Below are 212957 nucleotides of genomic sequence, written 5' to 3'. Positions count from 1 at the left end.
TTATAAAATTAAATTTTACAAATATATAATTTATGGTTTTAAAGTTTAGGGTATTACTTTTAACGACGGTGATTGAGTCGTGGAATATTGAGTTTACGTCGTATGGTGAAAAATCGACGTGGTTTCTTTTTTAAACGACGTTTTGTTTACCTGTTAGTCGTTTATTATTGTTTACAACGTCGTTAGTTACTTAACCCCGCCGTGGTTTTTCATAGTTTTAACGCCTTTTTTGATTTTGCGTGGTACATAGTTTTACCACGACGTCCTTAATGTAATAAGCGTCATCTTTAATGTTCAATTTTAACGACGCTTGTATTTTCGGTCGATGTTTTAAAAAGCGCGCTTTCTTAAAATATTCGCGGGACCTAAAATTTTCAGATTTGGCTCTTATTTTTATACTTCTAACCCTGAACCCTAAAATTTTCTGATTTCGCGCAACATAACATTTCGCTCTCTCACTTCATCTCTAATTCAAAGTTGGGCCAGGCTGTGTCAAATCCAATTTGGTCATAATCTGTGAGCTCTGCCAACTGTAAGTACAAACCCTCTCTTCCCCTTGTAAATTCATTGAATGATATATTACGGTGTTTTGTTAAAGGGTTTTAGGTATATGTTTTGCGATCTGTTAATAATGTTGTTGGAGGTATGGGTTCATGGATTTTCTGTTTAATGTTTTCTTGATCACTCTCTGTTATGTTGAATATGGAATGGATTTCATTTTGTCGGATCTTTTAATCACTCTCATGTTGAATTGGGAATGGATTTATTGTTTTCATGCTTAGTATATGTTGGTTTCATGTATATGTTGGTTTCTTGCTTGGTTTCATGTCTATGTTGTGTTCTTAATAGGGTTTTGGGATCTTGAAAATAAACTGGATATCGACGCGTTTTCAGGCATACGACGACGGTTTTTACTTTAAACCGTCGTTTTTTTACTTATACACGACGGTGTTATTTAACTACCGTCGTGGTTATAATTAGACGACGTAAAATCCGCTCGTCTATATATGTCAAATCGCCTGCTTTTGTTTAAAACCGCCGCTCGTTGTATATTACTTGCTATTAGACTTTATGTAATCTGCTATAGTGATGGTCATTGCTTGTCTTTTCACTTTATTATATATAATAGGGTATAGTGTCGGAGATGGATAAGTCATGGATGCACTCGGATAGAAGATCAAGGCATATGAGTTAGGGGTGGAAGCATTTTTGAACTTTTCTGAGAAAATCTTCTAACTACCACACATATCCGCTTGTCCATGTGTTAAATGTGTTAATTTGAAATTGTTTGGGGTTGGAATTATAAGGGATCACTTATACTTTAATTGAGTTGACCAAAGCTATAAGAATTGGACATTTCACTGAGAACCTTGGGAAGCAGCTACTAATGCTAGTAGAAATGTTGAAGAAGATGATGACCATAGTAGGTACAGTTTTGTGTCCGAAGAAATAGAGATGGATGATAATGATTTTGGTGATTTTGGATCGATCCTTATGAGTTTGCCAATGTGATTGGGGATGGAGATCAACCATTGTACCTGGTTGTAGAAAGTACACGGGTTATCGGCATTAGTGAAGTTGTATAATTTGAAGGCAAAATATGGGATGAGTGATGTACTTTTGAATTATTGATACTTTAAGGCGATTTGCTTCCAGACGGAAATACAATACCGCCTCTATGTATGAGGCAAAAAGACTTTGTGTGCATTGGGGCTGAGTTATGAGAAAATGCACGCATGCCCCAATGATTGCATCTTGTATAGGAAGGAGTATGAGGATTTAACTCATTGTCCTAATTGTGGTATCTCAAGGTGGAAGGAAGGCAAAGATTCAATCTTGAAAGAGGGTGTGCCAGTGAAGGTGGTGTGGTATTTTCCTCCAATTCCAAGGTTTAAAAGGATGTTTCGATCACATGAGACCGCTAAGAGTTTGACTTGGCATGCTGCTAGAAAATCAATTGACGGTTATATGTCTCATCCAGCGGATTCCCCGTCTTGGAAACTTCTTGATGATAAATGGCCCGAGTTTGGTAATGAGCCGAGAAACTTGAGATTGGCTCTTTCATCTGATGGATTCAATCCCCACAGTTCTCTAAGTAGCAGATATAGTTGCTGGCCGTTATCTTAGTTACATATAATCTCCCTCCATGGTCTGTGCATGAAACGAAAGTTCATGATGTTGACCTTATTGATTTCCGGTCCTAAACAGCCCGGAAATGATATAGACGTCTACTTGGAGCCTTTGATTGATGATTTAAAATCTTTGTGGGATGGGATTGGAGGAGTGTATGATGCACATAATGGAGAATACTTTACACTCAGAGCTGCATTAATGTGGACAATTAATGATTTCCCCGCCTATGGAAACTTATCTGGTTGTGTTGTTAAAGGATATAAAGCTTGTCCAATATGCGCGATGATACACCTAGTCACGAGTTGAAAAATGGCCACAAAATTTGTTACATTGGGCATAGAAAATGGTTACCGATCAATCATCCATATAGGAGGCAACGTGCAGCTTTTAATGGAAACTGAATATGGCACGCCCCGAGCTATTAACCGGAGAAGAAGTGCTGCATATGGTTGAAGATGGTGACAGAGTTTGTTGGAAGAAGAAATCAATATTCTTTGATCTCGAGTATTGGAAATACCTTCTGTGAGGCATGTCCTAGATGTTATGCACATTGAGAAGAACGTTTGCGATAGTATCATTGGTACATTGCTTTGGAGATCCTGGAAAAAATAAAGATGGGATTGCTTTGCTCGATTAGATTTATTGAACATGGGGTCAAAACGATTTGCAACCCGAGTATGGAGAAAGACGTACTCGTTTGCCTCCGGGCCTTGGAATTTGTCAAGAGCAGAGAAGAGAGAGGTTTGCAATTCTTTCTATGGTATGAAGGTCCCTGAAGGTTATTCTTCAAATATAAAAATCTTGTATCTTTACAAGATTCAAGACTTCTTGGCCTTAAATCACATGATTGTCATACCTTAATGCAACAATTGCTCCCTGTGGCAATTGCCTGCTTTGGAGAAGCCCGCAAGGTATGCAATAACTCGCTTGTGCTTCTTCTTCAATGCTATATGTGCAAAGACTGTTGATGTTTCCAAGCTAGATAAGTTGGAAGAAGATGTAGTAGTTACTTTGTGTTTGCTTGAGAAGTACTTTCCCCTTCATTCTTTGATATCATGGTTCATCTAGTAGTACATCTTGTCGAGAAGTTCGTCTGTGTGGGCAAAGATATTTTAGATGGATGTATCCGCTTGAAAGATATATGAAAGTGCTAAAGGGTATGTTCAGAATCGTATCGTCCGAAGGTTGCATTGCCTTGAGCGGTATATAGTCAAGAAGTCAGTAGAGTTTGTATCTGAGCATTTATCCGATGTTAGTACAGTTGGAGTGCCTTCAAGCCAAAAGATGGGAGTTTCAAAGCCATTATCAGGTTGCACAGTGAGCGTAGTTGATCGGGACTGTTGAACCAAGCACATCTATATGTCTTGGAGAATACGGAGGAAGTCCTACCTTATATCGAGTACGTATGAGTTTTATTCTTTAAGTTTCCATTTTAAATTATTTCTTATGTTTATCTTATATGTTTGGGATCGTAATACTTGAATTTTGTGTGTCATGTAGGCAACATATGATCCACATCCGGACCGCTTATCCAAAATTTAGAAAGAGAACAAAGTGGCTGCAGGATAAGCACAACAAAGACTTTCATTCAATGGCTACGCTTCAAGGTATATGTTATTGAATAACATATTGGACTTTTAATTTTCTTCTTCCTGTGTGAGATTGAATTAAGTTATGATTAATTTGCAGGTTCAAAGTGAACTTAATGAGGAAGACAATCATGGCGTATCAGAAAATTTAAGGTGGCTAGCAGTAATGGTCCAAACATGGCGAAGCCATTATATAGAGCTATCTCATTAAAGGTATTAAATTCAACATCAAGGCACAAGATGATGTGCGGACAACTCAAAATAGTGGAGTTTATTTACTTGCACATACTATGCAAGTTGCTAGTGCCAAGGATAAAAACCCAATTATCTCAAATATGGGTTTCTATGGTGTCATTCAAGAAATTTGGGACCTTGACTACCAAAAGTTTACAATCCCAGTCTTTAGGTGTGATTGGATTGAAAATACTTGGTCTTGTAGTGGACGAACTTGGATTTACCCTTGTAGATTTGAGTAAAATTGGACATAGGAATGACCAATTTGTTTTGGCTTCTCAAGTCAAACAAGTATTTTTTTGTTGACGACCCGATGCATCGTGGTTGGTCGGTAGTGTTATCAATGCCTAATAGAGAATATAATGATGTTATTGGTGATGATGTCTTAGGTGATGTGAGAATTGAGTGTGAGCCATTTACTAGGGGGATGCCAAATGTTGACACATTTGATGAAGTGGTGGTTGAGTTAGGGAGTCAAAATATTCGAGATGGGTGTGAAGATATATGGGTTGAATGATGCTTTATGTAATTGGCAGTGTATGACATTAATTTTGTAATATATTGTAATGTGATTTCTTCACTTTCATTATACAGGTTTTGGCCACAAAACAATCAGTACAAAAATTACTGGTTCCAGATTACAAACACGACGGTTTTGATAAAGAACCGCCATGTAATTCAACATAACACGTCTCCAATCCCATAACACCGACGTCTAAAAGACGAGAACTTTAACCTGAACGTTACAAAAGACGACGTCGTCATGAATTTACCACGTCGCATGTTCTTTCATAAACGAAGTGGAAAAGGATGAATTCACGACGGTATTTGAAATCCATTAAATTTGTCGACGTTAAGATTTATGAATTAGACGACGTTAATTTTTTAATAAAGACGTATAAATTATTAACCACGACGGTCTTTTTCATGGTACCGACGTTGTATATAAACGACAACGTCGTCCTCATAAATTACTGTGTCGTAATTAATGACCCCATCATTTTTTCCACGTCGTTTATTTTCAAAATATGACGCATAAATTCTGTAATACGGCTCTCATTTATTTGGAACCGACGTTGTTTATTCATTTCAACGTCGTCTCAGTAAATACATACGTCGTAATTAATGAACCTGACATCTATTTCCACGTCATAATTCGTAGAAAAATCGAAGTGGAAAATTTATTTTACGACGGTATTTGAAGTCCATTAAACTTGTCGACGTTAAGATATATGCATTAGACGACGTCAATTTTTTAAATGAAGACGTATAAATTATTAAACACGACGGTCTTTTTCATGGTACCGACGTTGTATATAGACGACAACGTCGTCCTTATAAATTACTGTGTCGTAATTAATGACCCCATCATTTTTTCCACGTCGTTTATTTTCAAAATATGACGTATAAATTCTGTAATACGGCTCTCATTTATTTGAAACCGACGTTATTTATCAATTCAACGTCGTCTCTGTAAATACATGCGTCGTAAGTAATGACCCTGAGATCTATTTCCACGTCATAATTCATAGAAAAATCGAAGTGGAAAATTTATTTTACGACGGTTGTGGGAAATGTTGTGACGTAGTAGGTGTCAATAACGTCGTCTATTATTATTGTAAAGACGTCGTATTTATATTTGTCGTTAAATATTTGTTTAACGGCGTCAAGTTTAAGTTCTCGTCGTTGTATGTTTATCTTGCGGCCATGTTCTGTTAATATATGTCATCTGCTTCCTTTTTAACGACGTTTTTTTGTTGGAGTTGGTCGTCTATTCTCATCCTCGACCCTTTTATTATGTCTTTTTGCAGCACAAAGACGTCGGTTTTTATTTTTTGATGACGTTTTTTGTTTTAACAACGACGGTTATTCACCGTCGTGGTTTGGTTATGGAAAAGATGTCGGTGGATTCCACGACCATTTGAAAACATAATACACGACGGTGATTTACCGTCGTGTTTTTCCTTTTTTGTAGTAGTGTCTGCTTTCACTTATAAAAATGATATTCTGCTTTCACTTTTATATTATATTTTCATATTTGTTTATCAAGTTATGTTCACCTAATCAGGACGGACTTAGGATTTTAAATTAGGGTGGGTTAAAAACTCGACACTATGAGTGAATTTAATTTATAAAAAAACACATAATCAGGATGACTTAATGAGTTTTACCCCTCAAAACACATCTAGTACACATCTCTTTTCTATTTTATTTGGATGTGTAAATTGAAAGGGGGTTATTTTCTATATATAAAAAAATAAGAGGAGTTGTTTTCGACTTCGACCAAAAAATAAGAGGCAGGAGTTTGTGTTTTGCCTTTGGCCCCCTTCCTTTTTGTACCAAAAAAAGAAAACAGGGTGAAGGGGGGATTATGAGAATGCAGTGCATGGCTGTCCATTGGGTGGGTTGGGTATGTTAGTTTAGGCTTAAAAAGACAAAATCACCTGGACTATAGTCCAGGTTAGTCGAAGAGTAGGTCCGTCCTAATTAGTATTGTTTCGTGAAATGTTTACTAAATCAATTATGTTAAACCGTACTTAACTGATAAGTATAGCATTATTAGAAACAATTAAATAAATTACATTACTAACACAAATTCACAGCTCAGTCTTAGAGCATTTCCAGTGCAAGGATTTGGCTCAGGAGGGGCTGAGGCCCCGCGCTTCTAGCGAGCCAAAGTAGCTCTAGCAAGAGGTGGGTCCTAGCAAACCGAGCAAGTCCAAAGGCAAAACGAGCTTGAACTCGTGCCCGAGTGGCGTCAGACGAGATTCAAATTTTTACCATTGCCACATGGCGTGCATGCGCCAATGGTAAAAATTTGAAACTTTCGCGCTTAGAGGTGTCAAACGAGACAGCCGCCGCGACCGACACGAGCCCAGCCCATTTAAATGAGGCACGACGCGGCACGAGCACGAATATTAATGAGCCGTGCTCGGCACGGCATGAAAACTTGGGCCGAGTCAAGATCAAAAATGAGGTCCAATGGACCGGCCCGACCCATGGCCCAACATGGGCGGGCTTGGTCCGGCACGCTTCAAGCACGGCACGAGCCCAAGCACGCCCACTTAACATTTTTTTCTTTCTCAAAAGTCAAAATGCAATAATTTGACATCTAATGTCATTATTTATATGTTTTTTAATCATAAATATATATTTGATGTCTTTCATTTTAGGGAAATTACTTGGGTCCTTAATTAATTAAACATATCAACTACAAATTAATTAAACAATATTGGACTTGATATCTAATCAGTACTTATGACATATATGCTTCTCTTATAATCAAAGTAAGACATTATTTCACATATAAAATAATAAGTTGTTTAAAGATGAAAAGTTGAAGTGGACTTTGTAGAGTTTGACACTTTTTGCCCTCCGTCATTTGTTTGAATGTTCGATTGATTAATGTTTTCAAATAGTTCATCATTTCTTGCCTCTAATTATATTTTTAATGTTTATAATTTGAATTATCTAGTGGAAAAAAAATGAAGTGAAAAAAATTCAAATTAAATGGATTGGTTCTTGGGCCCGAGTATGGCACGAGCACGGGCACGGCACGAGCCCAGCCCGGCCCTTTTCAATATGGACATGGTCTTTGGGCCGGATCGGGATCAATGATTTTACTAAATAGGCCGGCACGGCACGGCCCGATAAATTAAATGGGTCGACCCGCCCGACAAAAACGTTAAAAGCACGAGTTTAATGGGATGGGCCGCCCAAGACGCCCGCTTGACACCTCTAGCATCAACCCTGCTTTCGCCAAAGGCTACAAAGCCACATGTCGCATCCTGGTGTCTCCAATCAAAATTTTTCCTCCAATCCAACGATTGCCAATTTTATAAAATTTAAATTAAAAAAAAAAACTGAAAAATTTCTGAATTCTTTTTCTATAAATACCTAGTAAAATTTTAAAACTTTAATTTTTTATATAAATAAAAAATAAAAAATAAAATGAATAGTATTTGCCATTTGCCATGGCATTGGGTGAAACACAAGTCTTTTGCAAGGACTGCTAGTATTCATGTGAATAATAACAGCCCTTACCTTTACCTTTTGCCATAACAAATGAGTGAAAATGCTCTTATAAGCCACACAAAGATAAAATCCTTGATGTTTTAAATGTGAATGTAAGAGGAACCCCACCACCACCAGTCACACATTAATTAGTTATCAAACATGCCCTACATTATTTTAATTTAGGTGCGTAGTTTCTGGACAATGGTCCCATGCATGCATGGATGGGAGCCATTAATGTTGAAGAATCTTCAAAGGTGCGTGCTTCTGTGCCTGCCTGTTGCCTCTTATAATTGGGTCAAATAATTGATGCCATTTCTCTCAACAACAACAACAACAAAAACTGATGCCACAAGCGTTTGTTTGATTGCTTCTTCTTTTTTGGTTGAAAAGTACAATTCCATTAAGACGAGATAATCACTTTTGGAAGAAAATAGCTGTCGATGAGTGTGATTTTGGAAAGCAGCTCAATTGCTGATTTTATTTCAGCTTGACTTTGATATTGTAGACTGTGTGGGAGCTTTTCAGGGTGTTGATTCTTAAGATCTCAAGGTGGATCTGCCTCTGGGAGGGTGGGTCGGGGTGAGGCTGGGAGGGAGAGGGGTGCAGAGAGGGTTCTATTTTACGTTTTTAAAAATGTTATTGTTTTAGGGTATCTCTCAACAAAAATATTTAATAAAAGATTTGTAAAATTGAAAGTGAGAATGTTTTAGCAAAAATACAAGTGAGTTTGGGTTTTTTTTTTGTTTTTTTTTTTTTAATATCATCAAACACTTAGATAACAAAAATAATTTTAACTTCATACCCTTTTTAGTCATTATACAAAGCTCACAACACTTTCACACACAAAATTATCAATCACTTAGAAACTGATTATTGTACTAATATCACTTTTGACAAAAAATTTACCAAACGCCAAACTGCTTTCTTTCACAACTAATTTATCTCACAACAAATCTATAGTGATTATTTTCTCAAAGAAGCAATGACAAATTGGCCCTTAGGATTTATTATGTATTAATTTCCAACTAGAATAGGAAGTTAGGAAGTGTATAAATAGGAGGTTTCAATTTGAGTTTTGGGGGGAGAGAAGTCAGAGACCACAAAGCATGGGAGAGAGTTTTTAGAGAGACGGAGACGGTAACCTGGAGCAATGAATACTGATATATTGATATTGTGCTTATTTATTATATCTCTTTTATTTGTCATATTGCAATGATTTTGAGTTAAACGGTTGGTTTGAACTATTTTTGTGAGTATTTTGAAGGAATTAAACCTAGGGGCAATTTGGAGCTTAAATGGAGAATAATCGAATTATAGAGGTTGTTTGTCAATTATTAGTTAGGCAGTCGGTTTTCACAACTTGGAATGGCAATTACCAGTGCCTGTTTGTCGATTGCTGCTGGACGTGGCTGAGCAAAATCAAATACGGAATTTCATTATTTGGGCTGATTTTGAGGTGCAAATGACGTAGAGGAGCTTTCCAAGTGGCTTTGGGAGACTTAATTAGTTTAATTGGTTTTCATTTCTTTATCTCCCTTGTTGAATAAGGAAGTTAGGAAACCAATTAAAATAGGTGAAAGATCTGAATAAGGAGCTTTCCAACTTCTCTGATTTTGTCTTTGTTTTGCCACTAATTGATCTGAGAAACAAAATATGTGAGGGATGAGCAAACCATCACTCAGTGAGTATATTATGTAATATGTCAGTCAAGCAATGTCATTTTAAACACTCTAGAAAATATAATAAAAAGATACACAATCCAAATCATATCACAACATTACTTCATATCTTGGTTATCCTTCACAAATTGTACCCAACATGTGTCCCCTATCGGCCTCACTGCCCTATGTCCCCGTCTAGTACATTTATCTTTTGGATACCTCGTCACTGAAGTTTTCATGTTCCATGAATAGTATATACTTCACAAAAACTCTAAATAATATATATTGTGTGAAATATTTCACAAATTAGACATGCTTGACTTGAAAATAGAGAGAAATTTATAAATAGAATAAATCCATGATAATCTATGATTTTCACATTTATCACAAAATAAGAACTTTTAGAACACATTAAATAACTCACTCACCATGATAAGTATGAAATATTACAAGACAAATACACACGTTCTTCATCTTCTCTCTCTCTCTCTCTCTCTCTCTCTCTCTCTTAAGAGAGGCTACGGATGCAACCAAATAATATATATATATATAATATTTTAAACCACCAAAAAGATAAGATAGAAAAGTAATGGAATAATGTGACTCATCCCCCTTTGGCCAATGATATCACAACATTACTTGTTACCAGCATGCAAGGTGACATGGCAATGATGATTTGATTAAAACCAATTCAAAGTCTGTGCACATGGAAAACAAGAATGGTGTCATCTTTCACCTAAAGAAATAATCTCATACTAGGCTTAAGATTTTATAACATTTAAATCTTCATAATAAATATTAAATAAGGAATAGCTATATTAATTAATAATTAATATGTAGTATGAATATTTTTTAAATAATATATATAATAATTAAAAAAATAAAAAAGGGGTTCTCACATGCTACATGTAGCCTAGCCATGAATACTCAATTTCTTTAGTCAATGTTAATTCCATAGTATTTTCTCATGTTAAATGTCTATTACTATGTTTAATGCTTTAAATGTTTGGCCAACATTTAATTATTTTGATGCTAAATTGATGATAGAGATATCCAATTTAGAGTTTGCTTCTTGTAATAGATGTCATGGGTTACATGATTAGACATGGATGTTTGTCATGACTTATGTGGTTGTTTTGCAAGTTTTCCAATGAAACTTAATGGGTTCTTATTATCTTCATTCCATTACTAGGGATAGAGTGGGTAGGTTAATGAAGACAAGCAGTAATGGTTTGTTGTCCGAGCGGAGCGAGCTCCTTTATAGAATATATATTATCTAGATAGGGTACTGGAAAAGCATCCTAATATGAATAAGATCCTCCGTAAGAGAGTGAGGCTCTCCTATAGGAGCTGAACGTTCCTTCAAGAATAGATGGGGATTAGTATCAATTCTAAATCCTTGACAGACAAATGTAAGCATTGTCTTAGGGTTTAGGGTTTACAAACAAATGTAAGATATCTAATAAAACCGTCGCTAAAATTGAGATCTCATTCAAAGAGCAAGATATAAAATTTACAAGGTTCAACAAGCAATCAATATTTCACGATCAAGGGTGTAGTACTATTTGTAGTAGTAGTCCTTATATATCGTATTAACAATCGAAAGATGGTTGAAAGAAAAAATCACACTATACCGAAGCTACGATGGCTCCATACCCTGAAAAGCGGATAGGCGGACTCTATAGTATTTTGTAGTCTCCCTTATCCCTCAGGGGAGGTGAATCAGAGCTAAGGGCAGCCATCGTTAACGAAACAAGGATACTTTTGGTATAACCAGGGATGAAGTATAGAATAAAGTAGGGAAAATTGAATGTCAACAAGGAGATTAATTAGGATTAACGTGCTAAGGGAATTGTGTGGAATTGTCTATGGTGAAATTGGAAGCTCTAGTGCTCTCATAACTTAAATCTCATCACCTTATTTTAATATGTTTGCTTTTATTTATCGTTTTTAGTTAATTAATCAATCAAATCCCATCATCTATTCGTTCAAATAAAGTCTGAGGTTAATCACAATAGATACTTAATAAATTTAATCACTCTTCGTGGGAACGATACTTTACTTAACTCTAAACTACTTGTGTGATCCTTACGGTTGCGAAATTGCTCAACAAATACTCAATTACTTTAGTCAATGTTAATTCCAAGTTTTTTTTTTTTTTCCATGTTGAGTATCTATTACCATGTTTAATGCTTTGAATGTTTGGCCAACATTTAATTGTTTTGACGCTAAATTGACGATAGGGATATCCAATTTAGAATTTGTCATGACTTATATGGTTGTTTTGTAAGTTTTCCAAGGAACTTAATGGGTTCTTATTATCTTTATTTCATTACTAGGTATAAAGTGGGCTGGTAATATGGATACTTTTGGTATAACCAGGGATGGAGTATCGAATAAAGTAGGAAAAATTGACTGTCAACATGAAGATTTATTAGGATTAACATGCTAAGGAAATTGGGTAGAATTGCCTATGGTGAAATCGAAAGCTCTAGTGCTCTCATAATTTGAAACTCACCACCTTATTTTTATATGCTTGCTTTTATTTATTATTTTTAGTTAATTAATCAATTAAATCTCATCATTCAATCGTTCAAATAAGATATGGGGTTAATCACAACCGATACTTAATAATTTAATCACTCTTTGTAGGAATGATACTTTACTTAACTATAAACTACTTGTGTGATTCGTACACTTAGCAAAATTGCTCAACACTCACCCAGAGTTGAAAATGAGGAGGATCCATAAGACTCAAATCAAACCAGTAACCATGGTGGAGAAACAGACTCCAAGAGCTAGGGGCAAGAAGCACCAATAAATGAAAGGGCATTAACGTTCATCATCCACCCTACCATGAGAGGTTTCAGTATGCTTACAGCAACCCACATGATCCACAGCACCAGGGAATGACATATCCGCCCAAAGCAGTCAACTCCACCTCCGCCAAATAGAGATCGACAGTAGATCAAAACCAGTGTTAAATATGCAAATCAACCACCCCAAGGACCAAAGGCCACCGATTTAAGAGATCTATATACAAGAACGAGCGTTTGTTGGTGGCTCTCTTTCAAATTTTTTTACTTGCATTTTACAAATCAATGTGCTTTATAACAGTCCTAGTGTGAATATTTTACTCTGATTATGCTGCATCTAACAAATCTTCCTACCACTTGACATCACCGAATATATTATTTATCACAGTGTTCCAAATTTCATAAATAAGAAAAAGTAATTGGCTTCATTCTCTTTGTTTAAGGCATGCAATGACTCTGAGCACATCATATTAATATAGAAATTTATTTTTGAATAATTTTTATTTTATTTCAATCTCTAATAGGTGCTTATCTGGTCTCTACAATATCATCTCATAATCTGGCAACCGAAATGGGTGTGCATTGATTGACCCTTGCCTCTTTTTGTTTTCTTTATCTTTTTTTAAAGTTTTAGAGAATAAAAGTCAATGAGAGTGTAATTGAATGACTAGGAATTTTTTGTTGTTGTGAGATTTGGAAATTCTTTAGTTGTGTGCATTGACCAAAATCTACTAGAAGCAAAGCATTAGGAAGCTATGGGAGAAGGGGTGCCCCCTCACAAAGAGGGTCACAACGACTAGTTCTAGGGTACTATCTTATCAAAAACACGAGTCTCTGCAAAGTCACGAGACCATGTATTAGTCTTCAAGCAAAGCATTTGTGGCCAAAGAGATCTGGCCCAATGAAAAATGGACGTTGGCTTCAAATTAGTATCATGTTGAATCATAACACCTTAAATGGGTATGTGAAACTACTCCTCTTGTAGTTTTAACTAGTGTTTGTATTTAACCAAAAAAACAAACAGTAAGCATATGTGAAATAGGCCTCATCATTTGGCCCAAGGGCTCATGGGCGATGGGGGCCCGGCCCATTGGAAAAAGCCCTACCCGTTATGGGCTTTGAGATGGGCCCAAGGCTTGGGTGTCTGAAGCCCGGCCCCATAGGCCCGGCCGATTAAGCCCAAGAAAGCCGGCCCGGCCCACCCACAAAAGCCCGGCCCGTTAGGCCCGCATAGATATATAATTATGTATAAATAAGAGTTTAGGATTAGGATTATATCACTTAAATCACATATATAATTTGTTTCATTTCATTTACTTTTCTTTACTCATTCCTAGTTTATAATTGGATGATTAGCACATTAATTTGTGTCAATTATTAATACAACAATTATATATATATATATATATAAATAAGATGAACAATATATCATATCACTAAACATAATCATACTACTACCACCAAATATAATCATGTTTTTCTTGAACACATCACCAAACATTTACATATTTATTTATACCATCCTTTAAAAAAAATATCTTTTTGATACTTATTATTTTTTTAAATTATTTCTTAAAACGTATTATGGTCTAATTATGTAATAACCTCAAAAATAATACTTTGTTTTATTATTTTTGTGGAAAATCTTATTAAGTTGTGTGACTTTATAGAGTATTTTATAAATTTGGTTTGATGTGAAAATATTGGAATTAAGTGAGTGTAATCTCAAATTTAGACTAAAATGCCTTATGATTAAGTTTATGATTTTTCGAATGAAGTAGGCCCGTTTGCCCGGCCCGTTGGGCTTAGCCCGGCCCAATGGGCTTTCTCAAGCCCGACTATGGGTTGGGCTTGGGCTTTAATTTTCTAAAAAACGGCCCGGCCCGATATTTTCTCTCTCTTTAAAGCCCGCCTGCCCCTTAGAATTTGGGCGGCTAGCCCATGTGAGACCCATGTGAAAGCACGTATGAGGAAAGGTGAAAGGCATTTGTTTTTGTTTTTGTCTTTGTTGGTGAAATGTGAAAGGCTATAAAGCCCATAGTGAGCAACAACATATGATTTGATTTCTAAGAGCCTAATAAAGTCTGCAATCATACAAAGGCCTGCTAACCCAACACCAAAACCCATATCCCAAAATGTTTTCTTTCCTTTTGGTAAATTTGGGGCCTGTGGTTTTTGTTTTTGGTCAAATGTTTTTTATGTTTTTGGAGCTCAATTTGGGGCCATTTCAGACAAAAAGCCGTTAGCATTGATTAACAGTTGATAAGGCATCAAGAGAGCCTATCCACAAGCAGAAGCTATAAATCAATCAAACCCCAGACAGATATCTGAAACACAAAGTTTGAAAATTAAGAGAGAGATAAATCAAACAATGGTCACTCTCTTCACTTTATCTTCTTCATCCTCCACTTTCCTCTTCCCTACTCCAAGAACAAAGCTTTCTACAACACTCACACACTTCTCGTTACCGAAGACACCAACCCATCTCAAGAAACCTGTCCTTGCTGTGACCTCTCTTTCTTCCCCATTGCAATGCGACCCATCACTCCCTCCAGCTGTTCAAACCTTCTGGCAATGGCTCCGAGACGAAGGCGTGGTCTCTGCCAAGTCCCCTGCAGCAAAGCCTGCTCTGGTCCCTGAAGGCATGGGGCTCGTTGCCCACAGAAACATTGGTAAAAACGAGGTCGTTTTGGAGGTTCCCAAGAGGCTCTGGATAAACCCAGATGCCGTTTCAGCCTCCGAGATTGGAAATGTTTGTAGTGGGTTGAAGCCTTGGGTGTCCGTTGCTCTGTTTTTGCTCAGAGAGAAGTACAGAGACGACTCCAAGTGGAGGCCTTACCTTGATATTCTTCCTGAATCCACCAATTCAACTGTGTTCTGGTGGGTTTAGCTGATTAATTGCTTAATTTCTACCATTGGGAATTTTGTATTTTCCTTTTTATGGTTTGAGATTTTGGGGGTTGATAAAGAGTTTGTGTTGATGGTTTCAGTGCAGGTCAGAAGAGGAGCTTGATGAGCTTCAAGGTTAGCCAGTTACTTAGATTGCATTTTTTTTAGTAGTATTTACAACTCTGTTTAGCTTCATTGTACTACAAACCTATCTATACTTGCAAGGACATATATTGTACATGATTTAGAAAATCGAAGTTTAAGCTTTAATCAAACATGCCATGATGGTTTTTAACTTGTTACAATATAATCTTTATGCCTGGGATTTGGGTTCTGTGTGTAATCTGGAAGCTAATAAAATGAATGTACATCTTATATAAAAAATGTACTTGATTGTTGCAATCTTTGGCTGGAGTATGATTGAATTGGGGTTGGCAGGAACCCAACTTTTGAGCACAACAATGGGTGTAAAAGAGTATGTGCAGAGTGAGTTTCTAAAAGTGGAAGAAGAAATCATCCTCCCTAACAAGCAGCTTTTCCCATCTCCTATCACACTGGATGACTTCTTTTGGGCATTCGGTATACTCAGATCCAGGGCATTCTCGCGCCTCCGCGGTCAAAACCTTGTTTTGATCCCACTTGCAGACTTGGTAAGGCTTGAGACTTCCCAATACAATCAATTTGTGAGCTAGCTCCAGTTAATAAGCAAGCAGCTTGTTTCCATTGATATTGAGTAAAAGATATCTTTTATCAGATCAACCATAGTTCCAGCATAACCACAGAAGAGCATGCATGGGAGATCAAAGGAGCAGCAGGTCTTTTCTCTTGGGATTATCTGTTTTCTATACGGAGCCCAGTTGCTCTCAAGGCTGGTGAGCAGGTGAAGTTTTTCAGCTGCTGTTTTTTTTCCTTATTGTAGTCCAGTGATAGTCTGTACTCTGTAGGCCTCTCATGCTTCTGAAATTGCGGTCTTTTTTTCTTCCCTATATGGCATGGACGCTAACCATTTCTGAATGATCCTTGAATTAGATTAAATACTATGGTTTGTAATGAGACTTCTCAACAGGTTTTCATCCAATATGATATAAACAAGAGCAATGCTGAGTTTGCTTTGGATTACGGATTTATAGATTCTTCCAATGCAAATCGCGATGCATTTACCTTAACACTGGAAATATCCGAGTCAGACCCATTTTATGGTGACAAGCTGGACATTGCTGAGTCTAATGGTTTGGGAGCAACTGCATACTTCGACATATTTTTGGACCGTTCACTCCCACCTGCATTGATTCCATATCTGCGGCTGGTAGCTCTTGGAGGTACCGATGCTTTCCTCTTGGAATCTATATTCAGGAACACTATCTGGGGACACCTTGAGCTGCCTGTGAGCCCTGCCAATGAAGAGCTCATATGTCGAGTGGTACGAGAAGCCTGCAAATCTGCTCTTTCTGCCTATCCCACCACCATTGAAGAGGTATGCTTTTATTTGTGCCCATTCTCCTTGTGGCACCGGAACTTTTCTCTAAGGCTTCAAGCCAGTGGTGTAGGCTTGTAACAACTGAATGCACATTGTTTCATTGCAGGATGAGAAGTTAAAAGAATCAAAACTGGATCCAAGGCTTGAGATTGCAGTAGGAATAAGACATGGAGAGAAGAAGGTGCTTCAGCATATTGATGGGATTTTCAAGGATAGGGAGTCAGAACTACGTCAATTGGAATACTACCAGGAAAGGAGGCTCAAGGATCTTGGCCTCTGCGGGGAGCTAGAAGACATCATCTTCTGGGAGCCCAAGTAGGGCAAATTCATGTCACTGAGAAGTCATAAGTAGTTCTAGTTTACAGTTTACCTTGCTAAAAATGCCAGAATTCTGTGAAGGTTGGAATGAGAAAATGACGGATCCCAGAAGCATATCCCAGAGATTTTATTTTTTTTCCAGCTTCTTGGAGCTACTCCTTGGGTACTCATTCTATTTTTTGTTCTTGGTTTTTAATTATACCTTAACTGATCAAACTAGATGAATCCGTGCAGAAGCGTCAAATTCATGTGGTAATTAATTGCATCACTCATTTTTGTTTCTCATGAACGGGACAAACTTTTTCGACTGTACTCGTGTTAATTATAATTTATAGAACTGAACAGCAGTGAATTCATGTCAAGTTGTCAAATACATGAAGAAAACAAACAAATTTATGGACAAATTTAAAGATTGAAAACGAATGAATACATCTTTAGAAGCCCAAATCGGGAACTCAAGTCTTTTTATGCCGTTTCCTACAAAACTCTCATGTGTGTGTACATGCTTACTAATATGAAAGCCACTGCCACATGGATTTGTTGACCACTCTCTTAAAACAATTGTGTTGAAGGAGGTTCCAGATTTGATCGCTTGCAGTCACCCAACTTCACTTGAGTTGCTAGGGCTAAGCAAGTTGTCACAATTTGTTCCCTCGCAGAGGCACTCTTGAGGATTTGCATAAAAATAATCTTCCTCCTTCGGCTTGTCTGCAATAACTCGACGTCGAGTTGGCTGTCCCATTCTCTTCTCATGAGTGGATCGTACAGCAACTGAAAACTCATTCCATGAAAGTGTCCCATTCAGATGCATGTCCAACAACTCCACAAGTCTTTTCCTATCTAGCAAGATGCTTTTCTTAAACCCAAGGTACCTGCACGAAATATAATTAGAGGTGTGTATTTCTTTGGTATTTTATAAAACAAAAACCCATCCCACCTTGTGAGAGTGTGTTCACATACCTTCGGTGACCTTCAACAAGTTTTGCCATGTTCCCATCATATGTAGGAACGAAAGTATTACTAGCTACTGAAACTATAAAATCCAAAGCAGCCATTTGAGATGAATGATTCTGAAATTGTTGCAACTCCTCCGGGGAGAGAAGACTTTCTTTTTTAACCTGAAGTAAACAAGTAAGAAAACATTATTTTACGAAGACCACAACAAGTACATAGCCAGTATGGACATAAATATTTTAGGGTCAAGTTGGACCCTTCAATGGGACCTCTCAGATCCTCTGCTTTTATCAAATAAACAGGTAAATGACAATGGATTCCCCACTGGTTAGAACTAGAGTTTGAACAACAATTAGCTTTTCATGAATTCAGGTAAACCCATCAAAGGGCACCCTCAACTCCAGTGATGGACCTTGACCACCAAACGAGTAGGAAAGGTGTCTATATGACCTAGTCTTGACAAGGTATTACTTATGATACAAGGATAACCAGAATTGTGGCAAAGCACACGTGTTAACAGTCAGCAAAGTTACTAATATCAGAAGTCCCGAATCCGCAAAAGTAAAAAGGCTACAGAATAAAGCAAACGAACTCACAATTCGTGGAAATGCAGATCTTAACGGGGCAAGTCTCCTTTCACTACCATAAATCTCACCAGCTGCTATATAGATCTGTGTGTCCTTATGAAAATCCAATGCTTGCAAAAGTAATGCACTCTCCTCAGGTGTCAGAGGACACAAACCGTGTGATCTCTTCTCTTCAGACACTATCTCTTTCTCTCTCCACCAAGGATATGCATATCTGAATGAAAGGTATGCCAACAGACATTGCAAGTGAGTACAACTCAATATAACCAACCTCGGTCATAAGAAACTCGTGTAAAGTAGACAAAAGAAAACTTTAGCCAGGATGATTAAAGGTAATAATCCTGCTCCACCAAGAGCCTAAGGCACAAGAAACACAAGGTGGGAAAGAACAGAAATCTATGAGTCATGCATTTTCTTTGTCAACTGTTATATCATCTATTAGCAACAGTAATATTTTCTTCATATGAACAGTATTGTTTGAAGCATATGCCTGTTTAAAAATCAAGCAAGCCAAATAAAAATTTTACTCATGATAAGCGTTCATCAGATTTTCAAGTAAGCATTCAAAAAACTATTGTCAAATTTTAAACATGACAAACCTCAATCGTTTGAGCTCCGCAGCTTCTTCCTCAGTGCATCCATGAGTGCAACCTGAGAAAGCCAACATGTCCATCTCATACCTTAGATGCAAAGCCACAAAAGGTCCCTTCTCCTGGAGTATACGAACCAATTTGTACCCCAAAGTCTCAATCTGAGGAGTGAACTTCAGCGCCTGGAAATTAACACGACACCTGAGTTTCTGAAGATCAAGAGGTATCCAATTGTTTGCCACACGTGCATCCGTTCTATTAAAGTGCAACACCTTGTGCTTGCTAATAAGTGGCAAAATCTGCATACAATGGAATCAAGGCACTGAATCAGGACGCATCACTTAAAAGTTAAAACTTCTACATAATGGAATCAAATGCATTCAATCAGGAAGTAGAAAGAAAGATAAACTCACTTAGGCCCAAAAAACAAAAATATAAATTTGATCACACTACAATTTGGAATATGTTCTAATTACATATCTAAATTAGGCACAAGTGAATGCATGCAATGCATAGGATGATGAGGAGCTAACATAATTTAAAGAAAGTTGTTAACTTCATAAGCAATATATTCTTCCCCAAAATAAACTGGCAAACAAGTATACAAACCTGTTCCAGATAATATTTTTCGTTTGACCAACTAACAGGAGGCATCTCGAATGGTTTATGTCCATATTTCCTACTAAACATTTTCGGCAGTCTTCTGACAATTCGGACTTCATCTCTCAGCGAATCAATGAAATGTCTTACATCAAAGATATCCTCAAAATTACTGCAAAAAGAATACTAACAGTTGAAATCCTAAAGCAGCAATTAAAGGAGTTCGTTAAATCACAGTTCCATTTAGATCAATGATTATACCTAGGATCAGCCCAGAAAGATGTCTTATCAAGCTCTGGAACAACCAATGTGAGATTTAAAAGCCGAGCAACAGTCACCATGTCGCAGATCTGAAATGCAAAAGTTAGCTATCAATAGCTAGATATGGGATAAAGGAAGAAGGAAAAGAAAAGAAAAACACAGCACAAACCGCAGCACGCATTTGATTCAAGCCCCCATTGCAGGAAACTCTAAGAAACCCATTACTTGTATAATTTCCTGCAAAAAATCAGGTCATTAGGCCTATTTTTCAACTTCATATTGCACATATTAGCCTTACCACACACAGAGCATGCATGAGATTGCTTCTCTCACATATGTGGGAATGTAAAAAAGCAACAAACAAAAGATGAACCATTGTTGGTCGAAGAAAATAATTTTTCCATAACTTAGGGTAATTTGTGGGCAACTTCAACATAGTACAGTACATTTACCACACAACCTATTTCATAATTACTTTGAAAGAATGAGCTTCTCATGAAAGCCAACTGTAACTTTCAACAGTAAACGGAGTTCCAAAACTATTGTTTTTGTAAGCATTCATTTCATACGTCACTGATACCACCACACACACCTCTTAAAGACTGCAGGCCTGGTGCCAACAAATATTAGACATCAATCTATATAAACACACCTTACCCTAAAAATAAGATTTCTCCATTCCATAACTAAAAATAATCCTATCCACTTATCCTTGACCTCAAATTCTCCAAATTTATACACAGCGATCCTGCATTGTCAAATGGGATAGCAAGCGCAAATTTCATGTGCCAGAACTCTCAATTCACGAACTAAAACATTCAAATTCATGCGTACATAAAAACACTAGAATGTGCAGCCCTCAACTGAGGGAGCCATATCCATGTGCACTACTCTCTAATTATGAACTAGAACAATCGCATTCAAGCTCAATGCTAGTAACAGTAACAAAGATACTCTGCACTATTTGAACAATTTTCAGTATTTTTAAAAAAATCTTTTTTAATCTAAAAACTCACTTGCAGGGAGAAGAGGCGGCGGCGACGGAACCGCCGGAAGTGGATCCTGCGTAATTGCCGAAATACGATTGGTTATATTGGAGAGCAAATGTGGATGCCATAGCTCACCAACCGCCACTAACTGAACCAAACACGTCCAAAGAAACAAGCTTGAACACACCCGGATGAACCACACCTGTAGACGCGTTCTCGCAATCACCGGCGCCGGAAGCTTATCGCAACGCACCTGTATGCCACCCTCAGATCTAACCTCCATTCCTCTTTCACACACCACATCGCCGTTTCATCGATCAATCCCAAAATTCCCAAATGCCCGATGAAGTTCAGCTCATGAAATCCCCAATCTCAAGCACACATTGTCAAATCAACACACTTGGGAACCTTAGCCCTAGCTCGGCCGAAGCCTAGATTTTGAAACAGAACAAAGAACAGAACTTTTGCCAAGGATCGGTGGAGAGAGAGTTAGGAGGTTGAAAATCACGAGTAAAATGGATAACCCAATTAAAAATCTCAACAACCCAATGCAACCGCCAGACACTTTCTGATTTCCTTTCCTTTTTCCGGGAAAATCTTCTTTTTCTCGGCCACTTGCTGTATGAACTTTTTTTTATAAAATAAAAAAATAAATCAATACGAGAGGAAAATAATAAAAAGAATATTTGTTGGTTGGATTCAGGTCTTTTTGTAGCGAAAGCGTTCGAGAGAAAGATCCCACCTCCGGTTCTCACGAGTCCGAATTGTTCCTATCACAATACATACACTGCAAATTACACAGTTTTACTGGAATTTAGTTGTGCCTTCTGATAAGCGCTGTCATTTTTTTTTTTGGGCAGTAAGTGCTGTCAAATTTGTTTTTTTACCTGTAAGGTTGGATCGCTTATTAAAGTATACAGTGCAAAGAGGAAAGCCTTGATCTGCTTTTTTATTCTCAGATTCTCCTCCTCCTAATTAAGGAATAAATTATAATTTTTCTATGTGACATAATAAAACAATAGGATAAAATTCAAACCACCAACCTGCCCGTATATTTATTTTTGTATGATGCAGTTTGATAAGGCATGCATGTCTTTTGCGATACATAAAGTCTCCTATCAGCCTTCATTTTAATGATAAGATATGCAAATTGATTGATGAATTCAAGGTATTTTAATAATTAAGCCAAATTAAAATACGAGGGTTAGGCTTAGGAGTCCTGGAAATCAAGATGATTAGAAAACTAGTGATCCCTTTTTGTTGATTGGTTATAACTTATATTATATATAGCATGCGCCAATCCCTTTGCCGACTAACGAAGCATCCGATGATTTTGTGGAGTTTTATGTGCAATTCTGGTTTTGGTTTTCAGTTTTTTATTTATTGTTGTAGCTTTGTAATCAGTCCATCTTTTACTTTGTTAGTTAAATAAACAAGTTTAAGTTCTAAAACGGAGAACATTTTACCGTCATACGTATCGAATTAATGTTTGACTCTCATTCTCTCATTCTACGAGTGTTATGAAAAAGAACATTACTTTACACACGCTTTGTTTCAAGCATAGCATAGACTAAAGTAACGCAGCGCATGCATTGCGTATCTGAGATAAATTTGTATTTTAACAAGGTTGGTAAATTTTGGCAAAACCAATAACGTAAGAGAAAACGAACTGAAGCTGTCAATAGACAGTTGACATACAGCCATAAAGCTGTCAACAGACAGCTGAGAATAAACACGGTTGATAACTTTAAGGAAACGCTGGCTGGTCTTATAATAGTGTATGCGCATGAAAAACATGAAACCTTGTTGTGTCAATTCTGTTTTTGGGATTTAGGAGGAAGCCCCTTTTGGATTTTTCAGATAGTTCATCAATTCCCTTTTTCTCAATGCAAAGCTTTCCTTTCACGAGAGGTTTTGACTCTCAGTTTTTGAAAACGTGAGGCAAGAGGGCAAAAAAAGCAGTGGCTGGTGAGTCTGTGAAGTAATTATAATTTGTATTGTGTACTTTGTGTGCGTGGAACGTAGGTGAAGTGCAGAAATGCCATGAATCATGATGCTTGTATAATTTAGGGAGACACTGACAAAGTAACAAGGACAATGCATCATCATATATTTTCCCAATTCAAAGTAACCATGATCGGAATGTTCAATTTTGAGGTTCTCTTTCAAGAATCATTTATGCAAGAAATCGGTTAAATTAAAAAGTGTTTATCATTTGATTATCCACATCTTCGTTTCCGTTTTATCTAATACGAATCTAGATGATTTTTTATTTTACGGATGGCCTATGAGTTTGTTATGACAATGACAGTGAAAAGCACCAAAGCTTATTCAGTTTAAGAAAGGTACAGACCACTACATTGTCAATCCAGATTCCAGAATTGAAAGCTTGACAGCAAATTCCAAATTAATGTAAGGATGATGAAAAATAATAGTCACGGCCAAAGCTTTAATTTTTTTTTAATATGCTGTATTAAATATGCAGTAAATGCTGATAATGATCTTACACTTACATATGAAGACAAAGCACATCTGACCTTGCATGCATTAACACTGTCATAGGAGGCAAGCTGGATGGCAATTTTTGGGAACCCTTGGTTGAATTATCTAATGGATTTTGCAGGCAGCATTCGTATTGTAAATTGCATCTCAACATGAAGTCCATGTTTCTTTTTTTTCTTTTTCTTTTTGTGGAAATCCATGTTTCTTTCTTAAATATATTTTGAAATTCTTTTATTACAAAAATATGTTTTCAACTTTCTCTTTGCTGAAATTTATTGTCTTAGATCAGACGTGAGTTAAGCCTGATCAAACCCCCTTGCATACGTTTAACACATTAAAATAGTAAGGATATAACTTTGCAAAAACAAAACAAAAACCCTATAGTCCTATCGAAAAGGCTATAATGAGGCTTAAAGTGAGGAGGTTATTTGAGGAGGTCAAATCTCACCATCAACAAATGTAAAGAAATTATGGGACTTAAATATTTTAAACGGTGATCTGGTCTCCTCAAATAACCTCCTTACTCTAACTCCTTATATCACATTGTAGGCTGGCCCTTACATTGAAAAGGGCTGCTATTGGCAAAGTTAATTCTATCTCGAAATTTGATTCTGTCAAACTCCCACATTGGCCCAAAATATTTATTACCCCCAAAAAAAAAAAAAAAAAAAGGCCGAAAAGAGACCAACACTCCAACCTTTTGAATTACGTGTCCCAGCGAATCAGAGAGAAACACGTGTCGAGTCTGACCTAAAAGCCTCACAGGCCCAACGGCCCAAAGCGTGAAATCTACACTTGGATTCCAGATTCCGACTCTTCTCCGAAGAGAACGAAGATCGAAAACCCCCCTTTCTCCCAAATTTCTCTCCGAGTCGGAGTCCGAGTCCACTCTGAGTCACTCACAACATGGCTAGGTTGCGTCTGCTTGTTGCTGCTGTAATCCTAGGGTTTCTGTCGTCTACATCGGAATCTCTGCGGTTCGAGCTGCAATCGGGCCATACCAAATGCATCGTGGAAGACATAAAAGCCAATGCCATGACGGTCGGCAAGTACAGCGTCGTCAACCCTAACGAAGGCCACCCCATTCCCGATTCTCACAAGCTCACCGTCAGGGTACGCTTCAATTAATTTCTTCAAATTTGGCTACTTATTTATTTATTAAGAAAACAAACAAAGATTGAATTTTCGATGTGAAGGTGACGTCGCACTATGGGAATAACTATCATTACTCGGAGCTGGTGGAATCGGGGCAGTTCGCATTTGTGGCGGCGGAGGCGGGAGATTACATGGCCTGCTTCTGGGCGCCTGATCACAAGCCCCAAATTACGTTGACCATTGAATTCGATTGGAAGACCGGCGTCGCCGCTAAAGACTGGTCCAATGTCGCCAAGAAAGGCTCTGTCGATGTAAGCCTTTTCCTTTTCTTCACATTTACTTGCTTATTCATATACGTTTTTTTTTAACATAATCCGCGATTGAGTCATATTGTTTTTACAACGATTGAATTTAGTTTATGATCATAATGAAGTTGGTTTCCTTGGATGTTTGGTAACATGGGAATTGTGAATCAACTCTGATTGATCTATGTATTATTGTCTGATTGCTTTTCTTAGTTTCTGTATGTGTTGCTTGAGCAATATATGTTTTATTGTGAATCAATCTAAACCATTGTTAAGATGGATTTTGTTTGAAATTTGTGGTTTCACACAAGGAAGAAAGCATGTATTTTTGTAATAATGTAGTAAATTTTCTTCCCCAAATGATTTTGTTTGCAATTGTGAGAGTTGAGATGTAGAGACCATCTTATGCCTTTTTTTTCTTCTTAAAATGCCAGGTTATGGAATTAGAGCTTAAAAAGTTGTTTGATACTGTTACTTCCATTCATGAGGAAATGTTCTATCTCCGTCAAAGGTAAGCAATCGTTCTCTTTCCTCTGAACATTTCGTGGAACACAGATATTCGTCAGTTTGTCATTTTTTTGGGGCTTAATGTTTGTTTCAGGGAAGAAGAAATGCAGGAGCTTAACAGAACAACGAACTCCAGAATGGCCTGGTTTAGTTTGCTCTCGCTTCTCGTTTGCTCATCGGTTGCAGCTTTGCAATGGTGGCACTTGAAGACCTTTTTTGAGAAAAAGAAGCTCATCTAATTTTATTCCAGAGAGGGGCATTGCCAGAAAAGAAAAGAAAAAGAGTATTCCAGTTCCAGAGAGGAGTTTCATAATTCCATCTTTTAATGCTTTTTGTAAAATATTTTACAGAACATTGTACGTTGGAATATAATAATTATCAGATCAGATTGTTAGATGAAGTAGGACAACCAAATCTTGACTACAGCACGAGTTGTTTTGAAGTTGATAATAGCCATCTTGTATTCCAGTAACATGCAATGACTGATTACAAGTTTTAAGTTAATTCTCGTATCATTTTCACTCACAGAAGGTTTCTGTTTTTGTATCAGCTCTGCCACGCTTGAAAATTATCTTCGTGTTACGGAATACATACCAATTTCTCTTCTTCTCTTATCTTCAAAGTATCCAAACTTATAACATGGGCAACCTTTAGGTTTCAGTCTAAGGGATCTGGATTACAGTTTGCTAGTTTTGTTACTCATTATTTGTTTATCTTGCTCTAGCTTTGGGCATGTATTTTGTGTTACCTTGGGCTTTCTACCCATAATAATTTCGTAATTGATTTGTTTTGGTGAGATCACTGGATAATGACTCTGAAAACCACCAAAATAAGTGACGAGCTTCTCGTCTATTAGTTGGAAAAACTGATATCGTATCATTCCAAAGCGGAGAACTTTTATTCAATTATTAAAGCAAGACAAGACAAGAGAAGATTAGATATAATCTTGTCTAACATTATATCTGTTCTCAACATCACTTAAAATGGCTACAACAAATTACAATTGAAAGATACGAAAAGGAGATTATCCAGTCAAAACATGAAAATCTCTATATATATGTTAATCCGACGAGATTTTCTGGATAAGTTTGTTCAGACAAAGGCACACTGTTATGCAGAAACAGAGGAAAATACCTCCTCCGTTCACAATAAGAATCTGAAGCAGAATACTGTAGAACAATAGTCACAATCGCACGCTTTCTCACTTTAGGCCTATTCACAATCCCATCTGCACATTTTGGGACTACAAGTGACTGGCAGAGGATCCCTTATGTACCTGACAGCGCCATCACTTTCAAGTTTACGTATTAAATATGTTCCAGTGATGATCTGCCTGTAAAGTTTTTTCCTTTATCTTCTCAAGCCTTTTGAGAATTTCCAAGAAAGATGGTCTTTGGTTCATGTCAGCAGCCCAACACTGCTCTATTAACCTGTAAAACATTCAATGGAAAGAAATAAACGACTCACAATTCAAGTTTCAGTACTTGTATTAAAGCATGAAGGGTAATCAATTTAAATTAGCAACGCAAATGCCACTCTTTCTCAATGATGAAAGGTAATTGTATGTGGAATAGCACGAAAGAAGGGAACATTTTGGTTGATTTGAAATTACAGTATTAACTTACTCTTTCAGTTCAGGGGTGTGCCCTTTTCCGTGAAACAATGGCCTGTGTCCTTCCGCCACATATTTGGCTGCTTCATAAGGCTCGTAGTTTGATAGCGGTGGGTCCCCTTCAAGCATCTGCACCAGTTGAGAGTGTCATAGATCAGGACTGGAATAAATCATTTTACATCTTACTGTTTTAAGGGTGAATCTGAATTTCATATCTTGCACAAAGCAACATTACCTCATATAATATCATTGCAAAAGAGAACACATCAACCTTCTTATCATATCTCCGGTGCTTAAAAACTTCAGGAGCCATATAGCGGTCTTTCATTGGTTCCAATGCAAAACACACAAATATTTTTTACTTTCATGATTTATTTTACTCAACAGCAACTTTAATTCAATCGTAAATTTCCAAAGACACTCACAACTTCCAGTTTCGCCAGTCATCTTGTACACATCATGAGAATTCTGAACCTTGATGAGCTTGCTTAGTCCAAAATCTCCAACTTTTAAATGGTCTGCACTGGAATTGACTAAGAGAACATTCCTGCGATAAAGAAACAAAATTTAGAAGTAACAATATGAAATACTGCAAGCAAGCCACGTGTTTACAGGGATGGAAACAAGACTGGAGAAATAGAAAAGGAAATCGTTAATTTGCACAAATCCAGAATTTCTTTCATCCTATGAAGATAATTCCTCTAGGCCATTCTGTTTGAACAGTTATTAATTAAAAACAACATATGCATTCCAAATTCTACACATATGAACTCACCTTGGTTTCAGGTCTCGGTGAATTATGACATTTGGCTCGTTGTGAAGATAAGCCATGCCTCTGGCCACATTGAGATTTAGGAACTCAGATTAGCAAAATTATCAAAAGTACTAAATTTCATATTAGTTAAAAGTTTTGGCCAATCATAAATTAAAAACACATTTTCACTTCTCTCATTCTTGTTTTTCCCATATTAACAAAAAGAGCATATTATGAGAAAACTAGAGGCAAAAACCAGCCCATACTTCTAACAAGAACTTCCTGCAAAAATTAAGATAATTACCTTAACTAGGAATGGTTGTTATTTATTTATTCTGAAGCAAGCTATAAGAGCTCTCTGTTTTAGAATGAAACATGAAGACTTATGCAAGTGTGTTCTTGATTTAATTATCTCATGAAGACACAATTTTCCACCAAAAGATCGCATATTCAGTCTTTATGGTCACAACCAACAATTATGAACAGTGTATTTAAAATATTTGAAATCTCCCAAAGTCCATAACTACAACATTTTTCATTTCCAAGAAGCACAGACATGTTAGAGGGAAAAATTGGGAGAAGCAAGTAAGTTTGATGCATGTGCTAGTATGACTCCATCTCTGCACTTTCCAAACAGCAAAAGATGTAATGATTACTATACTGAAGAACTAAATTTCCCGTGCAACTAGAACTCCAACCGGATGACAATATCAGCCATCTATCTCTCATGAAAAAAATTATTTCATAGTATCTGCAAAAGTTTTCTTTAAACTAAGGCAATAAGTTGATTGAAGTTCCATTGAAGTACCGGGCAATGTCTAAGGCAAAGTTGATAGCTGTTGAAGGACTAAGTGCACCCTTTTCCTTGAGGTATTGATGAAGATCACCCTACAACAGCAGACAATACATTATTTAAGAAGCAGTTTCTTAGCAAGACAGATTAAAGACCACCACAAAGAACTTTGACAGAGAGAATAAAAAACTCGGAACACAAATTGAAGATGCACAAGTATACCCCTCTTAAATATTCCGTTATTAGCATAAGGGGCTTCTTCTCAGTAACAGCTCCAAGAAATTGGACTATATTAGGGTGACGAAGCTTCACTAGCAAATTAACTTCATGACGGAAGTCCTGACTGTATCAGGAAAGCAAAGAACAAGTCAGAAATTCACAACTTTTTAATATGATGGAAAAGTGGAGGTAAAGAAAGATATGCTGATTGTAATTTCAACATTACATGTTTCATGGAGGAGGTCACCTCCCAAAAAATTTGATATACGAAAAGTATCTTTTGATTGATAAAATTGTCATTTCTATGAAAGAATGATGCATAAATTGTTTAAAGAGCCTTAAAAAATTAAATTATGAGTTTGATTGTTCATTTGTCAATCCAACACAGTTCATAAAATAAATTGAAAGTAACATAACGAAGGAGTATTAACTCAAAAGAAAACTTCCACAGCAACTAAGTGGTAACTACTTTTTTTACATAAAAATGAAGTTGAACTTACATCACCAATCTATCACCCGAAAGGGATGGAAGAATGCGTTTGACAGCTACTGGTGTTCCACGCCAATGTGCTTTTAAAATCTCACCAAAAGAACCCTACAAGCACCACTGATCAAGTTGAGGTTGTATCTTGGCATATGGCAGAATGCAGATAGATTATGGAAACACAGGAGCTAGTACGGTAATAAAACTATGAGCTGACCGCAACAACTTCAACTTGGAAAAGAAAGGAAAAATCCAAGAAATCATTGGCACAAAAGAGCAAGAAACTACATCGGAGGAAATGGGGTCTGACTTTTAGGGAGCTCAAAGGAACCTACTATATTTAGCATGTGAAACAGAGAATAACAAAAGATATAGTGAATTTATCATAACAACAGAACATTTTAAAATAAAACCACACATGTGAGAAACCAAGTATGAAGATTTATATAGCACTGCGTTACAAAACGAATCAAATATTTAAACCGTACGATATCTTTGAATAACGTATACAACTCGTCAATTGAAAAGAAATTCAGACCTTTCCGATGGTAACTGAGCTGGAGAAGTCGAGCTCAGACGGTTCAATTTCCCAATCACACTTGTTGGGCAGAGGGGGTGGTACCGGTTTCGGTTCGAAATGGCTTCCATTTTGGCCCTGCACACTCAAACAGAGAATTAGAGCACACAAAACCAAATAAAACCGAAAAACTCCACTCTATGAACAACAGACTTACATAAGACAAGCCACCATACGATTTTAGAAGCTCAATCATTGTATGCTTCTTAGCTCCTTCTGCATCAGCTAGAGGCTGCCATCAACATTAACAAAATTAAAACCTGATAATACTTAAAAAATTACAATTACACATAATTAAGCATTGCAATTAATTAATTAATTAATTAAGAATAATAGAAGGTTGAAGATCAATACGGTGTTTTTCCAGCGATCTTGGGCGTTGACATCGGCGCCATACTCAATAAGGCATTTGGCGACGTCGATCCAGCCGTGGAGGGAAGCCACGTGGAGCGGAGTGCGGTTGTCGTAGTCGCGGGCGTGGACGAGAGAGCGATCCTCCTCGAGGAGCTTGCGGACGGCGGCGACGTCGTTGTGGTGGGCGTGCCAGAGTATGAGAGAGGTACGGCTGACGCGGGCCTTCTCCTTCTGCTTGTCCTTGTCGGCGGGCGGCGTCGAAGCGCAGGGGCCTCCAGAGGAATCGGACGCGCTGGAGCTCATGAGTGAAGTCGGGGTGGATCGGAAATCGGAATGTGAATGGATTCAAGTGAAGTGTGCCCAGCCAAATGCTCTTATTTTATTTTATTTTTAACTATTTGTTTTTTGGCTTCTTGTCTTCTTGTTTTGGTGCTGAAGAGAAGGTGGGACGACTTTCGCAGTCGGTTGGTTTCGTTGGTTATGTTTACCTACCGATAACGCAAGGCTTATCACATTTATATATCGCGCGCGTTGTGTTGTGTGTAACTTGCTTTTAATATAGACAGGGCCTAACAATACAATAAGATCTACCTTTAATAGAGAAGTAGTGGATAAATGTGACCTAGCAGTTTCTTTACTTATTTGATAACAAAGGGACAAGTTTGTGGGAAAATATTAAAACTGGCTGCTCTTACTTTTTCAACGGAATCTCATTCTTTTCTCACTTGTTTTATCTTTTGGCTTTTTGTTAGTGTGGCCCATGAGAATCATGTGTTATTGCCATTTTCCTATTTGGACCTTTTTTTCCTTTCCTTTTATAATTTTTTCATGTAAGAGAAGTAGTCTACTGTCTCAACCAACTAGCCTAGACGTGGCGCGAACTAACTGAGGCCAGAATCAGGGAATTACACAAAGATGGTGATTAATTCAGGAAAGGGCTAAGTCTTTCTCAACAGGCGCTGGGATATGGGAAACTATGTGCTACAGTCGCAGCATAGCGCGTTTGAGATGCCCTGGAAGCTTTCCAAGTTAAGCCAGGGTAGTTTAACAAAGGAGGCTACCATCTAACACACGTCTGCTTCTCTTTTAAATTTTTGTTTCATGTTCATTGATTGTGTTTGGGTCGGTGAATTAATACGGCCGCCAAATATGAAATATGGGTGGGAGCTGGGGAGACTGTTTGGATCTGGAAATTTCTTATACAAATCCACCTCGGCACGGTACTTTGCTCAATTGAGTTGAAAAGATGAAAACTGAAGAACCCCAGAAATTAGAATCAATATAAAAATTACAGTTTACAGAGCCGGGGCATGTATTAGAGTTGTATAGGAGAGTGGTTTGTTATAAATATACAATTCCAAGCAGGAACTTTCATATCAAGTAATCTTTATGGGTCTTGTTGGTCTTCAAGGGAGCGCTTCCGAGCCCTGAGGTTGAGCTCCAGGCTTTGAGGCAGAGGTGGGCTTCTCCCGCGACGGAAAAGAACTGCAAGAGCTCTCATTTTCTGGCACAGATCGAATACCTACATTTTAAAGACAACCAAACCCATTGTTACACTTTTGCAAAGCAAAACCATCATCCACTGCCAAATTTAAAGATGGCTCTCTGTTTCTTACTGATGAGGCCTCTATTTCTGCAACACCTTCACAACCTTGGCCGCCTCCTTGCAACAAGTCACAATACCTTACAGCTTCATTCTCATCCTCAAAAACCTGCAAATGCCATTGGAATGTGTGAATCATATGCAACCTTAGGTGAAGCCCGAGCTCAGAAGTCCTAGGAAATGAAACTTTCTATGCAATCAACAATTCATGGATTGAAGTCAATAGAAAAAGAAACAAAAATGCTTACAAGCACTCCATCCCTAATATCCTCCACAAGCATCTGGAACTTTGTACCGTTTCTTGGCTGTTTCGTTTGGTTCCACTTTGATCCTTTGGAAAACAATTTCCCAAGCTCCGTTTCAACTTCACTGTCACATATAACCCACCAATATGTCACCAAACCTAGGGACTAATTCAGTCCACAAATAACAACAATTATGACCAATGAAGAGAAAAGAAGCACACACAGAGAAGAGCAGAGGAGGGAGACCTGCGATTTCTTCGGGTTTTCATGGTGCACAACAGGTTTTCCCTTTGCGTTAGTACATACACAGGCTTGGAAGTTTCTCTCCAAGGGTTGGCCTCCAGCACTGAACAAGAATAGAGAAAGGGCAAAGCAATGATCAAATAGATCAGAGAGTCCAACACTCAACTCAACTCTTCACTGGAAATGATAACCACAAGTCTCAAACTCGATCAAAACCTGTACCCATAACTCTGTTTTTGCAACTCTTCATTTGCATATATATAATTTTGGAAATGATAATTGGGAACACAAACAAACAGAGCATAGGTCATGTTTGAATCCAGTTAAGTTTCTATAACACTTTTATATCATATAACATTCATCCAACAAAATTGAATCATGAATTTCAGAGGACATGAATAAGGGCAAAAACCAGGAACAAACAAATAAATAAAAATAACTATGTCAATTAATTTATTGATCACTCGTCAAAAACAGAGAGCAGGGAGAGTGCATCTGTGCAAGGAGGATAGCTCAAAATCTCAAACTCAACCAAAGCTCTCAAAGGAAATTGAAAATTCCGTACCATCGTAGCTGCTGGAATCGAAGGTCTGCTGGAGGTGGCGCCGCATGTCGTAAGCACGAGAAGACACGCGTTTCACGAACTCATCGGAAGTGGAGGGAATATTACCATCCAGATGAAGCGCTCTCTCCACCTGCTCACTTCCGTCGTCATCGGCGTCGGCGTCATCGTCCTCTGGGGCAGCCCCACCGCCACCGCTCGACCGGCAAGAAACTCTCTCACGAGCCTCCTTCTAGAATAAGACGAAGTCTCGGGAGAGCACGGCACTCCAAAGACGGAGGAGGAGATGTGGAGATTCCGATTGTGTAAGCTGCCGAGTGAACAAGAAGAGAGAGGGAGCCGGCGGCGCCGTGGACGGAGAGGGTTGGTGACTGCGGAGGGCGAGACTTTTACCGATGAGAGAGAATCCATGGCGGGCTTGACCTTGGGGGTAAAATTAATAAAATTTGAAAATAAATAGGGTGCAAATTGCAATTACGTTTGGGTCTCTCCAATCTGTGTGTTGCTTGGGTGGGTGGGTGGTGGTTGGAATCGCTGAATGAGTTTGCGGATATTTCTTTTCCCCAGTCATGGAGCTCTGTCTGTGGTGGTGGGGCCGGGAGAATTGGGCCTGTGAAACGGACGGGTCTTTTAACTCCGACCCATCATTTTTTATGCCTTTCTATTATTATTTTTAAGGGAATTATTTTTATTACTAATTTTTTTAAATATAAATGATAGTCTAAATTACAAGAGGATGAGTTTCTATTCATTTAAAATTTAATCTCAATTGACACTCCAAAAAATGCATGTTGCATTCAAGTGCAATTTACATGTTTCATGAAGAATCACTCTCAAACATTTTAAATGCACTTAAATTTTTAATACAAATTTCAACGTATTTATAATAAATACGATTTTAACATAATCGAGTATAATATGATGAGTAAAAATGCATGTTTAACTTAGCTATGCTTGTGGATTGGCTAGGGCTACAAGTGTTTTTAGATAATAAAAAACAACTCTAGCAACATTTGGGAGAAAACCTAAAACTCTTTGAGTTATGAAAGAATTTGTTTAGATTTAGTACTCTTCAATGAACATTTTCAAGTACTTTTCATAAATCATTTGGATCTTTGGTAAAGGTACCAATATACTTATAACAAAAATGCATGAAATGTTTGTTTTAAAGTGCTTTGAATTCCTCCACATAACAATTGTTTATGCATTGGGTAAAATGACAATCAACCATAAATCTAGTATATAATTTATAATTTGAATCAACTCGTAGCACTATGCTTGCTATCATAGCGTGTCTATTCTCTAAATTCACATTTATTTTTAGTCCATCATGCACACACGTAAATCGCAATTATTTATTTAAGAATCTGACTAAATCTGAGATTAATCGCTAAATAAACATGAATTCTAAATCGATCTCATAAACTAAATGTAATTGAAACGAGACCAGGAGTTTTGGGTGCGTGAGTAGAGAAGTGCATGATCGTCATGCAAGTGCCACTCACAAAACTGCTTGGTCTTGACACAATCATACTCTGGACGAAGCACTGGGAAGTCAATAGTACTCCACCTGCCGTCTTGGGTGGATGCAGAACAATTGTACGATGGAGCATCTTCCAACCACCCCCCGCAGATACCAAACTCAACCAATTTGAAAAGCGTCATGCGTTTTCTTCTGAAGTCCTTGGACGGGTGGCTAAGTGTCCAAGGGTTCGATGACGCTGAATGACAATAAAACTCTATATCATCCAGTGAGTGCTGCTGCATAAAGGCTTCCCCGAAGTGGTTTTCTATGACGAATTTGTATTCAGTGGCTCCAAGGCATCTCCATGAGGCTCCTACAGAGACTGGGAATATCAAGACTACCATTGCCGATGAGAAAATCATCAAACATACCAAACCCTTAATATTATTACTATTCTCCATCTTTCTCATCGTCCGGATATTCTTGGAATATTACGAAAATTATGGTACGGGAATCGAGTCACGATGGATCGGTCGATCTTGAGGATGGATGGATGGATGGATGCATTGCGGTTGGTGATGCATGCTTCGTTTATTAATATGCAAGTCATGCACGCTATGCTCATTAACTAATTTGCTTAGTGTAACATATTAATTAAAACATTCACTAGTTACTAATCCATTGTTACGAACAACTTTGATTTAAACAGTCATTCAATACTGCCGTTTATTTCATAAACTATACGGTTTTTAAAATAAAGTAGCCGTTATTGACACCCCAAAAAAGTCATTTTGTTTTGAAAATTGAATGAATTAGCAAGTTAGCAGGATAATGATTTTTCTTCAAATTGTTAAAAGATATCTGCCGCACAAGATTAGTTGAGTTGAGGCCTCCCTCCCGCTGCCATTGAGTGTTTAAGACTTGAACATTCCACTAAAAATTTACAAAACGAGGACAAGCATAGATAAAATAGGGGAAATATGATTCATGACTCTCTGGACAATAGAGCATATGTATAGATACAACAATCACTAGAGAGAATCTCTTATACCATAGATGGTATTCGTATCAGATATCCATTAATGATGAGAAAACTTAAAATATAGAATAAACAGGATTGCAACGATAAGAGCTCCAATGACTGAGCCGATGATCCATTTATGCTTGGTCATCCTCCGTGACATGGCAGTTAAAACTCTTTTACTCTTGTCAATGGCGTCATCTACCCCATGAAGCTGCAAATGACAAAAGGAAAAACACAAAACCCTTAGATTAACAAATTCACTAATGCTGATGCCTTGTTCAGATCATATGTCAGAACTTCTTTCTTTTTCTTTCAAAGGAGGCCTACGGCCTGGCAGGATATTAGGTCGAGACCCCAACTTTATATCTTGGGTTTTTGGTGCACTGCCACTGGAGTTATGAGCCCCACTTTATTTGTAAGGTTTTTGGTTCCTCAACAAGAAAGTGTAGGAATGACTCCAGCATTGGAATATGTGAATGGCATGTAAGGGAAACTCACTGAATTCAACTTCAGGGAAGCGAAAAGAAGTCTATGCGACCATGGATCTTTTTTTCTTTCTTTTTTTAAACGAAGAAAAGTTTAGGGGGAGGGCAAGCTACCCCATGAACCTTAAGTTAAGTAGAGACATGATTAAAAAGTTAAACTTACTTTTTGATGGGAATGCAGGAGAGTTTCCCGTTGTTGATGCAAATCTTGGAGAATGGAGACACCAAGCTCTTCAGTCTCCAGTATGGTTCTCCTACTCTCCGTGATTCTATCACTTGATTGATTTAATCTCTCAACAGACATTGTCATTCTCTCTCTTTGATCAGAAGAAACCTGTTTTGTTGTCCACATAAATCACCAAGAAAAGTTATTCTATTCTCCCGAAGGAAAAGAAAACTAAAGACAAACATTACATCTAACTTGTAAATAGTCCATTGAGGACAAATGACAATGGCCTTGTGGTTGCCTTTGTCATAAATCAAGAGGAAAATTACGGGGGAAATAAAAAGGGCACCCCGGATAGTTGGGAATTCAGATATTTGCATTACAGCACGTCATAAATGCATACAATTCCTCAAATCAAATTTCATACTTCGGCACAAATGTTAAGTTAAGCTAGAATTGAAGTTTAATGATCCATACAGAGTCCACACTTACCGCATGGACATCAGCCATTCCGGACTCCAACAGCTCTTCGCGAGCAGCCTGATTAGCATCAGGTGATGTAATTCTTTTGATTTCCCTTTTCAAGTTATTGAGATCGGATTTATATTCCCTTAGCTTAGCAAGAAGCACGGCCTTTACACTCGGCTGCAAGCTTCTGGCTTCAAGGTCCATTTTCCGAATCTGAAAAAACAAATCACACCACTCATTCGTATAAACAAGGAAAGTACAAGAGACCAGAAGCTCTCCAGCAAAGGAAAACGAAGTGAAAACTTTTGTTCTGCATATTACCAAAGCATCAGCATCGTCCAAGCCAACTTTAATCTCAGAAAACCTCTGCTTCTTCTGCTCTGCAAGTCACATTGACCCACAACAACAACAACCCATTTCATAAAAAAATCACAACCAAACCAAATCGTACAAATACATGGATGCATTAAAGATCCTGACTTTCTAACAACCACTTGAACAACAAACAAAAAAAGAAAACCCATAAAGCCCCCCAAAAGAATTCCCTATCAGCCATAATCTTCCAAGTCGATCACTGTTACTAATTGATGAAATCTCATAAATTAAGAACATTGGGGCATAATATCGCAAAAAACCCACAATCGGAGAGTTGGCAGTACGGATAGTTATTAAATTAGCAGAAAATGAAACAATAGAATAATACCATGGTCAGGAAGAAGGGCGGCGGAGTTAGATTTTCGTGAGAGATTTGCGGAGAGCTCGCAGTACTGACGCTCGTAGCCTTCGAACACCTCACTCATCTCGATTGATACGTGGCACACTATCCCCACTGGTTCAATTGAGAATTTTCGAATCGAGAAGACAACGATCAGAAGAGTCTGAGAGGGGATTTTGGGTTGTTTTGTTGGTTCTCCAACCTCAAATTTTCAGATTTTGTTGGTCTTCTTGTAGCTCACAGTTGACGGAAATCGAGATTCGACTTCGAGAGCTCGTCCGTAATTTCGGTACTTCGGAGGCTCAATTAAAAAAAGGAAAATGAACAGTCGTCGAAAAAACGTCCCGATAGATTTTATAGTTACCATGTCATATATTTTTGTATTTTCCTTGTACGACACTGCGTTTCGATCATCTTGTTTCTTTTCCCCTTCTCATAGAACTGAACTGACCCTCAATAAATTGTAATTTTGTATGATTATTATCATAGAGATTTTCTATTTAAATTCCACATTTTTCTTAGTTCACCATAATACTTAAATCATTAAGTTATAAGTCATCCAACTTAATACTTAATCCTAATACATCTATACACACACACACACACACTCCATCACTTTTCATATTAAGTTTTAGAAAAATACAAATTCATCTACATCGTATTGCCAGAGACGTAGAATATTGACGAGCATGCCTCTTTAAAATCTGGGTGAGAGTTAATGAAAAGACTTGTTGATTGTTTGACTGTAATGATCTTATTCTCTTCCCTTTGTTAATTGATTGGTTGTTGATTGCTTTTATTTTTATTTTTTATACCTGATGTTTTGGTAAAGCTGTTCTCTTTATTTGGAAAGTATTAAAGTTCAGATTTGGGATTCCATTTGTTTGTGTTTTATTTCTGCTGGGAAGAGTAATATTATTGTCACTTCTGGAATTCCAGTATGCATCTAAAATCATAATCCTGCTGTTGCTGCTTCAATAGTTGGGTTATTTTTCTTGTTGTTTTTCCACTCTGATAAAAGCTTCAATGTATTCTTCATTGATGGCCAATCAGATGGCCTACTCCTAGTGCAAAGTGTAGCAACCTCAAGTATCAGTTTTATCTCCTCTCGCACGAAACGTTCTTACCAACTTCATTATCATTCTCATTGTAAATACCTCATTGTCATTATTAAATACTCAAGAGAGAAAATGATAAAATGTCTAGCAATTAGCATTAGATCTTGCAGAACGCACTTCCCCCTCTAAGGGAAAAATTTCTCTTATTTTTTATTTTTTCAATTTGGGATGTATTTAAGGATAGTTTGGAAAGATAGCAAGGTTTTTTAAGAAATTGTAAAATTTAAATTAAAAGTTGAGGTGAACTTAGAACATAGGGTGAACTAAGAAAAATGTGAGGTTTAAATAGAAAATCTCATTCCTTTTATAAATAAAGAAATTTTCACTTTCCTTTTATTTTTCTGATAAAACAATACCATCTAGGCTCCAAGGTCAGTACCCTGTAAATTAAATTTGTGACAAAATCAAAGATTACTGTGCACAACGAAAACAGCTGAAGAATTCAAACTCTGGAAAAGTTGCTGAAAGGGGGAGAAGAGGGGGAGGGATTACGGGGATTAATCAACAAACCGCAGTAAAAGGGCACATTTCCTAAACAAAGTTAACCTCTAACGTAAAATCCAAGCAACCTGAGTAGGCTCAATACAAGTTCCTTTGTGTAAAATGAAAATTCTCCAAATGGTAGAACCTACCAAACTCACAGTACAATTTAGTCTAAAACCATAAAATGAAAGGATTACTGCTGGCATCACAGTGTCGACTCAGAATAGAACCAAAAGAAATGAAGCGAAGGCAGGAAACTGCCTCCTTGAACCTACAACCTCATGCCATTATCTTCGCAGACCTCACGTAGAGGCTGTCCACAACCTTGCCGATGTTAGATATGGTTTCCAATGTTGCAGGGTAGATTGCATCCGTCTTGGGATCGTCAAAAATGATGAGGCATCCAGCACCCTGATCTAAAGTCCCTGCAAACTTCTTGTCCAGAATCATCTGAGACAGTTTCTTTTCCACATGATCGATTGGCAGTTCAATGAGTTCTGCGATATGAGCAATCTCCACCCTTGAGAAAGGCTCAATCAACCTGCAGAGATTCTGTTCCAACAGAGTGTCATACAGGGATGAAAGGTGCCTGTGGACAATGGGATCTTCCTCCAGCTGGGCCTTAAAATCCCGAAGAGCAGTTTCAAAGAGCTTTAAAGAGCGCTTCGAGTGAGCATCAGCAACTGCTTTCATAGCATCCAGCTCGGGCCCCACATACTGTAGTCCTGCTTTTGATGAAATTATACCTGCCACGTCATCAGCCTGGCTCACCATGATTTTGCACAGCAACATATACTTGAGGCTAAATACAGCCCGAGGATCTTCAAGAGCATTGAAGGCTTCAAATGCTTCAAAGAAATAACTATAAGCAGTCTTGTAGTCCTTTTCTTCAGCATGAAGAATCCCACTCTGCAAATCGATAGTTCCCTGCTGAGCTGGAGGCACATATATGGAATTGGCTGCTGTTCTTGCAGCTGTGAGTGAAGCCTTGGCTTTAGGGAGATTTCTCAAAGAGAAATGGAGCTTGCTCTCCAACAAATCTATGTCCACAAGGAGAAGCTTGTCATCTAGCCTTCTCACTTCCTTGATCAAGCCTGATAGGAGACTTAGTGCTTCTGAATACTCCTTGCTTTCCATCAAAAGAGATGCAAGCCTGGCCTCCACTCGCTGTCGAAGGAAAGTTCGCTTCTCAGCACGGGTCCACTGCACCATTTCTTTGCAAAGGGAAATCTGAAGATCAGATGTGCCTGGTACTTTAGCTACTGCATCAATAATACTACGAACAATTTTTGCAGTTTTCGCCTTGGGAATCAAGTTAAAGAAAGGCCTCAACTGGGTGAGAAGGTTACGAAGATCCTCTGCTCGATTTTCTTGTCTAAGAAGATCCGTCAGATTTGTGATAGCCTGTTCCTTTATCCGTAGAGCTTCAGAAGAAGAAGATGGGTTTTCAAGAATGCGATAAAGGATAGAAATAGCTTCAGATGGGGCTTTGGCCTCTAAAGCCTGAGCAATCGAATCAGTAGTTGCTGGGAGATATGATGAAGACATTGTCAATGCTTTGAACTATCCAAGTCCTGCAGAAAAAGAACAGACCAAAAGATTAAAATCAAATAATAAAATTGCCTCAGCATCTAAATACAAAGATAAAAAGAGGCATCACTTTGGATCCCAAGCAGTTGCAAGCCTCCTAAAAACTGAGATTTGACCTGCGAATATTCTTATAATATAAAACTGCAAAGGAAGATGTTACTTAAACCTTCTACTGCACTAACTTCTAAAATGATTCCCAAGTCTCTAATATAGACAAAAATGGACAAATAACAAATTTTACTCCCTCCCAAAAGCATTTACCAACATTATGAGCGATCTCCAACGAAGTAACTGATTTGGTACTTTCAGAGAACATTTAATCAGCTTCACCCCAAAATTCATCTAGCTGACCCCAGTTAGGAGAACCCATGAAATTCTGTTCATGCAAGTGAGATCTACATAGCTAGTCTATAACTAAATTCTTCTTCACCTGTTCATTTTTCTCTGTCACTATTTCACATCAAAACTAATGAAAATACAGAGTTAACAGTACAAATATAAATGAGAAAGCATATTTAAACCATGTATGTATGTATGATATATCTTTATCAGCATCAAAAACTGAATTTTGCTTACCATTTTATACTCTACAATATAATTTAATTGGCTAACCAGAAATGGCAATCTGATTTTAAGGTTCAACTTTGTTTAAAGTACCTCATATAATAAAAACAAAATTCAAACCAATAAAAGAAACTTAGACTCGAACACCCATGAATAAACAGCAACAAGAAATTCAAACAAAACCAAGGAGATGAATGTTTGAAAATACTAAAAATCCAGCAATACATCAACATTTGAGCAAAATCGTATGAAAATACAGTAAACACATACTACCCACAGATATAGATGTACAATATAGAAAGTCAAAGGCAAGAAAGCCCTGAAATTCAAGCAGAAAGCAACACATAAACTGAAATAATTTCAAATTGAGAAAAGAAAAAAAAAACCCTAAACTGAAGCATATCCCTAGTTTGAAAAAAGAAAAAATTAAACCTAAATTTAAAGAATTGAAGTAAATGAGATCGCAGGAAGGAGAGGGATGGATAGATACCCGGTTGACCTAGGGAATTGGACGCGCTTGAAGAAAGAGTGAAGAAGATTCACAGAGGACGAGAGGAGGAGGGTCGGTGGTGATGCACAGCGAGAGGCCGATTTGTGAAGTCCCAAGTCTTAAGTAAAGGCTCAGTTTAGCCGTGACGGTCCCTTTATTTTCTCTCCTTTTTTTTTTTTTTTCTTTTTCTGCGGTGTTCCGATTCGCGGTGTAAATTCCTTGATGGACTATCGCTGCACGGGAACAAAACCCCCTCTCCACCAAAATTAATTGCTCTCTTTTAAAAATATCAACAGTTTTTCTTCTTTTCTTGTTTCTAAAGAAAAGCCAGTCCTTGGGCTGGGCTTGCGAATATGAGATTTGATCTTGGGCTGGGCTGGGCTTCGTTTTCTTCTCTTTAGAAGACTCTGTGTGCTTTATTTATTATTTTTTAGAAGATTTTTTTAATTTTAAAAATAAATATTATTATTATGCCAATAATGTAGTAAGAAAGTTTTATTAGGCGTGCTTTATTTAATAGATGGGCTTTAATTTATCTTCTACTCATAAACAATGAAAAGATACATGCCCACAATAAGATATTTTTTTTTAACTTTGAAACATCATCGAATAAACTAAACAAGCAAAATCCAAAGCATAAGAGGGTCTGTAATTACTAATAAGCAGAAGAAAATTTTACCGTTGTAGAAGCTAAACTGAAAAACTCATTAACTTTTCTTCTTAATACAAGTGATAATCTACTTTAAATTAATCTATATTTAATAAAATCATGAGTCGACACAACATGGTAATTAAGATCATGTTCTTGCATTCCTTGATCCCACACGAGCCAGAAAACCAGCTTTAATTTGAGCAACTGATCGCTCAGAACCACACTTCTCGCATTTAAGAGGGAGGAAGACGATTCTTTTTTGAAAGCGTAGTGTCCGGACTTTTACACCCATTGCAATTGACATATTCCTTCGAAATTATTGGGTGCAAATCTTCCCTTGATTGACAACCAACCTTTGTTGCCCGTCAAGTGATCCACTTGTCCCCAGTTCAGTCAGCAAGAAAGTCATGACATGATTCGGCTGCCTATGCATCATCTCGCACTCATCTAAGAAATTCACAAAAACAGTTTTGTTTGTGCCCTCACCAAGTACTTGTGGAGGCCTCAAAACTATCCTACGCCTGTCTCCAGCCAGCTCCAAGTTATTCTCGCGATCACGAAGAATGTTAAACATCCCATCAAGAAGCTCCTCATATGTGTTCCCCTCCCAAGGATGGGATGGAGCCCCAGAATCATCGACGGTATCTTGTATTACAACCTTATTCTTTTTCCTTCTTTTTAGTAGGATCAAAGGGAGCAATATTTGATACCGCCTCGTCCTTCACCTCATTCTGATTGTCATATGCCATGGTGTATGATATTAAAGAAAGTACTCCCTCTTCGGAAGTCTCGAAAAATAAACTTTACCCAATAACTCTACTTTCTTTAATGAATTACATAAAAAGTATTTATAATATTCTAACTCTAAAGTGAAAAGGAATTTAAACTTATTCTAAGAAAGAATTCCGAATCCAAATAAATTAGGAAACATAAATCAAATCTTACTCAAGTCTGAAAAAATAAAAATCCTACTTAAATATAGGAAACTAAAAAATCCTGCTACTCCAAAACTTAAAAAACATGAAATTAGAAAATTGATCACGTGCTATATATACTGACCGTGGAGCCGAAGTCTCAGAAGTTCGGACGTTGGCGGGAATTTTGACTGGTAGTTGGCCCGTTTATGGCTACCGGTCACCGAAATCCCCAAAATCACCCCCGGATTCAAAAATACAAAACACCCTTGTTTTTACCACTATCATGAAAAAAAAATCCCCCAATCCACCCAAACATCGCGAAACGGAAGCTTCCTTTCTTCCGTGAGAAATAAGGAAGAAACACGCAGGGCCATTTCCGGCATTAAAAAAATTCAGAAGCAGCGGACAGGTAGTCCAGTCCTGTCGGTTTAAGCTGCTAAACAGAGCAAAGTCCCCCTCCCCAAAGTACAAAGCTAAATCATTTGAATGCCAGCGGTAGGATCCGAACAGTGATCCAAAGCTCAGAACTTTCTGGGGTTTACTGAAACCGATCAGCAGCTCAAGAAATGCTCGTTTCGGCTCTGTTGACGTCGCTCGGAATAAACTCCGGCCTCTGTGTCCTATTCTTCACGCTCTACTCTATCCTGCGAAAACAGCCCAGCAACTATGAGGTTTACATGCCGAGATTGCTCGCCGAAGGAGAATCCAACACGTCAAGTCTTTTCAACCTCGAACGGCTGATTCCGTCACCCGATTGGGTCAAGACGGCCTGGCAGCTCACCGAGGACGATTTGTTGTCGTCCTCAGGATTGGACGCCGTCGTTTTTATGCGGCTTATCAATTTCAGCCTGAGAGTGTTTTTGTTTGCTGGAGTGATTGGGGTCTTCGTTCTGCTTCCGATCAACTGCTCCGGAAATCAGCTTGAGTACGTTGACTTTACCGATCTGTCGAACAACTCTCTGGACGTGTTTACCATTTCAAATGTGAACAATGGCTCAAGCAAGTGAGTTTTTGCTCCAATTACTGTGAGGTTATTTCAAGCTGTTGATAGAGTTAGCAATTTGGAGCTCATGTTGTTAATTTAATTTCTAATTATAATATCCCTAGATTCTAATAATTCAATAATTAAGTTCCTAAAGTCTGAATTTTAATAAGAAAGATTTACCTAACCTTTGACTTGTGCTAATAAAGACAGGTTTTTCTTTCTTGCATCCCTCATCAGTTAGTTTTCCTTCAATATTATAGCCATGTTAGGTGCAAAAGTTAACTTATTTATGCTGACCTGTTTTACAGGTTATGGATTCACTTTGTTGCTGTGTACCTTGTCACCATCTTTGTCTGCTGTCTACTTTATTATGTAAGTAAAAGCTTGGTGTGTTAAAAACTTTGCTACCTATGCTTGGGAGATTCTGATGACGATGTCACAATTACCAGTTTATGGTGATCTTTGGATACTGAATAATACTGAATAATACTTCATTCTGCAGGAGTATAAATATATTTCTCAGAGAAGGATCGACTATTTTCTTTCATCCAAACCTCAGCCACATCAGTTCACCATCTTAGTTCGTAGCATTCCTGTTTCTGCTGGGAGTGGTGTCAGTGAAAAAGTTGACAGCTTCTTTAGGGAGTATCACCCTTCAACATATCTGTCGCATATTGTTGTTCGTCGAACAAACAAGCTTCAAAGTCTCATTGTAAGCATTTTGTATGATTTCTATCTTCTGCTTTGATGTTTCTAAGTTTTCTGTTTCTCTCAAGGATCCATAGAGTTAAGATACTGAGAAAGATCATGGTTGGATCTTATATTAAATTGCAGTTCATGCTTCAACATGTTTTTCTATGCTATACTTACATTTCTAACAGTAATATGTTTTCCTTATTCTTTAGAATGATGCGAAAAAACTGTATACCAGGCTCATTCACTTGCAATCAGATCCCAACCAGCAAAAGTATAAACATTCCAGTTGTTTTGGGTTGTTTGGACGCAAGGTTAATCTTGTGGATCATTATGAAAAGAAGCTTGAAGACATAGAGGAGAATGTGAGATTGGAGCAATCAGAGGTTTCATTAGCAGGAGAAGTATGTCGTGAACTCAATCTTTCTCTCTCTCCCTCCCACCCCATCTCCCCTCTCTTCCTCATTCCAGAAAAATTGTTATTTTTATCCATTATAGTTTTAATTTTATGGTGTGATTCTTAAATTTCAAGTCAAGTGTTACGTGCAGGTCTTGGTTTATGTATGTATTGTGTTTTTGTCAAATGTATCTAATACAGTAGATTCATCAGTGGTCAAACAAAAAAGTCATTTGGATATGCCTAGGTGAAGCATATCATTAAAGCATATTTAGGCATACAACTATGATAAATTGGGCGACAGGATTTAGAAATCTAAATTCTGTTTCTGTGATTGACCTACTCCTAATCCACCCTTGACTCGGGGACTGCAGGTAGGGGGTAAGAAATTCTTGTGAAATTGTGATAAGTTCTGGCTCCAGGCTCCATGCTCCATGCGGTTACAATCCGTTACCTGCTTGTATTGTTCTGTCATGCTCTTACTGTACAACTTAGGATAATAAGACTCCCTTGTTTACCTGTCATAAAATGTCAAAAAATAAAAGCATTCCACTATCTTTTCCAAATCATCCTCCCATCTAGTAAGTCTTTCATCACTGTCACATTTTAAATGTGAATAAGTGGCAATAGGGGTGAACTCCATGTAAATTGGTCAGTAATGATGGTTCTGAGGGCATGTTATTAATTTGCATTCATTTTTCTAATGTTTAAGGAAGTCCGATCTGCTTTTGTATTCTTCAAGTCTCGATATGGTGCCGCAGTTGCTCTCCACTTGCAACAATCAACCAATCCTACACACTGGGTCACAGAGCAAGCTCCAGAACCTCATGATGTTTACTGGCCCTTCTTTTCGTCATCATTCCTCCGAAGATGGATATCTAAGCTGGTGGTTATACTTGCATGCATTCTCCTAACAGTCTTATTCCTCATTCCAGTTGTAGTTGTCCAAGGTCTTACTAACCTGAACCAATTGGAAGTTTGGTTTCCCTTTCTCACTAGCATTCTAACCATGTGAGTAAATATCATAAACCCCTCTCTCTCTCTCTCTCTCTCTCTCTCTCTCTCTCTCTCAACACACATTATGAATTTAAGCAGCCACTTGCTAGTGACTGCACTTTCATTTTGCACTTCAATCGTTCTGGTTAAGTAAAGTGTCCTTGGTTTTCTCTTTTTCCTGATGAATGTCCAGATGTAAATGCACCAAATTTCAATCCATTAAATGAATACTTCTGCAACATTTGTGGAATACTTGATCTTAGACAAAATGATGAGAAAGCTATATCTACCATAAATATTGTAGAAACTCTGAGGACACTTATCTTTAGCGATCTTTTTAAATGACCTTGTGGTTTTATGCAGTTCAAAAAGTAAATCGTGGTAACTTTTTTACAGTTTTTATCTTTTGGATTGGTTGATGATGTAAGTTCTAACTTTGTTTGTCTTCCTGCAGCACATTTGTTAGTCAAGTCATTACAGGCTACCTCCCCAGTCTTATCCTTCTGTTGTTTCTGAAAATTGTGCCCCCTGTCATGGAGTTCCTTTCATCCATTCAAGGATATATTTCTAACAGTGATATACAAAAGAGTGCGTGTTCAAAAGTACTATGGTTCACAATATGGAACATTTTTTTTGCTACTGTATTTTCTGGCACAGTTTTGTATAAGGTTTCTCTCTTTCTTGACCCCAAGAACATCCCTTCAAGGCTAGGTGTTGCTGTTCCAGCACAGGTGAGAAAATATGTCCTCCATGATATGATTGCACAAAAGTCTTGTCCAATGAATTAATAAACTTTGGAGAATCGGAAACTACATACATGTCATTGTTATGCGTTCTCAACTTATCTAACCTGTAGGCTTTTGTCAATGCATTGTTGAGTGCCAAAATGGTAATATAACTTCCTGCTACTCTGATTGATTTCATAGGGTAATTTGGTACCTTTTTTTATATTACCCATCCATATCTGCAAGTAAAAATATTTTTCCCAGAAATTGTAATTGAATCCTTCTGAGAAGTGATGAGCTAAAATCTTCGACATTTGGTGCTTTTGTTTGGGGCTTGAATATGGGGTATCATGATAAGCTCCAAATGATGTTTGGTATTCAAGTTTTAAGTTCTTTCAGTATGTCTGAGCCTTTGGATCATATTAGAATTTTATCCATCCATCTGGCACACTGTTGCATGTAATAGATCACAGCTGCACATTTCAGGCACACGGCTACAATCAATATTCTCAGACATATTTAGTGTCAGGCACATCTCAGACTGGAAATGTGTTTTAGCAAGATAAATTTGAAACTGAATTAAGTTTCCCTTCAGTTTAGGCATGCAATAAAAATGATGAGTGTACACTTTTACTACCTTATCATTATCATCAGGTTCACTATTTTCATGTTAATAACATCATTTACTATGGGTGTGATGCAGGCTTCTTTTTTCATTGCTTATGTAGTCACATCAGGATGGACGAGTACTTCATCAGAGCTCTTTCGCATATTTCCTTTACTCTGGAGTCTAATAAAAAGACCTTTTACTGACAGTAGAGATACTGAACTTGAAGTTCCAGGAATTCCTTATCATAGTCACACCCCAAGAATTCTTTTCTTTGTACTTCTCGGGATCGCATACTTCTTCCTAGCTCCACTAATTCTGCCTTTCCTCTTGGTGTACCTCTGTCTTGGATACATCATCTATCGCAATCAGGTCAGCAGACTTAACATGTTGATAATTTTTAATTTAAAAATTATCATATGGAAGTATCATTTGTTGAGTGAGATCAGAATTTGTTGGAAGAATTATTAAAGATTGCATTTAGAAGTTATTGTTTGTGATTTCTTGTAACTAGTTAGAGGATTTGATTTGAATGTAGTGTATTGATACTCAGCAAAATTCACTGTGCAGTTCATAAATGTATATGCGCCTCAGTATGAAACTGCAGGGAAGTTTTGGCCGATCGTGCACAATTCGATGATATTTTCTCTGGTACTTATGCATGCTATTGCAGTTGGAATATTTACATTGAAGAAGCTCCCTCTAGCATCAACCTTAGTTTTTCCTCTTCCAGTATTAACACTTCTGTTTAATGAGTACTGCCGGAAACGCTTCCTGCCCAATTTCGTTGCTTACCCTGCTGAGGTATGTTTAAAATCCACATCATTGTTACTCTTTGACACTAAGACTCCCACCTATAAATCTTTTGCCCTGGTGTTCACCTGGTTTATTTTTTGTTTCAGATTTTGATAAGAAAGGACAGGCAAGATGAGAACGATCCTACAATGCCTGAATTTTTGGATGAATTGATCAGCTTCTATCAGGACCCAGCCTTGATGCCTATCCACTATTCTGGGAACAGTGACAGACTTAACAGGCCTCTTTTATCTTCTGTTCATCAAGCAGAGGTTTGAGGTACATTTTTATGTGATATCTTATTCTTTTCCCTGTACAATAGAAGTGTCCTCAAAAGATCACTCTTCCATCCCGATTGATGTGCTTATTCTCCTTGTGTATGCATGCATATCCATCTGTTAATGGGCCTGTACAACCAACCATATGAGCTATTTATAGTTGTGTTCTTGAGATCAATTTTCATAAACTTGTCCCAACTGATTTTCCTTCAATCTGGAACTATCAGCATGCCATGTGGTCTACTAAAGAACGAGCAAAGTAATTAACTAAATGATTGTCAACTTCTTAAGGGTATTTTCTAAGATTTGAAGTGCTGCAATATCCAATGTATGTTCCTTGTGTTTAAAGAATTCACTTGGTAAATCATCATTAGTTACTGTCTTTCTTTGGTCTAAGTCATCATCAGTGTCTGCCTCTTTAGTTTCGAAGATAGTCAAGGGAAGAAGGTCAATGGTCTAGATTTTCATGTCAAGGATCTTCTCAGTCTTCTTCTCATGAGTAGTATGAGCTAAAATTTAGGAAAAAAGAAAATTTTCTCTATCAACTTTAAGATAGATAAATATATCTGATTCTTCCCCTTTATATAGCAGATTGTCAAAAGCTTCTCCTTTTCATTTGCCACATTGCATGAGAGAGAGAGAGAGAGAGAGAGAGAGAGAGAGAGAGAGAGAGAGATGTTTCAGAATGATTCTAATTTGAGTTTTACTATTGTACAGTGATGGATTGGATTCTTTTCAAATTGATTTGAAAAATATGCATATGAATTTCATTGTTCCAAGTTATATTTGAATGAAGCTGGTTCTGTAACCTGTTTCTGCAAATACAGATCAGCTGTGGCCCAAATCTGTCCTTATGACTTCAGCCATCTTTGTAAACATCATATACAACATTAAACATTAAACATTTAATTAAAGAATATAATTAGTTTTCTAATTTGGTCTTAATTTTACTGGTGACTTGTGATTCCAATAACATATTCATTTCTTCTCACATGCATATATATACTACTAAACTCCATAATTGACACCACTGAATTGGTCTTCATGCCGCCCACTGATTGGTGTTTCATGATTATCTTTGACTGCAATATGTTCGTTAATCATTGTTTAATTAATTTGTTTTTGAATGGAATGCTCACTTTAACAAATTCGAACTCTTATTAGTCAAAAGTAATAACTTTATCATTCCCGATGATTTCTTTATTTATCAAAATAATTTTTTATGATGTCAAAGGCAGACATCAAAGCAAAACAATGGATGGAGATGAAAGTGAGTCTTGAGATCCTATTTCATCTCGAGAACTTATAATATTCATCTGTATTGGAGTGCTGGTAAAAACATGAAAACTAGTATTATATTTCTAAGTTTAATAAGAATCCAAATTTTTAACCACTAGCTAAGAGAATCTTGTGTGACTCTAGGATTTCGCAATAATGAGGGCATAAATTATAAATATAGCAGGCACGAAAACAATGGATGAGTTGGACCCTTAGCATAGCGGCGCGTGATGCTAGCACAATATATATATATATATAAAATTTTAAATCAATGCTAGCACAATTGTAAACTCCACAGTAAATTAAACACATATCAACGTCGATGGACAAGTTCCTGTGCCCGCATGTTTCTTCTTTAGTTTTGTGACATGTGGCATACAACTCAACAGGAGTTTAACTATGCTAACTCTCTTTTAGTATTTTTTTTTCTTTAATTAAAACAATTAAAACAATTAAAATATATTATGTTTGAATACACGTTTGATAAAAACACTGTAGGCAGTTTCATCTTCCAACCCCTACATCTTCTCTGCACTGCAAAATTCAGCCACTTCATCTTCTCTGCTCCACGAAACTCAACCCTGCATATGGTTTGTTTTTCAGCCATATGCTGGAGGTACGCTTCAACCAAAATGAAGGAAAATAGGATCAAATTAAAAGGCAGGATGGGAATTAACTTCTGATGAACCAAAATGTTGGAGGTATGCTTCATCCAAATCAACCTTCTTCCTTCTCTTTTTCTGGAAAAAAAAGTATTGAAACCAAATGAATTGCATAATGGGTATATAATTATCGCAAATTAATCGTTTAAAAGCTTCTTGTGCAATGGCTCCAACACCAGCAACCAAAAAAGGGGAAAAATTATGAAGTAGAGCCTGACTTCTCTCACGAACCAGTGGTCAACGAGTGAAATATATGCAGGGGCTGAGTTTTGGTAATTATATACCCATTACACCATTCATTTGAAAATTATATACACAAGATGAAGCGGCTGAGTTTTGCTTACGATGCTAAAAAACCAGAAGAAAAAAAAACGTGAAGAGCAGAGCGTGCTTACCTGATGAACTATCAGCCGACAGGCAAACTAGAAAAACAAACAATATGCAGGGGTTGAGTTTTGTAGAGCGTAGAAGATGAAGTGGTTAAGTTTTGTAGTGCAGAGAAGATGTAGGGGTTGAAGTGTAGCATAGAAGATGAAGCAGCTTGCAAAATGTTTTTGTCAAACGTGTTTTCTAATATAATATGTTTTAATTGTTTTAATTAAAGAAAAAAAAAATGCTAAAAGAGAGAGAGTTAATAGAGTTAAACTTCTGTTAAGTTGTGTACCACATGTCACAAAATTAAAGAGGAAACATGGGGGCACAGGAACTTTGATAACAGGAAAACTGGACTCGTTCTACCTTACCACGTCAGGTAAATTCACTCCCCCTCTCCCCTCCTCCCGAACAAAGTAATGTTGCATCTTATATCTCTCATCTACTTTTTATGAAATACAAAAATTAATATAAAAGATAAAAATTAATCATATGATAGTAGTTTGTGTACAATTGCATTGCTTAATCCCTTGGAGGGACTAACTTTTTCCATGAGACAAATAAAATGGATAGGCAACATGCCACCTAGGTTGTTATAGTACAATTTTGCTTACTTCCTTTGCATGTTCCCTTAGAGATGCAAATTATAAATATAACAAGCACGAAAACAATGGATGAGAGGGGACCCTTAGCATAGCGGCGGCACGATGCTAGCACAATTGTTGATGATTGTAAACTCCGCGATAAATTAAACACATATCAATGTCTATGATAGCGGCGGCATGATGCTAGCATAATTGTTGATGATTGTAAATTCCAAGATAAATTAAACACATATCAACATCTATGATAGCGTCGCGACAAGTCCTACCAAGTAACCAATGGAAATTCAAACTTCAAAGGCATTAGTAGTTTCAGTTAATCATGTTTTTCTCTGGGTATAAGAGCCATATTCAACAGTAAAAAAGCACAAACGACAGGTTCGATCAGATTGATTCAACCGTATATTCTTGTTGCTTTAATTGCCTTCCATTGTTGCAGTGGGAGGATTTGATCTTTTGTCACCATTCTGTTTTACCCTGTTTCTTGGTTGTATCCAATTTGGATTTGCATTTTCCTCTTCTTGGTTTCGTTTTCTTCCTTTTGTTTTCCATTTTATCATCATGCACATCCAGAATATGCCCCGGCCACAGGGACACCCTCGAGACATGGACAGCTTATGAGGGAATTTGTAGAAATGTGCACATGTTTCCAAAACCAGTTTTGTTTTGGGTTAATCCATTCTCTGTTAAAAACATAACTTTCAAGGATATGATAGTTGGAATTCCAGCCCAAAATAAAAAGGAAATGAATTGGAAAAGATGGGGTCTTTTCACTTGGCAATAATGAAGAAAGTAAAGGATGGAAAAAAGAAATAAAAGAAGCTAAAGATGAGAGAAAGCCACAACGGCTTTTTCCAGGGTTTGCTGGTGACTGAAAGTCTTGGGATTTTGCCAATGGGTTCCCACCACACCGGTGGTGGCTTCCCCTTCTTCCATGGCACCCCAGTTCGAACCCGTTGGACTTCAATGTAACCAAAAAAAGAGTCTTGAGATTTTGCACCAAATTATCATGAACTGCCCAGTTTTAAAATGTTGGGCTCAACTTTCTTTTTTCGTCTAGGTAAGGTAGGTAATTGTACACAGTACACTCAAAAGATTAATTGTCAATATCCATATTGAGCAAACTAAAGCAATGGACATTATATGTTCCGAAAAATAAAGAATAAAAGAAAGGAAAGAGAAACAGTGGACACAATGGATGGAAATGATATGGTCCAAATATTGAAAACAAGTTAAATATGTAGAGGCTCCACACTAATCATATTGTCCCATCACCACATTCCAACAATGTTTATCCTTAAAATTCAAAGAACCCCACCTTCCCAAGTGCATGAATGGCCCCTTTCTCATCAATTTGCCACTAATCATGTTCACAAAAGATGGGGCAAAAGGAGGGCCGGAAGTAGTAACAAAAGTGAAATACAAAAGGAAAAATATCAAAAGGCTGAATATTTTTCTATATATATATATAATATTGGAAAGGATTCTCTAAATTTGAATTTTTATTGTGTCAATAAAAAAACAAATTTAATATAGAAATTAAACCCTATGTGATGAACAACCTTCACGAAGGGGTGCTGCCGGTTTCAAATGCTGACTTATCCCACCAAAATTATGTATTTTGGTCTCCATTACTTTTTCAACCTTAATTAATATTTTCAGGTCCCATAAAATGGTTCCAAAAGATCCAAAATGTCCGTATTCAAAGACAATGATGCATTAAAATAAAGGTGGGGAGGATAAAAAGGCAGTCAAATATTATGAATTGTAAATTTGTAGTGTGGAATGAACAAGTACAAGATATGAATTAATAAAAGTCTAAAAGATGAGAGTACCTAATCACTATCAGAAGCAATTAAATTTTATTTAAAAGACCAAGCCTTTCCCTCCTCATTTTGACCCGCAAGCATTTTCAAGGAACAAGTCCAAGAAAGAACCTACTTGTTTTTGACAGATGGTCAATGGACCAGAAAGGGTGTTTTGTTTTGAATAAGTTGGTTTCTCTAGTTTTACTCTTACCCAAATACATTGATTAGGCGTTTTACCTTTCTTTAAGGCATCAGTCCACTTTTCCCTTCAAACTATACTCACCAGAATCCAACCTTCTTCAGAGCTCGACATAAAGAACCTTGGGATTTTGGAACTAAAACCCAACTCTCTCTCTCTCTCTCTCTCTCTCTCTCTCTCTCTCTCTGTGCAATAACTACAGCTTCTGCTGAGGCATCTTCCCACTGATATCACAAACAGAACCCATCTCTCTCTCTGTCTCGCTCTGTCTCTCTCTCACATGCTCAAAACCTCTCTTGTTTTCTCATTCTTGTTTTTTCACTCAATCAAGTTATGGAAGGGACCGAAGAATCCAATGGTAACAAGAAATGCCACACCAAAACCAGAAGCCTAAGGGGCGGAGCCAACCCTCAGAAGCATCACCATCAGCATCAACTAATACAGTACTCAAACCAGTTTGGTTTCTGCACCCAGAATCAGTACCAGAGATATTACTACCCAGCCCTTCTTCCACTCCCTCCTCCAATACCTCTGCAACTAGCTTTAACTCCACCTCTGCCGCAAAACTACAACTTCAGATCAAAAACCCATTTGCAGAAACCTTCATGCAGGCTCAATAATGCTCCTTTTGCCGCCTCTTCAGAAACCCAAGTGTCCACCGCCACAATTTCACCATGTAAGTATCAAAGCCCTCTGCTTTTTGCTATTTCCCCTTTCTTTGCATGTTTGTTCTTTGGAAGTGCAACTGTGTATGCAATGATTTCTATTTTGTTTTCTGTTTTTGTGAGGATATGTTTCTTTATTCATTGAGGTTATCAGGAGGACACACTCACCAAAAGCGTAGGCTGAAAAATGGATATGATTTTTCTTTTTCTTTTTCCAAGTTTTGCTTTTGCTTTCAGTTTTACACATTTGGTTCTTGTCCATTCAATGGCGACTTTCTGATATAGAACTGGATAGATATAGTTATCTGCAATGAGAAGAAAATTGCTAAAATTGATGTTTGTTGCCAGTTCTACCATCTACTGTTGATTTAGGCTTAAAATTCCTCAATTTCTGACAATCTTATGATTAACCTTGTTCTCTGTTAAAAATCAGCAGCTTCAGAGGGGTTCCAAGAGCAAACCAGTTCACCTTTCAAGGGAGAAGATGTAAGGAAGTTGACTTGTGCAAGAACAGGAAAAGCAATAGTGACTGCAAGGAGACCAGACTCTGGTGGTGTAGAAGGAACTGTTATCTCTCTCTTAGCTAACCATTTTCTTGTCCAATTTGATTCATCAGAACGAATTTTCCATTATAATGTTGACATCTCGCCTAATTCCTCCAAGGAAGTTGCTCGAATGATCAAACAAAAACTGGTAGAGGATAACTCAGCTTTGCTCTCTGGTGCTATTCCAGCTTATGATGGCCGCAAGAATCTTTACAGCCCGGTTGAATTCAAAAGTGATAGACTTGAATTCTATATAAGCCTCCCCATCCCCACAAGCAAGCCAAGCTTGCCATTTGGAGTATTCAGTGGTTTTCAGGAGAAGCATCAACAACTTAAACTATTTCGTATAAATATTAAACTGGTGTCAAAGATTGATGGGAGGGAATTGAGTAGTTACCTGAGCAAGGAAGGGGATGACTGGAAGCCTCTTCCTCAGGATTATCTCCATGCCTTGGATGTCGTTTTGAGGGAGGCCCCATTGGAGAAGTGTATACCTGTGGGAAGATCACTTTATTCAAGTTCAATGGGAGGAACTAAAGATATTGGAGGAGGAGCTGTGGGATTGAGAGGGTTCTTTCAAAGCCTTCGACCAACCCAACAAGGACTAGCTCTCAATGTAGATTTCTCTGTGACTGCTTTCCATGAAAGCGTTGGAGTGATCTCATACTTGCAGAAGCGTCTTGAGTTTCTTCGAGACCTTTCTCAAAGGAAGACAAGGGGTTTAACTGAAAAAGAAAGGAAAGAAGTGGAGAGGGCTTTAAAGAACATCAGGGTCTTTGTTTGCCACAGAGAAACTGTTCAGAGATACCGGGTTTTTGGCTTAACCGAGGAAGCCACTGAAAATCTTTGGTTTGCAGATAGGGATGGGAAGAATTTGAGGCTGGTGACTTACTTCAAGGATCACTATAACTATGATATACAATTCAGGAATTTGCCATGTTTGCAGATTAGTAGGAGTAAACCATGTTATCTTCCAATGGAGCTATGTATGATCTGTGAAGGCCAGAAGTTTCTTGGGAAGCTGTCAGATGATCAGACTGCAAGGATACTTAAAATGGGCTGCCAACGACCAAAAGAACGAAAAGCCATTATAGATGCAGTCATGAGAGGTCCTGTTGGACCAACAAGGTAATTTTCCAACTTCTAAAAAAGTTCTGATGGAAATTTGTTGTGAATTGCCTTGAAGGTTGAGTAATACTATCGTAGTTTCTGTTCTTGAAAGTGTCCCAATTTGCTCTGTAATTAACTTTAGATGTTCATTTGTTTCTGTTTCTGTACAGTGGCATTCAGGAAAGAGAATTCAAACTCCATGTTTCAAGAGAAATGACGCGATTGAAAGGAAGAGTTCTTCAACCTCCAAAGCTAAAGCTTGGAGATGGTGGACATGTAAGAGACCTAATTCCCTCTCGTCATGATCGCCAGTGGAATCTTCTGGGCAGCCATGTGTTTGAAGGTACTCGAATCGAGAGGTGGGCATTGATTAGTTTTGGTGGAACCCCTGATCAGAAGAACAGCATTCCAAAATTCGTACACCAGCTATCTCAAAGATGTGAACAGTTGGGCATCTTTCTCAATAAAAACACAATTATTAGTCCCCAATTTGAACCATCCCAAGTCCTTAACAATGTGTCTCTTTTAGAATCTAAGCTTAAACGAATCCAAAGAGCTGCATCAAACAATCTCCAGCTGCTTATATGTGTAATGGAAAGAAAGCACAAAGGCTATGCAGACCTCAAGCGAATTGCGGATACAAGTGTTGGGGTTTTAAGCCAATGCTGCTTGTACTCAAACCTTGACAAGTTGGGTTCACAGTTTTTGGCAAATCTGGCTCTCAAGATCAATGCAAAAGTTGGGGGATGCACAGTTTCTTTGTACAATTCCTTGCCATCTCAAATCCCTCGGCTACTTCAAACTGATGAGCCAGTGATCTTTATGGGTGCAGATGTGACTCATCCGCACCCACTCGATGATTTTAGTCCTTCTGTTGCTGCTGTGGTTGGTAGCATGAATTGGCCAGCAGCAAACAAGTACGTTTCAAGAATGAGGTCTCAGACACATAGACAAGAAATCATCCAGGATCTTGGTACAATGACAGAAGAATTGTTGGATGAGTTTTACCAGGAAGTCGGCAAGCTCCCGAAGAGAATAGTTTTCTTCAGAGACGGGGTAAGTGAAACGCAATTTTATAAAGTGCTTCAAGAGGAGTTGCAAGCCATTAAAGGTGCATGCTCAAAATTTCCTGGTTATGCACCTCCTATAACATTTGCGGTGGTTCAGAAGAGGCATCACACAAGGTTGTTTCCTTTCAAAATTGATCCATCTTCCAGGCAGAACCAGTTACTGGACGAAAACATTCCCCCGGGAACTGTTGTGGATACTGTGATCACTCATCCAAAAGAGTTTGACTTCTATCTTTGTAGCCATTGGGGTGTTAAGGGAACAAGCAGGCCAACCCATTACCACATATTGTGGGATGAAAACCAGTTCACTTCAGATGAACTACAGAAACTGGTTAACATTCTGTGCTACACATATGTAAGGTGCACCAAGCCAGTTTCTCTGGTGCCTCCGGCTTACTATGCTCACTTGGCTGCATATAGAGGTAGGCTTTACCTTGAGAGATCAGAGTCCACAGCTTACACCAGAAGCGGTTGCACACTCTCCCGAGCTGGCCCTCCAAAGGAAATGGAACTACCAAAACTTAGTGAGAATGTAAGGAAACTCATGTTTTACTGCTAAATTTTAATTCCTTTAACCTCCTTGCATGGCAGTTAATTCATTGGTTTATATAGGAAGGCCACATAGATTATGTTAGTCCTATGTAACAGAACACAAGCTGATCAATTGCCTATGCTACTTCCCAATTATGATTAATTTGCAGGCCCTCATTTGACACTGTCAAAGTTTGATGAAACATAACTCATGCACCCAACAAACACATTATATTTAAACAATATAACTTAACTACAACAATTATTACATTTTGTATCATTAATTAGTTTATTGCTGGGAAGACAGAAAAGATGAAAGGTAGGATCCACTGGCACTCTTCACCTGTGACATTGACTTTTTCAGTGTAATTATATGTAGACATAGCTATTTACCATGCATGCAAGTATGCAAGGGCAAGAAGAATAGAAGGGGAAAAGCAAAATACTTGAACAAAAGAAAAGATGCATTTTTTATGTGGCCCCCAATAGATGGTACACACTCACCTCACGTCACCACTCACTGAAAATCTGAAACGATGCCAGCCCAATTGAGCGAAGAATACAGAGACAGACAGAGCCTAGCTCAGACAGAGAGAGAGAGAGAGAGAGAGATGTAGAGGAGGGAGAGAGAAAACAAAAGCCTAGAAAGGATGGGATTTGAAGTAAAGGCAGTCCAAGTCTGACTTTGGACTTCCCCTTTTGTCTCTTCAGCTTTGCAAGGCCTTTTTCCCACCATTAATTTCTCCATTGCTTTTTTCCCCTCCCTTTGTGTCTCTCTCTTGCATCAGTCCTTCTTCAGAGACAAATACTTTAAAGTACTGCACGGCCACGAGAAGATACAGAAAGACTGAGACACAACGTGGGTTTTGGCAGGGTGTGGCAGGGGCCAATGTACCTCTACTCTCTCTACCTCTCTAGTGTCCATAGATAGATGGAAGATGTCATATGTATCACTTGTCCCCACTTTTCAACTTAACCAAGTTCTCTGTTGGCATGCACAAAATGAGCATCTTTGAGTCATTGTAGTGAAGTGCTGTAGAAAATCCATACTTTTCTTAGCCAAAAATACTTTTTTTAAGTGTCTAGAGAAAATATGTGAGATTAAATCCTGGAAAATAAATCACAAACAAATACGAAAAACAGATGAAAGATGTTGCTTAAAGTTGTTATCTTCGTGATGGGATATGTCTACAGGCGAAAAAGATGTAGCCTTTGGGTAATAGAGTGTAGGATTACTGATGTCGGTGATGCAACCTTTTTTATTTTGATTCTTTCCTTTTACCCAAAGTTGCAGGCTATTGACTAGTGAGGTGACAAGAAAAGGCATCTCCATTTATTTTTTTGGGCACAACCAGACTAATTTTTTCAGGCGGCATCCAGAGCCAGCTCAAGTCTCTGACCGTTTTAAATGGAACGAATACTTTTTTCACCCTTGATGTGATTGCTTAAAGATTGTGAAAACTGTAACCCAAAAAACCAAAAACTTCTGAATGTGATACTGGTTTTGTGTGTTTCTAATTTTCTATTCATTACGGCAATAATCTTGAACTCAAGTGCGGCCCACTGTAGATATCCACATGCAAAAATTCTCTATATTAATATATGACTAACGGTTAAAAAATAAAACCTCACTGAAGACCCTCACTGCAGAATCACACTATCCATAGATCATTTGAAGGTACATAAACCCTTTGGATTGCAAAGTTGGGGTGTTTGTGCTGTTGACATGGGTTGGGCCAACTTTGAAAATTGCTGGATACCGTGTGTAATGTAATGGAGTAAAAAATGACGTGAATTGAAGCCCAAGGAAAATTCTCTCCTCATTGAAACATGCTATGGTTTGATAAGGTAGCATAAGCATCATCTTTTTTACATTAGTTGATGGTCAAGCATTTCTAACAGTCTTTGATTTACTTGCAAGTCATAAGACAGAGAAGTATAAGTTGTTGATGTCAAAAAATTCGCTCTGGGGCATGTTTCTCTGCTGGAAGTTGGAGTAATTCTCGGATCCCTTCGCATACCTGAAAGCAACGTGTAAGATTGTTGTTTTCATAACCCAGAAACCTAAAAGAGTAATACACTTGTTCAACTACATCAAGATACAGCACTTTCTGTAGCATAGTTGCGTAATCTACAAAGAATTTGTATACTCAAAAGCTCAGAAAGAGGGAGAAAAAAAAAGGCAAAAGTTATCTAATGTCTGCGCCTTCTAGTTTCTATCTTGGAGGCAAATAATATTTGAGTTATTAGGAACACCTATAGTTATTAAGATTTTATCCAGTTACGGTAGTTGTTTTAATTAAATAAACTGATTATCCTATTCTATAAAAAGTTATGTTGCACGTTGTTATGTTCTACCAAGTCTTTAGGAGAAGCAGTTTGTTAGTAGTGTCAGTAATGGATTAAGTTAGTGGAGTCATGTCCTTGAATTTAGCATAGTCTAGAGATGTAATGTTCTATTTAAGTTCAACATTATCAATATACAACTAAGCTTTCCAGCACCTCTCCTCACCGGTGTTTGAATTAGAGTTAAAATCTACAACAGCAGTATGAAGGCAGAGAAAATATCCTTCCAAAATAAGATAATTTGATGAGTGTTAAACAATTTCCACTTCTGCAACCCTTGTCAACATTTAAAAAAATGCAATAATCAAATAGAAAGCATCAATGGAAGTGAACATACCAGCTTTATCTGGGCTTTGATTGATGCGATAAGGTTAGTATACTCTTCAATTTGCCTACAGAGAGGAATTTGATACATTAAGTTTGAGCAATACTTGAAAATAGAAGATTGAAGGTACCAAAACAGGGCAGAGGGAGAATTTGAACAAATCTTGTAGGATAACTCCCAAAAATCTAGTAGATTTCAACGAGTTCGATTATGTTTCTATCCTCTATAAGACATCCTACTATAATAAAATCTTCCAAGAAAACCGACTTCGAAAAATTATAAACAAAAGCTTGTACCTGGCTATCTTTTCTTCTCTTTGAGATATGTAATTTAAAGCTTCAGACCAGGTGAACTCCACATGAAATCCTAGTCCAATGTCTACAAAAATGCGTCGTGTATCCGGCCTGCAGATATGCAGAAGAAAGAACAGGTAAGACACCATTGATATCAAAGATGAAACAAAACCAGGATTAATAGCAATTCCAACACAACTGTAAACAGAAAATTGTAACATGTAACAACTCTAATACAAAAGTCCATTGCATGATTCTGTAATTAGCCCCATGCACCAGTGACTAAGAGCAACAAAGTGAACAATACATAGAGTACCATAAAAGAAGTTCAATGAAGAGTGAGTGCACACCAAAGGGAAAAAAATCTGAAGACTTACACATCAGCGTGCATATAGACTTCAGAGCCAAGGTTAACCAAAGTCCTAAGACTGGTTACACTGTTTTTCTCCAAATTCTCAATGTTGTTCCGCAAATCCGAGCTAACAAAAGTCAAGTAAACACCTTTAACAAGCAAAGATCATCAAACGGGGTTGCAAAATCCACCGCATTCGATATTCCAATTGATCCATTAGGTCAAATTAATCAAAATTAAAAAGGGGAATATAAGGAAAAGCGAAAAGGATACAAAACTTTTTGTTGCTCAAACACCTTGTCCCTGCAAAACAAGAAACAGAAAAAAGCTATCAAAATAAGCTACAACTTCAAGGTACCAGTTCTTCAAGAAATTTGAAAAGCAACTAAGAAACCCTAACGGAGCATGAGAGCAAACTCAAGCTTATGCATTTACTGCTCTGCTCGAGCTGGGTAATGCTCACAAAACAAAACCCTAGGAAAACGGCTTTCAGGAAAGCAGAGGTCGGAGGTGTATTAAAACGGTACCGTTGAGCAATGGCGCGAACAAGGTCTGGTTTGAGGCGTCCATCCACGAATTCCTCGTATTTCTGTATTTTGTGTTGAAGGTGACTCTCCATGAGTCCCAAGTCAAAATTCACGAATATTTCCGCGATTGTGTTTTTCTTTTTCTTCTTATTTATTTTATATTTCCGTTTTTGTCTTAATCTCAGCCGTCGGTGTTACTGCCTTTTTCCAACGACGTCGTATTACATCTTAAAAAACGCTAGGAGCGAGTAGCAATTCTCGTGGACCCAATTTTCAAATTTATTTTTTTTTCGTTCGGCCCAATTTGAATGGGCTTACTGGCTTACCGGGGCAATGGCCCAATTATGTCTTCTGGGCTCAAATCACAGAGAGAGAGAGAGAGAGAGAGAGAGAGGGGGTGGAATTTAAAGGAAATAAAAAAGTCAATAAATAAATTTTGATAAGTGGCGTGACTACACGTATTAATGACACTAGTTGAATTGAACTATGGATTTGTAAATTCATTTTTGAAGCAAATTGACACCTTCACATCAGTTCTTTGCAATTACCAGACCTTCAGATACCCTCTCATTCTTCATCCTCCCTTCTATCTCCCTCAAGAAGTCAAAGTTTGCACTCATATGAAGCATATGTCAACTAGCTGAAATGCACTTAGAGGTTACCGCCTGCCATGAACCCTTGTCTTGAAAGTTCTACCAAGGCACAAGTTTGCACTGTTTGATCAGGTGGTACCACGAACCGGCAATGAAATCCTAATTTTTCATATAGCAGCTCCCATCTTCAAAATTATTGAATAAAAAAGGTTGTGCTGGTGGTACATATGGTGTCATTGAATACCAACTGATTCAGAAGAAAAGTTTATGGTTTCCAAAATTGAATGAGACTCGCTGTCTAAAGATGTTTCCATCTTAAAAGATCTGCAGCTGAAGTAGAAAACAGCACTCATCATGGAGTCGATGAGCACCACGAACGAATACATGATCACCAAAAGAGGCCCTTCCCATATGCGAGAAGACCCATCTCCGTAGCTCAACGTCTTCACTCTGTGCTCAAACAGCCCCTCAACAAATGCCATTCCGATTGTTGATCCAAGAAATATCAAAAGACCCACCTGAGTCTGGCCCTTGATTAAAACCCCAGACTGAACCAATGCCTCTGGTCCTGAGACATCCTCCAACACAGAGATCACAATAGCAATGTTGCAAATAATAATAGCATTGGCAAAAATAACCGAGAAGATGAGGCCAACCACCATTGCAGCATATACAATATGAGGAGGTGACAACCCAAATATGGAACATGTATTGCACACAGCAAGAAGAAGAATCAAAAACAAGATGAGGCAACCCACAACCACCATACACATCCACACATACGTCGAAAGAAGCCGTCTCCATATTTTGCACATAATTAAGTAAAACTGGGATACATCAAACTTCTTCAGGGAGTAACTACAATACACAGAGTAAACCACGGCGGCTTTCGACAACAAAGACAATGTGATGTACAGAGGAAAGCACATAGTGGATGAGATAGCCATCTCAGCAAACCTCTGGCAAGAATGACTGATAAAATCCCTCAAAGGGAGGCCACTGGACTTGGCAATTAACAACATCCTAATGGTTAGTCTCTTTACAAGTGACTGATCAACTAGCAAATTCGACAAAAGCAAGGCAGACAAAGGGCAAATTAGCAAGGCGGCAATGGCCAAAAAGCCCCACGAATTGTACCGGAGAATTCTCACAGTTTCCCTCAAAATCTCCAGAGCATTCATTGAATGGAACCTATGATCGTTACCAGGAGGTTCTAACTCAAATCTCAACAAATGGGTTTCTTCGGATCCCTCTTTCTTTGAATGATCCAATCTCATTCTTGGGGAATTGTCAGTATAAGCTTCCATTTCTCTTTGTTTCTTGAATCAATCTCTCATACCAATTCAACAAATTATGACACCTACATATTATATGTATATATATGTGATGAGAATGAAAGATCTAACAGAGCTAGATTTAACTCTAGAGTGATAGCTGAGAAGGCAGATTTACATGGAAAAGCTTTAACAGCAGTATAGGTGATGTACAAAAGCGAGAATCAGATCTGGGCAGTAACGAAATTGAGACGGTGCAGTACCTTCAAAGCTGGAACCCACATTAGGGACGATGATCCAGAGGCGTTTCGCGAAGCTTCTGCGTGGGATTGGAGGAAGAAGAAGAAGGCGTTGAGAGAAGCTCTGACTCTCATGGAGATATGGAAGGTCTCTTTCTTTGTGTCTGTTTGTGAAATGTGCGAGGCGTGTGGCTTTTGGGCTTCTTCTGCGCGTCGGTGTGTTTAACTTGGTCGGGCTTTTATATCGGACGGTGTGGAGCTGCCAGCTCAATACCCGACGTCTCTAAAACGGTGACTTGTCCATTAATTTAGTTTAATTTTTTTACACAAAAGTAGTTTATTTATTAAGTAATATCTTATTTAATTATTTTAATTAGCAATTATGTTTTACTTATTATATATTTTAATTAATTTCTTAAATTACTTAATAAATCGTAATTAATTATATTTAATTCTTGTAAATTATTTTGTGGACTTTAAAATTAGTTTTATTTTTTGAAATCATTTTAAAAATAGTTTAGGGCATGTTTGATAACAATTTCAATTTTTGTTTTTTGTTTTAATTTTTTATGCTAGAGTAAGAAAAAGAGGAAGTGATAATAAGAGTGGATATGAGATTGAGAGGGAATGTGAGATGGGAAGATCCGGAGATGGGGGGAGGAATAACAAAAGTGAAAATAAAAATTAAAAATTGAAATATATTTGAAATTCTTTTCACTTTCAAGTTTTTGTTTTCACTTTTATTACTCCTCCCTTCCATCCTCCCTTCTCATCCTTTCTCTCCATCTCACTTTCATTTTCCTTTATACTCTAGCACAAAAAATGAAAACTAAAAACTAAAATTAAAATGGTTATCAAATGAGTCCTTAAATTATTTAAAATCCTAGAAAATTATTTTAGTATTCCAAAAATGGATTACAAACCCTAAATCTAAGTCTCGAACCAAAAAAACCAGCTTCCGAATTTATCTGAACTTGTTCCGAAACCGTTAGCAAGCCTCAAACTCGTTTCACTCAATAATACGAGCTTGTTAACAAATGCAGCCTATAGCTGAACTGATACCATTTGTAGTTGCACTCGCATATATATAGTTTAAGTAGGTATTACAACCCTAATCAAGTGAGCACAGTAACTTAAAATTTCTGGGATTAAATTTTCAGAGAGCTCAAAGAGACAGTCTAACACTTCGTGTTAGAAAGATGAAGAGTAAATGTTTGGAGACCCTATGCCTGTTTTCAAACACCAAGGAAGACACATGCGTTTTGTGTTCAAAGTTCATGTATCACCTTCACCAGTTACCGTTGGAGTAGGAAGGAACTGATTCTACTATCTTTGATCAGGCTCCATGGCTTTCAACGTTTCTGAGGTGTAGCAAAGTTTGCAACAAACGTAAAAAGGCCAACACTAGTTTGCGTAATTTCCTCAGGCAACGTACGTTTCATTCACATGTATACTGAGATTGGAACAAATTCTAATACGACCATGCCTTGTTCCTTGACTCAACTAAGATACAAACAAATACAGAAAGAACCACTAACAATTGTGTTACCAAACATTAACAAATAAAACAAAACTTCTTCTGATATGCATATGTGTGTAGGACAAGATCAACTGATATTAGTGAAAACATCTGATCATGAACATAATAATAACCAAATTTAAGCTAAATCCAATACAGGCAACTATCCAATCAAGAAGGTTCAACCATGATCACTTGAAGAGACTCAGGCAAGAGCAAGTAATGTAAGTAGCTCGTGATGAGATTCCTTAGCTCATACTGTTGATGTATGTTACTGAAAATAGAATGTTAACATGCAAAGTATAAACATTCAGATGCTTGTCATGTAGAATCTGTAAATGGGATGCAAGACGTCAATGTACCAATCTTGAAACTCTAGCTTAAGCTAAGAAGGAACTTACTTCTTGTAAATATAAATAATTATTTAAATTTAAATTATTCTTTATTTTATGAATAATTAGTATTTAAGTATTTTCATAATTTCATAATTTCTTATTCTTAATAAATACTAATTAATTATATTTACTTATCTTAAATATTTTTTCGGACTTTAAAATTATTTTCAATTTCATAAATTACTTAATAAATACTAATTATTTATATTTACTTATCTCAAATTTAACAACCAACCAATGTTTCTTCAAATTGGAAAACATGTTCAATAATAGAATCTTGGAGCCTATTACTTTCAGTTTGGTTTAAGACTTTCTGCACAGAGTTCAGTTTCTTCTAACTTCTCAGTTTTATCAAGCTAATACAGAAACAGGAAATTACTAGCATCATATCATGCTTTTTGTCAACCTTCACATCCACGAAGATCTAAAAGCCTTCAATGATAATGTGTACTTTATATATATTAATTTGCTAGTGTCAACATATCTAAAGTATATATTAATCGGTCATTGTATAATATTTTAATGTATTTTATAAAATATATATTATTTTTATTTAATAATATGTGAGAATTATTTGTATAATACATGAATTTTGTTGTGTTTTATTGAAAATTTTGTAAAAAAATACGTGTATTAAATATGAGAAATGCGTACGTACATGTACAATACGAGTATTTGACCTTTTTTTTTTAAACGTGCATTTTACCGAGCCTTTAACACATGTATAGAACACGGATATATTTTTGAAAAATACATATGTACGTGTATAATAGAGTATTAAACGTGAAAGTGCAAAAAAATTTATACGGGTAATAACTCTAGAAAGGTAAAAAATTAAAATGGAACAATAGAGACTCGGGTAATGGCCTAATAGTAATAAATAATGCTATAAACTACTCTCTTTATTCCCAAACAAACCAAAAAAAACAGAGTAGCCGCATGTTGAAAGGGTATAGCCGCGCGGCTATACTATTTATTGTATTTAAAAAAATATCCAACATCATTATAGCCGCTCTGCTATACTATTTTTAAAAAAAAACATTGAGTATAGCTGCCAAGGTACTATGTTTTTATTTTTTTTAAAAGGACACCCCAGCGTTTAGGTGCCACGTGTCAAAATAGGTATAGTCGGGCAGCTATACTATTTAACAAATAAAAAATTAAGAGAAAAGCACCCTCATAGTTGCATTAGTTTATATTTTATAGATATTAATTTGCTAGTTTCAACATATCCAAAACATATATTAATCGGCCACTATATAATATTTTAATATATTTTAAAAATATATAATCTTTTAATATATTTTTTAACTATATATTATTTTTATTCAATAATATGTGAGAATTATTTGTGTAATACGTAAATTTTGTTGTGTTTTATTGAAAATTTTGTAAAAAATACGTGTATTAAACATGAGAAATACATGAGATATATAATACGAGTATTTGACGTTTGCTTTTTTTTTTTTAAATGTGAATTTTACCGAGCCTTTAACAAGTGTATAGAACACAGATGTATTTTTGAAAAATACATACGTACGTGTATAATAGAGTATTAAAAGTGAAAGTGCAAAATTCTTTATACATGTAATAACTCTGGAAAGGTGAAAAAAATAAAATTGAACAATAGAGACTCGGGTAATGACCTAATAGTAATGGATAATGCTATAAACTACTCTAATCAAAAATAAAAAATCGGAGAAAAAATTTAAAAGAAAAAAAGGATCCCAATATATATATGTATAGCCGCCTGGCTATACTATTTATTAAAGGCCATTAAAACCAAAAAACAGTACAGCCGCACGGCTATACTATTATTTCAAAAAAGGGAATCCGTCTAGCGAGTAAGTGTCACGTGTCAAACAAGTACAACAGTCCAGCCATACTACTTTTTTTAATTAAAAAAAAAACTTTTAAAACATCGAGTATAGCCGGTCGATTGTACTATGTTTTTTATTTATAATAAATAAATAAATAAAAAGGACCCCTAGCGTTTAGGTGCCACAGGTCAAGATACGTATAGCCCTATGGCTATACTACTTAATAAATAAAAAATTAAGAAAAAAATACCCTCTTAGTTGCATTAGTTTATGCTTTATAGATATTAATTTGCTAGTTTCAACATATCCAAAATGTATATTATTCGGCTACTATATAATATTTTAATGTATTTATATATTTTTTTTATTCAATAATATGTGAATTTTATTGTATATTGAACATGAGAAATACATACGTACATATACAATTAGTATTTGACATTTGCTTTTTTTTTTTAAACATGAATTTTACCGAGCCTTTAACAAGTGTATAGAATACGGATGTATTATTGAAAAATACATACGTACGTGTATAATAAAGTATTAAAAAGTATAAAATTATTCATACGAGTAATAACTCTGAAAAGGTACAAAATTAAAATTGAACAATAAAGACTCGAATAATGGTTTAATAGTAATAGATAATGTCATAAACTACTCTTATTGATGAACGAAAATTGGAGATAAAATTTAATTAAAAAAAAGGATCTCAGTATTTTAAATATATATATATGTGTATATATATATATATATAAAAAAAGGATTTACGTGAATTTTAAGCCTGCCATGGCAATTACTATTCATTTTTTGTTTTTTTCACAACTTTGTTTATTTAAACAATTAATTTGGATAATATTTTTGGATAATGGTAGAATGAGAAGAAAATGTATGAAGAGGTGGTGTTAAAAGTGAAGAGTATTTGTTGGTATTTATAGGAAAAACATATATATTTTTTCATTTTTCACACGAGTATGGACGAGTTTAGTTGCAAGGGCTAGAAACCCCATCCCCAGCCCCAGCCTATTTATGCTCTAAAGGCAATTAAAACCAGCAAGAAAAACCCAGTACAGCCGCTCGGCTAGACTATGTTTAAAAAAAATTAAAATCATGGACGCTAGCCGCACGGCTATACTATTTAATAATAATTTAAAAAAAAGAACAGAGTAGCGCACAGCGCCTAGGTTTCAAAAATGTATAGCCGCCCGGCTATACTGCACATAATGATTTCTTTTTTTTTAATAATTAAGTAATATGTTAGCCTTTTTTAATTATTTTTATAGTGAATTATTGGTATTTAAATATTTTACTAACTTCAAAAATTAATTAATTAATTAATTTGTGGATTTTTAAAAAATACCAAATTAGTTTTTTTATTTTAATATTTACAATTAAGTAATATCTTAGCCTTATTTAATTATATTAATTATTATTATTCTTTTTTTATGAATAATTAGTATTTAAATATTTTAATTAATTTCATAAATTACTTAATAAATACTAAATAATTATATTTACTTATCCTAAATAATTTTTTGGACTTTAAAATTATTTTTAATTTCATAAATTACTTAATAAATAACTAATTATTTAATACTTATCTCAAATTTAACAACCAACCAATGTTACTTCAAATTGGAAAACGTGCTCAATAACAAAATCTTGGACCCTTTAACTTTGATCTTGGTTTAAGACTTTGTACATAAATTTCAGTTTCTTCCAACTTCTCAGTTTTATCAAGCTCATCCAGAAACAGAAAATTACTAGCATCATATCATGTTTATTGTCAACCTTCACATCCACGAAGATCGGATTCTAAAACCTTCAATGATACTGCCATTAGGAAATACAAGGAGCTATCAAACTCCTATAGAAACCTTCTAAAACCTAGCCTAGCTTGAAAAAAACTGTCTCAACCTCCGGCTCACACAAGTTAAACATTTAATTTATGATTTCTAAGTAGTATGACATCTTACATGGAACGAATAGCTGAAACATAACTCGGTGGACCTCCCTTGATTGTACTGATGATCTCAAGAATGACAGGAGCAGAAGCACACTTGCATAGCTGAATAGCTTGCTTAAAAATCAAAAGAGGGAAAAATGACATTAATAAGCAACTATACCATAGAGAGAGACCAATGCCAACAAAATTTCGTCGGTAGAGACCTATGCCGGCAGACATTTGCCGGATATTGGACCATAGAGAGAGAGAGAGAGAGAGAGAGAAGGGGAAACGTAGTTCATTTTTGTCGATCAATAAAGCCATAGCCTTACTTTAACTTCACTCGAGCTTGTGCATAGTGCTCCATCCGAATCAAAGCTTGTCCCCATGCATTCCAAACAGGGACAGCGTCAATATGACAGAAGCCCCACATATTCATAAGCTCAATATGCCTTAGATAATCATGCCAAAGGGATAACATACTCTGAACAAAACAGACGATTAACTGCAATCCACCGTCCAAGGACCTCGATATAGACGAATCACTGCCATTGTACAAACAAAATGTCATCAACATCTAACTGTAAAGTAAAGGGTATAGAGGGATTCCAGCCAATGATGAGGAACCAAAGTAACTGTTAGGCTTCGATTCTTCCAAAGTAATTAAGAAGCAAGGACCTTCAACAATCAGATTTCATTGCTATCAAATTAAACAACAAAAACAGACTGATAAATAGTAATTAAGTAATATCTTAGTCTTATTTAATCACTTTAAATATAAGTCATATTTTAATTATTATTTCTTTAGTGAATACTTAGTATTTAAATATTTTTAATTAATCTCATAAATTAGTTGATAAATAGTAAATAATTATTTTAAAATTATTTTGTGGATTTTTTTAAAAAATTAATACAAAATTAGTTTTTTTTAAGATTTTTAATTAAATAATATCTTAGCATTATTTATTTACATTAATTAGTGATTATGTTTTAATTATTGAATAATTAGTATTTAAATATTTTATTTTATTTCATAAATTACTTAATAAATAGCATTTAATTATATTTAATTATCTTAAATGATTTTGTGGACTTTAAAATTATTTTTAATTTATGAAATCATTTTTTAAATAGTTTCAATATCTAAAAATCCTAGAAATTTATTTTAGCATCCAAAAAATGAATTTTAGCCTCTAAACCCTAAATCCAAGTCTCAAACCAAAAACCCTAACTTCCAAACTCGTTTCAAAACCATTCTCAAGCCTCAAACCCCAACCATAAGTCCTACTCTAGGACACTTATGACTCGATTAGGCTTGGATACTCATGTAACTCACCTAGGGTTAGTACGACATAACCGTACCTAACTCTAGTTAGTTGAGTATGACGTGAGAAAGATTGAACAAGTAGTTGTTCTTGACGTGAGGAAGATTTAACAAGTAGTTTGTTGTCAGAATCCCCAAAAAATTCACCAGAAGACCTCTATTAACAAAAAATTATCAGCATAGACCAATCCCAGCAAAAAATTGTCATGAGTTTTTTTTTATTGTAAATTAAAAATTAGTCTCTTTAGTTTAATATTTATAATTAGCCTTATTTAATCACTTTAATTAGTAGTTATATTTTAATTATTATTTCTTTAGTGAATAATTAGTATTTAAATACATTTAAGCCAAATTAAAATAACAAAAACCAAACCAAGAATGCCGCTTAGTTTGACTTGGGGGATAGCATTTCCATTGACGTGGTAGTCATAGTCATGGCGGCCCGACTATGACTAACCCAAGGAAATAGGGCCACCAAGTTTCCAGGCCCGTCTGGTATCTGCAATCCCATACCACACCAGCCTGAAACCAATTCATTCAAGTTATCCAATCCGTCGACCTCCATACTTCACAGAAAAGCCGAGGAAACGGCAAAGACAGCATTGCCCGACATCATCTTCTTCATCCTTTGCTTCCTTCTTCCACCCACAATTTACATAACCTTCACATTTCTTCAGTCCCAATCGCTATGGCAGCTCCATCGGCACCTCTAAACCTGTGCACAGTGCTCAACGAATCGAAGCGCATAGTCAACGCCCACTCCCGCCACTTCTTAGCCCTCTCAGTCCTCTTCCTTCTCCCTCTCTGTTTCTCCTCCATCGTCTACCCAACAGTCCAAAACCTCCTCACCGATCCATCCCCAAACAACTCCAAGATATTCCTCCAAATTTCTACTTTCAATCCTCATCAACACCAACCCATCATCGCCACCAAACCCCTTTGTATCGCTCTATCTTTCTTCCTCTTCATCTTCGTCTTCTCTCTGTGTGCCGTGGGTTCGATCACCTACAGCGTATTTCACGGATTCTATGGCCGACCCGTCAAACTCATCTCCGCAATCAAATCCGTTTTATTCTCCTTCTTCCCCTTATTGGGTACTGTTCTTGTTTCCCAGATCCTTGTCTTATTGGTTTTCACTGTTTTTGGGCTAGTGTTGTTTTTGGTGGTTCGAGGGGCTGAGCTGATGGGTTTTCAGATGGAGTACAATTCCCCTTATTTTATTGGGTTTTTAGCTGTTCTTGCTATGGCTCTGTTTCTCGTTTTGCTCTATCTTCAAGTGAATTGGACCCTAGCTTCTGTGGTGGTTGTGGTGGAATCAAATTGGGGGTTCGGATCCTTAACTCGAAGCACGAATCTGATCAAGGGAATGAGAGGGGTAGCCTTGTCTTTGATGCTGTTTTTCGGGTTTTTCTTGTCGATTTTGGGGTTCTGTAGTTGGGCTTCGGCATTGGATTTGGATGGAGATACTGATGGTTGGAAGAGTTGGGCATTTGTAGTGCAAATTGTGGTGACTTCCACTTCTCTTATGCTGCTAATGCTTTACAACACGGCAGCGAACACGGTGTTGTATATGTATTGCAGGGCTCTTAACGGCGAGCTCGCCATGGAAATTGCAGAGGAGTTTGCGACGGCGTATGTGAGCTTGCCCTTCGACGATGGAAAGGTCCCTCATCTTGTTTCTGTTGCCTATACTTGATGATGAGTCTCAGGTGAGTCAGCTCTGTGATGGCTCATCAAACTGAGAATGCTTGCACTCCTTTGTTAGTGTAGAGTTTTAGTTCATCAGACTTTTGTGTAAAGAAAAAAGGAATAAAAATCAAAGATATGTTAAAGATGCAAATTGGGATGTGAAAAATGTTAGTGAGTTTAGGTCATCGAACTTGTATGAAATCATGTTAATTATTTGAGTATCTTATTATTTCAACGTTTTTACATTGATTTAAAAAACCATTTGCTTTGTTTGACGTTTTGGATTGGCCTCACTCTTGTTAGGGGACACAAAAGTTAAACAACCATTCTGGTTAACATCGAACACAAGAACAAGGGAGGGATTTTGAGAAGGACTGGTTTTAACTTTTAATGAAACATTATGAAATGAATGAATGATTTGATATTAAGCATAAGCGCCATGGCAAGCCATTGACCCAAAAAAGCCATGGCTTGCAATTCGTTGTTGACAGTGCTGAGCAGAGCTCAGAGCCTAATGAACGGCCCCAACGGCAACTTCTTAGACCTCTCAGTCATGTTCCTTCTCCCCCTCGCTTTCTTCTTGTCCACCGTCATCTACCCAGCGCTCCTTGATTTCTACAACAACCCATTTCTCACAACTCCTGTTTCTTCTTCTGAGCTTCCTCAAAGCCAACCTGCCGTCCCCGACATGACCCTTTTTACTTTCATCGCCTTCCTACTTTATGTCTTTGTCTCTTCTCTGTTGGCCGTCGGGTCCATTACTCACAGCGCCTCCCACGGGTTCCATGACCGACCAGTGAGGCTGACCTCGGCCATTAAATCAGGACTGGCTTCCTTCTTTCCTCTGCTGGGTACTTGTGGTCTCCCAGGTGGTGGGTTTGTTGATTTTGAAGGCGTTTGGGCAGTTTGTGTCTATGATTGGGCCATTTCATTTCATTTTCATGGCGTTCTCTGTGGTGAGTATGATTGCTCTGTTGCTATACCTCCAAGTGATGTGGAGCCTTGCCTTTGCGGTGGTTGTGGTGGAACGCAGTTGGGGTTTCGGTGCCCTGCTGCAAAGCTGGCGTTTGGTGAAGGGGATGAGAGTGAGAGGGGTTGTCTTCTCTATGATGTTGCTGCATGGGGTTTTCAGTGCAATGTTAGGTTTTTTTAGCTGGGTTTTGGAAATGGGGTCGGAGGCAGCTGGTAGTGGATGGAAGAGTTGGGCAGTTGCTGTGCTTCTTGGCCTGACCACAATTTTGCAGATGATGGTGCTGCTCTGCTATGGAGTGGCAATCACCATCTTGTATTGCAAGGCAGCTAATGGTGAGGAGGACGTGGTGGTGGTTTCTGATCCAATGGAGTATGTAATATTGGCTGGGGAGGATGATGAGAAAGGTTCTGCTTCTGCTGGTGTTGTATCTGTTTAGGCTTTGAACAATCAATCGCTACATGAATTCAGTGATGTAATATCTCAACAAAAAACAGTAATCTAAATTTTAAGATAGACCACGCAAGCAAAAACAGCCGATCGAGTATTGTGGCAGCAAACTTGCCATTCAGATAGTCCCTAAAATTCAACAGAGGTGAACCTGCAATTAAGCTGAGACAAAATACAAAAGTATGTGCATCTCAGTTAAACCCAAATTTTCAAATTTCTATACAGCGCATGTCATGACTTACCCATGAAGCCCTGAAATGAAACTAAGATCTCAAGGCCAATTACGGCCCCCCACAAATGAAAGAATATTGAAATGTACCCCTAGTAAATCAAAATGACCTAAGTCCCATTAAATCACACTTGATCACAGCATTCTAGTGTTAGCCAGGCTAGAGGATGATGCTTTCAGTTTGCCAACCCGTTCATCTTGATCAGAGCCAAAGAGAAGGTTACTCCAGTTTGTTGACCTTTGGACGATTCTAGAAGGAACTCTATCACTATCTTCTCCACCAGATGCGTCATACCCATCACTGGTTGACCTTGATAGTGGCATTCCCTTCTGACCAGCTGCAACAGTGGCAGGCAGACCCGTGAGCCGCCTTGCCTCTTCAGCTCCTGATGAGGACACCCGGAAGGGATGGATGTCAGGTGAGTCTAAACTGCTATCAGGAGAAGAAGCAACAATCCCCGTGGAGCTTGACATTGCTCGGCTTGTTTGGAAAGCACTCCGAGCTTCAAGCTGAAGAGGGGCCAAACTAGTTGATGTCTCAGTAAAGCCTTTGTCAACAGCTTTAGCTGAACCCTTTGTCAAAGCATCCATGGGAAGGTCGGCCGGGAGGCGCACCCGCTTCGTAGTTCGCCTTCGATTATTGTCCGGCCTTGGAACCATTCGGCGGCCACTGCTGCCAAAGCTGCTGTCTCTGTCTAGCCCAAAAGGAGCATCACGTCTCACAGGCTGCAGGATCTTCGACTTCTTTCTTGCCTCTGCCGCAGCTTTTGATACCTCTTCAGCATTTAATCTTGCCAGAGTCCACGGACTGATCTTTACTGCTGTATTCTTCTTCTTAACTGGTTCCTCTCCCACCATCTTTCTTCCATACGAACTGACAGATCCAGTCTCTGGGGGCACAACATCAAACTGGAAAAAGAAAACAAGAAAGCAAACAAATCAGCCCATTTTCATTATTCTAATATCTAGATTGTCACTGGAAATACCAGCTCCAGGCAATACAAATGATAGGACATGGGGGAGAATTCCTCTAGAAACACATCAATTGGGAAAGAACTACCCATTGGAAGGCCAATGGATTTTGAAACTGTGAACAAGTGTAAACAGATCGGGGTGCATTATCTTAGATCCACCGTAGCAAAATGGTTTCCAGTCAAATTACCTGATCTTCAAGAAACAGACGTGGAGGTGTACACCATGCACCTCGGTGGAAAGTAGTAAAGGAGCTTGCACTGCTTAATCCGGTAAGTGAGCTAGCAGGAGACATTTGGGGACTATGCTGACCTCCAACTCCTTGTTGCTCTTGCTCCTGCTCCCTCAAAGCAATGATGTAATCATACGTGCTGATTCCCTACACAAATTCAGATTAACATTATTAGCTTCTAAAAATATATGCTGCATGAAAAAGGATAAAGATAGGCAGATAACTTTTGGGGAAGAAATTAAGGATGTGAAAATGGGAAAAATATTGAATTAACAAGCATTTCATTGTCAAGCAATTATTACTTTTTATTCACTATTAGAGGGATGACTAACGACTAGAGATAAATACACATTGGAGGCATGAAAAATGGATCCCCAAACTGCAATGATAAAAATGATCCAGACAATTATAACAAGGATTTGATATTCTACAGTAATATAAATGGAAAATTCAACATGATCGTGTAGGAAGCAATTGCAACACTAACCTTCTTTATAAGGAGGATGTGAAAAAAGAAAAGTTGTGCAAGTGGCAAGGTTGCAATCATAGCCAAAAGGGTACACACCGCCTGCAAAGTTGAAGATTAGATTTCATTAGTTCTAGAATAGAAGCACAAATCAGATAAATAGATTCTCTAAACTAGCAAAAGCCAATTACAGAAGGCTGATTAGGACTTGGGCTCACTTGAACAGAGACAATAGCAGAACACTCACCACCACAATAATGAAAGGTGCCAAAGAGAAACTGCTCCCCAACTTGGAAGAAATATCCACAGAGAACTGCCTCCTCTCAACAATACAGCAGATAAGCACGAAGATTCCAGTTGACCATTGTAAAATAAGCTGCAATCTCAACCCCAAGGTGTACAAACCATGTACATACCTGTCAATAATTAGTCAAAATAAAAATGACTTGAAAATTTAAAAAAACTTACTTTGACGTGATCTTCAGGTCCTGGCGTGTTGCTTTTGGGAATTATAGCAGAGAAAATAGGATAAACTAACCATGTAAGACCAGGAATAGTTCTCCATTTTTGACATTGTTTAGAAGACTATTGAGGTTAACAATTGGGGAGGCCAATGGTGAAAATGAAATTGATTAAAAATATTGCCAAGCAAAGAGCCCCTACGAGTTCCAGAGTAAAGCTTCTATAGAGATCATTGATGACTTATGGAATCACTGTCAAAATGTCATCAAGATTTTAAAGAGAGGACCTTGATATGGCTGAATGGCGAAAAGAAGATCCATGTATCTGGAATGGGAGCACTCTTGAAGGCGGGTTATTAAGGTTCTTAATATATACAACAAGAGACAATATGCCGGTGATTGTAAGCTTGATCATATGAAAGATCCTAAGAAAGGAAAACAACGGAAGGTTAGGCTTACCAAGAGGAGAGAAGTAACCATAAGCGTGAAAAATTGTCGGTAATTCCTTTTTCCAATACAGTTGTTAAGCCACTACAAATCAAAATGGAAATGGCATTAGAGGAATTACAAATACACAACATAATAATATTCACCAAACTAAGATCATGCATACCCGGCAGTGATGATCAAACCGGTCAACACATTTGTCACAAACTCTGCAGTGTTTGCTGTACTTGAAAACCTGATGGGAACACTTATTCACATCACTTTGTACACAATCAATGCAAAAGCAATGCAATAATTTCAAGAGTGGCTAGTGGATGGTTAAACGTAATTTGAGTTTGAGAAGATGTCAAGAATACAATAATTCCCCAACAGGTTAACTTTTACTCAAGCTTTCTCCTTTTGAAGAAAAAAAAAAGAGTTGGTTGAACACACCCTATTTAATTCTTCAGTAGGATATCTCCTAAATGAAAACTAAAACTAGCATGCAATGCCATTTAACTGACACCCCCAATGAGTCCTTTCCAGTTTCCCCAGCTTGTTATAGATTATAGAACACAACTGAACAAATGTACAGTGAAAGCATGAATCTTTGTAGAATTCAAGTTCATTTGCACACCTCAACTTCACACAAACTGCAATAGAACATGCCTTCTTCACTCATTTGTTGTACAGAAGATTCCTCACTCGAACTGGAGCAATTGTAGATATATGCACACGGAGAGCAAGCCAACAGGAAGCATGATGAATGTTCTGATTCATTCTTTGTTCCACCTTCACTGGTGGACATTTTGGAAGTCGCGTCTTTGCCCAAAACATCCTTATCCAGAGGTTTTCCTCCAACTGTTACAGCATTAGCATCATGCATTGATGATGTTGACTCCCCACATAGTTTAGAATCTTTTGTTCTATTATGCTTTTCATCGGCAGGAATGTTGAGATATTTCTTTGACCTAAAAACCCCTGGGTCTGCAGGATCAGCAGCTGCACACCAAATATATAGGCCAAAGACACATGTAATCTGAAGAAGAAAAAAAGAGCTACGTTACTTCTTATTGAGAAGGGTACATAGGTAGATAATATACCATATCATAGGCAATCATGACAAGCATAAATATATTTCATTGACCGGTGCATCAAACACACTACTTGAAGCTCTAGATTTCATTTTCTTTTTTCACTTGTCATGAATTAAAACAGAGTACCATCTATTTCGAATGATTGCCTTCGTACCATCTTTAGATTTCCCTGAGCTAAGTATCCTTTTGTGTTTGCATACTTCTTTCTATCAAAATTCACCAGCAATGTGAAATTAAATGCGGTCTAGATTCTCAAGGCCGTGAAAATAGAGAGCAACATAGATTGGCGCCAGAAACTTCAATTCAACTATCCATAAAATTAACACAACTGGTTTGCTATCAAAGAATCGGCTGCGCGGCTAAAGATACTATTTTTCATCTGAAGAGGAGTTTGCAACAATTGCAGCAATTACTTCAAAATTTCAAACGACCTCATATAAACAAAATAGAAGGACGTCACACGAAAACCAAATGATGTGCTTTTGCTCACAAATTTGCAAAAAGCTCTGTTCTTTTAACACATCAAGTTTGGAATTCATGCATCTGAAATCAAGAGCCGTACAAGGCACATATACATGCTAAAAGACAAGCAACCCATTTCCCTTATCAGCTAAAGCAACAAGTTGATGACATCTCGAAGAATCCGCGGACAAGAACCAAAATAAATGAAACACACAGGAAGGAGCAAGAACCCAGATTGGAGAAATTATTTGAGGCATATATAACTAAGCACGGATCTCAGTTCTTAAACCACAAAAAATGAGTAGAAAATCATATAAAATGGGGGATTCAAGAAAGTAGCTTACAAGAGGAGTGTAGAGGCCCATCACAACATACTGAAAAATCCTCTTTCCAACAAAAGGAGCAAAGAACACATAGAAAGCAAAGGCCAACGCCAGAAATACAGCAACAGCCACCACCTTCAGATATAAACAAAATTAGTACATCAATTGGCCGAGCTAACAACAATGCTAAGATTTTTGGAACTATACCTGGAGTGGATGGTAAGGAAGTTGCCATCCATGCTTCCTCATTTTCTGTTCGAATACTGCTGAAGACCCAAGATAGAAAAGAAGACGATACAATGTATGGGGCAAGAAAAAGAATGACTTGGGTATCTTTAACTTGTTTGTCTTTTATTTATTTTTCTCCACTTTCCCTCATTTTCCGGGAAAAATAAAGGTAATTGATTCACTATGGAACAAACCCAACAGAGATTGCATGAACATTTTCCAGGAGGGTGTCTAATCAGAGAGGAAAAGGAGCTCAAAGGTGGAGATAGATATGACAGGCAAGAGGTAGTGGGTTTATGGGCAACAATGAGGAAGCTTTGTCCCGGCTCACTCAATCATAACCTTAAGTTATGGAAGGTGAGAAAAAGAGAGGGTCTTTGCTGGTTTTGGGATTTTGGATTTTCTGGTTTCTTCTTGCAAGGCTCTTTTACTTGGCAAAGATCTACGACTGACTGTACACAAATGAGATGAGAGAGAGAGAGAGAGAGAGAGAGAGAGAGAGGGTGTGTCTGGTCTGGTTTTCTTTCCTTGCCTATAATTACCTACAACCCACCTTTTACTTTTTTATTGTTTGTAGCGTTACCTTTTCCTCTGGGCAAATCATGTGTCACAGGCCAGTGTTTGCAACAGACAGTTGTTTCCTTCTCCTTTTTGTAATTGACCACAACCCCCATCTTAAAAAAAAATGGAAAAAAGGTTTTTTTCTTTTTCTGCATAATATGGTGATGGTGGCTTACGCTGTGTAATTGGATAATCTTCCTCTTGTGGAAAGGAAAAGCACAGTTAGAGAACAATTGAGGAGAATTGTGAGTTTTGTGTTGTATTTCTCCTTTTGAACTGGTGGGAATACTTTTTTTTTTCCTCACTTTTTTTATAATAACTCCTTCAAGGTATTGGACAAATACCTACTAACATTAAATGCTGTTTTTTGGTTTCATAATGTTGTCCAAAATTATAAAGGGTAGTTGGTTGGTTGGTTGATGCCTACACAACAAGAGGAAGTTTGGATCTAGCAGCCGAGCCAACCATGTGTTAAGAATCTGTCATCTGTTGTGCCCACCATAAAACCTTCTATAACTTGAGTTTAGAGCAAATTTTTGCAATTTTGCTAAGAAAGAACCCATTTTGGTTCGGTCCCTACTCTTCTTTTGTCTCTCTTGGCTTTGATGAATCCTTAAGGTTCACGTTTGTTGTTTTGCACTCCATTACTTAGCTAAATTAATTGTCCTGTCATATCTTATGTGTTAAAACGTCGTTGCCAGCTTAAATTCTAACCTTAGTCTGCAAAATTCTGCTACTTGGTTGTCACTGTGTTTCTGCACCATGTCTTTCAATCTCGTTTATCAGATTTTTGAGTTCAGCTGGTTGAAAAAACCAGCTTTGCTCAAATAACTCGGATATATGCAAACATATTACCAAATTACCAAAAGCCATGGGCAAAACACAAGGCCGATTTTGTGCTTGAATTGAAGATGTGTGTGTGGGGTTGAATTGGATATTAACAATTGGAAAATACTTCTCTCCTTATTATGTAAGTAGAAGTTCATATATTCATGTCAATAACATGATGTGATATGTATGCCAAAAAAAAAAATTATAGTGTTTTTTATAAATTATTTTTGTATATATATTAAACTATGATTCGCAGAAATAAAGAGTATCCCTTTATACGGAATGAGGCAAGTACTATCCTAACAATTTGCAGGAGCCAGAAGGAAAGAGAGTGAGTGACTTAACAGTGAGAAAGGCTCAAATGGACAAAAGCAAAGAAGGGGGATGGGGCAGATTGCCAAGTCCATGCAGGGACTGGTTAGGGTTTCTAAAAACCATTTTGTCAATTTGCATTTGGCATTTTCTTGTCAGATTTTGGACTTGATGACACATAAATAAAATATTAAAAACGCTACAACCAATGCCAAGTTGGTAACCAAAGAGATTGTAATTTCACCCACATCCAATGGTGTGGAGTGGACCAAGCAAATGGGATCTCTCGACTCCAGCATAAAGACCGAATTTTTTACCGCCTTGATTGGGTTTGGGTAAAAAATATGATGTAAAAAGTGGAATTAAGAAAATAAGTAAATTTAGGTTTTAGTTATAAAAAATATTTCACTTTTGAAAAAAGTCAAAAAATTTTTCAAAAAAAAAGAAAAAAAAATCTTCTCAATTTTAAAATCAAAGACATGTAAATATAAGATTCTTTAAAAATTAAAAAATAAATAAGACAATTTTGTCTATTTTAATTTTTTTTACAAAATTTTTCTCTATTTTGGATTTTTCCAAAATCTATCAATTGAATAAAGGGGTTTGCGTATAGTCACTGACAGAGTTGTTGGGTGCATTAAATTCTTTGGATCTCTCTATCTCTCTGTCTGTGTCTCTCTCTCGGACCTCAAAACCCAAAAAGGGTTTTAGTATATATGCTCTCACGCATTCCAAGCCCCCACCTATTTACAATTACTGCCGTTGATGTACTGCATGTATATGTTTTGATAATGATGAAAGGGACGGTCCAAAAAGATACACGTCGGCTTCTACATCATACAAGCTGCGCTGGATAATTGATTGCTACTGTTCAGCTCTTGTTCCTTTCCACGGACGGGACCATCAGGCAATTGGCATGCACAGAGAGAGAATCAAAATTTACTCATCTCAAGAGGTAACATATTTTATTGGAAATAAATAATAGCCTTAATTGTAGAAATAGTCCTACCCTAAATTATGTTTTGTTTGACTTATTAAGAAGGGAGATTCAAACGCACGATCTCAAATTATATTCTATTTTGTCTTATAAAGAAGAGAAATTCAAACACAGAATCTCGATTGTAAAAGATAATTACTGTTAAACACTTGAGTTACAAACCTTTTTTAATACGTGAATTAGTTCTTATTTTAATTGGATAGAAGTCAAAATCCAACCAACTGTTTACTTACTTCTATGCAAAATATAATAAAATAAGAAGAGAATACGGATGGTAGTATAAGAGAACAAGAAAATAAAACACATGGAATAATACAAAATTTTTGTTTATAATAAGACTAGTTGGGTTTGCCCTTTGTTTGTTCATTTGTTTTTTATGAGAAGCTCGTGTCAAAGATGAAGGCGATAGGATTAGACCCGTGACCATCCTCTTTTGATCTTTTCCTTTTCCTTTTTAGTTGTCTATGGACATGTGATTAGCAAAGCCCGTGACATAGCTTCCTCTTCCTCTTCCCCCCCAGTGTTAGTGTTGGACATGGAAGTTGGAACCAATGGTCCCTTCACCTAATACAAATTTATAATTAATTAAGCATTATCTTAGACTTTTGATATTAAACAAACACTTTTTCCCCTTACAAAAATATATATCATACAGAAAAGTATGCATGTGAGAAGAAGATCAAAAGAGAGCACTGAGTAAAGTCATGTGATAGAGAGCTGTTAGTCTAGCTCTAGAGCTCTAGAGCTCCAATCAAAACTAGAAACCCTAGAGAGGCAAACTTATTTACTCATATCCAGAAACAATTGTTCCATTCCCTTTGCAATTTCTCCTTACTTCAATTCCGATCGGTGGACCCAAAAATAGACGTAGGAAAGAGATCCTCTAAATCCAAAGTCAACAATCAATAGGATCATCAATAATTGATCAACAACTACAATAGCATGAAGTTGCTTCAATTGGTTGCAAACTGCGAAGGCAAATGCCCATATATATATTTATTTATTTATTTTCTAAGTCGTTGATGGAAACATATGAAAAAGACGGGATGATTCAAATGCAACGCAAGTTCGTTTAATTTTAATTTTTACGGTGAAGGTGAAAGTCGAACTCTATCTTATAATGAAGATAAGAAAACAATGCTCTGAATTCATATCATAAGAAGTAGGACCATGACAAATTTAAAGCTCCGGGTCATTCTTCAGTCTTTACTCGATGGGAAATTAAAGAGGATTGTGTGGGTGTGGTGGATGTCCTTTTGGCTTTTGAAATATTACATTATTACTTTAGACAAACATGTTGGTGCATTCAATCATGCATGCCTAGCCTCCCCACTCCACTGCAATGCCTATGCCCCACCCTCTCTCCCCCAATTGGGCTGAAAAATGAGAAAACAAATCAAAGCCCAATTAGGCCCTGATCTTCAGCTTGGGCCCAGGATTTACACTCTAATTGTGGGCTGGGCTGACCCAGTTATTTATCTGGACTGTGCTCAATTTCAGGCTACTAGTGTATAAATTGTTGTGCAACAGGCTTTTGTCCAATTGAAATTCTTGGGTAATAGTTTTAATTTGAAGATAAATCTCTGCCACGTGCTACTTTACACTTCACAAGCAAAACTATAAAATTTCAAGAACATGGGGGTTTTAATGCTTTTTGCACCTATCCATGAAGCTGCTTTGTCTCTTAATTTTATATGTTTCTACTCTCATAGCCTTTGAACCTTTTGTCCCCCAAAAACACCGGGCAGGTTCAGACTCTCTATGATAAGGTTATGGTTTTAACTTCATGGTCGAGGAGCTGAATTTAAGAAACCACATATTTCATGCATTTCATCAAATATCACAGAAACTAAACAGAGCTATCTGGTTCTTGCTGCTAATTAAACTGGTTTTGAGTAGCCTACTTCCTCTGATGCAATGTGGTTGATGAAGAGGGTGTGCATTCACAGAAAAACTTGTATGAAACCCGGCCAATCATAGACTGTTATGTGAAAATGTTAATCATGCGTGACATACCGTGATTGATCAGAGATAGTAAAATAGTGCTATTCTCGTTTTATACATGTGCCTTTCTCGTGGGTTTGAGCTGCAGGGAACAAACCAAGAGAAATGGTAGTGCATTTGTAGCTGTATACCACAACATAATAATTGGGTTGTTGATTTGGACAAATCATATCTTGTTTCTTGTTTTGTTGGCTTCATCTATAATATAATCCAAATTAATTAATGTTTTTGATGATACCCAAGTGTTAGATTCTTATTTTTTTTCATGTGTCTCACTTTTCAGATGAGCATCCACTACTTTCTCTACATAAAAAAGATTAAAAGACTGCGAGCAGGAAGTCTTTGGGACTGGGTCTGGAATTCTACAAAAATCATTGGAAACCAAGATTGTTAAAGAATGATTATCAGATTATCCTTCCTTCCTCATTTTGATGTAGTTGTTAGATATTCTATGTCCTCCATCCTGCTGAGTCTCGAGTGTGATTTGCACCTAACTTCTTTATCTGATATTCTTTTTTCCTGCCTAAAACTTTCATAGAATAATCACATAATGACATAAAACTTATAGGTTGAGGAGAATTAGAAAATGCATCGAGAGGCCTTGGCATTCATTCATAGGCAAAGGAAAGAGGAAGAAAGACTAAACTAGAAGCATTATTTGAAGGATGTTCTGAATATATGAACACCAACTTCAATATTCCTTATATATTGAACTTAAAATTAACCAGTTTTGAAAGGGACGGATTGGGTAGGAAGCAACCATTCTGAAAATGACAATGCTTCCAAGCACTCCTACCGCCTATAAATCACAGTTTGATATATATGCAAAAGTAATTTATCAAAAACATAAAAAGAGAAATCTCTACATACATGTCAAACTGTGATTAGCAGAAAAGTAAAAGTTCATACTTCCAAGAAAGGAGGCGAGTATTTTTCTTCTAAAAAATATCGCTACCTACTTTTGTTCTTTTGGGGCTCTGTAACATCAAGACAAGTCTTTCAATTTAACATTAAAAAAATCAGTATAGTTTATAGTTTGTTTGTTCTTCATTTGGTGGGTGTGAATGTGATGGATCATGAAAACAAAACCTTAACCTGAATTAAGTCTCCTTATGGCTCAACCACTTCAACAGGATCGATTAGCTAGTCCACTTCTACTATATACTAAGACAAATGCCTAATCAAAGACAAAATCAACCCGTTATTACTTTTAAATGTGGGTTGCTTAAGCATCCCATTCTGATTAAGGACCCCACTTTAACACACACTAATTGCATTGTTTATGTTGTTAAAGTTATACTTTTTTTTTAACTAGACATTAGGTTCACAATTTTACAATCATTGAGTTCTTCGTAGATAATGGAACATGCTATTCATGCATAAAAGAGAAAAAAAATTTTGGGACCCTCACCTTTTAGTCTCCCTCTGCAGCGCCCTCCCTCCTTGTTTGTATTCCTTTCCCCAATTCAATCTCCTCATCTAGGTTGCCTTCATCTCCCTTAAAAACTCCAAATCCAAGTTCTCTTTATCCAACTTTGTTCTCAATCCCGCATGGGCATGGCCTTGACAAGAGATGATCCAATAAACGCCAACATCGTCTGGTTTTTTTAGTTTAGTTCTAAAGGGTAAAATTGATACCTAATGTCTAGCTAGAAAATAATTTAATTAGTAGAGGGTTAAAAAGACACATGTCAATATATGAGAGGAAGTATCAAGGTACTATTCTATAATTTCTCCACTTTAACACACACTAATTCACAAGGCATTGAAATTTTATGTTCTTTTTAAATGTTGTTGCTACTTTCTTTTTTTTTAAAAAGAAAAAAGGTAGGATATCTTTTAGATTTCATTATTAAACGCTCCAGAAAAACATTTTATAATGTAAAAACAAAAGTTTGTGTATTATTCCGCTAAATCGAGGATAAAACCATATTTTTAGGTGAGTATATTTAACTGAATAATACGGACTTTATAAATCTCTCTTTACAAATTTCAAAATGATAGAGCTTGATAGTTAGGGGACCAAGATTTAGGTCATTAACCCTATAAATAATATGCACAAGTTTCACAAAAGCAATCATTGAGTTCTTCATAGATAATGGAACATGCTATTCATGCATCGAAATTTTGGGACCCTCCCTCCCTTTTTTCTCTGTTTTCTCTTAGAGTGGCCTAAACAAACTTTCATACCATCACATTTAAACAATTTTCAGTATTAATAAGTTTTAAGGTGATCAACCAACAAAATGCCTAATAAATATGAATCTCGTTTCCATCAATGACTGATAATCATCCATATACACATGCAACTGTTCTAACACATAAGAGCGGAGACATATACAGACCTGCCACAGTGACCGTGGCCCTCAAAGCTTAATGAAAAAAGTCAAATAACTCTATAAACACCTGCTGCAATATCAGTTGAAATATAAAACTATAAAAACCTTATAATTACAATACTGACCCCAAAAAAGACAAACTACTAGCTCCACCACTGCTGACACATCTGGCTAAATAAATCTTGACGTGAAATAAGACTGATAGGTTGGTGGTGTCTTCATATGCAGAATGAGACCCAAAATTTTATATAGCAAGAGTCATGGTCAGTGGTCACTTGTCAGCCGACTGATTCTCACATTTGGACGTGCACAAAAATTTAAACCTAGAGTCTACCTTTCCACAAATGCCACTCTGCCATTGATGGCGACCTTCCACACTTGCATACTATTCATCGACAACTTTTACGTGCAGTGCAAACTAATACAAACGAATCTAAACTTCATTTCACAAGTTTTTTCAGCACTCAGTTACATATGATATAACATATATATATATAGAGCTGCATTATTTATTGCGATTGAATCAAGATTCAGCTGCATTATTTATTGCACATAGGCATACTCTGCACAGTCACTTATGAATTTGATTGAAACTACTTCAACCTAATATTAGAATACACCACATTGATTAAAACAAGTCAATGGCAATACGAAAATTAATCCAAAAAAGGAAAGAAAAAAAAAACTAAACCCAAGCAAAATAGTGAGTCTAAAAATATGGTTTGTTGAAGGATGACATTGGCAGCAGAGGAGAAGAGGAGAAGAATAGAACGCGTATGAGGTGGGTGGGTGTAATTTCTAAAACCCTGATAATTAAGCCATACCATCAAATTAAAATCCCACCTAAAAAACAACTAACCAAAAAAAAAAAATTAATTAAAAAAAGCCACCCAAAAAAAAGAAGATAAAGCAGGGGAGGAAGACAGAGGAAGACAGAGAGATGGAGATTTAAAAGGAAAATAGGATCCGAATTCAACGGAGCCTGTCTTTCTTTCTCTCTCTCTTTCTCTCTGTGTGTTGGGTTTTGTGAGGTGTTTTCTGTCTTCTCGCCGTTATAATCTGTTTCGCATTTCCTGTGTGGAAAATTCATTTGGATTTAAAGCAGCAAAGGTTGGTTGAAAACAGAGAGAGACAGAAAAACAGAGACAAGTTCAAAGAAGGAGGCCGAGTTCCTCACAGGGAACGCCGGTTTTCCTCCTCTTATTTTCATGCCGGAATATCAATTCTAAGTCCCTCAAGGTCTGCAATTTCAATTTGCATGTTTCTTTCTCTGTTTTTTTCCCCATAAAATCTGATCCAACGTACGTTTTTTGCTTCCACTATTTTATTTTTAAAACTTTAATGCATTGAATATGATTGCGCATTTACTGTTTCTTTAATGGTTCATAACACATTGCAACCACTCTCTTTGTACCACACGATCAGATGTATTAATTTCTTTTAACATCATAACTGGTTCTGGTTCTCAAATTATCAGCCTCTTCTCTTGTCTTTTCGATCATGATTCATGACTGAGGGGGACTTGTGCAGTGCAGACATAAATTTTCCAATATTTCGTGTTCCATTGGTTCTCTGTCAAAACATACATAAAACGTTAACAGATGGAATGTCTTCAAGAATACTCACCTGGTGGTGGGTTTGTAATTGCATTCAGAATTTATTGATGGTTTTTTTTTCTCTCTCTGTCTTTTTTCTTGTTGGGGTTATCTTCAGGTTTTTCTCAAAAGTGGCCAAGTGATACTATCATTTGAATTGAAGGTAACTATTTTTAAATTCGGCTACGCGCTTTAAGTTCTGTCAAATGAATTTGTACAGATGTTCTCTGAAAAAAAAAGAAGAAAAAAAAAGTTGTGTATTAATTGTATGTTTAGAAGTGATTGGACTGATTGGGTCCATGCCAACTTCAATATGTTGTAGCAGGAAAATGTTGGATTCTTCGTTAATGCACATCCAAGCTACCTCTCATATTTTCCCTTTATTATTGTACAGTTTGTTTTTGAACTCCACACAACCAATCATATTGAGTTGGCATAGCTTGCTCTTATATCTTCTTATTGGCTTGCAGAGGTTAAATGTATATGTATATGTAGACTGCTCTACATCCAGTGTGTCTTCTGTTTTTGCAAAGTTGGCACATTACTTCAAGGAAGAAGTAGTTGTGTGTTTTTTTTGTAGAGAGGAGCTTTGTGATGGGTGTCTGTGTTTCAAAACCTCATGCAACTATTAAAGCCCAGCAGAAAAGGGTCCGCAGAGTTGCCAGACGCCGGGGGAGAAAGATGAAGAAGGTTGTCACCTCCAATTCTGATTCAGCTACGAGACGGTCTGTTAGTGAGTTTGTACATCTTGACTTTGAGAAAGGTGCTGCAACTACCTGCAAGAGATCTGAGGTTTCTAGTGGCACATTTCACCTCACTCAGCTTCAATGGAACCACAGTCAGATTGATGGAAATGGGGGTAAGTTTGAAGTGTTTAGGACTTAAGAATTTGTCTGTTAAATAACTAGAAGTACATAGAAGATGTGAATTGAAATTATATCAAACAGAGGAGCAGTATGAAGAGTTAACAAGCAAAAGAAGATGTGATTTCTGACTGTAAATATTTCAACTATGTGCAGGGAAATGCCCAGGGGAGGCATGGTTTGACTCCCTCAGTATTATGGAATCTGATTCAGAAGATGACTTCTGCAGTGTGCATGGAGGTAATGAACTTAAATCTCATCACAAATTACCAAAAGTGATTGTTCATTTTGTGTGTGTGTGTGTGTGTGGCAATTGTGAATTATAGCCAACACTAGTTCTGTCTTTCTGGGTGTCAGATGGGTTTCCTTTAGCAGGTAATATCCCAAATGGTCAATTGGTCCAGTATGAAAGTGCATCATGCATTGTAGATAATGGATGCAAGTATGAGGGGTTCTATGAAAGTTACCTGAAAATAGATGGAAATGCACGCCATTCGGTAGAGAAAACCCAAGTCAGTTTTAATGACAAGAACCCTAAGCAACCGGCAGTTATCATGCTCTCTTATAAGAGGAAATCCATCGACGAAAGTGAAAAGACCGGTGAGTACCTAATATAAGTTTCTGCAGAATGTATATGGGTTTTGTGATTATGAGATAGCAATGTGATGCTGCATTTTATTATCCACTAACATTGCTTAAATATGAGTTTAAGCATACACACAGACTGCTGCAATACTAAGTGTAACAAGTGCATGAACAGGTGCGTCTGATCATAAATACTTATTTCGCCCAAGAGCAGGACTTCGCATTCCTTGTTCAACCGATGATAAGCCAAGTCCTGGATCCTGGTCTGCAGTTCCACCTTCAGTATTTAAGCTCCGTGGCGAGAATTATTTCAAGTATGCTAGTTGTTTGCCTGTTCCTAATTTTGTTTTTTCTTGATCATTGATTTTGATGGTCTAAACATGAAAAATTTATTATGCAGAGATAAACAGAAGTACCCTGCTCCAAACTACAGCTCATACGTACCAATTGGTGTTGATTTGTTTATCTGCCCCCGAAAGAGAGATCACATTGCTCAGCATCTTGAGCTTCCTTCTGTAAAACCACATGACAAAGTTCCTTCCCTCCTGATTGTTAATATACAGGTTCTCTCTCCCTCTTTACCCCAAAATACTTTGCTGTAGGCTCAGTTTTGATGGTGTTGTAGTTGTAAAACTGAGGTGCAATTTCATAGCATTCGTCACTGTATATAGAAAACTTCTTGTGAATTGATTCTGGTGTTGTTGCAGTTGCCTACTTATCCTGCCACAATGTTCCTTGGTGATTGCGACGGGGAAGGCATGAGTCTTGTATTGTATTTTAAAGTGAATGAAAATTTTGACAAAGAGATATCTGCTCAGTTTCAAGACAGTATCAGGGTACTACATCAATTTTCCAATTTCCATATCTCTGATCTGGGTGCACAGAGTATGACTTTCTTTATGTTTTGTTCTGTTACAGAAATTTGTTGAGGACGAGACAGAAAAAGTAAAAGGGTTTGCAAAGGATTCAGTGGTTCCCTTCAGGGAAAGGCTAAAAATCATGGCTGGATTGGTCAATCCAGATGACCTCCAGTTGAGTTCTGCAGAAAGGAAGCTTCTATCTGCTTATAATGATAAGCCTGTGCTTTCCCGCCCTCAACACAATTTCTACAGGGTAAAAAGAAAACAAAAGAAAAAGAACATATATTTCTTGTTCTCGTATAAACTAAACCAGTGCTTTCAGCTAACTGGACCTCTGCAATCTATTTGACAGGGACCTAATTACTTTGAGATTGACCTAGATATCCATAGGTTCAGCTACATATCCAGGAAAGGACTTGAATCATTCAGAGAGCGTTTGACCAACGGCGTGCTTGATTTGGGATTAACAATCCAGGTACATTCAATATGAAACCCTTTTTTTTTTTTTGAGCATCCAGTTTTTACTTTTACACTGACTTGGGGTTTTCTTTGCTGGTTTTGGCAGGCACAAAAACAAGAAGAATTGCCAGAGCAAGTCTTGTGCTGCCTGCGCTTGAATAAGATGGAATTTGTAAACCATGGTCAAATACCTACGCTTGTAACTATGGATGACTGATTTGGACAGGCACCTGGATCCTGGAGGGTTTGCATTTAAAAGCCTGTAATTTCACTGCGACCAATTCAATTCAATGGTGTAAACATGAGATCTGTAACCCACATGATCATAAATTGGTAACAAATCTTATAAACAAACTGAGGACTTAAAGTTATATGCGAGATTGCAGGTTGCTTATTTAGGTTTTGATAAAAGAAGAGATAAATGATCATGTTTCATAAACGGATCAAGTTGCGGGTTGTGGTGATGAGAATTAACACGCCATTGATGCAGCAGCAATCATAAAAACTTGTAACAGAGGATTCTAATCACATAACCATGTGCTCAAACTACCTATTAAATACTTTTCTACAAAAAAAGACTCTAATTCAAGAACGAAAAGAAATAGGCAAAGCCGAAAGTCGTTATAATTTCGGGGATTTTCAGTTCAAACACCGATGCAAATAATCATATAAAACATCACTGTTTCCATATACAAAAGAATGCACAGAAGTTGTAAAATTTTAATACAGTATGCTTGTTAATTAGTTTACATACAACAAAAATTTGACCTGACTTCTTCCTTTCTCATTTGTACACTAGCAATTGCGTAATTGGCCTTGGTCAAAACTACGGTCTGGAGTGAAAAACAGATTCAGACAAAGATCGCATACAACTTTTGCCTGCTTCGTGGAAATTTCAAGTTCTCCGACTCTTGCTTGTTTTCCTGTTGAAACTCACAGAAATCATGTTATTTGTTCTTCTTTTAAGCGTAAACGTGCTATAGGCTGTTGGTCATTGTTTCTAAGATCCATCTTGTTAATCTTCTCAGTTCCTGCGTTGACTGCTCTTAGATTTGAGGCATTGTTGTTGGCTGCGTAGTGGCTGCCAGTTTTAGAAGCTGGTACATCATGATTATGTTTTCCCTCATACGTTGTTATGACAGCTTTAGGATCTGTCGAGGCTCTCTCTACATGCTTACGGACATTGCAGGCAGGGAACGTGCATTTGTAATAGCTCCTGCAGAATGCAGCATGACAGATGAGGAACTTTTTTAACCAACCATGCACCAAAGGATATACTCCTTTTATTGAAAATGTTAGGCAACATAAAGAGAATAGGCAATGAAAACTAGAAGGTTCAGCTCTCAAAATTCATTTTCCAGGATTTAAATCTATGCTATTAGATTTGTAAACAGTTAATGACAAGTAATTATATGGCAATGGATTTTTAAACATTTTATGCCATGTGAAGGACATAAAACGTTAGTTTTGTAGTCACATAAGAAAATCTAGTTCCGTCCTCAAAATCAAACTAAAGATCAGCACCAAACCTCCTTGAAAAAGTCTATTATATTCGAACAGTAAATATGACTAAGCTTAGAAATTAGGATAAGCAGTATTACCGCGGATAAGGGTTGCCTTTGACGACTTTCTGCCCATACTTGCGCCACCTATAGCCATCGTCTAAAAGATCGACTTCACTGGTTGTTTGCACTATGATTCTAGGCTCTGTCAGAGTCCGATGTGAAGAAGCTGGCTCTGCCCTAACCTCTGTATTTCTGGAAAAAGGAAAGGTGTTAAGGATACAAGACAAACAGGGAACATTAACTATACCACAAGTATGCATATCCATATCTACATAAAATATCTACCGTCTCTTTGGGTCAGGTTGATCTTCATCTTTTTCATCTACTCTGGTTTCAGCATCTCCTACTTCCTCACTGTCACTAGTCCCAGATAAATGATCATGTGTTGCTTGGCTAGATTCCTGACCCTTCTTAGATTTGTTCAAATGCCCACCATGAACTTGGGAAGCTAAGTCAGGATTCGCCTGAATGTTTCCAATCGGATTTCCAGAATCCTTTGCACGCTTGGACTGAGGACGTTCATGGTTGTGCTCACCCTTGTAAATAATCTCAGTTATTTGTCCATCAATTGAGCGCTCGACCTTCTTCTTAACAGGACAATTTGAATGCGTGCATTTGTAATAACTTCGAGGAAACTCACTGCCCTTCACCTGCTTCTGCCCATATTTACGCCAATTGTATCCATCATCATTAGGCTTATCAACAGTAAACGAAGACGGTTGGGATCTCTGATCAGAATGGGAGATGTCAGATGATTCTTTTATAGCCACCCCAGAGTCAGCTGCTCCAGATGGCATCTCCTGGGGTGCTGTTGAATCGGAAGTAAAGGCTGGAAGCTGTGTCAAGGATGTGGCGGGCGCTGTCGATAAAGAAGATGAGTATTCAGTTGGGATATGGAAATAGGAAGAGGATTGTGCAGCCTGAGCTGTGACCTGTGCTAGGGCCTGCTGGTGTGTCATTCCAAAGGGTCCCTACATGAAACAAAAATCACAACCATAAGAAACCGATTCCAAGTAGCGTATCAAAGCAACAACAAAGCCCTAAGCAGATTGGTTTGAAGTAGCTTTATCCAATTTTCCTAAAAAACAAGTGAATCAATTCTAAGAACCCAGAACCATTGCCAGATTCCCCACTTCCCCGGGCAAAAAACAAAAAAAAGTTACTAAATTTAGAATCTTTAATCTGTACCTTAATTACAACTACTTGCCGCCATTTAAAACGGACTCAATCTATCAAAAAATTTCTACTTTCTTTTCTCGTCAGTTCTTTATAAATAAATAAAGTTACCATTTTTTCCTCAGTCTAGGCAGCAACTAAAGACAAGACATTGAAGTCGGAAAAATCTAAACATTAAAAAAAAAAAAACGAAACTTTTCAAAAATGCCCAACTCTCAAATAAGCTAGCAAGAAGAGGTAACGGTAAATGAGTTGAGTACCTGACCAGGCGAGAAGAGCCCCGGCGAGTCGAGCAAGCCCGGAGACGGGACCGAAAACATCGGCGACGGTCTGTTCTGCTTGAACCGGAAATCGGAGTTGTCGTCGCCGTCGCCGGAGCCTCGGTCTTCGAGCTGAGGGAAGCCAGGCGGCCTGGCCGCCGGAGACATGGCTCCTGCGAGCAGCTGAGAGAAGGACTTGCAGTCTTCGCCATCGGACAAGAAGCTGGAGACGAGCGTCATGGGCCCTGGGCTGAAGCCGAGGCCGAAACCCGGCCCACTATTGGCGCCGCCGGAGTTGAAGAGCGTCTCGAAAGAGGAGCGCGGAGGGAGGGTGATCGTAGGGCGCTGCGGAGGAGGAGGAGGAGGAGCAGCAACTGATTTAAAGGGTGACGATGAAGTGGACGGCGGTGGGCCCGGTGGCTGCTCTTGGTTCTCAGCCATTTGATCGACAAGCCAGTGGCCAGAACTTTCAACTAACTCTCTCTCTGCTTTTTTTCTCTTTCTGTGTTGTTTTGTTTGCTTTGTCTGTCTGAGTGTCGATGTGGTTTTTTTCGGCTCTGTGGATCTGAAATTCAGCAAAAAGTCCACGCCGCAGATACGAAAAAGCTCTCTCTGATTTTCCCTTTTCTTTTCTGTTTTTGTCTTTTTTATTTATGGGATTTGTTGTTTGGTGTAGGTGGCGGTAACTACCACTGCCTCCGTGCTCCAGCTTAGATGCGAAATGACGACAATGCCCCGAAGACTTTCCGGAAACTACGGGATTTTTTTTTTTTTCTTTGTGTGTGCGTAGGATATCAATCAAGGATGTTCAAAACTTCCAAATCTTCCAAATGTAAAGGTTTTGAGAGCAGATTAATAATAATAATAAATAAATAAAATTGAAAACACAGTGATTTGCCGGAGAAGCGGTTTACTGGACATCCGGATTATGGTCCTATCAGTATCAGCTATGGAATCCTCTCTCTCATGTGAGGTGGTGGGTTTCTTTTAAAATGTTGGTTAACAATATATTAATTTTGTATGCTATTATTAATGTTACTAATTGATAAAATTTGGCAGTATAAGGCTGGAAAGTGAAAATGTGACGAATGTTAAGACTCGAACTCTATAATAATTACTGAAAACCACTATAATTCTGAAAATACTATTTGGGATTAAAGCATGCGACAAGTGTTGATTAAAATCTAAGCAAATTCATACACTGCAGTCTATGCCCCCAATTCCCACTTCTCAATGACTAATGCACAGCATAGGTTATAATTTCTGTTTGAAGTTTAGGAGAATAAGATAAATTTAAATATTAAATCTTGTAAATGTGGTTTTATTTTTGGTAAATGATGGAAAAGGTTGTTGTTTTCAGTTGGCACGAGTCTGTCTACCATACAATCTATTAGAATGCGAGCACTAATGCTAATTTAACTGGTAATAAGTGGAGAGACTTAACACACCCCTTCTTACGGGTGTGAAATTTTTGCATAAACATCTCATATTATTAAGTAATGTGGGAGCACGTATGGTGATTGACTTATAACGATAATAGTAAAGAGGAGAGTGGATGAATTGCATAGACTATTGGTTGGTACTAAAAATTAAAATCATGGGAGGGAACGGGGAATGGAGCGCTGTCTGTCAGTCAGTGTTGTCTGTGTGCTGCAACAGTCGCAATCGCAAACTGCACAAACTGAACAAGCTACACGCAGATACATATATCGATACATACATAGATACGTACATGTTACATGTTACAAGTTGAGTTTAGAAAACTAAATTGTCGGTGTTCTTATCTCAAGCTGTAAGCCCCAGGCTTGTAGATAACCTTGCCTGCTGTCTTTATTGTTTTGTTTATCCGAAAATCCAACGGCCCAAAGCTCACAAAAAAATCCAACGCATTATAAATAGTGGATAAAATTAATAAATGTGCAAGTGATATTTGTTATATATTATTCATCATCTGCAGACAACGTGCGTTCTTATATTTTTAATATATATATATATATGTGTGTATAAATAAATTGATATGCTACCATAACAGGATGAGATCGTGGCCACACATATTCTGCCAGGAATTGTTGTCCAGATGAAGGAAGAACCACCTACCTCCTCCGTACTATATAAGTCGCTCAACGTGTTCATTATATGAACATACACAATCACAATCACATTCCAGTTCCCAAAAGAGTCCCTTTCACCTATTTATTACTTTAAAAACCACTGGTTTTACTTTTAGGACAAAAGTCACTTTAAGTTCTATAATTTGACACTTCAATCACTTTTGAACTTATAGTTTCAATTTCATCAATTTTATCATCGTTGTTTCATATTTGTAGCAATTTAAGGATAATCCTAATTTCTGTCAAATTATTCTTACTTCTGTTATCTATTCAGGGGTATTTTGGTCCTAACTTGCATCCCCTCCCCAACAAGCCAATATTGAAGAACAGTACCACCCAACCCCAACTAGCCACGACACCCCTGTAACTAACCGCCACCTAGGGATGGCAACGGGTCGGGTAGGGGCCGGGTATGACAATATCATCCCCGTCTCCTCCCTCGTCCCCAAACCCATCCCCGTTTAATAGGTTTCAGGGAATCCTCATTCCCGTCTTCGTCGGGGGACTATCCCCCATACCGGCCCCGAATCCCCTATTTTTTTTATCATATATTTTAACATTAAGTTTCATATTAATTTATCATTCAACACATCCAAATTAACTATAAAGTTCAACTCAACTATTCAAAATCACTTCAATATGAAATTCCAAAGAAGATTAGAAAGAATTAGGAGAGGGATGATAACTTAGGGTTAAACATAAATATTATAATCTATATATATAAAGCAAAATTCAGAGAATGGTGAAACATTCAAAATACCAGAAAATATCATTGATTAATTCAAACATTAAGAATTAAAATTATTAATTAAATAAGGATAATATGGTAAATTCACATTATTTTCATATTAAAAAAATTAAAATTAAAAACAAAATCAAATAATAGTTCATACTTTTATGGAACATAACTACCCATGTTATCTTTTCTTAATTCTAAAAATAAAAGAAAAAAGAAAAAAGAAAACCAATTGGCTAGTTATATATTTATTTATTTAAATATAAACATATAAATTTTCGAGTCGGGTTCGGGGATAGGGACGCCAATACTATCCTCTCCCCATACCCATCGGGGATTTTTCAAGTTCGGGGGTCCCCGCACCCGATACCCATTTGGCCTTGAAATCTCCCCCTGTTAGGGTCGGGACCTTGGATTTTTGCCATCCCTACAGCCACCATAGCTTCCCAAGGCCGCCCTAACCCCATGATATCATGGACTCATAGATCTATATGTATTTAACAATTTGTGCAAGAAAAGTAGTGAATGTTAAAATAAATAAATAAAACAACAAGAACACAATCAACAATTGAATAAAAACATAAGGAACCCAAAACATAATTGGGCTAAAATCAGAGGGGCAACCGTCTCCACAGCCCCCAACAAAAGTCCCACTTCCAATCTCTCCTCAATTTGCCCTCTTTCTCCCAACTCGATCTCGTATGTATTGCTTGGAGACGCCAGTCAATCTTGGTGCAACTATTGGAACATAGCTCTCGACTTGCTAGCTTATGCCTTGTACATTTGTTGGGGTTGGGGTAGCCTTGGGAGGATGTGTTTGAGTTCAGTTACAGGGTTTGGTGGTTGGCTGGGGTTGGGTGGGGACTGCTTGTGACTGTTGATGGGTTGGGGGAGGGGATGCAAGTTTGGACCAAAATACCCTTAAATAGATAACAAAAATTAGAATAATTTGATGAAAATTAGAATGGTTCTTAAATTGCTACAATTATGAAATTATAATGACAAAATTGACAAAATTGAAACTATAAGGTCAAAAATGGTTGAAGTGCCAAACTACAATGACCAAAAATGATTTTTGGCCTTACTTTTAATCCTAACCTAAATTAGATTAGAAAAGCTATACCTACCAAAAATTAATTAAGTACACTTAATGATATTTTTTTTTTGTCAAAGTCACTGGAAAATTTTATTAGAAACAAATAGAAAGATTTACATCTGCAGCAAGAATATTAAAAAGTCATTCAATTCCAACATAATCCCAAACATGAGTACTTAATAGTATTGAGTGTTGTTAAACAAATCCTAAAATTAACTAAATACACTTTATTTAACTACCAAAATACCTCTAGTATACTCTAATACACTGTATCAAAAGTCTAAAAAAATACATTTACACCATTCCTCCATAAATGTCCAATATTCTAATATTTTACAAAAGTAATTTATTCAGAAAAAGTCGGACCAAGTGGTTTCCAGACTTGCAAATTCCACAACACGAGGAACACATTAAACGAAATTTTTTCTCCATTAATATACTCAACGTCGTTATAAAACCACTCCATGGCCGTAAGCAAAACATAATCATCATAGTTTTCTACAACACAAAATCAGATCTTGGGGGTAATCCAACCCTTTTCTACACGGATCAATGGAAGAAAACCAACAGTCCTTCTGTTATATCTAACTGATATGTGATGCAAGAATGTAATTCACATAAAGAAATAATCTAATTCACTTCAGTCAAAATGGTCTCTTTCAGTAAATTATCAGAGATGCATAAATTTTTCCAATTCTAAGCTGACTCTTACTTTCTCACTCTTCAGCAAGATACACATAGAAAGCCATAGCCTCTGCCTCAAAATCGTATTCAGATAAAGCAGCAACTAATGTAATAGCTTTAAGCTCTAACATCCTGAAAATGATCATTACCCAAGAAATAAAAAATAAAAACAAAAGACCCGATCATAGAAGAACACATTCGCAGTTCATAGTAAATTAGTATTGAAAATAAAAGTAATAGCAAAAAATTACTACGTTTGATTAGGGTTGAATGTGTGGAGTAAGGTGTATTTATTAAAATTACATTTATTTCATAATTTAATATATCTTTTTTGATTATTTTATATTAAGATAAATTTGAAATTTAATAAATAATTTGGTCGTAAAATATACTCAATTAAATTGTCATTTGGATTCAAACAGGAGATTATAGTTCTGCAAGTCCAGGCGACTAGACCATATTGGCATTTGACCCATCAACTTAATACAGGTCTAAAACTGTAATGTGGCCTTACAATTATCAATTAAAGTTGAGAACTTTTTTTAGCTAATTGGGAAATAAGTTGCTTTTTTCCCCTTCCTGCGAGAACCCTTTTTGGCAAAAGAAAATAACCTCGGAGGAACTTTGTTTTGAGCTCTGATTCCATTGACTGCGTGCGAATCTGCTGCACCTTAAACTTCACAGAGAAAAGAAAAGCCCAGAGCTTTAGATCAATAACCCAGAAATTGCAAAATGGAGGTGAGCAACACAAAGCAGCAGCACCAAAGCGCTTCCATCTGTCTAACGAAACCGGTTCGTTGCATCGTCAAACTCGGTCTGGTTCTTTACCCCCTTATTTTTATTTAATCTTATTTTGTTTCCTTTAGTAGAATTTAATCGCCACAACACTAGAACTTAATCAGTTTGTGAAGCCTTTATATACTCTCATTTGTAGTTTTTTTCTTTTTCTTCATCTGACCCAGAAAACTAATTGCCCAAATAAAGAAGGTCTATAAAAGTCAATTTGGGGTACTTGATTAATGGGCAGCTGATAAATTTTAATCCCATCTTGTGTTTATTTCCTGCTTCAATTATGGAACTTTTAATGGAATCAATATAAATCGAGGAAACACATTTCGTTTTGAATTTGGCGAATCTTATGTTATGTCACTTGTCACTAAAGAAGCTAATATGGATGAATGGTTGTTTTGTTCATCATAGTAATATACGTGACAGATATTTTACTCTAAGAATATGAAAGTTACACAAGAGGTGTTGCGAAGGATTTGTTCATATAGTTTCTATAGGTTGTTACAATAAGATTTTTATATAGTGTAGGAGGTGCAGCAATTACTTGCAAGAATGAATTAGAGACCATAAATGAAGAAAATCTGAAGACAGTTTCCTCGCAGCTGAGGCAATCAATGACCACGGGGTCGAATTCTGGGGAGGTTCTTGGGATGGATTGGAGCAAGCAACCCGGAGAATCAGAAATCTCATCTACCCTAAGTGATTTTGAAGATCGGCCAGTTGTGGATTCCAGCCCTTTTATAGTTGTTCATGGAGCAGGTTAGATGCTTGTCTTAATTCATGAATGGGAACTTGGTTGGATTGAACTGTGAAAAATATTGTACGGATAAATGGTAAATCTTGGTCATTTGTTTCATACAATTTGTACCACAATGGAAACATCAGTATATGTACATTGCATCTCTGCAGAACTCAATCTTCTATGTAGTCTTTTCAACCAGTTCTAAAGATATTTGTGTCTACCATGGTGGCTTCAGGTTCTTTTGGGCATTTTCAAGCTAGTAAATCTGGGGTCCATAAAGGTGGATTGTACCAACCCCTTGTGAAGGCTGGTTTTGTTGCCACACGCATCTCTGTAAGATATGCCGCCTTGTTGAATTCTTTTATGTTCATTGAGTCTTTATCACATCTATAAATTTTGCTTTAAGTTCACTTTTGTCTCTTGCAGATTATTTCCCTGTGTATCATGTTTACTTCAATTATTTCAGGTTACAAAGCTCAATCTTGAAATTGTTAGAGCGCTAGCTAGGGGTACTGATCTACCTATTTCAATCCAACTTCAGAGAAATTTTTCATTCTATCTCTATCTATATACCTTTTTCACATCTTATATTCCGTGCAAGGGTTTAGGGTTTATATGGACTTTCTCAGTTTTAGGCTAACAATGTCTCTTATGTATCAGATACTATGAGCTAAATGTTGAAGAAAATTAGTTATTTAATCGATTCTTTAGTTAATTTGACTGATCAGTATTTGTTCTCAGCTTGCTCAGGAATGCTACAAACATTGTTTTATCTATTTTGTGTGGCTCTCAAAGCTGCATGAAACTGTCATTTCCCTATCCTGATTTCATGGTTGCTATTTATCTGCTTAACTGGACCCTACTTTCAATCTCATGAGTTTTGTTGTGCTTTCCTTTCAGAGGGTATTCCTTCCATAGGAATGTCTCCATTTTCATGTGGATGGTCAACCCGTGAAAGAAATGTCAGTAGCTTGATTACACTTAAGCTTTGGTCCTGAAGTTATTTAACGGTCCATTTCCTTTTTATTAATTATTTGGGCGAGTAACTAATTTTCTTTTTCTAACTTGCGTTTCCTGTTTCTGCAGATAGCTTCAGCTGATTTGTCTGCAGTGGCTAAGGCTATTGAATCTGGTTTAGTACCTGTAAGTTGTATTCTTTAATTGACAATGATAATTTCAAGGCTCAGTATTACTACCATTCATCCTGTCGTTTCTATTTTCCTGTTTTGAACTTTTTTTAAACAGAAATATTGCCTGGTTGGCATTAAGAATACAAATAGTTTGATTGGATATGTTTTGTGTTATGTTTGATGTATGCTTAATGTTGGTTTCTACTTTTCTTCTCTTATGTTTGCTTGTTACTAATCTTGATTGTTACATGTTTCCCAGGTTTTGCATGGAGATGCCGTGCTCGATGACTTACTGGTTTGGTCTCTCTTACAGAATTGCACTAGCATATTGCTTATAATTAACTTGTACTGATACCTTGTTAATGGATTCTCCTAATCAGGACTGTACCATCTTGAGTGGAGATGTCATCATCAGTCATCTTGCAGCCCACTTGAAGCCTGAATACGTTGTTTTTCTCGTATCCACGGTGTCTGAATGGAAATTTTTCATGCATTTATTTTTTGGGAATTGACATCTGAATATAGTCCATAACTTGATAGTTGATATAGACGTCTTAGGAGTTAAATCAGCCTAAAAGAATATTTTTCTGGTGAAACTTTATCTCGAACTGTTCTAGTAAGTTGTAAATTATCATCTGATACGAGTGGATAAATGTTTGTTTTCATATTAATGTGGACTTAAGACTGATGTTTCGGGAGTTTATGATCGTCCACCATCAGATCCAAATGCAGTACTCTTGAGAGAAATTGGTAAGGAATGGATTTGTGCATGAATGAAATTTTGTGTTGATTTGTCAAATTGCGATGGCTCATCCAAAGTTTCAACTGCAGCTGTGGCTAAAGATGGGAGCTGGTCGATCGAGAAGCCAACATTTCAGAACAAGAACAAGCAAGGTGAGCAAGATTGCTGCAGTTTTAACATCACAATAACTGAAGGGGTCCTTTGTAGCAGTGTTTGTCTAAATGGTGCACATATTGATGGTGGTTGTCATGTCAACAGTTGAAACAAGTGTAGCAGCCCATGATACAACCGGTGGAATGCTGACCAAGATATCTGAAGCTGCAGCGATTGCGAAACTCGGAATTGATGTATATATTGTAAAGGTAAATATTTAATCCCCCCCTCAATTTCCACCCCTTCCACTTCTACTACGTGTAACCTGAGATATTTACCTGGGTACAGGCAGCTACAAGCCATGCATTGAAAGCCTTTAGTGGAGAATTGAAGGACAACCTTCCTGATGACTGGCTTGGAACCGCGATCCGGTTTTCCAGTAAATGAATTACGATCGATTTAACAGAGGAGGCAGAGATATGGAGAGGGGGAGCAACGAAATGGGAATAGGGAAGTTTTTCTCCTCACAGAGGTATTGAAAGTCAGCATTTGGAAAAGACCAATACAGGCATTTGGAGAAGACGTAAACAAACAGGATGAATTGTCACAACACAAGAAGATCAGAAAACTGATTGTTAGAAAATTATCAGGTTCTACAACAGGCATGAAACTCATTGTTTATGTGAGAAAATATGTACGGATAGAAAACGCATTATTGTTGTTAATAACATACGGTTAACAACTATGGCTCTATAGTCATTTAGCCAACTCTCAAACAACTGGACTAGCATCTGAATCAGAGAGTTGAACACCGCACTTGGCGTTGTGCCGTATATGATCAAAGAGCAAACAAACGGCCCGACTCATAACCAAGCGACGAATAATAAAGTACCCACCATAGTTCAATTTTCCAGTGTTGAATTTGGGGAAATTGGATAGCACACGACAGAAAAAACCTTGAACGTTACCAAAGGCAAGCAAGAGAGCAAGAACATATTCGACTTCGAAGTTGATACACTGGTTTATCATAAAGAGCCGAAATATTCAAAGTAACAATTCATGCGAAACCAATAGAACAAGGTGAAAAAAAATCCAGAACGAAATGACCCAGTGCGGGCAAAAACCAAACCATGAAATTGCAAGTCTAAAACAAGTAAAGGTACTATACAGTCTCCAATATAACTCACCAATACCATGAAATTGGGCATGGTTCTTCAGACAGTAAACAGAACAAAAATATTGATAATGACAAGCTAATTAATGGCAACATCCACTTATAAGCCAAGGCCACCTCTAAACCAGAAAAGCTCCTGAATAGTGACCCCCAAACATACTATTAACCGTCCCAGTTTCAATTTGAAAACTAAAAGTGCTCCGGAAGAACCATAGCGCGACTATTTTGGACCAATGTCCTTGAGAGCACAAATCTGCTCCTCTCCCATAGCAGACATGACAGAAACAACCAGATCCTTCCCCTCACCAAAGCCATCCTTGATCTGCATCACATCCCAGGAAATACAATACCAATTAAGACAATAAACAACAGGAAACTGAATTAGAAAGGAAGCTTATAAAAGAAAGGGAGAGTTTTTTTTAATAGATATTGGTGCTCTACTTGCCCAAAAATGTGTGAACATAATAATGACCACATGCAGATACATTATTAAGTCCACACTACACGAGAAATTCAATCAACCACTACATAAATATCTCATACCGCACATAGTCCATATTACAAAATCACTAACCTGCGTAAGCAGACTGTCATCGGTTGGAAGCCTCAGGTCATCCTTGGTGTTACCATTCTCAGTCAGCAGACTCACCTTTAGCACGCAGCAGAAAAATGATGAAGTCAGGTTAAACCCTTATAACATAGCACGAGTATCTATAAGCAACAACTAGAAAGCATTTTTATTTATAAGAACTATGGAAAGTGTGAACTTACAAATCCATCCTCAGAGATATCAATCAGCTGGTAGTCAGTACGGTTGACATGGGGAACCTATGACACAAACATAAAGACATTGATATACCCAAAAAAAAAAACACAAGATATTCTTGAATGTTTAGACAAAATATTAAAGAGGTTCGTACATCACAATTGTGGGAAGACGGAACAATATCCTCAAGCTTCTTGGCAGTGAAGATATCAATACCAACAAAGTGACACTTGGCATGTCCGTGCTTTCCAGTCTTGGAAGTGGAAACCTCCACAACCTGTTACAAAAAAGAGAAAAAAAGAAAGCAAACCAACAAACACTCCACTAGTTAGGTGCGCATCTATGTTCACAAATTCGCAAGTATGACAGAGAGGAGGAACTGCATATAATAAGCAATTTCACAAATAAATTCTCAGCAAAGCCACAGACAGCTACGAGAAAATAGCAGAAAGTTAACATCTTATTTAGATAGAGCTGTGAATTGATATGCATATGTATACATAAAGAGGTTCGAAGCATCCACATCACGAACCCATAATTAAATTTTTTCAGCTTACAAAACTCACAATTAATTTCAGTCACATGCAGATAGTTATTATTAGAACGGTAAATCTGAATCATAAAGTGTGGAACGACCTCACATTAACTACATCAAAATTACAGAATTTCATACACGATCGATCAGCTAAACACTACCTAATCTGTCGGAAAAAAGAAAATCGAAAACAAAAAAAATCCTAAAATTAAATCCAACAAAAATCAAATCCGATCTCGATGAATCCATTCCACAGATTGATTAGAAGAACAACTAGCTTGATCATGCCCAATTATACCAGATCATAACTACGAATAGAAAGAAAACTCTATAGAACGAAAAGCCTAACAAACAGAAGATCTATAAGCAAAGTCCTAAACGACATTCAGATCGGAAGAGAATCGGCGAGAAAACGAAGAGATCAAACCTTGCAGGGCCTGCCCTTGATGACAATGTAACCGTTCTTGCGGATAGTGCCAGCTTGCTGAGGATAGGTCTTGGAAGCTCCGGCGTCAGCCTTGGATTCGAAGTGATGCTCCTCGTCCGACATGGCTGGTTCTGAGCGCTGAGAGAGACAGAGAAGGAGTGAAGAGAGGATCAAGGGAGAGACGAGAAGCGGAAGAGAGGGATTTGGGAAAGTGGGTATTTATATTATAGGAAGGGTTGATTATTAAGGAAATTGGAAGAGAGGAAAGAGCACTCTAGGGTTTCTGGATCAAGCAATTTTATTATATTCTTTGGGTTAAGGAAAGGGGGTGAGGGTCGCTGTCCACCGTTGGATTGCTTGACTCTTCACGGACGGATCTGATTAGAATATCGTTAGTTAGCGTTAAGTTGACGCTCGAATGGTAAATGGGCACGTGGGCTGCTAATCCATAAAGAAACTGTACATTCAGATATTTTTTATGCAATATGCAGCACAATTTCTATTTTCGATTTTTTTTCTATTTTCGTTCTTCTTTTCTTTTGGGCTCTCCTAATCATGGGCTATGCAGTAGTGAAACTAAAAAATAAGCCCGTTTATGGTGTAGTTTCATTGCTTCCATTTCGAGTTATCAAAAATAATAAAAAAATAAAAAATTTCATACTTTCTTGACTTCAATAAACATAATTCTTATTGAATTCACAACATAAATGAACTTATGAATACCATAATCAATTTACAGGAAGTAATTTTGCTCAGCTCAAGCTAAATAAGCAAGGAGCTTGTAACTTAAATGATTACGAGTAGTTACTTCTGCGTTCAAGGTCTTATGTTCAAATGCCTTCTCCCCAATATCGCTTGTATATAAAAAATAAAAAGAACTTGAGTCAAATGGCTTCACAGATTTGCAGGCTTATGTGGAAGGTTCACATTAATACAAACAAATAAACAAGCATGCTTCATACAACCAGTAGAGCAAAACTCATGGAAGTAGTTTCTGTCTAGAAGAACGTTACAAAAGTTAACACCATTCTACAACAGGTGCAATTCCTAAAATTCTAGATTTTGCAGCTGACTATTCATCCAATTTCGGTGGGTACAGCATTTCCTCCATGTTCAGGAAGGGCAACACTTAATATACAAGGACGCCACGAGCATCATAACTTTACACATGATCCTGAAAATTGGGCAAATTTCGAGTACATTTAGTTAGTCCAAAGGCTTTGATTCCGTAGTCCAAGATATCAGAAGTGAGTTTGGCTCATCCTAGATTAAACACCAGCATCCAACCTATTGAGTACCTGTAGATCTTTACCTTCATCTGACTCTGTACAATTATCTTCTGCTTGAACTTCCAACAGATACAGATCTCATGTTGTCATTGTCAACTTCATGTATGAATACCAAAGGAGGCTCTTCTCTGACAAATGGAATCACACTTGAGAAATATAGAACGCTGACAGTAATAAAGGACACAGAAAAAGTGAATCACAGTACAAAATTTACTAACATTTCATTAGCTTCTTGATATGTGTAGCTTGATGCAACAGCCAGAAGTTGTCCCCTGTGATTGTACGCTAAGGATGCCACACTGTTTGGGTATCTAGGCAACTGAAAATATGTAGAGGTTACAGAAGCTAATAGAAAATAGTAAGACCTGAGCACACTTCAACAATTAAATCAACTATGTCAAGCAATTAAGGCAACATACATTCACTTTGATTGGAGAATAAGCAAAATCCACGAAAATTTATTGAAAAATACCTGAAACAGCCTCCTTTTGCTTGTAGCATCCCATGCAGTAACATAACCCTCATTGTCACCAGTAACAAAGGCACCGTAGATGCTAGATCATACACATCAAATAAAAAGTAAGTTTTCATTATGGAAGTTGGTTAAAGCTGATAGAGTTACACATACATCGGATTGAATACAATGTCATTCACCGACACCAGATGATATTTGCTGTCAGTTGACTTTGGATGACACCGGAACATATATCTGAGACAAATGTTAGAGCATCTGTGAGAAAATTCATGACAAAGTGTGACTCAAGCCCAAAAGAATAAATATTGCATATCATGGCAGGCTTGGGAATGCTAATAATAACATAGACTCTGAGAATTGACCTGATGTCATCTGAATTCGATGGGCAGGAAATCTCCAATGCTACACGTCCATCTACTGAGCCAACTGCAAAACCTGCAAAGACAATTCAAAGACTTTTATAAAATACAAGTTGTGATTTGTAATGCTAAATCAACAAGTGGACATAGAGTCAATATAAAGTATTTAATTCAAGCAAACATTTGGTAGGATGTTCTAATGAGCTACTGCTACGCGAAGTATTGTGATAGTACCTTTAGCATACGGAATTGAACTAACGCATACAATCTGAACACCCATATGCGAATCTTTTGATTGAAATGGTTTTTCTAGCCTGCGCAAATCATATACATATATTGATGCTCCAACAGCTACCATCATATCAAAGCCTGAGAGTGACATGGACATCACCTCTGAATCCATATTTCTTACACATGCAATACCCTTCGGCGTACGTGTGTCCCATGACAATATCTTCTTATCCAAACCAGCAGTGATTACTTGGCCTACAACAATTTTAAGAGAAAACTTGATAACAATTATGTTCAGTACTATACAGAATAAGCTAGAAATGCAGTTATGGTAATCCCGAGCTTTATGAAATTTTATGCAAAAGATTTTTATACAAATACTATCAAAACTTTCATTATCCTTGTTAATTCTATCACCTAACAAAAAGGTAAATTCACTTTTTCCCTAGCATCTACAGAAAATTTGAAAACAGAAACCAACACTTGTGTAAAGTTTAAGGGCTATATTCAGAAGGTAAATAAGAATCCAATAACAATGAGAATGAAATAGTACTGGTAGCTTACAGGTTTCATCAGAATATCCAACACATGTTGATGTGTCATCATGATTTCCAATTGAATCATGAATTCCAGAATGCAAGTCATACCTTGAACACATGAAACACAAAATCCCAGAAAATTCAAATGTTAGAAGAAAACATAAGAAACTCAGAACAGTCCCAGACATTAGAACCAGCTTAAGATTAAATGCCTCTCAGAAAATTACTATTACCCCTTAATTAAAACTGCAAATTACAACATTAAGGATGTGATTAAAGTTCATTTCAATCGCATACCTTCTAATGAAGCCATCAGAGCCAGCGCTAAAAGCGACGGACTCGTTTTGGAAGCAACAATCGAGGAGCGCAGCTTCCGACGAAGCTTCTAACCTGAGTGCCGAGTTTCCGACGTCGTACAATCTCAGGCTCTGCACAAAGAAACGACTTTTATTATTGAAAAGCCAAAAGTGCTATGAACTCCACATTGTTGAGCCCAAAAGTATAGTACCACTCACAGAGTCCCAAGAAGAGATGAGGAGGTTGTCTGATTTCGGAGCGAACCGAATTCTGGAAATTGCATCTCGGATCGGGTTTTCGAACTTCAAGGCAGCTCCGCTCATTTTGGTGCACTTACAGACCGAACTTACTCAACGCATCGAAACAGAGAACGAACATGGAATTGGGGACAGAAAGCTCAGTAATTTCTTCAGAATTAATGAGAAAGGGAGACGATTAGCCTCTTTAGGTTCCAGAAAACCCTAGAACTTGGCCAGTGAAGATTTGGGAGGGAGAGAGAACCTGAAAAGTTCCCGCTCAATGAGGAATAATTATCTGCTGAATTTAAATTGAGGCCATATTAGTACTTAATGATTTAATAGAGATTTAGTGATGAGCTAATCAACAAGTGGATCCGTGGCGCAATGGTAGCGCGTCTGACTCCAGATCAGAAGGTTGCGTGTTCGATTCACGTCGGGTTCAATCCCCGCTTGTTTTCCTTTTTTTTGTTGTTATTATTATTATTTCTGGAGTTTTTTTGTTTGTTTTTATTTTCTTTTTGGAGATAGATCATGATTGATGGACCAATAATTTTTTTTGTTTACATTGATGGACCAATAATATCAACGTGGTATTAATGAGTTTTGTTTTTGCTTAAATAGGGCAAAAAGTCACTTTTGGTCCCTGTGGTTTACCACTTTTACTACTAAGTCTTCGTAGTTTGATTTCGTCACTTTTGTCCATGTGATTTCAATTTGATGCAATTTAAGAACAATTCCCAAATTCTGATACTTATTGAGGGGCATTTCGGTCCAAACTTGCAGCCCCTCCCCAACCACCTCCACCGCCACTAGCCCTCCAAAAACTCCTCCCTGTTGTAAACATTTACAATCCACTGTCTCAACTAACAACAAACAATGCTCCTTGGAGGTGTACAAAGAGAGGTACCATTATACAACCTTCATTAATAATTTTTTTATAGAGATTATGTTGAATTAGCACAAGGTGTAGTAAGAGCTGCAATTGATGATGCTATTGTAATCCAAGGCTACTTTTATGAAACTTACAAAAGACCGAAGTAAACTTGCTTCGGCTACCTTGTTTTTCTTTTTTGGTTGGAGATTACCTTCATCCCTTATGAAGAAATGAGATGGATTATGATTATAATTGTGAGTTTTTATTAGAAAAAAAAAAAGATAAAAAAAAGTATCTACCTTGTGTAATCCTAAGACCCGCTCGATTATGATTTTGTTAGTTGATGTTTATGTATAGATGGCCATAATTTTTATCAACAAAAATTCAAATGGAGCATTGTTTGTTGATGGTTTACAACAGAGATTAGTTTTTGGAGGGGCTGCTGGGTGGCTGTACGGTAGTTGGGGAGGTGCTGCAAGTTTGGACCGAAATGCCCCTCAATAAGTATCAGAATTTGGGAATTGTCCTTAAATTGGTTCAAATTAAAACCACATGGACAAAAGTGACGAAATTGAAACCACAGGAATCTAAAATGACTTTTTGCCCATTTGTATTTTCGGGTCTTTTGGACAATACCAATAACTAATCCCACAAAAAGCATACTCACCTTATATACAGGCTCCCTAAAGATTGTGCTTAAGAGTCAAGACCGCTGATGTTATCAACAGAAAACAGGCTTGGATATCATACCAGTCACAAAATCTGTCATGAACTTGATAAGCTGACTAACAGACAAAACCACACACTGCTAAAGTTAATTAAAGCCAAAACTAAAACCAAACCGTGGATTCGATTCGACAGATGAAAAACACATCTCTAATCGCCTTACAAGATTTTTTCATTTATGTACAGAAGAACAAGGTCCAATCCCAACATTTAAAAGAGAAACACAACCTATTTCTTGAACCTAAAACTCATTGGGTTCCTTCAGTCAGGAATGAAGAAATCAAACTTGACATCAACAGAACCAGAACTTTCTCCAGTATCTTTGTACTCAATATTTGTTATGGTTCCAGTCTCGTCTCCAATCTGATATTCTGGCTTAACTCGTCTTACAGGCACCGTGACGGAGTAAATGGTTCCCACATCTGTATCAGCAGACACACTCAGCTGAACTTTGTCTCGTGATTCTATCTCAACAAAATCTGATAGAGCATGCACAATGTTGTTGACAATCATCCTTTTAGCCTCATCACTAACTGCACATCGGTCAGAGAAGAGGATCATCTTCAAGCGCTGCTTGGCAATATTTGCATTAGAGCTCCTTCTAGTTGTTGGAGACGGGAACATTATTTTCCAAGCCAAGTTTAAACGGTCCAAGAAACTCATGTTGATGGCATTAAGGAGGAAGCTCTCGGAATCTTGGCTGCTTGACTTTGATGAGAGTTGAAAATCTCCACTCAATCGCTTGGAATGTTGACGAATACTGCGTCTATCAAATGACATACTGGGCCACTTCAGTGCAATGTCAGAAATGCTAGATCCTCCATTTGAAAAGCTAGCAAAGTCTACCTATAACACAAAACAAAACTTGGTAGTTGAGCAGACTCAGAGGAAGACGTTTGCATAAATAATTAAACCATCTGATGAAATTTGAAAATTAGGAGCAAGTTCACTTGATGGGTTCTCAATATTAAAATGAAAGTGAGGATTTCTTTCCCTTCATGAATAAGGAAAAAACGTTAGGGGCACCATCAGAGCAACCATACAGATCATTGCAAAAGAAATGAAACACTTCAATTTCTGCTTCAACTTAAGTTAGAAGAATAAACTTAACTGTGGATACAAAAACCAGGGGAGATCTTAATTAGACACCATAGCTGAATGGATAACTCAAAGGCAATCTAGAATCGATCACCTGGATGACAAACCCAATCCAATATGACAGCAAAGGAAGAAAACAAGCAAGTATTAATCTGACGAACACCATGGTCAGCTTGATGATGACTATGACAAGAAGTCCACAATCACAATGTCATATCTGCTTTCAGTTTTACCTAAGAGTGCTCCATTTAGACATATCCCACTTAAACATAAAAAAAACCCTTCAGTGAATAATAAGCGAGTGTATTCATTTGTTTACCGCTTTACATGACCTTAAGACTTGGAGACTAGACTCAGAAGACAGACGATATTAAGTGAAATCCGAGTCAAATGAGATACAAGCAATACTTTCAAGGACCTTCATTCTACCACCGCAGCATTTTCCTTTTAGATATCAGTCCAGCGGGAAATACAATTCAGGTTAATGCGCATAAATTACCGAATTTCACCTTCTTTTTGTCTGTGAACTTGAGCTTCAAAAATAACTGGTAGTTTAGCAACAATGATTCAAACTTATGTTCTATGGCAGACCCCAATTCTTAAACATCTCCGTCTTCCAACTAAGGAAACGTTGTCTACAAGGGGAAAGAGGGAATCGGTATCGCACAGTTGACCTCAACCAAAGTTTCAGTTCATTTCTCACGCTTTCCCGAGAACCAAACAGCCCAGAAAGCGAAATATGACGAAATGCATGAAACCCACTTCAAATCAGAAACAAAATGACAAAAATACATGAGAATTAACACTGGCAAGAAAAGGGTCAAGAAAAAAACTCAGACCTTTGAATTGGGCAAAGAGCTCCGGAGAGAGTGCGTTGTGTGAGAAGCCAGTGTTGCTGAGACCCTCAGATCACCAAAAACAGCCATATTTCGTCTTCAGTCTCTCTGCTCAGACACTCGTTGTACTCCTCGCGCTTTCCGTTTGCTCAAAGGGACTGGCTTTCAGCCTTTCAATTTCAAGGGTTCTGGTTTGTTTCTGAAAAAATAAAAAAATAAAAAAATAAAAAAAATAAAAAAATAAAAAAATAAAAAAATAAAAAAATAAAAAAATAAAGGGGGTTTTAGGTTGTTGAGCAATAAACACTGCACGTCGTTTATTTTCATATAAAACGAGATGTCGTATTTACAACAAAGTTAGAATAGAAGACAAGCTGCAGTCAACAACTAACAAAACTTTGCTCCACTTTAAAAAACCGAAGAAACGGCAAACACGGCAGTAAAATTAACTTCCAAAACCTTGAATTTCAGTGAATGGGGAGGTGGAGAGCCGCTTCTCTTCTCCTCAATCACGTAGTCACCACAGCTTCCAAATCTTCTGTAGCTGCGAAGCCTCCTTTCCATCTCTCACGTCCTTCAAGCCCCATCCTCTGCTTTCACTTCGTCAATTCAATACCTTTCTCTGCAATCCCATCTCGGGTTTCCATTGATACCAATGATTATGACTCTGAGCCTCCTTATTATGCCCACAGCCAAGCTCAAGAAGACGAGGAAACCAAAAAAGTTCCTGTTAAAGCCTACTTTCTTTGTACCAGGTTAGCCATTATAGCTCTTACTTCTCTGAATCTTCATGCGGGTTTTGATTGTTCCGACATATATTTATGTGGGTCTATCTTCATATGTGTTTTTCGTTTGATATAGGCTCATATGGTTTCTTCAAGCTAATCACTTTCCTTAAAAGAACATTGATTTAAGCCGTTGTTTTCAACTTTCTGACTATTTGATACTGTTTTAATGCTTCTATGCTCTTCATTTTCTTATATTTGATCTGGGATTCTGATTTTCGTTTTTGGGTCTGTCACGAATTTTGTACTGGGGCGCTTCCACTTTTTGTTCTCTTTCATTTTCTCAGTTGTTCTGGCTGTGTTCTTTATGATTTGGCTTTCTCAGATTCATGGTTTTCGCAGTATCAATTTGAAGAGCATGCAAGCCGAGAATTTAAGCAATGTCATTCCTCCTTCTTCTCGCTCAACAAATTATATTGCCCTCAGATTTTGCGATTTCCCTTCACAAAATGCTGTAAGATGATTTTATTAATCAGATACTTTGCTTGGTTGAAGTTCTTTTTCTAACTAAATTTCCTTGTTCAGACTATTCTGCCTCATGATATATATATAAAGAAATGATTTTTGGGGCATTAAATTTGCATTGAGGCAGTGCAATGCATTCATTTTTCTTTTTCGAGCAATAATAAGAGGAAATTTGAACTGAATTTTATACTAATTTGCTTTAAGCAATTTTGAATACCTTTTCCATAATTCAGAACAGAGTTAAAACTGCATGTCTCCTCAGGCTAGTTTGCCAATCAGATATTTTTTGTTTATTTGTTATTTTGTCCCCTGTGAAGAGGTATGTGGTCATTCAGATGGTCCAATGGAACCTTGATCACTCCTCGTACTAACCTATGGAGCTCTTTTTACCAACTGCTATGAGCATATTGTCTCTAGTGTCGAAACTGATGCTTGAATTTGCATAGTTGACTAAGCTATTTTCTTCATATACTTTCTGGGATATGGTACATATGGAATGACTGATTGATGTCCTATTGACTACAAGTCTACTTTTCTTTTTTGGTAATAACTAATAGCAGCATTGAGTATAATTAATATGACAGTTCTGCTGTCGTTTAGGAACTTGGAGTCTGGGGAAAACCGAGCTACTGTCGTTACATGGTCGTATTCCAGTATGGATCTGCCGTTCTGTTTAATGTTGAGGACCATGAAGTTGGAGCTTACCTTGATATAGTTATAAGGCATGCTTCTGGATTACTTCCAGAGATGAGGAAAGACGGTAAAATTCTTTAAGTTCTATTTCATTTGAGCTCTTGATTTGATCTTACACATTATTTAAGTTCAACTCCACTGAATCATCAAATGCTAATTTTTTTCTAGATATTGATGTACTCTGAAAAGGAAAAGGTTGAAACATTTTGAATTATTATGATAATTAATTTACTGTTTGGCTCTTTGTGTGTGCTTGCATTAGATTATGCGGTAAGAGAGAAGCCAAAGCTGGAGGAGGACATGCAGGGTGGCCCAGACTACATAGTTCTTAAAACTTTGGACACTGATGCTATTCGCATTATTGGAAGTGTGCTTGGTCAAAGCATTGCTTTAGATTATTTTGTATCGCAGGTAATTCTTATCCAGGATTCAATTTTATACGAAAAGATTGCATTGTGTATCTATCTCACTTTTTCCTTAAGCCAGCACAGGCATTTCAAATTCTCTGGAGATCCTTGTATCTTATATCATTACAATCTAAATCTCTCTATTCCTTGCCCACACTGCGGTTGTGTGGGTCTCTCTCTCTAGGTTGATGGTATGGTTGAAGAGTTTGCAGATATAAATCGTGGCATGGAGAAAACTGGAACTTTCACAATGCATAAAAAGAAGCTCCTTCAACTTGTTGGGAAGGCTAACTCAAACCTAGCTGATGTAATTCTTAAAGTTGGTCTTTTTGAGAGGTAATACTGTTATAGCTGTCCTTGGGATTTTTTAGTGATACTCTTTTGCATTTTGAGTTGGTCCTTCTGTATACATGATGATCTAGTTTTCTTACTGACCTGGAAATTGAATATGTTTCTTCTTCTCATTGATTTCAACTTCTCCCCTGTTCTGGATTAGAAATCTTGGTACCAACTTATTTTGAAAATTCAGAAAATATACTATGGACTTGGCTGAGCTAAGATCGTTTTAAACCCAAATTTTATAATTTCATCAGTTGACATGTTTTCTTATCTGACATTGCTTCAACTACTTGAATACATCAGCTTGGTTCACAACTTCACATTGCAGCTTCTCATATTAATTTTGTTCCTTATCCATCAGATCAGAAATTGCTTGGAGGGATGCAAAATATGCTAAAATACATGAGTACCTTCGGGAAGAGTATGAAGTTACACAACGCTTTGGAAACTTGGATTTCAAATTAAAATTTGTAGAGGTATTTTTTCCCTTGTAAGCATTATAAATTCATCTTGGTTCTTAAATCGTGGAGACTTACTTCTGTCTCATAAGAGGTTGACTGAAAAGAGGATATAATTAGGATATATTACTTGGAAAAGCGTATGGACAAGAAGTTACTTATAGAAAGTTGTAAGACTGTATTTTGCAGGTGTAGATATTGTCTTTGAATAATTTCATATTTTCTTTGAACTAAACCACTCTTTCTTTGCAGCACAACATTCATTTCTTGCAAGAAGTCCTTCAAAATAGAAAGTCGGATCTTCTGGAATGGTGCATCATCTTCCTATTGAGTATAGAGAACATTATATCACTATACGAGATTGTTCGTGATTCAACTGCAGCTTCTTTGTGATCTGAGAAGTAGATGAGAAAAGTTGCAGCAGCCAAAGCCTATATAGAAAATTTTGTCGACAAAGAAAAGTGAATTTTTATGAATATTCTTTCAAACTGTCAAAAATTCTCTGATTCACTCCTAATTGAATTACTAGTTTCAATATAAAATTGAGTTTTACTGTATAAAATGTCTAAAACACAATGTGCATCAAGTGCAAAAGACGCAATTGCATCATCGATCCCAATAATATTTATCCAACGGCCAAATTGTGAGATAACCACATAACAATCCTCTGCATTTTAAGCAATCAAACAAGAAGCGGCTATATAAATGCCAATGCCAATTAAGTATGAAGCTAGCAAGAATTCAGATCATCTTCCCATTACATTTTACTCTAAAAGCTTAGAATTCTTCTACTCGAACAGAGTCACGGGGTGTTATATAGGCATCTTTGGGTCTTGACTTCTTAACGCCGGCTGTAATCCACACCTTATCGGACTTGGAACTTTCGAGTGCCACACAAGTGACCTTAACCCATACTACAACCTTGGTCTTCATTCCCTCTATCCCTGTGAGCTTTCCCCTGAGAAGAATTGCCTTTACCCGGGTTGCATACCGTATAACAGAAGAATCCTTGAAGCTAACTTCACATGGAGAGGGCAAATACACTACCAGCTTGGCGTTTGATTCAGTAAACTCATAACAGGTTATGTTCTGCGGAAAGAGCCCCGGCGGCAAGTTGTACTCTCGAAGGAGATCTGGTAAGCTTTTTGGTGGCTTTCCTGTAGGTGAACCAACAAGGAAGAGAAACTATCTTTTGATCAATAAACAAGAAAGAATGCTGTTGGTTTAACACGAAATGAATTTGACAAGTGATAATAATATGCTGCAAGTTCAAAATATTGCCTGGTCTGCATTTAGGCATACTAATGATACTATGGTAGATATTGTTCCACACCTTTTAGTTTGTTGAAAACCCATTTTGCCTTCTCCTCGACAGTGTTTGAGAAAGTCTGCACCAACAAACATACTAATTAAGAAGAATGCACAAAATCTCAATTTGGTTACCCCATGTTTCGTTTTACAAGCGATTGTTTTCCAGAGACAAAAGTCATCATGAATGAACCAGGGAAACTGGAAATCGTTAAAAAATCCTAAATCATCCACCCCCATTCCTCTATTCTCATATTCATCCAAAACCCATCCTCCAACTCACTTTTTCTCAGCCAAAAACCTAACAGATCAGATCTCATCCACCCGTAATTACACACAAGGAAAGCAAAATTAGCAGAAAATCATGAACTGGGCAAACTTCATCCAAGCCACATTACACAAAGGAAAAGCAAAAAGGGCACAAAATCTGTACTTACAGTGAGGTCGTCAGAGATGTTAGATAACTCTTCCTTAGCCTTCTTTGAGATCCACAAGCTTCCAACTTTTAAGCTGTTCACTTTTGTTAGAGCTCTCTCCATTCTCTCTCTCTCTCTCTCTCTCTCTCTAATGAGTACACTGGTGGTGAGTAAGCAAGCAGTGATGAGTGTATAAAGTAATCGCTCTCGTCAAGTCTGAAGCGGGAGGAGAATGGAGACAAACATGCGCCCTCCCAATTATCAACAAAAGACGAATTTATAGCGAGAGAGTAAAGTCATGCTGCCTCGTCAGTCGGCCGCCGATTTTTACAGTTTTTATCGCTTCAATTCAAAGTTTCAAACTTTCCCTCAGAGAGAACCGAGAAAGAAGAGACAAAAAAAAAGGTTCAAAATTTCCCTCAGTATGTTTTCTTATGTTTTTACTAAAGAAAAGTTTAGTACTTTATTTACAAATAAATAAATAAAGGTAAAAACTATTCAACTACAAGTCACATATTTTGCTACCCCTTTGGATGCTAAAGTTGCTCTGCACATGGTGGGGTCAAAGGTCGCGTAATTTCCAGGCCACAGTCAGTGACCAGTGGCCACGACCTTTGGACATACATGCAGGAAGAATCCTTTAAACCCTAATTTGGAAAAAATTGGTTGACAAATCTTTCATGTAAGCTGAGTTTCTCAAAGATAAGAATGACAAGTTCACTCATAACAATTACAAGTCCTTCAGATCCGCAATAAATTATAAAATCCCACCAGGGGTGGAACTCTAAAAAACAAGATGGCTGTGTAACTTAATTTTTTTCTTTTTCTTTTTCTTTTTCATTTTTAATCCAATCTTCTCAATAGGTATTCAACCTGAACTTCCTTTGTCAGAGGCATGATCCAATCGCGATACAGACTAGCAACTAAATGTGGCTTGATTTTGTATACAGGACTTGCTTCATCTTCCTCTTGGTGGATTTTTAATTCTTGGGCATAAGTTTTGGTCTTCATCTCTACTCTCTTTTGGATCGCCTCTTCCACTGTTTCGAATGTCAGCAAGGCCATCAATTGAGTCCTATCCTGCAACAACCACATACCACCACAACAAAGAAAACAAAAAGCATTAAAATGTGGCATTATAAATCATCAAGCAAGGCATGAAATCAGGGCACATCAATGAGATGAAGGATCTTTACTTGTGGTCTAATGGCAATCTCATATTCAGCAGGGGATTGAAGAAATTTGGCCTCTGCAACAAATTTACCATAGTGGATTCTCTTCGACAGTGCCTGTTGTGACAAACATCGAACAGTGGAAGGATTTTTAGGTTAAAAATGATTGATGTAGACTCTGACACCAATAAGGGCAAATTCCTTATATAGGGAGCATTGCAAATATATGCATATTGACTGAAAATTCAGAGAGGAAGGCTGCAGCAAGGAGAAAACTCACTAATACCCCCTGAACCTTCTAATGTAACACTTTTTCTTCTTTTTGGTCTGAAGAAACATTTCAATAAAGGCCAAAAGGCACCAAAGCCAATACAAACAAAATGCCAACTAGAAGGCCCGCCCAGGCCAGACGCCACAGACAAAAGAGACGAAAACAGAGAACAAATAAAAACAAGCCTCTCAACTATTACAATGCGACACTTAACTTCCTAAACTATATTATATGTGTGTTTAGCTAGTTTTTATCGTATCTTGTGTTTAAAAATTAAATTTAAAGAACTGAGAATCATGAAGATCTACACAATTCCGTTAAGAGTAGCTGAATGGCTTACCTGCAAACAAAGTGTGTCACAAACAGCAGCTGATCCACAATTACCATCATCTCCAGCTTTGACTAATCTGGGAAGAAGGTTTCTAAAATACATATTCCAAAGCTTATTGTTTATATTAATTGAAGCGGCACAAGGATGCAGAACCTAGTTGCACATCAGAAAAAGACCACACTCAGCAATAACATCAATGAAAAGTACCTTCAAATTTTCTAGATGAGAACTTTGAATTTATAGATCACATTAACATAGGTAAGTACCAGATTCTGTATATTAGCAATATACCTGTGGGTACTGCAAAGGGGGAAGCATTGGCTCAGGTAAATATGCTTGGAAGAAAGGATGCTCATCTGGGCTCGTGTATCTGCCAACCTGGCTTGCACAATGAAAATCAATTAACAAAATTTCTGACATTATGACAGGGGCTCCCTTCTTCGGGTGTAGTGCTTAGCATTCATTAACAATAGGATTGTAGTAGTTATACTAATCTTTTTAATCTCTTTTCGATTACCTGCGCATGGAGCTTTTCAGTTTCCCAGACCATAAACTCAACGAGCGACCCACGAAATCCTTCTGCCGATATGGCATCATGGTCATATGTGTCTGCATTATAACAATACTGAGCCCTCTCCAAAAGGCTAAATATTATGCTATCCTCTTGTCGAATTAAAGAGTGTCTTATACTGTCTAGAGTTAAACTTTCACTCTCATCCACCCTTTTCTTCCTTGAATATCTATATGAAATAGAATATGCAATATTAGAGGTTAGCCTGTCAAAAATGGCCAGTCAAATGAGACAACATAACCCTCATGATACCTAGTCATTGTTCTGCGCATATGAACTAGTTATGATTTCTTAAGTATGCCATGGATAAATTTATGGTTGCCTGGATAAACGTAACATGAGTTTATAACATATGCAGCATTTGGCTGGAATACCCAAGTTATTTTATTTGTAACAGTAGCTTGATTTTCTCGTTCGATCGCAAGCATAATAATAAAGTAATCCATTTGCAAGTACAAACAAATAACAAAACCAACTCACCTGAGTCCCGACAAATGAAAAGTATCAAATGAGTTAGCTGATCATAATTAAATAATTTAATCCACTGCTAGAAAAAACCAAGATTGGGCTTTCTAGCAGGCAAAATCATAAATAACTGTTGGACTACATTGGTAGCCTTAACAGGTTGCTTTGCAATGTATATCCTGGTTCCGGAAAAGCTACCATGCCAGGAGTAGAGTTCTCTAATAAATACACTGATTGTGGCAAAACTTTGACTGATTCACCAGAAAATACTCAAAAATATAAACTAACCACCATTTGAAAGCTATCTAAGATTGAACTAGATTGGTAAAATCCTAATGGTATTCTGTTCCAAAACTGTGCTGTAAATTTCCTAATCGAGTGCACATTATAACCCCAAAAAAAAAAAAAAAAAAAAAACCTTCCTTGGCAAGTAGATCATACAGAAACCCTCCTGGCAAACAAGTGTACTTGCAGGGTATATGAAATCAAATCCCAATCTACTCTCTTTCACAAACAAGCATACATTTCTCACAACAACAACAATGAAAAATGAGCCTAATCAATGTAGATGAACATACTGGTACTCAAAATTCAGTGTATAAGACTGTACCTGATGGGAGAGGTTGGAGAAGAAGAAACTCGGAGAGGATGGTACGGTTTTCTCCCGGGGTTGGATCGAAAGACATTGTTGGTGGTCTTAAAAATGGTGTGGGAGACCAAATGGGGAGTGGGTCTTGAAGATCTTGAGGTGTTGGGGGCTGAAGGGCTAAGCATTGAAGCTTTTAGCAGCTGGGCATCCATGGCGGTGGTGGTGGTGATTTTACTGGCTTGATTTGATTTGGGAGTGAAAGAGAGGGAGAAGATTAACGTATTACGTATGCGATCGAACGTTTTATTTATAGTCCATCTAATTGCACCCCCGTGCTTACTTACACCACCGCTATTTTGAAACCCATGTGATTGCACACGTGCGAAAAATAAAAATAAAAATTGTAGAACTAATTTGGTCAAATTTGACACTGCCACATAATCATGCGTAATTTGGTCATATGCGTAATTTTCACAATTATGCTAAAAACCTACTTCTTCTCTTTTCTTGGAAAAGACGCTTAATTCAAAAATAAAAGCACCATAAGAATATACAATGGGTAGAATAAAATCATTCGAAAATTACTATGAGAGTCATAAACAATAGTGTAATCTTAAAAAAAATATTCACGTTCTAACACAATCACGAGGAACAAAGAACCTACTTAATATTCACAAGTATCATTTTACAAAAATTACTTAAAATGATAAACTTGAGATTATTTCTGGCAAAAAAAAAATTTTGAAATTCTTTTTGTTGGAAAAGATGCTTAATTCAAAAATAGAAGCACCCTAATATGATAAAATCATTCGAAAATTAACGTGAGAGCCATAAACAATAGCGTAAAATGTTCACGTTCTAATGCAATCACGAGGAACAAAGAACCTACTTAATATTCACAATTATCATTTTACAAAATTACTTCAACGATAAACTTGAGATTATTTTTGGCACCAAAAAAAAACTTGATATTCTTTTTGTTGGAAAAGATGCTTAATTCAAAAATAGAAGCACCGTAATAGGATAAAATCATTCGAAAATTAACGTGAGAGCCATAAACAATAGCATAAAATGTTCACATTCTAATGCAATCATGAGGAACAAAGAATACTTAATATTCACAATTATCATTTTACAAAATTACTTAAATGATAAACTTGAGATTATTTCTGGCTGTTGAGGCCAAAATGTCATGAGAAACCCAAGAATATTTAAATCCCAATATAACATATAATGTTGGTCATGCATTAATCCAAGTTGTATTTTGGAAATTTATCCATTCAATAAATATATAAATAGTGTACATGTCATACCAAGCAAATAATACATTATCCTATGCTAAACCACTCGACAAGTTTAAGTGGGCTCAAGCCACATACATGCATGGAACTTGCTGAGCGGGTTGTGGTGTGGATAGTTATAAGGATCGATGAGGCCCATCAAAATGTTCAAGAAATAGAGGTTTTGGGCTGCTTGGGAGCACCAAAACCCAAGTCCATTTCTATTAAGCCTATTGAGTAGGTAAGCAGAGAGCGTATCTTCTTCCAGCCTTTATTATCTGACCAACAATTTCCTACCTTCCAGCACTAAATCCATGGTCTATGCTACCAGCGTTTCCCGCACTTATTATCCAACCCCCAACTTCTTACCTTTTGTCACCTGAAACCACATTCGAACATCATAAACAAATTCATTGTCTCACCAACTTTTGCCAAAGACTTAATCGCTCATTCATTGATCGCTTGAGAAGTGTTTGAGCTTTAGCGCCCATAAAATGGGGAAATAGTTAACCCAACAACAACAAGACACAGTGAGCAAGCCATACACCCACTGCTGGAACCACTCAAGCTTAATCCTTCATCCTCTCCTTTTACCCCCAGAAACTATCATCTTCTTCTCCCAGAAATTAGAAACCATTTCAAGCCCTAAAATAGCCTTCAACCAAAACCTTGTTTCAACTCAAGCAGACGCTCTTGCTAAACTCACGGAGACTTAGCTCCCACTCCACAAGCCACTCAATCCAAGCCAAAATCTTAGTTCACGACAATCATTATCTGCTTGGTGAGGAAAACCAAAGTATTCCTTAAGAATCACCATTCTTTCGGAGTATTTTGGGGTCTAGTTCTTGAACCCAGGCAAAGAGGCAACTTCACTCTCTCTTTATAATGGCCCACATCCACCTAGAGTTGTTGGAACCAACAAAAAAAAAAACCCCCCACATTAGCACAAAAAAAAAAAAAAACTGGAGCTTCTTTTTGTTGGAAAAGATGCTTAATTCAAAAATAGAAGCACCATAAGAATATACAACATATAGGATTAAATCATTCGAAAATTAACGTGAGAGCCATAAACAATAGCATAATCTTAAAAAATGTTCACGTTCTAATGCAATCATGAGGATCAAAGAACCTACTTAATATTCACAATTATCATTGTACAAAGAATAATACTACTCTTACCACATTTATATACCACATTCTCATACCACCTTATGTGGCAGATGAGGTGGACAACACATCAATTAAAATTAATTTAAGAATAATACTAGTCTTACCACACTTTTTAATTGATGTGATTGTCCACTTCATCTGCCACATAAGGTGGTATGAAAATGTGTGATATAAATGTGGTAAGTGTAGCATTACTCTTGTGCAAAATTACTTAAAATGATAAACTTGAGATTATTTTTGGTAATAAAAAAAACTTGAGATTCTTTTTGTTGGAATGGTTTATCCAAGACAAAATAAGCACCATACATTAGATAACAGTGAAGCATCCAATACTATTTGATACCCAAACATGAAAAACATGAACAAAAAAACATAATCTTAAAAAAGATTCGTGGCCTGATACAAACACAGGGAACAAAGAACCTACTTAATATTCACAATTATGGTGGTAAACAATAATTACCACACTAAAAATACTCATGTACCGTATTTCATAAATAATGAATACAATTTTATCATTTTACAAAATTCATTAAATGATAAACTTAAGATTATTTCTAGCCAGAAAAGAACTTGAGATATATATATATATTTTTTTTGTTGGAAAATATGCTTTTTCCAAAACAAAATACTTGGCTCGTTTGGTACGTCGAACTGTACTGACTAATTTCTGTCGAATAGTATTAATCTGTTTTGGAGAGTACTGACTGTTTATCCATAATATTATAAAGCGTTTGGTGTTGTTCCAGATAAATGGTTTGACTAAGTTATACAGTGTTTGATGTTGTTATGGACAACGTCAAATCACTATATCACTGTGAGAGCAAATTTCCCCACGAGAATATTTGATTGGAAAGATTCCCCTTTCTTCTTTGCCGCCTCTTTCTCCTGCAAAATAGAACAAATAAGAGGGCCACACTCGGGGGGTATTGGCCAAAAGGCCCTCCGATGCCTAAATTAATTCAATTGAATCGTATGGAAAACAATAGCTAATAGGGTGCGAAGATACGTTTATTGTGTAAACCGAGCGGCCGGAACCTTATGTAAAAGAGAGAGGGAAAGGAGGTGGCCAGGGTTTGTGAGAGGAATTTTCAGCAGAGTTTTAGCAGAGATTTCAAACGTACCTCAACCCTTGTGTGTGATCATCTTTTTATAGTGGTCTTTGAGGCTATGGTTTCAGAGGAATAATTCCGTAAATGGAAAGGAATTATTCATCCCCGATTTGGAATTGATTTGATTAATTAGGGATTTGATTTATTATGGTAAATCAAATTCCTAATTGTGATAGGTATTAAATCAATTCCTAATTTGATTAGGTAACTACTCATTTAATTGGGAATTGTGGTAGGAATCAAATCAATTCTCTATTTAATAGATAACTTTCAATTTAATTGGGTGACTCCCAATTAAATTGAGTAACTCCCAATTAGGTTGAGTAATTCCCAATTATGTCAAATAATCCCCAAATGGAAGGAATTATTTGACCTAGAGTCTGATTTAATTCGGTTCCCACAATCACATATAAAGAAAACATTCGATTAAGAAAAATTTCAAAAAGGAAAAATTCATAACCTAATTTCCACAAAAATGTAATAAAAGATGAAATATTTAAAGAAGAGAGAAGAAGCAAGAAGAATCATATTGGAGTAAATTCAGACCTTTTCTATTCAAATGCGGAACAGAGAGAAGCCATGGTTTTAGCTGAAAGGCATCAGGTTGACGAAAGAGTTAGAAAAATCATTGAGCTGAAAAATAAGGTCGAGTGTTGTTATTCATGCTGTATGCGTGATATTGATTCCCAAATTTGATTTTGATGATAGTTTTCAGGGGCATTTGAGGTTTGATGATTTGGTTGAAACTGAGGTTTTTCTTGGCATTGAGAATAGCGAAACTAACCACTGGATTGAGGATTTCTCTTGTGGGAGTAGTGGGATAGAGTTTAATTCAAGTGCAAGTGTGCAACGAGAGTGAGAGATGGATAATTGGAGAATAGTGAAGAGAATAATTTGTGGAGAAGATAGCAGAGGAAAACCCTAAGGAGAAAAAGATGAAAATAGCGTCTGATTTTTCTCGTAGAACACGTGTTTTTTTTTCCCTAACCGTATAATTAAGCGTGTATTATCTAAACCGATATGTGTGGGTTGTATTAATTAGTCAGGTAAGGAGAGTATTAAAAGCTCAACCCGTTTAAAATATTGAGGTAATTAAATAATACAAGCTGATACCAAACACCTGACATGAACTATTTATTCATATCTAAAGTCTAATACAGCGTACCAAACGAGCCCAAAGTATACAATACATTATATAACCATCCAATACTATCCAATGTCCGAAGATAAGACACATGAACAAAAACGTAATCTTAAAAAATATTCGCATACTGAACAGCTACAACTAAACTAGTGGTGTTCTCCTCTATTTGTTGGAAAAAGAACTGACTTCAAATTACCTTATCTAACATTCCAAACAACACACTGGCTTTCAAATCTTTCACATGCTAATCTTATCGCAGCGCTAAACCAGTACATCACATTTGATGAAAGAATAAATAAATATATCAAAAACATCACATGGTGTTAAAGTAATAATTTTAGGTTTTATTCGACCAGCTACGATCAAATAATTAGCACATAAATTGGCTTAAAGAAATAAGTAGAAAATAATTTTTAAAAATGCGGGGAAACAAAGATTTTAAATAGCTATAAACAACTTCAACTTTGAATAGGTTGCATTAAGAAATCTGGAGGATCATAAGATGCTGATTTGGTATACAATAAAAAATTAAGCACAAACCCACTACCAGTCACAAACTCAGTCAAATTTCAAGTTTGACATTTTGTTCCTTCAAGTAAATGTCCATAATCTTAGTTGGCCAACCATTTTTTTTATTTTATGAAGGGTAGATGTTCTTTGAGCAGCAAATTGTTCTTCCCATACTTGTCAACCAAGCTACTATCTTCCAACCCAATCTTATATACTCAACTCATAATATTGCAAATTTAAACCCTGCCAGTGCCACCGTCCCGAAAAATGCATACGTAGCGATTCGACCCCAACCGGAACCACTTGTACACAGTGGCTGGATTTCATGTGTGTGGGGACCTCTTACAAATTATAAATTTGTATTATAAATAATCAAAAATTCGAACTCACAATACATACAAAAAATAGTGTATATATATCACATATGTCAAGTATTATATTGCTTATTGGTTGCAATCATAATTGTTCTCGATAAGAGGATAAACAAAGACATTCTAAGCAATAAAAATGGTAAGAGATAGACAAAGAGTAGCGATTTAACAAATATCTTTAGAGCTTTTTCCCCCATTAAACCCAATAGAAAGAAAAAAAAATCAAAATTTCCCAAATTAAAAACAACCTTAGGCCCCTTCATACATTCATATCATATATGAAAAAAATATTGACTAAGTATGAAAAATGATTTTTTGGAATAATCATTTTCTCAAAATAATTTTTGGCGGCTTTTATTCCTTACACATCAAATAAGAAAACTTGATTTTATGGGATTTTAGTATGAAGTATATATTGACTTAATGAGCCATCAATTTTAGCATAAATTGTATTTTACACTAAAATCGATTTTTCATATTTTGATTTGGTGGGAATTTAATTTTCTAGTATTTTTATTTGAATCCAAATAGGGGGTACTTCATTATTTACATTGTAAACTTAAGTAAATTGAGTAATATAAAAATAAATTAAAGTAAAAGGACAAAGACATTTACTTAAATGTTGAAAATGGAAATAAGGTAATCTGTACACCTGGAGTGCACCACCACCAGTTGAGCAATGACTCAATTTGAACTACCTTCTTGTGCCTTAATAAGTTTGCCACAATACATGTAGGTACATATCAAAACGTAAAATATTTGAAATAATATACATATATAAATACATAACAATATATTACTTTCAAAATATATTAAAAAAACTTGAGTGGGGACCCAGGACCACACTAGTCCCATTGTGGCTCGGCCCCTGCTTGTACAAGCACAGAGCCTGGCCTGAGGAACAACGCGTGTATAACTGAAGCACCATGGACACGCACCAACCATGGCCTGGCAAAGCTCGGGCTTAAACACGACCACATCAAACCCCACTCCTTTATGAGCCCAATCACTTGCTTTTGAATCGACCGTGCCTTAGCTTTGTTGCGGCTGGCCAGCACAAGTCTGGGCCTAGGTTTTGAGGGTTTGGAGGTCAATACTTTGGGTTGGACTTTGGGGTGTAGGCTTTGTCTTGAAGCAGACAAGAATCCACGTAGGTTTTCGAATTGGGTAGCAAAGTTTGGTGAGGGCAATTACTTTGAAACTAATTAAGCTTCAATTCCCATCTTTAAGAAAACAAAATCAGTAGATCAGGCTTAGTGAAGTTGGATAAAACGGATGTGCTCCTTATTGTACATTTGATTTCGAATTTCCTATCTGTAATTTAAATTAGATTAAAACAAAATATCGCTTGTGTAATAAATAAACAAAACAAAACAAAACCAAAATTATTAAAGCTTGCTTAAGAAATTAGATTGTGATATAAAGAAATCTTTTTAGTTTTCTTGGACGAGTGTTGTACCATGTATGCATGTCATTTATACCATAAATTGGTAGCTTAAGCTTTGTCATTATTTATTTCTTAGCATGCATGTTCTAGTTGTTTGGTGATGTCTTGGTGACTAACTTACTAGCTTTTTTATAAATCATAAAATAAACGAGTTCAATTCTCTCAAAAACTAGGCCTTTAAATTAGACAAGCATTACAAGAAAAAAGGAAAAAAGAATCCCAAATATTTGCCTATTGAAATGAATAAATAAATAAAACTTCAAATTGTTAGCAGTGTATGTTGCTTTCAGTTATTTCATAGCGCCAAAATAAAACGCTAATCAACCATTGGCCTCCATAAATCTCTTAGCCTTGACATAAGCCTTCTTCAAGCAAGCCTTGAACCTGATCAAATCAAGTTTGACATTTTGTTCCTTCAAGTAAATGTCCATAATCTCAGGGTCCCAGCCTGTTTTCTGAAGTGCAAATGGGTCTTTCACCAACAAGCTGCCGTTCCCATACTTGTCCACCAAGCTACTCTCTTCCACCCCAATCTTATACTCAGAATATTGCAAATGTAAACCCTTCGCCACCCTCCCGAAAAATGCATATGCCGCCCATTCGACCCCAATCGGAACCACTTGCACAAGCACAGCGCCTGGCCTAAGGAACAAGGAGTGTGTAAGTGCAGCGCCATGAACACCAACCATGGCATGGCTTGAATTCAGCAATGCATAGGATTCATTCAATGGGGTTTTGTTCTTGGGCTTAAACACAACTACATCAAACCCCGCCTTCTTTATCAACCTAATCACTTGCTCTTGGTTCAAGATCGAGCGCCCCTTGGCTTCTGTGCGGCTGGCCAGCACAAGTTTGGGCCTAGGATTTCTGTGATTGGGGGTCAAGACTTTGGGTTGGGCTTGTGGGGTGTAGGCTTTGTCTAGGAGCACTCGAAAATCCAATAACGTTTTTGAATTGGGTAGTAAAGTTTGATTTATAGTCATGAAGCCATGTGACATGAGGCCTATTTTGGCAGAAGGAAAACAGTGGGTGGGAGTATCATTTTTAAGGACAATGATATGGTGCTTGGTGAACACTGTCAATAGATCTGCATACTTACTAGGCCACCAATTGGGAGCTTCGGACACCACGATCACGAAATCTTGGTCAGGGAAGATCGTGTGGGCGGTGATGAAGAGCGGGATGAACCCGTCGTTGAAATCATGGAAGAAGTTTCCGGTGTACCCTCCCGCGCTGAATACTAGGGCCGGAACATTGTGTGGGACTTTACATGGTGGCCTTTGTGGTCCAGAAGTGAGTGTGAGGTTCTTGATGCGAGGCATTATGAATTTTTCGAATTTTCGAGGGTAGGGCTGGACTTTTTCCATGATTGAATGTTGGGCTGAGCCTATAGTGAAGAATGTGGACTTGGAGGGGTCCAGAACAGTTGGGCCGTTGATTGAGCAGAGATCATAGCGTATATCAGTACGATCACAGATGATTGGGCTTTCCACCGGAAGTCGCAAAGATTTGGGAGGGTGACTGATAACCTTCAGTTTACGTGTTCCTTCTTCTGAAATCGAAATTTAATAAGAAAATAGTAAAAAATAATACAGAGAATAATTGTGCAAGTTGTGACAAATTACATGTAATTGGGAATCAATTAAGATATACTTAACCGAAAGTTAACAATTAAAACAAAAAGGTCAATGGCACAACATATGTTAACTTGTGGGAAATGACAGAGATTGACAAGTCAATAATCACAATTAGCTAGCAAGATCAATATTATTCTTATCTTATACTGACAGTACGACTAGAAGCGTTTCTGAGAAGGATCGACAGAAAAACCTCAAAGTGCTTCTAGCTCGTAAAAGTGTTTTCGAGAAAGGCATCAGATGCTTCTTCGGCACTTCAACTCTACATAAAAATTTAAACTTCCAGAGGCTAGATACATGCAGGGCTTAGGGATGGTAATTAAGAAAAACAATACTAGGTAGCAGTGGAGTGGGCCAATAAAAATATTGAGGACAAGTAATACACAAGTGGAGGACATGCAAATTAACACCGAAATAATTGGCTGAGAGTCTGACAAATAAATAGAAACGGAAGATGGGGAAATGGATTAGAAATAAATAATAATAATTATAAATGAATGGGAAAGGCATGCATTTGTTGTTCATACCTTGAGTAGGCTTGGGTGAATTGGTAGCATATTTAAGAAATCTGGAGGTGGATGAGACGCTGATCTGGAAAATAATGAAAAACAAGCACAACGCCACTCCCACCAGCGCAGCCCTCGAAACTGTCTTCTTCATCCTTCCTTAATTGGCCCACTTTTCTGCTACATATTCACAACATGTCATCAACCCAATTCTCTCTATATATATTTATTGATATGATTCATGAAGATGGCATTTATTTTTGAATCTGCTTTTTGATGCAGATGAAAAAAAAAAAGACTGTGGAATTGTACAAGAAGATTGAATGTGGGGGAGATAAAAAGAAAAGAGACGAGACATTCGTAAACACGTTTTACCCTTTTTTTTATTAAATATATTTTTTAAAAGGGACTGATAGTTTGTGACAGACGAGTGAAATGGGAATTGGAATTTTGACAAGCATATGAGATGAGGTGCCAATTCACTTACCAGGGTTGGATCTTGTGCTGCTGGTGATGATGCTTTTCTCAAGGAAAATGAACTTGAACATGAAGAAAGTTGAAAATTAAAGCTTTTCCTTTTCCTTCTTTTTTATCAAAATTAAAGCTTGCTTAAGCATGCTATCCAATTAGATTCTTGCAGTTAATGAAAAATCTTTCGTTTTCTTGGACGTGTATGTTGTGTCAGTTACACCAAACATTGCTACCTAGCGGCACCTGCCATGATTTTTCCCTACTTTTTCACTTGCTTGGTTGTGTACATGATTAGTCAGGTAGCTTTGAAATCTCTCTCCTTTTAGCAACTTCTAATCCTTTCTTAATGTTCTTGGTTACTACCTAATCAATAAAGGGAGATTCTCCAATAAGTATATTTAAGTTCAAAATTAGTTACATACTTCTAATATCGGCCGTTGGATTGCATCTAAGAGACTACCAACACATTTAATGAATGCAATCCAACGGCCAATATTAAAAGTATATAACTAATCCTTATTGGAGAGAGAATCTTCCAGTAATAAATCATAACTATTGGTAAGATCATAACATTGAACTACCGTTGATAAAATAAAATCTACTAATTGAATAACTAAGGGGTCCTCATAACAATCACAAGTCCCTTGCCAATAGGTCATTAAATTTTGTGTTAACCAATTAACTTGATCTTTGAGAAGAAACAAAAAACACATTTAGCTAATCATTTAATCATTATTTTCAACATACATAAGCATGCACTACCCTTCCTTGTCCATGAATTTCTTGGCCTTGTCATAAGCTGCCTTCAAAAACCAATTAAACCTATCCAAATCCAACTTCACGTTTTGCTCCTTGAGATATATCTTCATAATCTCCATGGACCAATTGGAACCCATTTTAGAAACCGGGTCCTTGACCACAATATCATCCTTGCCATACTTGTCTACCAAGCTGCTCTCCTCTACATTGATCCTATAGTCAATGTACTGCAACCCCATAGCCCTAGCTGGACTTTCATAGCACACATTTGCCAACCAATCGGTGCCCAGAGGCACAATTTGCATGAACACCGAGCCAGGCCTCATAAACAACAAGTGGGTCATGGCAGCTCCATGCACACCAACCATTGCATGACTCTTGCTAAGTAAATTATAAGCCACATGCATATCGGTCGTAGAAGACGGCACAAAAACAACAACTTCAAAACCAACCTTCTCCGCCGCTTGCTTCACTTCATTTTGGTTCAACATCTCCCGGCCAACACCGCCGGTTCGACTTATTAAGACGAGGCGCGGCTGGGAATCCGAAGCCCTAGAATGGTGGTGGTTTCGGCCGAAGGCTTTGTCTAGGATGCCATGAAAATGGACCAGCGTTTTTGGGGTATGTAACAATTTAGGATTTATGGTCACAAGCCCATGGGATATAAGACCCACACTGGCAGAAGTAAAACAGTGGTTGGCAGTATCATTATCGAGGTTTATGATCGGGTGCTTTATAAAGGTTCGTAGTAAATCTCCGTACCTACTAACCCACCAATTCCGTGCCTTGGATATCACGAGGACCGGGTCTTGATCGTGAAGGATGGAATTGGTGATGATGAAGATAGGGATGAACCCATCATTGAAATCATGGAAAACGTTTCCGGTGTACCCGTCCGCACTGAATACAAGGGCTGGGGCATTGTGTTGGATTTGGCATTTTGGGCCTCGTGGGCCTGAGGTGAGGATCAGCTCTTTGATACCCGACATTGTTGAAATCTCGAATTTTCGAGGGTAGGGCTTGATTTTCTCCACCAAGGGTGGGCTTGCGGGGTCCGCCACAAAGAATGTGGAGGTGGTGGGGTCCAAAATTGTTGAACCGTTGATGAAACAGAAATCGTAGTACTTGTGAGAACGGGTACAGGAGATCCGCGTGGATGGAGTGGACTGCAAAGGTCTCGAATAGTTTGGGTCCCGCCCGATCATTGATTTGGATGTCAAATTTTTGACAGTAACTGCAACCCACAAATCAAATTGTAGGGAAACGCATTAATCATAAGGTTTTAAAGAAAATCAATGAAAAATAAAAGGTTGTTATTTGACTCTCAGAAACCCTAATGAAGAAGTTGCAATGTGAGAAGAACTATTTTGCACTATTAACAACATTTCTCAGGCAACGATATCAATAAAAACACATGAGAATGCAATTAGTCTCAATACGGAACATAATAATCATACATACAATAAGATCCAAGTCGTGAAAAGTTATAAAGCGTAGAAATTTAGAGTAAAACTAATTCTGAAGTCATGCATGTATGAAGGTGTTACATGCAATTGGGATAACTAAGCATAAGCATACCTTTAACCTGACACATTGGGTTAAAGAAAAAAAGAAAAAAAGTAAAGGAAAAAAGAAGATAAGATAGAAGGAAAGAAAAGAATAAAGAAATTTATTGAAGATTTTGTTGTGAGAGTTAGGCAAAAACCTGGCGCTGTAGTCTTAGTTGAAATCGAATGGTTGAGTTGTTGGAAGTGTAATCTCAACCTGGAATGAGAGACTAACATGAAAAATAATAAAGAACACCAACAGCGACACCCATAAGATTGCTGCTATCGAATCTCTCTTGTTCGTCATTGATATACATATCAAGTATAATAACTAAAGATCAATCGATTTTCTTCCTTCTTGATCCTCTTCTCTGGTTCAAACTTCCGTGACACGATCGAGCAACAAAAACACAACTTCTTGCTGTTGATGAAATTCCATCAGATAAAAACAAAAAATAAAATGATTCGACATATGTAAGAATATGGTGATCTTGTATTTAGGCAAGGACCAAGATCAGCTTTCTTGACTACAGGAAATGGGAGACGTTTGCTACCTCTCACTCACTGCAGCTTGACTGTGATTTTAAGGCTCCTCGGATGTATTTTCTTTATTCCTTTTCCTTTTCGGCACTGTCGCAGATTCATGAAAGTAATTAGGGTTTGTTTAGTAATGTCTATTTTTCCTATTTTTGTTTTTCTTGACTACAGCAACGAATAAAAAACAAAAAAAGTAACACAACTAGTTATTTATCTTTCTAAATTTGTATTTTGAAACCATTTTCTATATTTTCTCGCACCCGTATGGTTTACGGTGAGAAAATATTGCTTTGATTGAGACGTAAAAACAAGTCCTATAGACCAAATGCATATGGATTTCTTGCGTGTGTTAAGGAGGACAATATGGTCACTGTTTTAATCATCATCCTTTATTTTCCATATATATACTGCATTGGCAAATGGTTCAAATGAAAAGTTTTCTTTTTCTTTTTCTTTTCTTATTATGCTTATCTCAGGGGCGGTTCTATGCACAAGGCAAGTTAGGTGCCCGCCTAGCCCAAATTTTTATTTAAAAAAACCCTGCATATGTTATAAGTCCAGCCCAAAACTAAAAAAAGCAAAAGCAAACCTTACACACATGTTACCCATCCAGGTGGTCTCATATCTTCTCTCTCATTTCCTTTGGCTATGCAACATCAGCTTGTTTCTCTCTCTCTTAGCTACTCAACATCAACAACTTCTTTCTCCCTCTATTTTCTATATATCTTGAATTATAGTTTTAATTTAAAATTGAGTATTGTAGGGTTTATTTAGGGATGAAAGAAAGTTTGCTAATGCATCAGTAATTAAGGAATTTAAGAGTTCTAAGCCTCGCATGGTTAAATCTTAGATTTAAAATAGTGTTGTTTTATTTTGTATTGTATTTACTTTTGGTTTTAATTTAGTTTTTGTATTTGTCGAACTTTTATTTATGCATATAGAATAGATATGCATTTGAGGGTAAGGCTCATTACGTCCTCCCTAATTATGTGTATCTTTTTACGTTTATTAATAAAATTCATTCATAGCATCGAGTTTAGTATGTAAGTTTTGCCCAATTGGCTTTTGAATCTTGGAACCGTCACCGATTAATCTCCATTATTGCATGAATTAATGGACTTTGTAAGATTAGAAAAAAGAAAAAAGGATATGGTTATAACTAACTCAAAAATACCATAAACAATTGAACACTTGTTTTATTTTTCATACATATTTAGCTCTTGTTTAGAATAATTAAACTAGTATGGAAAATGGTTAATGAGGTCTAGCTTATTGGAAAAATGACTTAACTTGCAAACTACAGGTATTAGGTTCGAATCCATATCATGTCGTGGTAGTGCGTGTGTGAGAACACGCTCATATAAACATATTCATTATTCATTTAAATACAAAAATATATATTGACTTTGGGATTGATTTTGGGTTACATTGTCTAAAATTTAAAATTTGTCCATCCGATATTAAACAATCCTAAAAAAATAGTAATAGACAATAAAAGTGAAAAAAACAAAGATAATAATTCAAAAATGTTTGAGGACAATTTGACAAAGAAAAAAAATTCAAAAAAGGTTTGTTTAGCTAGTTTGGGGTTTAAAGCTTACAAAAAAAATAAATAAAACAAAAGTAAAATTGTTCTCAGAACTCAGAAGTCTTGGTGAAGAAGATTCCTCCCAAAAATAAAAAAAGGTCTTGGTGAAGATCTTCTGGTGCACCAGCCCGCACTGTACAGTAGGTGTTCTACATTCCATGATTACATCATAGTGACTGTACTCACACGAGCGGCCTACGGTCATACTGCGATGTTTGATCGATACGGTGGGCCCTATATGGCATAACGCCAACAGCAGGACGTGGAGGAGGAGGAGGGAGATGGAGAGACCGGAGGCGCAGATGATTTCTCTGATGCGGAGAGAAGTGATTGGACCAAAATAGATTCGGGCGTGGGTCCCGTGACACATCGGTTTCAGTTTCGGTGCTTTTTGTTTCTGCCAATAAGAAAATGACCATGCATCCGTCATTCAGACTATCTCTCAGTCTCGGATGAGAGAGATACGGGTAACAATCCAAACGTACAATTTATGACGCCGAAATTACGAAAGCGTCCTTCTGTATGATTAACTACGAATGACGATACAGCTTTTTTGCTCCCTTGCCACCCCTGTGGATCAGTAAAAATAGCATCTTTCATTGGACACGGTGGCACCGACAATAACCATTATGCCACGCTTGGGTCCACCTATAATCCCCTTTTTTTTTTCTTTTCCCAAATTTAGGAAAACCTAAAATCCCCAAATTTTTATTGTGCACAATTTTTGTTTTGTTTTAATAATCTTTTATACAATATATGGTATAAACTACTTGCTAATTTGTTGAGAATGACGAGAAAAATATATATTTATGATTAATTCAATATTTAGAGGAGGTCTCAAGTTTGACTTACAGGAATGACGAAAACAATATATATTTATGATGAGTTCAATGCCTAGTTAGTGGTATAGTCTTGTGTCATTGGTGGTTTGTCTCGATGTAAATTGTTGTGAGTAGATTGGCTTGTTGTAATAGTATCTTGTAATATCGTTTGTCCTATTTAAAAAAAGTGCACTCTAATTTATGGAGAAGGACATACGATCTCAGGTGCAAATGAGCGACCTTACTATTATGACCAACTAATCTAATTTACTATTGAAATTTTTCATAAAACTCTATATTAATTACTTATTGTATGACATACATTCGATATTTTAGTATTCTAATCCCTTTTAATTGTTAATGCAAATTTATTTCCTCGGAGATCTCATGGGATGGGACGAGCCAAAGGCTTAAAATGAGCGACTAGTTTAATTTGGAAAACTAAGAAAACAAACAAAGAAAAGCCCATGCAGCTTTCAATTGGGCTTAACAGATCCCTCATACAAGTCGTTAGAAAGACACAGAAGGTAGGTGGGGTCACAACATCAGTTTAAATAAGAAACGTAAAGATGTAATAACAAGTAGCTGGAATAGCTCAGTTGGCTAGAGCGTGTGGCTGTTAACCACAAGGTCGGAGGTTCGAGCCCTCCTTCTAGCGTAACTTTTTAACTTTTCTAGTATTAAAGATGATAATATTGATTTCGGGCCTGGATTAGAATCTTTGCAAGAAATTAGCTAGCCCAAACCCAATTACCCAACCTCTCTCTCTCGTAGGCCACAACCCTAATTCCAAACCAAGAAAAGTTGTAGAATCAGGTGAGATTGTAAAATATATTGTGATTAGAAGAAGCCGAAGCCTTAGCCAATGATTTTGCATTAATGTACCAACCCAAACCAACCCAAGTGTAAATGTGTAATTGAATTCACCTTATGACTTATGAGTTGTGAACTAGTGGTTTAGATTAGATGGCCAGGCCAACGCACTTCAACATCATATCCTGCTCTTAAAAACAGTGGCTGTCCATACAACCTTAACTGACCCATTCAAGAGAATAAAATCCTATACCTACCAATTAGCTTTTCTCACTATTTATATTAAATTAATAGATTAAATCATGCAATTGACAGACATGACCTCTTAGATCTCTTTATGGCATAGTAACTCACACCAATTTTTGGATCTCCCTTGCGTCGAATAATGTCTATGAGATTTGAATTTGGGATCCCCTTCGATCAGTTGGAGTCTAAAGGCTTGTTTGAGATTTCTTTAGGAAACACTTATCCTCATAAGTGCTTTTATTATAAAAACGTTGAAATTTTCATAAGAAATCCAATTAATTCATGGAAAATGACTTTGAGTGCTTCTTGAAAAAACACATAGCAAATACTTCTCCATAAAGTTTTTCTATGACTCAAAAGCACTTGGAGAGCTGTCAAAAACGCTTTTAGCCCTTCCATAATCATTCCCAAACATGCCCTAAGTAGACCAAATTCTCATGTAAAAAGATATGTTGTTGTTTTTTGCTATACACATATATTTAAACAATTTAAAAAATTATGCTAACGACAGTCGTTCACATGCATGTAATTATTGTTATATTCAAAACATGGACCCAAGTCAATCAAAATCGCTCACTTTTTTAACATTGGGCCAAATGCTCACTTGTGAATGATCAGCTCGTTCAAACTGTTGTTCTCTAATATTTTTGCAAATGTTTTTTCAAAAAGAAGGAATTATTGTGCAAGTGAAAATTACCTTAAAAGGACAATTATGGTAAATGCTGGGGCATAGTTTTGACTAACTTTCTTGAAAAAGCTAGTGGAAAGCAGATGCTTTGCTCTCTCCTGTCTCAGATGATCAGATTCTTGGGAGTTGTGAGAGGGGGACACACTAGACTACAGAGAAGAGTGTGAGGGACTAGATTAGATTAGATTAGATGAGACGAGACCCCGATGAGATGAGAGATGCCATCAATGTGGGGACCCATCAGGGGTATCTTGGTCAGCCTCTTAAGACAATGGCGTTTCCGTTATTGTTTCTCAAAGTGAAGGGTTTTCTTTCCGGAGGCAATTCGTTTAGAAGCCCAAGAATCGTGGACACAGATCGACATAGGGATTTGAGAGAGAGAGGAGAGAGAGAGAGTTTTTAAGTTTGATGAGATTTAATGGAATTTTCGCCGCATGAAAGAGAAAGACATGTACGGACAATGTTGGAATCTCAGTTTTGTCCCTCTATTAAGTATGCCTTCGGTTGCTTAAGAATCCCGTAAGTATGTGACCGCAAATGACTTTTCATACATATACCTGGATTTTTTTTATAGATTTTTTTTTTTTGGGGTGAAGTGATGTACCCCTTTATAATTGTAGTCTTTTACAAGCGAAATGAAAGTGTAAGATTTCATATATGTGAGGAATATTGACCTTATATAATGATAAATGGCAAAATTGGAAGTTTAAAAGTAGTTTTTGTCATATATGATTGCATTGTTGCCACCACCAGACATATTTGTACTTTAAATTGTTAAGAAGTATGAGGGCATATTTGATATTTTACTATTGTCCATTTGACACGGAGGAATTTTTAATTTTTAATTTTTACAAATGGGATTCGATCGAATACAAACCTTCGAATGCAGTGAGTTAACAACTCTTAATCATTTGAGCTATAAGTCACTTACGAGATGAGTTATTTTAAGATAAGAAGAAGAAATATCTATATTCTCACTAGTTATATATAATAAGTTAAACTTGCACATCCTTCTAATTTCATATATTCACGTGGTTCACAATTTTCTTTTGGAAAAAATAATAATAATAATCATGTGCACATTGAATTATAGATCCAGAAAAGACCTAAACATTTTATGAATGACCAAAGTTGGTGGCGACCTCCTCACATATCGTAATCTGTGATTACTTTTGTGTTCTATTTGGACAAAGACCCTATTTTTCCTTTGTCACAAATTCACAAGTTTGTGGCATATGCTTCATATCACGACAGCTATTCAAAATTGCAATAATTTGTTCACTTGTTTGATTTTGGCTTTACAAATCAATTTCCCATCAGGATTCTTTCGCTGTCCCAAACCCTAAATTCCATAACTTTGCCAAATAAAAGCCCCCCACTGACTTGTCTATTTGGTATTTTGGCCATCCTATTGTTGCTGCTAGGGTTTCTGTTTCGGATCCTTTTCGGTTTCCAAGCACATGCAACAAGTACCAAATTGGGGCAATTCTTGAGAAGTCCAAGCCGGGCTCTATATATATAATTAGCCCCATGGGCTCTGTTACCCGGAAGGGGAAAAACAAAAGCCTGTGTGTTTACAGTGGTTCAAACTTTTTATTTTTAGTCTTAATTCACAAGATTGGAAAAAGAAAACCGATTTTGGCGTTTTGTTGAAATGTATTAAATATATTAAGCTCAAATTCGGGAGGATTTTCCCAAGAAAGGAAAAGGAAAGTTTATGGACCCTGTTGTATTTACACGGCAATTTCGGTAAAGTATGTGCATGTAAGGAAAAATGTTTCATTATAAACAAATCACAATGTGACGTGTGTATATAAACTTTTCTCTGTGTAAGTTTAGATCAGTGAAAAAAAATTGCCCCTTCCATGTAACGAGCCAAGTAATATCCTTGTATTACGTAGCTAATACAGCCAACAGTATCCTTCAGTCAAATACATAGATAATACCCCTTAATTGCAAATGTAACTTTTTGAAACTAGAACCTGTCCCATATTTCCTTCAGTCAAATCACGGATGGGGTTGCCCTTTTCAATCTAGAAATTTGATAATTACGTCTAGTTGTTTTCATCTTTAAAGTTACTATTTTTATCACTCAATAATATGGCTCAGATAAGTAGTGGGGTTGGGTTTGTGGCAGTAAAACTTGAACCTTTTTACTGTGTTTTTATATAGTGTTTTGCACAGATTGTCAGTGAGTAAATCAATTGTGACAAAATTCAGAGAAACACGTGTGTGTAATAGAGATAATACTGTTTTGTTATTTTTGGTCAATCATATTATGTCATGTGTGATTGACATAATGTGATTGATCGGGAATAACAAAACAATGTTATTCCTGTTTCACGTAAGTTTTCCTGCAAAATCCATGTTGCTTTAATTCTTCTGGTTGAAACTAATTTAGGGTGGGGTTTCCATTCAAAGAAATAAATTAAAACACTGAGTTGGCTTCTGCAACTGTTTCTGAGAGTGGTGAAGAGTAGCTCTGAAGAATTCATTACAACTTATGAGGGTCTGATCTGATTGAATTGGTCCTCTAACAAACAAACTGGTACAATCAAACACCCTTATATGAAATTAGAAAGGGATTTTTTCTGCAACATTTCTATCTTTGGTGCCTCTCTCACAATATTACCCAAAAAGTGGAAATGAAAAATATTGCATTACTTGACCAAAAATCAAACATTAATAAAAGGTATGAGTCAATCAAAATTTGTGGGACCTCATGCACAATAACCCTAGTGGGGCCCTTCACATCTAGTTAGCCAAATCTTCCACTAGTTGGATTGAGAAGCCTCACACATTTTCCATGAAAGTGACCGTGGGAAATAAAGGACCACAGTTTAAGTCTAACGTTGGGGAAAGATGGAAAAATATCTAGAATGATTAAACAATTACTTGGCTGGCAACCAGTTATTTGACGTGCTTAATGACATGTGGACATAGTTGGTTGGACGGAGCAGCGGAGTTTGTCTCTACTTATTTAAGTTATAAACTAACCTCTTAACATGCGCTCCACGTATGTCCGATATTTCATGTATCAATAATAACTTTTACATTAGTTGAAAAATGAGAGTATTCAATCTACCCTATAAAGTTAAAGATAAATAAATAAATAAACATTTTTATGGGGTCTAATATCATCTGTCAAAGATAATTCGTTGAATTTTTTGTGGGTGGATTAGTCAAAAAACAAGAGATAAGAGAAAAGAAGCAAATATTGAATGAGAGAAAAATCGTTGAGGTATTTAGTAAGTTTAATAATGAGCACTGAGCAAGAGAATGAGAAAAGAAGTTAGACTCAATGAGTATAATAAGAAGAAAAAAAGTTTTCATGTCTGGCAAAGAGGAAGAATTGGTAGATTCAAATTTCTTGAATCATGAGACATTCGGTAGAGATGCACAACCACTTATGATTAGACATATATATGTTGGCACTATGTTTAGGTCATAGGTTCGAGTCCTAGCATTCGCAGTAGTGTATGTGAGTTTAGTAAAAAAGTAAAAAGAAATTTTTTGATTGATGAGCGGATCATGAGAAGCCAAGGCAACATTGTTTGGACAACTGAACCGCCACATCTGGGTTACTTGAGTTGGGCACCATGTTTAGTTTATGTCCAAAATTGGGATGCATTGCCCAGACTATCAACTGAGGCCTTTTTGGGTTGTATTTTGCGGTCCCGGAGACTTGCTGCTTTTGTTTGATTGACGTTTCTAAATATACATTCATTTCTTTCTATGTATTTTTTTAAGTTGCAATTTTCCTGTCCATTTACAATATTTTCTGTCATTTTTTGCCCATATCATCTGCTTTTTTTTTTCTTGGTCAAGATTCCTGGTCCATCTAGCTGGGTCTAGGACAATGAGAGACCAAGTACGTTACCAAGCGCTAAGGCCAAGGGTGCCCAACTCACTTAATTTGAGCTCCAATTTGCAAGTGTAATGCATGCACCAACACCAAGGGAGTTTGAAGCACAGAAGTTCATCAAGTATTCATAACGTCAATGTAAGCCATGATTTTAATAATCATCAATTGTTTTCTACTGGTTCTTTTGAATTTTGAACAATTATGATTTTTTTAAACTGATGTTTTGAGTTGGTTTAGTTGGTTAGAGACATTTCATATTCGAATCACATGTTTGGGATGGCAAGAATTATACATGTTTGGGTATCTGTTAGTTGTAGTTAGTCTCATTGTGGTGGTGTAGCTTTGTTGGAGATGTATTGACCCGTTGTAAAAATATTCTGTAAATATCTTATTGATTGTAAATGATTTTAAAAAAGAACCGATAAATTGTTAATATTCTCACACATATAAAAATAATTTTCATATATATATATATATTACGACAAAGTGATAGTCTAAACTACAAACGGATGAGGTTTTTCACACACATGCATACTATTAAGGTATTATGAGAGTTCGAATATGAGACATTTGATTTGCAAAGCAAGACCTTTTACTACTGGACTATACCCGTTGGTAAATTATTTTCACATATAGAGATCAAATTGTTGAATGTATCCGTATGTGAAGATTTATTATAACCAACCATAATCAATGTCACCCAAGTTTCACGGGACATGTTTGTTTTGGTAAGAGTTGCAATTCAATATAGAGTAGTTATTTCAAAGAGTTTGGTAATTTTCTATAAACAGAGTTTGTGGATAGTTATTATTAAATTAAAAGAGTAAGTAGTTTGGTAAAATAATTACGTGGAAATGGATGAGGTTTTAAGGTGCTTAAAAAGTATGATTTGCTGGTAATAAAGTGATTAAACATTCTAATTGACCTGGCATTCATCGTGTGATCTAAGATGTCCCGGAAAATAAGCCACGTGGTGGAGGCCATAAATATCATCCGCTTTTCTTTTCTAACGAGGTACAGTTTCGCAGTGTTGTCGCAAATGACAAATAGACTCGCTGTTACAGAAACAGAGGATCAGCCAATCAATACCCAACAGAAGAATCAAATCCCATTCCCGTAATTATAAGCTACCCAGAAGGGCATTTGTTTCCTTCCTGCCCCCCGAGCCTCTCAACTCAAGAAACCTCATCCTTGCCACAGTATCAGGGGCCCACGTTTTGTCTGCTGTGTGTATTAACCAATTAAACACTGCTTAGTTTGGAAAAATTTGAGTGCTTTGTGCTAAAATTACGAGTCTTTTTAACAACCAGGGCTCAGAAAGATTGTATTGTCAAGCTTCGCTGCTGTTGCAGTAATGCAGGCGTTGCATATATTAATGCAATAATTTATTTTTATTTATTTATTTTTTAAATATATGGATATCAGTCTACCAAAGTTGTTTATAATTAATTTTTAATATCTGTACCAAAAGCAAGGAGGGTGGAGAGAATCTAGAAATGCCCATTTCTTTTCATTTCTTCAAAAACCCATAAATAAATTATTTGTATACTTATCGGGAAAAAAAATATAAGAGAGAGAAGGGAGGAAAAAGCAGAGAATAAAAAGAGACCGGATGTTGACAAATTTCATGTCACTGTTCTTAGAAGGTCGTTTGTTTGTGTGAAGATTTCTTATCTGGGATCTCTCTCTAAAAAAATAAACTCTTTCTCTCTCTAAAGCTCTATGCTTTTATTTCTTAGAGAGAGATACAGAGAGAGAGAGAGAGAGAGAGAGTGGCCCAGCAGATCGAAATCTCCTCCTTTTCTTCAACCTGATGACGATCTAAGCTTCTTGAATGGTGTTGCAAAAGCACCCGCTTAGTTGTTTCTTGTATAATTTTAGATACACAATATAGTTTTTAGCTGCTTTGCTCTTTTCATAGTGTGAGCCTGCTCGGACTCTGAATTTTCATGATGTGAAAGCGTCCGCTGAATGATTAAATCTGTAGCGGATGCTTGAGGAGAGGTGATAATAGGATGTGGGTCTGAGGTAAAATTCTCATCTGCTTTCTGGGTAAATTGATTTTCAGATAGTTTTTTTTTTTGGTGATTTGATTAATTGGGTATTCAAATTAAGTATCAAGTTTGGATAAATTGTTGGTTTTTATGGCTCTAATATTTGGGTTTATGCATTTGTTTCCTCATTGCAGCTTGTCTACTGAAAAAAGAGAGTTTTGTGGTTCTCTTCTGTATTGATTGGTCTTGTTGGCTATTAAAAAATTTTGATGGGAAATTTCAGAATTTGTTACTGTAGGTTCTGGGTTTTCATTGTTGCAAATTGTTGTTAGTTTTGTTTGTAACCGGCGAGATCTGTTTTATTAATTTTTATTGCAAAGTTCATTCTCGATCATAAGATTTCTAAAAGTTCCAGTCAGTTGGCCTTTCCCCCCTCAAATTTCGCTCTATATTGGTGATATGGTAAAACCATGTCCTTATTTATTGCTTATTTTATTTTCACCTTTTTTGGCCTTCTTGTGTCTGCTTCGAATTGCATCAGTTAAGGATGTTTCTACTTCATTAAGAATTAAATAAAGACCTCTTTTGTTTTCTCAAAGCTCACATTCATTAGACTTCAAATTGAAGGGGAGTTTTTATTGTGCTGCTGATTCATGGAGGTTTCTGTTGATGGGATGATTCCACCTTCTTTGGATCCATACCCATTAAACCCAATGGCTTCTAGTCAGATCATAGATGGCACTCTCTGATTTGGAAATCATAATTAACTGTTCACTTGCGTGTGTTTTGTCAATTGGGTGGTTTTGTTTACATCTCCAATTAAGCCATAAAGTCTGCTACTTGAGGATGTGAAACTCTTTGTGCATGTCCCATTTTGGCACAGTTCCTTAAGTTGTTGCGGATTTCCCCAGTCAATGAGAAATGTGGATTCCTTCTCATTTAGCAGTAGTATGTTGAATTTTGTTCGAGATAGCAGTCAAAGTCAGTTGAATGCGAGGGTGCCAGGAGCATTCATTAAATTTGCTTCTCTTTAGAACTATTTTAGATAATAGCTTACTTAACTCTTCGGCTTAAGCCCAGTAAAATTACTTAGGCTCTCAAGCATGCAAAATTTTCCGTATTGGTGAGATGATTTGTAAAACAGACTTGGTATAGTAGCTTTTAACTATTAATTTCATATTTTCAGGCACTGTCAAGTTTTCAACTATAGTATACAATAGTTGGGAACGCCTAGTGGCCTTTTCGTGTAACAATCACTTGGATTATTCTGATCGTTGAGGGATTCTTTTCCTGCTTTCACAGTTATAGGAAAACATGGAATCCATGTAATTTGATTGAAGAAGCTTTAGGTTCTCAATTCAGCCACAGAGAAACTAAATTAAGCTATACAATTGACTCTTGTGCTGATTTGCATATGATAACTCCTCACCTTTGTGTTCTTAGTGCATAATAACTTTAGCAGCCAGTAAACATTTACCATCTATTGAAATGTTCCTTATGCAAGATGTAACTAGTCTAAGCATCTTACTTATTTAGGTTAGTGTGCCATATTACACAGAGGATTTCTGTTTCTTGTATATAACTTTAATCCATTTCCTTTACATGTACTTGATATTAGTTGCCCTTCTATGGTCCAATAGTTTCCTGTTTGGTTTGTCTTAATTTTGGCACGTGAATGTTTCTTTATCGGTTTCCTTTTGCAGGAATGGGAACAAAAATGCAGTGTAAAAGCTACTTGCCAGGGTATTACTCAGTGAGGGATCTTAATGAGGATCCTAACAATTGTAGCTGGCCTGTATACTATGGAGATAAAACATTGTCAAACAGGCAGTATTGCAATGGCTTCTTGCCAAGGGCCACTGCTGATGCTTATCCAGGGTATGATAAGGATGTAGTCAAGCAGACAATGCTTGAGCATGAGGCCATATTCAAGAATCAGGTATTTGTCAAGATTCTTATTTGCTCTGTGAGTATAATGTCATATATCTTCAAGATGCCTTAACAATTCATGTCAATATCTCTCAGCCCTTAACAAATTCTTAGTGATTTTATCAATTGAGCATTTTTGTATATTTTTTCAATTCTATATTTAGAGGACTTTAATTTGGTATAATCTGATTGACCCTGCAGGAACCTTGTTTGCTTTATTTATTATTCTACTCGATATGTAGGCACTTGAACATTTATGGACTTTCATTTCTTCCAGGTGCTTGAACTTCACCGGCTGTACAGAATTCAAAGGGACTTGATGGATGATATTAAAAGGAAAGAACTACATAGAAACCAGATACCTATGGAGACATCATTGTCGTCAAGTCCCTTAGTATCTCAAATTACATCGGAAGATGCTCGTAAATGGCATGATTCCAGCTTTCCTTTGGTAAACAATGTTTATGCTGGCCCATCAATTCCAGGTGTTGAAGGTATCCATTCTCAATCTAGTGCTGTAAAAGGAAACATCCCAAAAAATGGTTTGTTTCCAAGTCAAAATGGGATTATTTCTAAAGATCTTGAGGTGATGGAGTCAAGACCCACAAAAGTGAGGAAAAAAATGTTTGATCTTCAACTTCCAGCTGATGTGTACATCGATTCCGAAGAAGGGGAGCAGTTCAGTGATGAGAAAGTTTCTGGCACGCCTAGTTGTCAGCCAAATAAAGGTTGTAAAACAGCACGTGAGGGTGGTACAAAGCTCTTTTCCAGCAATGGTGGGAAGACAGATTGCAAAGGAGATGCTTTGAGACCTGATTCATGTTCGAGGAGCCCAAATGGTTTGGCAGACTTGAATGAGCCTATTCAATTTGAAGAAACCAATGCTTCAGCATACGATTATCATCTGGCCCATGACTCTTGTCATGGAAAGATTCAACGTCCTGATCTGGCTGCTAAGTCAAGGTTGCAGCTTCTAGGTTTGCCAAAGGATATATCACTCGACTCTCGTTATGGAAGTGATAATGTTATCCAGAGCAACTCACAATTGGAGAACAAGGGAAGTGGAAAAGGGTGGTTTTCCCATGTTCTTGCAGGTATTGTTTCTGCATGAAATTTGATTAAACTTAAGCTGGTCCTCTGTGACATCTGCATTGACCCTACTTTTCTTTTGCTTTAGTAATTGATTAAATTTCTATTTCCTATTTGTTCACTGGAAGGCTTTGTAGATTGATATGTGCAATTTTGGTATATTCTAGTCTGTTTAAAAATTATAAATATGAATGTATTAGAAAATGACAAAATTTATCAGAAATATAAGAGATGAAACAAAGGATTAACTTGAACAACTAAAATGTCAGTGTTCTGAGCTGCGGGATCATCTCATTCTTTCATAATTGACCATGGATGTAATTGGTGAATCTGGAGGCCTGCTATGGGCTATGTTGCCATTTGGATAGGCCATAAATTATGAAGTCTATATTGAGAATGCAGCATTTTAAAGATCTGTTCCATTATAAAAGTTAACTTCACCCATCTGCTATTGTATTACAGGGCAAAGTAAAAGCAACCTTGAAACTGTTTCCGAATGTCTCCAGACAGAAAGGTTGCCTGTATCATCCCAGCCAATGCAAGTTTCTATTAACAATGTTCACGAACCCACTTTCTATCTGACCGATAGAAGCAAGGTGGATTTGTGGAGAGAGAGGACAGTTTGTGGTGTGGAGAATTCCGAAAGAAGTCATGAAATTTCCAATAGTAAGCATCCAAGTATTTTTGTGGCTTCTCATATGCCCAGTCCATATTCCATTCTTCCTTCCTCTGATTTGGCCAAGTCCTGGACACACTCAGTTTCATCTTGGGAAAACCCAGGCAGTGGCTTAAGCCAGAAGTCAATATCAGTTCAAACTCACCCATGTCTTAACTCATCTGCTACCTTGAGTAAGAGTTCCCAGTCATCAGTTCAGAGCAATGGGATTTTTGGAGATAGGTGGTATCTCAACAACCACTCTAGTTCTAACCAAGGTTCTGGGAGTGAAGTGCCATACCAAAATGGGTTTCACCATGGTTCCTCTTCAGGGTCTAAGGAGCCAGTTCGCTTCCCTTCTCTCAGCTGTGACTATCAGAGCAGCAGTAACAATCATAATGGAGGCCCTGAACACTTGATGAGTCATGGTTCAACGACGCACCCCAGGGGTTCAAATTGCTTGGATGTGAAGTCTGGAAGGGAAGTAAACTTGAATGTAGTTCTTTCAAACAGCTCATCTAATGAAGAAATACTCCAGCAGGGTCTTAAAATCATAGGGGGAGAACAAAAGCATGAGGACCATCTTGCAGCTTTTCCCTGGCTAAGAGCTAAGCCTGCTTCTAAGAATGAGTTTTCCAACGTGGGCAAAGTTTCAAAGACTGGCGAGCGGGGTTTCTTTCAATCTTCTATGAATAATTCATCCAATAAAATTGAAGTTGGAAAGGATTTGAATCAAATTTTTGCTCAGGATATAAAATCTGTTTTATCTGGAAATGATGTTGAGGCCAGAAGGAATGAACTAGGTGACATCCCATGCAAGAGAAAACTTCTTGGATTTCCTATTTTTGAGAAGTCTCATATTTCTAAGAACGAGTCCTCTTCCCTTACCTCCCCTTCTGTGTCTATTTCTCATCAATCTGAGAGAGGAGGGGAAAATACCAGGAGAAACAGAGAACTGGATATCAACTTGCCTTGTGATCCTTCAGCTCCTGAGTTGGCCAGAAAAGATGTGGCAGAAATTGTAGTTGTAAAAGAAGGAAGAGATACAAAAGTTGCCAGTTTCAGACATTACATTGATTTGAACTCGTGTATCAGCGATGATGAAGTATCTTTGAAACCTTCTGCTCCAAGCACCAGTGTGAAGATTACAGTAGAGATAGATTTGGAAGCCCCCATTGTTCCGGAGACTGATGATGATGTTATTCCTGAAGAAACATCTGCTGAAAAGCAGAAAGAAATCTCTTTAGCATTGCCACAACACACAGCTGAACCTCCTCAAGATGAACTTGTGCGAGTAGCAGCAGAGGCAATAGTTTCCATCTCATCATCTGGTCCTCACAATCATATGAATGAATCATCTTGCGATCCACCAGAAGCTTCTTCAGCGGACCCCCTTCTGTGGTTTGTGGAGATAGCTTCTATTTGTGGGAATGATCTTGAGAGCAAGTTTGACACTGTTTTGAGAGGAAAAGATGGTGAAGATAATGAGGCATCTTTATCAGAAGAGTTCGATTACTTTGAATCCATGACTTTGAAACTGACAGAGACCAAGGAAGAAGATTACATGCCTAAGCCTCTGGTTCCAGAAGACTTAAAGCTGGAAGAAACAGGAAGCACATTACCAGCAAATCAGCCCAGAAAAGGCCAGTCAAGGAGAGGGAGGCAGCGGAGGGACTTCCAAAGGGATATCCTTCCTGGTCTTGTTTCTTTGTCAAGGCATGAGGTAACAGAAGATCTTCAGACATTTGGAGGGTTGATGCGGGCAACAGGTCATGCATGGCATTCGGGACTGACAAGGAGAAACTCAACAAGAAATGGTTGTGGTAGAGGCAGGCGACGAGCAGTGGTGAGTCCCTCTCCCCCCGTGGCAACTAGCCCAGCTTGCACTCCGCTGGTACAGCAGCTTAATAATACGGAAATGGGACTGGAAGATAGGAGCCTGACAGGTTGGGGTAAGACTACCAGAAGGCCCCGTAGGCAAAGATGCCCGGCAGGCAATCCTCCATCAGTTCCATTAACCTAAACATGGTGAAGAGGCTTTAACTTATTGATTGAGTTCTATAGAGCAAATTAGGGTGTTGTTTCTATGGCTTCGGGGGTTTGAGGTTGCCATGGGAATTGATTGCCCTCTGTACATTTCTTAGCCCGAATTCTGGGTTGGCTTGATTTTCTATCTTTGGGTGGTGCCATCTTTGTATTATTCAAAAATAATGTTGCATGATTTATTCCCGGATAGATACCAGTGTTTCTTCTATTTGCGTATGCATTGTCAGTCTTCTGGGAATTCAGATGTGAATTTATCATTATTTCATATGTGAATATGCTGCTTCTGAATCTAATTTGATCCCCCAAACTCTCTCTCTCTCTCTCTCTCTCTCTGTTTTTTGTTGATGAATTGGCTAATATACTAAGAACAAGTACAAACAGTACATCCATACTGCAATAAACATATCCTGTGCAAACAACCGACAGCTCAAGCAAACCCAGTACAAACTAGAAAAATAAAATAAAATGAAAAAGCCCTCAACTCAAATGAAAGATGCCATGCGAGAGAATGACTGTACAAAACAATTCTCATGTCCATGCTCATGTGGGTTCTTTTTTCAACCACATCTACTTGTACATTCTTTTTATTTCTATTTTTGAGCTAAAACTTCATGGCCAGCAGTATGTACCTAAATGGTTTAATATCTGAGTTCAGGATGGATGGTGGATCAAGAAGTTGTTGCCACATAAGGAGAATGTAAGACAGGGGTTCCACGTACCCACATAATGTGCCTTGTTTGTTTGTGAATCAAAAAAGCGGTTTTTAGTTCACTGTCTATCCTTTTGCAGAAATTTGGGATGGTTTTATGGCCAAACATGCCCCACCAATAAGCTTCTTTTTACTTGCATTGACAAAGGTGATGGTGATAAATATTCTGGACCCAAAGAATCAAAAGAATTAAAGGACAAAAGGAAGAAAGCCAGCAAAGAAAAGAAGCTGTCTTTGGCATTTGCCGTGTTCTATGCAATCTTGCCAAACCCATTACTTTATCCAACCACCTTCCCTAATCATCTTTTATTTTACTCAAAAGTTGATGGAAAGTTAAAATCTCTGCATTAAGAAACCAAAAGAAATAAAGGATTGCATGTAATTTGCAGCTTAGCTTTTTACCATTATTTATTTATTTATTTATTTTTGTCGAATTTTTTATTTTAAATTTATGTTCTACTTTTGAAACCTGTATGGTTTATATCCTTGGATTTTGACTTAACAATCTTTTTTTTAGTTGATTCTCCAATTGGGTTATTTATTTATTTATAATTTCACACTCATGGACAAAAAAAAAAAACAAGAGTTCAGGTCTTTACATGGGTCCTACATAAGTTTCATTGTATAATATTTCCACGTCATATGCTTCATGGGAGTGAGGAGAGAGAGAAGGAGAAGATCGTAGGGTTGTACTACACGTGGCAGCAATCAGATATGATTACATGAGCAGAGCATCGAGCACCAACCTGAATGAATGAATGAAGGGATGGGATCATGGGACTGTCGGTGTGTTGGACTGAGAGTGAGTTTTGATTTGGTGCTACAACGACTACCTACCTCCCTCTCTACCTACAATCGATTCACAATCTCAATCTGAAAATCTGAATCTGAATCTATCCAATATGTCATTTTATAATGCGTCCGCGTGTCATACAAACAAACAAACAAAATAAAAAAAGATACTCTCCTAACTTCCTACCAATCACATTCCACACCAACCCCCACTCTCTCTCTCTCTCTCTCTCTCTCTCTCTATTATGTCATTCAAGAACAACAATTACCCACCAAAACTTCACAACCACAAATCATAATTCAACAATTTTGAGAGTTTTGAGTGCTTCCCCCTGCACATATTTATATTATCATCCCTTTCAAAAAGAAATGAACCTTATCTTTCTGTATATTAATTTTCTATAATTGGGTTTGGGTATGAGGATCCTTTCTGTTTGTTTGTATCCTTGAAGTTAAATAAAGTAATTAACCAACTTCATTTGATCCCTCTTTACTTGGAAATAGGCATTCATACTTCCTACAAATCAAAGTTTGACACATGCAAATATAATTCATCAAAAACACAAAAAGAAGAATCTCATCGCACATGTCAAACTATAATTAACAGGAAAATAAGAAGTTCCTACTTTCAAGAAAGAAAGCAAATATTTTCCTTACTTGACTAATTACACAGTTTCCAAACCCTTCAAGTCAAGGAAAACCAAATTTAAGTATATTCACAATCTTATAATGACATCAACTCTAGTCTACGGTCCACCAAAATTAAGTAACAGTTTTATGATTAATCAAATGTCCTAATAACGGGTTTGTTTGGAAATAATTAAAATAAATACTTGGTCGTCCTTTGAAGATCGATGGTCTATCCTCCCAACCTAGGAGCTTATTATTATTACTTTTTATTGTATTTTTGTCTCTTAAATTAGTGATGTCCTCCTCCTGTCTATGATTATATATGAAACGAGGATGTTGGGACTTCGTTTTAATGCAGCAGATTGTTACGGGATTCATTCATATTTTTAAAATTCCACTCCTACAGTCAACTTTCTCTTTCTTAATGTGTTGCACACAAGTTACTTCCCACTTATTATTTATAATTCATAAAAAAAGAAAAGAAAAACTATAATCTGAAGATTCTCTCACCCGATAATCTCTATTTGTATAAATGTGGGTTAAGCTAATTGGCTAATGTAATATGCCCCCTCCTTGCACCCAGATTTGATCCCCCTTTCCATACGTTATTATATACGGCTTTGTTGAGGGGGAAAAGAAAAAAAAAAAATCTTTCTCAACTTGGACTTTGTTGTTTCAAAAATTAATCGGGCCCAAGTTTCAACACTGGCCCAAACGAACGGGCCTGAGAATTCCCCAAGGCCCATATGTGGCAACAAAACGCCAGGACGCGCCAAAACAAAGAAGAACCGTATGGGTGGTCGTTCCGCCGCCATAAATCATCTGGTTTTCAAAAACTGAAAAATTTGCTGAGAAAATTAAAAATAGAAGAACAAAGTGATGAGGATGATGATGAAGGTCATCTCTACCGTACATGGGCAAATACCCAGAACGCGTTTACTTCAATGGCGGTCTGCAGCCCATGCCATATATCAATTACCATCTTCAGAACCACCTGACCTTTCTGAAACCCTAGCCTCCACGCGCTCAGTGTTTTCAAACCCATGCTTTAATCTCCTCGTTTTGTGCAGGAACATCGATTCCCTCAAGAAAGTCCATAGCTTGCTCGTCCTACACGGCCTCTCCGACGATCTTCTTTGTCGTACTAAACTGATTAGCTTATACGGGTCATTTGGGTACGTCAAATGTGCCCGGTTGTTGTTCGATCAAATGCCAAGCCCGGATTTTTATTCGTGGAAGGTGATGCTGAGGTGGTACTTTATGCACAACTTGTATGCAGAGGTTATGGGGTTCTATACTCATATGAGAATATGCGTCAGAGAACATGACAACGTTGTTTTCTCGATTGTTCTGAAGGCTTGTAGTGAAATGCGGGACTTCAATGAGGGGAGGAAGGTGCATTGCCAGGTTGTTAAGGTGGCCAGTCCTGATAGTTTTGTGTTGACGGGTTTGGTGGATGTGTATGCAAAGTGTGGATGGATTGAATGTTCTCGTGCGGTCTTTGATGGAATTGTTGATAGAAATGTGGTTTGCTGGACTTCAATGATTGTGGGGTATGTGCAAAACGATTGTCCCCAAGATGGGTTGGTCTTGTTCAATAGGATGAGAGAGGAGTTGATTAAAGGGAACCAATTCACGTTAGGGAGCGTGCTTACAGCGTGTACAAAGTTAAGAGCTTTACATCAGGGAAAGTGGATTCATGGACATTTGATTAAAACTGGTATTGAAGTTAGCTCTTTCTTGGTGACATCTCTTCTCGACATGTATGTCAAGTGTGGCGACATCAGATATGCTCGTTCTATATTTGATGAGCTTCCTGCAATTGATCTTGTATCATGGACAGCAATGATTGTTGGGTACACTCAAAGTGGGTGCCCAGATGAGGCTTTGAAGTTGTTTACGGATGAGAAATGGGTTGGTCTCTTGCCCAATTCTATCACTACTGCAAGTGTGCTTTCATCTTGTGCACAGTCATATAATTTGAATTTGGGAAGGTCAATCCATGGTCTTGGGATTAAACTCGGGCTGGAAGACTCTACTGTCAGAAATGCTCTAGTGGACATGTATGCAAAATGTCATATGATTGGTGATGCTCGTTACATCTTCGAAACAATCTTGGACAAGAATGTCATTGCTTGGAATTCAATTATTTCTGGGTATTCCCAAAATGGGTCGGCATATGAAGCCCTCCAACTGTTTCATCAAATGAGATCAGAATCCTTCTCGCATGATGCTTTCACATTGGCAAGTGTCCTTTCAGCATGTACTACCCTTGGTTTTCTTTCAGTAGGTTCATCGCTTCACGCTCACTCGATAAAGGATGGCCTGCTAACTTCAAATATCTATGTCGGCACTGCACTGTTAAATTTATACGCCAAGTGCGGGGATGCTGAATCTGCTCGTCTAGTTTTTGATGGAATGGGAGTGAAGAACACAGTCACGTGGAGTGCAATGATTGGTGGTTATGGAGTTCAGGGTGACAGCAGAGGTTCCCTAGCACTTTTTAGTGATATGTTGAAGAAGCATTTAGAGCCCACCGAAGTAATCTTCACGACTTTGTTATCAGCTTGCAGCCATACAGGAATGGTTGAAGAAGGGCGGAGGTATTTTAATTCACTGTCCCAGGACTATAACTTCAAGCCCTCTATGAAGCATTATGCATGTATGGTCGATCTATTGGCTCGTGCTGGCAAACTTGAAGAGGCCTTGGAGTTCATTGAGAGAATGCCGGTTCAACCAGATGTTAGTTTGTTTGGGGCATTTCTCCACGGATGTAGACTCTATTCAAGATTTGATCTTGGCGAAGCCGCGATAAGAAGAATGCTAGAGTTGCATCCTGATGAAGCTTGCTACTATGTGCTAATGTCTAACCTGTATGCTTCAGATGGTAGATGGAGCCAGGTTAATCAAGTTAGAGAGTTAATGAAGCAGAGAGGATTGAGCAAGTCCCTTGCATATAGCCAAGTGGAGATGGATATCAGAAATGACATTGCACCTGTTAAAGTGGCATGTGTTGGTTAGTCATATGGTACATTAGGCATGTCATTACAGTGTGGAGGTGGTGACTACTAATGAGGTGTTGCACAAATGCTGCTCAGACCTAAATGTGGGTTAAGACCATTTTGGGTTGCCTACAGAAAAGCAGTCAAGCTTTGCCGACAGTCAATTTGCATCGGTGCCCTGCTTCCTCTTGATTTGGATGCTTACGATTTCATTCGTGGGAGCTCCATCCAAGGTTTGACGAAGGACAAATTTTTTAAAGTCCTAAGAGGCAGGTGCTTTCTCTGCAACCTTCAACATAGTGTTCTTCTGGGTTACCAGATCAAGCCATGAAGCTGTATGCTAATGTTGAAGCAAATACTTGAAGGCCATCGTACAAGAAGGCGTGCAGGTTGAGTGAGCCGAATTAGCCTGGGATCTGAAGGGTTATGGTATGAAATGTGGATATGCGAATACTCTGTACCAGTTGACCACCAAAGAAAAAAGAAAAAGAATACTATGTATGTACCAAGTGTTTATATAATAGTTTCTTCTAATCCAGACGTATAGCCTTGGCCCCAAAAAAAAGAAAAAAGAAATCAGGTTACAGTTTTGCTTGTTATTCTAGAAAACTTTACTTGACAATCTAATACAAAGTTAGGGTGCCTCCTCCCCGAGCATCTTCAACCGATGTGTCAAAAGTGCCACATAGACATTTAACGGTTATAAATAACATCTCACATTACTCCAACCGATGTGTCAAAGCTGATGTGGAATGAAGGCTGGAGGTTGAGATGTTATTTTTGACATCCCAAAAGTAAGATGTCAAATGAATATTTTATTATTTTTAAAGATAGTTGGTTGTTACTTTCATTTATTATTTTCCTTTTTATATTTTTTTTCTTCTTTATCTTAAATGATTTGACAGTTACAATAATTATTTATTTCACATATCGGGTTGAGTGTAAAACTGTGTAAATGTCAAATTGTCACTTCAGTCATCAAATTTAAATTTGATGTTTGGCATTTGACATCTCCCTTGGAAGGCAAATACAACAGTGAGAAGGCAATGGACTTGTCATTCTTTAGGCCGAAAATTTGCATTAAAGAAAAGAAAGAATGCATTGTTCCTGCAATGAGCTGAACAAACAAAATCATCAGCTAGGTCTTTTAAGCATTATGTCAATGCTAATATACAAAGTTATTAGGGAGCCTCCTCCCACATAATGTAACATGCTAATATACAAAATCCTCAGCTAGGTCTTTTCTTCAAGTAATTTGGAATTAGAAGCTCTGGTTTGGGATAAAATTCGATGACAATCCAATGAAGCATCCCCTGGGCATGTTGGCTGCCTGATCAAGTGGAGTGCCATAGAATTGGAGAAGCAAGCAGCAAAAGATAGACCTCAGAGGCGAACATAGACTGAAACCATTCTTTTGTTCAGCTTAGTGACCATCCAATGTTGTGTAACTACTGCTGTCATGTGCCACAATAAACTACAACCCTGTGGGTGTTGAGCTCCAAAAATATAATGAACTGTACGTAAGACCTGTCTGATTTCCTTAGTGGAGTAACCAGAGCTACCTCAAAGATCCCCCAGCAACTGTGGTTCCCATTCAGTTTCGTAGAAGGATTCAACCAGCTGAAATCTCTCATAGTGATCTGCCTGGGATTTTAGACACATGCCATGAACCAGTAGCACTCACAAGCAAGGTGTTCTAGAAAATTCAAGTGTTGTTTCTGGAAATGGACTTGAATATAATTCCAGAGCTTAAAACATATCAAATTCTACGTTATCCCTTGTTCGCGAGTGAGACTCTGAAAATTCTCCAGAAAACTGTAAATCTCCTTCATTTGGGGATGAGGGGTATCTCCAGCTCCAAATCTGTAAACTTGCCTATCCAGCTCAATTATACTGTATCCAGGGACCTTCCTCACACCGATGCCTTTCATCATTAATCTCACATTTCCAAATTCATCCCAGTTCCCTCCTTCAGCATATATGTTAGAAAATAAGGTGTAGTATCCACTGTCATCTGTGCTGATATCTAAAAGGTCTGTTTCAATGCTTTTAATCATGTCCATCCTCTGGTGGATTCTACATCCATTAAGAAGGGCGCCCCATATGCTGGCATCTACAGAGAATGGCATTGATTTGATGATTTCATATGCTCCGGTGAGATCACCAGCTCGACTCAGAAGGTCAACTATACAAGCAAAATGTTCTGCACTGGGCTCAATGCCGAAATCCCTCATTGATCTGAAATAGAACCTTCCTTTCTCAACAGCTCCTGCATGACTGCAAGCTGAAAGAATGTTCATGAAGGTAATCTCATTTGGTTGCATTCCTGTATCCAGCATTTGGGTAAAGATTGATATGGCAGCATTAATCTTGCCATGCATACCGTACCCGGCAATCATGACACTCCATGACACAACACTTCTTTCTTCCATCATATCAAATACTACTTGAGCAGACCGAAGGTCTCCACATTTGGCATACATATCAGTTAGAGCTGTATCAATATAGAGATCTTTCCCCACACCATATGTTATGAGCTTGTGGTGAACCCATTTTCCCTTTTCTAGATAACCTAATTCGGAGCAAGCTTGAATGACACTTAAAATGGCGACTTCATTAATCTCGAGACAGTACAAGAACATTTTATCAAAAAGACTGATCGCCATGACAGGGTCACCATTTTGAGAAAATCCGGAAATCATTGAATTCCATGTTATGACACCAAGGTGTTGAATCTTATCAAATATCATGTATGCTGAATCTACAAACCCACATTTTGAGTACATATCAATCAGTGAATTCAAGACAAACTCATCCAAATAGCCTCTTTTGATTATATGACCATGTATCTGATGCCCAAGTTCTACTAAACCCACCTTTCCACAAGCTGAGAGAGCACTTGACATGCTGAAAGAATCTGGCATTAGTCCTTGGGTCGGCATCTGCACAAAGATTAGCAATGCCTCTCTCAACAAGCCTTTCTGGCAATAGCCTGAAATAATTGTGTTCCATGACACCACATTTCTCTCTCCAATTGTATTAAGAAGTTTCTGACAATAGCTTAGTCCCCCAATTTCAGAGTACAATTCGAATAATGCCGATCCTAAAAAATCAAGGTCGGGGTCTAGAACGTTTCTAATAGCAAAGCAATGAACAGACCTCCCTTCTTTGTGCAAGTCTAACCTAATACAAGACCGCAGAACACTCATCAAGGTTACTGAATTGGGTTCCACTTTAGACTCTTGCATCTCAACAAAAGCGTCTAGTGCTTCCAAAAAATAACCAGCTTGATTGTAGGAGGAGATCATTGCAGTCCAAGATGCAGTGTGCCAATGAGTAACCGTACGAAAAATCCTTTCCACACTTTGCAAGTCACCACATTTACTGTACATTGAAATTAGAGAGTTTTCTAAAGCCCCATCACTTTTAATTCCCCTTCTAACAACATGACCATGTACTGACCTTGCTACTCTCAACAATGCCAACTCCCCACAAGCCTCAGCTACACCAAGCATTGTGACTGAATCCGATTCAACACCTTCAGAGACCATCCAACGGAACATCTCAAGCCCTTCACTTGCCTCTCCATTCTCCACTAAACACGAAATAATCGAACTCCACGACACCACATCTCTCATTGGCATTGCGTAAAACACCTTCCGAGCATTATCTAAGCAACGCAGTTCTCCATACAAACCAAGCAATGAGGTCTCAATCACCACATCAGAGTCAAACCCACATTTTATTATCCTCCCATGGACCTTCCCTCCAACACCCAGATCACCATATCCCGAACAAGCTCTCAAAATGGAAGGGAATATAAACCTGTTCATGTTGGTTACATGGTGCAACATTTTGTGATAGAGTGAAATGGCTTCTTGAAAGTAGTGATTCCACACAAGGCACTTCATAAGCACACCCCACATGAAAGCATCTGGCTTTGGGAAGGTTTCAAAAACTTGGGTTGAGGATCGGAGGGAACCCATTTGGGCATAAGATTCGATGAGTTTGGTAGAGGCTTGTGGGTCTTTGTGGAGACCTGAAATTACGAGGTGGGCATGGAGTTGGGTGAGTGTTCTTAAGATGGTGCAGGACCTGAACAAGGGCATGTACAGGGTCATGGTTAAGCCTACTTGACATGGGACATATAGGAATGCATACGAAGAATCTCTCTGAACTTAGGATGAGAGAGAGAGCGTCTGTCACAAATGGGTGACGGACGGAGGACTTAAACACGCCGCGGCAACAGATTTCTCAAGATATTGGGCCACTCGGACATAGTTGGCCTAAAGTCCACTCGGCATGGCATATGTTCCATTTTTCACTTTTGGTTTTGGGTAAATATAAAATTGTGAAAATTTCAAATGACGACAAAATGATGAACAGGGCAGAAGAAATTTCACAACATCGTAATCAATAGTGTAATGTTCTAAGGCTTCAGAGTGAGTAGGGTACAAACATAGAGATACAGACTGTTGATTTCTGCACGTTTAATGATCTATCCACATTCTAATGAGTAGGGAAGCTATTCTCACTGTATGGGGAAAAAAGATGAAAAAAATATATTGATGGTCAGTATCTTATGCAAGGTCCGTTGCTTGGATTTGTCTAAGCATCTAAGCATCACTTCCATGCCCCTCATCTAGTGGATCAAAGGGTATTTCATGTCGGGGTCTATTGTACTTCTCTCGCAATTGCTTGATCGGGATGAAATCTCCAGCGGCATCCATTCCATAGAATAAAAAGGAAATGTAGGGATGATCAAATTGATCCTGCGAGGTTAACAACAGAACAGACCAAATTAACAGGGTAATTTCTCATGTTACTCAAGAGCAACCCAACTCAAAAAGAGGAAAGAATAGGCTCACAATGAAAAGAAAACAAAAGAATGGTGGGTTTTCTACTCACCACATCTGGTTCGTCAGGGGCTAAAAGATTCTCCTCAGAAACTGCAGAAAGAGAAGCTGATTACATGGGAAAAGAAACTTAAATCTGAGAAGGAATTGGGTCAAACAGCTGAGTATTACCATATGCCACCAGAAGGTTGGGGTCCGCATGTACATCAACCAAAACCTGACAAAAGATAAAGAAGAGATAAAAGGGGATAGAGATAAAAGCAATCATTCAGATAGCATATTATATATCACTGTTGCCATATCATTACCGTTGTTATTGTTGTTATGCTAACTGATTTTAATAGATCATATCAGAGGCATATGTGGAGGTGCATAGTCATGAAGGGCTCAGATTTCAAACCTGATAAAATGGCTGATTAGAGCCCCGATGCAATTTTTCAACCTGTGCAGTTTCCATCCATGAACTTGATTCACAACATACAGGATCCATTCCACAAACCACTGCTCGATAGCCTGAAAAAGTAACATAACATAAGATTTATGTAACAGAAGCAAGCAGGCAGGAAAAGAAACGAAGAAACACATAAAATCCAGTCGTACTTATTCCACGATGATTCTTCCAAGCTGCTACTTTTTATACAGACTCTTCAATGCTTTTGCAATGAATTGCCTAGCAATCGCTCAAATTCATAAAATTCAACTACTTTTTAACTACTTAACATACCAAAATTTTTATGCCTCACTCTCTGTCCCAAACGAAATGAATAATTTGCATTTTCATGTGCCAGAGCTTTGGCGGATGCAGCCAGTGATTCTGCCTCCAGTTCAGATATTGCATCCCGTAGCTTGGCTGCTAATGCATAATTCTCACTCTCAATTGCCTTCTGCAAGTCTGCACTGTAAGAAAAGACAAAGAAGCAGTCTATTTTAATGTTTAGTTGACCCCATATGCCAAAAGAATTGAAGGGTCGAATCGAAAGACAGTAGAAGGAAGAAACATATAAATTGCACCTTTCTCACTGAATTAAAACTGAATTAGATAAAATATGGCAAAAATTGGGGCGTACCGTAAGCGAATGATACTTATAGCCTTATCTTGAGCTTCACTCTTGGGAGACGATCCCCTTTTTGCCTCTTGCTGCCTAATAACCTCAGCTTCAACCTTACAAAAAGAACGCTTATTAGGCAAGCTGGAATTCATTTCATTCTCCATTTATGCAGATGCTTAGACATGTTGGTATGGAACACAACACCCCAAAAGATTACATGCCAACGATCCTTTTCAAAGGCCAAGAAATCAGCTAGCATAGATTGTGTTTACAAAACGTTCTGGTTTTTCTAATGTTATTAAAAGTAATCAGAAGTTTCGTCAGTGTGGTTCATAGAAAGCTAGGAACACTAAACCTGCATTAAAAATTGAGACTGTTTCTCAAGATTTTGTTAAGGCCTAAAAGGCCTTCCTTCGTACTCTTTGCCTTTTGTTTTTGGAGCTCAAAGACTGTTAATGTAGAAAAATTGAAATTTCAAAACAAGCAATGCCAGACCTGGTTAGCATATCGCTTAAAATCAGGATGAGAGACCTAACCTCAGTCAGCTTGTTTCTTAGTTGTTGTGCAATATCGTACTGTTCCGTGTTCAAGGCATACTGCAAACGTATCCCCAAAAAAGTAAATTCTTGTTAGACAAACAAAATTGAGAGAAATGCCATACCCTAATATAAAATTTAAACCGTGAAGGAATCCCATCGAACCTGAACTCGAGTTGCCAGGTCCAGCTGGAAAAAGAATATCAAAATATCCTCATTAGCAGCCTCGCTTTGCTCTGAGCTTGCATTCAACCCCTGATCACCCCTTTTAAACAGCCACCCAGCTTCCACCCTCACGTTCCTTTGTTTTAACATATTGGGGTTACCTCTTAAGACTAAGCTTTGATGACACAGATGCCAGATACCATGCCTTTCAATAACAGAGCTTATCTGGGTTTTCCTCATTAGTTTGAAATGCTTCCTCCACGAAGGCATTGATCCACAGAAGGCACCATTACGGGACGTAGTTAGAGTGTTCAGTGACAGACCTTGCACCATTTTGCTTTCTGAGCAATTAGATACCCTTTACAAAATACTACCTTTCTTCTTCCACACTTGTGTTCAGAAATATCAGCATCTACAATGTTCAGTAAGTCCTATTAAAATTGTAAACGTTATACTTGAACCAAATCTCTAACAACAAATCTTTCAAGCATGCAACACCAAGAAATAAACTAGTGGGCATGTGAAACAAACACAACTGCAAAATGAGTTTTACTCAAACTAACACATTTTGGTCCAACATTCAACTTCCAGTCCAAGTATAAAAAACGGAAGTGAAAATAATCACATATACCCAGTTGAAGACTCTTATCAAAAGCTTATCTTTCTGTAAATTATCCCATTAAATCTTCATTAATTGGGTTCTAAAATTACCAGAGAAATTCTAAAAGCAAACCAAATCGATTAGCTTGAGTCTTCCCCATGAAATAGAATTCACAGTGAAGAACATGAGAGTATGTAAGAGGAGAGCTCACCGGAGAGTAGCCACAGAAAGTAAAGAAGAAGCAAACTTGGTTGGGTTCGTCTTCGTCTGCCAGATTTTATATAAACAATTCCAAAATGTATAAATCAGTGTGTGGAACGGTTTCAAGCTGAGTCGCGCCTTCGTCTGCGTCGCGGATTACGATACGAACTGTGTTTCTCTGGAAAATAAGCTGACAAGTGTAACCACTAGACTAGACTTGGAGAACCAAGAGGAGAAATATCCGAAAACTTTTTTTTACTCAATAGTAAATTTTTATATTTATTTTTGCTTAATTAATTAATAGATTTTATATTAATTGTATGACTTTTTTCTGAGTTTTTCATCGCTTAAACTTGAATTTTTTTTAACAAATGGTTTTTGAGAAATTGAGCACCTTTTTTTCCTTTTTCTTTGTAATAAGTTTCCCCCCCTGTCATAGTGTCATGGAACTTTGAGAAATTTTTAATTTAGGTTTTTTTGGGGAAAAAGAAAAAGAAGGTTGGCAGAAAACAGGAAAGCCTGAGCACCGTACACAAAAGATTGCATGGTAACCGGTTGATTTGCAGGCTACAAAAATGCACAAGGAACTTCCTTGAAATTGTTTTTCAGAAAAAGCTCAAACCAACTTACATTTTATTGATGACTTGACTTGTCCAAGATAATACAAGAAAGAATATTAATATTTATTAATTTTCATCTTTAGATACAAACAGATCATTGCTTCAGGAAACAGAAGAAAAAAACTGTTTAAAAAAAATTGAACTTTTTTCTACACGAGACAAAATCAACTCCCATCTAACTATAAGCTATAAGAAAAGAAAATATAATCAAGAAATCACAAGCCATGGATCTCCTTCAGTGTGTGCCCGATGGAACTCTGTGTGTGACGCTATGGTCGATGATACACATATTTTGTTCTTGGGTCCACAATAAGACCCTTCCCACCATTGACTTCTAAATCGTGCCTGCATTTATTATGGTCACCAAAATCATCAGAATCAAACCTCTGTTTACATTTTATTACAATCATTGCATACTGGGCAATTTGGAATTTTAAATCGAAGTTGCTATAAAAATGGAGTGGGGTAAGTAGGGGAAGGAACATAGAAACTCAACTGGAACACAAAGTCAGGGATGGTCAACTGCTCACGAGGAACATATCTGAAGAGCTGCAGTAATCTATCTACATATACCACTTTCTTCCAGACCTAGAAACAAAAGTTAGAATGACATTCACTTGAAGCAGGCTTTGTAAGTGATATGAACTCTTAATGAATACCAATCACAAAGAAAGTTAGGCATACCAAATTGTCCACAAACAATTGCAGAGCAAATATTGCAGCCTTCAGTCCAAAAGTTGGGTGAAGGACATATATTGCCTATATATAGAAGATAAAGATCAGAGAGATGATGGCAGAAATATAATTGCTGAAGTACTTGGACAAACTCGGTGGTACCTACATGCAGATTACGTTGGTGTTTACGACCAAGGATTTGTTGTACTCTTCTCATCCACCCCAAGTCTGGCTGACTGCAATACATGCAGGAAATGAAACCAAACTAGTTACAGAAATTTACATATAAGCTTTTCAGGTACAATTTTATCACTTCACTTGTATTCAAAGTTAGAAATTAAACTCCATCAGACAAGTTCACATGGAGCGGAAGTATAGATTAGAATAAAAAGGCTCATTTTTTCCTTATGTTTTTATTCTTTTTGGGGAACGACCCTTAGAATTGTTTCAAGCTTTGCAAACTTAACTATGAAGAACTTACAGCTGTAAAGATGCTGCAGAATGGAAGTATACAATAGTATAAGGCTTCTGTATTATAGGTTCAAACTCCTGTAAATCAATAAACAAGATAGATATCTGAGTACCAAGAACCATAACTACCAAAGATACAAAAGCTCCATCATATATGCAGATTAACACAAATTTTAATGTTGTACTACCTTAACAACATAGTGTATAAATCGTTCTAGATCAAGACATCGTAAAAGAAAATGTGCCCCCACAACTACCATTACAGGACGACCCTCGCTGTCAACCCCACCTCGGTAACTGAAATACATAGAAAAAATAGACATTAAATTTAATATAAACTGCAACACAAGAGACTTATTAACACCCTTCCCTTCTGCTCCACATGATTTCAAGACAAATTATAATAATAATAATAATTTATAAATCTCATAGAAGGGTTCATAACATTTTTAGATTCAACCACCATTAGGTAGCAACATATCAACATTTGTATTGTTTTAACAACACAAAACCACCTCCTGTTCTTTGTGTATGAGATATGAAAACAACTAACAGAAGAGCTACTAATAACAAGGGAAAACTAGAATGCAAAGCACTTTATAAATTAGTAGCTGTCCAGGAGTGAAAATTACAATCTGAAGACTCCACAACTGCCACTGAGTTAAAGATGAAAGAGTTATAAAGCTTACACAATTTTCATTTCTGCAATTTCAGAAAGATGAAGAGAATTTGCTTTAGCAAGGTATCTTGAATGAAGTGAGTATTCTTCTGCAGCAGACAATGGAGGTCCACCAAGGTCACCAAACCCAAGCATTTTAGCACAATTCCATCCACCTTGCGCTTGAGCAGTTTTCTCCCATTGCTCCTTGCGTCTCTGATCTGGATCTTTTATTAAGGACATGAAAGCAGGATCCAGAAATGAATCCAAATATGATGAATTCCTATATAACAGGCCTTCGGCGTGTCAGTTAATGATTTAAACCAAAACAGCTAATGATAGTGTTATATTTAGCAAAAGGAACCATAAGCTTGATAACAACAACAACAAAGAACATAATTGCACAGCACATGTATGAACACATTGATATGTGTACATGGAATTCTTCAACAGCTTTCTGCAGTGAGCATTTTGTAAGCATTTCTCTTGGTATTACTAAAGAAACTGCTCTAAGTTTTGCTATAAAATGTAAACTACTTCTAATTGAGTCATTGACTAACCTTCTTACCAAGCCGACATCACTCACAGGAAGATCAACTGGAGCCTTAGGAGGCTTTGGAATATTCTTCTTGGGCAAAGGCTTTATTCTGATTTTGCGCTCATCTATAATTGTCTCACCATTTTCATCACCTACATCTGCAGGAAGCTTCGACATGGCAACCTCCTCTTCAAGTTTGTCTCGAGGAAAGTAAAGTGGAAGCAATCTAAATTGGAAAAAGGTGAAGGGGAATGAGACAGTAAAACTAAGAGTTGATTTTATAAGTGTAAATCATGGTTGAAGTATCACAATTCACATGTATTCCAGAAATAAATAGCTATATTTATTAACCTTTTGTATATCTCTGTATCAGTTGATGTGGTGGTGCAAAAAACAACAGCTGCGATTTTATCTTTCTGCTTCTCCAGAAATCGCCGCACAGTCCCTGAACATAAGCACACATAGATGAGGCGGAGAATAAAGGATGAAAGAAATACATTCAACCTTCTGAAAACATAATTATCCAAGAGCAATTAAAACGTGGATGCATATAAATGAATAGAAATATGAGTGATCCAGCATTCATACAAATAGGCATGCATATTGTATCTATCAATTCTGAAACATGTAAGAAAATAACTCACTTATTGCTACATGGGCAGCTGGCTCCCGAGGGTAGTTCTTAGCCTCTGTATATATACAGCCCATTGCAATGCTACAATTATGTTGGTCAAGCAAAGTAAGCTCCACACTTCAAAAGGAACAGAACAAAAGGGAAAGAAAAGAGAAGCACAATAAATTAAAATACTAAGAAGAAAAATGCACCTTTGCAGTCCATTTTCAATGAGAAGTTCAAGGCAAGAACGATAGCAGTGGCTCAGAGCATTTTCTGCAGCAGTATGGTATTTCACTGCATACTTAGGACCAACAGTATGGATAACTCTCCTGGATAAATGCACAAGGAAAGAAACATTATTCACTTAGGCAAGAATGTTGTCTGCAGCGTGAATGCACATTGAGCTTTCTATATGAAAACAGCATTAATATACCCACCTAGCTGGGAGGTCGTACGCTTTAGTAACCTTTGCCATTCCTGTTCTACATCCACCCTGCCAACAAACAAAGGTAAATCAAATCAGTTGAATCTTGATATTAATCAATTATGACAGAACACCAGCCAGAAAGCTTTAATTAATGGTTCACATAAAATACATAACCTATGACATTGAAAATGTTTGTAGTATCCTATTCAACATCTTCAATTTTACACATAAATCTGTATTTACATGGCATTTCAAATATCAAGGACAGTACGTCTGAAAACAACATTCTAGAGCTAATAAGTAAACACAAAATAATTCAGTACAGCAATGGCTAAAACAATGAATAACTAGCACACCAGTGCTGCACATTCTTCTGCAAGACCAGGTCCAGCTGCAGCATGCAAACCAGGGCTGCAATGTGCTTCATCCATGTTCTGTAAATTGTCCAATTGAAAGAATGTCAGACTAGTAGAATTTGTGAGCCCCATGTCTCTATTGACAATGTAACCAGGTTTAAATATCATGAAGTTTCTCATTCCCAGTAATCCACATGTACAATGTTCTGTCAAGGATTTATCATCATAATCTAGTGCTCACCTCATTTGTAGAATTCACGACAGCATCAACTTCCAGATTCCATGGGTTCCCTCTCCACAGATATATCTTCGAATTAATTTCATGGTCAACGGGAAATCTTGAGACTATCCAACTGCTACTGCTCTCCCCTCCAGATTGAGAAGTTAAAGGGTCAGGAAAATATTTATTTGAAAACGAAGGATCTTCATTGTCATATTCCAAGGAAGAACGATGATCTGCATTGCTCCATCGAGGAACTTGATCCAAACTCACAACACAATCCCCATTATCAGTTGGAGATCCACCCCGGGTTGCAGTGGTGGCTGTGGCCACAGTCCGGTACATTTTTGTGACTCTGAATTACAGTCACAGTCCCGTAGCCAAAAGCACTACTATCTATACACCAGAAGTTTCAAAATTCAAGCTTCAACTCCCACATGAATCTACAATGCTAACCCAAACTAATCACACAGAATTCCCCTGAAATCAGCCATGTGACAATCACATTAATCACATCTCTATACAAATAAGATCATGATTTTCAACAAAGCTACACAATTTATCCAAGAAATGAACTTTCATATAACCCACGAAAACCCTTACCTGAGTTTCCCAATTACAATTCCGCGCGTAATCTCAACCAAATAATCACCTTTTCTTCTTCCTTCTTTCGTTTATCTTGGCTAAGAAACCCAAATTCAAATTTTCTGCACAAGCAAGCTCTTACAGAGCCACAGGAACAAATTAAGAGCAGCTCAATTTCTTAGCAATTCTCGTTTGGTAATTGAGGAACTGTAGGAGAATGAAATGAATTCAATTCTCCATTACATAGAACCAAGGGGCCTGGATATCTAACCCTAGTCTAAAATTTTCGGAGCAAATGAAAATCAAATGAAAAAAGGAAGAAAATCCTAAAATTCGTGGAGGAAGGGAAAGAGAGGAAGCACCTGTGAGGAGAGAGAGAGAGAGGAGAGAGAGAGAGAGAGAGAGAGACAGCTATTATTGCTGGGCTCGCTGAGCTTGCAAAGGACATTTGATTTGGGTTCTGCCCAGGAATAGGAATAGATTATAGGATACACACACAAATTATTAGCTAGTATTTTTATATTCTTTTATTGGACTTCCTTTTCATTTCGTATTTTTGTCTTTTGTCTTGAATTGACTTGGAATATCGGAAGCACCCTTTCATCTTTCCTAAAATTCCAGAGCCGCCATTCTTATATTTAAAAATGAAAATAATTATTTTCTTTTGGTTGAATTAAATTATTAACTTAAATATTTGTTTAGGCTTAAGTAAACAAATTTTGGCGGATTAATTATCCTTTGGTAATTCTTTACCAAAACCAATTTGTGTGACATGACATGTATATTCTTTATATATTTTTTAATGTTTCCTCGGGTGTGCGATTTTGATGCAAAGGTAGCATAGAAATCATAGGTTTAATTGTCCCCTTTGGAATTTTGTTAATTAAGATGGTAAACCTTCAGTTACTTTTTTTTTTGTTTAAATTTTCAATAATTTTTTCATTTTCTCTTCACGCTTGTATATATATCGGATGCATCAAATACAGGTGTGATATGTGTAATGTGATGATGGTTACACGAATAAAAGTAGTTATGAATTTTTTAGTAAATGTGTAATTTTGAGAGTCTAAAAGTTTTATAATAAATAAAAAATTAACAACCAAATATCTTTATAATTGAAACAAAAAGGTCTTAGACTTATGATCATGACTAATTGACTATAATATATCAATTAATATAGAAATAAATGTCAAATAATCAATTAATCTAACGATAATTAATATCAAATAATTAATTAAATAAGCAAATCATAATGGATTGTACCTCGATTTGTGTGTCGCTCAATCTCTTCCTTTTTTAAATTTTTTTAAAAAAAGAAGAGCAAAAGCTTGTTAAAGGACCTTTTTTAATAGCCTTTTATCATGTTTTAAACATCCAATATCAGAGAGCTTGTTAAAGCTCATGTTCAGTTTCCATCAATTTTTATTTTTTTTTTCAAAAAAACAGTCAAAACGATGTCGTTTAGGTCAGGATGTTAAAAAAAAAAAAATTAGGCGCCAGCAACCACCCAACCCAGTAAAGCTTGGTTCTGGTTGAGCCAATTTGTCAAACAGGTTGAGTGCACCACCCAACCTCACCAAAGGGGCAATATGCAGCGCCTTAATATGTCCACCACTCAAGTGTTAAAGAGCTTTACCTCTCTATACTCGACGTCATAGGTTCGATTCTCCTTTTCCTCAATTTCCTTGTATTAAAAATAAAAATAAAAAGATTTTCCTATATCATGGTTTGATAAACTGAGTTGTCAAATTGTGAACTGATTGTCACAATGTATGCTCCTAGAACTCATGATCATTGTATGTATTCATATTACAAAGGCACGTATCAAGGTCATAAAAAGGAAAAAAACAAATCTAAGGACTAAGAAATTAAGCTTGAAACAAAGCAAAACCAGGGTCTCTCAGTCAATCCTTGACACCAGCCTTCTCCTTCAACGTAGCAATGAACTTGTCTTTCTCGTCAGGTGACATTCCCTCTGCCGAGCAATCTCCAACTCCCCACTCTGCCCCACGTATGCAGTACTTGTCTTGAATTGCTTTACTATTCCTGAATATTTCCAAGTTCATATAACATTAGAAACTAACTGATACATGAAAATCATGCAGAAACAGGATATATATATATATATATACACATATATTTTGATAACGTTTCCTAACAACTTTATTTTTTAAGGTAAATGGTTGTTTAACATGGTATCAAAACTTTGGTAACAATACGCGCTTGATCTTAAGCAGACAACCAAGAACTTACTTTTCTTTGTTCAGCTTGGATTTTTCTAGTAGCCCCTTGAGCAATGGAGTTGATTTGAATCTTGCATCATTGTCAGCATACTTTTTCTGGTTTTCTTCTGCAAGAATGAAACAACATTTTCATCAATCTTGTTCAATGTGCTCCAGTTGAAAAATGAATGTTATCAGCTGTGAGTGAGGACCCAACCATTGAAGCGCTTAAGAAAGTCGACTTGAGGCAACTCAGGACCAGGAATTGATTCTATCCCGGTCGATCCTGATAGAAATCCGGCTTCAGCTGCAACGTCAAATTGCTCACTCAACAAATTTTCATTTTTCTAAACACATAATTACCAAGAAGATTGATGCTTTACTTAAAATATAAATGATAATCTAATGAAATCTGAAAGTTTGCAAAACGAAGAAGAAAATAAGAAGAAAGCTCATATTAATTCTTGGGTCTTTCAACTCCATACCTGGACCTGAGCATAGAAGAATGGCTGCTGAAGCAGCCAGAGAAACAGAGCCATGAAGAAGAACTCGGCGAGATGGTGAAGGAGAAGACCTTTGACAAGAACTAGAAGAAACAACGACTGTGGCTGGTCTTCTATAGCTCTTAATTTGAACTATGCTATGAAGGTTACTGGGTTTTTCACAGAAATCCAAATTGGTATATGGAATTTGAAAGGAAGGATGAGAGAGAGCTGAGAATGAAGAAGAGGAAACCATGGTGGTTGTTGGCGCTGAACAAGGGATAACGAGGACGAGCCATATAAATATCTACCCTTAATATCAGCCACAAAAAAAAAAAAAAAAAAAAAAAAAACTATCAACTACTTTACACTTTTGCCGCCTCCGATCTTAAGTAAGACGGAGTTGGTAAGATTAACTGGATCGATATGCAGATCTGTAAGTTGATTAATTACCTCAAAGTGAGATAGTTGTCCTCTTTTATGGGCCTTGGAGGTGTGCAATTTGCTTAGAGTTTCGATGTGGCGACATCAATTGTGTGATGCCACGTGTCCTGGAGGTAAGGTTGCCCGAATCAAGCGATCGATAGCTATGTTACGAAGCTAGGTGCGAAGGCTCCCATAGCTCAGATTTAGTCCACGTGTCGATGTTCATTGGTCGTTCATTTTGGTATAAACAGACTGGGTGCCGATCGCTTTGATCATTCGGTACCTCTATGGACCACACGTTGTGGCTCGGAAACCGGCAAGGATGCGGAGCCGTTTGGTGTTAACTACCCAGACGGGTGCAAAGTCGAATATGCCCTCCGATTCAACTTTCGAACCTCTAACAACGAGGCGAGTATGAGGCCTCTTGGCGCCTACAACTACCAAAAGCATGGCGCCAAACAAATTAGCATCCACGGTGACTCCCACTCATAGTGAATCAAATAACGGCGGACTTCGCATCAAAGGACGCCTCCATGTCCGCCTACCTATCAGAGCCCACGAACTCTTACGTAAGTTCCAAGCTTACGAGATTCGGCGGATCCCGAGTCGACCACGCCGATGCACTCGCGTTTGACCGGCAATCAACGACAAGATCGGAAGAAAAGTCCGGTGGAAATATTTTCCCGGCAAAACGAGCAGAGGTGTGTCATGCGATCACGAGGATACGTGGATGTCTCCGATTACGCATTTCGACGATCGGAACAATTCCCACCGATAAGTCCTCGGAAGCTCGTTATCGATCGGCAAGATATACGATCATCGGCGGCGTTCAGCATAAGAGAGGCTACACCACGCGTATCCAAATGCCTCACTAAGGAGCGGGGACTCGCCCTTCGCCGAAGTCCACGGTGGGTGCGACGACCACTAGGTTCCGATCGCTAGCGCACAAAGTCTTCCGGCAGAGGTATTTCGGCGACCCTACACCAAGACGCGAACATCACGGTAAAGAAGTCGACAAATGCCAGCGGTTGGTAGTGTCCCTCACATCCCGGTGAGCCTCTCTCACCGATCGTAAGCGGTGGCCTTCGCCCGATGGGGATCGGACTTGATCGGACCGATGCCGCAAGGAAAGGGCCGAGTCAAATATGCTTTGCCGCCTTAGATTACTTCACTAAATGGGTAGAGGCCGAACCCTTGGCTACCATAACGGCAATAAAATGGAAGATTTCATCCGGGCGAACATTTTTGCTGCCGATTCGGAATCCCTACGTAATTATCACGGATAACGGCAGCAATTCGATTCGGAAGCCTTTAGGCAATTTTGCACTTGCCTCAAGATCAATCTATTCTTCGCCGTCGGCTCACCCCAATCGAAGCGGTCAGTCGGCGATGAACAAAATTGTCAAGAAGCTATTGAAACAACTCGACAAAGCCAATGGAGCTGGCGGAGAAGATTTTCGAGGCGTTATGGGCCATCCGGACATCCTACCGAGCGACAACCGGAAACACCGTTCTCCATGGCTTTTGGCTAGGAAGCGAGTCCGGTGGAAATCGGAGAGCCCATCTACGAACGGAGGCTTTCGCACCAAAGGCGAAGAAGAGGCGCCGCCTTGAGCCTCGACTGATCAAGAACGCCGAGAGCAAGCCAACCTTCTAAGCTTACAAGCGGGCGTCTCTTGGTACTATGACTCTGGGTCGATCCCGCTATTTCCAGTCGGAGATTGGGTCATGCGAAAAGTCTCTCGGCAACTAAGGACCCCGAAGGAACCTCTGACCTCGGACCTTACGAGATCATCGCATCCAAAGATCGAGGACTTACCGACTTAGGGACTCCAACGGAAAGACCCTCGGTCATCCTTGGAACGTAGAGCATCTGAAATACTACTTCAAATGAAGTCACTTAGCTTACGGCAGTAGAAAGCATTGTTAAAGCCTTCGGCTTATTTCTTGCTCACACCTACGGCAGTGTAGAGTTCCCTAAGCCTACGGTAGGTTTTCAATTGTAAAACGAACTCCAAATGTATCTTTGCCTTCGGCATCTATTAATGAAAAGGCTTTCGGCGCTTATACTTGCAACCTTCGGCATATTCATTTTTTCAAAAAAAAAAGACGAGATAGAGACCATCGGTCGCAGTGTACTACATTCTAAAACCCTTTTATTGCCTTCGGCAATTGAGGTACTATGGTATCCTTTCCTACCGACAGAGGGTTAACTTGTCTTTTACTGAGTTTGTTAAAAAAAAACTTTAAGATCCTTATTTAGCCATTGGCACTTGAAAGGTTAATTTCAGAATCGCTATTACCAATCCTCGGAAGTAAAGTGTTAAGCCCTAAGTTGCTTACCGACTCAGGGCTCACTTGAAATTTGAACTTATGCTAGCCTACGGCTTAACCAAATCACCCTCGCTGCGATGATTAGTTTTGAACCTCGGAAGTTAGCTTGCACTAGCCTATGGCAGTTAAGCCAAACGTATCGAAAGTAAAGCTACTTGATTAATTAATGAAAATAAAAGTGCTTGAATTAAAGGATGCCCTCGGCATCAAAGCATTCAAGAACATATGGCCTCATGACAGATTACATTTAATAAAAACTTAAACAAAACTCAAACGGCAGTCTACTCCTCGGCATCGGGGGCAACGGGCTCTCCCAGGACGTCCTCCACTTCATAATCTTCTATCATCTCCAAGAGCTCAACCAGCTTTAGTTAAAAATGAGAAGAAGCTTTTGGAGAAGATTATCATTGCAGAGCATACGGCTTTCGTCGGTGGCGGCCTCATCGGCTTCGGCAATGCCATCGCCTTTGGTAGGCTCCCACGGATCAGCGAGCCTCTTTGTGGCATTCTCTCCCTCGTACTCCTCGATCATTTCTTGGTTATGCCTTCGGAAGAGGGAAGGATCGGCAATGAATTTGAGGTTGAGCTTTTCCGGGGTTGTATCGTTTGAAGCGGTAGAGCAGATCCACCATTTCCATGCCCACTTCCTTGTCAAGCAAGGTAGAAAACTCGAGGACCGACGGTACCCGATGTCGCCTCTTGGGACGGCACCTCAATCTCGGAAGCCCTTACCCACTCCGACTCCTCAAAGGCCACCTGGATCGCCTCATTCGACTCCAAAGCCTCTCTTGCCGTTAGCTGCGCCGACTCCAAGGCTGTCGACATCTCACCGAGCTTGGCTTGATAAACTTTAACCTGCCGCTCGGCAGTATGTCCTTCGCCAAGTTCGCTTTGAGCTTGGATGGCCTTGCCAACCCGGCAACCTTCGCCTGCTTGTCTTCGTAAGCCTTCTTCGCCTTTTCGGCGGCGTTAATGGCTCGCTTGACGCGACAACCACATGTCCATGGAAGCTGAAGAGCAAAGAAGAATGTTAGATAAGGATGAAAGCAGATGGTAGGAAAAGGCGAGAATTGTGAGGTACTTACCGAGGCTTGAAGATGGAAGCGCGGCAGCCTCCTCCCGAAGGAGCTTCTTGGCAGTCCTCGATCTCGGACAGCTCCATTTGTGAACCGAGTATCATGTGGTTCACAAACTGGACCGTCTTTGAAGGACATGCGGAGTGAAAGCTTCGGAGGCGTCTCTTCTTCCTCAGCGGCAAAGATGGCCCGAGCGGGCTCGGCATGTCGCCACACTTTGGAGCGGGATCGGCCTCGGATCGGCCGTGATTGGCCTCTTGCCGGCAGCTTTGGAGGAGGTACCCTCGGCAGGCATACCTCGGCCGGGAGATGGAACGGCAACTAGCCACTTCGGTATGTGGCCGATTCGGCGCTCATCCGACGACGACGCTCGTTGAGAGTTAGGTCATCGGGTCAACCTCTCCCGATGACACGGGTGCCGCTCTAGGCTGCCGCTCCTTTTTCTTCTCACGCATGCCGAGCACAAGGCGCCGCTTGGAGGGCTCGTTCATCCTCTTCGCCTCGGCAGTCCTTCTCTCTTCGATCACCGCAGCAAAGATCGGTCGATTTCCCATTAAAGCCATAAACTGTGTCAAAATGAGCAAGTACACTTACTCTTGGCAGGGTTGACAAGTTGAGCTTTGATAAGATTGGATGGTGAAGAGAAACCTCGGATAAATTCTCTCCACGGTAGGGACCTTCACCTCACCCTCTTGATCTGCCGGATCTCCGCTTGTGTAGCGCTTGGCTACTTCAATTTACTGCACAAAAGGAGAAAGCAGAATTAACATTCCCAAGAAAGACATACTCTAGAAGGCCTACCAAGCGGTAGGATGGCCTCACGGCAATTTGGAAGATAAGTGGGAATGCGAAACGAACGGGATATCCGAGGGCGACTCCCAATCGTCGACGAAGCACCCGCCGTTTCCTCAAGTCTTACGAGAGGTCGGCACGACGCTAACAAAATAGCCACGCAGTAGCCTTCTTGCGGTTGGCACGAACCCAACCTCGTGGTCGGCGGACTTCGACTTCGTGGATTGCTGCAGATGGGAGAACTGCTCGTGAAGGCTCTCCCTCTCCAACCATGCCGAAGGCTGTAACCACGCTCATTAGCGCTACGAAGTTGGGGTTAAAGCGGCTCGAGCATAGCCTATCTGCGCTAGGATCCTCTGAGCGGCGGGCTGCGAGAGAGCCTCACTCCTTGCGAAGTACGTCCATGAAAAATATGACTTCGCCGTTCTTGGAGCTTAGAGATTCGAGGATTTGGGATCCTCATCCCTACCGAATCGATATGAAGTATTCAGACGAAACCTCGCAATCTCCCTCTCGGTGATCCTATTGGGCTCTAAATAGTCTCGCCAAGACAATCTCGCTTCGGAATCCCCATCGGCACCTTGGGATTCGGGAAGACTACCAAACCCTCGGCCGAAGGGACGGTTCGGCAGTGACTCTCACCGCCGAAGTAGAGGCCTACGATTGGCGACTAGTGCTCGCCTCCCTTGGCGAGGGCTTGACTAACGTGGCGACCGTCGCTATAAACACGGTACCGGAGCGATCATCAACCCATTTCCGATCGTGTGTAGGAACGGAGCTAGGCTCTTCATCGAGTATCTCAACATCGGTATCACTTCCGTCCTCGGCGCCGGCCCTGCCGCTTCACCGTCATAGTCAAAGAGATCGTCTAATTACTCCTTATCGAACGCATTGGGCTCACGCTCGGAGAATGACTTGGTGTCGGACATCTATAAAAACAGGAAAAAGGAAACTAAGGCTCTGCCGGATGCTATCCTACCGTCCCTACACTCCTACCTATGGCGACTAGACTACCTAATGGAACCCTATGGCCAGTCTAGTTCAAACCAAGAAGGACGTAACTCTTAAGATAAATAAGGGAGTAAGTTGAAGTTACCGAACGTTACCTCAAATCGAATTTTGGATAAGAAACACGAATTGCGCTACCGATCGTCTCGTCGAAATCGCTTTTCTTGCCGTTCGCAACGCCGAAATTGCACGGCTACCGTTAGCCCTTGACAAAAATCGCCTTGAATGCCGGAAGCTCTCGTCGAAATCGCCTCAACAGAGCTCTCGTTTCTCACAAAGTGCAAAGTGATTTCGCCTCAGGGTCATCTCTATTTATAGGGAGAGGAGTCGCAACGAACACCTCGAAAAACCAACGGCGCATCAATGCGCGCGCACTATGATTACTCTCACCACGTGTCGCTCATCCTATGGGGATCGACACGCGAGGCACGGAAGACGAGGTTCTCGGATATCCCTTCACCCGTCCGCTCGGACGCGACCTTCCGACTTCCCGACGTCGACCTCCGAATGAACAAGAGCGAAAGAGCCAAAATTGAGCCTCCACCGGTGGATTACGAGCGGTATGACAACATTCCCTTCGGGACAACTTCAAATCCTTCTAGGACAACTTCAAATCCCCTTCCGAGAACTCTCGCAAGAGGACTTGGGGACTCTGTTTATACCAAAATGAACAGCCAAAACATCGGACACGTGGACCAAACTGGAGCTATGGGAGCCTTCGGCACCTAGCTTTGGTATCATAGCTACCGATCGCTCGATTAGGGCAACCTTACCTCACAGGACACGTGGCAGTCCCACAATTGATGTTCCACGGTCCCACATCGAAACTCTAAACAAATTGCACACCTCCCAAGGCCTATAAAAGAGGACAATTATCCCGGCTTGGAGGTAATCAATCAGAACTTACGGCATCGCCTATCGATCTGTAGTTCAATCTTACCAACTCCGTACTTCACTTAAGCATCGAGAGCCTTCACCGACTACCACACCGATGCCCTAGGTCTTACCGAGCGTTTGTTATCTTGCAGATTGAACGCCTTACGAGGCCCAGAGCATACCGAAGGCCCAACATCTCTAAGTTGCGCGGGAAAGTGCGAACCATTTTTCTGCGTCACAGAAGACATAACCCAAAAACAAGAAAACGACTTGTATGAAACTCTCAGATCTCTTTAAGAACGCATGCCATCCATGCAATATGGTCCAAAAACTCTCATATATTTAAGGACTGTTTTGCTTTTATTACTTGGACAGAGGAGATACAGAGAGAGCTTGCCAAAATCAGGAGAGACTTCCATGAAAGGGGATAACAATATTATGCTATTCTCCATAATGCTATGACACGCATAATAATACTTTTATGTGATATTATTGACCGGATAGTAAAACAGTGCTTTGCAACTAAGTTTTTCTCTAAAATCAGGTACAACAATTATTCAACTCAATTATATTTTGATGCTTTGTGGGTCTATAACGTAACAGAACATGTGATCCATGCGAAATGGTCCAAATGAAAGCACACAGAAACTTCAGAAAGTTTGGTTCCTTTTATTATTACCAAAACAGACATAGCAAACGAGAAAAGTTTTGCCAGAACATTTTTGGTGAAGAGCTACAATACGACATTAATTCTACATAATTAGTTTTTCCTCCACTCGTCAATGAGTCTTTTCAACATCTTCTCACGGCACCCACCAACTCCAGCGGTCTTCTTAGCCTCTTGCTCAATCCTTGCAGCTAGCACTCTCAGAGCTTCACTCGGCATCAGTTCTTTGATCTTATCGCCAATCTCTTCACAATTGACCACCACCTTGTTCATTCTCGCCGCCGCCCCAATGCCAAGTTTTGGCCCAAACCCCACCCACACCTCTCGACCACTTCGCATTGATCTTTTGATTGCCGTGCTGTGGCCAAGCTAGAACTCTAACGCGATGCCATGCAGCCTCAACCACCGAATTCCAGCCACAATGGCTCACAAAACCACCCACTGCTCTGTGACCCAAGATTTCTCCTTGCTCTACCCACTTTTCACTACCAACCCCCTGCCCTTCAGTTTCTCTTTCTCCATAAGTTCATGCCCAATTACTAAATTGCCCTCTTCTTCTTCCTCTTCCATGTCAACGACAGCTTCTCCTTCACCACCCACAAGAACCTAAACCCGCTTTTGACCACCCCATCATCCACCTCTACGATTTGGTCTCCGACAGGCCGTCACCTTCAAGCTCACATAAACCGTGACCCATCATCGATCATCAAGCCAGTTTCTCGGTTGGTAGCGGTCATCATCTCTCTGCAGCCTTCTCAAACTCACAGGCACAAAAGGCTCAACGGGAAAAATTGGGGGCAGCCTGCGGACCCATCATTGAAAGTTACTTTTCCACCGTTAAACACATGTAATGCCTCTGCTTCTAGCCCTTCAAACGTATTGATCAAAACCCTATTAAAATTTTTGAGCTTTGGACTGTCTTCTAAGAATATATTACTAAAAAGACTGTTCCTGATAAGAAGCAATGGAGACACAGACGATCTGCGTATTGGCGGGCAAATTCTTGGAATTTCAAGAACATCACCAAATTGAATTGTGGGGTTGTTGATGTTAGCTGGTGTCGATGCAGATGCGACCAAATTGTGGTAAGATGCAAAGAAAGAGAACATTCTAGCTGAGGTGGTGAAGAGAATGTAAGCACGGAGGTGATAAGGGAGGCTTTGGATGACGGGAAGAAAATGGGTGATTAAACCGAAGTCATAGATGAGAGCGAGAGGGAGGTGGAGACAGAGAGGAAAGCAGAGGAGTGAGAAGGTGAGCAGAGTGACGAATGGCTTCGAACTTTAGCCAAAATGGGTCGGTGGAGTTGACAGTGGAAGGGTCCAAAGGAAGAAGATGAAAGTCCATTTGAGTGACTTGGTCAAGGAAAGCGAGAGGAAACGAGAGATGAGAGAAGACTCGGGGACACGGTTGGGTGGGTGGTGATGAGGTCGCCAATGGGGGGTAGTGGATTTGCAAGCAATAATGCGGCAAGTTGCAAAAGGTGTCAAATGGCCATGCCGGCGCTAGGAAAAATAACGACATGAGTTTTTGGGGTTCAGAGGAGGCTCACGGAGCCTGCTGCCATCTTGGGAGGGAGGTGTGGTTTGTTGGGAAAAATTAGCTCACCTAAAAGATGCAAAGAATTTGAGTCTGGAGCAAAGCAAGGACTTTTCTCCATGTGCTTTGCTTCTCCATTTCAATGCAAGTCATTTATCTCCACTTCGAAAGACTCTCCATCCTCTCTCTACTTGGCTCTATATTATGAAGAACCAACTTTTAGCTCTCTACATCTAGCAAGGAGAAGAGAGAATTTGACTAGGAGGAGAGAGAGAAAAAGATATTTGGGAGGTTGGTGGGGTTGGGTTTCTACTTTTCTTTTTAATATATTGGATTTGCAAGAGAACGAGGAAGAAAGAGAAAGATAAAATAATAATAAAATATTTTATATTAGTCAAAATAGAGAACATTGCTAGAGAAAACACATTTTAAGTGGTTTGCTATAATAGCTTTCTAGCTATTTTAGCTAAAATTAGGAGACTCTCTTAGAGCATCTCCAACAAACTCTCTATTCTCTCATCCCTAGCTACTTTGGCTATAAAAAAAAAAAAAAATCCTCATCCAGCATACTCCATACTTGGCTCTCTATTTTGGAGAACCAACTTTTGACTCTCTACATGTCACATCCTGGGATCGACTCAGTAGCACGATATTGTCTTTTTGGGCCTCCACTCTTTGCCATCACGGTTTTGTTTGTGGGAGCTCACGAGCAACTTCCCAGTGAGTCACCCATCCTGTGATTGTTCTAGCCCCAACTCGCTTAACTTCGGAGTTCCCATGACTTGAAGCCGGTGAGCTCCCAAAAGGCCTCGTGCTAGATGAAGGCGGGCATGTACATATAAGGCACATCACCCCTTTCTTTCGTTGGTCGATGTGAGATCTTACAATCCATCCCCTTAAGGGCCCGACGTCCTCGTCACACTCGCACCACATGGCAGAGTGGCTCGATACCAAATTGTTACATCCCGAGATCGGCTCCGCCATAGCACGATATTGTCCGCTTTGGGCCTCCCATCTCTGCCTCACGGTTTTGTTTCTGGGAGCTCACGAGCAACTTCCAGTGGGTCACCCATCATATGATTGATCTAGCCCAACTCGCTTAAATTCGGAGTTCCCATGACTCGAAGTGAGCTCCCAAAAGGCCGTGCTAGATGGAGGCGGGCATGTACATATAAGGCATATCACCCCCTCTCCATTGGTCGATGTGAGATCTTACACTACATCTAGCGAGGATAGAGAATTTGGCTAGGATGAGAGACAAAAAAGGAGAGAGAGAGATAGAGACATTTGGGAGGTTTGTGAGGTTGGATTTCTACTTTTTAATTTTTTTTTTCTTTTTAATATATTGGATTTGCAAGAGAAAGAGAAATAGAAAATAATAATAAAATATTCAAGATTAGCCAAAATAGATAACATTGCTGGAGGAAACACCTTTTAAGTGGTTTGATATAATAGCTTTCTAACTATTTTATCTAGAATTTAACTAAAATTTAGAGACTCTCCTGGAGATACTCAGTTATGGAAGCAAATATTTTAGCATCCAATCAAGAGACACCACGTGGACAAAAAAAATATCTCTTAGGTCAAATTAATTAAGTCATTTATTAGGCAAGATAATTGACACCAAAAATAAGGATTATTGTTGAGGCCCAAAAAGTCACGACAAGCCTAAAAGCATTTAAAGCCCAATATGACGTACGAAATAAAGGATAAATTGGTCACGTATTTTAATTCCAATTATATTTTCGAGAATTAATATGACAAATTAAATATGTACGCAAACTTTTATAAAAATTCGAATAGCATTCATGTCATGCCAAAAACATATTCCTTTAATTCTGATATGTCACTAACCTTGATCACAAGAGGCTCAAGCCACTGCAACACATGCCCAAACATTCCAAGCACATGTCAAATAACTCCATGCAAGACTAATACAATTTTTTTTTTATAACAATCACCTACCAAGCTCACATGAACCCAAGTCATGTGGTTTACTGCTTTGAGAGGTGGTGGTGTAAAGGTTATGGAGTCCACAAGGCCCATTGAAGCTCTTGGATAATGGATACTTTGGGCTTACTTAGGAGCACCAAAGTCCAAGCCCATTACTTGGAGTTCTCCAATGTAGGTGAACAAATGAGATATTTTTCAAGTACTTTCTATTACCCGCTAGAAACAAGCCAATTCTCCAATGCTGACTTGTTTCATGGTCCCCCTAGTCCTTGGCTCTAGGTAAGGTGGCTGAAAGTTGATGTGCAGTTGGAGGAAGCTTCCTCCTAAGTTCAAAGGTTGATGTACACCAACATTATAAAGAGGAACTGATGCAAGAAAGCCAAGTGAGTAACTGATGCAAGAAAGCCAAGTAGCTGAGAGCCAGTGAGTAAGAGAGAAAACCAAGTGTGAGAGAGTTCACAAGTGCATCAAAATGTTGCGCTAGGGGTGTGAGAGAAACTCTTTGAGCAAGGGGTGTGAGAGAAACAGATTGTAAGGGTAATGTTCTAAAGGGGTTTTTATTGGTAAACCAAAGTTGTAACCTACATTCATTAGTGAAATTTCTTAGGAAGATCACCAAAGAGGATGTAGACAAATTGCTGAACCTCTATAAAATTTTGTGTCCTTTGTGCTTAATTATTTTTTGTGTGTATGTGTTTGACACATCCATTGTGTGTTTGTCTAAAGTCCATCAACAATAAGATCGTTGGGAGTTTTCTGCACAACATGGTTCTGGTGATTGCTAAAACAGAGAGCCTGAACTTGCTTTAAATCGAAATTTGAAAATGCCAAACAACGATATCTTAGAGGTACATTCACTGAAACTAAAATTCAAATCAGTCAGCATGCAATGCAACAAGGCCTTGGTTGAAAAGTGAAAAAAAAAACTCCTATTTTCTCTTTGTTTCTATTGGTCATTGACGGTGGCAATTTATACATCACGAGTGCAACTTCTGCCTTGGACAAGTTTTACACTTCTAGTGCAAAAGAATCATCCTTCGAGCATGGCCTTAGCAGCATCAATCAATAGTGGTCTGAATTCTTTTGAAGCTCGACCAAGCACTGTGTATCCTTCCTTGTCTTCCACATCAACATCTGCTCCGTGCCTTACTAGAAGGAGAGAAACCTGTCACCAACATAAATTAATTTAACAGAGATTTGAGAAAACCTTGAATTATGCTTTCTGCTGCTACACTAGACCAGAAGTTAATACAAAATTCTTTCCATGTCAACTTGGTAACCAAATTGATAACACAGAAATGCAACATGCCTCATATATCACAAGCCATCCAGCTTTAGTGGACAGATTAAGCACTCATTCACCAGGCGCTAAAAAGCTCATATATTCCAATCAAGTTAATAATTAAAGAAAAGAAAAATGAAATTCTATAAATTACAACCAAAATATTCATTTACTAAGACCTCTTTCCCAAACTATTTATTCCATTCCTATAACTAGAACCAGAAATGCTCAATCAAAATTAGCTTATTCGAGCGAGCATGAGTTTATATCCAAAATGCAATAAAAGTGCAATCAATAATGTAATTCTTTAACTAAGCACTCAAACCTACCTCTTGGTTATAGCAAATCACTGCACTCATAAGAGGAGTCTGACCCAATCTATCAACAGCGTCAACCTCTGCGCCTTCCTCAATTAAAAGTTCACACAACTGTGATTTCGCAGTGCTAGCTGCCCGGTGCAATGGGGTGCAACCAACCTAACCGCAACGCATACCATATAATTAGAATTCAGCAATTACAAGAAATTAAAAGAACATGTGAACATGATATCAACACATGGTGCTCATGAAAATGGATATACACTGAAAGTAAAGTTCCCCAGATAAAACACTATTGTTTGAAGTTACACACCTTGTCTTTCAGATTAACCTTTGCCCCATGTGAGATCAAAATTTGAGCAATCTCCAACCATCCCTTGCTGGCAGCATAGTGAAGGGGAGAGCGACCCCCACCATTTTTCAAATTAACATCAGCTCCTGTTAAGAACAATAAATAAGAACATTGAGATTCCAATTAAACCACTGGTCAAAATTTACCATTCACAACGCCTAACATTGCCTAACCAAACACAGAGAGTCAAACTTGACATGATAAAACTATTAAAGGTGCTAAAAACGACATAAATCAGAAACTAGGAAATCTAACACCTTTACCTTTGCTTAGCAACAGCTCAACTATTCCAGAATTCCCAATGCTGGCCGCAGAATGAAGCGGTGACCATCCATCTTCATCCACACTGTTTATCACATTTTTTGATTCATCAGCAGCTAGTAGTACCTTCACCACCTGCCTCCACAGATAACCACAAAATCATCGACTTTGAAGCAGAGAGCGTTAAAATTGAAGCAAATTGAGGATACTTCACAAATTTTATTTTCAATTAAAACTGAAAGCAAAATAGAAAACATAAGACAGCAAATTTCCTATTATTTTCCTATAGTTTCTGGGCAACCGAATGGGATACGGAGGAATGTTATGTGAAAGAAGACGGACCTCAGAGTTACTCGAAGAGACGGCGACGTGGAGGACGGAGCGGGCGTCATCGTTCCTGAGAGACAAAGCTTCGGCAAGCTGCTTTTGAGAGAGCGATTTGAACACCGAAGCATCACCAGCCTCAGCGGCTTTAAACAAGTCTTCGGCTTTGGGTTGCTGCTCGGATGACTTGGGAGGATCGATCTCCATGTCCATGGCGAGCTGTACGGAACAAGGCCGGAGTTAGGTTTTGGCGAATTTCAATTCTTCCCGGTTTTTTTCGTGCTGTGTCGCGACTTACTGGTGATAGTGGACGGTAGTCCCACTGTACGGTGGTATTGTGATATGCTTGTGTGCCACTCCGAGATTGATCTGTCCGGTATATTACCTAAGAAATTTAAAAAACAAATACATAAAAAAATACATGTAACAAAAACTAAATTTGATTTAGTGGTATTTTTTTTCTCACAATAGAAAACCATGTTTTAGATGTAAAACCCGTGGTTCGTTGATTGAACAAATAGTTATACTAAATACATTGAGAAGTTCCAAAACATAATGATATGTAAACAAGGTATCCAAAGGGGTGACCTGAGAACACAAAGTGCATTAATTATTAATATAGCAATTCAATGCCTCTTGTGTTCTCAGCATCACTCCTTTGGGGTGACCATCTGTTATATGATTTGGAATTAACTAGCAATGTTTGAGAAGGAGCACTAGGTACGTGTGTTACTTACTTGTAAGTCGCTCTTGATTTTATAAGGGTTGAGTCTTGCATTAATTAAAACCTTCATGTGTCACAATGTGGTCATTTTGTCGGCATCATAGAATGTCGTCATGTACAGATATTAGATAGATAAAAAAAGACTTGGCCCTTTCCCCTTATGAAAACAATACACATCGAGAAATGACAACACTCTATCTAACCAACTACTTTATCTTTGGTACGCAATGACGTTCGTGCCCTTGAAATGGAGAGAAACAAGGGTCTTTTTTGTCATTTTACCAACCCCCACAAAAACCAAACAAAAACAAACAAATGGCAGCCCAATTCACAAGTAAGCCCAAGATTGTCAACTCAAACTCAAATCTTCTGCCCTTTGCACCTTTCAGTCTCCTTCAAGCAGTTGGAAATCAAGTTGAAGAGGGGGCGTGTCGTCTCCACATGCTGCCACGTGTACCTATCATCAATGACCGCTACTCACAGATATCGGTGATGTTTATCTTTAGGTGGGTGAAGAGGAAGAGCAGCAAGAGCCACAAGAAACGTGTGGCCGACAGGGTTGCCCGTGTCCCCCCTCTGACCCTTGAGAGAGGCGAGGCCGAGGAGGACCCATCAGCCCATTAATATTTGTGCTTTCTTGCTTTTACTATTTATGATTATGCAGAAAAAAAAGCATGAAAAAGAAGACCCTCCAATAACATAACATCACCCAAAATAAAAGCTTTTGCTTGTGGATGCCGCGTGAATAACGGGTATATCACAAAAAAAGAAGTCACAAACCCACCGACACTCGTATATATTCGTTCACCATTCACCATTCACCATTCACCCATACAAGCAAGTCATATCATCTTGGCAATTATACTATCTTTCTTTGAATTAAGAAATGGATCGGCGCTCGGCTTATACTTCTGAGGATTATGAGGAAGATGAAGGTCAGAATCAGTATCGCGAGAGAAAACCCACCACTGAGACCAGACACAAAGCTGCTGCCAAACCAGCTTACACTTCTGCTGAAGATTATGAAGAAGAAGAACAAGACCAGGATCAATATCACCAGAGAAAGCCCGCCAGTGGGACCAGACCCAAAGCTGCTGCCAAACCAGCTTACACTTCTGCTCAAGATTATGAAGAAGAAGAACAAGACCAGGATCAATATCGCCAGAGAAAGCCCGCCACTGGGACCAGACCCAAAGCTTATTCGAGACCCTCCACAGCTTACGCTTCTGCTGAAGAAAACGAAGATGAAGAGCGAGATCAGGAGGATCAATATCGCGAGAGAAAGCACACCACTGGGACCTAAACCCAAAGCTGCGAAACCATCAGCTTACGGTTCCGCTGAAGATGATGAAGAAGATTACGAGGATCAATATGGCGGTAGAAAAGCTAGCAATGTGACCAAAGCCAAACCTGCAAAGCCATCCGCAGCTTACGGTTCTGCTGAAGATTATGAGGAGGAAGATCAGGACCAATACCGCGAGAAAAAAGCCGCCGCTGGGGCCAGAGGCTATGGCCATCCCGACAAGCATGCAGCTGCGGCGAAACCATCGAGGGCTGAAGGTTATGAGGACGAAGAATATCAGGAGGATCAATATCGCGAGAGGAAAGCGCCCACCGGGACGGCGACCGGGGCCCACCCGGACAAGCATGCGGCTGGGGCGAAGCCAGCCAAAGGCGCGAAGCCATCGACCAGCGAGCTGATGTCCAGCGCCAAGATTATCGCTGGAGCAGCGAAAGGCGAGAAGGTGGATAAGGCCAAGGTCTGCGATGCTGCGAGCAACATTCTAGACGCTGCCTCTTCCTACGGCGGGCTCAATGAGAAAGAAGGCCTGGGCAGCTACGTCAGCAAGGCCGAGGATATGCTCCGCAAGTACGGCAGCGGCGGTAGCGGCGGAGGAAGCGGCGGCGATACTGCGGGAAAGGAAAAAAAGCAGCATGATTCGGGCAGCGGAGAGCATGAGACCAAGAAGAAACCCAGTAAAACCGATGAGGATGAGGGCGGATCTGGTGGATTTGGAGATTATTTTAAGATGGCTCAGGGTTTCTTGAAGGGTTGATTAAGAAAAAGTGATATGATTAATCACTAATTATGTTATGTGGTCTTAATTCTGTACTTAAGTTTTGGGCCTTGTTCTGATGTTTTGGAGGCCCTCTGTTTGTTTTTCCTATTTTTGATGTAGTTTTTGTTTGTGCTGGCCTGGCCTGGACTTTTTAGTCTTGGGGCCTGCCTTCCTGTGTAATGCGTTCGATGTTTAATGTACTGTGGATTTCTAATGTAGATTGCCATTTTTCTTTTATTTTATTTTTACAAAAGAACTATAATGTCAGCGAGGAGATTCGAATTCGAATGCAAAAGAGCGGGTATACTGCTTTGACCTGCTTCCTAACCTCAAACCCATATCATGCAATATCCCATTCCGAGCAGACCAATTGTGTTTTGGATTTGAAAAGGTTAAACATTACTGTCAATCTAGTTGGATTTTAGTTGATAGTTGGGCAGCTTACCCATATCGTCTATTGGTCGAATATGTATATAATTACTATATACGTATCCCACAAAACTTCGAATTTATATAATATGATTTCGTAACTCCCTAATTTTTAATTCAACAATACTCAAGTTCCTACTTAAAAATTAATGACTTTTAGCCTTTTTCTTCTATGAACTATGACCTTAATTGAACTTAATTCTTGAATTAAAAAGTCAATCAATTTAGTCATCGAATTAAAAACTATTTCTAATTTCACCCATGTCGTTAAATTTTTCAAATTTTATCTGCTTTTCTGTCCAAAAAGTAACGTGTCATCCACTTGAGTTACTATTTGATTGTTTTACTATCTAAAAGCATGCAGAAAATATAAAAATGAAACCGAAAAAAGTACCTACCAGCGCTTCCACCAAACACCTACCCCCTGCCACAAGCTTCTTTATTTCTCTGACGCACCACAACCATAAGCTTTTCTCCTTCTCTGAATCTCTCTCTCTCTCTCTCTCTACACCTGAGAGACGCAAGCCAACGCCATCGCCGACGACCAAGACTCCACCAAAGGAAACTCCAACTCTAATAACCTGAATCTGAATCCGAATTCGTACTCCAGTTCCAACTCGCAACAGTTTTCACTGAACTTGAAGTCCAAGGCTGCAATTATCGGCCCTAACTGTCTCCTCATCCACAGGTTCTGTACATTCTTCATTCCTCGAATTTCTTTCACTTTTGCGGATGATTAATTGGTGTTTGGTCGAGAATTTTGGGAATTTGGGTTGCATGGAAAATATAGGAAAGGAACCCAAAGCAATGCGGAGGTCTTAGTCAGGTGGTGGATGAGGCTGTGGGGAAGAGGCTGGGGCTAGTTATTTATTTATTTATTATAAATTTAATAATGTTTTTTTTTTCTCTCTTTAGATTTTATGTATTTAATTTTTATTTTATTTGAAAATACAAATATACCCTAAAATTAACGGAGAATTGGATGAAATTATCTAAAAACTAATTGCATGAGTGAAACATTTCAATTATTTCGTTTGCTAAATTGGCAGATTTTGTAGTTCATGGGGTAAGTTCGATTAGGGTCATAATTCAGGGGGCAAACGATGCATTGCTCTAAAAACTAAGAAATTACAGAGGATGAGATGTGATTCTGTGAGTAAGCCAAGTCAAAAATTGGCTAACAATATATTTAGTTACCAAAGAAACTAATACATTGCTCTAAATGGATTCTACGGTAAGCCAATATGAATTCCATTAGTTATTTTTTTCTTCTAATTGTCTAATAGTCATCTTTTAGAATTTTTTGTTTTTTATTTTTTATAGAAGCGATATTTTATTTTAAACTATCTAAACTAGGTGTCTCCAGTCATCTTTTAGAGTTTAGTTATAAGAAATATTAATATTAACTCACTGTGATAAAATATTACTGAAAATACAAATTATTCTTATATGATTTTTTTTCAATGCGGAAATTATTCTTATGATTCTAATCCGAACCTCTACATTTTTCTTTTCCAACCGGACCTAACTATACTCCTTGTGACACGGGCTTCGCCACCTGGCACCCGGCAATTTTTTAACACCGTGGTTCGCACGACATCGTTTCTGGTTTCTTTCTTTCTACCTGTCAGCGATTCAGTTATATGATACAAACACGCTACGGCGATCGGAGAGACAGAGGAAGCGAGCTGATCATTCATCTTCTCTCTCTCTCTCTCTCTCTTCTTTCCAAATCCCGTGGAATTTCAATTATCGAATGAAGCAATTTAGGTAACGTTTGGTTTCACCCCTTATTTCTTCATCATTTCGAATTTACTTTCATAAAATCTACGCCAAGTTGAAATGTTGCGGCAATTTTTCGTCATAAAAATTCTAAATTTCCGTTGTATTCCCAAGTCATATTTCACTCAGTTCTTTGTTGGGTAGTTGGTTTCCTAGCTCATCATGTCGTGTCTGCGTAAATGTTTGTTTCTCTACTCTATCAGAATTCAATTTGACGTTTTATTTAGTTTTGGTGGGATAATTTTGGCCTAATAATGCTGCATTGTGAAGGAAAAAATAATTTTTAATATGTTAGAATGAGATAATGGCAAATTATTTCATATAATAAATTGTTGCAATTTATACGCTGTTTTTTTAATATCTTTTATGTTTTTTTTTTTTTCATTCTAGACTTCGTTCTATGAACTAGCTTGTTGTTGACAGGATACACTAGAAGAATTATTGAAGATTCAATTTGGTGTTGCACCTTCTACAGTTTTAGCAGTTAACCCCTTCTCTTGTATCGCCCTTGTTTGTCTGGTGTGATGTGGGGTTTTGCTTCTAATGCCATCACAAGCATTGGACTTAAAAGAAGCTCCTCAGAGCCAAGCCGGGTTTGTTTGGACTCCTCGGACGATGAAGTCTGCTCAAATTCAAGCCAAGAGGAGGGGTTAGAATGCCCTATATGCCTGGAATCTTTTAACATTGTCGAGAATGTGCCCCATGTCTTATGGTGTGGTCATACCTTGTGCAGAAATTGTGTCTTGGGGCTTCAATGGGCTCTCTTTAAATTCTCCTCTCAAAAGTTTAAGATCCCATTTTTCATTGCTTGCCCGTGGTGCCACTTGTTGTCTTTGCGGCTGGTTTATAAGGGGAATCTAAAGTTTCCACGCAAGAATTTCTTCCTTCTCTGGATGATTGAGAGCTTCAATGGTGAAAGGGTAAAGTTTGGTTCTGCACTCAGTGGGGAGAATCAACAAATTGGTTCTCCAAGAGCAAGTTTAGCTACTGGAAATCAAACTGGCAACGGTAACCTGAGGAGGACCCATTCTAGTTGCCCTTCGCTGTCGAGGTATAACCACGATGATAGGGGTAGTCATGTCGAGCGGCATCATTTCTCCCTGCAGAAGTCTTTGGAAAGTTTCATTCACATTACATCCAAGTTCCCATTAGTCATTGTGTTTCTTTTGATTGTCTTTTTTGCAATACCTGGCTGTGCTATTATTTTGGCCCTCTACTTGTTACTCACAGTGGTTTTCGCAATCCCCTCTTTCTTCCTTTTGTACTTTGCATACCCTATTTTGGAGAGGTTGGTGAGGGAGATAACCTCATGACCAGGCATTATTGGCTCGTCACCCTTTTTAGAACCATATGGCTCCAACTATCCTCTTCCAGTTGTCATCCAATTTTTTTTCATCAAAGTAGAGCACATTATGCTAACTTGAGCCTTCAGCATCCAGAGCACTCTCGGATTACGTGGTATGCATGACAGTGGAAGTTTCAAGAGTATATGAGGCATGTTTCTTGGGTAATTTGTAAGGTCTGGCGTCTGAGTTTGAATGATTGTCATTAATGTAACTACCATTGTTTATTGGAAGTGGTTGATTTCCTATTGCTCAACTGATTTTTGAGGAAGTATTTGAAGTTGTGTTAGTGAATTTTTACATGCACGCTTACTTGAAGGCCGGCAAAAATGACCGAAAACAACTACTTGACTTTCATGTCTAATCTGTTTCATGAAATCTGTGCAACATACACGAATAGATTTGGGAAAGTCATTTGACTGGTGTAAACCTTTGGGAGGCCTAGGCTCCGAGGCTTGTCCTTATTCGTTATACAATGAACAGTCAGTATTATTGCCTTCTAATTTCAGCTTGATGCATCCTGGGATACCTTATACATTCAACAGCACAAGCGTGGGATGTCTGATTGGTTTCCTGACAAAGGCCTTGTCTTTTACTCTTAACTTCATTTGTGGTCTTAGTACCATCTAATTAGTTGATTTGTACGTGCTTTTAATATGGTATGAATAATCATGGTGGAACTGCCATCTTATTGTGATTGCACTCTGAGTTTCATACAGGATCTGTAAGAAATATTTACAATCTTGAAAGTAGCAGAGTATCTATAATTGGTCGACTTAGAAGCAGAAACATGATGTAGGAGCTTTCCCTGTTTTTCTGATTGCATTTGCCTTTTCTTTTGCCTTCAAGACTTCATTTCTGTACCGCTCCTCTGCCTGTGCCCTTGCTCCCTCTGCAATCTGTTTAATATGTTCCATATCTCTGTTGAACTTTCGTTGAGCTTTTACTCTTTTTTTCTCTATTTCACTCTGCAGGTTCAATAAGTTTAAGTTGGTTATTAGTCCATGGTCAAAGTATTACATTTGATAAAGAAATGAAACAAAACCTCTTTTGTACTGAGTCGGCGTCTGGTTTTCTTCTTCTTCTTGCTCTCCCAGGAAAGTATTGTGGCGTTTTGTTTCTCATACCTGACAATCATGAATGTTAGAGGAAGAACAGAATATGATCTTAAATTCCAAGGTGGAAGCTCTCAAGAATCTGTAGTTCATTCAAATTCAATATATAATAAGTGAGAACAGCATATGATCTTGAATTCTAGGAGGAAAACCATATTATTTTCTGTAACCATTTTAGGTATGCTCGAGTTTCTAAACATAATATAATAAAGAACGTAGATCACGTAAAATGTTCGCCAATGCTGAGTAGCTACCTTTCTTTAAGCATAGCAAGCTTATTCTCCTCCCACATATCTGCTTGTGTTTTTCTTGTTCCAGGTTCTGTTGCACTCTGCCTCATGGTTTCATTTGAAGGGCCTGCAGTCTCAGGTTTTATATTGTCAGTTTTGTTCAACTGTTTATCAGCAACAGTTAGAGTGTTTTTAATTGACGGGGAACGAAGGGGTTGTGGTGCTGCAGTTTCAGGTTTTATACTGTCAGTGCTGTTCAACTGCTTATCAGCAAAAGTTGGAGTTTTTTTGATCGACAGAGCCTTTCCGGGGACCTTCCCAGTTGTGGCAGTACCATCTGGATGTTCTCGTTCTGGAGTACTTTTAGTTGAACCTGCGCTTAATACAGGCCATCTTCTTGGTTATGAACTCACAGTTTGCAAATAAAAACTGGGAACTCAGTTTTAGTTGTCATAAGAATGTTAACCATATTATCTTACCTGGGAATAGTTTGGAAACTCTTCCAGGTTCCGGCTTTGAAATTGCTGTTTCTTCCTTTTTGCTCTTGATCCTCACCAAAGAGGTTTTCGGCTCATTGCCGGTCTTTTTCTGATCAGAGATGGCTGAGTCTTCAATTGACTTAATGGCATATGCAGCTGCTGCCACTGCGGTTGCATGCTCTATTGCCTTGTTAGAATCATAGTCTTGACTCATTTTCCCCGACAGCTGTCTCTGGAACCAATTATGGGGTTTCCTTTTCTCTGCAAGAAACAGCTTAAGGGGTTCACAATCTGATCATCCTGAAAAATTGTTTCTACACCAGAAAATCTGTATTCTTTTGACTTGAAAATGGGTGATATTTTCCCGAGAAAACGGGTTCAAATATTACCTTTGAAAGATTGAGCTTTCTGTGGCGATATTCTACGATCATGTTCAGTCTTCTCTTGTCTTACACCAGAAAATCTCATCCTAACAATAGTGATTAGTCATATTTAAATGGATGATCTCCTCTGGTTAAGACTAATAATCATAATTACATGTTTAAAACAAATCAACAATTTTCGAAGTTACAGTCGGAATACCTTATTTGCTTAAGCAAAGGCTCCATCTTTCAGATGAAACTGGCCCCCAAATTTCTTCTTCCAAGTAATGATTTGGCACCCATAAGAAGCTGGTGTTTATTTGAAGCTTAAGCTTAGAGGGAAGGAGAGCTAGTTAATAGGCTGCTGTTAGGGCCAAGGCGGCAAGAAAACTGAAGTATACTTTGCATGCACGTAATGCCTGGTTTGGATCTTAAAAAAGGCCTTTCTGGTGAAGAAAAGCATTCCTTCTTTCCTTTGATTCTTAGCTTTCTGACTTCCAAAGAACAAAGCATATGTGATCACAACATCACAGATAACAATGCTAATCTTCTATTTCGGAAGAGTACTTAGATTACAACCCTACCAAAACTAAAGACATTTTATTCTAAGAACCCAAAAAAAAAGGTAGCTAATGAATTATATAACAAAAAGTTTATGCTAAGCGCAAGCAGGGGCATGGAAGTCTTTAATAGATACAAAGACAATTGAATCAGCTGCAACACTGATGGCAGAGGTAGGATCCACAAGTTTTGGTTCCATTTTAGGAATGTCTGATGAATTTGTGAGCTTCAAAGATTTCCATTGAGCAGCAGCACATCACTTTGAATATTGCCACCTTCTGGTGTCAAATGATACTCTTCTCTTTCTCGTCCAACTATACGACCATGCTTTCTCACCCGTATTGGCCCCAGATACAAATTGTAGTCGGGGTGGACAGCAACGTCGAAGGTGGTCGTGTTGGACATGTTGATCAAAACTAGAGTGATACCCTTCTGAAACAAAATATGTTGTGAATGTCAGATATGTTAAAGATCCTTTTAAGTATCAAAAAAGCAGAGGCTAATTGAAATCTGAGGTCTGAAACATTGAGTTACCTGATTCTTTGAGCAATGGGAATATGCACGCAAATAAGGGGAGCCAAGGTGCGTGGTGGAGAGCACCCTATTTCCCATTAGTCGATGCCACAAAAGAGCACTGGTGGAAAAGCAGAAAAAAAAAAAATTAGGAAAATCCAATGAACATGTCAAGATAAGTTAGTTGATCATTTTAAGTTAAGAAAAATTTAAGGCAGAGATTCTAACCCATAATAGTCTGGATTAGGGATGAATGTTGTGGTATTAAGAAGAGCATAGTTCCCTCCAATCAAGGCTTGTCTGCAGTAAACCTTATGGTTGTAGGTTGACGTCATGCCAAGTTGGTCCAAGTACCTATTTCAATCAAATTTAGATCCACATTTGTTTTGTTTGTGTGTGTCTTTCTAAATTATTAAAACTAGAGAAAAGGTCCTGACCAGAAGCCATTAACAAAGGTGTGTGACACATCTTTGCCACCACTGTTATAAGCTCCACCTGCTTCCCCAACCCAAGCTTCTGACCATGGCCCAAACTCCTTGACTGTATTTGACAGATCATAAAATGTCTCAGCTATCTCTGAAAGGAAAAATGGGTCTTGAACCCTGTCGATAAGGGCGGGATCAACACCTGCAATCCCAATATTTTCATCAAATATACATCAAATCACAGACACACATCCTGGTCCAGAAGTGGGCATGATTATGTACCTGCACCAAGATTGTAGAGGTGATGGGTTACCACATCTACGACACCGGGTCCTGTAGCTTGCAGGAAGTTTTCATACCATTTTTTGTCATAAAAGCTAGCTGGGCCTATAATCTTTGGTCGTTTAGAGGCATCTGGGTACAATTCTGCCACAACTTCTTTGAGCTTTTTGATGTCTTTTGCATATTGATCACTTTCTATCCTTGCAGCAACCCCACTCCCGGCTAGCTCATTTCCTGTTAGCATTTGCGCTTAATGAGTAGCACAATCAAGTTATATATATAAGTACATATCTAAGCCAAAATTAAAAATAATTTTATTTACCAAGCTCATATGAATCAATCTGGTAACCCTTTGCAATAGTGTACTCCATGAGATCCCGAGAGTTTTGCGGGTTCCAGTCACCAATCCGGAGACTTTTGTCTTTGGGAGACACTTGCTTCCCTTGGAGGGCATTCAACCCAAATGTGATTTTAGCTCTACAACAATCAATAATGCGTGAGTTTGCTAGCAAATGTTCAAATAACCATGGAGCTTCCTAGTTCCTGCACAGCTTTGTATACACAAAAGATCAGCATATATACTTACTTTGTATTGTTAAAGAAGTCATTGAGCTCATCCCATCTTTTCTGGTCAAGGCAAGCATCACTGAACCCGAACAAACCAGACTCTTGTTTTTTGAAACCTTCACATGATTTAACTCCATATCCAACACCATAATTCACCTGATCTTGCAATGAGCCTCCAACTCTGATTCTCATTGGATTGAAAGCTGAAATTATATTAAACAAATTTAGTCCCCCTGTGATGTGACCGTAAACGAATAGTACTTTCTATTCAGAAACTTACCCTTGATAGCATTGTTCAAGATCTTGTTATCCAAATCCTGCAAAAAAAGGCCCAAATTATCAAGAAAGTTCAGCTCCTCATCAATTTGTTCATAAAGAAGATGAAAGAGTAAGCAGAGAAAGCAAAACAAAACATACATACCAGATTGAAGATGCCAGCCTTTCCCCATGGACACTGATTGTAGTCACATTTGTTAGTTGGCCACCAGTCCAGAGTTGCACATATGAAATTATCATCTGTGCTGGCTATTGAAGTAACCCCTTCAACGCTGACTTCAACATATTCAGCTAAAGATAATGAAAACCAAGATACAAAGATACAGCATATAAGTGGTCTGAGTCTGACCATCTTTTTCCACATACAAAAAGCCGTGAAAGAAAGATGACATCTATATAGAAAAGTGGAGTTTGTTTGGGGATAAAAGTCAGATATTGATAACGACAAAATCTCTGTAATTTGGTCGTCTTTCAAATTCTAGTATTTGTTGATGTACATACCACTGATTCAGTTAAACTTGAATGTTGAGGAAAATACTTCTTTCCTTACCATGTAAGTAAGAATTCCTGCTAGTAGCATTGTGACATGTGTGCAGAAGTTTTTTTTTAGGGTGTGTTTTTCATGAATTATTTTTGCATATGTTTCAAACTGTGATTCGCAAGAATGAGTAGTATCTCCTTAGGAGAAAAATAGTATCCAAATGTTGATAAAAACCAAATCTTTGAATCTTTTGTGGTGCTATCTATTTATCCAATTTGAAATAATAATTTCTTTGCTCATCTACTGATATGAAGTTAAATTGATCATGGTTAAGGGTTATACTGATTGACTCGTGTTGTATTATTAAGAAACATACTATTGGTTGGTTTTTGATACTGAGTGTGTGTTGAGTTTCAAGCTTTCTACCAAACACCACCTCGTCCAATCGATTCTTATCTCTAATTGGACTTTTGGGTTAGAATAAAAAAGGTTATCTGAAAAGGATTTTTGGATTCTGGCAAAGAGAAAAGGATTTTTAGCTAATGGAGTCACAATTTGGATCTAGGCTGTTGCTATCTTAAGGAGAGTCTTTACCTGACTTGGATATTTATTGCTTAATGATTCATTGGGAGCTGTTAAAGTGCGTCTGATTAGTATTAGTTAGTTGTTGTGTTGTTATTTGGAGGTTTTCCTCCTTTTTCTTCATGAAAAAGAAAAGGATTTTTGGATTAGGGAAAAAAAAAAGAAGGGAAAAGGTTAAGGTAATTAGAGGCCCAAGTTCCAAAGCGAAGAATAAAAAAGTTAAAAAAATACAAAGTTGCTTTCATTGAGAGTCGAACTCAAGACCTCCCGCTTACTAAACGGGTGCTCTAACCAACTGAGCTATGAAAGCAATCTTGTTATGACTTTTAACACGAAAGCATTTTAAATGCTACTCGGTGAAACCATCTCAACAAAGAATAAGAAGCACTGCGTCACCCACCCACAATTCTCTCCCACTTTTATTACCATTATCAATCGAACAGATGGTTTTAGAGGTGGACGCCAATGTCATCATATGGCAGCAGCAGCAGCAGTAGATGCCTGCAACTGTTAGAGAAGTGCAAGAACATGAAGCACTTGCAGCAAGCTCATGCACAAGTATTCACATGTGGGCTTGGCAATAGCAGCTTTGCCTTAAGCAGGGTCTTAGCCTTCTGCTCAGACCCAAATCATGGAAGCCTCTCCCATGCTTGGAAACTCTTCCAACACATCCCACAACCCACCATTTGCATCTACAACACCATGCTAAAAGCTTTATTGCTCAGAAATGATCTCATCCTAACCATCAATTTATTTACCAAGATGTTGCAAAATGGGATGTACCCAGATAATTATACCCTCCCTTATGTGTTAAAAGCTTGTGCTAGGCTGCAAAGCTCTTGTCTTGGAGAATTGGTTCATGGGTGCAGTTTGAAATTGGGTTTTGTTTCTGATATCTTTGTGGGTAACTCTCTGATTCTCATGTACTGTGCATTTGATGATATGAAAGCTGCAAGACACATATTTGATGAAATTCCTAGCCTAAGTGCTGTTTCATGGACGGTCATGATTTCTGGCCATTCAAAGGCGGGTGATCTCGACACAGCAAGACTGTTCTTTGATGAAGCTCCTGTGAGAGACAGAGGAATATGGGGAGCCATGATTTCTGGGTATGTGCAGAATAATTGTTTCAAGGAAGGTCTTTATATGTTCCGGCTGATGCAGCTTACAGAGATAGAGCCTGATGAGGCAATTTTTGTCAGCGTTCTATGTGCATGTGCTCATTTGGGAGCTCTGGATACTGGGATTTGGATTCACTCGTATTTGAATCGGCTTCGGTTGCCGCTGAGTGTTCGTTTGAGCACTGGTCTTATTGACATGTATGCTAAATGTGGGAAATTGGATTTGGCTAGAGGACTGTTTTATCAGATGCCAAAGAGAGACACAGTTTGCTGGAATGCTATGATTTCAGGAATGGCAATGCATGGAGATGGAGAAGGTGCACTTGAGCTGTTTAGAGAGATGGAGGCTGCTTGGGTTAGGCCAGATGATATCACCTTCATTGCTGTGTTTACTGCTTGTAGTTATTCAGGCATGGCACATGAAGGCATGAAGGTGTTTGATAAAATGTGTCGGATATACAACATTGAGCCAAAAAGCGAACATTATGGATGTATAGTCGACCTTCTAAGCCGTGCCGGTCTCTTTGAAGAAGCAAAGGAAATAATTCAAAGAATGCCCAGTTCAAGTAAACCATCTGAAGAAGCAGTGGCTTGGAGAGCGTTTCTTAGTGCTTGTTGCAATCAGGGACAAGCTCAACTAGCTGAGGTTGCTGCGGAGAAACTCTTTCGGCTCGAATGCCACAGTGGGGTCTATGTCTTGCTCTCAAATTTATATGCCGCCGGCAGAAAGCATGGTGATGCCAGAAGAATGAGGCATTTGATGAGAAACAGAAGAGTAGAGAAAGCACCAGGTTGCAGTTCGGTTGAGGTTAATAGAGCAGTTTATGAATTCATTGCGGGGGAGAAAACACACCGGCAAATGGAAGAAATACAATTAGTTTTGGGGACCATAAGCAAACAGTTGGATTTTTTGGGCAGTTATCCATATTTGTTTCTAGCTGACAAGACATGAATCAATTAAATAAGGTTAATTGCCCAATTCCTAACCTTGTATTTCATGCAGCCGATAATACAGAGACCTAATCTAGTTGGCTCTGAAAATAAAAATGAAACGCCAAGAATGGGTAGGGAATGTTAAATTTTGCTTCTCTGATAACACATGATATTGTATCCCTGTTGAACTGGGTATATACTATGATCTAAGACATCCATCAGTTCTGAAACTACTATTTACGATTTCAGCAACTCCTCAGACAGTTAGCAACATAGGAACTCATTAATGACATCAAAACTTCATCGACACAGATTTTTCACTTCATTCAGAGACGTGAGCCCTTCTTTGGGCAGTACATAAACACAATTGGTAACAAATAAATAATTGCTTGATGTCTCGACTAAACAAGAAATTCCGTGTCAGTGAGCTCAAGAACTTTGTGTATGCCTATCGGTTTCACACCGGGTCTGAATGCATTCCCTTCAATATACCTACAACCGATATATCAAACATTTAGCTGCATAGTTCCAGGAATTAAAAGTTTACAAGCTCTAGAGGCAATGAAACTCACATGTCTTTCAAGAATGGGTGTTTATAGAAGGCATCGGGAATTCTCCCTGAAAATTGATTGTGATCCAAATACCTAAAATTGATAAAATGAACCATAAGCATGTTGGTGAAAATAATTTTCCACACAAAAACACTCATATGCACAAGAGTTTCAAGATAACAAACTGATATATGAATCCTGATATATCAATTTCACCAATGAATGGGGAAGTGTGTTAGTCTCTAATAGAAGCCAATAAAGCCAACAAGAAATGCATGTCAATGTAGCTAAAGGAATCAAAAATCTTGAAAATCCCTAGTCAATTTTCCATGAGAAGCGAGGGCAGCAACTAAAGTTATGTAGGATGCTGTCAGAATTTCTAGTGTGCCAAGATAATTTGCCAACATGCAAGGTATAGTAGATATTAGACAATTCGAAAAGATGATTGCAGAATTAATAAAAAGGAAAATTCTTGGTTGAGAGCACAAGATAATGCATGTCTAAAAAAACAAAAAATTCACAACCAGAAATGAATGAACTTACACATCTACTTCCTCAATCTAATGCAGTAGTAGGCAAACCTTTGTCAAGGTTGTTCAGTTAGCCCAAGATTTGCTATAATGGTGCTTTTTACATTATTTTTTATTTATTTTTTATAATAGTGTAATAATGATATGTAGTTCAGTGGTATTGCAGGAGTCTTGATTACAAGTTGAATACTGGCATTAATAAGGAGGCAAAACCCTTGATGAAAGTACCCCTAAACACCAACTATTCAAGCACAAATAAAAAGAAACTCACAAGTAAGTCAATCTCGGAATTTGGGAAAGTCCTAATGGAACTATCCCAGACATCTTGTTGTAAGATAGGTACCTGTAGCCAACAAAAGAATTAACCCAACAAAATTTATCTCAGGTAAAAATGTAATTATAACACATACACAGATGGAGAGAGAGAGAGAGAGAGAGAGAGAGACAGAGAGAGACAGAGACAGAGACAGAGACAGAGACATACAAGATTTCCAACTTGGTCAAGTTTGCAAGCTGTGCTGGAATTCCTCCCGTAAGATAGTTGTTGTTTAGGTAACTACACAACCCAGTTGCAAAAAGAACAACTTAATTTATCGTATCATTTATACTAGAGGTGTAAGTAATTATGTATTCATCAGCTTGGATTAACTTACAGGTTACGCAAAGCTGGAAAGCAGCCCTCGATACGTATGAGTTCCCTAATGGTACCCACCAAATGATTATTACCAACGTCCCTATGAACAAATGGCATCACAATGGCACACATCAGTAACCAGATGCAGATGTGTTATCATTAACAATATGCGAAGAACTATGTAAACATACAAGTGCCGAAGATTTTGCAAAGTTCCTAGTTCTGCAGGAATCCGCCCAACAAGACGATTTTCTTGCAGATAGAGATAGCGAAGCTCTGGAAGATTAGCAAGCTCCTTTGGAATTTCCCCTTTGAAACTATTAAAGCTTAGATGCCTACAGAATTATTAGTTCACAAAAATAGTGAATAAGTAAATAAATCATGGTGAAATAGTCACGGATAAGAAAGATGCAAATCATTGTGAAAGATAGAATCTAAGTTCACTCACAAATGGGTTAAACTCTTCAGTTCACCAATTTCTGGAGGAATGACATCTTGTAACTTATTCCATCTCAAATTACTGAGAATTTTTTAAAAAAATCAAAAATCAAAAGCTTCTATTAGAATTAAGAAGAAGATGGCAAATCCATCTCTAACTGTCAACCTGCTAGCATATAAAAGCATGTTATCGCATAAACCGAATACCATGCCCATAAGTTGAACAGAAAACAAACTGATCTAAAATAAAAAAAGGAGTAGAAAGGCTGTACAGCATTTTAAGACGCTTCAAACGTCCAATTTGGGGGGGAATAGGGCCCGTCAGCTTGTTGTTATGGAGATCCCTGTGACACGAACGAACACAGTCACATACAGATACATTATACATCAGATTCTTGAAAACAAATATGAAGTTTGAGTTTTGAAGAACTGAAAAACAACTGGGGGGTATTAATTATGAATGTGTAGCTTATAAATTTGAGGTTTATAAACGTCAATGAGTTAATGAGCACTGAAACAATATAAATTTCTATTAATTGTGAGCAAATTGGAAATTAAAGAGGATTAAAGAGCAGCAGATTTAAAGAGGTGTTCTTACAGCCTAGTGAGATCCAAGAGATTGGTGACAGCAGTAGGAAAAGGCCCAACAATTGAGACTGCATAAACCTCCCTGCAAATTAGCAAAACAAAAACAACATAACATTTTTTCTTCAAAATTGAAAACTCTGGGCAATCGCATCGAATCGGATAGAAGGCAAAAGAAAATGGCTTACAACTCAGTGACGACTCGATAATCGCCTTGAGTGGAGCAAGTGACGCCGGACCACGGCGGAAGGTCGCCGTCTCCGCACGGATCGTCTCCGACCCAAGCGTACACGACTCTCCAGCCGAGAGAAGCCTTGATCTCGTTCAATGCTTTCACTGCCCAAAATCACCACAAAAATTCCATATTTCCAAGCCAACCGCAGAGAGAGAGAGAGAGAGAGTGAAAATAAAGTGAAGTGAATGAAGGAGCTGAGAACTTACTGTCACGTTTGAGGGTTTTGGCGTTGAGAAGCAGGGGATAGGATAGGAGGAGGATCAGAGAAAATGCGGCTAACGAAAAACGAAGCGCCATTTTCGTTATTAGGAAGCCAAAACCTCCAAAAGGATTGAAGATCCTAGCTAGATCTCTCTGATCTCTCACACACTTGACGCAGACTTTCAACTAGATTGAGTGGGTAACATTTATTTATTATTTGAATAGATCTCAAACTCAACACTCAAAACTCATTTTTGATTTCTCAATAGTTGAAGAACACTGTTTTCTCCTTCGATCTTTTCTTTAGTCTTCAGTGTTTGGCCAAACGCGGAAAGGGAACTCGCTCTGCTGTCGTCCGTCGGTGACCGGGTTTTTTTTAGTTATTTCTTCGTTTTTGTTTTATTTTATTTTCCTTGGTTCCGATTGGTTGGCCTCCTTTCGTCTCATTTCGGCTTCCAGTTTAGTTACCCGCGGTTCACAGTACGCTGCGTTTTGTGAATTTGGTGACCAGTAAAAAAGAAGAAGAAAAACTTCGTGATAATTTCTAACTCAAATTTCATTTGCACTTTTCCCCTACTACACGTCTATATTAACATAATGTGAGTATTCAACTCAAAATAATTGACAATAGATGGAGGCGTTGAATATTTTTTAAACTATTAAGTAACGCTTCAATTCTCCGACATGAATTCTCAATAATAAATACACGTGTTTGCCTGTGTGAAAAAATATCTTTGTTCATTATCAAGAAAGTGTAAATATGATAAGAATAAGATTCAAGAGGAAGATAACTTCTTACTGCGCTGGTGCTCTCTTCCCTGTCCTCCTAAATCAAAAAATTGATGAGAATGTTGAATTTATGAATGGCATGACCTACATGTTGTATACTTGAGTCATACTTTCCCACTAAATTCCCAAGTACATCATTATGATAGATGTGATCCATAATGTTTATCCCAAACAGTATTTATGACTTAATTACGATTGATAATATTTTGAAAACGATAAAATACCTTATTATACAATGTTGTCGGTTGGAAATACGGTATATTTGTACGTACAAACATACAGTCATCAACACAAACCAACCATCAAACTTGTCTTGCCAACATAGTAAAACAGTTTATCTTAGTTTTAAAAAAAATTACTAACTCTTAATCTAATGGTACATCTATTTCAAAATCCCGATTTCAAGTTTCCCCACCACCAGCACCACCAAGGTTGTGTCACGGGATTCACCTCACAACTGCAGTCGGCAAATTAAGTTGAAAGATGATGTATATTTTGGGAACATTCATGACATGCATGAATGAGTTAAAAGGGACAAAAGAAGAACAAACCAAACTAGAAATAAATAAAATTTCATTCATATACTCTGATGATATCCCAAGAAAAAGAAAAGAACCAAACCAAGGCTTGGCGTCAACTGTTTCTACCTGACTATACACGAAAATATTAAATGCGGACCCACATATTAGCTAGTATTACACGGGGAAAAAGTCCATTTTGACCTCGAAAAAGAAAGGTTTACCCGTTGCCCCCCCTGATTGAATTGACATTATGGTACTCATGGACTTCTTTTGAATTCTTCTGTAATCTCCTCCACCCCGGACTCTGGACCATTTCCATGCTTGTTTTTGCCGCTTCCACAAAAATTTGTCTGCCCTCTCTAATCTCTAAGCAAAAGGTAGCGATGGCCCGAGAGTTCAAAAACAAGCATGGAAATAGGTAGCTTAACACACAACAAGTAGTAAAGAAAATTAATACTGATTAAACAAGTAGCCTAGCTCCTTCGTCTTCTGATCTCTTCTTGGGTGTTCAAGAAATGAAAGATATACCAAGAAATGCTAAAGAAGTATAAATAATGGGGATGGAGACTTTAATTTTTCAATTGTGAAGAGGGTTGGGGCCGGAGGGGACGAGTCTCTTCTCGACACCGTATCTTGGGTCAATCTCATCGTGGTGATCTAGAGCGACGGGTGGCGGCGGTGGTGGGAGGGGTTGGTAGGCGTGGAAGATTTTGTGTTGGTGGAGTTGAAGGCACAAAGAACGTAATTGGGCACTTGATGATTGCGAAACTGAGCTCTGATGATCACACGGGTGCTGAGGATGAAGAGGATGGTGGTTTGCCTCCTGGACCTTGTAGTGTAGCAACTTGTCTTCTTGGTTAGTGCTGGGGTTTCTTGGTACAATATTGGTAGGGCTAGAGATCACGGGTGTGGCGGCAGATGAGAGAAGAAGCGAGAGGAAGACCACCACCAAGCCAAGACCGAAAGCCGGCGGAGGCCGAAGGTAGAGGTTGAACAAGAAGAGAGAGAGCTCTTCATTTTGAATTTTTTGTTGGGTTTTTTCTTTCTACGGAGATTGTGAAAGAAAGGGGGAGAGAGAGAGAGAGTAAGTAAGAGAGGTAAAGGGTTGACGATGGATGGTGATAGAATGAATGAAGAAGAGTATAAAAGAGTTTTAATGCAAAGGCGCAAGAGACACATGAAACACTATAAATTGCCCAGAAACCGGAATTCACGATTGGCTTGGCTTCTCTTTCTTCTATTCCATAATCCTTTTGGGGTTATATTCGTCATATGAATGTATAGAGTCGGAAATCACATGACTCACGTAAATATATATGTACCCGCTTAATTGTATAGTCTCCTTCCGCCTATCCAATCCAGTCCAGTCCAATCCAATCCAATCCAATTATCTTATTTAAAACAAAATAAGAAGGAGGAAAATTCAAACCATGGTCAAATGAAAAGTGGGCACGATTCGACCAATTGGACTGGACTTTTATGTCACTGAGACGGCTCGTGTTCGAAGAGTCCTGATTGGGTTTCAACGTCCGCATTTCCTTGACAAGGTTGGAAACACGCAAAAGTGGCCCAGCCCTTATTCTTCACAAATCCTGATCAAATATGATGAAAGAAATTTGAGTTTCTTTGGATCTTATTACAAGCACAATATCTCGGAATAAATAAAAGAAGAATATGCCTAAGAATAAATAAATATATTTTCATAAATACCATCCAATTCCATAGCTCATCAATCACGGTCATCTCATCCGCCACAATGACCATTTCTCGAACGCCCTTCATCTTCCTCCTTCTCTTCACCTTCTTCACGCCAACCCATCAAAAAGTTTCAGTCTCTCTATCCAAAACCACTCTATCCAAATCCGGCGACTCAGTCCTCATCCAATGGACCGGCGTCGACTCACCTTCCAAGCTCGACTGGCTCGGCATCTACTCACCCCCTTCCTCCCACCACGACAACTTCATCGGCTACAAGTTCCTCTCCTCCAGCCCCACCTGGAAATCCGGCTCGGGCTCCATTTCCCTCCCCTTAGTCAACCTCCGATCCAACTACTCCTTCCGGATCTTCCGCTGGACCGAAGCCGAGATCGACCGGAACCACCTCGACGAAGACCACAACCCTCTCCCAGGAACCGCCCACCTACTCGCCACGTCGGACGATGAGCTCACCTTCGAATCGGGTCGGGGCCCGGATCAGATCCACCTGTCCTACACCGACGCAGACGACGAGATGCGGGTCATGTTCTTGACGTCAGACGCCGCGGAGAGGACGGTTCGATACGGTCCCAGCGACGACTCGCTTGATGACGTGGCAGTGGCGCATGTGGAGAGGTACGAGAGGGAGCACATGTGCGATTCTCCCGCCAACGCTAGTATCGGGTGGAGAGACCCCGGGTTCATTCACGGTGCGGTCATGACTCGGTTGAAAAAAGGCGTCAGATATTATTACAAGGTACACAAATTAAATTAAATTGTTGAACAAATTGAAAACGAATTTTTGAAAATTCTGATTATGTATGTTATGTTAATGTTTTCAGGTTGGGAGTGACAATGGAGGTTGGAGCAAAACGCAGAGCTTCGTGTCACGAAACAGGGATTCAGACGAAACGACGGCGTTCATGTTCGGCGACATGGGCACTGCAACGCCTTATGCGACGTTTTCTCGGACCCAAGACGAGAGCATATCCACAGTAAAATGGATCCTCCGGGACATTGAAGCTCTCGGTGACAAGCCGGCTTTTGTGTCCCATATCGGAGACATAAGCTATGCAAGAGGCTACTCTTGGTTGTGGGATCAATTTTTCAGTCAAATTGAACCTCTTGCGTCCAAGTTGCCTTACCATGTTTGCATTGGCAATCACGAGTATGACTGGCCCTTGCAGCCATGGAAACCAGAGTGGGCAAGCATGTATGGGAAAGATGGAGGTGGTGAATGTGGGGTGCCGTATAGTCTTAAGTTCAACATGCCTGGAAACTCATCGGAACCAACCGGAACTGGTGCTCCGGCTACTCGAAATCTTTACTATTCGTTCGATGTTGGCTCTGTCCATTTTGTGTACATATCTACTGAGACCAATTTTGTTCAAGGAAGCAAGCAACTTGAATTTATTAAGCGTGATTTGGAGGCGGTGGATAGGAGGAAGACACCTTTTGTGGTGGTGCAGGGACATAGGCCAATGTACACAACCAGCAATGAGAGAGGCGATGCTCCTTTGAGGGAGAAAATGCTGGAGCACTTGGAACCTTTGTTTGTGAAGAACAACGTGACTCTGGCGTTATGGGGACATGTACACAGATATGAGAGGTTTTGTCAGTTGAATAACTATACTTGCGGGAGTGTGGGGCCTGTTCATGTTGTGATTGGGATGGCAGGACAAGACTGGCAGCCCATATGGGAGCCTAGACCGGATCACCTAACTGACCCGATCTACCCACAGCCTGAGCGGTCTTTGTACCGCGGTGGTGAATTTGGGTACACTAGGTTGGTTGCTACAAAGCAGAAGCTTACACTTTCTTATGTTGGCAACCATGACGGAAAAGTGCACGATACACTGGAGATTCTGGCGTCCGGACAAGTTCTCGGCGTTAACGGAGCTGGTATAAGAGCTGTTGATAGCAGTAGTGGTGGTGCTGGTGAGCCTGGAGTTATTGGGGGCAGTGGGGAGTCTACATTCTCTTGGTTTGTGAAGGGAGCAAGTCTGGTGGTGCTTGGGATATTTGTAGGCTATGTTGGGGGTTACATTTCATATGCCAGGAAAAAGGTTGGCACTGGAAATGTCTGGACCCCTGTGAAGAGTGAGGATATGTGAGCTCCAGATTGCATTGGTAAGCCTTTAACACGCCTGTTGTAAATATTCAGATTTCTTCACACTTGTTTTGTGATCTATATGCAAATTAATATATAGGTTCCTCTTTTTCTTTACCCATGTATATAGTACCTTCATGATATACTTAAAATTTCTTCAGGGAAGATAGTGAAATCGGGAAACTATGTGCAACAAGGTAACTGCAAAGGGAAAAAAGTAAAATTGAACAAAAAGGCTCATTTTATTGCATGCGTATATCCCAAATGGGGGAAAACCAATAATATATACAATCAAGAGGGAATCAAAATTGTATAGTTACAGTAACTAAAGTTATGTGGAACTTTTTATGTAGCCTGGAATTCTAAGTCTCTAGACCTTCACTTCCCAAGCAGACGGCGTGTACGTTGGTTGGCACCTTTCATTCGAGAGTTAAGCTCATCAACGTCGTCAGAGAGATGATCGATAGTTTTGTTTTGCCTGCATTTTCCACATAATACTTAACAACAACGTAGAGATATAGATGCAATCATGAAGAATGCGCAGAGAGTAGAAGAATGATATTGACCTGTCAAGTTCACTTCCCATGTCCACAGCCATACCCTTCAAATCACCCAAAATATTGCTCAGGTCTGAAAGAGCATCATCTTGCTTTGCCTTCTCATACTGGTATTGACGACCAATCCCATATAAGTAAATCTGGAGAACATGTTGCCCTAAACCCTAAACCCATATAAGTAAATCTTACCTCAACTTGCTGCAAGGCACCTGATCCATCAGGAGGAGGTGTTCGCAGGAGCCGACCTTCCTTTGGGTATGGGAGCTAAACCCAACTTTTCCCTCTGATGGGGGTCACTTTTTGTGGGTGCAGAAGCTGAACATGATCACCAGATCAAAACCAAATTACATTATACAATGAGTTTCACGATGCTTTGAGTATGCAGAGCAAGTAGATTATTATAACAGAAGCACACCTGCTGAAAAATCAGGCCCAGAAATATCCTTCCCCTTCTTTGCCTTCCAAGGCATTGCAAACATACCCCCAAGATTATTTAAAAGCTTCTCACCCTGTTTGAAAATGCATCATTAGGTAAAATGGTAAAGGAGAGCAAAAGAAATGCTGCTCAAAAATCACATGCATCCCTACAAGGATTTCACAAATGCTGCCTCTTCTTGTTTCATAGTTTCAAACTTTCTTGTGTCGTAAGAAAAATTAAGTAAATAACAAAACCAGAGAGTTCATAAACCAAAATCCTGACAACATTGAGCTTACCCGACTCAAATCCTTATCTATATCGACAGCCGCCATGTGGGTCCTTGTAATTTGCTCACCCTGCGCGTGCAACATGTCAAGGGTCTTTGTAGCATCCTCTCTGATGTTCTCAGCAATCCTGAGGCAGTTGTTGACACTCTGTGTAGTCTCCTCAGCCTTGTACACAGCATATTTCTCCAACTCTTGCACACTCTGGTTCTCTATCCCCCCTGAGTCACGAAAATCATTCTTGTAGGAAGCAGGCGAAGACCCTCTTTTACCAGGCTTTTCTTTACTAAAATCCGGGGTTATAAGCATCGGTTCAGAAGAAGTTCGTCTTGCAGGCTTATGAGTGTCCTTATCAGTTTCTGAATCAGCAGGAGCTTGAAATCCCGGGTCTACAGAGTTTTGCTTAGCAATCTTTGCTGGTGATTTCTTAAACCCAAACATTTTGACAAGAAACCGAAGTTGTCAAGTGTTTAGCTTTGACTCCAAAGTCACTAAATCAAAGGAATTGGTAGAAACCCTGTGTAGACTTAAAAAAATGGTGCCTACAACCAGAGACAAGGTTCAACAATGAGAACAAATTCCGAAAGATTACCGAAACACAAGAACCAGAAGGCAATCACAAATATTTCATACAACTGTACCAATCAATCAATAGGGGCATTCATATGTATTCTGTTTCAATAAAAAAAAGATTACAAATGTAGAAATAGAAGAAGATCAAATATGGCACTGAGTGTGAAGGAGGCTGAGAAAGTTGACCCAGAAAGAAAACAGGAATACAAATTCACAACTAGGATTTCCAAATTTCTTATATACACTTTCCTTACCTTTGCAAAGCAACCCAAAAGAACAATAATGAAACAAAATACAATTCCACCGAATTCAATAGCAAAACAGAAAAGGTGAAGAATGATATCGCAAACATTTCCACTAAGAAACACGACATGGGTTATGATCAAGACCCAGAATGTACCTAGAAGTTTCGATAAAAATCGAAAATTGGCAGAGTTTCATACACAAACCAACACTGTTTTGGTTTGGGATTTGGTTTGTGCTTGAAACGAGAAGAGGAATAATCTAGAGAATGGAGAGAAACGAAGGGTTTCCTTTGGAGAAGTATTTATTTTCTCTGTCTGTGGCTATGAGAAAAATCAGAGAAAGGCGCCGCGGAAAAGCAGAGAACTGGACGGCTCTAACCTCCTCCAAGTCCAATACCAACTTTGAGTCCTTTCAGACCGTTGGGATTTACCCTCCTCCCTCTTCAAATCACCTTTTTTTATATTATATATATTTAATCTTTATGGATAAATAGATGATTATTGTATACACATATATGCATGCCACGTGGGCGGACCAGATGTCGAGCTGGCACTATGGTGAATGGGGATATGGCAGGCTTGCTATTGGGCTAAGCATTACCAAATGGTCTTTATTGGGTCTGCTTTTGAGTTGGAAGAGGAGGTGATTGGCCCAGACCTTTTTCATTTATCTTTTTCTTTTAACCCAAAACTCTTTTATTCTAGAATCTTCCCTGGAATTGGAAGGATGAACTAAGAAAATTCTAGAAAAGGGTAATTTAAAGAATGCATTAAAAGGGAGCAGAACGGTGTTGATGATCATCTTGCGTAGTTTTGATGTATTCCCAATTTCTTTGGCTCCTATTTGAATGATGAGATTAAATCGGGTGTTGGCACGAAGTATTCTTTATTTCTTAGGAAATTTGCACAAATGCCACATAAACTATTAGAGGTGTGCATATTTACCACCGAATAAAAGGAATTTAGCTCTGTACCACCCAAACTTCACATTAGTGCTAATCTACCACCTCCGTCAATTTTTGTTAAATTTTCTATTAAAAATGGGCCCATTTGTTAAATTTTAATTCATCCGCAAATTCAAAATAATGAAGGAAAAAAAGCATTTAAACCAATAAATAAAAATGAATGTGGCCATTTGGGATATGAAGGGGCAAGCAAGACCCCAAAAGAAGGTGTGAGTTGTTTGAATGGTGGGGGTAAGTAGCTAACGATAATGGCAGGCCCGCTTGTGTTGGCCCAAAGTGGGAAGAGAGGTAAGGCACGCAATTAAACAAATCTTCATATACGTTTCAAGGAATCTTGATTAAATGCATAAACCCACCAAGAAAAAAGTTTCATTAGTGAGGGAAAGCGACGAATCAAAATATTTCCCTCGTTTGAAACATGAGGAACTAGAAGTTTACGTTTGTGATGAAACAGCGCAGACGCAGAGCTATCAGCTAAGTGCCCAACAAAACAAGATAAGCAGACAAAATACAAGACTCTCTCTTTCACTCATTTTCTCATTCCTTTGCTTCTAACTCCCAGCAATGGCGACTTTACCGACATCCGCACACTCAAATTTAGCTACTCAATCCAAGTTTATCTCAAGCTTCATATACTCGAACACCATAAGAAGAAATTCAAGACGGTTCTTTATCAGTACCTCTTGTTCCAGTCGAGCAAGGAGACAGCTTTGTGTGAAGACTGTGGCTACTGATCAGAAAGATGCTGCCACCCAAACCCAAGAAGGTTTGTTTGTTTTCTCAACCCTCCTCCCTAATGTTTTGTTTGCTTTTGTTCAGAGTTTTGGCTGTAATTTGCTATTATGCGATGTGCTTTCTCTTTTCTTTTTTTCGGTGGAATTTTCAATGTTTTTTTTTTACAAAGTGAAAAGAGCTGTGATTCTGTGAATGGGAAAGATTGATGCTTTCCAAGCCAATTATAGAAGTACTTGCCACCCATCTCAGCTGAGGTGGGAATTCACTTTGCCTTTATCATTCTAAGCCAAAGTGGCCCATCATAGTCTCATTCAGTTTCAAAATTTCACTGCCCCGTGGGTTGCTGGATTTTGTTGTCAGTCACCAACATAATCTAGTGAAATTAATGGAGGACATTGTGTTTTCAATCTTGGACACCCCCGTTCTGAATGTCAAAGGTCTTGTCCCAATTCGGACTTATAAAATTCATGAAGCTGTTATTTGATATGGTTCTATGAATTTTTGCATGTAAGTGTTGTAGGTAGTTTGGCTACATTTCCTCCGGATTCGGCATCCCTTGCATCGATTATCAAATACCATGCAGAATTCACACCTTCTTTCTCTATTGAGTCCTTTGGGCTTCCCAAGGCATTCTATGCCACAGCAGAGAGTGTTCGTGACATGCTTATCATGAATTGGAATGAAACATATGAGTACTATGAGAAGCTGAACGTAAAGCAGGCATATTATCTCTCAATGGAGTTCCTACAGGTTTGCCATGAGTCTCTCTCTTTGTCCTTCCAAAGGCTGAAAATTTCTTGTGGTGTATATATTACTTGCTAAGAGTAAGGGGTATTATTATCTGTTACGTTTTTAAATTGTTGCAGGGTAGAGCATTGCTAAATGCAGTTGGTAATTTAGAGCTTTCTGGGGCTTATACGGAGGCTTTGAAAAAGCTAGGGCACAATCTAGAGGATGTAGCTACGCAGGTCAGATTCACTGACCATTTGATTGAGTTATGATTTCATCGTATGGTACCGAATCACTTTTACATTAGTTCATTGCAACTTCCGTTTCACTTTCGTTTGAGTAGACTTAACTAACACTATCCTTTACTTTGGAAATCTCTAAATTCTGTGTTGTTAAATCTTGATTGACAGGAACCAGATGCTGCTCTTGGAAATGGGGGACTGGGGAGACTTGCTTCATGCTTTTTGGATTCCCTGGCCACCCAAAATTACCCTGCATGGGGATATGGGCTGAGATACAAGTATGGCTTGTTTAAGCAGCACATTACAAAAGATGGGCAGGAGGAAGTTGCTGAAAATTGGCTGGAGGTTTGATCATCTTTTGCATTGTTATGCAAGAAACTTTTCCTTTATTCTTATGCTCTTTAAGGGTAATTCAGTGATTTTTAAAGGGTCACACATGGTATTGATTTATATGATACCTGTTAATTGATTAAAGTATCTCTTATCAGATGGGAAATCCGTGGGAAATTCCAAGAAATGATGTTAGCTATCCTGTGAAATTCTATGGCGAAGTTGTTTCGGGCCCAGATGGAAATAAGCAATGGATTGGGGGAGAAAATGTCATGGCCGTTGCCTATGATGTCCCCATACCAGGATATAAGACTAAAACCACCATAAACCTTCGACTATGGTCCACAAAAGTTGCACCAGAAGAATTTGACTTACATGCTTTCAACACTGGTGACCATGCCAAGGCATATGCAGCTATAAAGAATGCTGAGAAGGTTTGGATGAGCTCATCAGAATCATTAAGCTTCTTCTTCCAAATTTGCTTTACATTGTGTTGCTTTAATTTTGTATGCTCGGGAACTGCCATAACCAACTAACAATGGTTATTTTAATCCCTTTTCCTGATTAGATCTGTTATATATTGTACCCTGGGGATGAATCTGTGGAGGGAAAATCCCTTCGATTGAAGCAACAGTATACTTTGTGTTCTGCTTCTCTCCAAGATATAATTGCACGTTTTGAAAGGAGATCAAGGGAGCCAGTGAAATGGGAAGAGTTCCCCGGAAAAGGTTGCAGTGCAGATGAATGATACTCATCCAACACTCTGCATTCCGGAGTTGATAAGAATATTGATGGATGTGAAGGGCTTGAGCTGGAAGGAAGCCTGGGATATTACTCGAAGGTACTTCCTTTCTTGGTATTTTCTCAGTAGATGTGCATTAATTTATTAGCTCTTTAGCTCCAAGTTGGTGCATTCCTTGTGATCTGATATACACACAGGCACAATGCATTGAATCCTCATTGTTACTTATACGAATTGCACTCATAATTTTTTAATTCAAAACTATTATGCCAGAACTGTTGCATACACAAACCATACAGTTCTACCTGAGGCATTGGAGAAATGGAGTTTGCAGCTTATACAAGAACTGCTTCCTCGGCATGTTGAAATCATAAAACTGATTGACGAGGAGGTAATATTTGAGGCCATACGCTTCAAATTTTAATCAGAACCAAATCTTCATCAAGTATTCTTACTGCTGGACAAGTGCAAATGTGCTGAAGCACCTATACATACATATTTATCAGTCTCAATATTTTTATTGTATAGAACAAATTATTTATTCTTTACTTTGTACCATACTAACATATGTGATGTCTTGGCCAGCTAATTCATACCATTATTGCTGAGTATGGCACGGAGGATCTTGACTTATTGGTACAAAAACTGAGAGAAATGAGAATTCTTGATAATATCGAGTTACCTGACTCTGTCCTCGAAATTCTGAGTAAATCAGAAGAAAGTTCTGCGGTTGATCACATTGAGGAAGTTGATAAAGAAGCTAAAGCTACTGATGAAGAAGCTCAATCGGAAGGACTGGACAGCGAGAAGAAAAAGGAGGTTACATTTGAACCAGATCCTAAACTGCCAAAGATGGTTCGAATGGCTAATCTATGTGTTGCTGGTGGACATGCAGTAAATGGGGTCGCTGAGATTCATAGTGAAATAGTGAAGAATGAAGTATTTAACGATTTTTATATGGTATAAACATCAAACGGCTACTTTTTGTTCTTTGTTTCACCATAACCATCCTATTCCTACAACAACTTGAAGTGTTACTGGTAGCCGATTATTATTAATTGCATGTTTTCTCTAAACTTGTTTTCACGTACATTACTTCTGGCAGTTGTGGCCTGAGAAATTTCAAAACAAGACAAATGGGGTGACACCAAGAAGATGGATTCGATTCTGCAATCCAGATCTAAGTAAAATTATAACCAAGTGGACTGGAACAGAAGACTGGGTAAAAGATACTGAAATCTTGGTGACCCTTGGAAAGGTAAAACATCATATCCGGACTTGTAACTGTTTGAATATTTCTGCTTGTCATGTGATTTTTCTTATATTAAACTCTCCGAGTGATTATTTATTTTTGAATCTTTCTCAACAGTTTGCTGATAATGAAGATCTCCAATCTGAATGGAGGGAAGCAAAAAGGAGAAACAAGATAAAGGTTGCATCCTTCCTCAAGGAAAAAACTGGTTATCTAGTCAACCCTGATGCAATGTTTGATGTACAGGTCATTCTCTGCCTCTCAAATATTTGCTCTGTTTTGCTGGCAAAGATGAAGCAATTTTTGGCTCATAAGAACTTTATCCAAGTCAATGTGTTGGCAAAGATGAAGCAATTTCTTTGAGCAACGGGATTGCCTTGGCCTTGCTTTTGCTCATCATACAACTCTTTTTTTTTTTTTTAGTCGAATCATGCAACTCATTTTGATATTGTACAGCAATCTCAGTTTATTATACTCTTGTTGTAAGCTCTGGAAAGAAGAGGATAAAGTAAATCTACACAATTTCAGGTGAAGCGCATTCACGAATATAAACGGCAGCTATTGAACATCCTGGGAATCGTTAATCGCTACAAAAAAATGAAGGAAATGAGTCCTGATGAAAGAAAAGCAAGGTTTGTTCCACGGGTATGCATATTTGGAGGAAAGGCATTCGCTACATATGTCCAAGCCAAAAGGATCGTGAAGTTCATCACAGATGTGGGAGCCACTGTGAACAACGATCAAGAGATAGGTGACCTTTTGAAGGCACGTTTTGGCTCACAAACAATACCAGCTTCACCATCATGTTCTCAGTGATGAACTAATTATTCTTTTACTACATTATTTATCTTTGATCTTGCAATTATAGGTTGTATTTGTTCCTGACTACAATGTCAGCGTGGCGGAAGTGCTCATTCCTGGTAGTGAGCTGTCTCAGCATATCAGGTTTCTAATTACAAGCATTTCATACAAGAATTGCTTCAATTGTCCAATTGCTTGCAGATCATTGAGCCATCAAAAACTTTGTCTGTCTCAGCACTGCAGGAATGGAGGCGAGTGGAACCAGCAATATGAAGTTTGCAATGAACGGGTGCATACAAATTGGAACTTTAGATGGTGCTAATGTTGAAATAAGGCAAGAGGTTGGAGAGGACAACTTTTTCCTTTTTGGTGCACATGCTCATGAAATTGCCGGGCTAAGGAATGAAAGAGCTCAAGGAAAGGTATCATTCAGTTAACATACTACTAGATTAGAGCTCTTGATTTGTTGTTTGATGTTTAAATATATATTTTCGTGTGAATAATATATATATATATATATATATATGTGTGTATGCGCGCGCAGTTTGTGGCTGACCCTCGGTTCGAAGAAGTAAAAGCATATGTGAGAAGTGGTGTTTTTGGTCCCTACAACTATGACGAACTTATGGGATCTTTGGAAGGAAATGAAGGTTATGGCCGTGCTGATTATTTTCTTGTTGGCAAAGACTTCCCTAGTTATTTAGAGTGCCAAGACAAAGTTGATGAAGCATATCGAGACCAAAAGGTGTGACTATTTATATTTGTGTTTTTGTTGCATTCACCTTTATTATTATCATTTTCCTTGTTGAAGATTTTCTTTTTGCATTCATAATTAATATGAGATATATAATGATGCAGAGATGGACAAAGATGTCGATCTTGAACACAGCTGGTTCATACAAGTTCAGCAGTGACCGTACCATTCATGAATACGCAAGAGACATATGGAGGATTGAACCTGTTGTCTTACCCTAAAGTAATCAATTGTAATTAGCCTAATTAAGCTCGGTTGTTAATAACTTAACACATTCACTCACCTATATAGGTCAGCCTAGCCAAATAAACCCCTACTTAGTGAGCTCTCTTTTCTCTTAATCTTTTAATTAGCTACTTTAAAAAATAATGGCCTTATCAAGTGCTATTCTTTGAAACAAATCGATTGCTTTTGAAATCCAACCCAAGCACACATGTATAAAATACTATTCCACATATCCTAGTCATAGGCAGAGGAGTATGCGCAAGAGAGAATACCTTTTTTAAGTGATTAAATTTAAAAGGTATTCTCTCTTTCGCATGCTATTCTGCCTTTCTAAAGCAGCTCTTTTTGACTATAAATTAAAATCTACTTTATGGGACGAATATTTAACTTTAGGCCTCGTTTGTTAGGGATGATAAGACTAGACTAGCAAAGTTGGCAACATTTCATGTGCAATCAAGGCATATTCTGAATATTGTTGTCTAACTTAGAGGATGAAAAAGGACTATATATTCATTAGAGGTTGATGACTAAAACTCATAGGCGGCCCTAGCCCAGGCCGCCCAAAGCTGATAAGGGCACACAATTGTTTTACAGCCCCTATATGTGTATATTTAAAAATAATAATAAATATTGAAAAAAGGAACCAAACCTTCAAAACTAGAAG

General features: G+C 38.1%; 39 protein-coding genes, 3 non-coding genes and 5 pseudogenes across 65 annotated transcripts; 19 read left to right on the top strand and 28 right to left on the bottom strand.

Moving 5' to 3' along the window:
- The first annotated feature begins 14752 nt into the window (after positions 1-14752).
- LSMT-L (Rubisco methyltransferase family protein) lies at positions 14753-17353 on the top strand. Its single transcript, XM_008223352.2, has 6 exons — positions 14753-15330; positions 15446-15474; positions 15778-15989; positions 16094-16219; positions 16406-16813; positions 16923-17353. The coding sequence occupies exons 1-6, from the start codon at positions 14822-14824 to the stop codon at positions 17133-17135; spliced, it is 1497 nt and encodes a 498-aa protein (XP_008221574.1). The 5' UTR covers positions 14753-14821; the 3' UTR covers positions 17136-17353.
- Positions 17354-17433: 80 nt separating this feature from the next.
- On the bottom strand, positions 17434-21909 carry LOC103321539 (O-fucosyltransferase family protein). Its single transcript, XM_008223353.3, has 8 exons — positions 21143-21909; positions 20296-20363; positions 20127-20215; positions 19875-20037; positions 19275-19564; positions 18685-18889; positions 18095-18252; positions 17434-18006 (listed from the first exon to the last, which is right to left on the bottom strand). The coding sequence occupies exons 1-8, from the start codon at positions 21396-21398 to the stop codon at positions 17733-17735; spliced, it is 1503 nt and encodes a 500-aa protein (XP_008221575.1). The 5' UTR covers positions 21399-21909; the 3' UTR covers positions 17434-17732.
- Positions 21910-24402: 2493 nt separating this feature from the next.
- Positions 24403-26028, top strand: LOC103321537 (transmembrane emp24 domain-containing protein p24delta9-like). Its single transcript, XM_008223351.3, has 4 exons — positions 24403-24730; positions 24814-25023; positions 25452-25528; positions 25619-26028. Exons 1-4 carry the CDS (start codon positions 24524-24526, stop codon positions 25761-25763), a joined length of 639 nt encoding a protein of 212 aa, XP_008221573.2. The 5' UTR covers positions 24403-24523; the 3' UTR covers positions 25764-26028.
- A 370-nt stretch (positions 26029-26398) lies between these two features.
- VIK (VH1-interacting kinase) lies at positions 26399-30848 on the bottom strand. Its single transcript, XM_008223350.2, has 11 exons — positions 30318-30848; positions 30121-30195; positions 29925-30041; positions 29403-29497; positions 28906-29026; positions 28699-28778; positions 27912-27971; positions 27562-27683; positions 27372-27457; positions 27150-27265; positions 26399-26954 (listed from the first exon to the last, which is right to left on the bottom strand). The coding sequence occupies exons 1-11, from the start codon at positions 30618-30620 to the stop codon at positions 26825-26827; spliced, it is 1305 nt and encodes a 434-aa protein (XP_008221572.2). The 5' UTR covers positions 30621-30848; the 3' UTR covers positions 26399-26824.
- Positions 30849-31571: 723 nt separating this feature from the next.
- Positions 31572-33497, bottom strand: LOC103321535 (plant/protein). Its single transcript, XM_008223349.3, is given in 6 exon segments — positions 31572-31839; positions 31934-32029; positions 32169-32289; positions 32412-32511; positions 32974-33187; positions 33190-33497. Coding segments are annotated over 6 exon segments (858 nt in total). The 5' UTR covers positions 33382-33497; the 3' UTR covers positions 31572-31704.
- A 1878-nt stretch (positions 33498-35375) lies between these two features.
- VTI1B (Vesicle transport v-SNARE family protein) lies at positions 35376-37620 on the bottom strand. The gene is made up of 5 exons (XM_008223348.2): positions 37282-37620; positions 36900-36958; positions 36603-36791; positions 36108-36278; positions 35376-35670 (listed from the first exon to the last, which is right to left on the bottom strand). The coding sequence occupies exons 1-5, from the start codon at positions 37376-37378 to the stop codon at positions 35515-35517; spliced, it is 672 nt and encodes a 223-aa protein (XP_008221570.1). The 5' UTR covers positions 37379-37620; the 3' UTR covers positions 35376-35514.
- Positions 37621-38908: 1288 nt separating this feature from the next.
- ATS9 (non-ATPase subunit 9) lies at positions 38909-41698 on the bottom strand. Of its 2 annotated transcripts, XM_089045098.1 has the most exons (3): positions 41539-41638; positions 40555-40600; positions 38909-40468 (listed from the first exon to the last, which is right to left on the bottom strand). In XM_089045098.1, exon 3 carries the CDS (start codon positions 40440-40442, stop codon positions 39174-39176), a length of 1269 nt encoding a protein of 422 aa, XP_088901224.1. In that variant the 5' UTR covers positions 40443-40468; positions 40555-40600; positions 41539-41638; the 3' UTR covers positions 38909-39173. The 2 variants fall into 2 exon arrangements, with proteins under 2 accessions (XP_088901224.1, XP_008221569.2); XM_008223347.2 differs by lacking the exon at positions 40555-40600 and having other exon boundaries at positions 41539-41698.
- Positions 41699-42212: 514 nt separating this feature from the next.
- On the bottom strand, positions 42213-43238 carry LOC107880281 (eukaryotic translation initiation factor 2 subunit beta pseudogene; annotated as a pseudogene).
- Positions 43239-43397: 159 nt separating this feature from the next.
- Positions 43398-50795, top strand: LOC103321532 (Early-responsive to dehydration stress protein (ERD4)). 5 transcript variants are annotated; one of them, XR_016124006.1, is made up of 11 exons: positions 43398-44110; positions 44401-44464; positions 44595-44804; positions 44998-45189; positions 45895-46193; positions 46633-46909; positions 47607-47882; positions 48081-48314; positions 48413-48584; positions 50465-50562; positions 50703-50795. XR_016124006.1 is itself a non-coding variant. In XM_016792106.2 (10 exons), the coding sequence occupies exons 1-9, from the start codon at positions 43674-43676 to the stop codon at positions 48581-48583; spliced, it is 2160 nt and encodes a 719-aa protein (XP_016647592.1). In that variant the 5' UTR covers positions 43398-43673; the 3' UTR covers position 48584; positions 50465-50795. The 5 variants fall into 5 exon arrangements, 4 of the variants coding, with proteins under 4 accessions (XP_016647592.1, XP_088901811.1, XP_008221567.1 ...); XM_016792106.2 differs by having other exon boundaries at positions 50465-50795; XM_089045685.1 differs by having other exon boundaries at positions 50360-50795.
- A 2751-nt stretch (positions 50796-53546) lies between these two features.
- On the top strand, positions 53547-57588 carry AGO7 (Argonaute family protein). 2 transcript variants are annotated; one of them, XM_016792104.2, is made up of 3 exons: positions 53547-54180; positions 54603-55842; positions 55995-57588. In XM_016792104.2, the coding sequence occupies exons 1-3, from the start codon at positions 53838-53840 to the stop codon at positions 57451-57453; spliced, it is 3042 nt and encodes a 1013-aa protein (XP_016647590.2). In that variant the 5' UTR covers positions 53547-53837; the 3' UTR covers positions 57454-57588. The 2 variants fall into 2 exon arrangements, with proteins under 2 accessions (XP_016647590.2, XP_008221565.2); XM_008223343.3 differs by having other exon boundaries at positions 53548-54180; positions 54606-55842.
- Positions 57589-59220: 1632 nt separating this feature from the next.
- On the bottom strand, positions 59221-61554 carry LOC103321530 (Prefoldin chaperone subunit family protein). The gene is made up of 6 exons (XM_089046841.1): positions 61269-61554; positions 61015-61044; positions 60767-60868; positions 60393-60500; positions 60109-60163; positions 59221-59446 (listed from the first exon to the last, which is right to left on the bottom strand). The coding sequence occupies exons 1-6, from the start codon at positions 61358-61360 to the stop codon at positions 59378-59380; spliced, it is 456 nt and encodes a 151-aa protein (XP_088902967.1). The 5' UTR covers positions 61361-61554; the 3' UTR covers positions 59221-59377.
- Positions 61555-61671: 117 nt separating this feature from the next.
- LOC103321528 (Son of sevenless protein) lies at positions 61672-63578 on the bottom strand. Of its 2 annotated transcripts, none has more exons than XM_089046840.1 (2): positions 63314-63578; positions 61672-63221 (listed from the first exon to the last, which is right to left on the bottom strand). In XM_089046840.1, the coding sequence occupies exon 2, from the start codon at positions 63166-63168 to the stop codon at positions 62095-62097; it is 1074 nt and encodes a 357-aa protein (XP_088902966.1). In that variant the 5' UTR covers positions 63169-63221; positions 63314-63578; the 3' UTR covers positions 61672-62094. The 2 variants fall into 2 exon arrangements, with proteins under 2 accessions (XP_088902966.1, XP_008221563.2); XM_008223341.3 differs by having other exon boundaries at positions 63399-63578.
- Positions 63579-70906: 7328 nt separating this feature from the next.
- Positions 70907-72214, top strand: LOC103321527 (uncharacterized). Its single transcript, XM_008223340.2, has one exon. The coding sequence runs from the start codon at positions 71063-71065 to the stop codon at positions 72068-72070; it is 1008 nt and encodes a 335-aa protein (XP_008221562.2). The 5' UTR covers positions 70907-71062; the 3' UTR covers positions 72071-72214.
- Positions 72215-73558: 1344 nt separating this feature from the next.
- Positions 73559-78930, bottom strand: LOC103321526 (DHHC-type zinc finger family protein). Its single transcript, XM_089045097.1, has 9 exons — positions 78359-78930; positions 78173-78286; positions 76907-77308; positions 76457-76525; positions 76303-76374; positions 75630-75758; positions 75404-75484; positions 74875-75063; positions 73559-74621 (listed from the first exon to the last, which is right to left on the bottom strand). The coding sequence occupies exons 1-9, from the start codon at positions 78398-78400 to the stop codon at positions 73848-73850; spliced, it is 1872 nt and encodes a 623-aa protein (XP_088901223.1). The 5' UTR covers positions 78401-78930; the 3' UTR covers positions 73559-73847.
- A 7427-nt stretch (positions 78931-86357) lies between these two features.
- LOC103321525 (beta-hexosaminidase (DUF1336)) lies at positions 86358-90156 on the top strand. Of its 4 annotated transcripts, none has more exons than XM_008223337.3 (11): positions 86358-86662; positions 87137-87181; positions 87489-87877; positions 88038-88121; positions 88239-88481; positions 88642-88780; positions 88867-89029; positions 89174-89302; positions 89385-89579; positions 89679-89801; positions 89892-90156. In XM_008223337.3, exons 3-11 carry the CDS (start codon positions 87613-87615, stop codon positions 90000-90002), a joined length of 1452 nt encoding a protein of 483 aa, XP_008221559.2. In that variant the 5' UTR covers positions 86358-86662; positions 87137-87181; positions 87489-87612; the 3' UTR covers positions 90003-90156. The 4 variants fall into 4 exon arrangements, with proteins under 4 accessions (XP_008221559.2, XP_008221560.2, XP_088902342.1 ...); XM_008223338.3 differs by having other exon boundaries at positions 86359-86662; positions 88257-88481; XM_089046216.1 differs by lacking the exon at positions 86358-86662 and having other exon boundaries at positions 87041-87181.
- Positions 90157-90379: 223 nt separating this feature from the next.
- LOC103321524 (putative WRKY transcription factor 3) lies at positions 90380-93436 on the bottom strand. Its single transcript, XM_008223336.2, has 4 exons — positions 92787-93436; positions 91636-92321; positions 91387-91542; positions 90380-91001 (listed from the first exon to the last, which is right to left on the bottom strand). Exons 1-4 carry the CDS (start codon positions 93225-93227, stop codon positions 90728-90730), a joined length of 1557 nt encoding a protein of 518 aa, XP_008221558.2. The 5' UTR covers positions 93228-93436; the 3' UTR covers positions 90380-90727.
- A 4529-nt stretch (positions 93437-97965) lies between these two features.
- Positions 97966-101654, top strand: LOC103321523 (Amino acid kinase family protein). 2 transcript variants are annotated; one of them, XM_008223332.3, is made up of 12 exons: positions 97966-98227; positions 98731-98961; positions 99180-99277; positions 99411-99453; positions 99845-99906; positions 100031-100087; positions 100334-100369; positions 100455-100532; positions 100758-100824; positions 100906-100968; positions 101075-101178; positions 101258-101654. In XM_008223332.3, the coding sequence occupies exons 1-12, from the start codon at positions 98146-98148 to the stop codon at positions 101354-101356; spliced, it is 1020 nt and encodes a 339-aa protein (XP_008221554.2). In that variant the 5' UTR covers positions 97966-98145; the 3' UTR covers positions 101357-101654. The 2 variants fall into 2 exon arrangements, with proteins under 2 accessions (XP_008221554.2, XP_008221557.2); XM_008223335.3 differs by having other exon boundaries at positions 98085-98227; positions 98805-98961.
- Positions 101655-102054: 400 nt separating this feature from the next.
- Positions 102055-104106, bottom strand: LOC103321522 (eukaryotic translation initiation factor 5A-2). The gene is made up of 5 exons (XM_008223331.3): positions 103812-104106; positions 103004-103126; positions 102855-102911; positions 102658-102732; positions 102055-102405 (listed from the first exon to the last, which is right to left on the bottom strand). Exons 1-5 carry the CDS (start codon positions 103932-103934, stop codon positions 102304-102306), a joined length of 480 nt encoding a protein of 159 aa, XP_008221553.1. The 5' UTR covers positions 103935-104106; the 3' UTR covers positions 102055-102303.
- Positions 104107-104650: 544 nt separating this feature from the next.
- Positions 104651-107551, bottom strand: LOC103321677 (Transducin/WD40 repeat-like superfamily protein). Of its 4 annotated transcripts, none has more exons than XM_089047619.1 (10): positions 107213-107551; positions 107002-107132; positions 106730-106812; positions 106169-106442; positions 105938-106010; positions 105729-105809; positions 105573-105654; positions 105319-105419; positions 105124-105228; positions 104651-104985 (listed from the first exon to the last, which is right to left on the bottom strand). In XM_089047619.1, the coding sequence occupies exons 2-9, from the start codon at positions 107015-107017 to the stop codon at positions 105144-105146; spliced, it is 795 nt and encodes a 264-aa protein (XP_088903745.1). In that variant the 5' UTR covers positions 107018-107132; positions 107213-107551; the 3' UTR covers positions 104651-104985; positions 105124-105143. The 4 variants fall into 4 exon arrangements, with proteins under 4 accessions (XP_088903745.1, XP_088903744.1, XP_016647440.2 ...); XM_089047618.1 differs by having other exon boundaries at positions 107220-107551; XM_016791954.2 differs by having other exon boundaries at positions 105110-105228; positions 106169-106420; positions 107220-107548.
- A 59-nt stretch (positions 107552-107610) lies between these two features.
- Positions 107611-107682, top strand: TRNAW-CCA (transfer RNA tryptophan (anticodon CCA)). The gene has a single exon. It is a non-coding gene; the product is annotated as a tRNA-Trp (tRNA).
- A 1263-nt stretch (positions 107683-108945) lies between these two features.
- MINE1 (homolog of bacterial MinE 1) lies at positions 108946-110980 on the bottom strand. The gene is made up of 2 exons (XM_008223330.3): positions 110778-110980; positions 108946-109686 (listed from the first exon to the last, which is right to left on the bottom strand). The coding sequence occupies exons 1-2, from the start codon at positions 110862-110864 to the stop codon at positions 109102-109104; spliced, it is 672 nt and encodes a 223-aa protein (XP_008221552.1). The 5' UTR covers positions 110865-110980; the 3' UTR covers positions 108946-109101.
- A 189-nt stretch (positions 110981-111169) lies between these two features.
- RRG (sporulation protein (DUF155)) lies at positions 111170-114483 on the top strand. The gene is made up of 7 exons (XM_008223329.3): positions 111170-111529; positions 111902-112013; positions 112625-112784; positions 112980-113128; positions 113309-113460; positions 113825-113939; positions 114174-114483. Exons 1-7 carry the CDS (start codon positions 111249-111251, stop codon positions 114312-114314), a joined length of 1110 nt encoding a protein of 369 aa, XP_008221551.1. The 5' UTR covers positions 111170-111248; the 3' UTR covers positions 114315-114483.
- A 20-nt stretch (positions 114484-114503) lies between these two features.
- On the bottom strand, positions 114504-116004 carry LOC103321518 (DUF538 family protein (Protein of unknown function, DUF538)). The gene is made up of 3 exons (XM_008223328.3): positions 115667-116004; positions 115255-115309; positions 114504-115078 (listed from the first exon to the last, which is right to left on the bottom strand). Exons 1-3 carry the CDS (start codon positions 115766-115768, stop codon positions 114699-114701), a joined length of 537 nt encoding a protein of 178 aa, XP_008221550.2. The 5' UTR covers positions 115769-116004; the 3' UTR covers positions 114504-114698.
- Positions 116005-116296: 292 nt separating this feature from the next.
- Positions 116297-119333, bottom strand: CM3 (chorismate mutase 3). Its single transcript, XM_008223327.3, has 6 exons — positions 119066-119333; positions 117937-118159; positions 117711-117797; positions 117429-117572; positions 116842-116934; positions 116297-116725 (listed from the first exon to the last, which is right to left on the bottom strand). Exons 1-6 carry the CDS (start codon positions 119254-119256, stop codon positions 116489-116491), a joined length of 975 nt encoding a protein of 324 aa, XP_008221549.2. The 5' UTR covers positions 119257-119333; the 3' UTR covers positions 116297-116488.
- Positions 119334-126235: 6902 nt separating this feature from the next.
- Positions 126236-128857, bottom strand: LOC103321516 (xylan glycosyltransferase MUCI21-like). Of its 3 annotated transcripts, none has more exons than XM_008223326.2 (3): positions 128709-128857; positions 128243-128398; positions 126236-127630 (listed from the first exon to the last, which is right to left on the bottom strand). In XM_008223326.2, the coding sequence occupies exons 2-3, from the start codon at positions 128373-128375 to the stop codon at positions 126399-126401; spliced, it is 1365 nt and encodes a 454-aa protein (XP_008221548.2). In that variant the 5' UTR covers positions 128376-128398; positions 128709-128857; the 3' UTR covers positions 126236-126398. The 3 variants fall into 3 exon arrangements, with proteins under 3 accessions (XP_008221548.2, XP_088903422.1, XP_016647448.2); XM_089047296.1 differs by having other exon boundaries at positions 126236-127627; XM_016791962.2 differs by having other exon boundaries at positions 128243-128401; positions 128709-128850.
- A 499-nt stretch (positions 128858-129356) lies between these two features.
- On the bottom strand, positions 129357-131520 carry LOC103321675 (xylan glycosyltransferase MUCI21-like; annotated as a pseudogene). Its single transcript, XR_016124355.1, has 2 exons — positions 131157-131520; positions 129357-130685 (listed from the first exon to the last, which is right to left on the bottom strand). The product of XR_016124355.1 is annotated as a xylan glycosyltransferase MUCI21-like (transcript).
- Positions 131521-134528: 3008 nt separating this feature from the next.
- Positions 134529-134602, top strand: TRNAN-GUU (transfer RNA asparagine (anticodon GUU)). The gene has a single exon. It is a non-coding gene; the product is annotated as a tRNA-Asn (tRNA).
- Positions 134603-141184: 6582 nt separating this feature from the next.
- On the top strand, positions 141185-147562 carry LOC103321515 (T-box transcription factor, putative (DUF863)). Its single transcript, XM_008223325.2, has 4 exons — positions 141185-141584; positions 143254-143489; positions 143757-144573; positions 145031-147562. Exons 2-4 carry the CDS (start codon positions 143256-143258, stop codon positions 147244-147246), a joined length of 3267 nt encoding a protein of 1088 aa, XP_008221547.2. The 5' UTR covers positions 141185-141584; positions 143254-143255; the 3' UTR covers positions 147247-147562.
- Positions 147563-150207: 2645 nt separating this feature from the next.
- LOC103321514 (Pentatricopeptide repeat (PPR) superfamily protein) lies at positions 150208-152557 on the top strand. Its single transcript, XM_008223324.2, has one exon. It carries the CDS (start codon positions 150280-150282, stop codon positions 152419-152421), a length of 2142 nt encoding a protein of 713 aa, XP_008221546.2. The 5' UTR covers positions 150208-150279; the 3' UTR covers positions 152422-152557.
- An 897-nt stretch (positions 152558-153454) lies between these two features.
- Positions 153455-156667, bottom strand: LOC103321674 (Tetratricopeptide repeat (TPR)-like superfamily protein). The gene has a single exon (XM_016792065.2). The coding sequence runs from the start codon at positions 156521-156523 to the stop codon at positions 154169-154171; it is 2355 nt and encodes a 784-aa protein (XP_016647551.2). The 5' UTR covers positions 156524-156667; the 3' UTR covers positions 153455-154168.
- A 100-nt stretch (positions 156668-156767) lies between these two features.
- On the bottom strand, positions 156768-160011 carry LOC103321513 (uvrB/uvrC motif-containing protein). Of its 2 annotated transcripts, none has more exons than XM_008223323.3 (9): positions 159821-160011; positions 159009-159420; positions 158844-158903; positions 158326-158420; positions 157983-158155; positions 157659-157771; positions 157430-157475; positions 157311-157351; positions 156768-157174 (listed from the first exon to the last, which is right to left on the bottom strand). In XM_008223323.3, exons 2-9 carry the CDS (start codon positions 159339-159341, stop codon positions 157019-157021), a joined length of 1017 nt encoding a protein of 338 aa, XP_008221545.2. In that variant the 5' UTR covers positions 159342-159420; positions 159821-160011; the 3' UTR covers positions 156768-157018. The 2 variants fall into 2 exon arrangements, with proteins under 2 accessions (XP_008221545.2, XP_008221543.2); XM_008223321.3 differs by having other exon boundaries at positions 159009-159439; positions 159821-159997.
- A 400-nt stretch (positions 160012-160411) lies between these two features.
- Positions 160412-165477, bottom strand: LOC103321512 (appr-1-p processing enzyme family protein). The gene is made up of 15 exons (XM_008223319.2): positions 164995-165477; positions 164413-164871; positions 164172-164249; positions 163826-163881; positions 163598-163717; positions 163417-163487; positions 163124-163217; positions 162795-162998; positions 162266-162517; positions 161765-161873; positions 161587-161654; positions 161272-161341; positions 161115-161189; positions 160927-161018; positions 160412-160775 (listed from the first exon to the last, which is right to left on the bottom strand). Exons 2-15 carry the CDS (start codon positions 164734-164736, stop codon positions 160700-160702), a joined length of 1689 nt encoding a protein of 562 aa, XP_008221541.1. The 5' UTR covers positions 164737-164871; positions 164995-165477; the 3' UTR covers positions 160412-160699.
- A 1240-nt stretch (positions 165478-166717) lies between these two features.
- LOC103321510 (uncharacterized) lies at positions 166718-167969 on the bottom strand. The gene is made up of 4 exons (XM_008223318.2): positions 167684-167969; positions 167416-167505; positions 167230-167326; positions 166718-167022 (listed from the first exon to the last, which is right to left on the bottom strand). Exons 1-4 carry the CDS (start codon positions 167934-167936, stop codon positions 166881-166883), a joined length of 582 nt encoding a protein of 193 aa, XP_008221540.2. The 5' UTR covers positions 167937-167969; the 3' UTR covers positions 166718-166880.
- A 1229-nt stretch (positions 167970-169198) lies between these two features.
- On the top strand, positions 169199-169720 carry LOC148919800 (uncharacterized). The gene has a single exon (XM_089044439.1). It carries the CDS (start codon positions 169199-169201, stop codon positions 169718-169720), a length of 522 nt encoding a protein of 173 aa, XP_088900565.1.
- Positions 169721-174841: 5121 nt separating this feature from the next.
- Positions 174842-176383, bottom strand: LOC103321673 (UDP-glycosyltransferase 708G1 pseudogene; annotated as a pseudogene).
- A 2746-nt stretch (positions 176384-179129) lies between these two features.
- On the bottom strand, positions 179130-181466 carry LOC103321509 (Ankyrin repeat family protein). Its single transcript, XM_008223317.3, has 6 exons — positions 181186-181466; positions 180906-181106; positions 180566-180698; positions 180264-180388; positions 179963-180109; positions 179130-179516 (listed from the first exon to the last, which is right to left on the bottom strand). The coding sequence occupies exons 2-6, from the start codon at positions 181098-181100 to the stop codon at positions 179382-179384; spliced, it is 735 nt and encodes a 244-aa protein (XP_008221539.3). The 5' UTR covers positions 181101-181106; positions 181186-181466; the 3' UTR covers positions 179130-179381.
- An 804-nt stretch (positions 181467-182270) lies between these two features.
- Positions 182271-183908, top strand: LOC103321508 (nodulin-related protein 1). Its single transcript, XM_008223316.3, is given in 2 exon segments — positions 182271-182911; positions 182913-183908. Coding segments are annotated over 2 exon segments (1170 nt in total). The 5' UTR covers positions 182271-182497; the 3' UTR covers positions 183669-183908.
- Positions 183909-184529: 621 nt separating this feature from the next.
- Positions 184530-187927, top strand: LOC103321506 (RING/U-box superfamily protein). Of its 4 annotated transcripts, none has more exons than XM_089045708.1 (2): positions 184530-184788; positions 186306-187927. In XM_089045708.1, the coding sequence occupies exon 2, from the start codon at positions 186407-186409 to the stop codon at positions 187193-187195; it is 789 nt and encodes a 262-aa protein (XP_088901834.1). In that variant the 5' UTR covers positions 184530-184788; positions 186306-186406; the 3' UTR covers positions 187196-187927. The 4 variants fall into 4 exon arrangements, with proteins under 4 accessions (XP_088901834.1, XP_088901833.1, XP_088901831.1 ...); XM_089045707.1 differs by having other exon boundaries at positions 186273-187927; XM_089045705.1 differs by lacking the exon at positions 184530-184788 and adding an exon at positions 184812-185870.
- Positions 187898-189789, bottom strand: LOC103321507 (Remorin family protein). Its single transcript, XM_008223314.2, has 6 exons — positions 189632-189789; positions 189439-189518; positions 189050-189310; positions 188595-188943; positions 188271-188352; positions 187898-188193 (listed from the first exon to the last, which is right to left on the bottom strand). Exons 1-6 carry the CDS (start codon positions 189655-189657, stop codon positions 188002-188004), a joined length of 990 nt encoding a protein of 329 aa, XP_008221536.2. The 5' UTR covers positions 189658-189789; the 3' UTR covers positions 187898-188001.
- A 117-nt stretch (positions 189790-189906) lies between these two features.
- On the bottom strand, positions 189907-192487 carry LOC103321505 (heparanase-like protein 2; annotated as a pseudogene). Its single transcript, XR_016124016.1, has 9 exons — positions 192181-192487; positions 192040-192076; positions 191779-191962; positions 191515-191669; positions 191193-191426; positions 190923-191112; positions 190714-190839; positions 190507-190606; positions 189907-190404 (listed from the first exon to the last, which is right to left on the bottom strand). The product of XR_016124016.1 is annotated as a heparanase-like protein 2 (transcript).
- Positions 192488-193334: 847 nt separating this feature from the next.
- TRNAT-AGU (transfer RNA threonine (anticodon AGU)) lies at positions 193335-193408 on the bottom strand. Its single transcript has one exon. It is a non-coding gene; the product is annotated as a tRNA-Thr (tRNA).
- Positions 193409-193487: 79 nt separating this feature from the next.
- On the top strand, positions 193488-195382 carry LOC103321504 (pentatricopeptide repeat-containing protein At5g66520 pseudogene; annotated as a pseudogene). The gene has a single exon (XR_016124015.1). The product of XR_016124015.1 is annotated as a pentatricopeptide repeat-containing protein At5g66520 pseudogene (transcript).
- A 34-nt stretch (positions 195383-195416) lies between these two features.
- LOC103321503 (uncharacterized) lies at positions 195417-198796 on the bottom strand. The gene is made up of 11 exons (XM_008223309.3): positions 198332-198796; positions 198079-198226; positions 197904-197975; positions 197578-197649; positions 197316-197387; positions 197059-197202; positions 196887-196967; positions 196718-196789; positions 196505-196576; positions 195725-195796; positions 195417-195644 (listed from the first exon to the last, which is right to left on the bottom strand). Exons 1-11 carry the CDS (start codon positions 198420-198422, stop codon positions 195554-195556), a joined length of 987 nt encoding a protein of 328 aa, XP_008221531.1. The 5' UTR covers positions 198423-198796; the 3' UTR covers positions 195417-195553.
- Positions 198797-201267: 2471 nt separating this feature from the next.
- Positions 201268-203558, top strand: LOC103321499 (putative inactive purple acid phosphatase 2). The gene is made up of 2 exons (XM_089045704.1): positions 201268-202088; positions 202174-203558. The coding sequence occupies exons 1-2, from the start codon at positions 201393-201395 to the stop codon at positions 203443-203445; spliced, it is 1968 nt and encodes a 655-aa protein (XP_088901830.1). The 5' UTR covers positions 201268-201392; the 3' UTR covers positions 203446-203558.
- A 106-nt stretch (positions 203559-203664) lies between these two features.
- Positions 203665-205894, bottom strand: LOC103321501 (putative SNAP25 homologous protein SNAP30). Its single transcript, XM_008223307.3, is given in 7 exon segments — positions 203665-203919; positions 204008-204105; positions 204188-204235; positions 204237-204313; positions 204414-204507; positions 204713-205242; positions 205674-205894. Coding segments are annotated over 6 exon segments (846 nt in total). The 5' UTR covers positions 205142-205242; positions 205674-205894; the 3' UTR covers positions 203665-203819.
- Positions 205895-206908: 1014 nt separating this feature from the next.
- Positions 206909-208499, top strand: LOC148919799 (alpha-1,4 glucan phosphorylase L-2 isozyme, chloroplastic/amyloplastic-like). Its single transcript, XM_089046269.1, has 4 exons — positions 206909-207249; positions 207739-207968; positions 208085-208226; positions 208358-208499. The coding sequence occupies exons 1-3, from the start codon at positions 207048-207050 to the stop codon at positions 208217-208219; spliced, it is 567 nt and encodes a 188-aa protein (XP_088902395.1). The 5' UTR covers positions 206909-207047; the 3' UTR covers positions 208220-208226; positions 208358-208499.
- A 779-nt stretch (positions 208500-209278) lies between these two features.
- Positions 209279-212469, top strand: LOC103321498 (alpha-1,4 glucan phosphorylase L-2 isozyme, chloroplastic/amyloplastic-like). Its single transcript, XM_008223304.2, has 10 exons — positions 209279-209360; positions 209535-209652; positions 209847-210221; positions 210367-210519; positions 210631-210759; positions 211042-211278; positions 211382-211458; positions 211550-211736; positions 211859-212059; positions 212173-212469. The coding sequence occupies exons 1-10, from the start codon at positions 209311-209313 to the stop codon at positions 212287-212289; spliced, it is 1644 nt and encodes a 547-aa protein (XP_008221526.2). The 5' UTR covers positions 209279-209310; the 3' UTR covers positions 212290-212469.
- Positions 212470-212957: the final 488 nt, after the last annotated feature.

Source organism: Prunus mume, linkage group LG2 (genome assembly GCF_029339155.1).
Source record: "Prunus mume cultivar Tortuosa linkage group LG2, ASM2933915v1, whole genome shotgun sequence".
NCBI classification, from domain to species: domain Eukaryota; kingdom Viridiplantae; phylum Streptophyta; class Magnoliopsida; order Rosales; family Rosaceae; genus Prunus; species Prunus mume.
This window is presented reverse-complemented; position numbering and strand designations above follow the sequence as displayed.

Bases quoted from the DNA above. Each gene is read 5' to 3' on its own strand.
- LSMT-L (XM_008223352.2), top strand. From the start codon at position 14,822: ATGGTCACTCTCTTCACTTTATCTTCTTCATCCTCCACTTTCCTCTTC. The intron at 15,331-15,445 runs GTGGGTTTAGCT...GTTTCAGTGCAG, and splicing joins ACCAATTCAACTGTGTTCTG to GTCAGAAGAGGAGCTTGATG. The intron at 15,990-16,093 runs GTAAGGCTTGAG...ATCTTTTATCAG, and splicing joins TGATCCCACTTGCAGACTTG to ATCAACCATAGTTCCAGCAT.
- LOC103321539 (XM_008223353.3), bottom strand. From the start codon at position 21,398: ATGGAGGTTAGATCTGAGGGTGGCATACAGGTGCGTTGCGATAAGCTT. The intron at 18,890-19,274 runs GTTTGTCATGTT...CCTTTCATTCAG, and splicing joins GCGGAGCTCAAACGATTGAG to ATATGCATATCCTTGGTGGA. The intron at 18,253-18,684 runs GTGAGTTCGTTT...TGTTTACTTCAG, and splicing joins GATCTGCATTTCCACGAATT to GTTAAAAAAGAAAGTCTTCT.
- LOC103321537 (XM_008223351.3), top strand. From the start codon at position 24,524: ATGGCTAGGTTGCGTCTGCTTGTTGCTGCTGTAATCCTAGGGTTTCTG. The intron at 24,731-24,813 runs GTACGCTTCAAT...TTCGATGTGAAG, and splicing joins CTCACAAGCTCACCGTCAGG to GTGACGTCGCACTATGGGAA. The intron at 25,024-25,451 runs GTAAGCCTTTTC...TTAAAATGCCAG, and splicing joins CCAAGAAAGGCTCTGTCGAT to GTTATGGAATTAGAGCTTAA.
- VIK (XM_008223350.2), bottom strand. From the start codon at position 30,620: ATGAGCTCCAGCGCGTCCGATTCCTCTGGAGGCCCCTGCGCTTCGACG. The intron at 30,196-30,317 runs GTATTGATCTTC...TGTTGATGGCAG, and splicing joins AAGATCGCTGGAAAAACACC to CCTCTAGCTGATGCAGAAGG. The intron at 27,684-27,911 runs GTGAGTTCATAT...TCTTTATCGCAG, and splicing joins CACCGAGACCTGAAACCAAG to GAATGTTCTCTTAGTCAATT.
- VTI1B (XM_008223348.2), bottom strand. From the start codon at position 37,378: ATGAGTGAGGTGTTCGAAGGCTACGAGCGTCAGTACTGCGAGCTCTCC. The intron at 36,792-36,899 runs GTAATATGCAGA...TTGTTTTTTCAG, and splicing joins TGGACGATGCTGATGCTTTG to ATTCGGAAAATGGACCTTGA. The intron at 35,671-36,107 runs GTAAGTTTAACT...TGTCATTTGCAG, and splicing joins TCCTGCATTCCCATCAAAAA to CTTCATGGGGTAGATGACGC.
- ATS9 (XM_008223347.2), bottom strand. From the start codon at position 40,442: ATGTCTTCATCATATCTCCCAGCAACTACTGATTCGATTGCTCAGGCT.
- LOC103321532 (XM_016792106.2), top strand. From the start codon at position 43,674: ATGCTCGTTTCGGCTCTGTTGACGTCGCTCGGAATAAACTCCGGCCTC. The intron at 47,883-48,080 runs GTCAGCAGACTT...TTCACTGTGCAG, and splicing joins ACATCATCTATCGCAATCAG to TTCATAAATGTATATGCGCC. The intron at 48,315-48,412 runs GTATGTTTAAAA...TTTTTGTTTCAG, and splicing joins TCGTTGCTTACCCTGCTGAG to ATTTTGATAAGAAAGGACAG.
- AGO7 (XM_016792104.2), top strand. From the start codon at position 53,838: ATGGAAGGGACCGAAGAATCCAATGGTAACAAGAAATGCCACACCAAA. The intron at 54,181-54,602 runs GTAAGTATCAAA...GTTAAAAATCAG, and splicing joins CACCGCCACAATTTCACCAT to CAGCTTCAGAGGGGTTCCAA. The intron at 55,843-55,994 runs GTAATTTTCCAA...GTTTCTGTACAG, and splicing joins GGTCCTGTTGGACCAACAAG to TGGCATTCAGGAAAGAGAAT.
- LOC103321530 (XM_089046841.1), bottom strand. From the start codon at position 61,360: ATGGAGAGTCACCTTCAACACAAAATACAGAAATACGAGGAATTCGTG. The intron at 60,869-61,014 runs GTATCCTTTTCG...GACTTTTGTTAG, and splicing joins TTTGAGCAACAAAAAGTTTT to CTCGGATTTGCGGAACAACA. The intron at 59,447-60,108 runs GTATGTTCACTT...CGTTGCTTTCAG, and splicing joins TCAAAGCCCAGATAAAGCTG to GTATGCGAAGGGATCCGAGA.
- LOC103321528 (XM_089046840.1), bottom strand. From the start codon at position 63,168: ATGGAAGCTTATACTGACAATTCCCCAAGAATGAGATTGGATCATTCA.
- LOC103321527 (XM_008223340.2), top strand. From the start codon at position 71,063: ATGGCAGCTCCATCGGCACCTCTAAACCTGTGCACAGTGCTCAACGAA.
- LOC103321526 (XM_089045097.1), bottom strand. From the start codon at position 78,400: ATGAGGAAGCATGGATGGCAACTTCCTTACCATCCACTCCAG. The intron at 77,309-78,172 runs GTAAGCTACTTT...TTTCTTCTTCAG, and splicing joins TGGGCCTCTACACTCCTCTT to ATTACATGTGTCTTTGGCCT. The intron at 75,759-76,302 runs GTAAGCCTAACC...TTGAGATTGCAG, and splicing joins TGGTTACTTCTCTCCTCTTG to CTTATTTTACAATGGTCAAC.
- LOC103321525 (XM_008223337.3), top strand. From the start codon at position 87,613: ATGGGTGTCTGTGTTTCAAAACCTCATGCAACTATTAAAGCCCAGCAG. The intron at 87,878-88,037 runs GTAAGTTTGAAG...AACTATGTGCAG, and splicing joins TCAGATTGATGGAAATGGGG to GGAAATGCCCAGGGGAGGCA. The intron at 88,482-88,641 runs GTGAGTACCTAA...GTGCATGAACAG, and splicing joins CGACGAAAGTGAAAAGACCG to GTGCGTCTGATCATAAATAC.
- LOC103321524 (XM_008223336.2), bottom strand. From the start codon at position 93,227: ATGGCTGAGAACCAAGAGCAGCCACCGGGCCCACCGCCGTCCACTTCA. The intron at 91,543-91,635 runs GTAGATATTTTA...TCCTTTTTCCAG, and splicing joins CAACCTGACCCAAAGAGACG to AAATACAGAGGTTAGGGCAG. The intron at 91,002-91,386 runs GTAATACTGCTT...TGCATTCTGCAG, and splicing joins AAAGGCAACCCTTATCCGCG to GAGCTATTACAAATGCACGT.
- LOC103321523 (XM_008223332.3), top strand. From the start codon at position 98,146: ATGGAGGTGAGCAACACAAAGCAGCAGCACCAAAGCGCTTCCATCTGT. The intron at 99,278-99,410 runs GTAAGATATGCC...CAATTATTTCAG, and splicing joins TTGTTGCCACACGCATCTCT to GTTACAAAGCTCAATCTTGA. The intron at 100,533-100,757 runs GTATCCACGGTG...TGTGGACTTAAG, and splicing joins CTGAATACGTTGTTTTTCTC to ACTGATGTTTCGGGAGTTTA.
- LOC103321522 (XM_008223331.3), bottom strand. From the start codon at position 103,934: ATGTCGGACGAGGAGCATCACTTCGAATCCAAGGCTGACGCCGGAGCT. The intron at 102,733-102,854 runs GTAAGTTCACAC...TGCGTGCTAAAG, and splicing joins ATATCTCTGAGGATGGATTT to GTGAGTCTGCTGACTGAGAA. The intron at 102,406-102,657 runs GTTAGTGATTTT...GATGTGATGCAG, and splicing joins ATGACAGTCTGCTTACGCAG to ATCAAGGATGGCTTTGGTGA.
- LOC103321677 (XM_016791954.2), bottom strand. From the start codon at position 107,324: ATGAGCGGAGCTGCCTTGAAGTTCGAAAACCCGATCCGAGATGCAATT. The intron at 105,420-105,572 runs GTATTTTTCAAT...ACATATTTTCAG, and splicing joins GCAAAAGGAGGCTGTTTCAG to TTGCCTAGATACCCAAACAG. The intron at 105,229-105,318 runs GTTAGTAAATTT...TCCATTTGTCAG, and splicing joins TATCAAGAAGCTAATGAAAT to AGAAGAGCCTCCTTTGGTAT.
- MINE1 (XM_008223330.3), bottom strand. From the start codon at position 110,864: ATGGCTGTTTTTGGTGATCTGAGGGTCTCAGCAACACTGGCTTCTCAC. The intron at 109,687-110,777 runs GTCTGAGTTTTT...TTTGTGTTATAG, and splicing joins GCTCTTTGCCCAATTCAAAG to GTAGACTTTGCTAGCTTTTC.
- RRG (XM_008223329.3), top strand. From the start codon at position 111,249: ATGGGGAGGTGGAGAGCCGCTTCTCTTCTCCTCAATCACGTAGTCACC. The intron at 113,129-113,308 runs GTAATTCTTATC...CTCTCTCTCTAG, and splicing joins TAGATTATTTTGTATCGCAG to GTTGATGGTATGGTTGAAGA. The intron at 113,461-113,824 runs GTAATACTGTTA...CTTATCCATCAG, and splicing joins AAAGTTGGTCTTTTTGAGAG to ATCAGAAATTGCTTGGAGGG.
- LOC103321518 (XM_008223328.3), bottom strand. From the start codon at position 115,768: ATGGAGAGAGCTCTAACAAAAGTGAACAGCTTAAAAGTTGGAAGCTTG. The intron at 115,310-115,666 runs GTAAGTACAGAT...TTGTTGGTGCAG, and splicing joins ACATCTCTGACGACCTCACT to ACTTTCTCAAACACTGTCGA. The intron at 115,079-115,254 runs GTGTGGAACAAT...GTTCACCTACAG, and splicing joins GGTTTTCAACAAACTAAAAG to GAAAGCCACCAAAAAGCTTA.
- CM3 (XM_008223327.3), bottom strand. From the start codon at position 119,256: ATGGATGCCCAGCTGCTAAAAGCTTCAATGCTTAGCCCTTCAGCCCCC. The intron at 117,798-117,936 runs GTAATCGAAAAG...TGTGCAAGCCAG, and splicing joins CTGAAAAGCTCCATGCGCAG to GTTGGCAGATACACGAGCCC. The intron at 116,935-117,428 runs GTAAGCCATTCA...TTGTCACAACAG, and splicing joins GTGACACACTTTGTTTGCAG to GCACTGTCGAAGAGAATCCA.
- LOC103321516 (XM_008223326.2), bottom strand. From the start codon at position 128,375: ATGAAGAAGACAGTTTCGAGGGCTGCGCTGGTGGGAGTGGCGTTGTGC. The intron at 127,631-128,242 runs GTATGAACAACA...TTTCGATTTCAG, and splicing joins TTCACCCAAGCCTACTCAAG to AAGAAGGAACACGTAAACTG.
- LOC103321515 (XM_008223325.2), top strand. From the start codon at position 143,256: ATGGGAACAAAAATGCAGTGTAAAAGCTACTTGCCAGGGTATTACTCA. The intron at 143,490-143,756 runs GTATTTGTCAAG...CATTTCTTCCAG, and splicing joins AGGCCATATTCAAGAATCAG to GTGCTTGAACTTCACCGGCT. The intron at 144,574-145,030 runs GTATTGTTTCTG...ATTGTATTACAG, and splicing joins GTTTTCCCATGTTCTTGCAG to GGCAAAGTAAAAGCAACCTT.
- LOC103321514 (XM_008223324.2), top strand. From the start codon at position 150,280: ATGAGGATGATGATGAAGGTCATCTCTACCGTACATGGGCAAATACCC.
- LOC103321674 (XM_016792065.2), bottom strand. From the start codon at position 156,523: ATGACCCTGTACATGCCCTTGTTCAGGTCCTGCACCATCTTAAGAACA.
- LOC103321513 (XM_008223323.3), bottom strand. From the start codon at position 159,341: ATGGTGCAAGGTCTGTCACTGAACACTCTAACTACGTCCCGTAATGGT. The intron at 158,156-158,325 runs GTACGCCCCAAT...CTTTTCTTACAG, and splicing joins ATAAGTATCATTCGCTTACG to TGCAGACTTGCAGAAGGCAA. The intron at 157,476-157,658 runs GTTTGAAATCTG...ATCTTTTGTCAG, and splicing joins CTAATCAGCCATTTTATCAG to GTTTTGGTTGATGTACATGC.
- LOC103321512 (XM_008223319.2), bottom strand. From the start codon at position 164,736: ATGTACCGGACTGTGGCCACAGCCACCACTGCAACCCGGGGTGGATCT. The intron at 164,250-164,412 runs GTGAGCACTAGA...GACAATTTACAG, and splicing joins TCGTGAATTCTACAAATGAG to AACATGGATGAAGCACATTG. The intron at 163,718-163,825 runs GTGGGTATATTA...GCATTTATCCAG, and splicing joins GCGTACGACCTCCCAGCTAG to GAGAGTTATCCATACTGTTG.
- LOC103321510 (XM_008223318.2), bottom strand. From the start codon at position 167,936: ATGGTTTCCTCTTCTTCATTCTCAGCTCTCTCTCATCCTTCCTTTCAA. The intron at 167,506-167,683 runs GTATGGAGTTGA...TTGACGTTGCAG, and splicing joins TCTTCTATGCTCAGGTCCAG to CTGAAGCCGGATTTCTATCA. The intron at 167,023-167,229 runs GTAAGTTCTTGG...GGAAATATTCAG, and splicing joins TCCAAGCTGAACAAAGAAAA to GAATAGTAAAGCAATTCAAG.
- LOC148919800 (XM_089044439.1), top strand. From the start codon at position 169,199: ATGGGGATCGGACTTGATCGGACCGATGCCGCAAGGAAAGGGCCGAGT.
- LOC103321509 (XM_008223317.3), bottom strand. From the start codon at position 181,100: ATGGACATGGAGATCGATCCTCCCAAGTCATCCGAGCAGCAACCCAAA. The intron at 180,699-180,905 runs GTCCGTCTTCTT...CTGTGGAGGCAG, and splicing joins TCTCTTCGAGTAACTCTGAG to GTGGTGAAGGTACTACTAGC. The intron at 180,389-180,565 runs GTAAAGGTGTTA...TGTTCTTAACAG, and splicing joins TGAGCTGTTGCTAAGCAAAG to GAGCTGATGTTAATTTGAAA.
- LOC103321506 (XM_089045708.1), top strand. From the start codon at position 186,407: ATGTGGGGTTTTGCTTCTAATGCCATCACAAGCATTGGACTTAAAAGA.
- LOC103321507 (XM_008223314.2), bottom strand. From the start codon at position 189,657: ATGGAGCCTTTGCTTAAGCAAATAAG. The intron at 189,519-189,631 runs GTATTCCGACTG...CACTATTGTTAG, and splicing joins CCTTTGCTTAAGCAAATAAG to GATGAGATTTTCTGGTGTAA. The intron at 188,353-188,594 runs GTAGCTACTCAG...CATGATTGTCAG, and splicing joins CTTGCTATGCTTAAAGAAAG to GTATGAGAAACAAAACGCCA.
- LOC103321503 (XM_008223309.3), bottom strand. From the start codon at position 198,422: ATGGCGCTTCGTTTTTCGTTAGCCGCATTTTCTCTGATCCTCCTCCTA. The intron at 197,650-197,903 runs GTAAGAACACCT...TTCGTGTCACAG, and splicing joins CTCTTGGATCTCACTAGGCT to GGATCTCCATAACAACAAGC. The intron at 195,797-196,504 runs GTGAGTTTCTTT...TATCAATTTTAG, and splicing joins ATTCCGAGATTGACTTACTT to GTATTTGGATCACAATCAAT.
- LOC103321499 (XM_089045704.1), top strand. From the start codon at position 201,393: ATGACCATTTCTCGAACGCCCTTCATCTTCCTCCTTCTCTTCACCTTC. The intron at 202,089-202,173 runs GTACACAAATTA...TAATGTTTTCAG, and splicing joins GCGTCAGATATTATTACAAG to GTTGGGAGTGACAATGGAGG.
- LOC148919799 (XM_089046269.1), top strand. From the start codon at position 207,048: ATGGCGACTTTACCGACATCCGCACACTCAAATTTAGCTACTCAATCC. The intron at 207,250-207,738 runs GTTTGTTTGTTT...TAAGTGTTGTAG, and splicing joins TGCCACCCAAACCCAAGAAG to GTAGTTTGGCTACATTTCCT. The intron at 207,969-208,084 runs GTTTGCCATGAG...AAATTGTTGCAG, and splicing joins TCTCAATGGAGTTCCTACAG to GGTAGAGCATTGCTAAATGC.
- LOC103321498 (XM_008223304.2), top strand. From the start codon at position 209,311: ATGGATGTGAAGGGCTTGAGCTGGAAGGAAGCCTGGGATATTACTCGA. The intron at 210,520-210,630 runs GTAAAACATCAT...CTTTCTCAACAG, and splicing joins TCTTGGTGACCCTTGGAAAG to TTTGCTGATAATGAAGATCT. The intron at 211,737-211,858 runs GTATCATTCAGT...ATGCGCGCGCAG, and splicing joins ATGAAAGAGCTCAAGGAAAG to TTTGTGGCTGACCCTCGGTT.